The sequence below is a fragment of the Scyliorhinus torazame genome, chromosome 11 (assembly GCF_047496885.1).
Source record: "Scyliorhinus torazame isolate Kashiwa2021f chromosome 11, sScyTor2.1, whole genome shotgun sequence".
Classification (NCBI taxonomy): Eukaryota; Metazoa; Chordata; class Chondrichthyes; order Carcharhiniformes; family Scyliorhinidae; genus Scyliorhinus; species Scyliorhinus torazame.
The window spans coordinates 4,563,372-4,851,729 of NC_092717.1; the positions used below are offsets into that span (position 1 = coordinate 4,563,372).

General features: G+C 47.6%; 2 protein-coding genes across 3 annotated transcripts in view; one reads left to right on the forward strand and one right to left on the reverse strand.

The window, feature by feature from the left end:
- The first annotated feature begins 3,642 nt into the window (after positions 1-3,642).
- LOC140385067 (septin-7) lies at positions 3,643-159,075 on the forward strand. Of its 2 annotated transcripts, XM_072466868.1 has the most exons (13): positions 3,643-3,740; positions 71,082-71,188; positions 113,161-113,261; positions 118,406-118,540; positions 122,426-122,543; positions 123,152-123,244; positions 128,911-129,007; positions 138,550-138,601; positions 149,707-149,832; positions 151,679-151,699; positions 153,485-153,620; positions 156,829-156,974; positions 158,003-159,075. In XM_072466868.1, exons 1-13 carry the CDS (start codon positions 3,731-3,733, stop codon positions 158,040-158,042), a joined length of 1,182 nt encoding a protein of 393 aa, XP_072322969.1. In that variant the 5' UTR covers positions 3,643-3,730; the 3' UTR covers positions 158,043-159,075. The 2 variants fall into 2 exon arrangements, with proteins under 2 accessions (XP_072322969.1, XP_072322970.1); XM_072466869.1 differs by lacking the exon at positions 151,679-151,699.
- Positions 159,076-175,270: 16,195 nt separating this feature from the next.
- Positions 175,271-288,358, reverse strand: part of pkhd1l1.1 (PKHD1 like 1, tandem duplicate 1) — a 291,976-nt gene continuing 178,888 nt past the window's right edge. The window contains 31 exon segments of the mRNA XM_072468659.1: positions 175,271-175,719; positions 177,066-177,197; positions 177,885-178,094; positions 183,276-183,429; positions 192,240-192,386; positions 196,370-196,521; positions 198,657-199,025; positions 200,280-200,415; positions 208,249-208,406; positions 210,837-211,004; positions 211,652-211,884; positions 215,416-215,581; positions 218,012-218,125; positions 220,546-220,654; positions 221,837-221,959; positions 227,207-227,355; positions 244,200-244,290; positions 246,815-246,912; positions 247,213-247,339; positions 250,625-250,728; positions 265,480-265,653; positions 270,114-270,243; positions 270,890-271,008; positions 272,429-272,558; positions 273,369-273,529; positions 276,633-276,721; positions 276,977-277,133; positions 278,162-278,324; positions 280,253-280,453; positions 283,205-283,302; positions 283,305-283,394. Of these exon segments, the coding sequence (XP_072324760.1) occupies positions 177,088-177,197; positions 177,885-178,094; positions 183,276-183,429; positions 192,240-192,386; positions 196,370-196,521; positions 198,657-199,025; positions 200,280-200,415; positions 208,249-208,406; positions 210,837-211,004; positions 211,652-211,884; positions 215,416-215,581; positions 218,012-218,125; positions 220,546-220,654; positions 221,837-221,959; positions 227,207-227,355; positions 244,200-244,290; positions 246,815-246,912; positions 247,213-247,339; positions 250,625-250,728; positions 265,480-265,653; positions 270,114-270,243; positions 270,890-271,008; positions 272,429-272,558; positions 273,369-273,529; positions 276,633-276,721; positions 276,977-277,133; positions 278,162-278,324; positions 280,253-280,453; positions 283,205-283,302; positions 283,305-283,394 (4,430 nt within the window). The 3' untranslated portion in view covers positions 175,271-175,719; positions 177,066-177,087.

The following is a 288,358-nucleotide window of genomic DNA, read 5'->3' on the forward strand; positions in this document are numbered from 1 at the left end:
GGAGGGGCAATATTGGATTTAGTACTTGGTAATGACAGGGCAAGTGATAGATTTGTTAGTGGGGGAGCATTTTGGAGATAGTGACCACAATTCTGTGACTTTCACTTTAGTAATGGAGAGGGATAGGTACGTGCAACAGGGCAAGGTTTACAATTGGGGGAAGGGTAAATACGATGTTGTCAGACAAGAATTGAAGTGCATAAGTTGGGAACATAGGCTGGCAGGGAAGGACACAAGTGAAATGTGGAACTTGTTCAAGGAACAGGTGCTACGTGTCCTTGATATGTATGTCCCTGTCAGGCAGGGAAGAGATGGTCGAGTGAGGGTACCATGGTTGACAAGAGAGGTTGAATGTCTTGTTAAGAGGAAAAAGGTGACTTATGTAAGGCTGAGGAAACAAGGTTCAGACAGGGCATTGGAGGGATACAAGATAGCCAGGAGGGAACTGAAGAAAGGGATTAGGAGAGCTAAGAGAGGGCATGAACAATCTTTGGCGGGTAGGATCAAGGAAAACCCCAAGGCCTTTTACACATATGTGAGAAATATGAGAATGACTAGAGCGAGGGTAGGTCCAATCAAGGACAGTAGCGGGAGATTGTGTATTGAGTCTGAAGAGATAGGAGAGGTCTTGAATGAGTACTTTTCTTCTGTATTTACAAATGAGAGGGGCGATATTGTTGGAGAGGACAGTGTGAAACAGATTGGTAAGCTCGAGGAAATACTTGTTAGGAAGGAAGATGTGTTGGGCATTTTGAAAAACTTGAGGATAGACAAGTCCCCCGGGCCTGACGGGATATATCCAAGGATTCTATGGGAAGCAAGAGATGAAATTGCAGAGCCGTTGGCAATTATCTTTTCATCCTCACTGTCAACAGGGGTGGTACCAGGGGATTGGAGAGTGGCGAATGTCGTGCCCCTGTTCAAAAAAGGAACTAGGGATAACCCTGGGAATTACAGGCCAGTTAGTCTTACTTCGGTGGTAGGCAAAGTAATGGAAAGGGTACTGAAGGATAGGATTTCTGAGCATCTGGAAAGACACTGCTTGATTAGGGATAGTCAGCACGGATTTGTGAGGGGTAGGTCTTGCCTTACAAATCTTATTGAATTCTTTGAGGAGGTGACCAAGCATGTGGATGAAGGTAAAGCAGTGGATGTAGTGTACATGGATTTTAGTAAGGCATTTGATAAAGTTCCCCATGGTAGGCTTATGCAGAAAGTAAGGAGGCATGGGATAGTGGGAAATTTGGCCAGTTGGATAACAAACTGGCTAACCGATAGAAGTCAGAGAGTGGTGGTGGATGGCAAATATTCAGCCTGGATCCCAGTTACCAGTGGCGTACCGCAGGGATCAGTTCTGGGTCCTCTGCTGTTTGTGATTTTCATTAATGACTTGGATGAGGGAGTTGAAGGGTGGGTCAGTAAATTTGCAGATGATACAAAGATTGGTGGAGTTGTGGATAGTAAGGAGGGCTGTTGTCGGCTGCAAAGAGACATAGATAGGATGCAGAGCTGGGCTGAGAAGTGGCAGATGGAGTTTAACCCTGAAAAGTGTGAGGTTGTCCATTTTGGAAGGACAAATATGAATGCGGAATACAGGGTTAACGGTAGAGTTCTTGGCAATGTGGAGGAGCAGAGAGATCTTGGGGTCTATGTTCATACATCTTTGAAAGTTGCCACTCAAGTGGATAGAGCTGTGAAGAAGGCCTATGGTGTGCTCGCGTTCATTAACAGAGGGATTGAATTTAAGAGCCGTGAGGTGATGATGCAGCTGTACAAAACTTTGGTAAGGCCACATTTGGAGTACTGTGTACAGTTCTGGTCGCCTCATTTTAGGAAGGATGTGGAAGCTCTGGAAAAGGTGCAAAGAAGATTTACCAGGATGTTGCCTGGAATGGAGAGTAGGTCTTACGAGGAAAGGTTGAGGGTGCTAGGCCTTTTCTCATTAGAACGGAGAAGGATGAGGGGCGACTTGATAGAGGTTTATAAGATGATCAGGGGAATAGATAGAGTAGACAGTCAGAGACTTTTTCCCCGGGTGGAACACACCATTACAAGGGGACATAAATTTAAGGTGAAAGGTGGAAGATATAGGAGGGATATCAGAGGTAGGTTCTTTACCCAGAAAGTAGTGGGGGCATGGAATGCACTGCCTGTGGGAAGTAGTTGAGTCGGAAACATTAGGGACCTTCAAGCAGCTATTGGATAGGTACATGGATTACGGTAAAATGATATAGTGTAGATTTATTTGTTCTTAAGGGCAGCACGGTAGCATTGTGCATAGCACAATTGCTTCACAGCTCCATGGTCCCAGGTTCGATTCCGGATTGGGTCATTGTCTGTGCGGAGTCTGCACGTCCTCCCCGTGTCTGCGTGGGTTTCCTCCGGGTGCTCCGGTTTCCTCCCACAGTCCAAAGATGTGCGGGTTAGGTGAATTGGCCAATGATAAATTGCCCTTAATGTCCAAATTGCCCTTGGTGTTGGGTGGAGGTGTTGAGTTTGGGTAGGGTGCTCTTTCCAAGAGCCGGTGCAGACTCAAAGGGCCGAATGGCCTCCTTCTGCACTGTAAATTCAATGATAATCTATGATTAATCTAGGACAAAGGTTCGGCACAACATCGTGGGCCGAAGGGCCTGTTCTGTGCTGTATTTTCTATGTTCTATGTATAATTGGGGTGAAGGAGTAGTGTATTTTAGTCGATCTTTTGGTTTTCATCAAAGTTTTATTCTTTTGTTAAAAGTTAATCAGCTGATTCCTGTGACTCTTCAGCATATTGTACTGTTGATAATCTTTCCCCTGGCATTGTGGCTCGAGGAGCACCCCAGAGTGGAGCTGACAGCACACTAGTTGGGTAATTATATTAAGTGGCACGGTGGTGTAGTGGTTAGCATTGCTGCCTCACGGCACCAAGGACCCGGGTTCTCGATCTCGGCCCTGGGTCACTGTCCGTGTGGAGTTTGCACATTCTACGTGGGTCTCACCCCCATAACTCAAAGATGTGCAGGGTAGGTGGATTGGCCACACTGAATTACCCCTTAATTGGGAAGAATAGAATTGGGTATTAAAAATTTATATTAAAAAATAAAACTATATTAAGCATATAATACATGTTGGTACTGAAAATGAAACACCAGGTAAGATCGCGAAGAAAGTTGATTAAAAAAAGCACTGAGCAAACACTTTGACATGTCCTGCTGTGCTCATGAACAATTGTGCTGAAACCATTGTACAATGCATTATTTTGATTAGCTTGAACACCACATTGACATTGTGATTATATTTGAATTCTAACTTTGTATCCCCATTTTCTTTTCATGCTCTGCTGGATGATGCTGGTTCTTACACTCCCATCTTGTTTTGAATTCCCCTCGCTATGCCATGTGGATATTTCATTACCATCTGAAATGCTGAACCTGTGGCTTTCCAACTTTCACAACGCAGCGGTAAGTATCTGAAGCTGCGCGTTAGTTTTTAATACCTCTGTACATTATTGAAGTGGCTGGTTTCCTTGGGCTTGTAATAAGATTACAGTTCAGAACTTTTCTACATACGAATTGTGGATTTAAGTTGATTCACTTCTGCTCTCGAGTGTGTTCTTTCCTGCTGTCAGTACTATAAATTTATTGGCTTTCTGTTACAGCAACAAAAGAATCTTGAAGGATATGTGGGTTTTGCAAACCTTCCAAATCAAGTGTACAGAAAGTCTGTGAAAAGGGGATTTGAATTTACATTGATGGTTGTCGGTAAGTGATTCAAAATTTATTCAATTCAGAGATTCTTATTATGTCATTTACTTTGTCCTTTGTAAAAGCAAACTGATGAGAAATGGTCTTGAGAACTCTTTGATATCTTAGAGGACACAGACAATCGGATGTGATCTTTAACTGTAAAGACCAAAATATCCCCAGCTCATTTTCTCAGCATGTGGCAAATTGACCGAGTTTACTGGAGGTGCTCTCGTTGATTCAGAACCCTTGGTTTAAGGAAGATAAAAATCATTCATGAATATGTGGTTATCAGGTGAGAGCACTAACATGATTGTCTGTTGAACCCTCTATGGTCAGGTAATCTGACAACCCTGTGTCTGCAAGAGCTGTACCCCAGCAGTAGTCAGTGGCAACAGACGGAAAGATGGAGAAAACTGAACTAGAGGGGAAGAATGGCTTCTCAGGATACATTCTGTTGCAAAAAGGGGATTTGAGTCCTGTGAAAAAGTATTCGGACAATTGTGCAGGAGTGAAGTTGGTCTTAATGTTTGTAAAGTGAACATTTTATTACAGAATTATTGTCAAATCTGCTGAAGTTAGATATTTCCTGGTTATGGGTTGTAGTAGACATCCTCTGACTCTGCTATAACAGAAGAGCTGATGAAAACTGACAGAATGGGTTGTCACTCCTTCAAAGCAATATTCAAGGCAACTTCAGATTTCAGTCAATATTTCATGTCAAGCTACTGGCAACATATCATGTGATTTAAAAAAAAAAAATCAAACTATGTCAGGGTAAATAAATTCAGGTATTGTATTGTTATTGTCAATGTGTACTGAAGATTGTCCTGCGTACAGTCCAGACAGATCATTCCATACATGAAATAAAACATAGGGCATAGATAAATGCAAAATGTAAATACATAGACAGGTGAAGCATACAGGAGTGCTTGACTCAGTAGAGAAGATGTGTGAAGGGATCAGATCAGTTCATAAGAGGGTCATTCAGGAGTCTGGTAACAGCGGGGAAGAAGCTTTTTTTGAATATGTTAGTGTGTTCTCAGACTTTTGTATCTCCTGCCCGATGGAAGAAGTTGGAAGAGTGAGTAAGCCGGGTGGGAGGGGTCTTTGATTATGCTGCCCACTTTCCCAAGGCAGCAGGAGGTGCAGGCAGTGTCAATTATATTATCATGATATTTATTGATCTAAAATTTGCAGTAGTAATGACAATGAAGTTGGCCATGTCTCATGAAACTGGCAGCAACATCTAGAGACTCAAGTCGCTGTTAATAATTCCATGCTTCTCCATAGGGTTCACTATTGATGAAAACTTGCCCTTTTGCTTTTTGGTCCCATTGTAACCCTGGCTAAAAGGGTATACCTTGTTGATTTGGGTTTTTAAAGGAATGCTAAGGTAGTATGAGGTTAGAAACAGGAAAGGAGAGGTCACCCTGTTGGGAGTTTTCTATAGGCCGCCGAAAAGTTCCAGAGATGTAGAGGAAAGGATTGCAAAGATGATTCTGGATAGGAGCGAAAGCAACTGGGTAGTTGTTTTCGGGGATTTTAACTTTCCAAATATTGACTGGAAACGCTATAGTTCGAGTACTTTAGATGGGTCCGTTTTTGTCCAATGTGTGCAGGATGGTTTCCTGACACAGTATGTAGATAGGCCAACACGAGGCGAGGCCACATTGGATTTGTTACTGGGTAACGAACCAGGACAGGTGTTAGATTTGGAGGTAGGTGAGCACTTTGGTGATAGTGACCACAATTCGATTAAGTTTACTTTAGCAATGGAAAAGGATAGGTATATACCTCCGGGCAAGAGTTATAGCTGGGGGAAAGGCAATTATGATGCGATGAGGCAAGACTTAGGATGCATAGGATGGGGAAGGAAACTGCAGGGAATGGGCACAATTGAAATGTGGAGCTTGTTCAAGGAATAGCTACTGCGTGTCCTTGATAAGTATGTACCTGTCAGGCAGGGAGGAAGTGGTCGAGTGAGGGAACCGTGGTTTACTAAAGTAGTTGAATCACTTGTCAAGAGTAAGAAGGAGGCTTATGTAAAGATGAGACGTGAAGGTTCAGTTCGGGCGCTCGAGAGTTACAAGTTAGCTACGAAGGACCTAAAGAGAGAGCTAAGAGGAGCCAGGAGGGGACATGAGAAGTCTTTGGCAGGTAGGATCAAGGATAACCCTAAAGCTTCCTATAGGTATGTCAGGAATAAAAGAATGACTAGGGTAAGAGTAGGGCCAGTCAAGGACAGTAGTGGGAAGTTGTGCGTGGAGTCCGAGGAGATAGGAGAGATGCAAAATGAATATTTTTCGTCAGTATTCACACAGGAAAAAGACAATGTTGTCGAGGAGAATACTGAGATACAGGCTACTAGACTAGAAGGGCTTGAGGTTCATAAGGAGGAGGTGTTAGCAATTCTGGAAAGTGTGAAAATAGATAAGTCCCAGGGGCCGGATGGGATTTATCCTAGGATTCTCTGGGAAGCTAGGGAGGAGATTGCTGAGCCTTTGGCTTTGATCTTTATGGCGTCATTGTCTACAGGAATAGTGCCAGAAGACTGGAGGATGGCAAATGTTGTCTCCTTGTTCAAGACGGGGAGTAGAGACAGCCCCGGTAACTATAGACCAGTGAGCCTTACTTCTGTTGTGGGCAAAGTCTTTTAAAGGTTTATAAGAGATAGGATTTATAATCATCTAGAAAGGGATAATTTGATTAGGGATAGTCAACACAGTTTTGTGAAGGGTAGGTCGTGCCTCATAAACCTTATTGAGTTCTTTGAAAAGATGACCAAACAGGTGGACGAGGGTAAAGCAGTTGATGTGGTGTATATGGATTTCAATAAAGCGTTTGATAAGGTTCCCTATGGTAGGCTATTGCAGAAAATACGAAGGCATGGGATTCAGGGTGATTTAGCAGTTTGGATCAGAAATTGGCTAGATGGAAGAAGACAAAGGGTGGTGGTTGATGGGAAATGTTCAGCCTGGAGTTCAGTTACTAGTGGTGTACCACAAGGATCTGTTTTGGGGCCACTGCTGTTTGTCATTTTTATAAATGACCTGGAGATGGGCGTAGAAGGATGGGTGAGTAAATTTGCAGATGACACTAAAGTCGGTGGAGTTGTGGACAGTGCGGAAGGATGTTGCAGGTTACAGAGGAATATGGATAAGCTGCAGAGCTGGGCTGAGAGGTGGCAAATGGAGTTTAATGCAGAAATGTGTGAGGTGATTCATTTTGGAAGGAATAACAGGAATACAGAGTACTGGGCTAATGGTAAGATTCTTGGCAGTGTGGATGAGCAGAGAGATCTCGGTGTCCATGTACATAGATCCCTGAAAGTTGCCACCCAGGTTGAGAGGGTTGTTAAGAAGGCGTACGGTGTGTTAGCTTTTATTGGTAGAGGGATTGAGTTTCGGAGCCATGAGGTCATGTTGCAGCTGTACAAAACTCTGGTGCGGCCGCATTTGGAGTATTGTGTGCAGTTCTGGTCGCCGCATTATAGGAATGATGTGGAAGCATTGTAAAGGGTGCAGAGGAGATTTACCAGGATGTTGCCTGGTATGGAGGGAAGATCGTATGAGGAAAGGCTGAGGGACTTGAGGCTGTTGTCGTTAGAGAGAAGGTTAAGAGATGACTTAATTGAGGCATACAAGATGATCAGAGGATTAGATAGGGTGGACAGTGAGAGTCTTTTTCCTCGGATGGTGATGGCTAGCACGAGGGGACGTAGCTTTAAATTGAGGGGAGATAGATATAAGACAGATGTCAGAGGTAGGTTCTTTACTCAGAGTAGTAAGGGTGTGGAATGCCCTGCCTGCAACAGTAGTGGACTTGCCAACATTAGGCATTTAAATGGTCATTGGATAAACATATGGATGATAAGGGAATAGTGTAGATGGGCTTTAGATTGGTTTCACAGGTCGGCGCAACATGGATGGCCGAAGGGCCTGTACTGCGCTGTAATGTTCTATGTTCTAAGTTCACAGTTACTGCTGACCGGCCCCAGTGGCCCTTTGGAGTAATTTGATATTTGTTGCGTGTCAGATTCTCCATTGTGATAAAATTCAAATAATTTGAAATATCAAAAATATTTATGCTACCTTAGGCCCCTTATGTATACATTGATTATTTATATCCCTCCCAAGTTAAATTAAAAGGAAAAATACTATCCGAGTATGCTCAAGTGTGATTGGCTGTTTATCTTCCTTGGCAACATCAATATTGCCGGTGTCTGAGATTCCCTTAAATGTGCCACATTTAAACTGATGTCAGGAAAGGAGAAATGCATACCACACGAGATCAGTGGATCGCTGAACGGCTTTCTTCGAGCAGCAGTGGTATTGTCAGTTTCATTGACTGCAAAGTCCAAGCCACTGTATTGAACATTTCTGAAACATTTACTGTGTTGAGGTTATCGCCAAACCAGCACATGGGATGCACAGAATGCCATCATGTTACAGAATATTGGTTGGATTTGTCACATCTTTTTCTTGAGATGCTGCAGAATTCTAAAATCCCCCAAGGATATTTGGGGCTTTTTGCACGACCTCACTTTGCTGCAATTATTTTTATTTTTTAATTCATTTTTTTCACAATTTAAAGTACCTAATTAATTTTTTTCCAATTAAGGGGCGATTTAGCGTGGCCAATCCACCTAACCTGCACATCTTTGGCTTGTGGGGGTGAAACACATGCAAACATGTGGAGAATGTGCAAACTCCACACGGGCAGTGACCCAGAGCCGGAATCGAACCTGGGACCTCGGTGCTGTGAGGCAGCAGTGCTAACCCACTGCGCCACCGTGCTGCCCTCTTTGCTGCAATTATATTCCTCTCAACAGATGCTGATTTTTTTTTTCTTTGATTCCATTCACCCAAGTCTTAATCCTCGTGAGGAAGCTGAGGAATACAAACAAAACTGTGTTCCTACACCTCGGACTGCAGCAGTTCAAGAAGGCAGTTAACCACCATAAGACATAGGAGCGGAAGTAAGGCCATTCGGCCCATTGAGTCCACTCCACCATTCAATCATGGCTGATTTCAACTCCATTTCCCCGCTCTCTCCATAGCCCTTAATTCCTCGAGAAATCAAGAATTTATCAACTTCTGTCTTAAAGACACTCAACGTCCCGGCCTCCACTGCCCTCTGTGGCAATGAATTCCACAGACCCACCACTCTCTGGCTGAAGAAATTTCTCCTCATCTCTGTTCTAAAGTGACTCCCTTTTATTCTAAGGCTGTGCCCCCGGGTCCTAGTCTCCCCTGCTAATGGAAACAACTTCCCTACGTTTGCCCTATTTAAGCCATTCATTATCTTGTAAGTTTCTATTAGATCTCCCCTCAACCTCCTAAACTCCAATGAATATAATCCCAGGATCCTCAGACATTCATCGTATGTTAGGCCTACCATTCCTGGGATCACCCATGTGAATCTCCGCTGGACCCGCTCCAGTGCCTTCCTGAGGTGTGGGGCCCAAAATTGCTCTCAGTATTCTAAATGGGGCCTAACTAGTGCTTTATAAAGCTTCAGAAGTACATCCCTGCTTTTATATTCCAAGCCTCCTGAGATAAATTACAACATTGCATTTGCTTTCTTAATTACGGACTCAACCTGCAAGTTTACCTTTAGAGAATCCTGGACCTTGAGGGCAACTAGGGATGGGCAATAAATGCTGGCTGTGTCAGCAATGCCCACGTCCTGTAAATTAATAATAAAATAAAAAGTCTACTAACATATACTGGTTGGGCCAATGGCCTCTTTCTGAGCTGTTCTGTGTAGCACTATTACAAACTTTGTAAAACCATTTGGGTGTATTTCATTTTGCACATCTCGGTATCATTGGAACAGAAAGACGATAAATCAAAGAAAACATCTCCAGTTCAAATGAATTGTGAGGATGCAGGCTGGGATTTGATAACTGAGGCAGATCATTACAATAATGGTCGAACATTTATCCTTGGGCAGACTGAACTCATTAGTTTTTTTGGAAATGGAGCTATTTTGTTTGACATGTTTATCTTAACCTTTTGAGACTGGACAATGGCTTTACCCTGTGGGAATGTAACTCTGGTATACCTGCATGTTACACTCGAATATTTGCTGAATTATTTTTGTCGTGGTTGTCTGGTTGTACTGTCCACTGGATGGATTTGTCATGTTTCTTAAGTATTCAAGAAATACAAGTATTATATCATAATTAAAGACTGTTGAGGGCAATATTCTGAATGTCATGTATGTGTGTGTGCATATACATATAAAACTGGGTATCATAATATAAAACAGTCACTGATTAATCAAATAAATAATTCAGGAGAAACTTCACCCTGAGTGGTTGGAGCGTGGAACCTGCTACCATGAGGTTTAGCTGAGGCGAATAGCATAGTAAATTCATTCAAGGTAAAGCTTTTTTATTCATTCATTGTAGGTGTTGTTGACGGGGGCAATATTTATGCCATTCCCTTTGAGAATGTGGTGGTGAAACATTGCGGTCAGTAAGGCAGTGCTGTGAAATAATAATTTTTATCAGTGTCACAAGTAGGCTTACATGAAGTTACTGTAAAAATCCCCTAGTCGCCACACTCTGGCCCCTTTTCGGGTACACTGAGAAAAATTCAGAATGTCCAATTCACCTAACAAGCACATCTTTCGGGACTTGTGGGAGGAAACCCACACAGACACTGGGAGAACGTGCAGACTCCGCACAGACAGTGACGCAAGCCGGGAATCGAACCTGGGACCTGGCGCCGTGAAGCAACGGTGCTAACCACTGTGCTACCATGCCGCAGGAGTTGCAGCATTTTCTTTCACTATCAGTAAAGGAAAGGTGACATGTTTCAAAGCCGGGAATGGTGTGCACCTTGGAGTTTATGGGTGCTGGTGTTCCAATCCACTTGCTACCCCTTTCCCTCCGAAGTGGGAGAGGTCAACGATTTGTGAGGTGCTGTTGCAGACATGACAAATGACTAATGTATCTTGTAAATGGTACACACTGCAGCAAAAATGGGTGGTCGGGGTGTGAATCAAGTGGGCTGTTTTGTCTTGGATAGTGTTGAGCTTCATGTGTTGTTGGAGCTACGCTAACCCATGCAATTGTTAAGTATTCCACCACATTCCTGACCTGTGCCCTGTAGATGGTGGGTAAGTTTTGGTAGGGCAGGGGTGACTTGCTGCAGAATATCCTGCCATTGCACTGCTTAGGCAGTCTGTGCTTATATGGCTGGCCCTGTTCAGTTTCTGTTCAATGGTGACCTCCCCTGAGATGTTGATAGTGGGGTATTCAGTGATTGCAATGCCGTTGAATGTGGAGAGTAGTTTCTGTTGGAGATCGTCATTGCCAGGCTCTTGGCAGCATAAATGTTACTTACCATTGAGCAACCCATGAATGTTGTCTTGGTCAAGCTTGCAGCTTTACTGTGAGTTGCAAATGGAACTGAATACCGTGTCAATATGTCACCTTTCGTTGGTTCAGAAGTGGAACAGGTTGATTCAACAAGCACAAGTGATGGAAAAACATGCTGATTGTTTTTGACTTTGTTGGCAGATTTGTGTTGGTTTTGGAAAATCCAGAATTTTCATACCTGTATTTTGCGCAAGTTTATGCTGAATTTATTTAACAATTGTATTTTGTAGCGACTGGTCAACATGTGGTGGGCGCATCCTTTTGGCCAATGCCTTTCCTGTTGCTTGTAGTTGATTGAACCCAGGTGTGTTAGAATTGAGCTATTTCGATGCTGGTTGGATTTGGCATTGCACTGTGTAGTTCCAATATAATTTTCCAAGCAATTTACTAAATTGGTTTGTTTTGGGGCAGCATATCGAAATACTTTAGCATCAGTACTGCCTCTATAAATTCTCAAACCAGTAGCTTGCAGCATAAATGCGTGATTAGTATGATTTAGCAAGGAAGCAAAGTCGTGGCAGATTCAAGTGCAAATGCCTCATTGTCAGGCTAGGAGTCAACATGTGTACTGAGCAATGGCCGTGTCTGTGGAGAAGATTTCTGAGAAGCAGTTTTAGTTGGTATCGTTCCACCCGACTTAACTTTGATTTTTTGCAGTTCCTGAAGGAAGGCTGAGAAATGTGCAGAATGAACATTCCCTGAAATATCTTGTTTTGTACAAGATCCAAATCTATTTCTGGAATCTCCACACTTTGGACAAATTGCAAATGTTTGAGTTTAGTTTGGGACCTAGACAGGCCTTTGGCTGCCTGCTGCATTTCCAGCCATGTCGATGACCTGATCTGGCTGCACACATTTACTTACTGGCAACTGATTGAAGTCAAATAATTGAGGGAAACTAGATTGATGTGAATCCTCATGGGTATTTAGGTTGTGGTAGAAGTTGTGGTAGTGGTCAATAAGTTGGCTTTTAAAATTAAAAAAAAAAAATCATCAGTCCAGGTTTCATTGAGCTCAAGTGTTTCAAATCATGAAAGAATGGGATCTGATGGGTAGAAGCAAATTGCTTTCAATAATTGAGGGGTTAAGAGTTAGGGGCCAAGATTTAGAATATAGGGGAGGAATATCCTGTTGGGAGACTGTGGAGTTTACTTCCAGGGTTAGTGGCTGAGCCAGAAGTGGACGCTATTATTAGTTTGGACAGGATTGGAGGGGTATGGGAATTGATAAATGTGATTATAATGAGTGGGGGGTCATGGGGAATGCACAGTGGGGCCTTGCGATCCTCGGCCAGACCTTAACAGTTGCTAGGACACTGGACATAAACCCCAATGTTTAATTTAATTTGTAAGACTAAGGAAGGGATACTTGCTCCAGGAGTGATTCCACGCACAAATAGAGATGGTATATTGAAACAAAGTCTATTACTAACTTTAACCTCATAAAGAAATGGCTTACAATTACCAGTTAAACTATGTTATACAATGAATCAATCTTAACTGCGATCTTTATCTCCACTCAAGCAAAACCCATCTCGGGTCCAAATCCACTTTTGAATAAACTTAGCCGACCCAGAAATACTTGCTGTAAAGAGATGTCTTGGATACCCCACTTTGAGAAAGCGATATCGTTCAAGATCCAGCTTGCAGATTCTTGCCTGTTTCAGAGTATTTAAACTGCCAGTCTGAGAAATTGCTCCCATCCTGTCCCCAGCCAAAACTTAAACTGAAGTGAAAATCCCAAACCTGAATTCTTCAGCCCTGGCACCTCCCATTAACTGCATCTTACTGAGCTGAGCACACAGTCTCTAATTATCTGCTCCCCAGGGAACCCTCTTAATATAAACAAAATTCAATTAGTCCAACTTCAGCAAGCAATATCCATGGCTGGAATTAATTATGACATTTTATGATGCTTTAATTGTACCTATGTTTCCAAAACACCTAGCTGCCTTTCAAACCAGGATATTTAAAAACATGACTGCAGCAGTCACACACACTAACCCAGGTTTTTAACCCTTACTGCACAAACTACATAGTAATACAATATATCTGCAATTCCACAGACCGGGGATATAGAGGCCGTTGGAGTCTGAGGTCTATTGCTACCCCAAATGATCTATTTGCAGTAGATTTCCCATTCAACGTAGTATCATTCTGGTGCCTCGGGCTCAGCTACCTGCTGCATAACTGACGTTTCTTTCACTTCAGCCTGGATGTTAGATATCATCCTAGTGGTTGGGCCACTGAACAGGCAACCCAGAGACATAGGATGTTGTGAAACTGAATTAACAAATCTGCTAATTTGTGGACCGGGAGCAAAACATTCTGCCATCTCGGCTCTCCATGTGTGATTCCAATCCCGTTCTCTGAGTGACTCTTAATGCCCTGAGGTTGACTAGGAAAAAACACAGCATGCCGCCTCATTGCAGCCACCCACACTCCAGGAACACATTTTAGAAAAGATGCAAATGCCAAGAAGAGATAAAATATTCCATCTGCTTGTGGTGACAATCTTTTTCTTTTCAAATAAATTGGCAACAAAAGGGCATGATTTCCAGTCTTTTATGCGAGAACAACAGTTTGTCTTTTTTTTAACTCCGCTTTGTTTTAAGCAGAAATCAAATTTTCCCAACACAAAATGGTGCAAACGTATTTTCCTTGGCAGAGATCTCTTTTACTGGGTGGAGAAACTTCCTGCTTTTATAGGTTGTACTATGTCACAATTCTGATGTTGAGTAACTTGAAGTGAAGGAAAACAAAATTGGAATATTTGCTGGTTGAACAATAGCTGTTAACTGGTTCCAAGCGAGTGGTTTATGGATTAATGTACAGATACAGTTTGGAAGGAACAGGTTTGACACACTGCCCTTTTATCCAATTGTTTTGGTTATGCTTCTTAACAGCTGCATGTCTTTTTAAAATAAATTTATAGAGTATCCAATTATTTTTTTCCAATGAAGGGGCAATTTAGCATGGCAATGCACCTAACCTGCACATCTTTGGGTTGTGGGGGTGAAACCCACGCAGACATGGGGAGAATGTGCAAACTCCACACGGACAGTGACCGAGGGCCGGGATTTGAACCCGGGTCCTCAGCGCCGTAGGCAGCAATGCTAACCATCGTGCCGCAGCTGCATGTCTGTATAGCACTGTGTCCAAGAGGGAAACTTTTCTATTGTGAACAAATAACGTAAAATCCATTTTGGCTCTGAATTTGTCAGTCAAGTTCTGCCCAGAATTTGTCAGATTCTCCAGGTTAATTGTTTCACTACAAACTGCCATTCTGGCCACTCAACTTTACAACATTCCTTAATCTGGAATAATGGGCAACTGAGTTACTGACTTCAATATTTCTTCGTTGTTGTACTGTTGGGGGAAATGGATTAGGGGGTATGTATTTTTCTCTGATTTGTTCAAGGATTTTTAAACTGGAATCAGGCTCTCGCTCACCAAGGTTAAAATAAAATCAAAATGCTGCGGATGCTGGAAGTCCGAAAAACAGAAAACGTTGGAAATACTCAGCAGGTCTGGCAGCACATGTAGAGGGAAAGTTTTTTCTTAAAGTACCTAATTCATTTCTTTTTGCAATTAAGGGGCCATATAGCGTGGCCAATCCACCTACCCTGCACATTTTTGGGTTATGGGGGTGAGACCCACGCAGACATGGGGAGAATGTACAAACTCCACACGGACAGTGACCCAGAGCCGGGATCGAATCCGGGACCTCAGCGCCATAGGCAGCAGTGCTAACCACTGTGCCACCGTGCCGCCCCTGGAGAGAAACAAATATAATGTTTTGAATCCGGTTGACTTCTTCAGATCTTTCTGCCTCTTCAGTTCTGAAGCAGAGTTATATGGACTCAACGTTAACACTGTTTCACTCTCCACAGGTGCTGCCAGACCTGAGTTTTTGCAGCATTTTCTTTTTCCTTTCCCCAACCTTTACCAGATGAGAACTGTAGGTTGGCTAGTGGATTGTGTATATCTGGCTGTCTCTCTTTACAGCCTGTGTTTGGACTGTATTTGTTCCTGGCACAGTTGACATGCAGTCATTGGAATTTGAGCAGCAAACAAATTAATGTTTACTTTTAGTTTTAACGCCAAATTGAATATTATTTTCACTGAAACATGTGAGCTGTATAAATTGTGAGAAACACAATCGGATAGAAAGTAAAAGAAAAAGACTTTTATTTCAATCGAATCCTTTGGGTCCCCAGCACATCTCTCACAACTTCAGCTAATTAAGCAATTATGAAGTGTGGACACTGTTGCAATGTACCTGATTGTCATGGTAATCACTGCCATTCACCTACACTGTTATGTATACCTCATCCTGCTTACCTATGACACTCTGAGGTGTATCCTCCTTTGTCCAAAGATTTTTCTGTTTATAATTGACGAGTTGCCCTTTATGTTGACTTTAAAATGGGGATCTTTGGCTCTGATAAAATGTTGAAGCTTTCTGCAAAGAAGGGTTGTTAAGAATTGCATAAAATGACTTTCACTTGTGAAAATTGAATACTGTAACCTTGTTGAACAGAGGGGTGATGTGCAATGCTGTTGAATACCACCACCCAGCTTCAGTTTCTTTGTTCCTGGTATCTGCCAAGCTGCTGAAATGAGGTTCAGTGCTTGTTTCCCCACTCATTGGTGGTGGAGGCAAGTTGGATGGTAGTTTTGAGGTGCTCAGGTGCCCTTCCTAACCCATTCTGCTTTTTTGTCTCTGGGCGAATGCAAGGTGCGTGCAAAGGGATAAACGAACATGATAAAACCAGCAAATCTCGAAGAACCATTGTCTTGTCTCTGAGACGGGCATTGAGGAGATGTGTGACACAATTGCTACAATTATATAGGCTTTGATGTGACCACACAAGTATTGGCATGTCGTTTTAATCTACGGTCTAATATCTTTAAAAAAAAAGGACACATTTAGATTGCATGTGATACAGTGAAGGTTTCTGGGATGAGAATGTTGGTGTATGGTGGACTGAGTAAACTGAGCCAATACTCTGGAGTTTGGAAGAATGAGAGGGAACGTCATCGAAACGTGCAAGATTCTGAAGGAGCTTCACAGGGTAGACACCAATGTTATTTCCCTCTTGTGGGTCATCTGAACACAAAGCCCAGTCTCCATAAGGTGCTGATTATTGTGGACTGAGATAAGGAAATGATGCTTCATTGAGGCGTATGAATCTTTGGAATTTTCTATTCGTATCTAATAGACTTTGTTGATGGGTGTTAAATACCCAGTAGTTTTAAGATAATAAGGTGAACAGGTGTTGATTAGTTAAGTATACCTGTGCGAGCATAAAAAGTCAACCAGCACTCTGTGTCCGGTGTATAAAAAGGCAGCCGGCACTGGGTGTCCGGGGAGTGGAGAAATAAACTGTGGGGTAAACAGTAAATATTGTGTGCAGTTTTAGTCCCAGAAAAGGAAAGATATAAATGCATTGGAAGCAGTACCAGATTGATGCCTGGAATTAAAGCGTTGTCTTATAAGGAAGGTTAGACAGACTGGGCTTGTTTCTGCTGGAGTTTAGGAGAGTGAGGGGTGACTTGATTGAAGTTTATAAGATCCTGAATGGCCTCAACCAGGTTAATGTGGAAAGGATGTTTCCACTTGTGGGCGAGTCCAGAATGAGGCGGCACTATTTTAATATTAGGGGTCATCCTTTTAGGACCGAGGTGAAGAGAAATGTTTCTGAAGATCTTATCGAATGGCAGAGCAGGGTTGAGGGGCCGAATGGCGGAGCAGGGTTGAGGGGCCGAATGGCGGAGCAGGGTTGAGGGGCCGAATGGCGGAGCAGGGTTGAGGGGCCGAATGGCGGAGCAGGGTTGAGGGGCCGAATGGCGGAGCAGGGTTGAGGGGCCGAATGGCGGAGCAGGGTTGAGGGGCCGAATGGCGGAGCAGGGTTGAGGGGCCGAATGGCGGAGCAGGGTTGAGGGGCCGAATGGCGGAGCAGGGTTGAGGGGCCGAATGGCGGAGCAGGGTTCAGGGGGCGAATGGCGGAGCAGGGTTGAGGGGGCGAATGGCGGAGCAGGGTTGAGGGGACGAATGGCGGAGCAGGGTTGAGGGGACGAATGGCGGAGCAGGGTTGAGGGGACGAATGGCGGAGCAGGGTTGAGGGGACGAATGGCGGAGCAGGGTTGAGGGGATGAATGGCCTACTTCTCCTGTTTCATATGTTTGAATGTATGGGGTATTTTTTTTTTGAGAGAAAACTGTAATTGGAGACTTTCAAGAAAGATAAATGAAACCACGTATAAGGTGGCAAGATATGATTTTCCATCACGTTTGTGTTACAGAACTTTGGTATCAATGAAAAAATTAATTTGTTATGTGGACACTGATTGCGTTTTTACTGAAAGGAAAGCAAGCGATGGCTTGGACACTTTCGCTTCCTGTCAGGAGGAAGATACTCCGCAACATGTTCTCTGAACGAGATGCTCAAAAACTGTGAAGGTGGTTTGGACATTGTTAAAATTCATGGATAAAATGTGAGATGGTTTAGTGAATGCCGACGAGGCTTGGTCTGATTTTGATAAATTTTGTGAAATGGATGATTCTTCCAAAGAGGAAAAGATCTTGGAGTTCAACCAACAATATACACGCTTGTAGCAATTTCACTTGGAAATTCCTAGATCAGTAATTACCTTTAAAATATTGGACTGTCAGGATGTCAACCATAGGCCCTTGGTTTTAACGGGAGTTATATTCAAGGGGAGAGAAATGCTTTTGGATCAAATGTACAAAGCCTTTTTAAAAATAAAATAAATAAATAAATAAATTCTGGGAAAGAATTCATTTCCGTCTGCTTTTCTGGTGCAAGTGGGCTTGTTGGCAATGGTATCAAAGAGGCTACAGTGCTAGCAGCATTTCAGGACCGTTCAAATATAGAGTCCCAAATGTCGGTACAAAAGAAGAGTTACAAGCCAAGTATGAAGATAGAGACCCTATTGAGAGCTATAACAGTTGGTGGGGTTGGAAAGTGTTGGAGGCTGGTCAGGAAGTGACTTGGAATCATTGAGTCTGGAGGTAATGAGCATAAATAGGAGTTTAGCCCATTGAGACAAATAGAATTGAGCGATTATACAGAGATTGAAACAGGTGACCGATGGCATGGATAAGTGGTTAGAAACTCATTTCAGGGCAACACGGTGGCGCAATGGTTAGCACTGCTGCCTCACAGTGCTGAGGACCCGGGTTCCATCCAGGCCCCGGGTCACTGTCCATGTGAAATTTGCACATTCGCCCTGTGTTTGCGTGGGTCTCACCCCCACAACCCAAAGATGTGCAAGTTAGGTTGATTGGCCACGCTAAATTGACCCTTAACCATGGCTAACAAGGGAAATCAGGGATAGTGTTCAAGCTAAAGCGGAGGCATATCAATTGGCCAGAGAAAGTAGCAAGCCTGAGGTCTGGGAGAAATTTAAAAGTCAACAGAGGACAAAGGGTTTAATTCGGAAGGGGAAAATAAAATATAAGAGTAAGCTTGCAGAAAACCTAAAAACTGACTGCAAAAGCTTCTATGGATATGTGAAGAGAAAAAGACTGATGAAGACAAATGTAGGTCCCTGACAGTTAGAATCAGGTGAATTCAAAATGGGCAACAAAGAGATAGCAGACAAATACTTTGGATTTGTCTTCACTAAGAAGGATACAAAAAAACTTCCGGAAATACTCGGCGACAGAGGGTCTAGCATGAAGGAGGAACCGAAGGAAATACATTTAAAAAAAAAAAAATGTATCACCCAACCATGCTGCTACCCCAGGTGGCGATGCCGACCGCCACACCAGTAAAATTCGCAGCCGTGCAATCAGAGAGGCGAAGGCCAAAACACCGGCCTTTCTCCTCTCCATGAGCTCCATCTTCCCTGAGACCCCAAATATCGCCACCTAAGGGTCTGGGTCCACCTCCTCCACTATCCAGGCTAAGATCACAAACACTCCCGCCCAGAATCTTTTTGCAACCCCAGACTGGTGAACCCTTCCTCCAAATACAGATCCCTCACTTTGACGAGCCTCACTTCCCTCCACCTCCTGTACAACACTATCCATCCCCCCCCGGCTCAAACTCATGATTCTCACCCAGCGGAGTTAGCACTGACATCCCTTCCACCCTAAAATGTCTCCTCAACTGATTCCATTCCTTCACTGTGGACTGCTCCACCGGGCTCCTTACTACTCTGAGCCATTGGCCACGCTGCCGTCACCATAGCCCTCAAACTAGACCCCTTACAAGATTCCTCCTCCATCCTAACCCACTCTACCCCTTCTCCTTCCCACCACCGCCGCACCTTGTCCACATTCGCCACCCAATAATGAAGCAAGTTTGGCAACGCCAACCCCCTGCTGCCTCTGCCTCTGTAGCAGGGTCCTCCCCGCACTCGGCACCTTCCCCGCCTATACAAAGTCAGAAATGATCGTGCCCACTTTCTGAAAAAAGGCCATCGGTATAAAGATCGGGACAGCCTGAAAGATAAACAAGAACATCGACAGAATAATCATTTTCACCACTTGGACCTTCCCTGCCAGCGTTAAGCGCAGTGCATCCCACCTCTGAAGATCCTCCCTAGCCTCTTCCACCATCTTCGTTAAGTTCCACTTATGGAGCCCCATCCATTCTCTCGCAACCTGAATCCCCAAATACCTAAACTTATCCTTTGCTACCGTAAATGGCATCCCCCCACCCCCCCCCCCCCCTCTAAATTAGCCCGCTGTGCCAGCTCATTCACCAGGAATACCTCGCTTTTCCCTACATTCTGCTTGTACCCTGAGATTCCTCCACACCGCCCAAGCAGGCCCATAATCCTTTCCGTACTCTCCAACGGATCCAAAACATACAGCAAAGGTCATCGGCAGAGAGCGAAACCCGATGCCCCTTCTGTCCCTTCATAATCCCCGCCTCTCTGCCGACCCCTGAGAGCCATCGCCAATGGCTCCATGGCCAGCGCAAACAGCAGCAGTGACAGCGGACACCCCTGCCTCATACCCCTGTGTAAGTCAAAGCTTTGTGAGCTCATATCATTTGTCCTCACCCTCGCTTTGGTGCCACATACAGCAACCGTACCCATGCCACAAATCTTGGCCCAAACCCAAACCTTCCCAAAACCTCGAACAAGTACCGCCACTCCATCCGATCAAATGCCTTCTCTGCGTCCATGGACACCACCACCTCCGGTACCAGAGCATCTGACGGATTCATCACCACATTCAACAGCCGTCTTGTATTACTCGCGAGCTGCCTGCCTTCACAAAGCCTGTTTGATCTTCTGCCACCACCCCGGGGACACACTCCTCCATCCTCCCTGCCAACAACGTAGCCAATACTTTCATATCCGTGTTCAATAGTGATATGGGCCTATACGACCCACATTCCACCGGGTCCTTCCCCTTTTTGGGAATTAGTGTGATTACTGCCTGCCTCATCGTCTCTGGAAACTCCCCCTTCTCCAGTGCTTCATTAAACGCCCCCAGCAGATGTGGTCCCAGGTCCGTCGCAAATTCCTTCTAGAATTCTGCTGGGTAACTATCCGGCCCAGGGGCCTTCCACGACTTCATGCCCCTGATACTATCCAGCACCTCCCTCAGCCCCAGGGGTTCCTCCAACGCCAGCCTCTTTGCTTCCTCTACCTGGGAAATTACAGCTTGTCCAGAAACCGCCCCATGTCCCCCCCCCCTCTCCTCCCGGGTCTGCCTCATAAAGTCCCTGGTAGTACTCTCTGAATGCCACATTTATCTTCCCTGGCTCGACACTACATCCCCAGCCCCAGTCTGTATCTTCAATATTTCCCTGGCTGCATCTGGTGCGCCAGCATGCGGCTCGCCTTCTCCCCATACTCGTATTGCACCCGTCTTGCCCTATGCAGTTGCCCTACCGCCCTCCCTGTTGTCAGCCTGTCAAATTGCCCCTGCAACTTTATCCTCCTCGCCAATCCTTCCGCGGTGGGCACCCTCGAATATTCCCTGTCCACCTCCACTATCTTGCTCACGAGACGGTCATGTTCCTCCCTCCTTTTCCTATCCGCACTGGCCTCAAACAAAATAATCCCCTGCCGCCCGCACCTTATCACAGAAACCTCCATCCGCCAACAACCCCGAGTCAAACCTCCACCCCGGCCTCTGCTCTCGTCCCGATCTGAACTGAATCTCCAGCCAGTGGGGAGCATGGTGCACGTACCCTACCCATCAACCTGGGGCTCGATCTATCCACCCTCGGCTCTAGGACACAGTTAAAATCTACTCCCGTGAACAACTGGTGTGTGGCCAAATCCGGGATCGCTGCAGCAACCCCCTTATAAAACCCACATCATCCCAATTTGGGGCGTCCACATTTAACAACACCACCGGTAAACCCTTCCAATACCCCTCTCACAATCACATATCTCCCACCCGTATCCCTCACCTCCTTCGCACTCTCAAAACCCATTTATCTGCTCATTAAAATAGTCACTCCCCTCTATTTTGAATCAAATCCTGAGTGAAAAACCTGCCCGACCCTCCCGTTCCTTAACCTAACCTGGTCCTTCACACGGAGGTGCGTCTCCTGCAGAAAGACAACCCCCGCTTTCAAGCTCCTGAGGTGGAAGGAAATCCATAATAGTCTGGAAATTGTATTGGGATTAAAACCCAATAGGTCCCCTAAATTTCTATGTAATTGGGAAAAAAAGAATTGGATACTCTAAATGTTAAAAAAAAAACCTCACTTCTGAATCAAATATGACATCGAAAGTCTGGTTCAGACTCTTGTTAGGTGCCAGGAACAAGAGTTCAGTGGGGACTGAAGACTGTGCCTTCACTCGTAATATTTAATTGGAAATTTCTGCTCAGTCAGTGCTTGGCTTTCAGTAATACATTGTGGATACATTAAATGTAATTAAATCCCTTGTGTTTCCATGAGCACAATCTGTGTGAAATTGTGCATCATGTCCAGTTCAACTGAGAATCTGGCAAAGGCCATTTGGACGATCATAACTTCCTTATCTGTTGCTGCTGAAAGTTCACATCCAAATTCTGTGCCAATAGTGGTGGGATTCAAAAACAATTGGAGATTGGTGCCTACATCGAGTGCATAATAGCACTAGCAGTGCTACTGCTGATGAATTGTCGGAGGAGCTTTGTAACTATTTGTTCTGTAGATGTGTTTCCAGATTTTGATATATCTGAAAACATTGAGGTTTTTAATGAGATAAAAAAAGTACTGGGTAAATAGGTTAGTCACTGGTTGTAGTCAAGGGAGGAATTTTATTTCTGAGGTATCAAATCAAGAGGCATATTGGTTGTGTAGTTAATTTCCACCCAGAATCATAGACTCCCAACAGTGCAGAAGGAGGCCATTCGGGCCATTGAGCCTGCATCGACCCTCGGCTCTCTACCCAGGCCCACAACCCTGCCCTATCCCTGTAAATCCACCTAACCTTTGGACACTAAGGGGGACAAGTTAGCATGGTCAATCCACCTAACCTGCACGTCTTTGGACTGTGGGAGGAAACCGGAGAACCCGGAGGAAACCCACGCACACACTGGGAGGATGTGCAAACTCCACACAGTCACCCAAGACCAGAATCAAACCTGAATCCCTGGCGCTGAGACAGCAGTGCTAACCACTGCCGCCCCAACTTGTTGGAAAATGGGACAAGCTTGCGCTTGTATAGAATCATTCACCTCCGCAGTCGCCAAGTGCACTACATTAAATACACATCAGTACCAACAACATCGGTTTAAAAAAAAGGGATGAGGTCGTAAAAGCAGAATATCGGGAGTTAGGAAGAAAGTTGAGAAGTCTGGTCTCAAAGGTAGTGATCTCAGGGTTACTACCAGTGCCACATGCTAATCAGAGTAGAAATAGTAGGATATATCGGATAAATAATGTGGCTGAAGAGATAGTGTGAGGGGTAAGGTTTCAGTTTCCCCGGGCATTGAAACTGGTTCTGGGGGAGGTGGGACCTGTACAAACTGGACGGGTTACACCTGGGCAAGACTGGGACTGATGTTTTTGGGAGGGGTACTTGCTTGAGCGGTTGGGGAAGTTTTAAACTAATATGGCAGGGGGGTTTGGATCTCGGTAAGGATTCAGAGCAGGGGGAATCAAGAACAAGAGAAAAAAACAGCAAGGAAAATAAGAAAAGGGATGGTCAGAGAAATCCAGGGCCTGTATCAGATAATGACACTGTGAAAGCTAAACTGACCAGTCAAGGAACATTAAAAAGACTACCCATAAGGTTTTGTACCTGATGCTCGCAGCATTCGAAATAAAATGGATGAATTGGTTGAGCAGGTAGATGTAAAGGGGTATGATATAGTTGGGGTTAGGGGAATATAGCTCCTAGGTGACCAAAATGGGAACAAAACATTGAGGGTTATTTAGTTTTTAGGAAGGACCGACAGTAAGGAAAAGGTGGTGGAAGTGCATTGTTGATTAAAGAAAATATTGGCACAATATTGCGGAAAGATATTAGCACAGATTATGTGGAATTTGTATGAGAGACTAAGTCCCCACGCCGGCGTGAAAACGGTGGTATTTTACGCTAGGAAAACTGGTGCAAAATGGCCGATTCCCTGCTCCGGTGGGGGGGCGGGGGGGGGGGGTGGGGGGGTGGGGGGAGCAGCCAGGCAGCATGGAGCTCCCAGCTCCAGCTGCCGATACGGCCCGGAGCATTGCCGGGTCCGTGGCTGCGAATGTGCACGGCAGCGACTGCGCCGTGCTTCTTGGCAGATGCCACTCGTGGACCCGGCCTGCAAAAATAGTCACCCCCCACCTTCCCTTCGGCTGGCTCGCACGCCTCGAATAATGACCCCCCATTGGGGAACGGAGAATCCAGCCCATGGTTTATAAGGGAAATTAGAGATAATTTTGGATTTCAAAGAAGAGGCATACAAATTAGCAAGAAAAAGCAAAAGACCTGGGGATTGGGAACAGTTTAATATTCAGCAGTGGCGGACCAAGGGAAATAGGAAATGGGAAAATACAATATAAAAGTAAGTTAGCAGGGAACATGAACTGACTGTAAAAGTTTCTATAGGTATGTAAAGAGAGAGAAATTGATTAAAACCCTTACACTCAGAAACAGGGGAATTCATAACAGGGAACAAAGAAATGGCCAAGGAACTAAATTTGTACTTCTGCTTCTGTCTTCACAAAGGAAGACATGAATAATGTGATGGAAGTTCTGAGAGACACTGGTTTCAGTATTAGTAGAGGAATGGTTTTGGGGAATTAATGGGGTTGGAGCAGGATAAATTTCCACAGCCTGATGATCTTCATCCTAGAGCACTTAGGAAGTGGTCCTAGAAATAGTAGATTCATTGGCAGTCATTTTCCAAAATTCTTTTGACTCTGGAATGGTTCTTGCAGATTGGGGGGTAGCTAATATAACCCCATTATTCAAAAAGGGCGGCAGAGAGAAAACCGGGAACGATAGATCAGTGAGCTTAATGTAGCAGGGAAGTTGTTCGAATGCACAATCCAGAATTTCATAGCACAGCATTTGGAAAGCAGTGGTGCAATCAGACAGAGTCAGTATGGATTTATGAAAGGGAAATGATGCTTGACAAATCTAGAATTTTTTGAAGATGTAGCCAGTAGAGTTGACCAAGGAGAACCTGTGGATGTGGTTTATTTAGACTTTCAGAAGGCTTTCAACAAGGTCTCACATAGCAGATTAATATGTAAAGTTAAAGCGCATGAGATTGCAGATAGTATCTTGAGATGGATAAAAAGCTGGTTAGCAGACAGGAAACAAAAGTTGAAATAAATGGGTCTTTTTCTGATTGGCAGGCAGTGACTCGTGGGGTACGGCAAGGATCTGTGCTCAGACCCCCAACTGTTCACATTATATATTAATGATTTGTAAGAGGGAACTTAATGTTTTATCTCAATTTGCAGATGATACAAAGTTGGGTGGGGAGGTGAGTTGTGAGGAGGATGCAGAGATATTTCAATGTGATCTGGACAGGCTGAGTGGGCATATGGATGGCAAATGCAGTATAAGTGGATAAATGTGAAGTTATCTAGTTTGGTCGCAAAAATAGGAAGGCAGATTATTAGTTGAATGTGTGTAAATTGAGAGGTGAATACTCTGACCTTAGTATCTTCATGTGTCAGTTCTGAAAGTAAGCACGCAGGTGTACTGCAGGCAGTAAAGAAGACAAATGGTATGTTTGGCCTTCATAGCGAGAGGATTTGAGTATCGGAATGTTTTACTGCTATTGTACAGGGCCTTGGTGAGGCCACACCTGGAGTGTTGTGGGCAGTTTCGGTGTCCTTATCGGAGGAAGGATGTTCTTGCTATGGAGGGAGAGCAGCGAAGGTTTACCAGGCTGATTCCTGGGATGGCGGGACTATCATGAGGAGAGACAAAGTCTGTTTGGATTATATTTATTGGAATTTAGAAGAGTGAGAGGGGACCTCATAGAAACTTACAAAATTCTAACAGGATTAGACAGGATATGGGCGGCACGGTGGCGCAGTGGTTATCACTGCTGCCTACGGTGCTGAGGACCCGGGTTCTCACCTGTGTGGAGTTTGCAAATTCTCCCCATGTCTGTGTGGGTTTCACCCCACAACCCAAAGATGTGCAGGGTTAGGTGGATTTGCCTTGCTAAATTGCCCCTTGATTGGAAGAAAATAATTGGGTACTCTAAATTTATTTTAAAAAGCATTAGACAGGGTAGATTCAGAAAGAATGTTCCGGATGGTGGGGGAGTCCAGAACATGGGGGCATAGTTTAAGGATAAGGGGTAAAACGTTTAGGACTGAGGCGAGGAAAAATGTCTTCACCAGAGAGTAAGAATGTGTGGAATTCACTTCCACAGAAAGTAGTTTAGGCGCAAACATTGATTTCAAGAAGGAATTAGATATAGCTCTGGGGCTGAAGGGATATGGGGGGAGGGCGGGGTCAGGATATTGAACCTGATGATCAGCCATGATCATAATGAATGGCAGAGCAGGGCCCTCCTCTTTTCTATCTATGTTTCTATGTAAATTAAAATTACTTTCTCATCCTTTGTGTAGATAGCAGTCACTGTGCAAATAGCAGGATCCCTTAAACAGCAATGCGAGAAGGGAACAGGTATTATACAGCAAGCACAATAACTGAATCATCATCCTTTGTCGTAGTTACTTAAGCTAGTCGATTAAACAGTTAATTCTGTGACACTGATAAGACTGTTTAATAGGCTTCTAAAAATACGTGACGTTTTCGAGAAAACGGAGTTGCCTCATTGTGTGTAGCCTAACGTTTAGAAATGAAAACCACCTGGAGATGCATGGAGTGTAACAAAAATAGCTGTTGAACCTTTTTCACTGCGCTGCCCGTGTGGTTCCCTTTCCCGCCCAGGCAAAATGGAAAAAAAAAAATGCTTTTAGCGTTGTTAGGCTGCACTGGGCTTAGTAGTTGGAGGTTTCAGTCAATCAGCTTTGTGGTTTCCCTAGCTGTGTGAAATTTCCTTTAAAGGAAATATGCCAAGTTATTCATCATCCAATTAAGACAGTCTTAGCTCAGTGAAAGCGTGTTGATAGTGGACAATTTGAATTGAATTTAATCCAACTTTGATCCTTTTGCAATTTGTTCCTTTAAAAAAAAACAATTCTACTGACATTGCTGCTGGCAGATTTTCATTTAAAGCAAGGGTCGAGGTTGACTGAATACAAAATATTGTGTTTGTGTGCTGGTATGGCCTTCATATGGAGGCAGTGGACATTATCATTCCAAGTGAAGGGCACAAGTCTGTGCTGTGCACGAGTAGCAACTCCCGCGGGCTGGTTTAGCACACTGGGCTAAATCGCTGACTTTTAAAGCAGACCCAGGCAGGCCAGCAGCACGGTTCAATTCCCGTACCATCCTCCCCGAACAGGCGCCGGAATGTGGCGACTAGGGGCTTTTCACAGTAACTTCATTTGAAGCCTACTTGTGACAATAAGCGATTTTCATTTCATTTCATTTTCAATATTCAGAAATGGGGGGGATCTGAAATGAAATGTACTGAACTGTGTAGGACCAGCTATCCGAAACTGGAGAGTGAATTGAAATTACACCAGTGGTGACTAATCTTCATCAAACGCTGTTAGACAAAGCAGCTCGACTGGCGACCTGGGTTCACATCTAGAAGTGGAAAAACTAGTTTATTGTGCACTTGTTTGAAACTTTGGCATTTTGTTTTTCAAACTGCTGAGTGGTTATAGCTTGCAGTAGCTAAGCATGTTTCTTTCATCAGATATTTGTGAGTTCTGAATATTTTAGGTCATGAAATTGCACTGTATATCGGGATGGCGCAGTAGCACAGTGGTTAGCACTGTTGCTTCGCAGCTCCAGGGACCCGGTTCTATTCCTGGCTTGGGTCACTTACTGTGCAGACTGCACGTTCTCCCCCGTGTCTGCGTGGGTTTCCTCCGGGTGCTCCGGTTTCCTCTCACAGTCCAAAGACGTGCAGGTTAGGTGGATTTGCCGTGATAAATTGCCTTTCATGTCCAAAAAGGTTACGTGGAGTTACTGGGATAGGGTGGAGGTGTGGGCCTAAGCAGGGTGCTCTTTCCAAGGGCTGGTACAGACTCTATGGGCCGAATGGCCTCCTCTGCACTGTAAATTCTATGATCACATTGCCGTACAACCTTCGGCTCCGGCTAGGTTAAATTTCTGCTGTCTGGTGACTGACGGAGGAAATAGATTTCCATGGTTTAATTTATCAAAACCTCTCCATTTTGAGCACTTATCATCTCCTCTAGATGCTTCATTATTCTCCTGAACAGCGCTTTACTTTTTCTTATCTGTCCTCCCACTTAAAGTATTACACATTTCTGGCGTTACGTGGAAAGAGAATTTGTATTTGATGTTGTTGGTATTTGGTAATAGCATTTGTCAAACCTGCTGATCCAGGGTCATTCCTTGTTGTAACTGGTTCCTGTGGTTGAAGATTTGAAGCAATATTTTGTGCTCTAATCAGTCACTTTCCACATCGAACTCCAGTGTCTAAAGGATGTTTGACATTGGCTGTTAAGCAGTGAAACAGCTGAGAAAAAATGAAAATCACTTATTGTCACAAGTAGGCTTCAAATGAAGTTACTGTGAAAAGCCCCTAGTCGCCACATTCCGGCGCCTGTTCGGGGAGGCTGGTACGGGAATTGAACCGTGCTGCTGGCCTGCCTTGGTCTGCTTTAAAAGAAGTACAGAGGAGAGCCATTGGGCTGATATGTTGGTGAACCGTGGACGTTTACAGCACAAAGGCCGCTCAGGCTGATGGTTCCTTGCTGCGGTAATTCAGTTCCTTAACCCCAACCATCCTTTCCCCACACCCTTTTATTTTTTTTTCTCTGCCTCCGATATTAAACAGTGGAATACTGCAGGATAGGGTGGGCGTGGCATGGAGGCAGGGCAGCATTCACCGTAAAATTGAGCAGTAAAGCTTGTTCACAACTAACATTGAAGCACAAAACCCAATGAAAATTCCATGGGTTTTCTGTTGCATAAGATGTGCTGATGGGGATTTACCAAAATAATTGGTACTGTATTGCATCATGTTTTCTGAATACTGTAATTTGCTTCCTGTGGAAATAGCCGAGCCATTGATGGGCCAACATGAAGTTGAGGCATGGGGGATTGGGCTGAGCTGTGCAGTTCACTTTTGTTTGTTTGATTGGGATTGCTATGTCACATTCGAAGGGTTAAAAGTGTGATTGCACTTCCCACAATGAGGCTTTGCTGTCCTTCTTTCTGGGTGAAGGGGTTACATGGGAGAAAAACAATCGAGTGATGGTTTGGGGCTTCAACAAAGAAAGGAACTGATCACACAACAATACTTGGCTTTCATTCATTGCGACTCCTGCAAAGTGATGGGTATTTAGTAATGAGTCATGCTAACTGCAGGCCATATAGCCAGTTAGAGAGAAATAAATCTGATTTCTCTTTGGCCTTCAGAACGCAAGTAGTTTGTTTTCACTGATTAAGGTGGATATGTTAGCTTTGTGTGGATGACGATACCTGATTGGAATGTCACATTTGTCCTTGTTCTAGAGCTCCCAAAACCATTTGGGTGTTTCAAGTTTGCTGCATTTTACATCGCAGTCCGATGTTTGAATTTCATGGTTTTTTAATGAAACCTTTGTCCACCTGGCAGGAAGAGAGAAGTAAGCTGACATTGTATTAAAACACTTGTCTGTACCACATAGCCAGCAACATTGCAAAGACGGCAATGTAGTATTAACAGAATGGAAAAATAAACAAATGAAATGCAAATTCAGGTGATCACATTTGCATTGTTTGAGCAGTTCCTGAATGCTGAAGGTTGTTAACTAATGGGCTACCAACTTCCAGGAGAATTGGAATGGCTTTTAAGGCAACAGTGATAGCTTAAGACTGCAATGCTAAGGGAAACAATATTAACTAAAGGCAAGGTGAAGTCCCCATAGTCCCAGGTGACCATAGGCTGCTTTCCCCTTTGAAGGGGAGAGCTGATTGGTGGTGATTTAACCTGAGGAGCACCACACCTCAGGTGAGGGGCAAGTTTGAGAAGACGGGCCTTCATGAATAATCAAATATTGGCCAGAACTTTGTTGACTTGAGTTTTGTTTTATTTGAGTATTTGAAGAATACTGATAAATATTTGGCTATTTTCTGAAACAGCACTGGTGTAAGTTTTAAAATTGGTCTCCACACAAATCATTTGAATCAGCACTGACTGCACAATCTGATTCATTACTTCATATTTGCCCATTAAGGACCTGTGACTTTGCAAATGCTCTATTGATGGCTTTTGGTCATTTTTAAATGTTTTTTCCTTGTTTGACATACCTTTATTGTGCTGCCAACCAAACCAGAACCTTTTCACTGCATGTCAAGGTTCTTTCTACCTCTGATGTTGTGAAGGATGGGTCTAGCCACAATGCTGCTGAATGTTCCGTTCTGTTGGACCGTATTCTATGTCTCTTGGGGAAAGATTTGTGCAGAAAAACACGTCCATTAGATAATGGTTTTTATATTTACATCTCAAAATAATTTGGCACAATATGGGGGGAGTAACCATGCTAGATGGGAATCTAGCGGGGCGGGGGGGACAACTGGGTTGCTGCTGCGGAGATTGAAGGGGAGCTGGTAAGAGAAAAGGTGGTTGAGGCGGGAATGCGCCGCCTGAGGGACGGGTGGGTGCGCGGAACCGGGACGTGGGACTGGCCAAGAGAGGGTGATGGCGAGTCGATAGGGGAGGGGGCGGGCAGCCCCCCAGTCCAGCTGATCATGTGGAACGTGAGAGGCCTAAATGGGCCGATTAAGAGGACCCGAGTGTTCGCCCACTTAAAGGGGCTGAAGGCAGATGTGGCCATGCTTCAAGAGACGCATCTGAAGGTGGCGGACCAGGTTAGGTTAAGGAAAGGATGGGTGGGACAGGTGTTCCACTTGGGGCTGGACACAAAGAATAGAGGGGTGGCCATATTGGTGGGGAAATGGGTGTCGTTCGAGGCTAGGAACATTGTAGCGGACAGCGGGGGCAGTTATGTGATGGTGAGTGGCAGACTGCAGGGAATGGAGGTTGTGCTGGTCAACGTATATGCCTCGAACTGGGATGATGCGGGATTTATGAAGCGGATGCTGGGACGCATCCCGGACCTGGAGGTAGGAAACCTGGTAATGGGGCGGGGGGGGGGGGAATTCAACACCGTGCTAGACCCAGGATTAGATAGATCTAGATCCAGGACCGGAAGAAGGCCAGCAGCGGCCAAGGTGCTTAGGGGGTTTATGGACCAAATGGGGGGAGTAGATCCGTGGAGATTTGCTAGGCCGCTGGCCAAAGAGTTCTCCTTTTTCTCCCATGTCCATAAGGTATACACCCGGATAGATTTCTTCGTTTTGGGAAGGTCACTGATTTCGAGGGTGGAAGGAACGGAGTACTCTGCCATAGCTGTTTCAGACCATGCCCCACATTGGGTGGATCTGGAACTAGGAGAGGAGAGGGAGCAGCGTCCACTCTGGCGACTGGATGTGGGATTATTGGCGGATGAGGGAGTCTGCGGAAGAGTGCGGGGATGTATCGAAAGGTACCTGGAGGCCAACGATGATGGGGAGGTCCGAGTGGGGGTAGTATGGGAAGCGCTGAAGGCGGTGGTCAGGGGGGAGTTGATCTCCATCAGGGCTCACAAGGGGAAAACCGAGGCCAAAGAAAGGGAAAGATTACTGGGGGAGATTTTGAGTGTGGATAAAAAATATGCGGAGGCCCTGGACGAAGGACTATACAGGGAGAGGCGACGACTCCAGACTGAGTTCGACCCGCTGACCACCGGGAGGGCAGAGGCACAGTGGAGGAAGGCACAAGGGGTGAGATATGAATATGGGGAAAAGGCGAGTCGCCTGTTGGCCCACCAGCTTCGAAAGAGGACAGCGGCGAGGGAAATAGGGGGAGTTAGCGATGAAACGGGAACCACGGTGCGGAGAGCAGGGAACGTAAACGAGGTGTTCAAGACCTTTTACGAGAGGTTATATAGGTCCCAACCCCCGGAGGGAAAAGAGGGGATGCAGCAGTTTCTGGACCAACTAAGGTTCCCGAGGGTGGAGGAGCAGGAGGTGGCAGGCCTGGGGGCGGCAATTGGGGTGGACGAGGTGACCAAAGGGCTGGGGAACATGCAGGCAGGGAAGGCCCCGGGACCTGACGGGTTCCCGGTGGAATTTTATAGGAAATATGTGGACTTGTTGGCCCCGCTGCTGGTAAGAACCTTTAACGAGGCCAGAGAAGGGGGGACCCTACCCCCGACAATGTCGGAGGCGACGATATCACTAATCCTGAAGCGATATAAAGACCTGCTGCAATGCGGGTCTTATAGGCCTATCTCACTTCTAAATGTGGAAGCCAAGTTGCTGGTAAAAGTGCTGACAATGAGGATAGAGGATTGTGTCCCGGGGGTGGTGCACGAAGGTCAGACAGGGTTCCTAAAGGGGAGACAATTGAATGTCAACGTGCGACGGCTATTGGGGGTGATAATGATGCCCCCAGCAGAGGGGGAGGCAGAGATAGTAGCGGCAATGGATGCAGCGAAGGCATTTGATAGGGTAGAGTGGGAGTATCTATGGGAGGTGCTGAGGAGTTCCGGGTTCGGGGAGGGGTTTGTCAGCTGGGTTAAACTCCTCTATGGGGTCCCAATGGCAAGTGTAGTCACAAATTGGCAAAGATCGGAGTATTTTCGACTACATAGGGGAACAAGACTGGGATGCCCGCTGTCCCCATTACTGTTCGCGCTGGCAATTGAACCACTGGCCATAGCGCTGAGAGACTCCAGGAAATGAAGAGGGGTGGTTAGAGGGGGAGAGGAACACCGAGTGTCACTCTACGCGGATGACCTACTGCTGTATGTGGCGGATCCAGTGGGGGGGATGACAGAGGTCATTGAGGGAGTTTGGAGATTTCTTGGGATATAGGCTTAACATGGGAAAGAGTGAGCTTTTCGTGATACACCCTGGGGACCAGAGTAGAGGGATAGATGGCCTGCCGCTAAGGAGAGTGGAAAGAAACTTCCGATAGCTGGGGATTCAGATAGCCAGGAGCTGGGGAACCTTACACAGACTCAATCTGACTCAGCTGGTGGAACAAATGGAAGAGGATTTCAAAAGGTGGGATATGCAGCCGCTGTCACTGGCGGGCAGAGTGCAGGCGATGAAGATGATGGTCCTCCCGAGGTTCCTATTTGTGTTTCAATGTCTCCCTATATTGATCACTAAGGCCTTTTTCAAAAAAATAGATAGGAGCATCATGAGCTTCGTGTGGGCAGGGAAGGCCCCGAGGGTAAGGAGGGGGTTCCTGCAACGTAGCAGAGACAGAGGGGGACTGGCGTTGCCGAATTTGGGTAACTACTACTGGGCCGCCAACGTGGCGATGATCCCTAAGTGGATGATAGAGGGAGAGGGGGCGGCGTGGAAAAGGCTGGAGATGGCGTCCTGCAAAGGAACGAGCTTAAAAGCGCTGGTGACGGCGCCACCACCGCTCTCCCCGAAAAGGTTTACCACTAACCCAGTGGTGGCGGCAAAATTAAGTATCTGGGGGCAATGGAGGCGACAGAGGGGTGTGTTGGGAGCCTCGGTGTGGTCCCCGATCAGGAACAACCATAGGTTTGCCCCAGGGAGGTTGGACGGAGGGTTCCAGAGCTGGCACCGGGCAGGAATTAGGAGAGTGGGAGACTTATTTATAGATGGGACGTTTGTGAGCTTGGGAGCGCTAGAGGAAAAGTATGAGCTGCCCCCGGGGAATATCTTTAGGTATATGCAGGTGAGAGCGTTCACGAGACAACAGGTGAGGGAATTTCCGCTGCTCCCGACACAAAGGATCCAGGACAGGATGCTTTCGGGGGTGTGGGTCGGGGAGGGCAAAGTGTCCGAAATATACCGGGAGATGAGAGAAGACGGGGAGGAGCTGGTAGAAGAACTGAAGGGGAAATGGGAAGAAGAGCTCGGGGAGGAGATTGTGGAGGGTTTGTGGGCAGATGCCCTAAGTAGGGTAACTTCCTCTTCCTCGTGTGCCAGGCTTAGCCTGGCCCAATTTAAGGTGCTACATAGAGCACACATAACGGGAGCGAGGTTGAGCAGGTTCTTCGGAGTGGAGGACAGGTGTGGGGGAAGCTCGGCGAACCACACACATGTTTTGGTCGTGTCCGGCATTGGAGGGGAGTGGCGGGAGTGATCTCGAAGGTGGTGAAGGTCCGGGTCAAGCCAAGCTGGGGGTTAGCTATATTTGGGGTAGCGGATGAGCCGAGAGTGCAGGAGGCGAAAGAGGCCGATATTGTGGCCTTTGCGTCCCTAGTCGCCCGGCGTAGGATTTTACTCATGTGGAAGGAAGCGAAACCCCCCTGTGTGGAGGCCTGGATAAACGATATGACGGGGTTCATAAAACTGGAGCGGATGAAGTTTGCGCTGAGAGGATCGGCTCAAGGGTTCACCAGGCGGTGGCAACCGTTTCTCGACTAGCGGAACGTTAGGGAGAAAATAGATAGCCAGCAGCAGCAGCCCAGAGGGGGTGGGGTGGGGGAGGGAGGGAGGGAGGGAAGGGGGGGTAAATTGTTTGTGTTCTGGATGGGGTGGGGTGGGGGAAGCACTATTTTGTGTTATTTTGTTAGTTCACTATTTTATTTTAACAATGTTATCTATCAGTTATCATGTTATCATTTTTGTTGATTTGTAAGGGGGAAAAATTGTGTTCGAAAACTTTAATAAAAATATATATTTTTAAATTTGGCAGAATGTCTCATTGCCAGAGCTTTCAAACCATGGCATAGCTTCACTGGTGGTGGGGAGGGTTCTCCCCATCAGATCCCTCCTGCATGCCCAGAGTCTCGCAGCCTCTGCAGGCTGCGCGCCAGGCGACTGTGGTAGGAAAGAGGCCGCTGCCCATTTCCTTCTGGAATGTTCCTTTGTGAGCCACCTCTGGAAAGAAATGCAGTGCTGTTTGTCTAGGTTTTCCCGAACAGTTCCATAATGCAGAACTGTGCTTCATCAGCTGTTCCCTGGGACAAGTATTAGCCAAGAAATAAAACTGCTGCTGAACGATGATCAACTGGGTGAAAGACACTCTGGGCTGCTTGTGTTCGAGGTATGAGGGCTTTGTCATATGAAGAGAGATTGAACAGTTTAGGCCTATACTCTAGAGTTTATAGGACTGAGGGGAGATTAAACTGCGATATACAAGATGATAAAAGCTCTGGATAAAGTAGACGTGGAGCGGATGCTTCCTCTTGTGGGACATTCTAGAACGAGGGGTCATGGTCTCAGGATAAGAGGCAGCAAATTTAAAACCGAGTTGAGGAGAAACTACTTCTCCCAAAGGGTTGTGAATTTGTGACCCACTGTGGTGGATGCTGGGACAGTGAGTAAATTTAAGGGGGAGTCAAGATAGATTTTTAATCGGTTATGGGTTGAAGGGCTACGGAGAATGGGCAGGACGGTGGGGTTGAGGCCAGGATGAGATCAGCCATGATCGTATTGAACGGACTCGAGGCTAAATTGCCGACTCCTGCTCCTGTGTTCTGAGAAATAACGACTCTGGCTGATTTCACCATCCACCTCTGGTCTGTAGCACTGTAGGTAACCGCACCCCAAGCACGAACATGGTGTTCATGATCAATAAGGGGATTTCTTGATTAATATGAAGATCAGGGTTTATGGGGAGAAGGCAGGAGAATGTGAACGAGGAACAGATAGATAGAATTTACAGTGGAGAAGGAGGCCATTCGGCCCATCGAGTCTGATTCGGCTCTTGGAAAGAGCACCCGACCCAAGGTCCACACCTCTACCCTATCCCCATAACCCAGTAACCCCACCCAACACTAAGGGCAATTTAGCATGGCCAATCCACCTAACCTGCACATCTTTAGACTGTGGGAGGAAACCGGAGCACCCGGAGGAAACCCACGCACACACGGGGAGGATGTGCAGACTCCGTACAGACAGTGACCCAAGTCGGGAATCGAACCTGGGACCCTGGCGCTGTGAAGCAATTGTGCTAACCACCATGCTACCGTGCTGCCCCATCAGCCATGATCGAATGGTAACTTATGAACCAAATGTGCAGGCTGGCACATTCCAAGGTCCAGGACTAACATGTTGAGGGATGCACTCAAACATAGCACTGGCACCAATGGAAAAGGCCAATGTTGATGGCCCTCCCGACATTGTACACCAGGAGACTGGAACCCATCGTATAATCTTATGGACCCATATGCCCCAGAGAATATTTGACTTGAACTGTAAATGTTTGTTGTAAAGATAACCTGTAATGACAAGTGTAGTGAGGCATCTCATGCACTGATTTGGAAGAAACCAATTAACATTGCACTTTAAATAATGTACTTTTGTAAATGTTATGAATATATTTTCTTGGTTATATCCCACAGAATCACCTCAAATCTGTTTGAGGTTATATGCAGCCATCACCTGTGGCAAGTGAAGAATCTAGCTGATTTGGATTACTGCAGATTGACCAGTGTATTCAGGCTGATGCATAAACTGTCGACTCAAGTGAATAATGTAAACAAATTGGTATCATGCAGAGCAACAACGAGCCCGTGTTACATTGATGAGGATATTGGGAGGAGAAGGCTTTATTATTTCACATCCACACAATTGTACTGAGTTGGCAGTGTCCATTCGATTTCATGTTTGAACACCAAATTACAATAAATATGGAAATATTAATATGGCCATTAATTGTGTAAATTTCAATGCCTAATTAGATAAACATGTCCCAATTTGTTTCAGTGAAAGCTTGTTTCCCACCCACCCCCAATTTGAACCATCGAACTAAATGCACAAGATAGAAGGGAGACCATTCAAGTTTCGACCTTTCGAGCAAGCTATCGTGCACCACATGAATTCCGATAGGCACGGCAAGCTCAGTAAAATTGTGAGACTATGAAATCATGAAATCTTCATCATGAAGCATCATAATGTGGAAGCAGCAGAGTGCAACTAGTTTGAATCATGGAATAGTTACAGCGCAGAGGGAGGGAATGGTTACAGGGCAGAGGGCGGGAATGGTTACAGCGCAGAGGGAGGGAATGGTTACAGCGCAGAGGGAGGGAATGGTTACAGCGCAGAGGGAGGGAATGGTTACAGCGCAGAGGGAGGGAATGGTTACAGCGCAGAGGGAGGGAATGGTTACAGAGCAGAGGGAGGGAATGGTTACAGCGCAGAGGGAGGGAATGGTTACAGCGCAGAGGGAGGGAATGGTTACAGCGCAGAGGGAGGGAATGGTTACAGCGCAGAGGGAGGGAATGGTTACAGCGCAGAGGGAGGGAATGGTTACAGCGCAGAGGGAGGGAATGGTTACAGCGCAGAGGGAGGGAATGGTTACAGCGCAGAGGGAGGGAATGGTTACGGCGCAGAGGGAGGGAATGGTTACGGCGCAGAGGGAGGGAATGGTTACGGCGCAGAGGGAGGGAATGGTTACGGCGCAGAGGGAGGGAATGGTTACGGCGCAGAGGGAGGGAATGGTTACGGCGCAGAGGGAGGGAATGGTTACGGCGCAGAGGGAGGGAATGGTTACGGCGCAGAGGGAGGGAATGGTTACGGCGCAGAGGGAGGGAATGGTTACGGCGCAGAGGGAGGGAATGGTTACGGCGCAGAGGGAGGGAATGGTTACGGCGCAGAGGGAGGGAATGGTTACGGCGCAGAGGGAGGGAATGGTTACGGCGCAGAGGGAGGGAATGGTTACGGCGCAGAGGGAGGGAATGGTTACGGCGCAGAGGGAGGGAATGGTTACGGCGCAGAGGGAGGGAATGGTTACGGCGCAGAGGGAGGGAATGGTTACGGCGCAGAGGGAGGGAATGGTTACGGCGCAGAGGGAGGGAATGGTTACGGCGCAGAGGGAGGGAATGGTTACGGCGCAGAGGGAGGGAATGGTTACGGCGCAGAGGGAGGGAATGGTTACGGCGCAGAGGGAGGGAATGGTTACGGCGCAGAGGGAGGGAATGGTTACGGCGCAGAGGGAGGGAATGGTTACGGCGCAGAGGGAGGGAATGGTTACGGCGCAGAGGGAGGGAATGGTTACGGCGCAGAGGGAGGGAATGGTTACGGCGCAGAGGGAGGGAATGGTTACGGCGCAGAGGGAGGGAATGGTTACGGCGCAGAGGGAGGGAATGGTTACGGCGCAGAGGGAGGGAATGGTTACGGCGCAGAGGGAGGGAATGGTTACGGCGCAGAGGGAGGGAATGGTTACGGCGCAGAGGGAGGGAATGGTTACGGCGCAGAGGGAGGGAATGGTTACGGCGCAGAGGGAGGGAATGGTTACGGCGCAGAGGGAGGGAATGGTTACGGCGCAGAGGGAGGGAATGGTTACGGCGCAGAGGGAGGGAATGGTTACGGCGCAGAGGGAGGGAATGGTTACGGCGCAGAGGGAGGGAATGGTTACGGCGCAGAGGGAGGGAATGGTTACGGCGCAGAGGGAGGGAATGGTTACGGCGCAGAGGGAGGGAATGGTTACGGCGCAGAGGGAGGGAATGGTTACGGCGCAGAGGGAGGGAATGGTTACGGCGCAGAGGGAGGGAATGGTTACGGCGCAGAGGGAGGGAATGGTTACGGCGCAGAGGGAGGGAATGGTTACGGCGCAGAGGGAGGGAATGGTTACGGCGCAGAGGGAGGGAATGGTTACGGCGCAGAGGGAGGGAATGGTTACGGCGCAGAGGGAGGGAATGGTTACGGCGCAGAGGGAGGGAATGGTTACGGCGCAGAGGGAGGGAATGGTTACGGCGCAGAGGGAGGGAATGGTTACGGCGCAGAGGGAGGGAATGGTTACGGCGCAGAGGGAGGGAATGGTTACGGCGCAGAGGGAGGGAATGGTTACGGCGCAGAGGGAGGGAATGGTTACGGCGCAGAGGGAGGGAATGGTTACGGCGCAGAGGGAGGGAATGGTTACGGCGCAGAGGGAGGGAATGGTTACGGCGCAGAGGGAGGGAATGGTTACAGCGCAGAGGGAGGGAATGGTTACAGCGCAGAGGGAGGGAATGGTTACAGCGCAGAGGGAGGGAATGGTTACAGCGCAGAGGGAGGGAATGGTTACAGCGCAGAGGGAGGGAATGGTTACAGCGCAGAGGGAGGGAATGGTTACAGCGCAGAGGGAGGGAATGGTTACAGCGCAGAGGGAGGGAATGGTTACAGCGCAGAGGGAGGGAATGGTTACAGCGCAGAGGGAGGGAATGGTTACAGCGCAGAGGGAGGGAATGGTTACAGCGCAGAGGGAGGGAATGGTTACAGCGCAGAGGGAGGGAATGGTTACAGCGCAGAGGGAGGGAATGGTTACAGCGCAGAGGGAGGGAATGGTTACAGCGCAGAGGGAGGGAATGGTTACAGCGCAGAGGGAGGGAATGGTTACAGCGCAGAGGGAGGGAATGGTTACAGCGCAGAGGGAGGGAATGGTTACAGCGCAGAGGGAGGGAATGGTTACAGCGCAGAGGGAGGGAATGGTTACAGCGCAGAGGGAGGGAATGGTTACAGCGCAGAGGGAGGGAATGGTTACAGCGCAGAGGGAGGGAATGGTTACAGCGCAGAGGGAGGGAATGGTTACAGCGCAGAGGGAGGGAATGGTTACAGCGCAGAGGGAGGGAATGGTTACAGCGCAGAGGGAGGGAATGGTTACAGCGCAGAGGGAGGGAATGGTTACAGCGCAGAGGGAGGGAATGGTTACAGCGCAGAGGGAGGGAATGGTTACAGCGCAGAGGGAGGGAATGGTTACAGCGCAGAGGGAGGGAATGGTTACAGCGCAGAGGGAGGGAATGGTTACAGCGCAGAGGGAGGGAATGGTTACAGCGCAGAGGGAGGGAATGGTTACAGCGCAGAGGGAGGGAATGGTTACAGCGCAGAGGGAGGGAATGGTTACAGCGCAGAGGGAGGGAATGGTTACAGCGCAGAGGGAGGGAATGGTTACAGCGCAGAGGGAGGGAATGGTTACAGCGCAGAGGGAGGGAATGGTTACAGCGCAGAGGGAGGGAATGGTTACAGCGCAGAGGGAGGGAATGGTTACAGCGCAGAGGGAGGGAATGGTTACAGCGCAGAGGGAGGGAATGGTTACAGCGCAGAGGGAGGGAATGGTTACAGCGCAGAGGGAGGGAATGGTTACAGCGCAGAGGGAGGGAATGGTTACAGCGCAGAGGGAGGGAATGGTTACAGCGCAGAGGGAGGGAATGGTTACAGCGCAGAGGGAGGGAATGGTTACAGCGCAGAGGGAGGGAATGGTTACAGCGCAGAGGGAGGGAATGGTTACAGCGCAGAGGGAGGGAATGGTTACAGCGCAGAGGGAGGGAATGGTTACAGCGCAGAGGGAGGGAATGGTTACAGCGCAGAGGGAGGGAATGGTTACAGCGCAGATGGAGGGAATGGTTACAGGGCAGAGGGCGGGAATGGTTACAGGGCAGAGGGCGGGAATGGTTACAGGGCAGAGGGCGGGAATGGTTACAGGGCAGAGGGCGGGAATGGTTACAGGGCAGAGGGCGGGAATGGTTACAGGGCAGAGGGAGGGAATGGTTACAGCGCAGAGGGAGGGAATGGTTACAGCGCAGAGGGCGGGAATGGTTACAGGGCAGAGGGCGGGAATGGTTACAGGGCAGAGGGAGGGAATGGTTACAGCGCAGAGGGAGGGAATGGTTACAGGGCAGAGGGAGGGAATGGTTACAGGGCAGAGGGAGGGAATGGTTACAGGGCAGAGGGCGGGAATGGTTACAGGGCAGAGGGCGGGAATGGTTACAGGGCAGAGGGCGGGAATGGTTACAGGGCAGAGGGCGGGAATGGTTACAGGGCAGAGGGCGGGAATGGTTACAGGGCAGAGGGCGGGAATGGTTACAGGGCAGAGGGCGGGAATGGTTACAGGGCAGAGGGCGGGAATGGTTACAGGGCAGAGGGCGGGAATGCTTACAGGGCAGAGGGCGGGAATGCTTACAGGGCAGAGGGCGGGAATGGTTACAGGGCAGAGGGCGGGAATGGTTACAGGGCAGAGGGCGGGAATGGTTACAGGGCAGAGGGCGGGAATGGTTACAGGGCAGAGGGCGGGAATGGTTACAGGGCAGAGGGCGGGAATGGTTACAGGGCAGAGGGCGGGAATGGTTACAGGGCAGAGGGCGGGAATGCTTACAGGGCAGAGGGCGGGAATGCTTACAGCGCAGCCATTCTGTCTGGTGTGTGCATGCTCTCCAAGAGCAGATAATTTAATCAGTCCCACTCCCCCACCCTTTCCCTGAGGCCACCAATTTCTTTGTACGTTCCTGCAATCCCCTTGCTTATTCTGGTTGGGAACAACATTCCTGAAGCAACTGGAGATCAGGCTATGAATCTGTTCAGCTCAAAGGTTGCTTAATTTCTGAGATATTGACCAGTTAATTCTTTGTTCAGTGTTACTGGTTTTGCATTTTTCAAAATGACTTTGGGAGGAGAAGGTCAGTTTCCATTTGTAAACTTGTATTCTGGGCATCATGGTAAATTCTTCTGACGTAGTGTCTTAGTAACATTCCCCTTTGTTGTGTTGGAAGATTTGAAGATTCATGATTTTCCAGTTGGGCCTAATATAAAAATCAAGAACGAGAAAAGTTCACTTGGCTGGCTGCTCCATCCTTTGGTCCTGTTAATGCATTATAAATTCATATGGAAAAAGCTCATAGTGGAGTGTCCAGCCAGCCTAAACGTATGATGACCTCTTGAGATGCCAAGTGGAGAGCTAAGGCTCCACTGCTCCCATAGATCTTAGTTGATAAGTTGTTGTGATGTATTCCTTGGTCTGGGTCTCATAGCCACAGGTGCCCCGTGGGTTGTCCCTCACACCTTTCACTTCTGGAGTAGCTTGCTGCCTGTGTGGATTTGCCACTAGCTCTCCACTGTCTGTGAGGAAGGTTGAAGCCAGGAACCTCTGTCTGCCCATTTGGCTAGTGGGTTGTTTTCAGAATGGCTGGTGTGACTTTAGATTCTATATTGGGGGCATTTTCAAGTTTTGTGCATGAGAAGATCAGCGTTGCTCATTACTTTCTCCATCTCATGGAAGCATGATCGCATTGTGGCAAATGGCAGGCAGCATAATGTGGGATGGTGCAGGGTGTCACTCAGTTGAAGTGTTCTGAAACGTCTCTGATCCTGGCCTGATGGTAGCATTTAACTATAGATCCACAATCTTGTGTTCTGCAGCTGCAGTGTCATGAGGCAGGACAGCAATCTGCAGCAGTTTAGACTAGACATAGAACATACAGTGCAGAAAGAGGCCATTCGGCCCATCGAGTCTGCACCGACCCACTTAAACCGTCACTTCCAACCTATCCCTGTAACCCTGCAATTTATCATGGCCAATCCACCTAACCTGCACGTCTTTGGACTGTGGGAGGAAGCCGGAGCACCTGGAGGAAACTCACGCAGACACTGGAAGAACGTGCAGACCACACAGACAGTGACTCAGCAGGGAATCGAATCTGGGACCTTGGCGCTGTGAAGCCACAGTGCTATCCACTTGTGCTACCATGCTGCCCAAAACTAAGGCCACTGTTGGCTGCAGTGCTCTGGCCATACTTCCCCAAGATGTTCCAGTGAGTTCCTGGGCCAGGTTCAGTGTGAACGAAATTTTCAGTAAGCCATTTTCTATAGAAGGATATGTTGAATTCTTATCACAGTAGCACAGTGGTTAGAACTGTTGCTTCACAGCGCCAGGGTCCCTGGTTAGATTCCCGGCTTGGGTCACTGGCTGTGCGGAGTCTGCACGTTCTACCCATGTCTGCGTGGGTTTCCTCTGGTTGCTCCGGTTTTCTCTCAAGTCCCGAAAGATGAGCTAGTTAGGTAATTTGGACGTCTGAATTCTCCCTCCGTGTACCCGAACAAGCACCGGAGTGTGGCGGCGAGGGGATTTTAACAGTAACTTGATTGCAGTGTTAATGTAAGCCTACTTGTGACAATAATAAAGATTATTATTATTCAGATGGAATGCCAACATAATTAATGTTGTTTAGACGGAGATGGAGGAGCTAGGTCTGGAAGGAGCATTCAGTTGGCACAGATCACTGGTTAACGCCTTTGTGCTTCCTCGAGCGTTTGTCTGTGTCAGCAGTGCTAAGTCAAACTTTGGACGTTTGGTGTGGGCATGCCCACCATATTGATGTTAAAAAGGCTGGTCCGATGACCAAATGATGTTGCACACCATTGGTGAGCATCTGTATTCAGCTGGTCTCATCCTCCGAATAAATATGGAACTTAAGGCTGCTTGTTAACGTGTTCGAAAGCCTCCAGATTTGTGGCATTGAAGAATTGTTGAAAACTTCAGTCGCAGGCATTTGAACCAGACAGTGTTGTATGCTGATGACAAGTCTGCAAAGGCAGCTGTGTCTAGAACTTACCTGCTGTACAAGAACAAGGTCAAAGCAATTGATGACAACCTGCAGCTGGTCTCTGCATGTTAGATCATCAACTTGCCAGGCAATGTCAGCAAGAAGGCAATGGAGCACACGAAGGTGGCCTTCTGGTCCACCAACTTTGAGGCAAGGTTCCAGAACTGTTGAAGGCCACAGCTGCCTTCATTGGCTCACCAGCATGGGATGCTGTCTGGCTGAAAGACTAGCCACTGAAACATTTTACAATTCAGTGCGTAAAACTGAGACTTCTGAACATGCTAACAAGCGACCGTAAGTGCTGAATTTATCTTAATGAGCAAGTCTGCTGAACACTAGCTCAGCAATGGTCTGCTGTGTGAAGTGGTGCTTGAACCAGCATGAAAGCATTGGGTACGTCAGCCAGAGATCCCCTTCAGGACCAACCAAGATAATTGAACCAGCACTCGGCATTTATCAACTCCGAGCATTCAGTAATACTTTATTGCACTTGATTCAATAATTGTCACACTATTTTTACAAAGTTTGATGTTGCTTGGCTGAAGTGGAGGCATTTTGTATAACCAGTCTCTGATGGAGTTAGTACCAGCTTGCTTTTGAGGATGAAGTTGGATTTAAACCCACCAATATACCTGCATGCATAATCTTGGCTACCATTTCAGAACTCTTTTTACCATCTTGTGTATAACCATTCATTATGCGAGGCCTTTATCTGCCCCTTAAGGTGGAATGAAAGGTCCCATGGTGGTGTTTGAGGAAAAAATAGAAAGTTTTCTTCGTCTCCTGGAAAACCCTTAACCTTCAATCTCCCTTACCAAAAGATTACTTCATTGCCATTTTAATCTACTTGTGTGCTAATTGGCTGTCAGGTTTGACTCTGATTACACAAAGTAATTCTTGTTTTTAATTTAAAATTGAGTGCCCAATTATTATTTTTCCAATTAAGGGGCAATTTAGTGCTTACCCTGCACATCTTTTTGGGTTGTGGGGGTGAGACCCACGCTGACACGTGGAGAATGTGCAAACTCCACACGGACAGTGACCTGGGGCCGGGATCGAATCCGGACCCTCCGTGTGTGAGGCAGCAGTGCTAACCACCGCCACCATGCTGCCCCTAGATTACACAAAGTAATGAAATGGCTGTGAAGTACTTCTGGATGGTTTGAGAACGAGAAAGGCATATTGATTCAAAGTTCTCGAATGGCAGGGTTACAGCTTTAAAATATTGGGCATCTTGTGCATAGATAAACTGTCCACATTAAATCACATTTTGCTGCATGACATGACTGAGTTTAAAAAAAATAATCAAATATTGTAATAACTGTTGCGCCATGTCAAGAAGCAGCAGGCTGAGAATGTGATCCCAACTGTATATAGCTAGGGTTTGAATGGAAATTATTCTTCCTCCTTAATCTTCATTCTTGAAGATCATGGTCACGTGCACCCAATTGTCCTGGAGCTTTTACCTCCTCCTGTCTTCCAAAGTATTGCTGTTAATTGTTTTTGTACGCTGACATTGATATGAATAGTGATTTGTAAAAACCTAGACGTGCAGATCAATATTTGCTTTGTTGAATTGCAGGGTCACAGCACCAGTTTGTTGTTCTAGGAAAAAAAATTGCAATTGTATTTGATACAAATGATCGTTTTTTGTTATTCTGGCCATCTATTAAGATGACTGATCTGATCCATATGAGTTAGTGTAAATCCCTCTGTGCAATGTGATCTTCTCTCCTGCCTAAGCCACTCATGATGATAAGAATGTTGTTTCTCCAATTAGCCTGTGTTTTAGAATGTTCGGCGGCTGTAACGGCCTGATAGTCACAGTCCCGGACGAGTGGGATTAGGGCCCCACACGAGTGGGATTAGGGCCCGCCAGAAGTCTTCGATGCACTCACCAGGGAGTTGAGAGCGAGTGGCGAGTACGTGCCTGGCGAAGAGTGTGTTCGCTTTCTGCGCGTAGTTCTCTTTGAGGAGTGCCATGGCTTCCGCGTAAATCGGGGCGTCCTGGATCAGTGGGAACACGCTTAAGCTCAACCTGGAATACAGGACCTGTATCTTCTGAGCCTCCATTGGTGGGGTGGTCGCTGAGTTAATGTAGGCCTCGAAGCAAGCTAGCCAGTGATTTAAGTCTTTTCTGGCGTCAGTCGATTGTGGATCCAGCTGCAAGCGATCTGGTTTGATACGGATGTCCATCCTGTAGAAAATCTGACTGCAATAAATTGATGCACGATAAATTGCACAAAGATTAAGGTTGGGTACAACTGTGGCTTTATTGCAGTCAGATGCGTGGCCTCCTGCTGCAGCTGGCGAAATGGCAGCTGAATGAAGGACACGCATATTTATACTCCTCCTACTGAGCGGAGCCAGCCGGCAGGGGCTACCGGCGAACCTGTAGTACAGGTCCTACCTTACATCCCCTAATACAGGTGTAGGGTGGTTCACCACAAGGAGTTCGTTGTAGGGGTTTGCTCAGAGATGGCAGCCGTTCATCGACTTCTTCGAGAATAATTAAGCTGTAAGAAGGGGGGGGGGGGAGGGGAGGCATGGGAGAGATGAGTAAGGATAGGAGAACCAACGGAGGAGTGGTTGGGGAAGGTGGCATGGTTTGTGTAAGCCATGTTGGCTGGGGTGGGTCTGTGCCCGAGGGTTTGTTGGTTATGTTATTGGGTTTTTATTTTTGTTGAAATTTGATGTTTAAAATTGTTAAAATTATAAATGCCTCTAAAATATTTTCTAAAAAAAATAAAAAATGTTTGAAACAAGTAAAATGAACACTTGGAAAGATAACTAATGAACTATAATACAAATGGTAACGATAAAGTGAATTCCCCTGGAGCTACTTCTAATGCAACTGTCATGTGGCACCAAAGGCGAGTGTGAGGACGAATAATATGAGTTCACAGAGCTTTGCCTTACACAGGGGTAAGTTACTGTTTGCGCTGGCCATCGAGCCGTTGGCAATGGCTCTCAAGAGGTCGGCGGAGTGACAGGGGATTATGAGGGGCCAGAGGCAGCATCGGGTGTCGCTCTATGCCGATGACCTATTACTGTATGTTTCTGATCAACTGGAGAGTATAGGAAGGATTATGGGCCTGCTGGGAAGGTTTAGTGGGTTCTCGGGGTATAAACAGAATGTAGGGAGTGCTGCATCACACTGGGATGCAGTTCCATCATCCTCTGGGGGCCTTCTGACCTCTTCCAAATGCCATTTTTATTCCCAGGTGGGGTGAAACTTTGAATACCTGCAGGTTATTTGATTGCAGGGATCGTTGCAACAAGACCAGATCCATTCAGGAATACTCCTCATAGGAGCGACTGGATGGTTACAATCGACCATCATTTTCTTGCTGCGCTTGTTGGCCATTACTGAATTAACAAACCTCGGTTGAACAGTTTGTCTGCTTTTCATGTATTGCCGTTGTTACCTAAGCCATCAGTAAAAATGAGGGCAGTGCTTAATTCCACACCTAGAGAGCAACCCATAATGAACATTTGTAAGAAATCTTCAGTCTGTCATTATATATACAAAGAACAACAAAGAACAAAGAAATGTACAGCACAGGAACAGGCCCTTCGGCCCTCCAAGCCCGTGCCGACCATACTGCCCGACTAAACTACAATCTTCTACACTTCCTGGGTCCGTATCCTTCTATTCCCATCCTATTCATATATTTGTCAAGATGCCCCTTAAATGTCCCTATCGTCCCTGCTTCCACTACCTCCTCCGGTAGTGAGTTCCAGGCACCCACTACCCTCTGCGTAAAAAACTTGCCTCGTACATCTACTCTAAACCTTGCCCCTCTCACCTTAAACCTATGCCCCCTAGTAATTGACCCCTCTACCCTGGGGAAAAGCCTCTGACTATCCACTCTGTCTATGCCCCTCATAATTTTGTATACCTCTATCAGGTCGCCCCTCAACCTCCTTCGTTCCAGTGAGAACAAACCAAGTTTATTCAATCGCTCCTCATAGCTTATGCCCTCCATACCAGGCAACATTCTGGTAAATCTCTTCTGCACCCTCTCTAAAGCCTCCACATCCTTCTGGTAGTGTGGCGACCAGAATTGAACACTATACTCCAAGTGTGGCCTAACTAAGGTTCTATACAGCTGCAACATGACTTGCCAATTCTTATACTCCATGCCCCGGCCAATGAAGGCAAGCATGCCGTATGCCTTCTTGACTACCTTCTCCACCTGTGTTGCCCCTTTCAATGACCTGTGGACCTGTACTCCTAGATCTCTTTGACTTTCAATACTCTTGAGGGTTCTACCATTCACTGTATATTCCCTACCTGCATTAGCCCTTCCAAAATGCATTACCTCACATTTGTCCGGATTAAACTCCATCTGCCATCTCTCCGCCCAAGTCTCCAGACAATCTAAATCCTGCTGTATCCTCAGACAGTCCTCATCGCTATCCGCAATTCCACCAACCTTTGTGTCGTCTGCAAACTTACTAATCAGACCAGTTACATTTTCCTCCAAATCATTTATATATACTACAAACAGCAAAGGTCCCAACACTGATCCCTGTGGAACACCACTGGTCACAGCCCTCCAATTAGAAAAGCATCCCTCCATTGCTACCCTCTGCCTTCTATGGCCTAGCCAGTTCTGTATCCACCTTGCCAGTTCACCCCTGATCCCATGTGACTTCACCTTTTGTACTAGTCTACCATGAGGGACCTTGTCAAAGGCCTTACTGAAGTCCATATAGACAACATCTACTGCCCTACCTGCATCAATCATCTTAGTGACCTCCTCGAAAAACTCTATCAAGTTAGTGAGACACGACCTCCCCTTCACAAAACCGTGCTGCCTCTCACTAATACGTCCATTTGCTTCCAAATGGGAGTAGATCCTGTCTCGAAGAATTCTCTCCAGTAATTTCCCTACCACTGAAGTAAGGCTCACCGGCCTGTAGTTCCCGGGATTATCCTTGCTACCCTTCTTAAACAGAGGAACAACATTGGCTATTCTCCAGTCCTCCGGGACATCCCCTGAAGACAGCGAGGATCCAAAGATTTCTGTCAAGGCCTCAGCAATTTCCTCTCCAGCCTCCTTCAGTATTCTGGGGTAGATCCCATCAGGCCCTGGGGACTTATCTACCTTAATATTTTTTAAGACACCCAACACCTCGTCTTTTTGGATCACAATGTGACCCAGGCTATCTACACCCCCTTCTCCAGACTCAACATCTACCAATTCCTTCTCTTTGGTGAATACTGATGCAAAGTATTCATTTAGTACCTCGCCCATTTCCTCTGGCTCCACACATAGATTCCCTTGCCTATCCTTCAGTGGGCCAACCCTTTCCCTGGCTACTCTCTTGCTTTTTATGTACGTGTAAAAAGCCTTGGGATTTTCCTTAACCCTATACTGAAACTAATGATAGTATGTGTGGAAATTCCTTGAATTTTCAAAGTGTTCATTTTAAATTATGTAAATTAAATCCAAATGCATTTTTGTTAATGGATTTATTGGGGTGGATGGCTTTGACTGCCTGAACTGTTGCACTTTGCACTCAGTGTGGGGTGATTTTCATCCCATTTTTCTGGCAGAAGAAACTCACTTTGGTGCTGAAACTAGATCTTTATAAAATAATGCCAGGTTCTGAGCGTGCTAATCTTTCAAACAAAGCGGTCATGTTGTTTAGAGCTGAGATGAGAGAGGAGGGCAGCGTTTGTAGCAATAATAATCACTTCTTGTCACAAGTAGGCTTCAATGAAGTTACTGTGAAAAGCCCCTAGTCGCCACATTCCGGCGCCTGTTCGGGGTGGGCGGTATGGGAATTGGACCCAAGGGTGCAGGATTGGTTCAAATGAGAGAACTTATGGACTCTCTCCTCCAGGATTGGATGTTGCACATGCAAGTTGGAAATACAGGCAGTGGAGGGAGTCGATAGGAGAGCGGGAGAGTTGAGGGTAGTCGGTGTACAAGTGGAAGCTGACTTCAATTTTATGGTAAGAAATCTTACAACACCAGGTTAAAGTCCAACAGGTTTGTTTCGATGTCACTAGCTTTTGGAGCACTGCTCCTTCCTCGGGTGAAGATTTCTTCACAGTAAGATTTCTTACTGTGCTCACCCCAGTCCAACGCCGGCATCTCCACATCATGGCTTCAATTTTATGGACAATGTTGATGAGACTACATGTAGTTGATGGAAGAGGGAGCAGGTCCAGAGGCAGCAGGAAGCACAGTCACCACTGAAGGTACTTTGGCTAAATACAAGATCATTCTTTCCTGGCTTTTTCAATGGTTACCAACAATTGTTCCATGGGGTCATATGATGTGGAGAGCGGCTGCGTTTTCACGAGCTCTGGCTCTGCTTGTCTTTTTATTTTTTTAAATATAAATTTAGAGTACCCAATTTATTTTTTTCAATGAAGGGGCAGTTTAGCATGGCCAACCCACCTGCCCTGCACATCTGGGTTGTGGGGGTGAAAGCACGCAGACACTGGGAGAATGTTCAAACTCCACAAGGACGGTGACCCAGGGCCGAGATCGAACTTGGGACCTTAGCGCTGTGAGGCAGCAGTGCTAACCGTGCTGCCCTTGCTGCTTGTCTTTTTAATCATTTGTTTCACCTTGGTGCACATTTCACACTATTTACTGCACAGGCTGAATGGTTTGCGTTATGTCCCTAGAAGTTCCTGATTGGGTTTTTCGCGAGAAAGAGTCAAGATAAAGTACTAAAATCCTCATTTGTTTGGAGTGCTCGGGTGGGGCCCAGCTTGTGGTGCAAGTGCTGCTGAGCGGGCTTTTGCCTTGGTCCTGCTGTGTGCATCGGATGGTGGCCACCATCGAAGATGTTGCCATGATTGAGAATTTTGGCTCTGTGGTGCAGGTTGTTCGAACTCGCTTGAAAGGACTGTGGGGTACCTATGCAGAGTAGTGGAGGAGCATGAAGGCTTTTGCACTCAAAGAGCACTGTCCCTGGTTTGTTGCCCCCAACCCCAAGTCCAGGGCCTAGGCTGTGGATCACCTGGATGTCGGAGAGGTGGCATGGTAGAAGTGATGGTGTCTTGTGCTTCAATCATTGGATCTCCTTGCGAGATCCTGAAGAGTACACTTGTTGATTTTACCTTATCCTTTGCAGCCTTGTGCAACATGGAAGATGTCTTTATCCTGAAATTTACCCTGGGGTTCTTAAATAATCTTGAACGTTACTCCCAGTTGATCTTTTTGACGTTTTGTTCTTTTCCTGTAGGGGAGTACGAATTGTGTGTGATGGCCTGTGCAATTGATTATCCTAATCCTGTTCGAGCAAAGCCATTTTGGCTCGATCATGGGAAGTGTGATTTGTGGATTTTTCTTTGGGATTTGTATATTTTCTTTGTCTTTTGATTTAAGAATCGGTGTCTTTATCGTTCTTTGGTCTGGGCAGAGTTTGTATCCTGTGGAGTACTGGGTTCCTTTATTTCCTCAAGGTTGAGTTATTCCTTTCCTCCATTTAGGCCCCTCTCCGTGTCCCTCTCCTAGGTTCTTGTGTATTTGGGTGTTGAGGAGGAGGTTGCTCTGGATATTCTTTCTGCAATGGTGGTCGCTTTCAGCTCAGTTGGGTGTCTTCTCTTTGGGGGTTTTCTTTTCTCCTTTTCTTGTATCCCCCACACCATCCAGCCTTGCTTGATTGGCACCCCATCCACAAACAATCACCACCACCACCAATGAGCAGTGGCAGCTGTGTGTATCACCTACAATGTGCACTGCAGAATCTCACCAAGGCTCCTTGGGCAGCATCTTCGAAGCCCATGATCCCGACCATCTAGAAGGACAAGGGCAGCAGAGACTCGGGAACACCACATGGAGTCCAGTCCAAGTCATTTGCCATCCTTCCTTTATTGTTGCTGGGTCAAAATCCTGGAACTCCCTCCCTAATAGCACTGTGGGTGTACCTGCACTGCATGGACTGCAGCGGTTCAAGAAGGAAGCTCACCACCTTAAGGCCAGCCAGGGATGTGCAATAAAACCAATGACACCCACATTCGTACATGTTTTTGAAAAATACAGCATTTTCTGCCAGCACTTAATGTACTTAATATAGACTTTAGACAGTGCAAATATGGGACCACACCTTGTGCAATGTATTGATTTATTTCCTCCAATTAAGCATCGGAAGCATTGAAACCATTTTAGTTCCTGCAAATCTTTGGCTCACCGTCCTTTACGGCCTCACTTGAAATTCCCAGCCTTGCGTTGAAATCCCTGCACAGCCAAGCTCATAGTTACCTCTGACAACCGCTCCCTGAATTCTCAGTTCCTTTGATTCCGGCCTCTCCCAAATTCCCCCAACTCTTTCATCCTCCTCCAATTCTGCAGCCAAGTTCCTCGCACGCATTCTCCCCTTCACCTCTCGCATTTAAAATCCAATTCGGTAATCAAACTTTTGATCGCACCTCTTAACATCTTTGGCCTGATTTCCATTTTGTTTTGATTGTACCACTAAAGTGCCTTTGGATGTTTGTCTGCATTACAGGCACTGTGTAGTTGCAAATTGCTGCAGTGAGTACTCAGGTGTTCTATATATTTAACACATTTAACAATTTTGCCCATCTTGAGACTGGAACAGAAGAACACAGTTTACAAATGAGGTTTCCCTTTTCAAACAGATGAGTGTTTTTCTGAGGGTGGTTGAGTCTGTGGAATTCTCTTTCACAGAGAGCAGTAAAGGCTGGGTCATTGAATTGATTCAAGGCTGTGTTAGACAATAGAGTCAAGGGTTATGGGAGGCAGACAGGAAAGTGGAGTTAAGACCACAACCAGATCAGCCATGATCTTATCAAATGGTGGAGCGGGATCGAGGGGTTGAATTTCCTACTTCTACTCCAAAGCTCTACTTTGCCGGATTCTTCACCTTTTGACTTTGTTTATTTGGTTATACGTCCTTGGGTTAATATAAATGATCATTTCAAATTATATTTAAAGTACAATCTCTCCCTATTGAAGCCATGCAGGCACAATAAGGTGAATATTTACTAACTCTATCTTGGAAGGACAAAATTGCATTGAAATTCAAGAATCATAGAATTTACAGTGCAGGAGGCCATGAATCTCAATGCAATTTTGTCCTTCAAGATCGAGTTAGTGAATATTCACCTTATTATGCCAGCATGGCTTCAATAGGGAGAGATTGTGCTTTAAATATCAATTCGAAATGATCATTTATATTACCTCAGGAGGTAATTTATCCAGAACGGAATACTGCTCTTTGCGTCTGGCTTTAAAGGTTCAGCTGAAAACTGGTAGTGGTGGGACAAAGCAAACAAAGCAGTTGGTAAAAGTGTGTCCATCAAGGGTAACCACAACAATTGGCACTGGCAGAGCTCAGACCAGGCAACAAAATGAGAATTTTCCATGTTTGTCGAACTTGGCAGCACACAGCGCATTGCATTTACTTGAGCCTTTCAGTCGTGTGCCTTTTACAAATTGACTTTTGTCTGCTAATATGTTTGTATGTTTTTTTTTGTTGAATCAGCGGAGTATACATTTCCTTAGGTTGGTGAACACGATGCAAAAGAGACCCAGGAAAAGTGCCAAAAAATTATATTTGCAATTTTAATAAAGCTGTTACTTAAGACTTCTCGAAGTGATGGATGTTCATATTGAAGTACTCATGGACCAGTGTGCAGTTCATTGTAAAACCAGTCTGCATGTAGCAGGTGATTGCGTGATTTACATCCTTGAAATACAGATACAGTACTTCGCCTTTCAACAATTGTTTTGCATGGAACCTTGACGTAAGTTGTTGCAATCACTTGTATTCTGAAATTTGTGCTTGTTTAACGGAGAATATCGCAGGGTTTGGAATTTGTGACTGAAACTTTGGGAGATCTGGTCAGTTGGGATATGAAAATGGAGATTACTATCATTATTTTGGATTGAGAGGAGGGAGCATGTTCCTTGGCTTCTTGTGTCATGAGGTGCACATTAATCTTTATTTTTTCCCCATTTCTTTTATGGAGAAATGCCCAGTTTCCATTCATCCACTTGGCTAATGGACAAGATCATTAAACTGGCACAAACTTTACTGGGAGATTTGGTTGCTGGTTGAATGTTTGTCCTGCAGGATTAAACACTGTGAAAACAATTTTTGGTTGATTACAGGAAATTCTTGTGCACTCCTACAATTTGTGACTCTGCTGTACTTGGGCATTCAGCACTTTTTCTGTAAGCCTGCTATTAAATCACCAAAAGAGTGTAAGCTCTCAGTGCTGTCTAAAATATAGAGATTTTTTTTCTATTAACAAATTGGGTAGGTATGTTCGGTAAATTTGTGCAAATTCTTCTTTGTATGTGGACATCGCTGGCAAGGCCCCTAATTATTGCCTATCCCTCAATGCCCTGGAATTAAGACTTCTTAAGCCATTTGAGAGCAGCTAGAGTCAGCAACATTGCTGTGGGACTGGAGTCGCATGTAGGTCAGACCAGGTAAGGACAGCAGATTTCCTTCCCTGAAGGGCATAGGTGAGCCAGACACATGGTTTTTTGCAGCAATTGGTAGGATTGTTAATGAGATTATTTTATTCCAGCTTTTTCAATTCCAATTAAATTTAAACTCCTCCAGCTCCTGTGATGGAATTGGAACTCTTGTCTCTGGAGCATTAGTCTGGTCCTTTGGATTACTCATCCAGTAACCCAACCATTATTCTAGCATGCACTTCAAGAAATTCAAGCCTGTGGTTCAGATGTGACTTTGAACTTTTTTCGCTTGCCGTTGATGCTTCATTCTTCCTTCTCTTCCAGGTTCTAGCATAAATGGCCAAGGCCTATAGTTAGACCAATTGTCTAGATTGATAAGAGCTACATGGAAATGTGGTAAATGAGGATCAGAGTGTGTGATGAGCATGGTATTTACAACCCCTCCATCAGGCAAGGTGACAAGTTCTCAAATAGAGCTGATAGGGACTCTGTCCTAAGTCAGCAAGGATAAAGTGAGGGGTTGCAAGTGCCTGTATACAGGTTTGCAAGCCTAGAGGGATTGGAAAAAGTTGAAAGTTAAGAGACCTTCTCCGATACAAAAAGATAATAGATTCAACACAGATTGGAGACTGTTGAGATTGTCTTTAGACACAGGCTTTTTTTGTCCTACCCAGTTCTGCAAGTAACTTCAGGCAATGGGTTTCTCATTTTTGGACTTGGGAAATTGGAAGCTCTCAGATTTATTGGGTCGGTGATATGTAGCTTTCGTGATTGATGTTCCAGGAGACAAGCCAGGGATGTTGATGTTTGGAAGACATCAAAGATAATGCAAATATTAGATTTGCAAGAGCAATGAAAAATCTTTTTCAACAATTGGAAAAACAAGGTTTTCATTTTCCTTTCAAAGGGCTTGGAGGTGAAGATATACTGATTCAGTCATTGCAAGAGAAGGTGAGATTGTGTGCAATCCAAAGAACATGGAATGTAAAATAAAATGAGTACAAGCTTATGCACGTTGACAAATTGGCAGAAGTTACCAGTTTCAGGGTGGGGCGAGAGTCTTTGAGGACCTCCTGAGTTAAATATTAGATTGAGGCATTAATTTTATGGAGTAATTTGAGATGGCATTCTTGCATTAGAAGAAAACAATGTCTTTAAATTTAGATTTGCAGCGAGACTGGCAATTGCAAGACTTGTGTGGCTGGCAATGGGTAGGACTGTAGCCACCAGAATTTAAATTAATATAAATTGCGTATTGAAATCAACATTTGCAACTTAAAATAGGCAGATAATCTTTATCAGTGTCACAAGTAGGCTTACATTAACACTGCAATGAAGTTACTGTGAAAAGCCCCTCGCCGCCACATTCCGGCGCCTGTTCGGGTACACCGAGGGAGACTTCAGAATGTCCAGTTCACCTAACAACACGTCTTTCAGGACTTGTGGGAGGAAACCGGAGCACCCGGAGGAAACCCACGCAGACGTAGGGAGAACATGCAGACTCCACACAGACAGTGACCCAGCGGGGAATCGAACCTGGGACCCTGGAGTTGTGAACAGTGTGCTACCGTGCCGCCCATATTATATTACACCTTTATATGCCACTGATGATTAAGCTGAAGACACTTCTGAATTTGCCTTTTTGCCATTAATTTCATTGAATCACAGTTCTGCACATCTACCATAGCATTGTGGTTAGCACTGCTGCCTCATAGCTCCAGGGACCCGGGTTCGATTCAGGCCTTGGGTGACTGTGTGGAGTTTGCTCGTTCTCCCCGTGTCTGCCTGGATTTCCTCCGGGTGCCCTGGTTTTCTCCCAAAGTCCAAAGATGTGCAGGGTAGGTGGATTGACCATGATCAATTGATACCCAAATGGTTAAGTGGGGTTGTGAGGATAGGGCGTGGGCCTAGCTAGGGTGCTCTTTCTGAGGATCGTTGTAGACTTGATGGGCCAAATGGCCGCCTCCTGCACTGTAGGGATTCTATTTTATGATTTCATTGAAGATTCAGCCATGTGTAGAGTTACCTGAAGTGTTTATGGCTGCAGAAAAATAGAATTGATGTTGATCATTTAATCTGGCCATTGCTATAAATTTCAGGAGACTTTCAAATGTGAGTAGAATTATTACAAGTATACAGTCCTTCAATACGTTGAGAAATGGGATTCATCATTGTAAGAAATTTCTGAATAACATGTTTTCCTGATCAATTTCATTCAGCAAGTATATCCAGGAGACAAAAGCACAGTTTATATTTGTGGGCAGCATTACATTGTGGGGCTTAGCATGCTGACTGTACTTTTAGAATAGTCTCTATCCTTTGCATCCAGCATCATTTTTGTTCCCAGACTCTTTGAAATGAGTTTGAGTACAGTTCATTTCCTGGTGAACAGTGATCTGCAACATTTCCTAATTCAACAGTAGTTTTCCATCCCGCTTAAACAGGATAAACTGATATTTTAATTGTGGCATTTCCATTTATGGGGGGAGGTTGTGATGAACGTGAAATGTTGTAATTTCCTCGAGGGGTTTCACTGTACACTGAAAATCATTATAACCACACATTGGATGTTCAGAAGAGTGTTGGGTTTTCAAAATAAAACAATCCTTGCATTCAAATTCTCTGCACTTCTACCAAAACTGCATTATTTTCAGTCACGTCACATGTACTAGTTTTAGTAATAGTTAAGATAGAATCCTAAACTGCGAGTATATGAACAGCAGGTTGAGCCGAACTCTGGCACTAAATCTTCTCCTGTCACATTTAAAGAGCAGTCAAGGATCATCAGTATTCAACCTCTCTACCACAGTACAATCAATCAAATGCCAGTATATATAGTGATGGAATTGCAATTATATTTCTGCGAATCCCAGTTCATTTGAATAAATGAAATCTGCAAATCTATAAAATCTGGTATAAATGTTAGTGTGATGCATTTACAGGGAAGTCCTCCGGCATTAGAAAAGTGAGTGTTACTTTGTTCAGGTTAAAGAATGTTCTGAGCAGCAGAGCTGTATGTAATTTATGTTTCTGAGTTCTTGAAGATACTGCTGAAGGGACCTGTGGATATTTCTAATATGTTACAATTCATATCTACGTGTGCTTGCTCCCAGGTAAAATTATTTCATCCAGATCAGTTTTTAAAATACTTTGCTGCTGATGCAATGTTGTAATTGTCTAATTCACCTGACAGTTGTTGCTAACTTACTGTTGTCTCTTAACTTTGGCTGTTTAATTACGTTTGCTCAAGAATCGCCAGGTATCTTTCGATACCGCCACAAGGTTCAAAACCGAATACTGATCAAAGACTCGATACACCAGTTAGTAAGTTCAAAAGCGATGCTCATTTATTTACACACAGTCAAACCAACTCTTGCATAAAACTCTACAACCTAAACTATCACTATTACTAAAAGCCTATACTTAGCTTCGGGTGCCCACTCAGTCAGAGGAACAATGGCCGTTACTCGGTTCTGAGGCTGCTGGGTCGAGCTGTTTACAGGATAGCAACTGGGAGCGTCTATCTCGTAGCGTGCGTTGACTTGGAACTTAATTGGTCTGGTGTAGTTTTGGCAGGTCTCCTCGCTGAGAACCAAGGCCAAGAGAGCAATTCTCTCTTGGGAAGTCCCTTTTATACCCAAAAGGGCTTCGCATGCTTTTGGGCAGGCCTTGAACTTGGCCCCAATTAATTGGGCCGTTTCCCAATTGTCCCTATCGATTTTCCTCCAATAGAGGGGTGGGTTCCCTGGTTGCTGGCCGTGTCCTAGGTGGCTGTTGGTCTGCTTTGTTTCCTTCGCATTGTTTACCTAAATGTTGCCTTTTGTTCCCGGGGATGGCTCATTAGTATGTAAATGGTTCTACAGTGGTGGTCCTGTCTGAGAGCTACAGCTCTAATCAACAGACAGACCTTGCACCTGCTTGCTTTTTCGGTCTTGTCCAATTTTCCCTGCATTCTTTGCAAGAATCCATTTTGTAATCGGGACGTGGCCATCCCAGATGGCTACACAATCTCACATTTCAGAATCGCTTCCAGCATTTTCTCTTTTTTAATTTCAGATTTTTAAAACATTCAGTATGGGATGCAGGCGTTGCTGACTGGGCCAGCATTTATTGCCCATCCCTAATTGCCCTTGATCTGTTAAGAGTCAACCACAATGCTGTAAGTCTGGAGTGACTGACCAAGTAAGGGTGGCACATGTACTTCCCTGGAGGGCATAGTGAACCAGATGGACTTTCAATGAAAACTGTTTCATGGTCGGATTTTTCATTGAAGTCAAACTTCACTACCTGCTGTGGTGGGATTCAAATGGATGCCCCCAGAGCATGGGGTCAACCCTGGGTCTCTGGATTGCGGGTCCAGCCACAAGAGCACTATGCCACCATCTCCTCTGATTTCCAGCATCCACATTATTTTGCTTTTGTGCCAGAGGTTCTGAGAAACAAGCCATAGTTCACCCGTTTGTCACCCGCAGCGTCAAAACTTCATTTCAATCATTTCATGCCTTTCCTCACTCGTCGCTGTACAAATTAGTGAGCATTTGCAGAATGGTAGTACCTCACTGCACAAATTCTTGTTCACTCTTTTTCCTTTTGGAGACGAGACCCAGAAAAATTTCATTGTCATAGCTTGCAAACGGTGCTAAAACGTGGGATTTTACAAGCTGCCAGTCAGATGAAACGAAATGCAGGGAATTCAACCATTGCATCAGCAATTCACTGCAGCAATACATTTTAGAAATTGATCCAGATAAAATAATTGTGCCTGGGAGTAAGCAATAGAACTCCGACATAGCAATGTATAAAATATTTGGCATGTAATCAGGCTTGTTCATCACAATATGCAGTACCTGCAGGAATTCATAGATATAAATTACATATTATAACTCTACTACAGAAATGTTTTAAATCTGAATCAGACTACATACTCGGGCCTGTGCTTTGAACTTTTAAAAAGCAGTAGTACTTTCCTGTATGTGCATTGCACCAATATATAGAGAGGTTAAATAATGTAGATTTGCAAGTGTTAACTCCGGATTAGCTGAAATATAATTACAATTCTGTCACCATGCAAATATAGAATGATATAACATTTCTTGTACTGTGCTAGACCCTGGTTAGAGGCCTGCACATGACTTTGTTTAATAGGGTGCTATTATTGTCCACAAACGTGATGAATTGGCTAAAGTTTGGTGATATCAAACCACAATGACTGAGATCATCATGGCCACTGTAGCCGCTTTGCACCGCCGCAGCTGGTGAGACGCAGACTCTTCCTTTGCCTGTTCTTCTGTTGACCCTTTGTGCCAAACATTTGTCTGGCATTTCACCCTGACCTTGTCACCATCGGTGGCCCTGCAAGGAACTCCCAACAGCATTGTTCAAGGGAACATTGGAGTACCCAAGCCTCTACATCACATCAAGGTGTTGACCCATGAGTAGTGTGCAGGAAAGGTTCTTGTAATGTCCACTACACATCAAAAGACATTTTGGCTTTGTCAAGATTATCCTTTTATATCATTGAACATGTTGAACAAGACTCCTATACAGCCGTGCTTCTGATGCATAGTGGTTTTAGCTTGAAGGTATTTTATTGAATTATTTTGGGCTTCCTTAACAGCACTGCTCTCATTGCTTTGACTATCGGGACTATCTTCATGTTCTAGAGAGGGATCTATTGGATGAGATTTAATCACCAAAGTATAACTCCATAGAGTTTCTAAAACAGATGATAGAATTTTCAGAGATCAATTGCTACTATTGATTTAAAAGGTGTGCTTGAGAAAGGAATTCCCTCTACAAAATAAGGTGACATATTTATTAGAGATTTGAGGATGTAACTAGTAGGGTAGATCAAGGTGAGTCAGTAGATGTAGTATACCTCGATTTTCAAGAGATGTTCGATAAGGTGCCACACAAAAGGCTAATAGGCAAATTAGGGACTCATGGAGTTGGGGGTAATCATAGAATCATAGAATTTACAGTACAGAAGAAGGCCATTCGGCCCATCGAGTCTGCACCGGCCCTTACAAAGAGCACCCCACTCAAGCCCACGTATCTACCCTATCCCTGTAACCCAGTAACCCCCACTTAACATTTTTGAACACTAAGGGTAATTTAGCATGGCCAATCTACCTAAGTTGCACATCTTTGGACTGTGGGAGGAAACCGGAGTACCCGGAGGAAACCCACGCAGACACTGGGAGAACGTGCAGACTCCGCACAGACAGCGACCCAGCCGGGAATCGAACCTGGGACCCTGGAGCTGTGAAGCAACTGTGCTAACCACGGTAGCATAGTAGCATATATCAGCATAGACAGAGGTTCGGTTAACAAATAGAAAACCATGGTATAAATAGTGCTTTTGCAAGTTGGCAGGCAAAGTGCTGAAAGGATCATTGCCAGGCCCTGGCTATTTAGAGTCTATAATTAATGACTGAAATACATTCTTTCCAAGTTTTCTGATGATAAGGAGCGAGGTGGAAAGATGAGCTGTAGGGAGGATACAGAGGCTGTAAAGAGCTATAAGTTAGGTTGTGAGTGGACAACAAGATGGAGTGTGAAGTTATTCGCTTGGGTTGTAAAAGAAAAATACATTTTTAAAAAGTTGAGAAACTTTTCAAGGTTCATGTTTGGAGACGGGTGTGCTTGTACAAGGAATGCAGGAAGTCAGCATGCAGGTGCAGCAAGCAATTAGAAAGGCAAATGTATGTTGGCTTTTATCGCAAGAAGATTGGAGTACAGGATTAAAGAAATCTTGTACAGGGTTTTGGTGAATCTGCCTCTGGATTACTGTACAGTTTTGGTCTGCACATTTGAGAGGAAAGACTTGCATTGGTGGTGATACAGCGAAGGTTCACTAAATTTGTCCCTTGAATCAAGGTGTTGATCTGCGATGTTTTCTCTGGAGCAGAGAAGACTGAGGGGTGACCTGATTGAGGTGTACAAGATTGAGGGGTGTGGATAGGGAGCAGCTGTTCCCCTTAGTTGAAGGGTGATTTACGACGGGACACAAGTCAAAGCGAGGGGTGGGAGTTTTTTAAATAATCTTTATTGTCACAAGTAGGCTTGCATTAACACTGTAATGAAGTTACTGTGAAAAGCCCCAAGTCACCACATTCCGGCGCCTGTTCGGGTACACCGAGGGAGAATTCAGAATATCCAATTCCCCTAACAGCACGTCTTTCGGTGAGAGGAAACCGGAGCACCCGGAGGAAACACATGCAGACACGGGGAGAATGAGCAGACTCCACCCAGACAAGTAGCCCACGCCGGGAATCGAACCTGGCCCCCTGGAGATGTGAAGCAACATTGCTACCCACTGTGCTACTGTGTTGCCCAGGCTTAGAGGGGATTTGAGGGAAAACCTTTTTACCTGGAGAGTGGTGACGGTCTGGAACACACTTCCTGGGAGAGTGGTAGAGGTGGGTTGCTTCACATCCTTTAGAAGGTACCTGGATGAGTACATAGCATTCAAGGCTATGGACCAAGTGCTGACAAATGGGATTAGGTGAGCAGGTCAGGGCCTTTCATACGTCGGTGCAGACTCGATGGGCCGAAGGGCCTCTTCTGCACTGTAGTATTCTGTGCGAAAGGCTGAGTAAATTGGACTTCTCTGCAGCTGAGAAAAATGAGAGGTGATCCCATGGAAACCTACAAGATTCTGGAAGAGTTTGGTCGGGTGGACACTGAGATTGTTTCCACTGGTCAGGGAATCTAAAATACTCGGTTGGGATAACCCTGCCTCAGGATAAGGGGCCGATCACTTTAGGACTGTGATCAGGAGAAATTGCTGCACTCAAGGGGAATGTGAATCTTTGGAATTCTCTACCCTGGAGAGTTGTGGATGTGGCATCGCTGAATTTATTTAATGCTGCAATAGACAGATTTTTGGAATTTCCTGGAATTAAGGGATATGGGGAGGGAGTAGCCAAGAAATTAGAGTTGAAACCCAAAAGCAGCCATGGCCGTATCTGAGCCGTGTGGACTCCTCTTATGTTTTTCAGTGTATTTCTCCTCAAAATCGCGAATTTCTTTTTGCGCTATACTTCCATATAACACAGCAATTCAAGTACCTGAGTGTTTGAGGAAGTAATTTTCATGTGCAAAATCTGATTGAGTTTGCAAAAAGCAGTATAAATATGATATACAACAACAAAAAGTAGGATTGCTTCTCCTCCCCCAATTTGTTTTTTCACAGTCCAGCTGAAATGCAGGCTAGAATTCTTGCTACCATACTGTGGATGGTGCTTCTACTTTGGAATGATCTGTGACTAATGCTACCAGCCAGGGGTTCTTGCAGTGGATTACAGCAGCTTCAGTCTCCAGAAATCAATTAGATAGTACTCTCCCAGTTCGGACTTGAGCTGTGGGTCACCTGCAGGAATTTATAGCTATGTAGGGGACCGTAACATACTTTATGGGTCCCAGAGATGAGCAGAAAAATTCATCATCGATTTTACAAGCACACAGGAGATTCTGTGGGGTGACATTGAACCATGGTTGATGTGCAGTTAGTTGACGCAGTAAAGTTCATGATCAGTTCTCTTTTCGGGTTTCTCACCTGCACTGGGTCAGGGATCTCAAACAAAAGAAAGAACACCTTTATATTTACATGGTCCTTGAATATGATCCAGACATCCCAAAGCACTTAACGCAGCTGGAACATATTTTTTCTGAAGTATAATCACTGCTATTACGTAATCTTACTTACAGTAATGCAGCAGTCAATTTTGACACAGCAAGGTGTCACAAAATCATAAGATAAATGACTAATTAAACTGTTTTGGTGTGTTGTTTGAGGGATAAATGTTGGCCAGGAGTGTGAGTAGAACACCCCTGCACTTGAAATAATGCCATGGGACCTTTTAGATCTGCATGAGCAATTTAACTGTTCTGAAAGACATCACTCTTGCACTGTCGAATTGAAGTGCTAGTGATGGTGTGCTTTCAGCTGGACGTTTGATTTGGGGGGGGGGGGGGGGGGGGGCAGTGCTGTGGGTGGGGAGCTGTTCAGACAGCGGATTGGTACATGGTTGTAAAGGATTTAAAAATAAATACATTTAGAGTACCCAATTCATTTTTTCCAATTAAGGGGCAATTTAGCGTGGCCAATCCACCTAGCCTGCACATCTTTGGGTTGTGGGGGCGAAACCCACGCAAACACGGGGAGAATGTGCAAACTCCACACAGACAGTGACCCAGAGCCGGAATCGAACCCGGGACCTCAGCGCCATGAGGCAGCAGTGCTGACCTTTGTGCCACCGTGCTGCCCGGTTGTAAAAGATTGAGGAGATTTGGGAGTACTGTGCTTGTGCGCCCACTTACCCTCTTTTGAGGCTGCCTACTTGATCCACACCCTGGTTAGACATGTATCTGAGTACAGATAGAGTTTTCAGGTTCCTATATGCAATGTGTGCCCACTTTGTGGCGTTTGTCCAAAACATTTAAAGCTCACCAACACACTGGAAAAATGGGATACTATTCTAAGAATACATATCAAATTATTAATGTAACCTAACTTTATATTTTGTTATATGCATTGGTGCAGCCAACAATTTGATCTGTGGGTGGATGATAGAGGGAGAGGGGGCGGCGTGGAAAAGGCTGGAGATGGCGTCCTGCAAAGGAAACGAGCTTAAAAGCGCTGCTGACGGCGCCACTACCGCTCTCCCCGAAAAGGTTTACCACAAACCCAGTGGTGGGGGCAACATTAAGTATCTGGGGGCAATGGAGGCGACAGAGGGGTGTGTTGGGAGCCTCGGTGTGGTCCCCGATCAGGAACAATAGGTTTGCCCCAGGGAGATTGGACGGAGGGTTCCAGAGCTGGCACCGGGCTGGAATTAGGAGAGTGGGAGACTTATTTATAGATGGGACGTTTGCGAGCTTGGGAGCGCTAGAGGAAAAGTATGAGCTGCTTCCGGGGAATATCTTTAGGTATATGCAGGTGAGGGCGTTCACGAGGCAACAGGTGAGGGAATTTCCGCTGCTCCCGACACGGGATCCAGGATAGAGTGCTCTCGGGGTTGTGGGTCGGGGAGGGCAAAGTGTCCGAAATACACCGGGAGATGAGAGAAGAGGGGGAGGAGCTGGTAGAAGAACTGAAAAGAAAATGGGAAGAAGAGCTCGGGGAGGAGATTGAGGAGGGTTTGTGGGCAGATGCCCTAAGTAGGGTAAATTCCTCTTCCTCGTGTGCCAGGCTTAGCCTGGCCCAATTTAAGGTGCTACATAGAGCACACATAACGGGAGCGAGGTTGAGCAGTTTCTCGGAGTGGAGGACAGGTGCGGGGGAAGCCCGGCGAATCACACACATGTTTTGGTCGTGTCCGGAACTGGAGGGGTTTTGGAGGGGAGTGGCGGGAGTGATCTCGAAGGTGGTGAAGGTCCGGGTCAAGTCAAGCTGGGGGGTAGCTATATTTGGGGTAGCGGATGAGCAGGAAGTGCAGGAGGCGAAAGAGGCCGATATTGTGGCCTTTGCGTCCCTAGTAGCCCGGCGTAGGATTTTACTCGTGTGGAAGGAAGCGAAACCCCCTAGCGTGGAGGCCTGGATAAACGACATGGCAGGGTTCATAAAAGTGGAGCGGATGAAGTTTGCGCTGAGAGGATCGGCTCAGGGGTTCTCCAGGCGGTGGCAACCGTTCCTCGACTATCTAGTGGAACGTTAGGGGGAAAATAGATAGCCAGCAGCAGCCCGGGGGGGGGGGGGCGGAAATTGTTTTTTGTTCTCGATGGGGTGAAGGGACGGGGGGGGAGCACTATTTCGTGTTATTTTGTTAGTTCACTCTGTTATTTAAACAGTTATCTATCAGTTATCATGTTACCGTTTTTGTTGATTTGTAAGGGGGAAAAATTGTGTTTGAAAACTTTAATAAAATATATATTTTTTAAAACAATTTGGTCTGTGCTAAATAATATCAACATTGCTGGAATGAGAGCAGTTTCTTCATTTTAAATTGGAAATTCACTATCGGCTTGTTGTGTACTTGTGAGCAAAACTTTGGTATATTCTGTCAACACTGGGATTGATTTGATTTAAGCATTTTGAAATAATGAATCACTCTTTGGTGGTTCAGTTTTATATGCTGACTATACAAAAATATGATTTCTGTTTGGACTGACAGTGGATGAAAATGTAATCTGCTTTTGTAATCTGTTCCAGTATTATCTCCAAACCTTTTACTGGGCAGACCCTGATGTTTTTTCACTGAAAAGAATTTAAAGAATTTTTGGAATGCATCAGGCAATCCTGTAACAGCGGTACTTTGAACATTCCTGCCTTTTGTATGCCTCTTTTAAACACAATTTGTTTTAAAGACACCTCTTACAATTTGATGTTGTTGGGCCTTTGTGTGTAAAATTCATATTGCTGCTTTTATTCTTGGAGTAAATCCACGACGCAAACAGTCCATTTGCAAGCAGCAATATTAAATCTCCGTTTTCTATTCTGTTTGTCTGTATTACCCTCATGGTGATCAGGAAATTCAGTTCTTGGCCGTTTTGGTTGATTTTATTGAAAACACAACGTGCAAGTGTGAAAATAGGCAACTCCCAAATGGATTCATTTCCTCTGCTGTCCACCGTACGAGGAAAACTATTGAAGCTTTTGAAGTTTCGTATATCACAGTACCTTGTTTCGGGCAGTAGTTCATCAGCCCTGGACGTGTTTATCTTGTTTCTGTAGGTATTTCTGCATTTATGATATAAGCATCAGAGCTTGATCGTTAATATTTTCAGGAAGCAAAATTCAGCGGCTGCTGGAAATACTCAGTTGATCAGACAGCATCTGTGGAGAGAGAAGCAATTGACATTTCATTTCTTTTCATCAGAACTGGTCACTTTCTGTTTTTGTTCACCTTGACTCATAAACCATCAAAATGATGAAGGGTGAACAATGCCATTTAAAAAATCAGGAAGGGGTGTTGATGGCATGGCTGACATTTAGTGCCCAATACTCATGAAAGCTGTTTTAAAAAGTGGAGGGCAGACCTTTTGAATATTACAACTGTTAATTGACGGCGTGTGACATAGAGGTGCCCCAGCAAAACTGGAATCAATGGGAATTGGGGAAAACTCTCCGCTGGTTGGAGTCATTCCCGGCACAAAGGAAGATGGTTGTGGTTGGAGGTCAATCATCTCAGCTCCAGGACATCACTGGAGGAGTTCCTCAGCGTAATGTCCTAGGCCCAACCACCTTCAGCTGCTTCATCAATGACCTCCCTTGCATCTTAAGGTCAGAAGTGGGAAGGTTTCTTAGGCAGCATCTTCCAAACCCACGAGCACTACCATCTAGAAAGACAAGAGCAGCAGAGAACCCCACCATCTGGAGGTTTCCCTCCAAGTCACTCACCACCCCGACTTGGAAACATATCGGCTGTTACTTCACTGTTGCCGGGTCAAAATCCTGAAACTTCCTCTGTAACAGCACGGTGGGTGTATGTACACCTCGGAGACTGCAGCAGTTCAGGGAGGCAACTCACCACTACCTTCTCAAGGGCAACTAGGGATGGGCAAAAAATGCAGGCCTAACCAGGATTCCCAAATCTGTAAATTTAATTTTTTAAAATGTTGCATATCAGACTTTTTCAACACCCCTTTCGTGCAACTGACTTGATTTCTGTAAGTGGGCATCAACATTGACTTAAAATGGCACGAACTGACCATGGAAACTGTTGGCAATATGTAGTGTCCCTACTGGACCACTTTTCAAGACATCTCTTAAATGCTGCATTACTATCCAGAATGAACACATGCAAAATGTAACATGCGTCACAGGCTTAAATACGGGCTCAAGGGGCTCTGCTGCTTTTTCATAACTGAGCATTAGAGAATTCTTGGATTGGAAAATAGTTTCACCCTTAAAAATACAAGCAATTTATTGTCATCCATGTCTGACCAGTGTGCCAACACAACAATAATGTCTTGCGCAGTAAGACAAATTTCAATCCACATGTTTGCGAACAATTGACTGGTTCCAGAAGTTACTTCATACTGTTAAATATGTTGTCTACTAACAGAGCACCAGTTGTGAACCACATTGCTGCCTGTGGCCTTATTATTGAATTAGCATTTGTATTAAAAGTTGGCCTTTAACTTGCATAATTCTTCGAATACTTTTAGACCTATGACTAAAGAACTTAAATTTGCATAATACCAATACACCTCAAGATCAAAAACACTTTCTAGCCAATTAAGTTCTTTAGAATCACTACAATGCAGAAGGAGGCCATTTGGCCTATCGAGTCTGCATCGAGTGTTTGAGAAGTGTTTTTGAAGTGTGAAGTTGTGGTCACTGAAGAAAAATGTGCGGCCAATTTTCCCACAGCAAATTCCACAAGCAGCGATAAGATAGTCTAGATGAAGTTGGTCGAGATATAAATATTGCCTCAGGACACACAGAGGTTTCCCTGCTCTATTAATTGTGCCATGGATTTCTTCTATACCCACCAAAGAGGGTAGATGGGACATCAGTTTGAAGTCTCGACTAGTCCTAAACTATTGCCATTCCATTCAAAAAGTTTTGTATCCATATGCAAACTACTGCAATATACATCAGTTCATTAGCCAGATTGGACCAGGATTTACCATGTTTGTTTCCACCTTGCTTAACCAATGACCATAATGTTCCATTTCTCTTTGACCTTGGAACAAACATTCCTTGAACCCCAACTTGTGCAAAGCTTAGGTGTGCATAGCTTGCTTTTGATCCATGAATCCCACCTTTTTTTCCCTTAGAACCTTCTGTCACCGTGCTCCTGCACACAGGAACACCTACCTAACCGCAAGTAAATGGGAAGGTACCTTGCAGCGGTCGATCTACTTTCATTTCAAAAATAGGTTCCAAAAAGAGCTCAAAGCAGATCTGTCCATTTGAGCATAGAGGTTTATGTTCCAATTGTTCAAAGTCAGTAATTAGAATTGCTGCATTCACCAGTTGAATGTAGTCGTGAGTAAGCTGGCAAGGCATGGGGTATGTGAATTCACACCAGCTTGAGTAGAATAGAGCTGAAGTTTCCGATCAGGCTTGAGGTCACTGGATGTAATGTTTATTTAATAAAATCGTGGATTGTCTGGTATAATTGTGCCATGCATGACTTTGGGCATTATTGAAGCAATTACATTATCAATTTGCTTCTGCGGTTTAGCATTGCAACACGATGATTGAATGTCAAGATTTTTCATTTTCTCCCTTGCCTTCAAGGGAATGAAGGACATAATTTAGTTGAACTATTGCAATATTGAAAAGTAAGGAAACTGAGGATCCAGGCTCTGCTGCTGATCCTCCACATCCATCCCCCAATTAAAATTTTGCACTGATACAAATTATTTCAAATTCTACTTAAGAGTCCAAGTCCTTGAAGTTCTACATTCAACTCTAAAATTCAACTTCAATCTCCTAAAATCCCTGTGAAACATAAATTTAGCAATGCCCCAGATCTGATGAATTGTTGTGATCAGTTTGAAATGTTTGTGTGAAAAATTCAGAGGGTCCTCGCCTGACAGTGTGATTGGCACTGATTGTACATTCTGCGCAAGTTAATTTTGTGTTGCAAACCAGTTTGTAATGACTGGCTCTTCAATGATGTATTTTTGAAATCCACGTCACCTGTTTTTGCTGTTGGGTGAGGGTAATTTGACAATGTGACTTTATTTTTGGTGCCGAGGGATCCACCCGAGTACAGATTTATCCCACACTGTGACTGACATCTCTGTCAGTGCAGCACTGCACTGAACTCTTGCCTAGGTCTCTGGAGTGGGGCTTGAACCCACAGCTTCTGCCTCCGAGGTAGCAGTTCTACCACTGAACCAAGACTGCCACTTACTTGCAGACTTATGGTATAAGAGACTGTAGATGTAATTTGAAACACTAGTTTGTTTCTTGATCTTAAATGCCATAGTTTTTAGCCTTAGAAAGCCTAGATATAATTTACATAGCTAACACCATTTCAGACGTTAGGGCAGGTCCTTCCATCCAATTGTATAAATTTGTAGTGTTTCTTTGCACTGAAGAGTTTTTAAAACATTTGCTGTATGGTACTAAACTTCAGAATTATCTAGCCCAGCTGGTATTTGCTGGGATTTATATTCCTTGCATTCCATCTACTTCAGCTGACCCTTTCACCAAACCCATCTATCTATATTTTTGCTTTCCCCTTCTTCAACTTTGAACGGACTATGTATGCATCATTTATTCGTGACATCATTCAGCTTCATAAACCTTTGCCTGATTAACCTTGAGACACTCAATGAAAGAGTGACCTGACATGGGGAGATGGGAGCAGACTGGGAATACTGTGGGAACATGCGTTCAAATCCCACCACTGCAGCTGGTGGAATTTAAATTCAATCAATCCGATTGACTAATTTAAAATCTAGAGTTTGAAGTGCGTCTCAGTAATGGCGCAATAAAGCTTTCATCAATTGTCATTATCCATCTCTGCCTTCTTCTGAGGTTCCTTGCTCACAAATGCCAATCTTCATCAATTCAATTCACTGACATGATATCAAGAGGGCAGCATGGTGGTACAGTGGTTAGCACTTCTGCCTACAGCGCCGAGGACCCGGGTTCAATCCTGGCCCTGGGTCACTGTTTGTGTGGAGTTTGCGCATTCTCCCCGTGCCTGCTTGGGTTTCACCCCCACAACCCAAAGCTGTGCAGGGTAGGTGAACCGGACACGCTGAATTGCCCCTTAATAGGGAAAAAGAAATAATTGGGTACTCTAAATTTATTCTAAAAATATGATAAGAAACGGCTGAAGGCATTAGGTACTGCAAAAGGCTACAGACCCTGACAACATCCCGGCAATAGTACCAAAGACTTGTGCTCCAGGACTAGCCATGCCCCTAACCAAGTTGTTCCAGTGCAGCTGCAGCACTGGTATCTACCCACCCAGCCAATTAACACCCATCAGTCTGCCCTCTAACATCAACAAATTGATGGAAGATGTCAGCAACAATGCTATCAGGTGGCACTTGAGAGCAATAACCTGCTCACTCCCGTTACATCCTTGGTCCAAACATGGACAAAAGAGCTGACTTAGAAGTGAGAGTGACTGCCGCATCAAGGCAGCATTTGATCGAATGTGGCATCAAAAAACCATGGCAAAATTTAGGTCAATGGGTATTGGGGGTGGGAGGCTAGGATCTCCCCATTGGTTGGAGTCATGTTTAGCACAAAGGAAGGTGATTGTTGGAAGGTGGTTGTTGGAGGTCAATCACCCCAGTCCCAGGAATTCACCAGGGTAGTGTTTTAGGCCCAACCATCTTCAGCTCTTTCATCAATGACCTTCCATTGTAGTCGTAAGTGTGCTGATGATTGCACAACATTCAGATGACAACTTGTACTGAAACAATCCATGCCAATATGCAGCAAGACCAGGACTACATTCTTGCTTAGACTGTTAAGTAACATTTGTGCCACACAAGTGTCAGACAATAACCATCTCTGGTTCTTACCGATTCTTATCATGACTCGTTGACATTAGTAGCACTACCAGCACTGAATCTCCCATTATCAACATCTTGAGGGTGATATTGACCAGAAGCTGAGCTGAAACGACGATTTAAATACTGTAGCTGCAAGTGTGGTCAGAAGCTAGGAATTGAGGCAAGTAATTCATCATCTGACTCCTCAAAGCATGCCCACCAGCTGCAAGCATTGAATCAGGAGTGTGATGTAATACCCTTCAGTCACCTGGATGGGTGTGGCGGCACACCATTTGAGGTACTTGCTGCCATCCATGACACAGAGCCACTTGGTCGACACCCTATCCACCATCTTAAACAGCCACTCCCTCCAACAAAGCATAGTGCAGCTGTGTGTGCCATCTACAAGATGCACTGCAGCACCTCAGCTTGCATCTCCCATGGTTGCCAAGTCCTGAAGTGACATGAACTCTGAGAGAGGGATGTCACCACTGGGCCACAAGATCATCTTATGTGTAAAATCAAGAGAATTACTGCACTCCCAACTCTCTATGCATTGCACCACTAAAGTTCCCAAATAAATTCCAGGCAAGCATTGTTATGCTCTTAACACTCGTGGTTGAGTTTATCGGTCTGGTGTGAAGTGGCCAAGGTACCAGGAACTTATTGTAGCAATAATGAATTACCCTCCATGGCTTTAATTGTCTCCTATATGAACAACAAATTGCACTGATAAAGGCATCCCAGAGGACTTTATAATTGAGTAAATTCAGGAGGACATTGCATAGAAATATTTGTTTAAGTGCAGTTGAATGTCGAATTCAGAAATGTAGTAGGAAAGACCAGTTTTGTTCAACTTCTATTGGGAAGAGGAGAGACCAAAGGATTTTGGGGAGGAAAGTCATTCCACTTTCAGGCATTTGTCCAATGGACAAATAGAGGATCTGGCAGGGAATGGCTGATAATCAATGTCATGAGATCCAAGAAGGCTTTAAAGCACAAAGTAGATCAAATGATTGATTTGCTTTTGATCCATCGGAGGATTTATGTGGTTAAACTGAAGGGGAATTTTAATCCGTTTGAAAAGGAAAAGATTCGGGTTTGCTGCTTTGTGTTAATTGTTTTAGGGTAATCATTTAAATTGTGATTATGCATTTGAAATGTAACCCTGGTTTAAAAAATAACCACTAGTTCTAATTGAACTCCTTGAAAGATTTAAGGAGTAAGAGGATCAAGAGCCTTCGGCAATGCAACTCATCTGTGTGAACATGCGTTATCTGACACTAAACCTTTTTCAAACTGTTTCTGTTGCAGGTGAATCAGGATTAGGAAAATCGACGCTCATCAACTCGTTGTTTCTGACAGACTTGTATTCTGCAGACTACCCAGGCCCTTCACATAGGATCAAAAAAACAGTCATGGTATGTCCTCAATCTGCAAACCACGTGTTTGCCTGTTCATCTTCACAATTTAAAAAAAAAAAAATGTTTTAAGTAGCCTTGGGTTGAATGGTACTTTCAGTTTAACTTGGTGACCGACAAACACCTCATTTTCTCACAGACACACAGTGAAGGATGGCACAGCCGTCACTGTTTCAGTTTGCTGGCTGGTTGCATTTTTTGTAAACTTCAGGCTACCAGCAATTGAAGAAGCAATACAATATAATCTGTAGAGACAAGACCATTATAGAATTTTGTGGTGTTGAAAATCAGTCTGAATCATAAATTTGAAAATGCTATCCTGTTACTCCATTAAGGAATTATTGATGAAGTGCCGTTACGTCAGAATGCATGGCGATTCAAATGTCAGACTTCTATTTTATATTGACTTGGATTGTGAAACTTGCAAAATTGTTCAGCTGCTTTGACAAAAATTCATTTCTGAATTTGATTTGAGGCGGGTCTAAATGTGTCTAAACCCCGCCAGGCCTTTGTGTGTTAAAGACAGAATGAATGCCAAGCCTGGCGAGTGTTGAAGCAAAGCAGAAAACACTGGAAATCCTCATCAGGCAGCATCTGTGGAGAGCAAAACAGTTAACATTTCAGGTCGATGACCTTTTCAGTGGGACTGGAGATTTAAGTTTGTCAGGAAGTACAGAACCAGAGAAAAAGGCATGGAAGAGGTAGAGAATAAGGAGACGGTAAAAAGTGGAGGAGAGGAGGATTAAACTACAATGATGTCTGTGCTATTTGTAAACCCACTGCCAGAGCAACTTTTATTTCACATTTCCAGCATTCGTGTTGAAGCTTCTTTGCCGGAGTGGAAACTTTATCCCATTTTCTTGTTTTCCAATGCATTTCCAATGTTGTCAAAATACATATCACCGCAGCAATTAAGCAAGATTTCCATTATCCATCTTCCCTATTTGTTTGCTCGAGTTTACATGGGGCAAAGCCAGACGTTGCCTCACTATACAGATTGCTAACACCAGTCTTCTGTCTGGCATAAATCGGTCTCGGCCCAGGAAAGATTAATTTTATTTGTATTGTAATTGTTTATTCAAATGCCTGTGGTATTACTGGGTGGGGGCAGTGAGGTTTTACTTTAGCTTAATAATAGAATCTTTACTATAAATTATAGGCTCAATGGATGTGGCTATTTTAAAAAAAATTCCAACCTATACCCTCTTTAACTGGAAGCATTTACATTTGGCAACTTTTTCTTGGCAAGGTGGTAAGTTTTTTAAACATGTTGAATGTTTAGCAGCCATAGAAAGTATCTCCAATTTAGGAATCCATGCATCCTAATTTCATAGTGCCTCAAGATTTTGCAGTACAAGTTTTGCTGTTTTTGTAGTCCTGACTGTTATCTTTGAAAAAAGAGAGGACTTGAGGCTGCAATGGGAGGTGTCTACAAACCTCCTGATAGCAGCCCAATTAATTAATTCATTCAAAGATTTAAGAGGATTGTCGCAGACGTTTTAATGGCCATTCTGAATTTTTATATCAGCTAGGGAGGGGTGGAGTAGCTCAAGTCAGGTAGTGATTTTGTGGTGTGCATTCAGGATAGTTTTCTGAAGCAATATACCAGAACCAACCAAGGGTGACCATACTAGATTTAGTCATGAGCCAGACTCTGTAACACTGGGGGAACGCATTTATCTAACAATAGTCATTTGATCAAGCTCAAATATTGAGTTTGAAAAGACAAAACATAACATAAATGACTCGTCATAAGTAACTAACCCAGTGAAGTTGTCTTTGCTTGATGAGTGTCAGACTCTGATCTTTGCCTTTGGGAGGACTGCTGCATTCAAGGTTGTGTTCTTCCATGATTTACCCAGGATGTGTCACAAACAGCCAAGATGAAAATTGGCGAGCTGCTTTTCTCACCTGTAAATCATCTGTGTTTCACAGCTATACCACAACGTACTGAGAACATAGGCCTCAAGCCAGCATCTTGTCCCAAGAATCATCTTGTTTCTTGCACATCTTGTGAACCAGCTAAAGATGGGAGCTGCTTTCCCTGTGCGTGTATCGAGTTTTGCATCAAGAAACAGATTGTCTATCACCATGCACCCAAAGTAGCACAATTTGCTAACCACTTCTCGTCGGGTGTTATTTAGTGTGATCAAAAATGTAACACTTTGTCCCATAACCATGGCTTTCTTGATGCTTGTAGTCAGGGAGAAAAGGGTGCAGGCATGGGAAAGACAATCCCATGAGGTGCATCACTCACTCCCCAGTATTGCTGAGAAACCCTTCACTAAGGTTATGCTTAAAAGACCTCCATCTACTTGTAGACCAAATGTATCCTGAAGCACAGATTTACAATGGATAAGATCTTCGCCATATGTCAGCTACGAGAGAAGTACAGTGAGCAGGGTGCACCTCTTTACACAATTGGCCTCGTTCTGTGCTGTGAAACACTATGACTCTAACAGGGCAGGACTCTGCAAGATTTTGGGGAAAATTGGCTGTTCACCAAACCTCGGTGCCAGCCATTCTTCATGACCGCATACATTGTTTTGTACGGTTAAATGGCTCAACTTCGGACAAGGTGAGTGAAGAATGGAGTGAAGTAGGGCTGTATCCTAACCTCTGCTCTATTTGATATCCTCATGCCACTGGCCGTTAACTCCCCCGCAGATCAGGAATGCGTTTACCTGCACACTCGGTCAGAGGGCAGGCTCTACAACCTTTCGAGACAAAGTGAAGACAAGATCAAAGAATTCTTCTATTCTGTTGATGTTCTCTCACGTGGAAACTCAGCTACAAAGATTCAGTTACTAACACAAATACAGAAAATGTTTGAAAATCTCAGCCGGTCTTACAGCATCTGTGGAGAGAGAGAGAAGAGAGCTAACATTTTGAATCTGGGTGACTGTCATAACTGACGAAGAGTCATCCGTACTCGAAACGTTAGCTCTCTTCTCTCTCCACAGATACTGTTAGACCTGAGATTTTCCAGCATTTTCTGTATTTGCTTCAGATTCTTGCATCTGCAGTGATTTGGGGGGGGGGGAAGTAAAACAGTCCCCGATGACACAAGTTGTAAAACTAAAGGAAAACCATATAAAGTGCAAAGCGATCCAAATTATCCAGAGGTATAAAAACAGCCAATGAAGAAATAAGGAAATGATTTGCATTTCTGTATCCCTTTGATAATCACCGGATGTCTTTCAAGCACCTTGAAGCCAATCAAGTACTTAGATAATGTCGTCACCGATGCCGTGGGGAAGTCACTTTCTGCACAGCAAGCACCCACAAATAGCAACATGATAACTAGATCGTCTCTTCTAGTGATGTTGATTGAGGTGTAACTATTGGTCAGGACACTCCCCTGCATTTTGAAATAATGCCATGGGATCTTTTACGCCCATCTAAGATGGCAGATGGAGCCTCTGTTTAATATTTCACCTAGAAGACGGCACCTCTGAAGCTGCACTGGAGTGTTGGCCTTTATTTATGTGCGCAAGTTCTGGAGTTTGATTTGAATGAAGAGCTTTGTGACTCGGGTGAGAGAGCTACCAACCGAGCCGTGGCAAACAGTCCCTGGATCACTTCTTTCTGGAAGCTGCCATGTAGTTTTAGGATTTAATCAAATAAGAAATGCTCAACTGTTGGTTCCTGATAAAGTGGAATGTTGTGATGGATAAGATTCCACGAAGAAAGGGTTCCACTATACTGCTTTAAGAATAAACAAAACTTCTCTCTCTGGAGACAATTGCTGATTTCTGTGGACGCCAGGCTCAGCAGTGCCAGTCTGCAGTACTTAGCACTGAGCTGCCTTCAGTCATGTTAACAATTGCCAGCACAGCTCCAATTGTCTGCAAACATTCTTCATTCATCAATTGAATATTACTGCTGACAAAAACAAGGCAAGTTCAGAGTCGACCCTTGTACTGAGTGCATAGTTGATTTGTTTTTTCTGCTACAGATACGTTCAAGGTACCAATCTACATATGATATGTTGTAAACAAGGCTCTTAATTGTTTGGATAATGTCTGATTCCTTCTAGACTTGATAATTTAAGCGGTTTTCTCAATCTGTCAATGTCCCTTTGAAACATTTTGCTCCCAACTGTTATTGTTGTGCCCACCTGACTGAGTGCCATCAATGAACATAGTTCTCTATTCCTTCATCTGAGTGAGTGATGAAGATGGTGACCAGTTGAGGCTCCACTAGAGATCTGTGGGCACACCACTTGTTGCAACCTGCCAATTGAAGTAAAATCCCATTATCCCTACTTTGTCATCGACCGCACCATCCAATTCCCACCCATGTGGAAAGTTTTCTTTTATTCCCGTTTATCTAGCAAACGCTGAGAAAAATGAAAGGAAAGTCAAAGGAATGACAAGTGTGTGTGCCTGAAGTAAAGCGACATGGGTGGTAGAGAGAGTAAGCCAGAGTTAACTGGAAAAATGACTTTTAAATCAAACCTGTTTGCCAGTCTTGCCCCTGCATCAGAATGAGGATGAGCTAGATTGCTGATTACTATGAAAGAAGAGTAGGACATCCTGAGACACCGTATGCATGATGTAGTAACAATGTGAACTTTGCTACCTGTGTGCAATTTGTGAACCCAAATCGGAGTGCAATATTCTACCCTGAGCTTCAAAATGCAAGAACTGAAGAGTGTAAAGTGTAGGCCTTTGCTCCCCAGGGAGAACTGGAAAATTCAGCAACGAGGTTATTTCTGATTGTGCCTGTCTCAGTAGTTTTCCGCAGATTGTTTGTTTCGGGTAGTTGTTGAAGTGCGTACCCAAAATATACTAAACCGCATCATGTCCCAGGTTGACCACTTGAGGCAGAGTTGGTAGAATCATAGAATGGCCCGCTTCTGTACTGGAACCATTTGGCCCATCATGCCCATACTGGCTCTCAGTAAGGGTAATTCACTTAGTACCACTGCCCCTGCCTTTTCCGCATAGCTCTGCAAATCTTTCCTTCAGATAATGATCTAATTCTCTTAATCTACAGTTGAATTTGGCTCCACTGTCTTTTCCAGCAGTTTATTTCAGATCTTAAATACCATCCGATGTGTAAAAATCCTCATTATGTTTCAATTACCTCAAATCAGTGTTCTCTGTTCTCGATCCTTCCATCAGCGGAAACAGTTTCTCCCTATCTACACTGCCAAGACTCTCCTCCTCTGACCCCCCTCTATCAAATTTCCCCTCAACCTTATTTTCTGCAAGAAAAACAGCCCCAGCTTCTTCACGTTATCTATGGAGCTGAAGTTCATCCCCAGAACCACTCTCCACGAATCTTTCCTGCACCCGCTGTAATGCCATCACATTTTTCCTGAAGTGTGATGCCCAGAACTAGACACAACTCCAGTTGAGATAAAAACCAGTGTTTTACGCAGCATCATCATTAGGACTTTGAGATAAGACCGAGCCATTCAGCTTTGGCAGAAGAGTCAGACAGGAATGTCCATTTTCACCACTACCATTGGATATAATAAAAGAAAAGTTTGTGACAAGCCAGCTGTGCTCCCCCAGAACATAACCGGTATTGATAGTCGCAACAAACATCTGGAACATTAAATATGGTGATGGTACTGACTTAATGGTGAAAGTCCGCAATGGCTGAAGAGATGAGAAAGTAAAGTCTGAAGTTATAGCTGGGATGACAATTCATGATGAGAACACTGACAGATTCAGTTTACAACCATTCTGAACATAGATCAACTTTAATTTCTAGCATCAAAAGTGGCTGCAAATTTATTAATTTCACAGTACTGAAATCTAGACAAAGCTAGCAGTTGGCTGCAGTACAACTTGTTAGCTGAATGAGATATGGAGGGTACCCAACATCCGCCTGCACTTGACAAAGCCACTTACAAAAATCCTTGATTATGGAGCTGTACGTGTGTGAAAGCTGACCTTCAATACGGCTGCTGGGAAGAGGATTACAGCTTTTAGAATCTGACTTTGGTGGACAGTCCTTCGAATTGACTGGACAGTGAAGAACCAATTAATGGTTCCATAGGAGCATTGGCATCTGATGGGCTTTTTCGATGAAGTGGAGAAATGGAAACTGAGAGAGTATGATGATTGGAAAAGGCAGGGTGAGAATCTGCTGCAGGCAACAATAGAAGGTGAAACATTGGGGAAGAACAGGCCAGGTCAGAGAGAGACTGGATAGGTGGGCAGGACAGAAACTGGACTATGGGAAGAATGACAGTGGCATTGAATTGCAGTGAGCAGCGAGAGATGCCTGCAGCCCCTCGTGGACGATGGCTAATTATGGATGGTTCACAAGGAACATGAGAATTTTGCAAGTAGAAGGCAGATAACATAATCAAAGAGAAAATGCTGGAAAATGTCAGCAGGTCTGGCAGCATCTATAGGGAGAGAAAAAAGCTAACGTTTCGAGTCCAGGTGACCCTTTATCAAATAACATAATCATTGGCCCTTGATTGAAGACACCATTTTGGGCAACACTGCATCATGAGCTTTATATTGTTAGTGAGTGTGATTACCAGGGTCGAAAATTAGTAGCAACGGTGCAGTTATTTGTATCTATTAATAGCCACAATTTGGTTACAGACCAGTCAGACATGTGCAGTGGTGCTAGAACCAATCCCCGTGGGAGTCCATTTATTCAGCTGGTGTGGTCAGGCATGTCTGCTCCAAAATGCCAGCCCAGATCAGCAATTCAACTCAGCAGATGGCCCAACACGGCAGTGTTCTGTTTCCATTAGAAGACTATATTGCTAATTTGCACTGCAGTATATTGTGGTAAAGCTATTTTTGTGTGCAAAGTGTTTTCCCCCAATTTATACTTTATTTATCTTCTGAATCCATTTGGCAATTATTCATTTTTTCCCCCATTTGTTTCCCTTTGTATTTGTATTTTGTGCATATTCTGTTTTTCCGTGTGGCAATGGTTAGTTGGTTAGTTTCTTTCAATCCATCTTGTGCAATCTGCCACTCAGTTACCTATTTTTGTCATGGGCCTTACAGGTGCTGAATTCCAGATTGTATCATTGAATCTCAATGACATGCTTTCAAACATATTGAAATTACATTGGATTAAAATGTTCCTTTAATTTACTGTATACCAAAACAATTCCTTCAGTGACGAGTAGAAAATGTATTTGCCACTGATGGATGCAAGAGTAAGACATATTAGTTCTTTCCCTGGCCACCACAAATTCTGGCTCAGTCAGGCCAGAGAAATGGAATGATTTGTCAATTTAGAAATGTGATGCGTGAGGTTTTTTTTTTGTGAATCCATTTTTAATACACCCAATATACTTTAGGATTCAAACTCAATCTTTTGAAAATCTCAATTTACGCACAGTGGTTAGCACCGTTGCTTCACAGCTCCAGGGTCCCAGGTTTGATTCCCGGCTTGGGTCACTGACTGTGCGGAGTCTGCATGTTCTCCCCGTGTCTGTGCGGGTTTCCTCCGGGCGCTTCGGTTTCCTGCCACAAGTCCCCAAAGATGTTTGTTAGGTGAATTGGACACTCTGAATTCTCCCTCAGTGTACCTGAACAGACACCGTAGTGTGGCAATTAGGGGATTTTCATAGTAACTTCATTGCACTGGGGCTAAACAGCTGACTTGCAATGCAGAACAAGGCCAGCAGTGCGGGTTCAATTCCCGTACCGGCCTCTCCGAACAGGCGCCAGAATGTGGTGACTGGAGGCTTTTCACAGTAACTTAATTGAAGCCTATTTGTGACAATAAGCGATTATTATTTTTATTAATGTATGCCTGCTTGTGACACGACTAAAGATTATTATTACTACTACTACTTAGGGCAGCGCAGTGGGTAGCACTGCTGCCTCATAGTGTTGAAGACCCGGGTTCAATCCCGGCCCTGGGTCACTGTCCGTGTGGAATTTGCACATTCTCCCCATGCCTGTGTGGGTCTCACCCTCACAACCCAAAGATGTGCCTGGTAGGTGGATTGCCCACGTTAAATTGCCCTTTAATTGGAAAAAAAATGAGTTGGGCACTTCAAAGAAAATCGCAACTTATTTAAGACAAATACATGATGAATATATTCTGCTTTGAAGCGAAGCTTGAGTTGCAATTGTGCCATTTATGTTTCATTTCAAAAAATGTAGAAGGTACTGGGACAGAATAAATGGTGTACCTTGTGATCACTTCTATAAAGCTGCTCCAAAGCTAGCCAGCTTACAGAGATTCAATAGGAAACTTCCAGTTGGAATTTTTTGTCGAGAGGAAGTGATATTTGTGGTGAAGACACGTGGAGAATGTTAAGCAAACATAACTTTGGCAAACAACTTCATTCCTTGCTGATTTTTCCATTGCTGAATGCATAGAATTCTATTTAAAGAAATATGCATTTGTCAAACCAGCAAATCCAGTTCTACTCCTGGAAGTAGGAACTCAGGAATTTTAAGCTGGAAGTACCATTGTTTAAATTTAGCAGCAGTTTGTGCAGTGCTGGCTCTCGACACTGGTTTTGTATCAGCATTTGGCTATTTTGTTTTCCCTGAATATTGCAGGAATGTGGGGATAACATGATCTCTTGGTGTCAGAATGAATATTCAGTTTAATTCAAGTTGAAATGTTTTCATCCAGTGTGTCAGGTGTCTGAAACATGCTGTCTACTGTCAGGAAGGATGGTAACGGCACCGCATTTGAAACTATTTAGATAGGTGCTTCGAAGTGTCGTAACCAAAACAACAGTGGACCAAGAACTGGGAAGTGGGATTTAGCTGGTTAGCTTTTTGGGGGGCATGGACATGATGGGCCCAAACGTTCCCTTTCTGTGCCATGAATTTCTACGATTTTATAGTATTACAGTTGCATGAGAGATAGCTTTTTGGGGGGCATGGACATGATGGGCCCAAACGTTCCCTTTCTGTGCCATGAATTTCTACGATTCTATAGTATTACAGTTGCATGAGAGAAGAAAGTATTTTATACGTTCGATGGTGTCACTGGGAAGGCTTTTGAGGAAGTGGTGATGAGCCGCTGCAGTCAGTGTGCTGTTGGTAATATAGGAATGTTACAGAGGGAATTCCAGGATTTTTTTCTCAAGACTGAAGGAACAACAGCATATTCCAAGTCAGGAAGGCGATTGGAACCTGGTTGAACAGGTTTCGATGGGCCTGGGAGATGTGAATGTTGGGGGGAAAGAATTGATACTGGGAGAGGTGTTTGCAAAAGCAAGTGGATAGGAGAATTCTGGGAGGGAGGGGTTCGAAGGTGATTAAAGGATGAGGCGGGTCAAGCTAGGGGGCAGGGCCCAGAGTTCTGTTGATGGCGGATAGGAGGGGTGGGGTCAGAAGAGTGACATGGAACGTGAGGGGGTTAGGGGGACTGGTGAAGACATCAAGAGTTTTCACACATTTGAAGAGTTTAGAAGCTGATGTGATGTTGCAGGAGACCCATTTGAGGGTGAAGGATCAGGTGAGGCTGAGGAAGGGTTATGTGAGTAAGGTGTTGCACTCGGGGTTTGACAGGGCTTGGGCGGGGGGGGTAGCAATACTGGTGGATAGGAGGATGAGGTTTCAGATGGAGTAGGTGGTGGCTGATCAGGGGGGCAGGAACGTGATAGTGATGGGTGCACTAGAGGAGGGGAGTTGGTGGTACTGGCGAGTGTATATGACCCCCAACTGGGATGATGTGAAGAGGGTGCTGGGTGCCATCCTGAATTTGGATACCCGTGAGGTGGGGTGGGGGGGGGGGGGGGGCCTGGCATGTTATGGGGTGGTGGTGGTGGGGGGGCCTGGCATGTTATGGGGGGGCCTGGAATGTTATACTGGAGCCGAAAGGTTTGATTTTCTTTTGTGGTGGAAAGGCGCTGTTGGCTGGAGTTAAGAGGTCGGAGTACTCAGCAATTGTGATTTCGGATTGCACTCCGCATTGGATAGGTGTGGTTTTGTAGAAGGGAGCAGCCCAGAGACCAAGGTGGAGAATGGGCGTGGGGTTGTTAGTGACCGAAGCTTCTGTGACAAGATTGGGAAGATGATCGAGGAGTATGTGGGGTTTGTATCCTGAAAACGCCCCAAATCGCTTGAGCAACCCCATTATATCCCCCACCATGGGAACCAGGTTGGAAATAAACAATAAACGGTCATCGGCATATAGGGTCACCCTATGCCCCCCCCCATTTTCGGATCAACACTGTTTACATCCCCACCAAAAATTAACTGCTGGTAAACCAGGCTCAGGATAGCCGCCAACATCCTCTTCATAAACTGGACATCATCAACATCACCAACCTCTCCTCCAAAGCGCCTGTTACTATCACATAGCTGCCCCCCTGATCTGTCACCACCTTCTCCATTTGAAACCTAACTCTAGGGGCAGCACGGTGGCGCAGTGGGTTAGCACTGCTGCCTCACGGCGCCGAGGTCCCAGGTTCGATCCCGGCTCTGGGTCGCTGTCCGTGTGGAGTTTGCACATTCTCCCCGTGTTTGCGTGGGTTTCACCCTCAACCCAAAAGATGTGCAAGGTAGGTGGATTGAACACGCTAAATTGCCCCTTAATTGGAAAAAGTTTAATTGGGTACACTAAATTTATAAAAAATAAAAAGGAACCTAACTGTTAGCCACAAATCCCCCAGCCCTGCTATCAAAGCCAGAGTGAAACACCTGGCTGACCCAACCCTTCCGCAGCGGTCCCTGGTCTTTCACCCTTGCATGGAGAAGCACCACATTGGCTCTCACGTTCTTCAATGGTGAAAAGACTCTGACCCACTTCAGCGGTCCACCCGGGGGGGGTCTCACATCACCTCTCCCCTCATGTCTGCCATGGCCACACCGTGGAGCACACTTGCCCCCCGCCCTGCTCCACGAATGGGACCAAACCCTGCCCCGAGTCATCGTCAACCAAATATCCCATCCCAGAAACACCCCCTCCCAAACCAGTTCCCCTTGATTCAGCTGCTAGCTGCTCTCCGCATGTTCCCCATCTCTCTCTCTCTCTCTCTCTCTCTCTCTCTCTCTCCTCTCTCTCTCTCTCTCTCTCTCTCTCTCTCTCTCTCTCTCTCTCTCTCTCTCTTCCCCCCCCCCCAAAACCTCGCATCCTTTAATTAACAACTCAAGTTTGCTGGCGAGGTGGCCCCCACCAGAGCCCCCTCCCCCCCATATACCTAACACAAAAAGACTGCTCATGCGAAGTGTGCTCTACTAGCCCTGGAGCTGACGATCACAGACCCAAATCCAATGTACCTCATAGCTAGTGATTTGCACTACTTTTATGAAATGCGATTCCTTGAAACTGGGGATTGTACACTGATCTATTACGTAGCTATTGGGCACTTCAGCATTTTCAATATTTGGTGCTTCATTGCATGTGTCTGACAAGTTGAGTATGTGCCTTCCCAGTGTTGCAAATTTTGAAGAAAGCCAGAGCTGGAGAACTGATCACTAGGATTGAGACTCCGCTTATGCATTAGACGGAACAAAATGACAGATGCTTGTAGTAATTAGCTATTAAATTAGTGTGTAGGATCAGTTGATCTGCAGACATCTATCCATATAATAGATTTTGCAACTGTAAAATCCTTGTCAGGATCTGAAGTACTTGAGGATGCAAATCATGCTGGATGTGTATCAGAAGTTCACCATCGCCCAAACGTCTGGCCTCCACTGCCTAGGAGGACGCGAGCACCATCATCTGCAAGTTCCCCTTCAAGTCACGCATCTTCCGACTTGGACATTTGACCATTGCTGGGTCAAAATACTGATATTCCCTGCCTAAACGCACTCTTGGAGTAACTTTGCCACACTGACTGTGGCAGTTCAAGAGGGACAACTCATCGCCACCCTCCCAAGGGCAACTAGCGATGGGCAAAAACTGCAAGCCTTTCCAGCAATGTCCATTAATGTTTCCAGAAACTATTAATGGGGCACTCTTGCTACAATACTTGAATTACTAATCCCCACATAAATGTTCATTAAGTGATAATAGGAGCAAGAGCTATCCATTGAGCCTGCTCCATCATAGTTTGATCTGATCATAACCCTAATTCAACTGTCCTCCCTGCCTGCCCCCATAAGCCTCGGCACCCATGTCGATCAAAAAATGGGCCCAACACAGCCATGAATATATTCTAAAACCCAGCCTCCACTTCTTTTTGTGAAAGAGAATTCAGAAGATTACCGATCCTCAGAAAAAAAATCCTTCTCATCTTTGCCTTAAATAGGAGGCCTGTTATTTTTAAACTGTGCCCTCAGTTCCAGATTTTGCACAAGTGGAAACAGCGTATACCCTGCCCCCAGTCCCTCATAGAAACAAAGGAATTGGGAGAAGGAATAGTCCATTTGGCCTTTCAGAATGCTCTGCCATTCAATAAGACCGTGTCTGATTGCGGTTGCAACTCCACTTCCCCGTCTGTTACCCCCCCCCCCCCCGCCTCATTGCCCTTGACTCTCATCTGTCAAAATCTATTTAACTCTGCTTTAAATTACTTCTTTTAGAAGTCTCATAACACCAGGTTAAAGTCCAACAGGTTTATTTGAAATCACAAACTTTCGGAGCGCTGCTCCTTCATCAGGTGAAGTGGAGGCAGGTTCACAAACACAGCATATGTAGGAGAGACACAATGTGCGTCTCCTGCGTGTTTGTGAACCTAATCACTTGCTGAATCTGTATAATAATCTTTAGTGATTCATGTACCGTGGCATCCAGATCCCTCGATAACACAAAGTTCTGCCCTCCCCCTCTCCATTTAAACAGTAGGCTGCTTTTCTATTCCATCTACCGAATTGGGCAAATTCTCCTCTACTTTCCCTGCCAACCTTCTGCCCACGCGCTTAATCTATCTGTTTTCATTTGCACATCCTTTGCCTCCTCTTGACTTACTTTCCTACCCAAAATAAAAGCAAAATACCGCGGATGCTGGAAATCGGACATAAAAATAGAAAATGTTGGGAAAACTCGGGTCTGGCAACATGAGGAGAGAGTAACAGAGTTAACATTTCAAGATCGTATGACTCTTCAGAGCTCGTGTTCTGCATGCTGTGTGCATTCAGATAAAGAAGCTTTAATTCTGCCTTTTTACCATTTTTCCATACTCTGACCCATTGGGATGTGGGCGTCACTGGCAAGGCCAGCATTTGTTGCCCATCCCTAATTCTGCTTGAGAAAGTGGTGGCGAGCTGCTGCCTTGCTGGTACATATTTGTAAGCTCTGCCCCTTCAGGTGTCGCACCCTGATTTTCAATACCCATATTGCTACCCTGCAGCATTGTCTTGTCTTTCCTCTTCAATCTTCCAAATCTCCCCTCATGTGATTTGCCCCCTTGGTACTTTGTTTAAAGCCCCCTCTAGAACCTTGTGTGCAAGTAACATTCGTGCCAAACAATTGCCAGGCAATGATCATCTTCAAAAAGAGAGAATCTAACCATCTCCCCATGACATTCCAATGGCATTACCGTCACTGAACCTCCCACAATCAACATCCTGGGGATTACCGTTGTCCAGAAACTGAACTGGACTCGCTACAAAAATACTGTGGCGACAAGAACGGGTCAGAGGCTGGAAATCCTGTGGTGTGTATCTCACCACCTGATGAACCCCAAGGCCTGTCCATCGTCTCCAAGGCACAAGTCAGGAGTGTAATCGAATAATCTCCACTTGTCTGGATGAGTGCAGCTCCAACAGCACGCAAAGCTTGGACACAGCCTCCTGACAAACGCCACACCCACCACCTTTACAATGCACTCCCTCCATAGAATCCCCACAGTGCAGAAGAAGGCCATTTGGCCCCTCGGCAGGAGCCCCCCCCCCCCCCCCCCCCCCGGCAAACTCGGAATCCCTGTAACCCCACCTAACCTGCACATCTTTGGACGGTGGGAGGAAACTGGAGCACTCGGAGGAAACCCACGCAGACGCGTGGAAAAAGTGCATACTCCACACAGACAGTCACCCAAGGCTGGAATTGGACCCTGGAGCTGTAAGGCAGCAGTGCTAACCACTGTGCTGTCCTCCACCAACACAGTAGCAGCAGTGTGTACCATCTACAAGATGCGTTGCAGTGACTCACCAAGGCTCCTTTGACAGGGCCTTCCAAACTTGTGACTTCAGTCACCTAGAAGACAAGGACAGCAGATACCTGGAAACATCACCACTTGCAAGTTCCCCTCCAATCTGCACACCATCCTGACTTGGAACTATGTCACTATACCACCACCTTCTCGAGGGCAATTGGGGATGGACAATGAGCTCCTAGCCAGTGATACCCACCTGCAGAAAGAATAAAGGAAAATGAACCTTGGTTCAGGTGAAACCCATCCCAATTGTGCAGCTTCCTGTTTTCCCAGTGCTAATGTCAGGGCCCATGTATCGAACCCCATTTCTCCCACACCATGTATTTCACTTGCTGATTCTATTAATTTTCAGCCATTTTCCTCATGGTCCAAGTAGCAATCCTTTGTAGTTTTGCTTTTGATTTTAACTCCTAGCAGCTCATACTCCTTCAGCAGACCCTCTATCTTGGTCCTCTTGTTATTGGTGCCCACATGGGCCACAGTCTTTTTTTCAAATTTAGAGTACCCAATTAATTTTTCCAATTAAGGGGCAATTTAGCGCGGCCAATCCACCTACCCTGCACATCTTTGGGTTGTGGGGGCGAAACCCACGCAGGTACGGGGAGAATGTGCAATCTCCACACGGCCAGTGACCCAGAGCTGGGATCAAAACTGGGACCTCGGTGCTGTGAGGCAGCAGTGCTAACCACTGCGCCACCGTGCCGCCCTTGGGCCACAAAAACGTGATGCTTCCCTGACCATTCCAAGTTCCTCTCCAGCCTCGATGTTTTCAATTCTGACACTTGTCATGGTATTTTTATCATCCCCCCCCCCCCCCCCCCCCCCCCAACCACCCCGCACCGCCTAATTATTCATGGTTAATGTGGGTGCCCACAGAAGAGTGCATCTTGAAACTGGTGGTAACTGGATATGGCTTCTGACAGAGCATGGTTAATGAATCAAATGGAGGGGTCCTGTCTTCCATCCTCTTTTTGAATTTTTATTACAGAAGTAGTGTGATTTTCAACTTGTAGAAATTTTGCTTTTTTGTGTCTGGGTGCGTGGATTTTTTTTTTCAATTTCACACCCTATTACTTTCACTGTTTTCTCACCTGAAAGATTAATGTCTGAATCTTCAACCTGTACTAGCAACTTTTAATGAGCTTCATAAGTGGTTGGACGTTTCTTCATAGCGAACATGTTTGAAGCTGACGGTACATTAACCAAATAATATTTTTCAGTTTCGGGAGCAGAACAACTTTACAATGCAACATCAAAGTAAGGATCTTGCAGCATATGCTTATTCTCAATCTAATTTGCTCCCAAAGAGCATTTAAATGTTTAACCTTTTCTAAATCTTATCTATCAACCCATTTGGGCTTGTCATTCCGGTAGAAACATTTCATTCCCAAATTCCTAAATCACTGCAAACTTGGAAAGAGTTTGCAATCTTAACTCTCTTTAAAGTGGAAGGGGAACTATCCTCCCCACTGCCTCCAGAGAGAGCCCATTGTGTCTCCATCGATCCAAAATTGACCTTCACGCTATTATTTTATTGACAGTAAATATTTTTGAGGTAATTAAGACTCTTCCCATATGTGCAAATAAAGTTGACAATCAGTCTCTGCATTTCCTGCTGTGTGAAGTTAGGCAGGAAAGTTTCCATAAGTTGGAGTACTGTTCAAAATGCTTGCAGGGCCGTACTTGTAAGAATGTTGTTGAGGTGCCATTTTATAACGATCAATACAGGAGTTTCAGCATACACTTCATAAATGACTTCACGCCAATCACCGGCTATTTGTACTGAATTCTGGGTACCTCATTCAGACAAGCAGGTCTGTGTTCACAAACTTATAATTACTGCTTAAATATATTGTATAAAGCGACCTCATCAATTGCTCGTGTTTTAAATTTTCTGGTGTGTGGGTTGACAATTGGTACCTTTGTGATTGACTAAAATTGAAAGTATGTTAATTTAAACCGTTTTACCCATTGTTTTTAATGTTTTATCCACACCGGTATGTCTCTCCTCTGCTGTAGTGTTTGCCTCCTGGAAATGCTGATCCTTGCTGCGGAACTGTTCTTTAAGCATGTTGCTTGCTGGTCCTTCTCCCAAGGACTACTTGTGAGTCTAGGTGGTGAATGTCAGCTCTTCCAGCAGGGAGACAAATCTGAATGTGATCATGCCCACACCTGGGCTATTGGCAGTACAGAGTGTTTTCCCTCTCCCTGACTCAATACCCAACTCTCAGCCAACACACTGGGAGTTCACCCTGGATATTGTAGTCTGCATGGTTGTTGCATACTGTGTGAACCACTGAAGGAGCACCAGTCCAGCCTCTCACCATCCTGATTTTCGCACATCTCTTTCATCATCACCTGGTTATATCCTGCAATTTTCTACCAAACAACATGGTGGAGCACAGACACCACCTTGGTTACAGCAGCTTGAGCCGATTGACGACCACCTGCTGAGCTTAGACTGAGGCAGTAAATGCAGTCCTAACAGAAATACCTTGTGTTTTCCGAAGTGTTTAGCCCTTTAAAACGTCAGTAAAGGGGCAGAACGGTGCCGCAGTGCTTAGCACTGCTGCCTCACGGCGCCGAGGTCCCGGGTTCGATCCCGGCTCTGGGTCACTGTCCATGTGGAGTTTTCATATTCTCCCCGCGTTTGCGTGGGTTTCGCCCCCACAACCCAAAGATGTGCCGGGTAGGTGGATTGGCCACAAAATTGCCCCTTAATTTAAAAAAAATGTGAATTGGGTACTCTAAATTGTAAAAAATCAATAAAACGTCAGTAAGGCTGGAATAGATTTGCAATCTGTGGGGTGCGATTCCATGTTATCAATAGAATTGGCTCAAAGGCAGGGCGGCGCACTGCTGCCTCACGGAGCCGAGGACCCGGGTTCGATCCCGGCCCCGGGTCACTATCCGTGTGGCGTTTGCACATTCTCCCCGTGTCTGCGTGGGTCTCACCCCCCCACCCCACAACCCAAAGATATGCCTGGGAGGTGAATTAGCCACGCTAAATTGCCCCTTAATTGGGAAAAAAAGGAATTTGGTGCTCTAAATTTATTAAAAAGAAGAATTAGCTCCGAGGTTATTGCGAATTCCATATCCTGGAACTGTTTGCAGTCAGCTAATAACAAAATTAACATTGTACTTTAGCTGCAAGTTAACAAGGAGCATTCACCCCATTTAACCTTTATTTGAAGCTGGTTTTTACAGCTTTATTTGGGATGTTGTGTACTGATTTACAGTACCACAGTGATTGGATTTTCTTTCACCCCGAACAACAAAATGTAAATGTTTGATTTTAATATAGGACTGTTTAGCAAACAGTAAATATGTGCTTAGCCCTGCGTGTTGTACCGCAAAGCCTTTTAATGGTTCGGTCAGCATGCGTAACGCATCAAACTATTGGAATCAATCCTGTGAAATAACCATTGCAGTGAGTTACAAAGCGTAGTTGAATTAGAGCATTGAGTTACTGGGCCACACAGAATGGTGTTATCTGTTTTCAGTGGGAGCATTAAATAATCACTCTCTCTTTGTAACGATTTGTAATGTATTTTTACGATTTGTCAAATTTGCCAGTGGAAGTTGTCTTATGTTATTGGTCTGTCCATGAGACTGAATTTGTCCCGTGTTTAAAATGCTTTGCTGAGACTTCCGGGTGCGGCGATGACCAGCTGAGTCGCACGTTTCGGCAGCTCCCTGTGAAACGGACTTTTGGGCTCTTGATAGGAGCCCCAACGGCAATTTTGATGGCTAAAAACACTGTGCGGTAAACCAGGAGGGAATCCCCCCTGGATACGGATGGAAAAAGGAGGAGAGAGTGGCCAGATTGCAGTGGATCCTTTAGAACAGCGGCAAGGAAGGCAAGCAAAAACCAAGATGGCGTCGGAAGGTGGCAGTTTAACATGGGGCCCTGAACAACAAGAGTTCTTGAAATGCTGTGTGGAAGAGATAAAAAAAGAAATGAAGAAAGAGCTGTTGGCCCCGATACTACAGGCGATCGAAGGGCTAAAGGAGGAACAAAAGACCCAGGAGCGGGAGCTTCGGGTCGTGAAGGCAAAGGCAGCCGAGAATGAGGACGATATACAGGGCCTGGTGGTGAAGACGGAGACGCAGGAGGCACATCAGAAACGATGTGTGGAAAGGTTGGAGGCACTGGAAAACAACGCAAGGAGGAACAACCTGAGGATTCTTGGTCTTCCTGAAGGTGTGGAGGGAGCGGACGTCGGGGCATATGTGAGCACGATGCTGCACTCGTTAATGGGAGTGGAGGCCCCGGCGGGTCCGTTGGAGGTGGAGGGAGCATACCGAGTGATGGCGCGAGGACCGAGAGCAGGAGAAATTCCCAGAGCCATAGTGGTGAGATTCCTCCGTTTTAAGGATAGAGAAATGGTCCTTAGATGGGCGAAGAAAACTCGGAGCAGTAAATGGGAGAACGTGGTGATCCGCGTTTATCAAGACTGGAGTGCGGAGGTGGCGAGAAGGAGGGCGAGCTTTAATCGGGCCAAGGCGGTGCTTCATAAAAAGAAGATAACATTTGGAATGCTGCAACCGGCAAGACTGTGGGTCACATATCGAGGGAGGCACCACTACTTTGAGACGGCGGATGAAGCGTGGACTTTTATTGTGGAAGAAAAACTGGAATGAGCGGGTTATTAAAAAGAACGTTCGAACAAAGTGGTGGGGCGAATGTGGGGGGCAAAGAGGGGTTTTATGTACTAATCCTGCGATGTGGTAACTTTTCTCTCTCCCACAGGTGGTGATGGGGGGAGGAGGGGAGGTGGAGGAGATGGGGCGTTGGCCATTGGGGGCGGGGCCAAGGGAGGCTTGGTTCCCGCGCTATGATAATCATGGCGGGAATGGAGAAGCAGGAAGGAGGGGGCGTCGCACGGTGCGAGCCGAGGTCACGGGGGGAAGCCGAGGTCAGCCAGAGTTTGCTGACTTCTGGGAGCAACATGGGGGGAGTAATTACGCTAGCGGGGGATCTAGCGGGGGTGGGTGGGAGGGGGGAATTACTGGGTTGCTGCTGCTGGGGAGAGGGGGGAACTGGTATGGGAGAGGATGGGCGGGGGGGCACCGCCTGGGGGAGATACAGCTGCGTGGGAACTGGGTGAGGAGCTGGAAAAAGGTGATGGGTAATCGACAAGGGGGGGGGGGGGGTAGGAAGCCCCCCAACTCGGCTGATCACGTGGAACGTGAGAGGGCTGAACGGGCCGATAAAGAGGGCATGGGTACTCGCACACCTTAAGAAACTTAAGGCAGATGTGGTTATGTTACAGGAAACGCACCTGAAACTGATGGACCAGGTTAGGCTACGCAAAGGATGGGTGGGGCAGGTGTTCCATTCGGGGCTAGATGCGAAAAACAGGGGGGTGGCTATATTAGTGGGGAAGCGGGTAATGTTCGAGGCAAAGACTATAGTGGCGGATAACGGGGGCAGATACGTGATGGTGAGTGGCAAACTGCAGGGGGAGACGGTGGTTTTGGTAAACGTATATGCCCCGAACTGGGATGATGCCAATTTTATGAGGCGGATGCTAGGACGCATTCCGGACCTAGAGATGGGAAAGCTGATAATGGGGGGAGATTTTAATACTGTGTTGGAACCAGGGCTGGATAGGTCGAAGTCCAGGACTGGAAAGAGGCCGGCAGCAGCCAAGGTGCTTAAAGATTTTATGGAGCAGATGGGAGGTGTAGACCCGTGGAGATTTAGCAGACCTAGGAGTAAGGAGTTCTCGTTTTTCTCCTATGTCCATAAAATCTACTCGCGAATAGACTTTTTTGTGCTGGGTAGGGCATTGATCCCGAAGGTGAGGGGAACGGAGTATACGGCTATAGCCATTTCGGATCACGCTCCACACTGGGTGGACTTGGAGATAGGGGAGGAAACAGGAGGGCGCCCACCCTGGAGAATGGACATGGGACTAATGGCAGATGAGGGGGTGTGTCTAAGGGTGAGGGGGTGCATTGAAATGTACTTGGAACTCAATGATAATGGGGAGGTCCAGGTGGGAGTGGTCTGGGAGGCGTTGAAGGCGGTGGTTAGAGGGGAGCTGATATCAATAAGGGCACATAAAGGGAAGCAGGAGAGTAAGGAACGGGAGCGGTTGCTGCAAGAACTTTTGAGGGTGGACAGACAATATGCGGAAGCACCAGAGGAGGGACTGTACAGGGAAAGGCAAAGGCTACAGGTAGAATTTGACTTGCTGACTACAGGCACTGCAGAGGCACAATGGAGGAAGGCACAGGGTGTACAGTACGAATATGGGGAGAAGGCGAGCAGGTTGCTGGCACACCAATTGAGGAAAAGGGGAGCAGCGAGGGAAATAGGGGGAGTGAGGGATGAGGAAGGAGAGATGGAGTGGGGAGCGGAGAGAGTGAATGGAGTGTTCAAGACATTTTCTAAAAAATTATATGAAGCTCAACCCCCGGATGGGAGGGAGAGAATGATGGGCTTCTTGGATCGGCTGGAATTTCCCAAGGTGGAAGAGCAGGAAAGGGTGGGACTGGGAGCACAGATCGAGGTAGAAGAAGTGGTGAAAGGAATTAGGAGCATGCAGGCGGGAAAGGCCCCGGGACCGGATGGATTCCCAGTCGAATTCTATAGAAAATATGTGGACTTGCTCGCCCCGGTACTGACGAGGACCTTTAATGAGGCAAAGGAAAGGGGACAACTGCCCCCGACTATGTCTGAAGCAACGATATCGCTTCTCTTAAAGAAGGAAAAGGACCCGCTACAATGCGGGTCCTATAGACCCATTTCCCTCCTAAATGTAGATGCCAAGGTCCTGGCCAAGGTAATGACAATGAGAATAGAGGAATGTGTCCCGGGGATGGTCCACTAGGACCAAACTGGGTTTGTGAAGGGGAGACAGCTGAACACGAATATACGGAGGTTGTTAGGGGTAATGATGATGGCCCCACCAGAGGGAGAAACGGAGATAGTAGTGGCGATGGATGCCGAGAAAGCATTTGACAGAGTGGAGTGGGATTATTTGTGGGAGGTGTTGAGGAGATTTGGTTTTGGAGAGGGGTATGTTAGATGGGTGCAGCTGTTGTATAGGGCCCCAGTGGCGAGCGTGGTCACGAATGGACGGGGATCTGCATATTTTCGGCTCCATAGAGGGACAAGGCAGGGATGCCCTCTGTCCCCATTATTGTTTGCACTGGCGATTGAGCCCCTGGCGATAGCGTTGAGGGGTTCCAAGAAGTGGAGGGGAGTACTTAGGGGAGGAGAAGAGCACCGGGTATCTTTGTATGCGGACGATTTGCTACTATACGTGGCGGACCCGGCGGAGGGGATGCCAGAAATAATGCGGATACTTGGGGAGTTTGGGGATTTTTCAGGGTATAAATTGAACATGGGGAAAAGTGAGTTGTTTGTGGTGCATCCAGGGGAGCAGAGTAGAGAAATAGAGGACCTACCGCTGAGCAAGGTAACAAGGGACTTTTGTTACCTGGGGATCCAGATAGCTAAGAATTGGGGCACATTGCACAGGTTAAATTTAACGCGGTTGGTGGAACAGATGGAGGAGGATTTCAAGAGATGGGATATGGTATCCCTGTCAATGGCAGGGGGGGTGCAGGCGGTTAAGATGGTGGTCCTCCCGAGATTCCTCTTTGTGTTTCAGTGCCTCCCGGTGGTGATCACGAAGGCTTTTTTTAAAAGGATTGAAAAGAGCATCATGGGTTTTGTGTGGGCCGGGAAGACCCCGAGAGTGAGGAAGGGATTCTTACAGCGTAGCAGGGATAGGGGGGGGCTGGCACTACCGAGCCTAAGTGAGTATTATTGGGCCGCTAATATTTCAATGGTGAGTAAGTGGATGGGAGAGGAGGAGGGAGCGGCGTGGAAGAGATTAGAGAGGGCGTCCTGTAGGGGGACTAGCCTACAAACTATGGTGACAGCCCCATTGCCGTTCTCACCGAGGAACTACACCACAAGCCCGGTGGTGGTGGCTACACTGAAGATTTGGGGACAGTGGAGACGGCATAGGGGAAAGACTGGAGCCTTGGGGGGGTCCCCGGTAATAAACAACCATAGATTTGCCCCGGGGGGAATGGATGGGGGATATGGAATGTGGCAAAGAGCAGGAATAACGCAACTGAAAGATCTGTTTGTGGATGGGAAGTTCGCGAGTCTGGGAGCGCTGACCGAGAAATATGGGTTGCCCCAAGGGAATGCATTCCGGTATATGCAACTGAGGGCTTTTGCAAGGCAACAGGTGAGGGAATTCCCGCAGCTCCTGACACAAGAGGTGCAGGACAGAGTGATCTCAAAGACATGGGTGGGGGATGGTAAGGTGTCAGATATATATAGGGAAATGAGGGACGAAGGGGAGACGATGGTAGATGAACTAAAAGGGAAATGGGAAGAAGAGCTGGGGGAGGAGATCGAGGAGGGGCTGTGGGCAGATGCCCTAAGCAGGGTAAACTCGTCGTCCTCGTGTGCCAGGCTAAGCCTGATTCAGTTTAAGGTATTACACAGGGCACATATGACTGGAGCACGGCTCAGTAAATTTTTTGGGGTGGAGGATAGGTGTGCGAGGTGCTCGAGAAGCCCAGCGAATCATACCCATATGTTTTGGTCATGCCCGGCACTACAGAGGTTTTGGATGGGGGTGACAAAGGTGCTTTCAAAAGTAGTAGGAGTCCGGGTCGAACCAAGCTGGGGGTTGGCTATATTTGGGGTTGCACAAGAGCCGGGAGTGCAGGAGGTGAGAGAGGCCGTTGTTTTGGCCTTTGCGTCCCTAGTAGCCCGGCGCAGGATATTGCTAATGTGGAAAGAAGCCAAGCCCCCGGGGGTGGAGACCTGGATAAATGACATGGCGGGGTTTATAAAGCTAGAGCGGATTAAGTTCGTCCTAAGGGGGTCGGCTCAAGGGTTCACCAGGCGGTGGCAACCGTTCGTCGAATACCTCGCAGAAAGATAGACGGAATGGGAAAAAGAAGGCAGCAGCAGCAGCCCAGGATTGGCGGGGGGGGGGGGGGGGGGGGGGGGGGGGGGGGGGGGAGGAGGAACCAGCAGGACTCTCAGGGTTGTTAATATATACTGTATAGTATGTATAGGTCGTTGCGACAGATAATTATATATTGGACTGTTAAATTATATTTTTGGAGAGTGTTCCTTGTGACAAGGCAGTTGCCAATTAGGGCTAATTTTCATTTTTGTTATTTATTATTTATTCATTTTTTGTTTATAAAATAGGTCATTGTTATTTGTGTTGTTATAATATTGTGTAAAGGATGCACAATGTACTGTGTTGGTTGACCAAAAATTTTCAATAAAATATTTAATAAAAAAAAAATGCTTTGCTGATTTCAAGTTTCCCATAGCCTTTTAGTAACGAGGTACATTACTCTCGTGACCTAGTTACATATCTGTGACATGACGAATCCTCAGCTCTCTTGGATGAATTTACCAAAAGTTTGATGAGCCATTTCCTGGTCTGTGGGCTGTCTTTATAAACTGGCTTGCTCAGATTTATTCTTGTGTAAATATCAGTACTTGGGTTTATCACTCAGCTTTTCACCCAATTTCATAGACACTGTTTCTATCAAACCTCTAATTCCTTTCATCATTAGGCAAATTTGGCACTTGAGCCGTGTTGCGACACCTTGTAAAGAATACGTGTATGTGATTTTTGAATAACTGTTTAGCGGGATGCCAGCTTGTAGCAAATGCACAGTTGCACATAATCACATCTGGAAACACTAAGCGTATACGAAGATAGCACTTTGTTTGCACTTCTCTGGTCTGCTGGTTCAGTGACATGAATGCTAACTATTTTTCCATTTAAGAACTGACTCTTGAATTTTATTTCCCACAGTCCGTCCCATTAACAATTCTGACCTGGATTGGGCTATTTTTTTCAGTCATTATTATTGACAACCCAAAAGTATCACAATGTTAACTCTCATACTCTTTGCAATACAAGTCTTCTGATGGCTTGAGAAGATGGTAATGTCAGTCTATGAACAGTGATAACGAATGGTGTGAGGAACAATGTAAGCTTGGAATGCCAAGAATTGGACTCTTGTTTTTTTAGGATTCTCAAGGGAATGATGTGAAAACCAGATGATGGGATATGGTCAGGGATTGTTATGTGAATGTCAGTTGTTTATAGGAACATTCCCTGGAATGTTTCCAGCTTCTGCTTTTTGTACTTTCCCATGTATGGTCATCCTGCCATATGTAGAATATTATAAATCCTTGATAAAAGCAAGAATATTTAATTCCATGCTCATATGGGGATTGGTTGAAAATAAGTCTTGCAAAAATTAAACATCATTCAAAATGTGCATTTAATGGCTGACATTTTATTGGAAAAGAGTCGGTAAAACTAGGGAACTGTACAGAAGTCCTTAATTCTGCATGTTCCCGACTTTGTCATTTGGATTTATTGGCATTGAGTGAACAATGCACCAAGGGGTAAATGCTTGCTATCCGAAAAATTGCTATTGATTTCTGGGGTGGCTGACAAACTGGTGTGTGGGGCGGGAGGGGGGGGGGGGGGGGGTGGTCAGATGGTGCGTTCCATTAACCAATTGAATGATGAGCAGTTTATTGTGGTGTGGGGGGTTAGAACATAGAACATACAGTGCATAAGGAGGCCATTCGGCCCACTGAGTCTGCACCGATCCACTTAAGCCCTCACTTCCACGCTATCCCCGTAACCCAACAACCCCTCCTAACCTTTTTTGGTCACTAAGGGCATTTATCATGGCCAATCCACCTAACCTGCACGCCTTTGGACTTTAGGATATGATTGGTTGTGTAGCAGTGTTTAAAATTACTGAAGGAGTTTTGTGTAGTCTCTTGTGTGATGCACAACTTGATTCGGATGCGATGTCCAAAGACTGTCAGGTGTGCAGCTGAGCGCAGGCATTGATTACCGTTTCATAGATTTGTCTAGGTTTTACAAGCTGGGATGCCGTGCTACATACCTTTCCATTTTACCACATACATTCAACCATTAACTAGTCGAATTGCAGCTCGCTTTGCGAAGCAGATTAATATTTCAATCAGTCAACAGGTTTAGATATTTCCTTCTTGGCAACATAATTTTGCCGAAATGAGATCAATTGTGAAATATTGGTACCTGGGCTTGTAAAATCAACAACTTGATTTTATCTAAATTAGGAGTCGGGAAGTCCGACATCATGCATCATATGCAGGTTAACACTCGCTGCTCCCAGTGGCGGCCATGGAGTAAACGGTCGCATATTCAGCAGCTCTCGCCGTTCGTGTTTTTTTAAATGGTGTTTAAGCCGGAGTTTTCAGAAAATCTCATGAATTGATCAAAGGGAGAGGAAAAGGAGGTGACCCTCAATTTATGGAATCCTGTCCAAATAAGAGTCGAAAAAGGAGAAACCAAAAGATGAGTGAAAGCAAGAATCAGAGGTCATCGAGCTCAGTGGTAACAAGACAAAGTGTGTCCACGCCAGCTCACTGGTCGATGGAGCAATGGGGCGAGTACCTGGATGAGAAGTTCGCCCGGCATCGCAAGGACTGCACAGAAGGTGTAACCCAGATGATAGCCTTGATTAAGGAGGTGGTTGACCGGGTGGAGGAGAAAATAACGACCCAGAGGCAGGAGATTCTAAAGATGCAGGAGCTGGCGACTGAACGAGAGGAGGAGTCCACTGCAATGGCTTTGGAAATTAGCATTCTACAAGACAGCCAGAAACGATTGCTAGATAAAGTGGAAGACTTGGAGAACCGGTCTCGCAGGCAAAATATCCAAATCGTCGGGCTGCCAGAGGGGAAGTAGGGATCAGATGTGGGGAAGATGTTGCAGGAGATGGTCAGGGCCGATGTGTTTGACAAGCCGCTGGAGGTGGGCCGGGCGCACAGTGTGCTCGTGCGTAAGCCCCAGGGGCGTGAGCCCCCGAGGGCCATGGTGGTGAGGTAACATCGACTCCTCGACAAGGAGCGTATCATGAAGTGGGCCAGGCAGACGAAACGGTGGGAAGAATCAGAGATCATGGTGTACCAAGACTGGGGACTAGAACTCGCAAAGAGAATTGGATTGGATTGGATTTGTTTATTGTCACGTGTACCGAGGTACAGTGAAAAGTATTTTTCTGCGAGCAGCTCAACAGATCATTAAATACATGGGAAGAAAAGGGAATAAAAGAAAATACATAATAGGGCAACACAAGGTATACAATGTAACTACATAAGCACTGGCATCGGATGAAGCATACAGGGTGTAGTGTTAATGAGGTCAGTCCATAAGAGGGTCATTTAGGAATCTGGTGACCGTGTGGAAGAAGCTGGGGCAGAAGGAGAGCAAGTTTCAACAAAGTTAAGGTGGCCTTGTTTGAGAAAGACATTAAATTCGGACTGTTATTCCCGGCGCGTCTTTGGGTGACCTATGAGAACCGGGAGCTGTACTTTAGTTCTCCGGGAGCGGTGGTTACTTTCATGAAAGACAATAAATCTGGCTTCAGGACACTTAAATTCTAACTGTGGTGGGCTGAGTTTGAGATGGAGTGGCGGGGAGGAGAGAAACATGGTTCTGTGTTCTGCTTTATCTTGTTTAAAATTTCAGTCTTTTCATTCTGTGAGTTAAGTTGCGATGTTTGGGAAGAAAAGGGTTTGGGTGTTTTATTCTTTTAATAAAAATGTTTTTCTCTTTTCTTTTCTCTCGTCTTGTGTAATTTGATTTTGATTTATTCTCTGTAACAAAGATGGTTGATTCTTGCAGGCATAATTTTGATTAAGCTGCTTGAAGCTTCTGTTGTGTTTGATTCTCTTTGAAGGGGATGTGACCTGATAAGAATCAGTTAAAGGGGGAGGGGTAGAACCTGGCAATCTGGTGTAACGACTTTTAAACTCAAACTGTGGTGGTCTGAGTTTGGGGGAAGGGACAGTCTTATTTAAAATTTTGGTCTTTTAATTCTGAGTTAAGTTGCGATGTTCAGGAAGACAAGGGCTTTGGTGTTTTAATTTCTTTTTTCTCTTTCCTCTCTTTTTGTGTAATTTGATTTTGGTTAATTGTTTTATGTACTGGATAGAGGGAAGAACTTTTAAGATGCGATGGGGGTGTTAGTTTCTCCAAGAAGGATGGTTGATTCTTGCACAGGCATTTAAACCAAGTGATTTCAACTCACTTTTTTAGGTGCATTACCACAGCTACATGGATCTGATAAGTCAGATGGGGGAGATAAATGCCACTAAGGTCACACACATTATATGAGACCGAATGCTTACATATTTTTTATTATTGCAATTAAACTGTGAGCAGCAAGTGTTTTTTTAAGAAAATATTTTATTGAAGCATTTGTAATTTTCACAATTTAACATATCAGCATTTCTAAAATATATCAAAATACCCCCTAAAATAACATCAAACAATAGATCACGTACCCCACTTCTCCCACCCTATCCCCAATTACCCGTATGCTAAATTCCCTGTCCTTATTTAACATTACCATGCCTCCTATTTTCCTCCCCCACCCTTTCCCCCCTTACTGCTGACGTTCAGTTTTTGTTAAAGAAATCGATGAACGGCCGCCAACTCCGGGTGAATCCCTGTATTGATCCTCTCAGAGCGATCTTGTTTTTTTTAATGACTAAGAAAGTATCATATCGCTGACCCACACTCCTGATTTCGGGGGCTCCGAGTCCCTCCATCTCAGCAAGATCTGTCTCCGGGCCACCAGGGAGGAGAAGGCCAGAATATCGGCCTCCCTCCCCCTTTGCCCCTGGACCTTCCGACACCCCAAATATTGCTAATTCTGGACTCTGAGTTACCCTACCTTCCAGGACTTCCAACATAACATCTGCAAATCCCTCCCAGAATTCCCTCTGTTCCGGACATGCCCAAAACACATGAACATGGTTGGCCGGGCTACCCCCACACCGCACACATGTGTCCTCTACCTCCTGGAAGAACCTACTCATCCGAGCCCTGTGGACTACCTTGAACTGAATCAAGCTAAGTCTAACACAGCCTTGAAAAGGGTAAATGCATCCTCGCCTTTCTCCCACAGTTCAGTTTCCAGCTCGCGTCCTAGCACCTCTTCATCTCTCTGATAGGGGCCCCTTCCCACTCTTAACAATTCCCTGTATATGTCCGAAACCATCCCACCTCCAACCTGTTTTTGACAGCACTTTATCCTGTAGTCCACTCGGGGAAGCGAGGAAAGCTTGGGACCTGTATCTATACAAAGTCCCGCACTTGAAGGTACCGAAACCCATTCCTACCCGGCCAATCAAACTCCTCTTCTAATGCCTCAAAGGTCGGGAAGCCCTCCTGGATAAATAGATCCCCAAATTTCTCAATCCCTATCCGCTGCCATATCTTAAAGCCCCCATCCAGCCCCCCCGGGACAAACCGGTGATTGTCACAGATCGGTGACCACACTGACTCCCCCTCCAGTCTCATGTGCTGCCTCCATTGCCCCCACACGCTCAGGGTTGCCACCACCACAGGACTTGTGGAGTACCGAGCCGGCGAGAACAGCAGGGACACCGTCAGTAAAGCCTCCAGACTCGTACCTTTGCAGGATGCTGCCTCATCCGCTCCCAGACCGACCCCTTTCCCAGTACCAATTCTTCACCATCGATATGTTGGCAGCCCAGTAATAGTTAATAAAACTCGGTAGAGCCAATCCCCCTTCCCCGCGGACCCGTTCCAGGAGTGTCCTCTTTACTCTCTGGGTTTTACCCGCCCATATAAACCTCGATACCGCCACACTCATACTTCTGAAAAAAGCCTTTGGGACAAAAATCGGGAGATGCTGAATAAAGAAAAGCAGTCTCAGAAGGACCGTCATCTTCACCGCCTGAACCCTCCCCGCCAGCGTCAGAGGGAGCATGTCCCATCTACAAAACTCCCTTCTCATTTGATCCACTGCTTTGCCCAAATTTAACTTGTGAAGCTGCCCCCAATCCTTGGCCACTTAAATCCCCAGATACCTAAAACTCTTCCCAACCACTTTAAAAGGTAGCTCCTTCAGCCTTCTTTCCTGCCCCCGTGCCTGAATCACGAACATCTTGCTTTTTCCCATATTTAACTTTTAGCCTGAAAATCGCCCAATTCTCCTATTACCTGCATGATTTTGGTCATCCCCCCACCAGGTAGGTCCATGATATAAAGCAACAAATCATATGCACAGAGAGAGACCCTGTGCTCCACCCCCCCTCTCTCACTATACCCCTCCAGGTATTCGCTGCTCTCAGAGCCATTGCTAAGGTTCCTATGGCCATGGCAAACAGTAATGGGGAGAGCGGGCATCCCTGCCTTGTTCCCCGACAAAGACTAAAGTATTGTGACCGAACTCGGTTAGTTCTTACATTTGCCACCAGGGCCTGGTACAGTTGCTGGACCCACTCCACAAATCCCTGCCCAAACCCAAGCCTGCCTAAAATATCCCACAGATATTTCCACTCCACTTGGTCAAAAGCCTTCTCCGCGTCCACGGCAACTACCACCTCAGCCTCGCGCCCCTCCACTGGCATCATAATTACATTAAGAAGCTGTCTAATGTTGGATATCAGGTGCCTGCCCTTTACAAATCCCGTCTGATCCTCCCCAATTATCTCCGGGACACAATCCTCTATTCGAGTGCCCAGGATCTTTGCCAATAATTTGGCATCTACATTGAAGAGGGAAATTGGCCTGTACGATCCACAGCTCTCCGGATCCTTGTCCCGCTTCAGGATGAGAGAAATTGCTGGCTGTGATGACGTTGGGGGAGTACTCCCAGCTCCTTGGACTCGTTGAAAGCCTGAACCAGGAGCGGCCCCAGTAACCCAGAGAACTTCTGATAAAATTCCACTGGGAACCCATCAGGTCCCGGGGCTTTACCCGATTGCATCGCCCCCAGTCCCTCTATCACCTCCCCAAGCTCAATTGGGCCCCCCAGGGCCTCCACCAGCACCTCATTTACTTTCGGGAACTCTAGCCTCCCCAGGAATTGATTCATGCCCTCCTCCCTAACCGGGGGTTCCGACTCGTATAGCTGGCTATAAAATTCCAGGAACACTTCATTCATCGCCCCCGGGTCCGTCACCATCTTCCCCCTCAAATCCTTTATTTTCCCAATTTCTCTCACTGCCTCCTGTTTCCTCAGCTGATGTGCCAGCATCCTGCTAGCTTTCTCCCCATGTTCATATATTGCCCCTTTTACCCACCTCAGCTGACCCTCTGCCTTTCTTGTGGAAAGGAGCCCAAACTCCAGTTGAAGTCTCTGATGCTCCTTCAGGAGCTCCTCATTTGGAGACTCCGAGTATCTCCTGTCCACCTGTAAGATTTCTCCTACCGCTCCGACCGCTCAGTTTTATCCCTGTGGACTCGAATCGAAATACATTCCCCGCACATTCAGTGCCTCCCAGACCACCCCAGCTGCAGTCTCTCCCGTGTCATTGACCTTTATGTACCCCCGAATGGCCTCTCTCACTCACTCACAGATCTCCTCATCCGCTAACAGCCCTGTATCTAGTCTCCACTGTGGGCGCTGGGACATTCCCGTGTCTGCCCGTAGGTCTATCCAGTGTTTGATATAAGTTGTTGCATATTTGTGAATGTTGATTGGTAGCTGGTAGATCTCCATGGTCCATTGCCATTGGATATTCCTGTGGTAGAATACTGCAGCGAATACCTTGGTATTTCATCTTGCTGATTACAAACTTCACCCCCAATATAATCAAAATCTAAATGCATGCGTTCTGTCTCCATGTCTGAGTTAACATGCATCATTTCTGAGGGTTTTTTTGAGGATTTAGCTAATATGATTGGTTGGCATTGAAAGGACAGAAGTACAATTTGACTTGCAGGATGTGAATCAGATGAAGCTTCACCATTTTGTTGGCCTGAACAGAATGGATTGAAATAGTGGCCAAACCATATCAGATGTTTCATTTCACAGGAATGGGTCTGTTTGTGTGGGAATGAAATGACCAGGATTACAATATTTGGCAAAACAGGAAATTAATCTTGTACTTTTTATTAATTTATGACAGCATTTGTCTCCGGTTGTTCACCAATTGTAGCTGGTCTCCTTAAATTGTACACCCCCATTTAGTTAACAGCAATATAATTTATCATATACCACATTAATAACTGCCGTTTGAATCTGGCCAGTGGTTCTGAAATAGATATGATTTGCCTTTTTAAAAAAACCTGCTTTGACATGTTAAAAAAAATTGGGCTTTTAAATTTGTAGCCAGTGCTTTTCTCGGCCCATGACTAATTCTGGAAGCGCCATTTTAAAGGTCTGTTCTTTATTCCCTGTGAAGGTACTTGCTGAATAAATCCTTCTATTAGTAGTCCTCTCTCAATGGCATTGCATTGGAAGGCCCAGAGAATGACCCATGCTCATGGTGTGTGACTTTGAAGATCATTGTAGTCCCACTCGTGGCTTCTTGGTGGGAAAAACAAGAGAAGGGAAAGACTGTCAAAGTAACCGTAAAACGTTGCTGCATATAGTGAATATCATTCCTGGTGGCCTGTGGAGGGAAAAGAGTTCTGATTATTCTAATGGCCATTTAACTGCGGTGGTGAAGATCTTAGCAGAGGTGAGCCGAGATCACCTCTCTCTATCTCCTGCCCCCCCCCCCCCCCCCCCCCCCCTCCCCCAGTTCCATATGATTTTTTGACTTGACTATTACCGACCATTGTAATCAAATGAGGAAAGGCAGATGGGTATTTTGTGTATCCATGGGGCCAATGTGATGCACGTGATCGCATTTGGATGAAGTGGGAGCAATACACCGACTTGTGGGATATGTTGGATGATGTAAGGAAACTTAAGAACAAAGAAAAGTACAGCACAGGAACAGGCCCTTCGGCCCTGCAAGCATGCGCCGACCATGCTGACCATAAGGTGAGAATAACTAGCAAAACATCTTGAGTTTAGTCCAGTTTAATTCCAAATTGTGTTTACTTGGGCCATTATTTGAATCAGCTGTCGTTTAAATTGAACAATGTAAGTAAAACAGCATGTGGAGTGATGTATTTGGAAAAATGGTATTTGATTTAAATAGTTAACTTTGGATTCATACAATCCAATACAGTCTAAATTCAATGTGACGAGGGTGTGATCACTACTGAGGAATTCCTGTAAATATTAATGTTGCCAGGGAGATGTTTATCTTTGCATTCAGTTAACACAACCCAGAGCAGGATGGGTGGTGTTCCTGAGAGTAATGCAAGAATTTTACTGAATGAAGCAGATTTTGCTTGAGCAATTTTGAGCAGGATCTTGCAGTCAACTGACTTAAAATGAAAGCAGCAACAAACCAAACAATATTCAAGTTTATGAATGAAATGGCTGCTTGCCTTGAGACTTGGTGCAGATCACTGACATTGCCTAAATCACAGAAACCATTGTGTACTTTGTATATATCTGAACTTTGACTGGACATGTCCAGGTACCTTATCCCCAAGGGAAGAAGTGCTGACTATGATCCCTCACTGCTATTTCCTGAACTCAATATCATCGATACAAGTCTTTGATCAATTCCATTCAATAAATAATTTGTGCACTAGACAGGAAAAGCTATGGGCTCTTGAAAATGTCCCGGCTGTAATGTAGAAGACTTGTGCTCCAGATATAGCTCATCTAGTATAGCTCAAACACTGGGATCTGCATAAAAGAGCAGGCGTTTGCCTACAAAAGGCAGGACAATTCCAATCTGCAGTAAATACTGGTACGGGGATATGGTAGTTAGCCACGCTCCACCATAGACCAGAGGCATATCTCACCATTAGAGAGACATAATCGATTGTGTATAACTTGAGGGGCATCAGTCCCAAAGCATGGGGTGAGGTAAGGTGGCAGGCCTTCATGGTGGTATGGGCATTGACCCCACACCGTTGGAGTTACCCTGCATCACACACTAGCCATGAGTGAATTAACGCTCCAAAACAATGAAGGAGTCATGAACCAGTGTTCCAAAGTGGCTGATTAATCCCAGAAACCTACTCCTCAGATTGGATTTTGGGGGAGATGGTGGCATAGTGACCATGTCATTGGATTAATAATCCAGAGGCCCAGGTAAATGTCCTGGAGATGTGGGTTCAAATCCGAACATAGCAGCTGTAGGAATTTGAATTCAATAAATATACTGAATGGAAAGCAAACCTCAGTAATGGTGACCAATATTGATTATTGGTTTAAAAAAAAAAAAACATCTGGTTTCACTAGTGTCCTTTTCGGGAAGTAAATCTGCCGCCCTTACCTGGTCTGGTCTACAAGACCCATAGCAATATGGTTGACTCTTCATTGCTCTCTGAAATGGCCCAGCAAACCACTTGGGCCATAGACAGTTGCGAATGAGCAACAAATTCTGTCTTTGTTAGTGACCCCCACATCCCATTAAAGAATAAACAAAACATTACCAAAAAATTGCAAGAGCTACTGGTTCCACATCTTGGTCTAAACATGGGCATGAGTTGAATTACTTTTTTTTTCTAAATTTAGAGTGCCCAATTCATTTTTTCCAATTAAGGGGCAATTTAGCGTGGCCAATCCACCTACCTTACACATCTTTGGGTTGTGGGGGTGAAACCCACACATACATGGGGAGAATGTGCGGACTCCGTGAGGCAGCAGGCTAACCACTGCGCCACCGTGCTGCCCTGTGAGTTGAATTCCTGACGAGGAGAGAATGACTGCCCTCAATCAAGCTTGAGGCAGCAAATTTGACTACGTGGCATCAAGGAGTCCTCGCACAATTGAAACCATTAGAATCAGGCAGATTCTCTGATTGGTTGGAAACATGTTTAGCAGAAAGGAAGATGATTGTGGTTGTTTAATGGGGTAGGTACACAAAAACACAAGAGATAGGAGTGAACCATATGGCCCGCCATTCAATGGCCGATCTGGGGCTTCAACTCTACTTTCTTGCCCATGCCCCATATTCCTTAATTCCTTGCGACACCAATACCTTTATAAGAACTAGGAGCAGGAGTCGGCCATCTGCCCCTTCGAGCCTGCTCCGCCATTCAATGAGATCATCGCTGACCTTTTGTGGACTCAGCTCCACTTTCCCACCCAAACACCATAACCCTCTATTCTTCAAAAAGCTACCTATCTTTATCTTGAAAATATTTAATGAACGAGCCTCAACTGCTTCACTGGGCAAGGAATTCCATAGATTCACAACTCTTTGGGTGAAGAAGGTTCCTCCTAAACTCAGTCCTAAATCTATTTTGAGGCTTTGGCCCCTAGTTCTGCTTTCACCCGCCAGTGGAAACAACCTCCCTGCATATATCCTATCTATTACCTTCATAATTTTATATGGTTCCATAAGATTCTTCTCTTCTCTCTCTCTCTCCCCCCCCCCCCCCCCCCCCCCCCCCCTCCCGGGTTGTGGGGATGAAATTCCAACAAGTACAGTCTTAGTCTACTCAACTTCTCTCGTAATCCAATCCCCTCAACTCTGGGATTAACCTAGTGAATCTCCTCTGCACACCCTCCAACGCCAGTACATCCTTTCTCAGGTAAGGAGACCTAAACTGCACACAATGCTCCAGGTGTGGCCTCACTAACAGTTGCAGCATAACCTCCCTAGTCTTAAACTCCATCCTCTGGCAAGAAGGACAAAACTCCATTCGCCGCCTTAATCACCTGTTGCACCTGTAAACCAGCTTTTTGCGACTCATGCACTAGCGCACCCAGGTCTCTGCACAGCAGCATGTTTTAATATTTTATATTTAAAGAATCCCTTTTGCTGTTATTCCTGCCAAAATTGATAACCTTGCATTTCTCAACATTGTATTCCATCTGCCACACCCTAGCCCATTCACTTAACCTATCCAAATCCCTCTGCAGACTTCCAGGATCCTCTGCACTTTTTGCTTTACCACTCATCTTCGTGTCGTCTGCAAACTTGGACACATATTCTTGGTCCCCAACTCCAAATCATCTATGTAAATTGTGAACAATTGTGGGCCCAACACTGATCCCTGAGGGACACCACTAGCTACTGATTGCCAACCAGAGAAACACCCATTGATCCTCATCTTTGTGTCTTCCACTGTGAAGACTGACCCAAAAAACCTGTTCAGTTCCTCAGCCATTTCCTCATCTCCCATTATCAAATCTCCCTTCTCATCCACTAAAGGACCAATATTTACCTTAGTCACTCATTTTTGTTTTATATATTTGTAGAAACTTTTACTATCTGTTTTTATATTCTGAGCAAGTTTACTCTCATAATCTATCTTACTCTTCTTTATAGCTTTTTTAGTAGCTTTCTGTTGCCCCCTAAAGATTTCCCAATCCTCTAGTCTCCCACTGTTCTTTGCCATTTTGTATGCTTTTTCCTTCAATTTGATACTCTCCCTTATTTGCTTAGTTATCGACGGTCGAGTTTCCCTCTTTCTAATGTCCTTTTTGTTGCTATAAACTTTTGCTGAGCACTGTGAAAAATCGCTTGGAAGGTTCTCCACTGTTCCTCAAATTTTTCACCATAACGTCTTTGCTCCCAGTCTACCTGAACCAGCTCTTCTCTCATCCCTTTGTAATCTCCTTTGTTTAAGCACAAAATGCTAGTGTTTGATTTTACCTTCTCACCCTCCATCTGTATTTTAAATTCCATCATATTGTGATCGCTCCTTCCGAGAGGATCCCTAACTATGAGATCATTAATCAATCCTGTCTCATTACACAGGACCAGATGTAGGGTCGCTTGTTCCCTCGTAGGTTCTATTCCACACTATTCTAGGAAACTATCGTGGATACGTTCATTATCATGGCCTTAAATGCGTTCAATGATAAATCAGCCACAACCCTTTGAAATAATTTCTCCTTGTCTCGGTATAAATGATCAACCCCTTTCCTGAGATTGTGCCCTTGCGTTTTAGATTCCCTGACCGGTGGAAACAATCTCTTACCCATTCAAGCCCCTTCAGAATCTTGTACATTTTCGATGGGCCGAATTGCCGCCTTCTGCACTGTAGGGATTCTATGATTTCAATGAGTTCACCCATCATTCTTATAAACTCCAGAGAAAATAGACCCAATTTGCTCAGTCTTTCTCTAAAGGATAGACCCATGTCCCAGGGACCAATTTAGTGAAGTTTTGGTGTACAACCTCCAATACAAGTATATTCTTAAATCTGAAGTCCAAATGTGGTGTCTCAAAAGCCCTGTACAACTGTAGCAAGACATCTTTATTATTGTACTCCAAACCCTTTGCAATAAAGGCCAACATGCCATTTACCTTCCTAATTTCTGCATGCTAACGGCTTTCATTTCTTATACAAACACACCCAAGTCTCTTTGAACATTAGTGCTTATAAGTTGCTCACCCCTCAAAATGTATTCAGCATTTTAAATATTTTGACCAAAGTGAATAACTTCATACATCCTTACATTATACTCCACCTGCCATCTTGTTGCCCACTCACTTAACCTGTCTGTATCGCTTTGCAGCCTCCTTACAGCCTACCGTCCCACTTTGCTTGGTATCATCAGCAAATTTAGATAGATAACTCCTGTCTCATCAAAGTCACTAATATAGATTGTGAATAGCTGAAGCCCCATCACTGATCCTTGTGGTACTCTTAATATTCATTGTTCCAAAAAAAGCCCTAATCATGGCCACTCTGTGCTACCTGCCTGCTAACCTATCCTGTATCCATGCTAATATATCACTCCCAACTTGTGCTCTTTTCTTTCCAATTAACCTTTTGTGTGGCACCTTATTGAATGCCTTTTGGATACTACCTCAGCTACTGATTTCCCCCTTTTAATAATAATAATCACTTATTGTCACAAGTAGGCTTCAATGAAGTTACTGTGAAAAGCCCCTATCTACTTTTAATCTTTTATCTACTTTACTGGTTACATCGTCAAAAAACACCAGTAAATTTATTAAACGGGATTTCTCCTTAATAAAACCATCTTGACTTGTTCCAATCACATTTTGCTTCTCTTTTTTTAAGAATAAATTTAGAGTACCCAATTTATTTTTTCCAATTAAGGGACAATTTAGCATGGCCTATTCACCTATCCTTCACATCTTTGGGTTGTGGGGCGAAACCCACTGTTGTGGGCCAGGGTTTAGAGAACCCCAAAGTGTATCATGGAGTTCACCTGACCCACAACTTTTAATAGATTGTGGTATGGGGAGCACACGGCCCACTCTACAGGTGTGGTACAGCAGAAATGGACAAGTATTTTTTAAAGCAAAACAATGTTTATTCTATGAACTCATGTTCACCTTTTTAAAACAAACAGTGAACATCTTAGCAACCATTAATTCAAATACAACCCCCAAAGAGTACAACACTAAGTAATGCTTACGCTGTCCTTTTCACACCCAGAAGACTTACAAAATACACAACCTTTAACAGAAGCACATCAGGTTAAAGTCACTACTGAAAACAGTTATAATTCTGAATTCACCAAATGATAAAGAAATAGTCTTTTCATGGCAGAGAGAACAGCAGCTTTGTCTGACTTCAGCTCCAACACTGAAAACTAAACCGAAAAAACACAGACACACACTAGCTTTTCTCAGTGAAACTAAAAAGCAGAGCCAGAGCTCAGCTCCACCCACACTCTGACATCACTGCAGTAACATGAGCATTAAAACATTTCTTAAAGTGACATTCTCATGACACCTCCCCCCAAGAAAAAGAAATAAACCATCAACTTCAAGATGGTTTCATTTTTCACATTTTCACTATCCTTTAAGAAATGCACACAGGTTTTTTTAAAAAAACACACACAAACAGGTATAATAATGGTAGGTAGATAATACAACCAAATACCCGCTCAATATGGAAGGTTTAGAACTGAAAAAGCAAATAAGAGAAGCAAAGTTGACAGTCTGAGAATCGACTGGCAACAAACCAATAAGGAAATCCCCAAGTCTTCCCGAGGCAAATATATGGTAAAAAGAGTGTGGTCAATTTGGGACTAAAATGTGGATTTACACATGACGATAGAGGACCTAGCTGAGATATTAAATGCGTACTTTGCATCTGTCTTTACCAAGGAGGGAAATGCTACGTGGGTTATGATGATAAAGGAGGCAGTTCAGACACTTGAATGGTTTAAATTAATAAGGAAGAGGTATTGGATAGACTGTCTGTACTTAAATGTCGATAAGGCAACAGGACCAGATGAGATGAATTCAAGAGTACTGAGGGAAGCGAGAGTGCAAATTGCAGAGGCACTGGCCATAATTTTCCAATTTTCTTTGGATTTTGGTGGTGCCAGATGAGGATATAATTGTGAATGTAACACTCTTGTTCAAAAAAGGCTGCAAAGTTGGACCCAGGAACTACTGGTCGGTCAGTTTAACCTTGGTAATAAAAACGGTGCTGGAAATATTCAACCGCACTAGCACCATCTGTGATGAAAGAAACAGAGGGTATAATTTTAAGGATAGAGAGAGCTCGGCGCTTGCCACCCTGAGGTGCCTCCTTCGCTTTTTCTCTTTCTCTCCCCCACTCCGAGCTTCCCACCCAAGATGGAGGAAGGTTTTTTCTGTTTTCTATCTTGCCTGCAACCTCCAGCCTAACAATATTGTTAGGGGTGGGAAAAGGCCCTTAAGTGCGCCCCCGCTTCAGAACCTGTCTTGGGAGATGATAAAATTCTGCACACATATATGTTTTGCATTTGATATTCTTCTGTTTTGAAGAAGTTATATTCGACTCCTTCATTCAGTTTCTTTCTCCACAGATGTCTGACCCGAGTATTTCTAGCACTTTGTTTTCATTTCAGATTTCCAGCATCTGCGGTATTTTACTTTTATTTTGGAGCATAATCTTGGTGAGGGGGGGGGGGGGGGGGGGGAAGCTTCTAGAAATGATAATTTTGGGCAAAATCAGTAAGGACTAAGATAATTTTGGCTAATTAAGGAAAGTGAACAAGGATTTGTTAAGACTCTTGAGACAAGTCGTGTTTACGATAGCCCAGTGGTTAGCATTGTTGTTTCACAGCTCCAGGGTCCCGGGTTCGATTTCTGGCTTGGGTCACTGTCTGAAGAGAAGCAAAGTTGACAGTCTGAGAATCTACCTCAGAACTGATTATGGGAAGACCGTTTAAAGCACTCTGTAAATAGCTGTTTATAGTTAAAATAAATCGTTATTTCCTAAGTTAACTGGTGGAGTCAGTTTTTGAAATTATTGCACTCTGCCTCAAAAATGTCACCTTGCCTGTATCACTTTATTGGGAAGAGGGTTCCAAATATTCACAACCCTCAGAGAACAGAAAATCCTCTCATCTCCGCCTTAAACGGGAGACTAACATCTGGAGATCCTAATATCAGTAAGATATTTGAAGTGGCAAGTAATGTTTGCACTAAATGTTAGTCAGTGACCATCTTCAACCAGGAACAGTCTATAACCACCTCCCCAGGAAGTTCAATGACAATACCATCACAAAATCACCCATAGTCAACATCCGTTGACCAAAAACTGAACAAGAGCAGTCACACACATACTTGTTAGCAAAATGGGTCAAGAGGCTGGATATTTTGTGATAACTCTTCTCTTGGCTCATCTGTGTCATTCCATCACCTTTGACGCACAGCCAGGAGTGTAATTGAATATTCCCACTTGTGATGAGTAGAGTTTAACTACACGCTAAGCCAGTGATTTTCAAACCTTTTTTTCCGGGGTCCCGTTTTTACCAACCTGCCGACCTTCGCAACCCACGCCGGCCAATCTTGATCCACCATTTTCTCATACCTTTAACGCGAGAGGTGAGCCTGCTTGGTCCTCATGATCTCACTCCAATCAGATTCACAGGAGGAGAGGGCTATGCACATATCAGGTGCAGGATTCTGCTGCTTCCTTTGTGCCGTCTTCATCTTTGTGAGGATGGAAAATCCAACCTCGCACATGTAGGTTGTTGTGAAGGACAAAAGCAACAAAATTACTCCGCTCCAGATACTTCTAGGAGACGCTACTTCAGAATGCTGACAGTTTCATTGACTTGTGCCGTGCTTTTAATGTGCTGTCAGAGCTGAGGCGCAGTTCAGTCAGCTTCATTTGGAGTCAGGCTTGCCAGTCCATTGACAGTTTCCTTACTAATGCTGTTTCCTTTGATGTGTCTTAGTATTACATAGAACATAGAACGATGCAGCGCAGTACAGGCCCTTCGGCCCACGATGTTGCACCGAAACAAAAGCCATCTAACCTACACTATAGAACATAGAAAGGGGAACATGTGGTAATTTTGGCTTTACACTCGCAATTGCCAAACTTTGATTGACTTTTGGAAAGCTGCGATTTCTTCAGTGCCGAAAGCAATCATCATCCTTCCCTTGCAATTTGAGGTTCAGTTCATTCAGAATTGAAAAGATGTCTGCAAGGTAAGGCATAGTTAGTATCCAAGTTTCATCAGCAAACTAATCAGCCAGAGAGGACAATTTCTCGAGGAGGAGAGCGTGGCTATCGTTCCTCAGTTTGTAAACTCTGAGTAGCTCCTCTGTTGATTGACCATTACAGTAATTCTTCAAGCAGATGAAGTCCACCCTCATTGGGAGTGACTGGTCACTGTTCGATTCAATGCTTTAATATAGTCTAAAAGGTCAGCAAAAACTTACAGCCACCCTTCAGTACACAGCGGGTGAGAGGTGATGATTTCCCATGGCTTTCATTATATCCCTTACCAAACATTCAGTTCTGTCCATGATTAAACCATGAGGAATATATACTCTCTCCAGATCATTTGAGTAAATTGTTTAGGGATGCAAAACAGATCTCGGTCATAGCCCTGTTCATCATCGGTGATCACCACGCAGTCAGCAGCCGCCATGCCGCAATTGCGCTTTGACCCCGGGTTCAGGTCCCAACACTCCCGGGCCATGTGCACTGATGAGCGGGCACGCATGCGCAATGCGGCCGCATTTTTAAATTTTTTTAAAGCCGCTCGCAGCCATTGTTAAATGCTGTTGCGCGTGAATTCCCGCGATCGGGAACGCTGAGATGGGTGGCTCTGCGACCCTCCCGACACCCACACGTGACCCAGCCGTGGGACACGACCCCCACTTTGAAAATGCCTGCTCTAAGCTCTCTACCAACCAGGATAAAAGTAGCAGTTAAATGTTGGTTTTCTTAGTTATACTTTTTGTCACGTTTGCAGTTGTTTTAACCATTTTCTACCCGAAAAGTTCTCGATAGTTATTTTAAAATGTGCCGCTGAATTTTCCCCCTTTAAAGCTAAAACTCAGAAATCAGCAGTTTTGGCATGCGCCTGAAATCATCCCTGAGACATTCCAGTAACTTTACACTGCACCTATTATCTATTTGAACTGTGGTATTCTTAGCAAGCTGGGCAGGAAGATTCTACACACGAGGGGACAATGAGGGGAGTCGGCTTTACTTCACATCGGCTGCTTGAGACTTAGAAAAAGGACACCTCTACCAAAAAGTCATACTGAGTCTTTAGAAGCCTAGCCTATTCTGTCTGGGTCTTTAGAAGCCTAGCCTATTCTGTCTGGGTCTTTAGAAGCCTAGCCTATTCTGTCTGGGTCTTTAGAAGCCTAGCCTATTCAGTCGGTAACAAATCTGAGAAACAAGATTGTTCCTCCTTGGGACACAGAAGAATGACGATGTGCTTAATGTTAGCAATGTTATTTAGTCTTATTATATGAGCTGATTGAATGAAGCAACTTTGACCATATCTCCTGCTTTGTATGTTTTACCTTCCTGTGGAACAAAGCGGCTGACCAGAATTGGCTTTTTGTGTCTTGTGTGAGCTTGGTCTAGTTTGGAGGAACTAAGAAAAACATGACTAGAAATGCGTTACCAGTCCACATCACGAGAGGAGTCTTTTTTTTAACATTTTTACATCCTGTGGTTGTGTGAACATTTGGTTAGACTCGGGCACAATGAACTGATTTCCATATAAGTAATAACACTCTTGACTATTTCCTGGCACAGTACATCTGCAAACCTGAATGTTTAAACCAAGGTCTTCACTACATTGAGATCTTTATTGTGCCTTTTACTATATAAACATGTATAATTTTGCTATTTTCTTTTTGCAGGTTGAACAGTCAAAGGTATTTGTTAAAGAAGGTGGTGTTCAGTTGCTACTCACGATAGTCGACACACCAGGGTTTGGAGATGCTGTGGATAATAGTAACTGGTAAGGTTCTGTAAACGTGAATAGTAAAGAATGAACTTCTGTTCATAGAGCGTTCCTTTCGCTTCTTTTCGAGACGCTTTCACAGCTCGTGAATTACTTTGAAAGCTAGATATTGTTAGCTAAGTCAGCATTTTATGTCTTTCAACATGTCACAAATCGCAGTGAGAAAAATGATCAGTTCATTTGGTTTTGATGTTGTTTAATGGTTAAATATAAGCCAGCATATGAGAAGAATTGAATACTCATTGAACAGTGCATCCACATGGCAGATTGATGACAACACACTTTAAGATATTAGCTAAAATTTAGTGATCTAGTATTCTCAGTAGTGTATTGAAGTGCTAGCCATGGAGTGGGTCTTAACCCATAATCCTTTGGATCAGGAACAAGTGTTAACCGTGAATCAGGGTGCTCGCAACTCATTATCTATTAGACCAATGGATCAAATCTATACCAATGTTTAAAACCAAAGCAATGTTTGCCCTCAAGTGTTTGTAAAATCTCTCTTTTTAAAAAAAATATATATTTTATTAAAGTTTTCAAACACAATTTTTCCCCCTTACAAATCAACAAAAATGGTAACATGATAACTGATAGATAACATTGTTTAAATGAAATCGTGAACTAACAAAATAACACTAAATAGTGCTCCCCCCCCCCCTTCACCCCATCTAGAACAAAAACAATTCTCTCTCTCTCCCCGCCCCCGGGCTGCTGCTGCTGGCTATCTATTTTCCCCCTAATGTTCCGCTAGATAGTAGAGGAACGGTTGCCACCGCCTGGTGAACCCCTGAGCCGATCCTCTCAGCGCAAACTTCATCCGCCCCAGTTTTATGAACCCCGCCATATCGTTTATCCAGGCCTCCACGCCAGGGGGTTTCGCTTCCTTCCACTAAGATCCTTCGCCGGGCTACTAGGGAAGCAAAGGCCACAATATCGGCCTCTTTCGCCTCCTGCACTCACGGCTCATCCGCTACCCCAAATATAGCTAACCCCCAGCTTGGCTTGACCCGGACCTTCACCACCTTCGAGATCACTCCTGCCACTCCCCTCCAGTGCCGGACACGACCAAAACATATGTGTGTGGTTCACCGGGCTTCCCCCGCACCTCCCGCACCTGTCCTCCACTCCGAAGAACCTGCTCAACCTCGCTCCCGTTATATGTGCTCTATGTAGCACCTTAAATTGGATCAGGCTAAGCCTGGCACACGAGGAAGAGGAATTTACCCTAGGGCATCAGCCCACAAACCCTCCTCAATCTCCTCCCCAAGCTCCTCTTCCCATTTTCCTTTCAGCTCTTCTACCAGCTCCTCCCCCTCTTCTCTCATCTCCCGGTATATTTCGGACACTTTGCCCTCCCCGACCCACACCCCCGAAAGCACTCTATCCTGGATCCCCTGTGTCGGGAGCAGCGGAAATTCCCTCACCTGTCTCGTAAACGCCTTCACCTGCATATACCTAAAGATGTTCCCCGGAGGCAGCTCGTACTTTTCCTCTAGTGCTCCCAAGCTCGCAAACGTCCCATCTATAAATAAGTCTCCCACTCTCCTAATTCCAGCCCGGTGCCAGCTCTGGAACCCTCCGTCCAATCTCCCTGGGGCAAACCTATGGTTGTTCCTGATCGGGGACCACACCGAGGCTCCCAACACACCCCTCTGTCGCCTCCATTGCCCCCAGATACTTAATGTTGCCGCCACCACTGGGTTCGTGGTGAACCTTTTCGGGGAGAGCGGTAGTGGCGCCGTCAACAGCGCTTTTAAGCTCGTTCCTTTACAGGACGCCATCTCCAGCCTTTTCCACGCCGCCCCCTCTCCCTCTATCATCCACTTACGGATCATCGCCACATTGGCGGCCCAGTAATAGTCGCCCAAATTCGGCAACGCCAGTCCCCCTCTGTCCCTGCTATGTTGCAGGAACCCCCTCCTTACCCTAGGGGCCTTCCCTGCCCACACCAAGCTCATGATGCTCCTATCTATTTTTTTGAAAAAGGCCTTGGTGATCAATATAGGGAGACATTGGAACACAAATAAGTACCTCGGGAGGACCATCATCTTAATCGCCTGCACTCTGCCCGCCAGCGACAGCGGCTGCATATCCCACCTTTTGAAATCCTCTTCCATTTGCTCCATCAGCCGAGTCAGATTGAGTCTGTGTAAGGTTCCCCAGCTCCTGGCTATCTGAATCCCAGGTATCGGACGTTTCTTTCCACTCTCCTTAGCGGTAGGCCATCTATCCCTCTACTCTGGTCCCCAGGGTGTATTACGAAACGCTCACTCTTTCCCATGTTAAGCCTATATCCCGAGAAATCTCCAAACTCCCTCGATATCTGCATAACCTCTGTCATCCCCCCCACTGGATCCGCCACATACAGCAGTAGGTCATCTGCGTAGAGTGACACTCGGTGTTCGTCTCCCCCTCTAACCACCCCTCTCCATTTCCTGGAGTCTCTCAGCGCTATGGCCAGTGGTTCAATTGCCAGCGCGAACAGTAATGCGGACAGTGGGCACCCCTGTCTTGTTCCCCTATGTAGTCGAAAATACTCCGATCTTTGCCGATTTGTGACTACACTTGCCATTGGGGCCCCATAGAGGAATTTAACCCAGCTGACAAACCCCTCCCCGAACCCAAACCTCCTCAGCACCTCCCATAAATACTCCCACTCTACCCTATCAAATGCCTTCTCTGCATCCATTGCCGCCACTATCTCTGCCTCCCCCTCTGCTGGGGGCATCATTATCACCCCCAATAGCCGTCGCACGTTGACATTCAATTGTCTCCCCTTTACGAACCCTGCCTGATCTTCGTGCACCACCCCCGGGACACAATCCTCTATCCTCATTGTCAGCACTTTTGCCAACAACTTGGCGTCCACATTCAGGAGCGAGATAGGCCTATAAGGACCCGCATTGCAGCGGATCTTTATCTCGCTTCACGATTAGTGATATCGTCGCCTCCGACATTGTCGGGGGTAGGGTCCCCCCCTTTGGCCTCGTTAAAGGTTCGTACCAGAGGCGGGGCCAACAAGTCCACGTATTTCCTGTAAAATTCCACCGGGAACCCGTCGGGTCCCGGGGCCTTCCCTGCCTGCATGTTCCCCAGCCCTTTGGTCACCTCGTCCACCCCAATTGCCGCCCCCAGGCCTGCCACCTCCTGCTCCTCCACCCTCGGGAACCTTAGTTGGTCCAGAAACTGCTGCATCCCCTTTTTCCCTCCGGGGGTTGGGACCTATATAACCTCTCGTAAAAGGTCTTGAACACCTCATTTACCTTCCCTACTCTCCGCACCGTGGTTCCCGTTTCATCCCTAACTCCCCCTATTTCCCTCGCCGCTGTCCTCTTACGAAGCTGGTGGGCCAGCAGGCGACTCGCCTTTTCCCCATATTCATATCTCATCCCCTGTGCCTCTGCCTTCCCTGTGGTCAGCAGGTCAAACTCCGTCTGGAGTCTTCGCCTCTCCCTGTATAGTCCTTCGTCCGGGGCCTCCGCATATTTTTTATCCACTCTCAAAATCTCCCCCAGCAATCTTTCCCTTTCTTTGGCCTCGGTTTTCCCCTTGTGAGCCCTGATGGAGATCAACTCTCCCCTGACCACCGCCTTCAGCGCTTCCCATACTACCCCCACTCGGACCTCCCCATCATCATTGGCCTCCAGGTACCTTTCGATACATCCCCGCACCCTTTCGCAGACTCCCTTATCCGCCAATAATCCCACATCCAGTCGCCAGAGTGGACGCTGCTCCCTCTCCTCTCCTAGTTCCAGATCCATCCAATGTGGGGCATGGTCTGAAACGGCTATGGCCGAGTACTCCGTTCCTTCCGCCCTCTAAATCAGTGACCTTCCCAAAACGAAGAAATCTATCCGGGAGTACACCTTATGGACGTGGGAGAAAAAGGAGAACTCTTTGGCCAGCAGCCTAGCAAATCTCCACTGATCTACTCCCCCCACAATACTCCAGGTGCAGCCTCACCAACGTCCTGTACAACTGCAACATAATTTCCCAACTTCTATACTCAGTGCCCTGACTGATGAAGGCCAGCATACCAAAAGCCTTCTTCACTGCCCTATCTACCTGTGCCTCCATCTTTAGAGAACCGTGCACCTGAACTCCCAAGGTCCCTCTGTTCCACGATACTCCCTAAGGTCCAACCATTCACCGTGAGAGTCCTCCCTTGACTTGACTACCGAAATACAACACCTCACACTTGTTTGTATTGAACGCCATTTGCCACTTCTCAGCCCACTTCCCCAGCTGATCAAGATCCTGCTGCAATTTTTGATAACTTTCCTCACTGTCTACAATACCACCTATTTTAGAGTCACCTGTATAGTTTTGTAAACTTTGTTCGTTTTTTTAATAACATAATATTGTACTTTCTGTAATGTCCGCTTTTCCATGTTGTGTACTTACTTACTTTGTTGCATAAAAACTTTCATAAAAATATTTTATAAAATAAGATCGTGGCCAGTTCTCCTGTCCTGTGCACCTTTGGACAGTGGGAGCACCCGGAGGAAACTCACACAGGCACGGGGAGAATGTGAAAACTCCACACAGACAGTCACGCAAGGCCAGAATCGAACCTGAGTCCCTGGCGCTTAGGCAGCAGTGCTAACCACTGGGCCACCATGCTATTTCTATGGAAATAATTGCATTTTTAAACAATTCAATTAAAGTTCAGAAAATGCTGCAATATTTTTTCCCCTCTTCAAAATTGCTGCATTTAACAAGTGCTTTCATTTAGGGATTTTCTTTCAAAAGGAAAATAGCCTACTCAAGCTTAAGAGAGAAAGCTGCATTTCAGCGTTTCATGCTTAACATTGGCTTGTTTGCCGGTTTTCGAGTTGGCTCAATGTGAATGCCAATGGTTGCTTTGTGGCATCCGCTTCCAAAAAAGTTGTATATTACTTGTAACGCTTTTTGTGGGAATATTTTTCCATGCCTCTTAACAGCTAACAAGACAAAACAAATATTCACGGTTGTATCTTAATTTTTTAAGAATAATATTAAGGCGCAGGAAAAATGATGCAGCTGAAATTCATTGTTTTAATGTTCACCAAAAATACATGTATTTGAATTGAAACTGCTGTTGTGGTTTAGCGTTTAAGACCTTGATTAACTGATTGTTGCACTCCTGTTTAACTTCCCAGCTGGCAACCTGTCATTGATCACATCGACAGCAAATTTGAAGATTACCTTAATGCCGAGTCCCGTGTTAACCGCCGCCAGATGCCGGACAGCAGAGTCCATTGTTGCTTATACTTTATTGCTCCTTCAGGACATGGGTTGGTGAAAGATTTAAAAAAAAAATGTTTTTGTTGAAGCTTTTACATCTTATACACTGTACGTTTGGTCAGGATATACGAGTCAGTTACAATAGACAAGCCACTTTCCTCTGTACTGATCCGCTCCTCCATTTGTTGGTTCAGGGCCCTTTCCTGGGTCACTTACTGTACAATGGGCAGTTGTCTGCTATTAACATGTGTGCAGTATCTTCCCCTACCCTTCTCTCTCTCTCTCTCTCTCTCTCTCTCTCTCTCTCTCTCTCTCTCTCTCTCTCTCTCTCTCTCTCTTCTCTCCCCCCCCTTATCGATTGGCCTCACCCCTTCCTCTCTTTCCACCCATACCCCAATCCTGTCTTTGGGGGTACCGTATCTTGTGGCCTTATTCTGGGGCCTCTATCAGTTCCTCTAGGGCCGTGTCCAATCTCCATATGGTGCGTTGGGCACGGCCCATCTCCGACCTCACATCCCTGTAATGTGGAGCATGGTCGGAGATTACAATTGCGGAGTATTCGCTCTGAATATCTCTGGAAGCACCGATTTTCCCACTACAAAGAAGTCTATGCAGGTGTAGACCCTGTGTACTGGCAAGAAAAACGAGAATTCCTTCTCTTCAGGGCGCATGAACTGCCTTGGGTCCACCACACCCATCTGTTCCGTTCCATATACGTTCCCAGTTCTCTAGCAATGCTTGTCGTTTTCCCCATTCTGGGGTTCGAAGTGTCTGTCAGTGGGTCCTGTACACAGTTAAAGTCTCTCTCGCTCTCTCTCTCCCTCCCTCCCTTCAATGATCTCGTCCACCTCTGTGGGGGCAGTAAAATTATGTACTTTGCCCTGATATGTTACCCAGAGCCTGGCTGGGATTAGCATCCCGAATCTGACCTTGTTTTTTTTATAGGGCCGACTTTGCATGGTTAGATTCCACCCTGCGCTTTGCCACGTCCGCCCCAATGTCCTGGTAGACCCTGATTTTATGTCCCTCCCAGTTGCATACCTTCATTTGTCTAGCCCAGTGATGGTCCCTTTCCCTGCCCTGGTACTTGTGCAGATTGGCTATTATAGCCCTTGGCTGCTCCCCGGCCTTGGGCTTGGGTCGGAGCGACCTGTGAGCCCTGTCGTTCTCCGGCGGCTTGGGCAAACTGCCCCACCCCACTAGGTTGCCCAGCATTTGCGCCACTTAGTCGGTTGGGTCCCTGCCTTCGATTAGCTCTGGAGGGCCCACTATTCTGATGTTCTGCTGCCTCGACAGAGTCTCCTGGTCCACGACCTTCCCTTGCAGGCTCCCCTGGGTCGCCACCAACCTCTTGATCTCGGCCTCCAGGGTGACGATTAGGTCACTCTGGTCCATCGATGCCTTTTCCAGCTCCCATATCGTGCTTCCCTGGGCTTCCGGCCTCGTTCCCAAGCCGTTGAAAGCCGTCTGTTTGGTGGATAACGCCACCGCTACCTTGGCTGCCGCCGTTATCTCGGCCTTGATGTCATCTCGCATTGCTTTCCGTTCCATGGTGAAGAACATCTTCCATCCATCGCCTGGCGGGGAGTGGGGCTGCGGTGGGGGTGGGGGGGGATCAAAAGTGCCTATTTTGTTGCATTATGGAGGGAGGAGAGCCACCTGATGTGGTACTGCTCAGCAGTCACCAGTCACATCCCCGTTACCAGAAGTCTGGTAAAAGAGTTTACACAGTCACAAATATTGGCTAAATGTTAGCTAGTGTCGAATCCATTCTAAGTTTAACTGTTCTTGCAATGAAGTCCAGAGTTTACTGATTATGTTTACCACTGACAAATCACTGTAATAAACCCTTCCAAATTTTAAATAACCTAGAAATTAAAACCTAGGAACAGGCCTTATGACCCAACTATGTGTCTGCTTATTCTTCTCATCAGCAGAATATACCTGACTTGTTGAATACCGTTATTGCTTTTCTTTCTGCCACCTCTTGAACTTGTTCTTCAATGTTGACATGGCCTCGACGTCAATCACAAACTCTGGCAGTGGTTCCCCACCTACTTGTAAAGTACTTTTTCTGCTCTCAATCCCAAATATTTTAGCTATTTTTTCCCTATCCTAGCTGCCCCACTCACTGAAAATGATCTGTTTCTATCTATTTTGTCTTGTCCCATCAAACAATTCTCCCAAAATACACCTTCGTCGCCTCTGTTCCAAAGAAAAAGTTTCAAGTCTGTCTTTGTACGCGTGTTTTCTCATACCAGGCAGCATCCTTGAGAATCTGTACTGTACCCGCTCACTGCCTCCGCATCCTCCTTTGTGTTGAGGATAAACAGCACACAGGAGGCCAACTGTGGTCTTGCTCAGGTTTTATGTAGGTTCAACATTGCGTCGTAACTTATTCTCCATACCTGCTCTACCCAAAGTCCCATTAGCTTTTTGTTTAAGACTTCGTCCACTTGAGGTACTACTTTTAATGTCTTGTGAGCCTAAGCCCCTTTGGTCTGCTTTCCTCCACCACCTAACCATCCTGTTCGTTGTATTAATTTAGTTTTTTTGTGTGAAAACATGTGTGTCAGGATGCAAAGATAATTCACATATCAATTTGTTTGATTTACTGATCAATCCTCTAGTTCCCTGATACATATGCATTCTCAGTCTTAATGGAACATCTGTTTACTTTTGGAAGTTGTGATTTGAAATGCTGTCTTAATTTAAAGTTGTGCTTTCTACACAAGTTTTAAGAACGCAATATTTGAGCTTAAAGAAAAACATTCTTTGGGTTAATTTTCTTAAATTCAGGAAGTTCAATGCTGCTCACATCGGAAAGTGGCTGACTGCTTTAATATATACAAGTCTACTGTAGGATAGGTCCCTTAATCTGCACTCCCAGGCGGCTCACAGAATTGTAACTGCTTCTTGTGACATTGGTGGTTTCTTTAAATTTATCAATGCGCTAAACTTTTATTTGTAATCTTATTGTTGGAACATAAACCATCTAGGAAATGGTTGGAGTGTGGACGTTTCTGTTACACCTTTGGGCCCGCCAAATCGAAGCCAGCTACATAGCAGTGGATCAGAATGTCCATACCAGGATAACATAACATTTTCCTGGTACAAATTAATACAGCTTCGCATTGCCAGTATAGCTGCTTCCTATCTCTTATTTATCTCTGCTATGGTGGGTGTACAACTGTGGGTTTGCAGTATATTTATGTTGGGTCTTCCATGCTATTTAATGCTTTTTGTGAATGAGTGGATTAACGGTTATATGAATTCAACTGCCGTAAAAATCTGGCAGCTGTAAGAAAAACATTTTGTTTTCCATCGTCTCTGAAAGCTGGACAGCTCTGACGTTGAATTAACTACGAGTGTACACGGCACCTGATACCCTTTGTGGTATATGCAGCCACATATTTCCAACAGGGGATGCAATTTCATCAAGAGTGGGAGCTACCTGTTACCAAGGAGACTTGACAACTCTTGAAAAAGTTCCTGATGTCGAACTACACCATATTCAACAATAACTACAGCCAATTCAATGGAATAAATTTTGGTCAGCTTTCTTACTTGCTCTAGATGAGACCGGCTAAATAGATATTTTTTGAAAAAGGAATTATGCCGAAAAGAGTTTGTATCCATCTTTACATTTCACTGAACTTTATTTTAACATCAGCTGAGAGGAGGCTGCAGACTCCCAAATGCTAACTACTGGGGCGGTGGGGGGGGAGATGCTGACCTTCATGACATGTTTTTAGGAGTGCTCATTGTGAAGGGAACATGCTACACCGAGAAGGCTAATTGGCAGATTTCTCAATGTTTGACAATTGTATGGCATGAATGGTAAACCTATCTGATGTCTTGTTTTGAGTTTGTTGAACACATACTTCCACTGATGGATTATAATCAATGCTAACTTGCATGTTATATTTCTACAGACTAAAGCCTTTGGATATTGAATTTATGAAACGCCTACACGAAAAGGTCAATATCATACCACTCATAGCCAAAGCAGACACCCTCACTCCTGAAGAATGCCAGCAATTTAAGAGACAGGTGAGAAGACCGTGGTTAATGGACAGTGGCAAAACCAATTCATCAATGCGTGTACAGTTTCAGCCAAAACAAAACTGATGTACTTTTATTCATCTTCATGCATCCTATTATAGTCGAGCAAATAACTTTCACAAGCGTCTGCAAGTGCTATCCGGCTTTTATAATGAACGAGATTCTAGAGAATCTTGTAGATATTTAAATCCCAATATCTTCAATTCTGCAAAGATAGAACTCCAGTTTCACTTGGGGCAGTTTGAAATTCCTAGTGAATCATAGAGGAACATTACAAAGCTGAACGGTTGTTGTAAAGCAGAAAGTGCAGGAAGTTAACAAGATGCCAATAACTTAGTTGGCTGTTTTAAATAGCCAGTACACTTGCTTTTTCTGATGAAACTGTGCAGCACAAAAAAGGAGGGGAAGTGGGGAGCCCTTGGTCCCTGTGCCAGCTCCTGGCTAGAGCTATCCAATTCATCCCACTGTCCTGTTGCAAGTTACGATTCAATCTGATTCCATTATCCTTTTGGGCAGCATATTCTAGATCACAGCAACTTCTATATTGAAATAATGTTGAATTTTCTTTTTGAAAAATTCTCCAACTAATTTTACAGGTGATGAGGGAAGTCCAGGAACATAAAATAAAGATCTATGAATTTCCAGAAACCGATGATGAAGAAGAAAACAAGTTGGTGAAAAAGGTTAAGGTAGTGTATCAATGGAGATATTAATTCCAGCACACTCCCCATATTAATAAAGTGAATAGAGCCTTCCCGAAAGAGAGAAACTTTAATGACAACTTTTCGAACTTTAATAATCAGTGGAAGCATCATTTCACATTGATGGGAACATTTGAGGAAGTGTAAAACTGTATAACTTTACAATGAGTTTTGAAAAATGGATCCACATTTTGAAGAAAAGCCTGCCACCAATAACTGACTATGTTTCAGTAGTGACAGACCAGTGCTGCAAATGACATCTTGCTGCAGGGTTTTCATTCTGTAAACACAATTGCACTCATTGTAGAGCAACTTAAATTATGGAATTACATGTTCTCTTTGGCAAATATACAACTAATTTTTGCCATCTGTAAATTGGCCTGAATACTTTTATCGATGGGTTAAAAATCCATATTGTGGTTTCAGCTTGCGTGTTATTTGAATAGAACCTGGGAAGCATGCAAATTTTTTTTTTAAAAAGCTGCAGAAGATTCAAGTCACAGGGGACTTTTCCAGCCACCTGGTTATATCAGACAGTGGATACGAGGAAAGCCAAAGGAACAATAGTCACAATGCAGTGTGTGATAGCAAAACGGGTAGAGGAGAAAAGACTGATAAATGGGCCTGAGTTGTAAATCAGTGGAAGAAATAAATAATTCATGTAAATTTTGAAATGGAACCAAATGTTGTTTACCAGCAGGAGCTTAAATTTGGCAGCAGTTGCACCCTGCCCAAATGCCTTTAGCAAGGAGAAATAACTACAGCATCAGATGTAAGCAGCAGAATGGACTCAGTACAGCTTGCTAGAAGTTGACAGGAGATTCTCTGCTCACTTTCTAGTGGAGATGATGGTGTGTTACCTTTAAGTATACCCTGACGTGTGCATTGTGCTGTCATTGTGTAACGATGGGGAGGGAGTATGATACATCTTGGTGCTGCAGACAGGCCATGTGCCCAGAACAGAGAGAAAATCAAAGTGGTGAGGGGGGAATTCCTTGCCTGAGACCGGACTAGATGGGGAAATGGAGGAAGCAGGCGAATGCAATATTGGGAGATGCCATTGCTTTGGTCAACAACTATTTGGCCACCAAACATCTGGAAATATGTGTTTTCCTGTGTTCAAAAATTAATTTTTAAAGATTGCTTTTTAAAATAATATCGCATCGCAGTCAGAAAACTATTTCTAAAATCTATGATTTACAAATTGATCAAATATCAATCCTTAACTATTTTAAAGGTGCCTTTTTTTAAGCACATGAGCATCCATGTTACATCTTCAAAGCCTCACTCTGCCATAGTGCTAAAATATTGCTAGTGATTTAAATAACCATACATCTGTTGAGGTATCAAAGATGGTTAAGTGTGAATTAATGAAATAGTAATATACCAGTGAGAAGCCTGAAATTGGCTAATATTTAAGCAAATGAATGTTCCCTCACACTCACAATTAATATCCATTAATCAGCAAGTACACCGAACCAAGCTAATTCCTCAGATCATTTCCTGCTCTTTATCGGCTTTGCTTACTTGCCTCTATTTTATTATCTGAGTCCAGTCCTCCAAGTTGTTGGTCAGATCTGGTTAGGGACCAACAGCATTAGGTTTAAAGTAGACAAAGTTTGAGATGCAAAACACTTACCAAGAGAATAAAGCCACATGATTCTTCAGGTTTTGAAAAAACAAAAATAAACGTTATTATACAATGTCAGAAAGACAAACAACTTACATTATTTATTGTATGCTGTAACGTTCAGGGTATATGTCAATTAGCAGACCAACTGTAGTCAAACAAAGCACTGAACAATGAAAAGCAAATGTAAGCCAGACAAATCCCATAGCTTTCTCAGCAGCCCACCCAGATGTCAGTAAACACTGAATCATCTCGTTGAAACTCTGTTTCCCTCCTAAGGGACTCCGAAGTTTTCACGTTCTCAAAGATCAAGCCCCTCAATTCCTTCAAAGCCACTCCAACTCAGGCTGCCTCAAAGACTGCACGCCTCCCAGGGTTTCAATCCAGTTTCCGAAGATTCTGTTCCCCTGGATTTCCCATTGTGCACTCCAGCCTCAAACTGTGTAATTTCAGCACTTTAATAATAATGATCTTTAGTGTCACAAGTAGGCTTACGTTAACACTGCAATGAAGTTACTGTGAAATTCCCCTAGTCGCCACACTCCGGCACCTGTTCGGGTACACCGAGGGAGAATTCAGAATGTCCAATTCACCTAACGTCTTTCGGGACTTGTGGGAGGAAACCGGAGCACCCAGAGGAAACCCACGCAGACACTGGGAGAACGTGCAGACTCCACACAGACAGTGACCCAAGCCGGGTATCGAACCTGGGACCCCGGCGCTCTGAAGCAACAAAGCGAACCCACTGTGCTACCCTGCTGCTCCTGGCTAGCTAGCTTCACTGGACTCGCACTGGCCTTGGATTTCGCCAATGTCCTCAATTACACCAAGCTTTAAATGGCTCCCAAGGCATGTGACCTAACTCTTCCAGCACAGCCTCCTTCTGCACTGTATATTCTATGATAGCCAGTGACCTTTTTCCAATTCTCAGCTCCACAGGACTTAGCCCTAACTGCACAAAGCTATCAAATGGCTTCTGGGACTTCTGAGCCTCAGCTACACACAGATCGCTCAGCGGCACTTTTGCTGCCTGGAGCAGCACCGTTTCAGTATAGCATTTTCCCCCGCTGCAGAACACTCACTAACACAGCAAGTGTCCAGATAAATTAAAACCCTAGAACTTTGTTATCTCCACCCATCATCTCTTCGGCATTGAATGCTGCTAAATTAATTAGAGTTCTAACTTCCAAAACAAAATTACTCTTGTAGGCTATATTTTTACAATCAGTGCAGACACCTTGTCTCCAATTCTCCAGCTAAGTAAGCCCACCTGCTGTTTAATGATCTTGCCTTTCTAGCTCTTAACCCCTTAAGACAACATGGCCTTCAAACTGCTTTCGTTGTATTTATCCCACTTTCCAGAATTAAACTTTAATTTTCTCAGAACCAAAAAATAACTTTAAAATATTACTATGAACCACAAACTAGGTATTTATAAGAATTTGTACACCTGGAAATTACATGTTAACATTAAAAAGAAACAGCTTTGTAGGAGAAAATCACAACTTAGCGATAAAACTGATGAGCTTATGTTTAAGTGTCTGCAGGGATTTTCAGGCAGATGGGTCTCTAGATTCTGAATATCAAATCATAGATACTTTATTTGAGCCTTCTCGTGAAAGGTATTTCCAAAATGCTCTTGTTTTTTGCATCCACTCCAATGACCTCTGCATAAGGTAATTGGAAATGAAATGAAATGAATAGCTTATTGTCACAAGTAGGCTTTAAATGAAGTTACTGTGAAAAGCCCCTAGTCGCCACATTCCGGTGCCTGTTCGGGGAGGCTGGTACGGGAATTTCCATTGACCTGCAATTATTACCTGAAAATCTTTCCTTACCCAATATTATTCCAATTTGTTTTGAAAGATACCATTGAATTTGCTTCCTCTGTTCTTCCATGGCAGCATTCCAGATCATAACTCTGAGAGAGAAAAAAATCACTGGTTCTTTTGCCAATCCTCCAATTTGTCTCCTGGTTACTGATCCCCCTCAGTCGAAAGCGTTTGTCCTTATTCGCTTTATAAAAAACATCTCTATGAAATCTCCCTTCTCTGTTCGAAGGTGAAGATACCCAGATTCTCCAGTTTCTCCACATAATTGAAGTCCTCCATCCCTGACATCATTCTGGTTAATTTCCCCGCGGGTGTTTTCTATATACACGCATACACACACAAACAAATTTGGAACCGTGAAGGCCATTCAGCCCCTCGAGCCTGCTCTGCCATTCAATAAGATTATGGCTGATCTGATTGTGGCCTCAACTCCACGTTCGGCCTCCCCCTGAACCTTTCACCACCTTGTTAGTCAAGAATTTATCTGCCAATGCTGCTCTCCAGGGAAGGGAGTCCCAAAGTCTCCAGAGTGAAAAAAATCTTCTCACCTGCCTTCAATAGGAGATGCATATTTACAAACAGTCCGCTAGGCATCCATCAAAGAACAAACAAAGAACAAAGAAATGTACAGCACAAGAACAGGCCCTTCGGCCCTCCAAGCCCGTGCCGACCATGCTGCCCGACTAAACTACAATCTTCTACACTTCCTGGGTCCGTATCCTTCTATTCCCATCCTATTCATATATTTGTCAAGATGCCCCTTAAATGTCCCTATCGTCCCTGCTTCCACTACCTCCTCCGGTAGCGAGTTCCAGGTACCCACTACCCTCTGCGTAAAAAACTTGCCTCGTACATCTACTCTAAACCTTGCCCCTCTCACCTTAAACCTATGCCCCCTAGTAATTGACCCCTCTACCCTGGGGAAAAGCCTCTGACTATCCACTCTGTCTATGCCCCATATAATTTTGTATACCTCTATCAGGTCTCCCCCTCAACCTCCTTCGTTCCAGTGAGAACAAACCGAGTTTATTCAACCGCTCCTCATAGCTAATGCCCTCCATACCAGGCAACATTCTGGTAAATCTCTTCTGCACCCTCTGTAAAGCCTCCACATCCTTCTGGTAGTGTGGCGACCAGAATTGAACACTATACTCCAAGTGTGGCCTAACTAAGGTTCTATACAGCTGCAACATGACTTGCCAATTCTTGTACTCAATGCCCCGGCCAATGAAGGCAAGCATGCCGTATGCCTTCTTGACTACCTTCTCCACCTGTGTTGCCCCTTTCAATGACCTGTGGACCTGTACTCCTACATCTCTTTGAGTTTCAATACTCTTGAGGGTTCTACCATTCACTGTATATTCCCTACCTGCATTAGACCTTCCAAAATGCATTACCTCACTTTTGTCCGGATTAAACTCCATCTGCCATCTCTCCGCCCAAGTCTCCAGACAATCTAAATCCTGCTGTATCCTCCGACAGTCCTCATCGCTATCCGCAATTCCACCAACCTGTGTGTCGTCTGCAAACTTACTAATCAGACCAGTTACATTTTCCTCCATCCTGTCCAGTCCCCTCAGGACCTCATGTTTCGGTAAGATTACATCTTGGCCTTCTGATGGATGCACGCCCAACTTGTTTAGCCTTTACTCAAAGATAAGCAGCCCCATCCCAGGGATCCGTTGAGTGAGTCTTCTCTACTGCTAATATATTACTACTTTTATATTCCATTCCCATGGCAATAAATGATAACCTTCCATCTGCCTTCCTAATCACCTGTTCATGTTTACTAACCGTTTCAAATGTATTACCAGGACACCCAGATCCCTCTACCACAAAGTTCTGCAATCTCTCTCTATTTAAATAATTTGCTGCTTTTCTATTCTTCCTGCCAAAGCGGACAAATTCATATTTTCCCACATTAACGTTTCTCACATCCCTAAATTGCGTTACCCAGAATTGGAGGTCGTGTTCCAGATGGGACCCAACTGGTGTTTTATAAATTCTGTACTTTTCACTGTCCTATGTGCAAGTATCAGCAATGCTGACTTAATCCCAATTAAATTGTGTGGCGGTTTAAGTGTAATTAGACATCAAGTCTTCACAAGGTTATTTTTGTTCCACCATCTGAAGTATTAATTTTTTTCTTGGTTATCCTTGCACTGATCTTTGTGAATGTGAATCTCTTCTAGGATCGTTTGCCTCTTGCTGTTGTCGGTAGCAATACTACCATTGAGGTGAATGGAAAACGCGTTCGAGGAAGACAGTATCCTTGGGGAGTTGCAGAGGGTACGTCTCTTTGCTACTTGCTTTTAATCTGTTGAAGCTCCTGTCCATAATTTATTTGCAATAGTATTTTTACAAGTATATTGCCCCTTGAACTGAGTGGCTTTCTGAGCCGATTTCATACGGCAGTTAAGAGTCAACCACATTGTTGTGCACCTGGAGCCGCATGTAGGCCAGACCGGGTGAGGACGGCAGATTTCCTTCCCTAAAAAAACACTTGTGAACCAGGTGAGTTTTTACAGCAATTCATAGTTTCATGGTCACCAATACTGAGACTAGATTTCAATTTCAGATTTTATGAATTGAATTTAAATTTCACCAGCTGCTGTGATGAGGTTTGAACCAGTTCCCTGGGCACTAACCAGGGCCTCTAGATTCCTAGCTCAGTAACATTACCACTGCACAAATTCTGCACTGTAAATTCTCGGAGTACGACACTCGGCCTAGATTATGTACTTAAATTTCTGGAGTGGAAGCAAGCTAACAATGAGCAGAAAATCAATTCTCAGAAAGCCGTTTGATTTGTTTAGTCCATGAGGTAATACCCAATGATGCGTGTTCACTGATTCTGACCTAAGGATGACAATCCAAAATGCATTTGGAAAACTTGCTTAATTCTTGGATATAAATGTTAATTATATGAAATAGGCCAGTTGATGAGAATCAGTAATTTGTTTCTTTTTAAATTGTCTTTTTGACTGTTCCACATTACACAAATCAACATATGGTTCACGTTCAGCGGGAAACTGAGGTTATTTTTAGCATTTTGTGTAGAAAAATGTAGATTTTGACATGGAATTTCAATTTCTTGGCAGGACTCTTAGTTTCAGTCATAGTGTAATTAATGACTTGCATGGGCTGTATATTTTGCCATTAATGCAAATTCATGCGTGTTAGAATTGGATTAGATTTTAGCATTTAAGTGATGAACAAAACATCATATCTGTACCTCAAGGTGCTTGTTTATTATTGCATATGATTTTTCACATTTGGCTCTGTTTCCTTCTGTAGCACTGTGTAGGTTCTATCAGTTCTGCACGGCTTGTATTTGTTTTGCTATTTGTGTTGCTCCAAGTGATTTGGAACATGGGACGAGGCCTTTCAGCCGCTCCAGTTTCTAGTCTTTCTTGTCACAAGTAGGCTTACATTAACACTGCAATGAAGTTACTGTGAAAAGCCCCTAGTCGCCACACTCCGGCACCTGTTCAGGTACACAGAGGGAGAATTCAGAATGTCCAATTCACCTAACAGCACGTCTTTCAGGACTTGTGGGAGGAAACCCACGCTGACAATTGGAGAACGTGCAGACTCCGCACAATGACCCAAGTCAGGAATCAAACCTGGGGCCCTGGAGCTGTGAAGCAACAGTGCTAACCACTGTGCTCCCGTGCTGCCCACTTCTCTGCCATTTGATAAGAAAATGGCTAGTCTGTTTGTGGCCTCAACTCCACTTTCCTGTCTTCTTCCCTTACAACCTTAGATTCCTGATTGACTAGGGAGTCAGTCTAACAGCCTGAAAAATATTCAGTGACCAGTCTCCATCTCTCTGGAAAAGAGAATTCCACAGACTCAGGCCCCTCTGAGAACAAAGAACATTACAGCACAGGAACAGGCCCTTCGGCCCACCTGCGCCATCCAGATTTCTTATTTAGACCTACTACCTCACCACCTCCACTGGCAATGCGTTCCAGGCACACTCCACCCTCTCCGTGAAAAACTTTCCCCGCATACCTCCCCTAAACTTTCCCCCTCTCACCTTGAACCTGTGCCCCCTTGTAATTGAGTCTGCCACCTCGGGGGGGCGGGGGGGAGCTCCTGACTATTCACCCTGTCGATACCTCTTGTAATTTTGTAGACCTCAGGACACCCCTCAGTCTCCGGATTTTCCAACGAAAACAATCCAAGTTTATTCAACCTCTTAGGTCAAGAGAAAACAAATTCTCCTGTTCTCCATCTTAAATGTTTTTAAACTGTATCCCCTCGGTCTAGTCTTTCCCATAAAGAGAAACATCATCTCTGCATCCACCATCCGGGCAGAAGTTACCTTTCTCATGGACAGAGGAAAGTCCTCCTTGTTTATTTTGATTAAGTTTTCCAAGCTGCCAGTTCTGGCCTGATCGTCAGAGGATCAGACGAGATGGTTATTTACGTTGCCTGGAATGTCCCTTTGTGCTCGAGACCATGGCATCAGTTGTTATATTGGGAACCCCCTAGGTGATCGTTGTACTTCAATCTGAAATTTAACCGGTCCAATATTCTCCAGTGAAAACAAAATAAAGTGAGACTTTATAGCATATGAGACTTATAGTACTAGCCAGAGTGTAGTTGGAATGTGGAACTCGTTACCACAAGAAGTGGTTGAGGCAAAAAAAAATGTAAGTGTACTGAGGAGGGGGAGGGGGAGTTAAAAAATGGGAGAAAGGAATAGAAGGATATTTTAGGGTGAGACAAATAGACAGGAGAAGGCTCGTGTGGAGCATGGACCGATTGCCTGTTATTGTGCTGTACATGCTCTCCGTTCTGGGTATAAATCTCACCATATCCCGGCCTCTAACCTCTGGCAAGCGTTGCTGAGATTTTTAATGGCACCTCCCTCTTCCATCGGGCTATTTTTTTTCTTTCGCTTTGTGTGAGGAATGCATTCATCTCTCTTTGCCAGATTGTTGTGGCTTGCTTTGATGATTCAACACTATTCTTGTGTAATGGCATTAAAATCAAATTAACATTTCAAGCAGTTCATCTTACTGTTAATTACAGGCTCTGCCTCTTTTAAGCAATCCTACGTGGACCTGCTGCAGAAGTGCTGCATCTGTATTCCATCTGATAACTATTGTGTGTTACCGAAGCACACCACTGAAGCAGGGGATTCACAATATATGTGCAGAGACTAAAGTAAAACCATTTGCAAGTCATTTGGGAATGGTGATGTCGTTGTTTAAAATGTTTGGAGTGCAAGCGATGACCTCAACCAGTATAACTGCAGCAGGAAATGCCAAATAGCATCTCTGTGCACTAGAGTTCTTTTAACAGTTCCAAAACAAATGTGGTGGGCATTGGTTTGCATTATATATAACTAAATGATCCATCTCTTCCCTGGAATTTGTTGTACAGATTTTGGGGATATAAAGTGCACAGATTTAAGGTGCTTTAATGGCAGAGTGTAATATGTTTTTTTTGGGTGTGGATGTAATAACTGCACAAATATATGAATGTAGGTATACATATATAGGTGGCACGGTAGCACAGTGGTTACCACTGTTGCTTTACAGCACCAGGGACCTGGGTTTGATTCCCGGATCACTGCCTGTGCGGAATCTGCATATTCTCCCTGTATCTGCGTGGGTTTCCTCGGGCACTCCGATTTCCTCACACGGGGTTACGGGGATAATGGGCTTAAGGAGGATGCTCTTTCCAAGGGCCGGTACAGATTTGATGGGCCAAATGGCCTCCTGCACTATCGGGATTCTATGAAAAGTCCCGAAAGACGCGCTGTCAGGTGAATTGGACATTCTGAATTCTCCCCCTGTGTACCCGAACAGGCGCCGGAATGTGGCGACTAGGGGATTTTCACAGTAACTTCATTGCAGTGTTAATGTAAGCCTATTTGTGACAATAAAGATTATTATTAATGAAATATTCACTATTTTTAACTAATGACTGTATGATTATACTGGAGGTGAAGCCAAAACAAATTCTGGATAATAAAGCTCTATGCTGTGCTATTCTATTCTACACTGGGGGGCAAGTTAGTTTGTGACGTGGCATTGAAACTGGATGGCCACTATGTTGGTTTGCTACTTGTATAACTCGATTAGAAATTTAATTATCAGCCTGACTTGAATTTTCCTTGAATTTAAAATGAATCCTGTGCTTGTGTAATTTGTGAATCTGGTATAATGTTTTGGGGAGTACAAATTATATTTTTAATCACCCAGTTTTAATATGGGTTTACAGCAGCTTTGCAAATGGATCTACACATGCCTGACTGAAAAAATTAATTCTCGGGCAAGTGTTTGTGTTTGTTTATTTTGCTGGAATAAAAGGCAGGTAAAGAATGTGCATCTTTGAATTTAAACTAAGCTGCCTTCATCCAAAGGAGTTGAATGTGGTGAACACACAGCAGTGTTTCCAGGCAGCAGCTCCAGAGGAAATGCTTTCCAGTGTTTGAAGTGTGTTACTGTCAGGAAATTGAGGGGCCTGGTTTTGATGCAGTACCGACTGCGCCAGTGCAAAAATGAGGTTGGAAGATTGTATCTTGTCCCCGTAGCTTGCTGTTAAGATCAGGAAATGGCTTGTAGATTGTATTTTCTGTTAATGGTGGCAAGACTCTGAAAGGGCAGTTGTGACCATGGCCATGACTATTGATCGAGGGGGGCATGATTTAAGGAAGCAGTGACTGATAATTTTGTGGATCCTGTGTCTACCATGAAAATGTAATTGTGTTGGGAAAGATGAAACAATAAACTGAAGTTGACTTGCAAATGAAAAATCTTTTGATCTGCTCACAGCCACGTGATGTCTAATGGTGTTCTACAAATCAAATTTAAGGTCAGCTGATTCTGGTTGAAGTCATCTCGAGGGAGATTTGTGTCGGTTTGATGAAAGTCTCTCCTCTTGCTGGGTACAGACACAGAACAAAACCTCATCTTGGCACCATGTTGGTGGATAACTGCACAACATTTTATGCCAATGTCTGAAGGAAGTTTATACTCCTTTTCTGACACAAGAATAAAGATTGCTAGAATTGACCTCCATGCCCTTGCAACCAGGAGGGTTGATTGGTGTCCATTGAGTTTCTCGGATGTGTAATGTTAACATTGGATAAATCCAGAATCGGCTTTCCATAATCGAGTTATTTACCACTACTCACCGTGCAGGTTCACCGAAAAAGAATTGACAAGGGCACTCGACTGTATCTGTTGACCCACACTCCAACAAGAGTTGGTATCTTTCGGAAGGGAACAATGGCAATTCTCGCATGCTGCTAAAATTATTTTATGGGATGGGAGTGTAGCTGGCAAGGCTTGCATTTGTCGTTGAACTGAGTGGCTTGCTGGTAGTTAAAAGTCGCCCTCATTGCTATGGGTCTAGAGTCACATGTGGGCCAGGCAGGTAATGACGGCAGATTTCTGCCCTAAAGGGCATTAATGAAACCAGATAGGTTTTAACAACAATCAATGTTAATGTCATGGTCATCATTACTAAGACTAGATTTTAATTCCAGATTTTAATGAAGTAGAATTTAAATCCACCAGCTGTTGTGATTGAATTTGAAGGCGTGTATCCAGAGTATTGGTCTGGTCCTATGGACTGCCAGTGATGTTACCACAACGCACCATCTCTATTTGGGAAATTTGATGTGATTCGGAGTTCTGTGGGATGATTTCCTGCACAGCCCAGATTTTTACCTCCGAAAGAATAAACTCGGTTTGTTCTCACTGGAACGAAGGAGGTTGAGGGGCAACCTGATAGAGGTCTACAAAATTATGAGGGGCATAGACAGAGTGGATAGTCGGAGGCTTTTCCCCGGGGTAGAGGGGTCAATTACTAGGGGGCATAGGTTTAAGGTGCGAGGGGCAAGGTTTAGAGGAGATGTACGAGGCAAGTTTTTTACACAGAGAGTAGTGGGTGCCTGGAACTCGCTGCCGGAGGAGGTGGTGGAAGCAGGGACGATAGTGACATTTAAGGGGCATCTTGACAAATATATGAATAGGATGGGAATAGAGGGATACGGACCCAGGAAGTGTAGAAGATTGTAGTTTAGTCGGGCAGCATGGTCGGCACGGGCTTGGAGGGCCGAAGGGCCTGTTCCTGTGCTGTACATTTCTTTGTTCTTTGTTCAAAGGTGCCTTGCCACCTTGATTTCCCGGAGAAATCTGAATCTTATTGAACTGCTGACCTTGATCTGGAATTGAAGCACGTGAAGTCGTGCTTCGCCATTCTGATGCTGATCATGTGTGACTGCCACATTTTGTGCTTTGGGCCAACTCTTGCAGACCGCCACGGTGAGGAATGTTAGCGATGGAGGACATGCACCATGTCGGGCAATCCACATCCACAATGAGCGCTGCCAGACTCCTAAAGCTCCACCTCTTCCTTCTCAGTGTGTCTCCACAGGAGTACGATCATTTCCATTTCTCACAAATTGTGTGGCCTCAGAGTAATGTAGGACAAAGATTAGCAACAGTTTTGTGCTGTGGTCTGTACCCAGCAGGAACAGGAGCAAGCTCATTTCATGTAGAACAGTTAACACTTTGCAGAAAAGAGACTTTCATTACTGCAGTGTGGTCTGGATTGTAACCCAAATGCCAGAGACGAAAGTTAATCAAATGATGAATTACTCTATCCGTTTCCCAAATTTTATTTCCCCTATCATTAATTGGATCCTTTTGAAGTGTAAAGGATAATTCATTGTGACGAGCCTAATTTTCTGTGTGCTGCACGGGGCATTTCATACTCAAACTGGATTTAATAAACAAAACCCCCTGTCTTGAGCTGGTCACTACTTGTTGTGAAGAGTGAGAGCTTGCCATACGCTTCTCACTGAATCAATCATTTATTGTAGTGGGTGATACTTCTCCACATGGCACAGTTGGGAAAAGGAACAGTAGAATATTTGGCATGGAGAGATTTACTGACCTGTAGAAACTGAATATTTCACATGTATAAAAAAACAATTGTTAGGTGATAGTGCAATTGAGCGATTAGGACAGTTAATTACTTTGTGCATATAATTCATAATGGAATTTAGTATGAATAAATGTGGAGAAGAGGAAGGGCAGGAGATGAAGTTGTCCAACTTTTAAATCCCTCTATCTGAATGTTTGGCAGGAAGCAAGCCGCTAAAAATTGATTATAATTTCAATAATGCTGGCATCTTTTCAAACGCTGTACATTACCATCGCAATTTTCTGTTTTGAAGAGATCACTAGCCCATTCCCGTTAAAGTTATTGACATTCTCCAGTCAGTTTTGCCCTTTTCTGGGATTTTATTTTAAACGGACTTGCAACAATGATTTTCACTTTTTTATATAGTTTGTAACACTTTTTGTAACCAGAAGAGGAGCACGTCTTCAAGGTCAATCCCTATTGACAACAATCTGTAATGGGGGTTTAACTGTAATGTGATCAAATTCTTGTTGAGGTAATGACAAGACAAAGCCGTGATTTGCTGTTGTGACTACCTAGTAATCTTGTCTTGTGTAGATGACTTTTATTTTGTCCCAAAAGCACAAGTGTTGTTGGCAAAACATATAAAATGGGGACAATTTTAAACCCCAAAAGCTGTCCGGTTTGGCTCGGGTGCGGGTTGAAACATTTAAATCCTGACTCCAGACTGCCTTTCAGCAGAGGTGGGAGCTGGGGTTTGGGGACAACCAACTGCTCCAGGAAAACGGGGTGGCTATTTAAACATTCTCCTTTTAAAAATAAATTTAGAGTACCCAATTCTTTCTTTTATTCCAATAAAGGGGCAATTTAGCGTGGCCAATCCACCAACCCTGCACATCTTTGGGTTAAGGTGTGAGACCCACGCAGACAGTGGGAGAATGTGCAAACTCCACACTGACAGTGATCCGGGGCTAGGATCGAACCCGAGTCCTCGGCGGCGTGAGGCAGCAGTGCTAACCACTGCATCACCGTGCCACACTAAAACCTGGTGGTAGCTGCAGGAAGTCGAGGATTGCTGGTTACAGGGAGTATGTGGCTTTCCTGTTGCTTGCTGGACCCAGTTTCCTGATTCACCAATCTCCCCACAATCGGATATCCAATCCACCTTATCCGTACCATATCCCTGGAACTTCCAATCTCTCCTTCTGGGTTTCTTGACCCCCAAAGCAACGATTGCCCAGCTCACTCCCTGCTTTGAGTTACTATCCTGCCCAACGTCTCAAGAATTCTGTTGTGCTGTTTTTGTAAATTTAACATTTCTGCTCTTCTGCACAAACGGTTCACTTTACTGCTTTGGGCTGCTATTGTCATCTTCAAGTGAGGATGAGCCAGATTTGGTGGGGTTCCTGCACAAAAAAGTGATGGCTGACATTCCCATTAACCTGTTTCACTTTAATTACTGTGTGGAACTGTATCCTGGTAGGAATTTCTGCCTTGAGGAAGGGAGAAGGTTGCGCAGGGGTCCGGAGAAATACAAAGGTCTATTTCAAGGAGGTGATGAAATTGGTCGTTCTGCTTTTATGGGTCATCTCATGATGGGAAGCTTTTTTAAATGTTGTGTTTTCATTGTAGGAGTTATTGTATTTCTTTCAGTTGCTGACCTTGTGATTTTTAGCTTCCTCCTGTTTCTGTGAAAAATGTTTCCTGGACCCTGTTTAGTTACTTGCATTGATATTGCCAGTCATTGCTCATGTCTCTAGCAAGCTAAGTACACAACATGGGGTACGATGGTTACTTTTACATAGTTTCATCAGGTAAATACATCAGTATTTTGTTTTGTTATTTTGTTCATCAAATTTAATTTGAAGTTGCGTACACTCAGAATCTGTCCTGATTTGTTGAAAATATACTCTAAGCTTTTGGCTATTTTGTTTTTCTATTTGTTCTTTAATGATTTTTAATATGATACAATGCTGAACTGCAGACTGCAAGTTTAAGACAACATTGTGGCCTTGAAGCGTTTTGTTTTAGATTTTGATGCAACTTAAATTTGAGCAGTCATATCAGTGTTTGCTTAATATTGAAGCAGCTGCCTTTCTGATGATGGCACAGTGGTTAGCACTACTGCCTCATAGCGGCAGGGACCCAGATTCAATTCCAGCCTCGGGTGACTGTGTGGAGTCTGCACGTTCTCCCCGTGTCTGCGCGGGTTTCCTCCGGGTGCTCCGGTTTCCTCCCACAATCAAAAGATGTGCAGGTTAGGTGGATTGGCCATGCTAGAATTGCTTGTTGTCTAAAGATATGTACTTGGGTGGGTCGACAGGGGTAGGGGCGCGGGCCTAGGTAGGGTGCTCTTTCGGAGGGTCGTGAAACCCAATGGGCCGAATGGCCATCTCCTGCACTGTATGAACCTGCTAAGTAAAGTCGCCGTGTCCCAGGTGACCACAGGCTGCTTTCAGGTTAATCAGGTTACCACTCCTCAGGCGAGGAGCAAGGTTGAGAAGGAAGGGCCTTCCATGAATAATCTCAGTCGGTACGGGAACTGAACCCACACTGCTGGTCTCGCTCACGAACCAGCTAATCTAGCTAACTGAGCTAAACTGAGCAAAATTCTTGTAGGGATTCTATGGACTTGCTACCACTGAGGTAAATACCAATGAAAATCCCCTCCAACAGCAAGCAAATCTTTGTGCAATACAGTGCATTTAGGCCTGGGGTCCATTCAAGTTACCACTGAATGTTCTTTAAAAATGTTTTCTTTTGTATTTCTGCTCGCTGAAAAAAGGTGTATGAAGAAAATACATGACTTTAGTACTGTGTTTACAAACAATTGCTGTACTACTGTTGCATGTGACACCTTTTATTCTGCACTATACAGTGCATCTGACTCAACGACCAATATAAATCTCACTTCTCCAATATTTTATTTTTTGCAGTTGAAAATAGTGAGCACTGTGACTTCACAATCTTACGAAATATGCTGATCAGGTAAGGTGGACACATTTGACTGCTATATAGATGCTTTAGCCTCATGTAACTGATGTTCTTAAGATAGTTATTATTTGTTCACACAAAAACAGGTAGAATAAAGTTCTTAAGTAATCGTGTATGAAAACTGATCCTCTTAAACTGATCTTTTCAAATGCAGTTTAATGTTAGAAATGCCGTAGGTTCTGACAGATTTGCACTGCAATACTTCCAAAAGCATGGTCCCTCCTTATACCAAGTGTCCCAACATTAGTCTGCGTGGACATCTGTTTTTCCCTTGCACTGCTACAGTGATTGGCATTGTGCATTGTCTTTAGGTGCCATGAGTTCCCTTACACATGTGCAAAGCAGCTCACTCACTAGCACTGTTGCAACTTTGGCTTCAACATCTGTCATTGTAATAAACAATACTGCTTTACAAAGCATTTTTTAACAAATGATTTTGAACCTTCTGCGAAGCAGGCATATTTAAATTAGGAGCAAATTAATTCTCTACGAATATAAAATGATTTTCTACTTGTTCTTCACTGGTGTTTGTAGGTATTTGAAAGTGAAACAATGCTTTATAAATTATACAGCTGTAGGTTTTTGTTGGAACATTACAATGCAAAAACTGGAAAAGATGATTTGGCCATCCCAAGAGTTCAAAAACTGATTATGCAGTTCACAGCCTGTATCCCTCAACTGATTTTCTAGCCAAGTGCCTATTGGATTTGATTGGATTTGTTTATTGCCACGAGGTAACAGTGAAAAGTATTTTTCTGCGAGCAGCTCAAACAGATCATTTAGTACATGAAAAGAAAATACGTAATAGGGCAACACACGGTACACAATGTAAATACATAGACACCGACATCGGGTGAAGCACACAGGAGTGCAGTACTACTCAGTGGCGAAGATGTGTGAAGGGATCAGATCAGTTCATAAGAGGGCCGTTCAGGAGTCTGGTAACAGCGGGGAAGAAGTTGTTTTTAATCTGTTCGTGCGTGCTCTCCGACTTTTGTATCTCCTGCCCGATGGAAGGTTGGAAAGGTGAGTAAGCTGGGTGGGAGGGGTCTTTGGTTGTGCTGCCCGCTTTCCCCAGGCAGCGGGAGCTGTGGATAAAGTCAATGGATGGGAGGCGGGTTAGGTGATGGACCGGGCGGTGTTCACGACTCTCTGAAGTTTCTTGCGGTCTTGGGCTGAGCAGTTGCCATACCAGGCTGTGATGCAGCTCGATAGGATGCTTTCTACGGTGCATCTGTAAAAGTTGGTATGAGTCAATGTGAACTTGCCGAATTTCCTTAGTTTCCTGAGAAAGTATAGGTGTTGTTGTGCTTTCTTGGTCGTAGCGTCGACGTGGGTGGAGAAGGACAGATTTTTGGTGACGTGCACACCTAAGAGTTTGAAGCTGTCAGCCATCTCCATCTCAGTCCCGTTGATGCTGACGGGTGTGTACGATACTTTGCTTCTTGAAGTCAGTGACCAACTCTTTCGTTTTGCTGGCATTGAGGGAAAGATTGTTGTCGTTACACCACTCCACTCTGTTCTCTATCTCTCTCCTGTATTCTGACTCGTTGTTCGAGATCCGACACACTGTGGTTGTGTCATCAGCAAACTTGTAGATGGAGTTGGCGCCACATTTTGCCACGCAGTCGTGTGTGTGTGTAAGGGGCTATGTACGCAGCGTTGCGGGGCCCCGATATTGAGGACTATCGTGGAGGAGGTGGGTGTTGTTTATTCTTACTGATTGTGGTCTATGGGTCAGAAAGTCGAGAAACCAGTTGCAGAGTGAGGAGCCAAGTCCTAGGTTTTGGAGCTTTGATATGAGCTTGGCTAGGATTATGGTGTTGAAGGTGGACCTGTAGTCCGTAAATAGGAGCCTGGCGTAGGAGTTCTTGTGGTTGAGGTGCTCCAGGGATGAGTGTTGGGTCAGGGAGATGGCGTCTGCTGTGGACTGGTTGCGACGGAATGCGAATTGCAGTGGATCAAGACATTCTGGGAGTATGGAGTTGATGTGTCTCATGACCAACCTCTCGAAGCACTTCATCACAATCAATGTCAGGGCCACCGGACGATAATCTTTGAGGCACATTGCTTGGTTCTTCTTTGGCACTGGTATGATGGTGGTCTTCTTGAAGCAGGTGGGGACCTCGGAACGGAGTAGGGACAGGTTGTAGACATCCACAAACACATCTGCCAGCTGGTACGTGCAGGATCTGAGTGCATGACCAGGGACCCCGCCCAGCCCCATCGCCTTCCGAGGGTTCACTTTCAAGAAGGCTGATCTGACTTCGGAAGCTGTGGCAATGTGTATGGGTGTGTCTGGAGCTGCTGGGATAGCCAACAGCGGTTTGATGGTTTCCTGCTCGAACCGAGCATAGAATGCATTGAGTTCATCTGGGAGGGTGCTCTGCTACCGGAGATTCTGCTCGGCTTCACTTTGTAGCCCGTTACGTTGTTTAGGCCTTGCCACAACCGACGGGAGTCTGTAACGCTCGTCTATATCCAGCTCACTCGTAAAATTACTTGGCAGTCCATTCAAACATTCCTCGCTCTTTGTGAACATTTGATCTCTCCATTCTGCTCCTGAGATCCATCCCATGCTGCCTCATTATCATTCTTGGCACTATGGTTTCTTAGGGTTGAGCTTGTCAAGCTTCAGGATCTTGTATATTTGTAAGATTTATTTATTATCTCCTTTTCTTTGTAAGCAAACTCTATTTCCTTAGTCTCTGGTCGCTTGGGTGTCTGAAGGCAGGTATTGAATGTCCTCTGCACCAGGATACCTTTTTTGTAATCTGACAGCCAAAAATGCACATGATATCCCCGTAACCAATAAGCTCCAAGTTACCCTCTTATCACATCCTGAAATTTATGCTGTGTTCCATGCGATTGATTAATGAATACCCTCGGCATCTTATCTACACTGCCACACAATGCAAATATGTTCAATCATTACACAATATTTACAAATCCTTTATCTTGTAGACTGACGCTTAAATGGTTCTAATGTTTATTGTTCCCCAGTCCCATCATGGTGTGCCACAGACCCATTAAAGATTACAGCACTAAAAACAGAAAATGCTGGAAATACTCTGCTGGTCAGGCCGCATTTGTGTAGAATGAAACAGAATTGACATTTCAGATCTGTGATCTTTCATCAGAACTGGAAAAAGTTAGAGCGTTAACAGGTTTTATGCAAGTACCGAGGGAGAGAAAGTGGGGAGAGGAGGATAGAGGAAAAGGGAGGGTCTGTGATGCGATGGAAGACTGGAGAGATTATATGACAATGGGGTGATGGTGTAAGGCAAAAGGAGATGGTAATGGGGCAAGGAAAGAAACAAAAATGGTTCGCTGAGGTGGAAATTAAAAATCAGCGTCATTGCCAACCTGCTGTCTTGAGAAAATGAGGGAAATAGTTTTGACCTAAAATTGTTGAATTCAAATGCTGAGGTCGGAAGGCTGTAAAGTGCTGAATTGAAAGATGAGATGCAGCCGTCTATGCTAATGTTGAGCTTTGCTGGTACATTGCAGAAGGTCAGAGTTAAGATGGCAGGCAGTTGGAAGCACGGGGTCAGGCGTGTAAATTAAATGAGAGTTTTCCACAGCAAGTGACCAACCAATCTGCATTTGGTCTTCCCAATGTAGAGGAGACTGCATTGCACATACAGTTTGCAAAATTGAAGCAGGTACAAGTAAATCACGGTTTCATCTGGAAGGAGTGTTTGGGCCCTGGCGAAGAGGAAAGGGTTCATTCTTCCTGCCTGACGCCGCATCATAAACTTGCTCTTTTGTTCTTTCCTCCCACTTACCATCCCCCGTGTCATGAATTTGTCCAGCAACAACAGTAAAACAAATTTAACAAAACATAATAGGATGTGACCTGCCCAACAACAGGTAGGAATCTGCCTAGAGACAGCAGTAGCCAGTATTCAAAAGGCTGGTGAGATGCATTTCTCTCGTTAACAAGGCTGTATGGCATTTGGATTGGATTTGTTTATTGTCATGTGTACCGAGGTACAGTGAAAAGTATTGTTTTGTTTCCAGTTCAGACAGATCACTCCATACATGAAAAAACTACAGAAGGCAAAAATAAATACATGATGTAAATTCATAAACACAGACATCGGGTGAAACATGCAGTGTGTAGAGAAGCATACTCAGCAGAGAAGATGTGTGAAGGGATCAGTTCAGTCCATAAGAGGGTCATTTAGGAGTCTGGTAACAGCGGGGAAGAAGCTGTTTTTGAATCTGTTCGTGCGTGTTCTCACACTTTTGTATCTCCTGCCCAACGGAAGAAGTTGGAAGAGGGAATAACCCGGGTGGGAGGGATCTTTGATTATGCTGCCCGCTTTCCCCAGGCAGCGGGAGGTGTAGATGGAGTCCATGGATGGGAGGCGGGTTCGCATGATGGACTGTGTTCACGACTCTGTAGTTTCTTACGATCTTGGGCTGAGCAGTTGCCATACCAGGCTGTGATGCAGCCCGATAGGATGCTTTCTATGGTGCATTTGTAAAAGTTGGATTTTAGATCAGAATGATCTAGATGATGAAAGAAACAGTTTACCTCGATTGAGAAGATCAATGAGGTGTACTTGGGTCATGTCTGGAGTCCAGTAATTTGATTTGCAGACAGCCAAATACACAAGTGCAACAAAGGTATAATTGGCTGGACCCTCGAGCAATATTGGCCAGTTAACATTTGGCAGACAGAAGCAGTTCCCAGCTACCAAGCCTGAAGGTCAAGTTTTATATCTAAGCCTCTAAGTCTTTGGACCAAGGCAGTGCACAAACCCTTCGCAAAGGTAGTTTAAATATCTTTGCCGGGCCACGACAAGATGTTTCCCCGACTGGATTATCATCCCGTATTGTGTGGCAAAAAGCTGGTTTCAACTTGTAGATTTATTTAATTTGGATGTTGTTTGGGGGAAAGGGGGAAGACTGGAGTTCAGGGATTGTAGATATATTTTGGAACAAGGGGTACATTCTACATAACCTGCGTGTTTGTTTAGTAATTGATGAACCTAATTGTCACAGAGTTGAGTAGTCTTGTTCATGGTCATTTGTCTTTTCTTTCCTTCAAAAAATAGTCTTGAATAATTTACACACGACGACTTGGGCTTCACCAAACCAAAACAAAACTATACACCCCCAGGAACTAGTGTTCCACGTTGGGGTACACTCGCAGATAATAGCAGCATGCTCCGTGACACCAGTCTGTATTTGTTTGAAACCTGTTACAACTTTACCTTTTTCCACTTCTAATGAAGGGTCACGAGCTGAAAGGTTAACTCTGTTTCTCTCTCTACCGATGTTGAGGATTTTCTGTTTTTATTTCATATTTCCAGCATCTGTAGTTTTTGTATTAATGTTTACAACACAATCGGGGACCATTGTGTCCATGCCATCTCTTTGCTGGACCAGTCCAAACCTAATTGCACAACCCTGATTTCTCTCCACAGCCCCTTTATATTTCTGTCTCTATAATCTGGTCCGGTCTTTCGTTTGAACCAGCAGTGGTCTCTGACTCCACTTCCTGCTGTGATGCATTCTACGCTCCAGCAACTTTCTACATCAAGATGTTTCTGCTAACCCCATTCCTCTTGGGCAATTTTAAATTGATGAACCTTTGTCATGGCTCAATTTGTAGGAAATGGCATTTTCTTATTCAATATTAAAAAAGCAGTTAAAAATTTGGTTTACACCTGTCAATGGTTTTCATTTCTTCCCCCTCCAAACCAGTCTGTGTCTGATCAGCCAGCTCATGATTGGTTGAAATCTTTCCCCCTCCCATCTTGATGTCACTCAAATATTGTCAACTTTGAACAATACCTGAATTGTAAGCTACCTTAACCGCCCTAAACGCCTGCATCTGTTTACCTCTTTTCTCTCTTAAAAGCACCTCTTTGACCAAGATTTTGGTTCAGCGAGGGGTGAATCTGAGAAGGTGGGGCTTTCATGAATAATCTCTGCCAGTACGGGAATTAAACCCGCGCTGCTGGCCTCGCTCTGCATCACAAACCAGCTGTCCAGCCAAGTGAGCTGAACCAGCCCTCGAGATGGCAGCTTGGTGCTGGAACCCTGCCATTGAGCACCAAGTTAATTATCATTGCCGTTAAAGCTTCATTTGTGTTGAATCAAGATGACAAACGATAATGTCCAGATTTAACAATCTGCATAGATTTCTATAAATTGCTGAAGATTTTCAACTGGAGCACCGACTACCTGAGGGCTTCAAACATCAGCTCCTGTACTATTCTAGATCAGCCTTACTAACCCAGCATCATTGGTGAAAGTGACTGAACTAATTTAACAAGTGGAATCAAAAACGGTCATTAGGTGTCTGCCGCATAAAATAAAGCTGTGTGCTATTGCACAGGTTGGTGCCAGCCATTGGAGTAGCTCAGTAACGGGATTATGGTATAGTATCCAAAATGCCAGCAGCTCTGTTCTGTAAAGCACATGGGATCGGTGGTAATGTATCAAGAACTGGTTGACAGACAGGAAACAGAGTGGGAATAAATGGGTCCTTTTCCAAGTGGCGGCAGTGACTTGTGGGATACCACAGGCATCAGAGCTTATGGCCTCAGCTGTTCATGATATATGTATAAATGACCTGGATGAGGGAACCAAATGTAACGTTTCCAAGTTTGCTGATGATGTGGAGATGCCAGCGCTGGACTGGGGAGGGCACAGTAAGATGTCTTGCAACAATAGGTTAAAGTCCAAGAGTTTATTTGAAATCACAAGCTTTTGGAGCGCTGCTCCTTCATTAGGTGAGGTGCAGGCAGGTTCACAAACGCGGCATACTTAGGAGAGACACAATTGCAAGATAATTACAGATTGGAATGTGAAGCAAGCGATTCGGAAGGCAAATGGTATGTTGGCCTTCATTGCAAGAGGATTTGAGTTCCGAAGTAGAGATTAGGGCCTTGGTGAGACCTCGTCTGGACGTTTGCATATTATTTGGTCTCTTTACCCAAGAAAGGATGCATTTGCCACAGAGGGAGTGAAGCGGAGGTTGTTGGCGGGACTGTCCTATGAGGAGAGATTGGAACTGTATTCACTCGAGTTTCGAAGGGGCAAGAGGAGATCTGATTGAAATGTCTAAAATTCTAACGGGGCTGGACAGACCTAGATGCAGAAAGGATGTTTTCTCCTGTTGGGGAATTGAGAACCAGGGATAGAGTCTCGGAATACAGGGTAGACCAGTTAGGACTGAGACGAGGAAACATTTCTTCACTCGGGGTAATGGACCTGTGGAATTCTATACCACAGAAGGCTGTGGAGGCCAAGTAACTGAATGTCGATAGATAAGATTTTAATAGCATCAAGGAGTATGGGGGGAAAGTGGGAATTATGTATTGAGATCGAGAATCAGCCACGATCATATTGAATGGCGGAGCAGGCTCGAAAGACTGAATGGGCTACTCCTTGTTTCTATGTTTCTGCGATGCCTACCGTTCATTGCTTTACCCTGAGGGAATGTGAAGTACCACCACTGCCCCTCCGTTACATATGTTCACATCAGAATAATATTTTGTCGTCTTAGGTCACGCTTAAGTTTGGTGCCTTTGTGCCTCCTGGCAATGAGCTGCTTTGAGGGCCGCTCTTTCAGAGGCTGGGGTTGTGATCAGAACAGTAGAACTTCCTTCCACCCTGACTGGAAGCTGTTACTCTTTGTTTCACACCATATGCATTGATTCCTGATGCTCACGGAGGAAACTCTTCTTGAGGAATAAATACTGCTTCACCCAGATTCCCAGAACAAGAAGACAAGGCAATACCTCAGCCGCTTGGTTGCTATGTCCAGTGCTGCAAAGCTCCATATCAAGCAAACCTGTCCCAAATCAAAACCACAAGGTCTTGAGAAAACAGCCCAAATATTGTGTTCAACTGCACGGTTTTAACAACTGTGCACTGATAATACATGGTAGAATTAAAATACAACCTTTCTTTTGCACAACTGGACAAATCCGTGCAGGCAGTTTTGTCAAAAACCATACCCATTGTCATTTCTTATTTCATGAATAGTTTCCATTCAAAGTCCATCCAAGTTCATGTGGTGAATTCAGCGGATACTGAATCATGATGGAAAGCCTGAGAGCTCCCTCGAGTGGGGGTGATTGCAGTAGCCTTGTGTCAAAAAAAAACAAATTGAATTGTAGATTGCAATGTGACATCAACACAAAACATATTAGCCAAGTAGTTTAAAGGAATATCACTTCAGTTTCTTCTGTCAGTGGCCTCGCCATAAACCTTTCTTCATGATTATGTTTGAGTTATCGGTTTGAGTTGTTAGGTTTATTTGGGCTGTCATCCTTGACAAAGCTGGGTGTTTGTTCGCAGCTATGTAGCTTTAAGCGTGATCACTCTGATCAGCTGCTTCTGTTCACATTCGTCTCACCAATAATTAATTTTTTGTTTCAGAACATCAAAAGCTGTCAAGTATGTCACGTATGTCAATACATAAGATACTTGAGTAACAAAGCTTGAATTTAAAATGAGCTCCATTTTGGTCAATATTTGAAGAGTAGTTTGTAGAACGAAGGGATTTTGATGTGTTTCGTCTTCATCGCCCTCTCAAAAAAACCCACCTTGTATTTCACACCTGTAAAAAATGGTGACAATTAATAAAAGGATCTGCTTCTGTTAAAAAATCTGCTGATGTTAATGAAAGTTATCCGCTTTAGGAACATTGTGCTAATTGAAGCTATAGTGGTGCTATTCCCATGTATTGTGTGCCATATGTAAGGAAGGGTCATTTTGAAGACCTATTCTTCCACAAGTCTTGAGTAAGATCATTAAAACATAGTAATTGGAGAGCAAATTGACGTGTTTGCTAAATTTTATTCTACCGTAATCACCCTCCCTCTTCCCTGCCCCCCAACAAATAAACTGTGATACATGGAAATTGCTCAATAATGTTCATTTGTAAAATCTATAGCATTAAGTTCCTACATCACTGCCAAATAAAATACTCACCAGTCACATCACATTACTGCTGCAATCAGTTTTTAAATATATATATATATCCCCCATGTTCAAATGTGATATATGTCTGATGTGAAAAATCACATACGTTGTTAACTAATTGTATTTTACCCTGGGGGTTTGGGGCACAAATGTTGCCAGTTCATTTTTAATGAACCACAGTTAAATCTGCTGTACCCGGTAAACCAGATTGTTTTCTGCAGTTTACTATGGTTTTTCAAATGTTAAGTGAAAGTTTGCATGTTTTTTCTGTATGGATGTGGGGAGAGCTAGAAAGGATTGGGACAACAAATCTACTGTCACAATTTAGTCAAGCAATTTTAAATCAATATGTAATCCTCCTTTTTTAATACATATTGATTAGTTTCTAACCAGCTGCAGTGTATTGATCCCAGTGTGGAGGAGCATGCACCAGCGTCAAAGCTGTTATGAACAATCAGATTTGGAAAATCACTAAGTGAACAGATTAATTTGCTTTTGAGAAGTTACTGTGTAATGTAGTCTCCCAACGCTTAACCTATTTTCCAGATTCTTGAAGGGCAGATGCTCGGTGCATTAATTCCTTACGCCTTTAGCTGGCTACGGCTGTCAGATTTGGGAATACAACTTTTTTTCTTCCGTAAATTGAATTTAGCCGTAAGCTTTTTAATTGATGCGTTAACAAATTAGACAGGAAAATATGATTGGATAATGTCCATGACCGTCTACACGTAACTTATTGTTTTAAATATAAACATATCTGAATATTAATGTAGACTTATTTAACATCTTTCCTCAAACCCTGAGGAATGATTTAAGGAATCCAACCCAAGCTGCGGTTGTCAGGTGAATGTCGTACAGGGAATAGCTTTAAGGATAAGTTGGAACGCTGATGCAGTTTACTTTGGCAACGTAACAGAAATAGGGATATAGAACAAACTCTCCTCTGTTATAAAACTGGCCTGTGTGGAAAGGATCAGACCACTGTATACTATGGTCTTGTATTCTTTATTTCATAGGTTTGAAGACGCCAGTAGTTAAAGTGCTATTTGTATTCTCCTTCAGTGTTACAAGAAAGACTAGAGTGAACAGTTCACAGGCTGAGTGCTGTGACTCAGTATAAAATCTGCTTGCTGGGAAGTGTAGCATAAAGATTTGATTGTAGGGAAGCTGTCAGCCACTTAGAGCTAACGAGTGTTCAGCCCATCTCCACATACAAAAGATTTTACTGTTTGAGGTTGGTGCGAAAAGCCTGAGTTTCTTTGCCAGCCCCTCTGAAGGTTAGTTAGACGGTTATCATCCTACACCTGATGGCAACCCATCTCCGATGAAAGCTGTTAAATGTGTTGGTTATTATAATGATGGAAACAAGCTGTTGGGAGCCAATTGTGCCATTTAGATTTGCTGAATGCACATTTTGTATGAACCAGTTTTTATTCAAACACACTTGGGGCCTGAGGGTTTGTTCGTTCTAAGATGGAGTCATGCCCTTTTAATATGTAGAACATTATAGTTATATGTAGCACAGACTGTTTGGGATGGGGTGGGGAAGCTCCTGGATGTCTGATGTCTAGGCAGCTTCGCCACAGTTTTTAGTGATTTTTCTCAGCACAATAGCTTTGAATTTGGCTCAATGAATTAGTTGTCCTGAGATTTGCTGCAAAAAATTAAATGTGAGTAAACGCCAAATGAGGCAGACTAAACTGAAGTACACTCCTAATGGAAGTTCTTGTTGTACCCGACAATACTTTATATTGAAGGTCGTAAAATTAAATCCTTGGATCGCTTTTTGGCTTTTATACCGATGGAACTTAGTTTGTGATGGTAATAGTAAGGCCGTGGATTATGTCCCAGGTTCGATTCCCGGCTTGGGTCACTGTCTGTGCGGAGTCTGCACATTCTCCCCGTGTCTGCGTGGGTTTCCTCCCGGTGCTCCGGTTTCCTCCCACAAGCCCCGAAAGTCATGCTTTTAGGTGAATTGGATGTTCTGACTTCTCCCTCCGTGTACCCGAACAGGGGCCGGAGTGTGGCGACTAGGGGATTTTCACAGTAACTTCATTGCCATGTTAATGTAAGCCTACTTGTGACACTAATAAAGATTATTAGTATGTGCCAGATTGTGTAACCTGTTGGTTTCTTGCTCCACACAGAACTCACATGCAAGATCTGAAGGATGTCACCAACAATGTTCATTATGAGAACTACAGGAGCAGAAAATTGGCTGCAGTTACATACAATGGTGTTGATAACAATAAAAATAAAGGACAGTTGACCAAGTAAGAAACCTGTTTTGTCCTCTTACCGTTTGGGCAAATTCTTAACCATTTCATTTCTTTACACAAAGTAAATGGTGGCCAATCAAAACTGCTGAGGGGATTTGCTGAAAATGTTCTACTTTCCTCAAAATTCTTTCTCTTTCTTCATGGTGTCCTCCGTTAACAAACATCTGGAAACCTTATGTAGTCTGCTGTGTCTAAAATGTCTTGCTTTTGTTCCACGTGCACAAAACAGTTTGTGATTTATGGTTTTCCTAAAGTTTGGCTATTCAGCATTGAAAGAGTGCAATATTCTGGAGTGAAATTATCTGTGGTAATAATTGTAGATGCTTTAAAATGTTTTATAAATGGGAAAACCGGTATAAAATGTATTGAATATATGTTGATCTTGTCTATCTCATAAGGCAAAACTCTTAGTTGTTTACTTGTGCCTGTGTTTCTCATCTACGTTTAGAGATGCAAAGCTTTGGGCCTCGAGCTCATAGATGTTTATTTCTGCAGAGAACCTTGACACATCAATATTGCTATCCCATGCTGCAGAGATTTTAACCATTTCTTCCTGTGCCTTACCCATGTCATTACCTCCTGTCTATCCATTTGGTCATGGCCAGCTCCAAGATCATGGCCAATGCCAATAAGTGACCTGCGGTATTCCCCAGTTCATCAGCTTGCACTGATGCTTCACTTGGTGTCGGATTACTGAGCTTGCACACTTACACTCATTACAGTGACGAGACTGAAACTGGTAGCTCATGATATGTCAATGACTGTGGTAATGAGCCAACTGTTTAGCTGTTATTGTTCGACTTTGATTTTTAATCTTTTAATTTCACATTTTTTAGTCAGCCAACTGATAGATGTGACTGTAAGATGATGTACATTTTGTGGCAGTGTTCTTGGGCCCAGATTTTTAACCATGTTATTTTGTATGAGTGATATAAAGGAAATACACATTTTAAAACACATGGAGTTTGAAGACAGTATTTCGGAAGGTATCGGATCTTTTCAAAAACTGTACAATTGTAACAATATAGAATAATTCAAATGTTTACATTGCATTTAATTGCTATCAAAATTTGAAGGCTGCTTTTTTGTAGCTTTAAAGTTCATATTGAGTGCGCTGGCCAGAAGAAATGCTGTCTTTGTAAAGCTGAAATAAGTTTTTAAAATATCAAAACTTCTAATAATTTGGAGTGAAAAGTGATTGTGAGTCAAATTGCTCCACACCAACTTTGTCAGAATATCTGTGATGTGCAAGGGAATATGTCGCAATTAAATGTCAACTCAGGTAAATATGGTGAGCAGCACTAGAATTGGAAATAGAGTTGTGCTACTTAATGGACGTAGGCCAGAGAAATGGAGCAGACAGTAGAATACTTTTGTCCATCTCGTTTCTTATCCAACTGATCAGTTTCATCAATAATTAGTGCAGCCAATACCTTAACCATTCAGATGTTATTCTGGCTTCACTGTCTCTCCACATAGCAAAACATTACTTTATGCCAATTTATTTTTCATGGGTAACAGTCTCCCATAGCTGAAACCCACGAACAGTTTACATTCGGAATTCTTTAGCCAATTCAATTAGTCCTCCACACGTTTTGAATTATAAGGCTGTGGGACCGGATGGTTCAACTTGCAGTCAGATACCTTGCACATCATGGGAAAATCTGAATCTTTGTAGAAACAAACTGTATTCTTGGATGTTACGCATTTGCGTCATTGAATGAAATTGCATAATGTCCGATTTTAAATGTTTTATTTCACCTTTATAACCCCTCCATGTAATTTAATGTAAAACTGTGTTTTCCTCATCCTAAGTGTCTGTGTATCTGTTTTTTTTTAGATTTGACACAGTTGAAGGCATGTAAGTGGTTGTTTAAATTATTTGAAAGAACTTTCCAACATTTTTAGCATCAACTTGAATTTCAGTTCCGTTGGACACGAGTATTAAATTTCTGACGTCGGGTGGGTTTTCTCGTGTTATCGCCACAAGTGGTCATAATTGTTTAAAAAAACATTGCTTGTTCCAAAAATATTCCCTGTTATCAATAAGATACTTGATTAGTGATAAAAGAAGTGAATGATCAAAATGGCTGGACCTGATGTCTTGGACCAGAGCGCCAATTTAAATATTTTCTTTCAAGTTAAGGCATTATCGGATTATATGGACATGTTAACAAAAGTTATGCAGATTGACTTTTTAAAATTCAGCAGTGTTATTTTTGGAGCAATCTTTACCAACTTTCTCTGCTTGTTAAACATTAATTTTCTGGTAATCGTAAGGGGAGCTGGCAGGAAGGATGAAAAGGCTTCCACAGATCGGTGCTTGTATGCAAGTCTTTGAACTGCTTCTTGCTTTTTTCCTCTCTCCCACAGTTCTACAAGTCCTTTTAGGAGTGGAGGCCGTAGCAGTACCATGCTCTGGACCTTCTGCTTCCAATCCCCTTTTGTTCAATGGAAGCCGTAAGGTGCAGCTTCAATGATTGCAGTTGATGTTAATGGCCTAGTTAATGATTGCATTCTTCTGATGGATATCTAGGAAAAGTGGAGCCACGTGATTTTAGTCAAAGGAAAGACGGTGGTGTCGTTCCCCAGCACTGTTCTACAATACAGCCAAATAACCTCTTGCTGGCCGACATTCCCTTTGATATGCTGTTCTTTGTACTAAATGGTTTCCATCAGGATGACTGGAACTTTTTCTTCAGGATTCAACTGGCTGGTTTTGCATTCCCTTTTTCCTCTTTTTGTTTTCCTTAGGCATCGATCACTTGGCTTTGGGAATGATGTGATTTTGTTAATAATTAGTTTTGAAGAGACTTGTCTTGAGAGTAAACTTCCAGACAATGTTTCTAAAAAACAATGGAGTGTTTATTAGATTGTGATCAAAACAGAATATAGATCTCGTGAAATCTGGATATGTTTTCATCGGGTGTCTACCCCACTGGAGCTCACTGCTTTACAAGACATTCCTTCACTCATCTCATTGAATCAAAAAATGTTAGTCGCATACTTTACATGTCACATTCTGTAGAAAGTTGAGCTAAGTTGTTCATGTACCAGATTTCCTGCATGAAGTGAGCATCTATTGGATTTTGGCTCCATACTGTTTTGCCTCAGTTTTCTGATATTTTTCATTCCATGCCCATCGATGGGTAGTTTAACCAGTAAAATCAACGATGGGGACTTCTGACTCGGACCTTACAGTTTCTCCAGGAAGTCATAGGTTTGTAACTGCAGGTATTGATCATAAAAAAACTTGTAAGGAAGCCTGGAGGGAGAATAAGCTACTTGAAAAGCTAAATTAAACAAGTCCGTGCATTCACGCACATGTTTGTAATGTATTCACAAGAGGCAAATCCCATCTTCCCATGAGCTTTTCATGCTGACTGGGAGTGAGGACAGTGATTTCTCCAGAGACTTGAAGAAGACTTTCCTATTCCATTGCCGTAGGTTTTGGGCTGAAGATTGAGATGGTGTGGTAATCATTTGGTGGAGTTGACATGCTTATTATGGCTTGGCACATTTGAAACAATTTCCTGATTTGGTTCTTCTACAACTCAAAATCACATTGATCCTATATTTTACATCTGCTGTTCATGTATTGTGTACATTGTGAAACTAACTCATTAATCCTCTTTACTGCCCATAGAAGCCCTCTGGCTCAGATGGAGGAAGAACGGAGAGAGCATGTTGCAAAGATGAAGAAGATGGAGATGGAAATGGAACAAGTCTTTGAAATGAAAGTCAAGGAGAAGATTCAGAAGCTGAAAGATTCGGAGGCAGAGGTATTTACCACTCATGAATGTAAACTCCTTTACAATTTGCAAGAAAGATTGTATTTCTGATGTCTGCATCCACAGATTTCAAAATACGTGTTGCTTATATTAATTTGCCTACGTGCGATCATTTCTCAAAGTACAGTAATTGTCGAGCTCTGAAGTTTTCTGGGGTGGTTAATTAAGAGTCTGTCACTCCAGATCTATCTCTCTGCTGGGGTGTTCCACTCAAGCTACTGGAGTTGTCGGCACATATTTTCAAAATATATAATTCTCAGGGTTTGCATGCTGCTGATGGGGCAGCCATTTATTTTCCACCCTGTGGGTGTGGGTCTGGAGTCACGTCCAGACCAGTTAAGGATGGCAGATTGTCTTCCCTCAAGGACATCAGCGAACCAGTTGGCTTTTTACAACAATCTGTGATGGTTTCATGGCCATCATTTCTGAGGTTAGCTTCACATTCCAGATTTATTAATTGAATTTAAATTTCATCAACCGTGGTGAAATTTGGACTCCTGTCCCCTGGGCATTAGCCTGGGCCTCTAGTTGACTAGTCCAGTGACATGACCACTACACCAATATGTCCCCCCAAAATACGTCAGCATTAATTACAACATTCTGACAGCTCATGGTCACACTCAGCTTTATAGAAAGATATTTTGATGAATTTGCCAGTGGAAGGATTTGAGCTCATGTTCTCAAAATTATTAGTCCAATAAGATCACCACTGTATTCTGTAACTGTATATTCTTGCCTAATGCGGAGTTCACATTCCCTCCCTGTGGGAAACCATTTCACCCACGTTTGTGTAACCTGTTTTTATAATTGAACTCTTTAAGCCGCGGTGTCATTCAGCTGAGTCTGTGCTCGATCTGTCTGCGTACCTCTTCAGAGGGTGGACCTGCTTTGAAACTTTATTTGCTGAACGTGCAAGCTTGTCCCCAGAGACTGAGTGGTTCCTTGATTGCTCCTCTTTTGGTTGTGGGCAGGGAGGGGCGTGGAAATTTGAGAAATCAAGATTGTGACATAAAGCTGATGATTCGTGTGGACATTGGCTCAAATTCCCCAGTACTGTTTTCAAATAAAATATTACATACATTACCATTGGAATGCCAAATGGAATAAAACCTTTGGCTGTTCAAAATTGGTACAATTTTGCCTTCTGTAATTCAGGTATATATTAATAGCTAAACAGCTTGTAAACTGTGAGCGTGAGTTGCACATTTCACTGGGATAATTTAAATTTTTGAAGAAATAAAACAGTAAATGGACTATGCTTAGGTGGTTGATAACTAACTTTGGAAAATGTATACATGGAGTTCCCTCAGCGTTACTTGATTTGAATTGACTTTTTAAAATAAAAACAATTAATTACCACTCGATCCTCAATATTGAATTGAAATTTTGAGATACTGTATTGATTCCTTCCCTAGAATTTTATTTGCTAGCATTATTTGCTCGGCCATTTAAGAGGGCATTTAAGAGCCAACCACATTGTTGTGCGTCTGAAGTCACATGTAGGACAGACCGGGTAAGGTCGGCAGATTTCCTTCCCTAAAGTACATTAGTGAACCAGATGGACCTTTACCGCAATTGGTGACAGCTTTTCATGGTCACCATTCCTGAGACCAGCTTTACATTCCTGATTTATTAATTGAATTGAAATTCCACCAGCTGCGGTGGTGGGATTTGAACCCTTGTCCCCAGAGGTGTAACCTGGGCCTCTGGATTACTAGTCCAGTGACCATTATACACTACCGTCGCTTTTATTCTCCTCCCCACCCCCCGAAGCAGGATGTACCTTTGTGTTCATTGTAGCACCACAGTACCCCATAACTAAATGAAAAGATAATTTAGAATGTAGAAAAAAATTAGCTTCCATCAAAACAATACATGAACATGGGAACAGGATGCGACCATTTAGTTCCTTGAGCCTGTTCCACCATTTGGTGGAGTCCAGGCTAATCAGCACCTTCGTTCCCTTTAATCAACTTTGCCCCATATTCCTTGCAAAAAATCATCAATCTCAGTATTGAAAATGTTTGTTGATCACTCCCTCCCCCTGACCCCCATCATGCGCATGTGGTATTTGGGGTGTGGAGAATTGTAAATTACAATGCCCTTTATGTGGAGAAAGTGCTCCCTGTTTTCACTTCGACATGGTCCAGCTGTCATTTTAATGTTATGCTTTCTTGTTTTAGACTTCCCACCAAAGGAAATAGTTTCTCTCTCTATTCATTGAATCCCTTTATCGTTTTAAAGACATTGATTAAAATATCCTTCAACCTTCTAAGCTCAGGAATGCGAGCTACGTTTCGATAATATTCATAATTTAGCTCCTTCTGGTGAATCTATACTCCACTTCTCCCTCCCAAGGTTGATGTACGCTTCTTGATAAACCGAGCATAGTGCTCCAGGTGAAAGGAGACCTCATCATGCACACACAATCCTGACTTGGAACTATATCGCTGTTCCTTCAATGTCACTGCGTCAAAATCCTGTAACTCCCTTTAAACAGCACTCTGGATGTACCTACACCAGATGGACTGCAGAAATTCATAAAGGCAGCTCACCACCACCACCTTCTCCAAAGGCAATTTCGGATTGACTGGCCTTGTCAATGATGCTCATGTCCCATGAATGATTTACGTAACTGTTGGGATTTCGTCCCCACAACCCAACGATGTGCAGGGTAGGTGGGCCCGCCACGCTAAATTGCCCCTTCATTGGAAAAAATGAATTGGACACTCTAAATTTATATTTTTTAAAAAAGGTTAGGTGAGGTTACGGAGTAACTGGGATTGGGCTTGGGTAAGGTGCTCTTTTGGAGGGTCGGTGGAGACCCGATGGACCGAATGGCCTCCTTCTGCACTGTATAGATTCTATGAATTGAGAGAGACAGCAGCTTTTATGCTGTGGCATTTATTTTAAATGTTTGCAGCCATATCAGTGCAGCTTAGGGATTCTCCGTTTTTAAAAAAAAAAAAAAGCTTTGTTAATCATCTTCAAAAGAAAATGCTTTGAGTGGGTGGTGAAGTGACAGCTTATCCTCACTGCCTCCTTCATCTTGTCTCCTGCAGTGAAATATCGAAGATTCATTGCTGGAGTGTGAATTGAAGAGTTCTGTATTTTTGTATAACATGGGTGTAAGAGGCAGTATGGGTTTGAGGGGGTATGATTTAAGCCTGCTTTAATGTAATTACTTTGTATCTTGTAGCTCCAGCGACGCCATGAACAAATGAAGAAGAATTTGGAAGCACAGCACAAAGAACTTGAGGAAAAACGTCGCCAGTTTGAAGATGAGAAACAGAACTGGGAGGCTCAACAGCGTATTCTGGAACAGCAAAAACTAGATTCTACCAGGTACACCACTTCACACACTCACGCTCACACTATCACTTTTAGGTTTAAATAATTGACACTGGCTTTAGTTGTTGCACAACACGACCCCTTGATTATGCCGTAGTCACTGCAATTGGCTTTTTGTTAATGGGAGTTTCCAACTTGTTCATCCAATCACAGAGCCTTGAAAGAGATGCAAATGTCCAGTGGATTCATCGGGGTTTATATGACCGGCGGTAAAATTTACTGCTCAACAATGGGGCAAAAAGTTTTCCTGCATTGTGCTGGCAGCAGCTGGTAACGTCCGGCAGTACCATGGGTCATGTTGAGCCTTCAGCTTAGGCTTCTGCCTTTGACCATGAATGAAAGAGAAAAGATGATTTGCATTTATATCACCCTTTTAATGATCTAGGAATATCCAGCAGTCAATGAAGTGTGGTCAGTATGGTAATGTGGGAAAGTAGACACCGACAATTTGCACTCGAACAAACAGTATTGTGAGAAACCTGGCAATCTGTTTCTGTGATGTTGGTTAAAGGATAAATGTTGGCCCGGATACTGGGGAGAACTTCTACATTCTTCAGAATAGTGCCACGGGATATTTTGCATCTATCCTGTGGGAACAAATGAGGCCTTGCTTTACTGTCTTAATCATTGGACCGCACCTCCAACAGTGCAGCACTCCCTCAGCACTCTCCTGGACAGTCAGTCTGGGTTTTTGTGCTCCGGTCTCTACAGTGGGACATCAACCCACAGCCTACTGACGCCAAAGGGGCACCGATGCCCATTGCACCTGGCTACAAGTGGAGGCTGATGCCCACAATGCCCCTGGTTACTTCCACAAATTGCTGCTTAAGAAAGAGCCTGACCCCAAGACATTTGTCCACCATTGTGCCTGTAACCTACTCCAGCTGAGACCAGCTAACTGATCAGGGATCAAGTGTGGATATTAATGCATGTGGCTTTTAAAATATATATATATATATATATATTTAGTTCAATTTTCCAGACAGTTGATGGTGATACAGAAATGTTCTTTTATTTCAAAGGACCTTGGAAAAAAACAAGAAGAAAGGGAAAATCTTTTAAAACATCTGAAGACCACCAAATTATGCCAATTTGCCAGCCCTGGACATTTTTTTTCTTTATTTTGAAAGGATTCAACTTTGCACCTATTATCTCTATAATGTTAATGTATTAGCATGTGAAATGGCCAACCTAATATTATGTTTGTACATTAATTTCTATTTTTAGTCTCTGGAATAGGAAGCTAGAAAAGTCTCGAGTTATCTGGGGTAATATATGTAGAGACACAACATCTGAATTTTTTAAAAAACCTGATGCCTCCCTTTTTATGCAGATAAATGTGTTACTGTCATGCAATCATGTTCTGGTGGTTGATTGTTTACAGAATATTAACTGTTCTTCCATAAATGTGGGAACTTTGAACGATGTTTATAAGAAACAGTGCTATAATTTGTTGCAGCTTCAATCTACTTCAGAAATCACACAAAACCTCATACAATGCAGCTATAACATAGTCTTGTCTTAACACATTTCGGTTCTGGGGGCAACACCAGTTTCTTTTCCACCTTTCAGTGTTTTCCTGTTCCCACAGCTAGGGCTAGGGCTTGTGTGGAATCTCAACCACTTCCATTATGTGTCGTCTTAGATTTTTGCTGTTTCCATTGAATAATTAACGTTCTCTAGCAAAACATTTACCTTTTTTTGTAACTGCTTCATTTATTGTAACAATTAATTTAGATATTTCATCATATATTGCCCAGCAAAATGCTGAAAAATTTGAAAAAAAGCATAGCTTTTGTATGTTAGGAAATAATGGGGTTCAACAACATGCTTTCTCTTGCATTTTATTGTAACTGACTAAAGTACTGCATTTACACGTAAGCGCTGGAGCCATAAATGCACCTTTCTCCAGCTAAGTGCAGTCAAGCTTGTATCTCCTTACTGAATGGAATTCCTGGTCTCCGAGGGTTGTGGGGAGGGTGGGTGGGAGGGAGGGGGAAAGAGTCACATTTAGCTGTATACATGTTACCCATCTCTGTATTTTTATTTGTATTGTACAGAGTCACATAATAAAACAATGTTGTGATGACGTAAATACTTTCTGCAGCAATGTGATTTTTCTTGGCGGTGACTGGCTTGCGGCCATGTTAACAGGAGTCTAATTTGAGTTTGCAATTGACCTGAAGATTATATTTCGGTACAGGGATGGAGATCAGTTCCAGTATGTCACTTAGGGCATTAGTGAGACTATAACTTGTGTAGTCCAACCTGCGATGTCATGCGTGTCACTGAAGTTTTCAGTGTGTGGTTGTTTTCAGTGTGTGCAGTGTGTAAGAAATGAAAAATAAAGATGGGCATTTGTACGTCTTTTATGACCCCAGCCCTTGACAGACACTCGGGTACTTTGAAGTGGAGCCATTTTGTAATGGAGAAAATGTGGCAGCCAATTTGCGTATAGCAAACTCCCATAGGGATCAATGTGATAGAAAACATAGAAAATACAGCACAGAACAGGCCCTTCGGCCCACAATGTTGTGTCGAACCTTTGTCCTAGATTAATCATAGATTATCATTGAATTTACAGTGCAGAAGGAGGCCATTCGGCCCTTTGAGTCTGCACCGGCTCTTGGAAAGAGCACCCTACCCAAACTCAACACCTCCACCCAACACCAAGGGCAATTTTGGACACTAAGGGCAATTCATCATGGCCAATCCATCTAACCTGCACATCTTTGGACTGATAATGATCAAATAACCGGTTTCGGGATAAATATTGGCCAAGGCACTGGGGGGAGCTCCCCTGCTCTTTGCAGTAGTACTGTAGGTCTGTGACATGTGCATGAATGGGACCTTGAATTAAGGTCTCATTAAAAGGCGGCACCTATGAAAGTCTGTAGCATCATTCAGCACCTCACTGGGGGTGTCAGCCTAGATTCTGAGTTTGTGTTCATAATGGGACTCAAGCTTGCAACTTCCTGCCTCTGGTGTTGCTCAATGGGGGGGGGGGGGGAAAGACTTCATGTTACTTAGAATTGTATCGTACTCCACTGCTGCCTCACGGTACCGAGGGCCCGGGTTCGATCCTGGCCCCGGGTCACATTCCGTGTGAGGTTTGCACATTCTCCCCGTGTCTGCGTGGGTCTCACCCCCACAACCCAAAGATGTGCAGGGTAGGTGGAGTGGCCATGCTAAATTGCCCCTTAATTGGAAAAAATGAATTGGGTATTTTAAATTATAAAAAAAAAAAGAACGGTATCCTACTCCCTGTGAACTACTGACCCACTCAACCACCACCCTGCTTCCCATGCTGGCTGATATTTTAAATAGTTCCCCTTTTTTAGGTACTGCCCCTTCTGTTTAAAAGTTGCGGTCATCAAGCACTTCCTCAAAACATCTACCTGTGACCCTCCCCTCCCCCCCCCCCCCCCCCCCCCCCCCCCCCCCCCCGGATCTTGCGAGCTGTCACCCTTTTCTGTTGAGTTCTTCAATCTGTTGTCTGCTAAATCCTTGTCATAATCCCTTTTCGCGGCACCATCTGCTGAGTTCTGGTAGGTAGTTTGTATGCCCCAAAGCTGCTGAGAAAAGGTAAGTAGGTGAGGTTGAAGGGATGGGCTGACGTGACGTGAGGTAAGTGGGCGAGGGAGTTGGGTGGTAGGGGGATGGGGGTAGAGTTGAATGGCACAGAGCAAGTCAGGATGGGGAGTTGATTATGTGGGGGGTTAGTCGGGGGGGGGGGGGGGGAGTCATCGATTTTTGGTTGTCTGAGTGACTAATGGGGGGGGGGGGGGTTCAGCGGTATAGTTTCGATTTTTGTGTTTTACATTCCCTCGGTAACCGTGCAGCTAAGTCAATCGGAAATATGCAAAGTCTCCACTCCTAATCCGATTTGGATGGGCAGGGTGCTGGGAAGTTGGGGAATTGCCCATTGGACGTTCAAACTTCCCAGACAATTCCCACAGTCCTAACATTGGGACTTCCAAGGGGTCTCGAGGCCGGTCTTCTGGGTTATGTCTGATCTCCTTCACCCTCCCGAAACGGCAGCTCAACCCAAACTCTGCCTCTTTGTCTTACCGATCTTTGGTTCCTAGTTCCTCAATGTTTCCATTTAAGATGATCATTCTTGTCTTCATAGCCTCTTCTTCTTTCTCCGTCTTGTCTTTGTAATATCCTCCAGGCTGCTATTTCTCCGAAACTTTTGTTCTGATTTCAGCTTCACCCTTGACCAGTAATTCTCTCTCTAAACTCCGATATTCTCGTTTTGAGATGCTCCTTCCTTCCAACCCACCCTCTTTGGCCAGCCTCTCCTAATATGGTCCTCATTTGATTTGATTTTTATCCAATTACACATCAGGTGCCTGGGATGTTTTTCTGTGCTAATGCACTCTGTTTAGAAACCCCCCAGAATTGAAGTGTGTTAGAGAAAGGGATTAAATGAATACCTCTTTGAGAGGCATGACTTGAGGATGATGGGCTGAAAGGCCTCCTTTGTGCTGTAAAATCCTATTGCTGCCCGTGTAGTTCCCTCCACAGTGATGTTTTCTCTCAGAACTTTGTCCGTTCTAATATTAAACGCAAAGTTTAATGTTCAGTATGATTCCAGTGTGACCCTTTCTGAGGGCTGCTGATGTTTTGAAGAAATCCGAAACACCCAACAATTAATTGACGGAACTCAAGATCTCACGTTTTCTTTTTTTTTTTAAATTAAACTTTGTTCATTTTTAATATATATATATATATAATATATATAAAATATATATTACAAAATCTTTCCGGTTCATTCACTTTCTTGGGACCAACTCAAAGGGTATATCACTGTTCCCTGGGGTTCATTCCGATGTCTCTTCAGTGGTCCAGCTATTTCCCAAGGTTCGAGATATCAAAGCCCCCTCCCCACTAGCTTTTGGCTCGGGTGACCCTCCAGCTTCTTTATCGACCTGTGCTCCTGAATCCTACAGCTCGAGTACAGGCCTCCCTTTGACTCCTGCTCAGCAGTTTAAAAACTTCGGAAAACACCCTTTGTTTCCAATAGATGTTACTATGGTTTCAAATTGCAACCAAGCTGCACAAGGTTAACTGCATTTCATTGAGAATTACTGTAGACTTTAAATCGGCCAGTCAATTTTCACCTGACCAATTTTGTCTTACGCTGAATCCCGACTCCCAAACGGCAGTCTGACATGCCCGTCAAAGGCCGACGGTTCTAATACTTACTCTATTAGACCCCATTGCGGTCTGCTTCTCGATCCTTGGAAGTCAAGAGACGCAAGTTTCGTAAGATGGGAACCTGTGCCGAACTCTTGGCTGCTGTTCAAAAACATTAGCTTGGAGGTCTCGTGATGTGAGCGTGGGAGCGGCTACGTTTCTGTGAGCTCCTGGCTCTGCTCATCTTTAAATCTGCCTCTTCATCCTCGTGCGCACTTCATATTTGTCTTTTCATGGTGTAGGGTGCCTTGCTCTATGTCCCAAGAAGTCTTGGTTCTACATGAAATGCATAAACCTGCTTGTGGCGGCTGGGGTGGGGTCCTGTTCTCAGTGGTGTATTTGCTATTGAGAGGTCTCCCGCCTTGGCGGTGCCCTGTGCATTGATGGGTGACGGCTGCCAATGTAGCTGCTGCTCTGGGTGAAAATCTCGACTCTGCGGTACAGATTGTCAGGGCTGGATTCCACGAGTTGCGAGGTACTTTTGTGGAGACGATTGGAGGCGCACGAGAAGATTGTTGCAATAGATGGAGCCACTGTTCCCGGTGATGCCCCGCTTCTGCAGTATCGAGACCCCTGCCGCATGGCTTGGTGTCCACCCTGACTGATTTCGGAGAGAGAGAGAAGGATAGAAGTGATAGACTGCTGAGCCTGGTCCTCATTGCGAGGTTGTGGAAGACTTCCCAAGTGTGAATTGGAGAATTGGCTGCCATATTTCGGGAATCTTGATTTGGAGGCTGGGGTTGGTTTGGCCTGCCAATCCCTGGTCCTGTTTTATCCTGTTCCTGTTGCTAGTTGTGGCGGGGGGGGGGGGGGGTTTGGAGGTGGCTGAATCGGTCGAGTTATCCCCCACCGGCTAGGACCTAGACAGCAGACTGCCTCAGTGCAGGTGAGATAGCATGTGGCATGGTGGAAGTAATGGTGCCTCGTGCTTCGAAGTATGTTCGTTGATCCTGTTTTATCTTGGCCTGTGCTTTCTTTTGTGCGTCTGTGAAGAAGTTTTTATCCGGGGGACTGCCCTAATCCTGGACATTGCTCCCCGTTGACCATGTTGCGGTTTGCTTGGTGTTTTTTCTTTTCCCCCCCATAGAGAAATGTGTAATAGGGGTGTGATTGCATGTACTGTTGATTATCCTGATTTAGCAAGTTCATGTCATGTTGAGACGGTCTTGAATGCGAGATTTGTGCAGTTTCAATCCAAAATGTAGTTCGGCCGTATAATGTCTGCCAACCTTTGTGGTGAGGGAGGAGGTTCCTTGTTATATCTCCCACTGACCTCCGTTTGGATGTAAGAGCTGAAGAAGGGAGAGGGTGAAAGGTTTGGGGTTGAGAGGGTTAAGTTGTCCCCTCTGATTGAGGACTGCCCCGCCCCAGTTGGAGCTTAATGAGTTTCATTTTTTGATTTCTGTTGGTTTTGGGGTTTGAGAATCTGCTTTTATCCTTCCTGACCCTGGGGAGGCTTCTTGTTATCCTGGGGAGGACTGGAATCTGTTTACTCTTCCTTTGGGTCGAGTTTCCGTTTTCTCCGAGTATGGCTTCTCTTTGGCTGTAATTTTGTCACCATTGGGGTGTCTGCTCTGTCTTTGGAACAGGCCATAGTGAGATGGTTTCCTGGTGTATCTTTGTACAATGGCGGTTTCCGTGATTCAATTGGGTTCCCCTCCTGGGTGAGTATGGCGTTGATCCTGGCTCTGGCCTGGTCCGTTGGGGGAGGAAATTTAAAAAGTAGTTTTTCCGGGGGGTTTGGGGGCGAGGGGGGTGGTGAGGGATCGGCCCTCCTCAGGGTGCCCATTTTGTGGGTGTCTTGACAGTTCTCCTTGTGGACTGTGGTCTCCTTCTCCAAAGATGTGCTGGAAAGGTGGATTGGCTATGCTAATTGCCCCTCGGTTGGGTTATGGGGTTAGCACAGGGGATTGGACCTGAGCTGGGTGCTCTTTCCGATAGTTAATGAGGACTCGATGGGTCAAATGTTCTCGAGCGCTGGAGGGATTCTATGGTTCCATGGACTGGGTAAGTATAGCCTCAGCAGGGGGCAGGTGTTGGGGTTGTGTGGATGATGCTCGGGTCATATTCTGGGTTTTGGATGGGTATGATGTATCTGTTGACTGGGTCCTGCTTTGGTGACTTTTTGTTTTGTGATATTTGTGCGTAAAAAAATAATCCAATAAAAATGTTTTATTTAAAAAAAAAAATAACTGCATGTTGGTATGGCCTAACTAAATTCACAAAGGTAATTCAAGCAATGTTTCATTTTCATTTCACTAAGTCGCCATGGCAACATGACATGCGAAGCCTGTTCCCATATAGAAATGCAAATTAACTACTTTTCATTCCAAAGCTTTCCTTAATTCTGAGAAAATCCACGACTAACATATATTTTACTGGAATAACTGCAGACATCATGTAGTAAGACCACCTGCCATTTTATGACTGTTACCTTTTTACTTCGACTTTACCCAATAAACATCCTTTTGACTGTAATTACCGTAGGTCTGTGTGGTTTAGCAGTTTCTAGATTGTTTACCGAGGTGTTTCCATTCTTTTTTTCTCTCTCTCTCTCTCTCTCTCTCTCTCTCTTTCTCCCCCCCCCCCCCCCCCCCCCCCCCCCCCCCCCCCCCCCCCCCCACGTCACTATTTTAAACTGAAAAGCCATCCCTCCAAAACACCTGAAACCATGACGTTGGGCATAATAAACTGCGGGTAAGAAATTTGGGTCTGTTCATACTCCTGTACAACTTTTCACAAGTATTTCCTTCCTCTTGCCAGGACGTTGTGAGATATATTGACCGGATTTCTGTTACCCATCACTACGCCCTGTCAGAACATTTTTATTTGCTTCCATTGTTTTCTGATGGTGTGACACAGCAGGAAACAGAGAGGAGAGTTTGTCGGTAATATAATTTAGCGATGACTAATTGTTCTTTGGAATATTATCTGTATTTGCTTTGTGTTGTTGACATTTGTGTCTGGCCTCGATTGTTGTGTTTAATTTGGCGCTGATGTTCCAGGACCTGTTTTCTGCTCCAGTCTTTCACTGTTACACTCGACACCACAAGAGGCATTCCTTTGTTAAACTTCAAAACTGAAAAGCTAAACCGGATGAACTTCTTTCAAGAGGGATGAATCGGAGGCTGTGAGCAGCGAGACAAGATTACATCTAGTTCCCTGCCTTAATTCAACATTTCCTGTGCATCTACTGATACAGCAGAAAACTCCCCCACCGACATACACAAAGAGCAAACCCAGACCAACACAGCAAGCCCACTTTGGCTAAAGCTGCCAATGGCATCAAAGTTCCATGTTAATTTTGGAATCTATGCAAGATATTTCACAATAGTTGATCATAAGGAGAATGCTGGTCCTTCCATTGGAACCTGCAATCATAACTATTAGTTTGAACTCCTAAATTAGCATCATTATCAATGGATTATCATTAATTGGTGTCCTTTATTCGTGCTACATGCTTGCTATAGTTTTGAGGGAAAAGTGTTCATCTCATGACAAATCTAATTGTGTTATGTTAGAATTTAATAGGCAGCACGGTAGCACAAGTGGTTAGCACTGTGGCTTTACAGCGCCAGGGTCCTAGGTTCGATTCCCCGCTGGGTCACTGTCTGTGCGGAGACTGCATGTTCTTCCTGTGTCTGCCGTGAATTTGCTACGGTTTCCTCCCACAGTCCAAAGATGTGCAGGTTAGGTGGATTGGCCATGATAAATTGCCCTTCGTGACCAAAAAGGTTGGATGGGGTTTTTTGCAATCATAACTATTAGTTTGAACTCCTAAATTAGCATCATTATCAATGGATTATCATTAATGGTGTCCTTTATTCGTGCTACATGCTTGCTATAGTTTTGAGGGAAAAGTGTTCATCTCATGACAAATCTCATTGTGTTATGTTAGAATTTAATAGGCAGCACGGTAGCACAAGTGGTTAGCACTGTGGCTTTACAGCGCCAGGGTCCTAGGTTCGATTCCCCGCTGGGTCACTGTCTGTGCGGAGACTGCACGTTCTTCCTGTGTCTGCGTGAATTTGCTCCGGTTTCCTCCCACAGTCCAAAGATGTGCAGGTTAGGTGGATTGGCCATGATAAATTGCCCTTCGTGACCAAAAAGGTTGGATTGGGTTACGGGGAAGTGAGGGGTTACGGGGAAGTGAGGGCTTAACGTCATTGATGCCTGCCTCATTGACGTAATTGATGCCTGCCTCATTAACGCCATTGATGCCTGCCTCATTGATGCGTCAGGGGCTGTTTAGCACAGGGCTAAATCGCTGGCTTTGAAAGCAGACCAAGGCAGGCCAGCAGCACTGTTCAATTCCCGTTAAAGCCTCCCCGAACAGGCTTTGAAAAAGAAACGAGTTAGCAGAACAATGGCAGGAAAAAGCCAAAAGGAGATAATGGCTGCTTTTAAATATGTGCTAATGATGACAGCATAGAGACAGAAAGAATGCAAGTACAAACTGGTGTACTGGTTTGTACTGGGGGCTGGTTTAACACTGGGCTAAATCGCTGGCTTTGAAAGCAGACCAAGGCAGGCCAGCAGCACGGTTCAATTCCCGTACCAGCCTCCCCGAACAGGCGCCGGAATGTGGCGACAAGGGGCTTTTCACAGTAACTTCACTGAAGCCTACTTGGGACAATGAGCGATTTTTATTCATGCTTGCGTCATTAACGTCATTGATGTCTGCATCATTGATGCCTGAGTCATTAACGTCACTGATGCCTGCGGCGTTAGTGTCCATGATGTCTGCGGCGTTGACACCTCTGTCATTGGATCAATTCTTATTCTGTTGGAGGGAAAATCTCAGTGAAACTGAAGCAAAAACAGATAAGCTAACTGATATTAGTGAAATGAGGTGAAGCAGATTTACAACAGGAAACGGGGAGGCTGAAGGAATTGGCTAACATGATAGGGCCACAAGGGAGCCACCAGCCAAAAACCGGATATGTGCTTTGGAAGATGAAAACCAAAAGTTTCAAGAAAAGTGGTCTGATGGGATTTTCATGTGCTTTGATGAAACTTTTCTGAAGATGTATCGTTTAATTTGTCAAACGCAGCAAATTAGAGCGTCACTACACATCAGCTATTATATGTGTCGCTCTGTAACATTACATCACGGAGTAGTGAGCAATGATAATTTAATAGTCGATGTGGCTCTCACATTGCCACCCTTGCTGAGCTGATCCTTGCTTGAAAAATAGGTACGATTGTGGCGCTATTCACTCTATTGTCTACTATGTACGGACTGTGTACGTTCCCTCGGCCGCAGAAAAATACTTTTCACTGCACTACGGGACATGTGACAATAAATCAAATCAAATCTATTGGCCGAGAGATGGAGTACAATCTGGTACGTCCAAAGGAAATCGGAAAAACATAGAGCACTAATGGAGGCCATTCAGCCCGTTGTGTCTGTGCTAGCTCTTTGAAAGAGTCGTAGCCCCCGCCCCCTGCCCGCCTGTTCTTTGTAACCCTGCAAGTTCCTCGACCTTCAAATAGTTACCCAATTTCCATTCAAAAATTGTTTATGGATTTGGTGTCCTTTTCAGGCAGTCATAGTCATAGAAGTTACAGTGCAGAAGGAGGCCATTCGGCCCATTGAGTCTGCACCAGCTCTTGGAAAGCGCATCCTACCAAAGCCTACACCTCCAGCCTATCCCCATAACCCAGTAACCCCACCAAACACTGAGGGAATGCTGCACTGTCAGAGGGTCAGTACTGAGGGAGTGCTGCACTGTCAGAGGGTTGGTACTGAGGGAGTGCTGCACTGTCAGAGGGTCAGTACTGAGGAAGTGCCGCACTGTCAGAGGGTCAGTACTGAGGAAGTGCCGCACTGTCAGAGGGTCAGTACTGAGGGAGCGCTGCACTGTCAGAGGGTCAGTACTGAGGAAGTACCGCACTGTCAGAGGGTCAGTACTGAGGAAGTGCCGCACTGTCAGAGGGTCAGTACTGAGGAAGTGCCGCACTGTCAGAGGGTCAGTACTGAGGGAGTGCTGCACTGTCAGAGGGTCAGTATTGAGGGAGTGCTGCACTGTCAGAGGGTCAGTACTGAGGGAGTGCTGCACTGTCAGAGGGTCAGTACTGAGGGAGTGCTGCACTGTCAGAGGGTCAGTACTGAGGGAGTGCTGCACTGTCAGAGGGTCAGTACTGAGGGAGTGCTGCACTGTCAGAGGGTCAGTACTGAGGGAGTGCCGCACTGTCAGAGGGTCAGTACTGAGGGAGTGCCGCACTGTCAGAGGGTCAGTACTGAGGGAGTGCCGCACTGTCAGAGGGTCAGTACTGAGGGAGTGCCGAACTGTCAGAGGGTCAGTACTGAGGGAGTGCTGCACTGTCAGAGGGTCAGTACTGAGGGAGCGCCGCACTGTCAGACGGTCAGTACTGAGGGAGTGCTGCACTGTCAGAGGGTCAGTAGTGAGGGAGTGCCGCACTGTCAGAGGGTCAGTACTGAGGGAGTGCCGCACTGTCAGAGAGTCAGTGCTGAGGGAGTGCCGCACTGTCAGAGGGTCAGTACTGAGGGAGTGCTGCACTGTCAGAGGGTCAGTACTGAGGGAGTGCCGCACTGTCAGAGGGTCAGTACTGAGGGAGTGCCGCACTGTCAGAGGGTCAGTGCTGCACTGTCAAGTAACTGAATTTAACTCAACAGTCAATCCAAGTAACCTATGGGCATTATGTAATCATCTGATCAGCTGGCCCTGCTAAGTTTGAGAATTTGTAAATGTGGATATCAAGCTCTCTGCACATCTTCATTTTCTGCTATTCACAATGAACCACCTCCAAATAGATACTCGTGGCTGGCTCCGTGTCACTGCAGTTCTGTCCGTGTGGAAAGGTGACACTGTCTGAGGTTGGTGTTTATGTCCAGAACTCAAGGTCAAGTGCTGATCTCTCCTAATCTTGTTGAGCACACACCAAGCCTCCAAACAATAATGTAAGATGGGAAAGGAAGTGGCCAAGGAGACAGACATGTTGAATGTCCTGTGGTACACTTCGATCTGTGGGACTTTCTGCACACGCATGTGCACACGCATCTATATCGTAATTGTTGTTTACACCAAAGTGCAGAACTTGAATGAGCCCAGATTGCACAAACTTTTTATGAATTTGAGGCTAATTAAGTTTGTACTTTGCTTGGCACAAAGATGGAATAGGTTGCTGCTAGTTCAGTTGCTTAATCGGGCACTGATTGCACCGTATCTTACTGCACCTAATCTCTGACGTACACATGTCATAGTTTGGTTTCATGTCTCAGCGTTTCCTCTCGCTCTGCATTGCCGAGTGTTTCTGCTGCAGTTACATTTATCTACTTCCTGTCCCATAAATTCAGTTTGTTATCTGGGACCACAAAAATTCAGTTACTTGACAGTAGAGCACTCGTCACACGTAGGCTTCAAATGAAGTTACTGTGATAAGTCCCTAGTCACCACATTCCGCCGCCTGTTCGGGGAGGCTGGTACGGGAATTGAACCGTGCTGCTGGCCTCCCTTGGTCTGCTTTCAAAACCAGCTATTTACCCCAGTGTGCTAAACCAGCTAAACCTCTGACAGTGCGGCACTCCCTCAGTACTGACCCTCTGACAGTGCAGCACTTCCTCAGTACTGACTCTCTGACAGTGCAGCTCTCCCTCAGTACTGACACTCTGACAGTGCATCACTCCCTCAGTACTGACCCTCTGACAGTGCGGCACTCCCTCAGTACTGACCCTCTGACAGTGCGGCACTCCCTCAGTACTGACCCTCTGACAGTGCAGCGCTCCCTCAGTACTGACCCTCTGACAGTGCGGCACTCCCTCAGTACTGACCCTCTGACAGTGCAGCACTCCCTCAGTACTGACCCTCTGACAGTGCAGCACTCCCTCAGTACTGACCCTTTGACAGTGCGGCACTCCCTCAGTACTGACCCTCTGACAGTGCAGCACTCCCTCAGTACTGACCCTCTGACAGTGCGGCACTCCCTCAGTACTGACCCACTGACAGTGCAGCACTCCCTCAGTACTGACCCTCTGACAGTGCAGCACTCCCTCATAGAACATAGAACATTACAGCGCAGTACAGGCCCTTCGGCCCTCGATGTTGCGCCAACCTGTGAAAACACTCTAAAGCCCATCTACACTATTCCCTTATCGTCCATATGTCTATCCAATGACCATTTGAATGTCCTTAGTGTTGGCGAGTCCACTACTGTTGCAGGCAGGGCATTCCACACCCTTACTACTCTGAGTAAAGAACCTACCTCTGACATCTGTCTTATATCTATCTCCCCTCAATTTAAAGCTATGTCCCCTCGTGCTAGACATCACCATCCGAGGAAAAAGGCTTTCACTTTCCACCCTATCTAATCCTCTGATCATCTTGTGTGCCTCAATTAAGTCACCTCTTAACCTTCTTCTCTCTAACGAAAACAGCCTCAAGTCCCTCAGCCTTTCCTCATAAGATCTTCCCTCCAAACCAGGCAACATTCTGGGAAATCTCCTCTGCACCCTTTCCGATGCTTCCACATCCTTCCTATAATGCGGCGACCAGAATTGCATGCATTACTCCAATGCGTCCGCACCAGAGTGTTGTATAGCTGCAACATGACCTCATGGCTCCGGAACTCAATCCCTCTACCAATAAAAGCTAACACACCGTACGCCTTCTTAACAACCCTCAACCTGGGTGGCAACTTTCAGGGATCTATGTACATGGACACCGAGATCTCTCTGCTCATCCACACTGCCAAGAATCTTGCCATTAGCCCAGTACTCTGTCTTCCTGTTATTCCTTCCAAAATGAATCACCTCACACTTTTCTGCATTAAACTCCATTTGCCACCTCTCAGCCCAGCGCTGCAGCTTATCTAGGTCCCTCTGTAACTTGTGACATCCTTCTGCACTGTCCACAGCTCCACCGACTTTAGTGTCATCTGCAAATTTACTCACCCATCCTTCTACGCCCTCCTCCAGGTCATTTATAAAAATGACAAACAGCAGTGGCCTCAAAACAGATCCTTGTGGTACACCACTAGAAACTGGACTCCAGTCTGAACATTTACCATCAACCACCACCCTTTGTCTTCTTCCAGCTAGCCAATTTCTGATCCAAACTGCTAAATCACCCTGAACCCCATGCCTCCGTATTTTCTGTAGTAGCCTACCGTGGGGAACCTTATCAGTCGCTTTACTGAAATCCATATACACCACATCAACTGCTTTACCCTCATCCACCTGTGTGGTCACCTTCTCAAATAACTCAATAAGGTCTGTGAGGCACAACCTACCCTTCACAAAACCGTGTTGACTATCTCTAATCAAATTATTCCTTTCCAGGTGATTATACATCCTATCTCTTATAAACCTTTCCAAGACTTTGCCCACAACAGAAGTAAGGCTCACTGGTCTATAGTTACCGGGGTTGTCCCTACTCCCCTTCTTGAACAAGGGGACAACATTTGCTATACTCCAGTCTTCTGGCACTATTCCTGTAGACAAAGATGACTTAAAGGTCAAAGCCAAAGGCTCAGCAATCTCCTCCCTAGCTTCCCAGAGAATCCTAGGATAAATCCCATCCGGCCCAGGGGACTTATCTATTTTCACACTTTCCAGAATTGCTAACACCTCCTCCTGATGAACCTCAAGCCCTTCTAGTCTAGTAGCCTGAATCTCAGTATTCTCCTCGACAACATTGTCTTTTTCCTGTGTGAATACTGATGAAAAATATTCATTTAGCACCTCTCCTATCTCCTCGGACTCCAAGCACAACTTCCCACTACTGTCCTTGACTGGCCCTACTCTTACCCTAGACATTCATTTATTCCTGACACATCTATAGAAAGCTTTAGGGCCGTCTATCATACCTGCAAAAGACTTCTCATGTCGCCGCCTGGCTCTTCTTAGCTCGCTCTTTAGGTCCTTCCTCGCTAACTTGTAACTCTTGAGCGCCCTAACTGAACCTTCATGTCTCATCTTTACATAAGCCTCCTTCTTCCTCTTGAAAAGTGTTTTGACTGCTTTAGGAAACCACGGTTCCCTCGCTCGACCACTTCCTCCCTGCCTGACAGGTACATACTTATCAAGGACACGCAGTTGCTGTTCCTTCAACAAGCTCCATATTTCCATTATGCCCATCCCCTGCAGTTTTCCTCTCCATCCGATGCATCCTAAGTCTTGCCTCAATGCATCATAATTGCCTTTCCCCTAGATATAACTCTTGCCCTGCGATATATACCTATCCCTTTCCATCACTGAAGTAAACGTAATCGAATTGTGGTCACTATCACCAAAGTGCTCACCTACCTCCAAATCTAACACCAGTCCTGGTTCATTACCCAGTACCAAATCCAATACGGCCTCGCCTCTCGTTGGCCTATCTACATACTGTGTCAGGAAACTCTCCTGCACACATTGGACAAAAACGGACCCATCTAAAGTATTCGAACTATAGTGCTCCAGTCAATATTTCGGAAGTTAAAGTCCCCCATAACAACTACCCTGTTGCTTTCGCTCCTATCCAGAATCATCTTTGCAATCCTTTCCTCTACATCTCTGGAACTTTTCGGAGGCCTATAGAAAACCCCTAACAGGGTGACCTCTCCTTTCCTGTTTCTAACCTCAGCCCATACTACCTCAGTAGACGAGTCCTCATCAAACGTCCTTTCTGCCACCGTAATACTGTCCTTGACTAACAATGCCACCCCTCCCCCTCTTTTACCACCTTCCCTGAGCTTACTGAAATATCTAAACCCCGGCACCTGCAACAACCATTCCTGTCCCTGCTCTATCCATGTCCCCGAAATGGCCACAACATCGAAGTCCCACGCAGCAACCCATGCCACAAGTTCACCCACCTTATTCCGGATGCTCCTGGCATTGAAGAAGACATACTTTAAACCACCTTCCTGCCTGCTGGTACCCTCCCGAAGAACATTAACAAATTTCCCCCCCAGGATATTGGGTGCAGACCATCCCGTTTGTAGAGGTCCCACCAACCCCAGAATGAGCCCCAATTATCCAGAAGTCTGAAACCCTCCCTCCTGCACCATCCCTGTAGTCACGTGTTCAACTCGTCTCTCTCCCTATTCCTCGTTTCGCTATCCCGTGGTACGGGTAACAACCCAGAGATAATAACTCTGTTTGTCCTAGATTTAAGTTTCTACCCTAGCTCCCTGAATTCCTGCCTTACATCCCGAACCCTTTTCCTACCTATATCGTTGGTACCTATGTGGACCATGACTTGGGACTGCTCCCACTCCTCCTTACGGATCCCGAAAACACGATCCGAGGCATCACGCACCCTGGCACCTGGGAGGCAACTAACCAACTGCGAGTCTCTCTCGTTCCCACAGAATCTCCTATCTATCCCCCTCAGTACTGACCCTCTGACAGTGCAGCACCCCCTCAGTACTGACCCTCTGACAGTGCGGCACTCCCTCAGTACTGACCCTCTGCCAGTGCGGCACTCCCTCAGTACTGACCCTCTGACAGTACAGCACTCTCTCAGTACTGAACCTCTGACAGTGCGGCACTCCCTCAGTACTGACCCTCTGACAGTGCGGCACTCCCTCAGTACTGACTCTCTGACAGTGCGGCACTCCCTCAGTACTGACCCTCTGACAGTGCGGCACTCCCTCAGTACTGACCCTCTGACAGTGCGGCACTCCCTCAGTACTGACCCTCTGACAGTGCGGCACTCCCTCAGTACTGACCCTCTGACAATGCGGCACTCCCTCAGTACTGACCCTCTGCCAGTGCGGCACTCCCTCAGTACTGACCCTCTGACAGTGCGGCACTCCCTCAGTACTGACCCTCTGACAGTGCGGCACTCCCTCAGTACTGACCCTCTGACAGTGCGGCACTACCTCAGTACTGACCCTCTGACAGTGCGGCATTCCCGCAGTACTGACCCTCTGACAGTGCGGCACTCCCGCAGTACTGACCCTCTGACATTGCAGCACTCCTTCAGTACTGACCCTCTCACAGTGCACCACTCCCTCAGTACTGACCCTCTGACATTGCAGCACTCCCTCAGTATTGACCCTCTGACAGTGCGGCACTCCCTCAGTACTGACCCTCTGACAGTGCGGCACTCCCTCAGTACTGACCCTCTGACAGTGCAGCACTCCCTCAGTACTGACCCTCTGACAGTGCGGCAATCCCTCAGTACTGACCCTCTGACAGTGCGGCACTCCCTCAGTACTGACCCTCTGACAGTGCGGCACTCCCTCAGTACTGACCCTCTGACAGTGCGGCACTCCCTCAGTACTGACCCTCTGAAAGTGCGGCACTCCCTCAGTACTGACCCTCTGACAGTGCAGCACGCCCTCAGTACTGACCCTCTGACAGTGCGACACTCCCTCAGTACTGACCCTCTGACAGTGCGGCACTCCCTCAGTACTGACCCTCTGACAGTGCGGCACTCCCTCAGTACTGACCCTCTGACAGTGCGGCACTCCCTCAGTACTGACCCTCTGACAGTGCGGCACTCCCTCAGTACTGACCCTCTGACAGTGCGGCACTCCCTCAGTACTGACCCTCTGACAGTGCGGCACTCCCTCAGTACTGACCCTCTGACAGTGCGGCACTCCCTCAGTACTGACCCTCTGACAGTGCGGCACTCCCTCAGTACTGATCCTCTGACAGTGCGGCACTCCCTCAGTGCTGCACTAATTGTGTTCGCTTGGATTATGTTTCTGTGTCCCAGATATCAGGCTGTCCACTGAACCAGATCTAAATCCTTTGATGTTCACTTCCACTTGTCTGTCCCCACGCTTGTATTTAGAACTTGCAGCGCGATTGGGAGCGACATGATTGAAGTGAGTTTACCACCTGGTACAGCTTGCCCTCGTGGAGCAGCCCGAGGGAACACTGAGATGTGAATGCATTAACCCTCAGTCCACTGGAGCAATAAGGGTGGAGGAAGTGGAGCACTGATCCCACATCCACAGGGACACCTTTATTTAATGGCAGCTCTGATTACACAAAAGCAGCAACCGATTATTTGAGTGTTTGTTGCCTCATTTCACCGTCCTCAAAAACGAAACAATTCAGCACAACCCTTGCGGAATGGGGGCTAAATTGCAAACGTTTTAATGGATCATATGAACGAATACAGATCAACTCTTTTGTATCATGTTTTATTTAACACGTGAAAAATGTAACATGAAAAGACTTTTAATTAAAATCACATATCAGCAAAGTTTTATATCAAAGCAAAGTCACTCCAGTACTGTTGATTTTAATTTGATGTATTTTACAAGTCAGAACAGTTCTCGGTATTAGATGTTGAGATGGACACGGAGCAGGTTGTCCTAGATTAGTGTCTAAATTTATTATTGTTGCTTCATTTATATTAAATCTGCAGTAACATCCCTCACATTAATCACAAGTGAAAACTGCATTGGAAAATCTTCATCAATGAATAGACATGAGAGCAAAGAAATGAAACTCATGTTTTCAAGATTTAGTTTGAAGTGAATCATTAAAACACAGAAATACCAGGTCCTGAAAATAGAAGATCTTCAGAGTTCATTTGTTGCTTCAACTTTGGCCAAGTTGGGTTACCCTGTTCTGCAAAACAATTGGTTCAATTTTAAATATTGAAGTGAATATTTAAATTAATGTTGAAATATTTATTGTAGGTATAAAAGATATAAACTTGCTATGTGGTAGTAGCCAGCCACAAAACCGCTCCAGATAAATTAGCATTTTTATTGCAACAAGTATTTCTTTAAATTCAGGATTTCTACTAATTCTTCCAACAAGGACTCGAACAGCATTCAAATTTCTCAGACTGGAGCAAGCTCTATGAAGCTGTCCGTTATGTAAAAGCAGATCGAGGAATATAAATGCAGAAGTTGTCAAGAAACTGACCTTGTGACTTGTTTATCGTCACAATCTGAAAGTCTAATTGAGAAGTGTTTTCTTTGAAAAGGCAGGTTTCCATCCGGCGATCCTGATGTTATTCGAGCAGAAACACTACATTTCTGAGACATCTACCTGTTATAATTTCAGCATCTATCGTCGGAGCAGACAGCTTCCTAACAAACTATCTCGTTCCATGACAAAGTCTTTGTTTGGGATTCAAGTTTCACAGCAACACCATCCATAGCCGCTCGTTGAGTCTTCAGTTGTGCAGTGGGATAGCCGGTGGAGTTTGGCTGGGCAGGGGCAATGGGAGGGGAGGGGGTGAAACCGACCAAGTTCCTGAGGACAAGCCCAGAGCTCCAACATGAGAACAGGTGTTGACCATTCAGCCCCTCGAGTCTGCTCTGACATTCAATATGATTCTGGCCTTAATTCCACTGTCTTTCCTGCCTCCCATAACCCTCAACACTCTTGTCGATCAAAACTCTGTCTAACTCAGCCTTGAATATATTCGATGGCCCAGCTCCACTGCTCCCTGGAGCAGAGAATTCCCAAGGTTAACCGCACCGAGAGGAACAAATCCTCCCCGCCTGAGTCTTAAAAGGGAGACCCATTATTTTGGAACTGTGTTCTTTCGTTCTTGATTCCCACACGGGGAAACACCCTCTCAGTATCAAACCTGGGAGGGAGTTGCAGAATGGTATTGTCACGGGGCGAATAAATCAGAGACCCAGACACATGCTCTGGGGACCTGGGTTCAAATCCCATCAGGGCAGATGGTGAAATTTGAATTCAATAAAAATCTGCAATTAAAAGTCTAATGATGACCATGAAACCGTTGTCGGTTGTTATAAAAATCTATCTAGGTCCTTTAGGGAAGGAAATCTGCCGTCCTTACCCGGTCTGGCCTACATGTGACTCCAGACCCACAGCAATGTGGTTGACTCTTAACCACAGATATTGGACAGCAGGAAAAGAGGTTGGAAAGAAAACTGCAAAAGGCTGCATTCTTTACTTAGCCAGGAGTAGCACAATGGAGTTCTTTTTACCAAGTTTCCCGCATTGAGCTGGTCAGTTTTGTACAGGTGGGATTGTGTACACTGCTCTGTTAGCAGCTAATTCGTCCACTTGCATCTTGTCTTGTGCTGACCGGGGAGAAATCTGAATCTTCTTGGTGTTTGCTGCAGATAAAGATGACAGCACAGTGTGAAAAGTCATGAACCCGATCAGTAACCCCCCCCCCCCGGAGCTGTGTCAGAACACGGGATGAATTGTCACTGGGATGCGGTGTGGCTCCATACCATGGTACATTGGTTCACTGATTATGTAGAAGCTTGGCAGTGGCTTTTTCAGGCATCCTAAACTAAACTTCCAGAGTCACAGAATTGTCACAGTGCAGGGGGAGACCATTCCAAATAGGGGCTGGTTTAGCACACTGGGCTAAATCGCTGGCTTGTAAAGCAGAACAAGGCCAGCAGCGCGGGTTCAATTCCCGTACCAGCCTCCCCGAACAGGCGCCGGAATGTGGCGACTAGGGGCTTTTCACAGTAACTTCATTTGAAGCCTACTTGTGACAGTAAGCGGTTTTCATTTCATTCAGCACATTGTGTCTGTGCTAGCCCACCGAATGAGCCGCCAATCCCTGCCTTCTCACCACCACCTTCTCAAGGGCAATTAGAGATGGGCAACAAATACTGCCCTTACTGGTGACACCCACATCCCGATAATGATGAACATCTACATAATTAGGTCACTGCTCTGTCCGGATTACATCAGAGATATTTGAATGACAGCAAGCTGGTGTTAATGTTTCAAACTTCATGGAATGAGCTAGCAGCTCAACATTGACAATCGATCCCTGTCCCTACCTTTTAAAATCCAGGTTATACCAACGATGAAGGTGATGAGCAGGAGACCTCCCACAATGGAGCCCCCGATTATCCCTTGGGTGTTAACGTGGAATGAGTCTGGGCTGGGGTCTAAGGGTTTGCCTGATGTGCTGTCTGTCTGTTCAACAGAGAAGGTGCGAGAACGAGCTTGAATGGACTTCAGTTGGAACACTAGGTTGTAGCTGGTTCCTGTGACAGAATAGTTAACAAACACAGATCAGACAGAATGTTTTGGAGCCAATTAGTAATTGACAGAATTTTACTTCACAGACACAGGCCATTCGATTCAGTCGCTTCATGTTGCGGTTCGACATGACACTCATAGATAGCAGAATCCCTACAGTGCAGAAGGAGGCCATTCGGCCCATCGAGTCTGCACCAGCCCTTGAAAAGAGCACCCCACTTAAGCCCATGCCCCCACCCTAACCCCGTAACCCCAGCTAACCTTTTGGACAAGAAGGGGCAATTTATCATGGCCAATCCATCTAACCTGCACATCTTAGCACCCCTCCCTATCTACATAGCCATTCTCTTATTTTCCCCCACATGTATTTATCTAGCTCCCATTAAATATATCTTCAGTATTCACTTTATCCCGAGGTAGCAAGAACCACATTTTCATCACTAACAACAACAACTTAAACTTTACAAAACACCTTTAATAGCCGCACACCCCAAGGTGCCTTCGAGGAACATTGTGAAACAGGAAACAACATCAGAGCACTCAAGGGGATGTGAGGTCAGTTTTACAGGAAGAAAATGAGGTAGAGGGGTTTCGGGAGTGTCATAATATACACCAGTATATCATGGTGCAGACACACACTGATGGACACACAGTGGGACCAATCAACACACACAACACCGCAGCCAATCACCAGTTAGAGCACACTCACTATAAAGATAGGGGGCATCAGAGTTCCTGCTCATTCTAGTAGCAGCCAGCTCAGAGCACAGAGCTCACAGCCTGCAACACAGACATTCACCATGTGCTGAGTGCATTGACTGGTTAGGACAAGGCAAAGGTCTTTAGTTAAAGCTAGTATTGTATTAACCCACAGTTCAAGTATGTTTAAATAGTTAATGATTCAATAAAATAGTGTTGCACTATTTCAAGTGTTGGTGACCTGTATGTGATCCCGAACACCCAACACATTAGGGAGGGAATACCAGAGCTTAGGCCCAGCAATTGAAGGTATGGACACCAATTAGAATTGAGAACGTGCAAGAGACCAGAAACATAGAGGCAGATACCTCGGAACTCCAGAATTAGAGGAGGTTACAGAGATAGGGAAGGTTGTAGGGACTGGAGGAGGTTACAGAGAGGGGTGTAGGGGCTGGGGGAGGTTACAGGGATAGGGAGGGGTGTAGGGGCTGGGGGAGGTTACAGGGATAGGGAGGGGTGTAGGGGCTGGGGGAGGTTACAGGGATAGGGAGGGGTGTAGGGGCTGGAGGAGGTTACAGGGATAGGGAGGGGTGTAGGGGCTGGGGGAGGTTACGGAGATAGGGAGGGGTGTAGGGGCTGGGGGAGGTTACAGGGATAGGGAGGGGTGTCGGGGCTGGGGGAGGTTACAGGGATAGGGAGGGGTGTAGGGGCTGGAGGAGGTTACAGGGATAGGGAGGGGTGTAGGGGCTGGGGGAGGTTACGGAGATAGGGAGGGGTGTAGGGGCTGGGGGAGGTTACAGGGATAGGGACGGGTTACAGCGATAAGGAAGTGCCTGGATATTGGGGAATGGAGCTGTAATGATGAGTTTTATTCCACCTCTCAACGAAGACACTTTGATTTTAACCCTGTCCTTGAAGGGTAGATGGGTGGGGGATAGGGGTGAGGGCGTGCCTGTTTATTTCCCCTCTCACATACTGCAGGTTTTGGGTCATGGAGTCCCTGACAGGCCCTCACCAGCCCCTCACGACACCTCTTCCTCCTGATTGAGATTCCCATTGTCCATTCCAGCACAGTCCTCGCCCATCTTCCCCCAAGGAGCAATGATGAAAACTGCCACCCAAATCCTGCTGGAAGTTGGAAATCTGACCTGGAAATGTAGCCGTGAAGTCAGATCGTGTCCAGCCCACAGCGGGACCACTGTGGTCAGCTCGGGTCACCACACTACAGGAAGGATGTGATTGGACTGGAGAGGGTGCAGAGGAGATTCACCAGGATGCTGCCTGGGCTGGAGAGTTTGAGCTCTGAAGCGAGGCTGGGGTTGTTTTCCTTGGAGCAGAGAAGGCTGAGGGGGGCCTGATTAACGTGTATAGGATTGAAGGGCATGGACAGGGTGGGCAGGAAGCACCTGTTCCCCTTAGTTGAATAATGAGGGCGCATAATTCTAAGGTGACGGGCAGGAGGTTGAGGGGATTTGAGGAAAACCGTTTTCACTCGGAGGGTGGTGTGAGTCTCGAATGCACGGCCTGGGAGGGTGGTCGAAGCAGGAATCCTCACCACCTTTAAAAAGTACCTGGATGAGCATTTGCAATGTCAGAACATTCAAGGCTATGGGCCAAGTGCTGGGAAGTAGGATTAGTGTCGAGTTAATGCAGTTTTGTTGGTGCCGGCTGGATGGGCCGAATGGCCAGTTCTGTAGTCTACTTAGGGTTCGTCAAACTACGAGTCACGACGTGAATTGTGAAGTTCGGCTGGCGTGGGTCATGAAGGCCAGCGGGTCGATAAAAGTGGCTCCCGGGGAAAAAGGTTTGGGCAGCACGGTGGCACAGTGGTTAGCACTGTGGCTTCACAGCTCCAGGGTCCCAGGTTCGATTCCCGGCTGGGTCACTGTCTGTGCGGAGTCTGCACGTTCTCCCCGTGTCTGCGTGGGTTTCCTCCGGGTGCTCCGGTTTCCTCCCACAGTCCAAAGATGTGCAGGTTAGGTGGATTGGCCATGCTAAATTGCCCTTAGTGTCCAAAATTGCCCTTAGTGTTGGGTGGGGTTACTGGGTTATGGGGATAGGGTGGAGGTGTTGACCTTGGGTAGGGTGCTCTTTCCAAGAGCCGGTGCAGACCCGATGGGCCGAATGGCCTACTTCTGAACTGTAAATTCTATGAAAACTCTGGGTGGAAGTTTCCCAATAAATGACAAAGTTCAATCACAAAACCAACGTGTTTCTCCCCAGAGAAATAACTAGGTCTCCTATCTTCCCAAACCCTGCCGTTGTGAGGGGCGGGACCGGCTACATGGAGATTGGGGCGCTGTGTTTAAAGGGCGTCTTGATGTCAAATGAAGTTAAAGACCCCCCCCCCCCACCCCAACCAACCCCGCCCTCCCACTGCCAGGGGGCACTGCCCATGTCCCTGTCCACGGGGTGCGGGTTGCACTGGTCCCCGAGGCCCTGGCGTGGTCACCATGACTGGTCTACATTTTTGGAGACCAATCGCGCTTCCTGCTGATGCCGTGTCTGGTGGTGGGAACATGTGACGTTCCCGGAGGATTTGGTGTTCAGCTGATTTTGAATAGTTAATTAAAGTGTTTGGTAATCGTGTTCACATCAGCAAGGCATGAAGCGGATGATGTCACCGGCGAGGGACAGGGAGGACCTCATTCTGAGATTTCCTCATCGCCAATCCCGCTATGGCCCTCTTCCGAGAGTTTCCAACCATAACGGGATTTGCGCTGGGGCCGGAAATCCCCCCCAAATACTCTGCAAGATTCTTCACTCACTCTGCCCTGCCCCCTCCTTTCCCTTGAATTAATGACGGGTGGGTGTGAGGGAGTTAGAATCTGTTGGGGTGCCAGGCTGGGGGTGACAGTATCACGTTTCAATATAACACTCCCTATCCAATCTCACACTCAGATTTGATTCTGTTTTGTGATAGCGAGTTGCTCCCTCTCTCACTCACTTTCCTTTCATTTCAATTTTGCGGTTTCCTTAACACAAACCCAGAGGAACAATATGATTGGTCATAGAAATAACATCAGTATCAGCCAAGAGAATCAGTCAGACTGAGTCCAAAAAGGAGGAGGTGTTGGGCATCTTGAAAAACATTAAGGTAGCCTGGATTTGTGAAGGGGAGGTCGTGTCTCACTAACTTGATCGAGTTGTTCGAAAAAGTGACGAAGATGATTGATGCAGGTAGGGCAGTGGATGTTGTCTATATGGACTTCAGTAAGGCCTTTGACAAGGTCCCTCATGGTAGACTAGTACAAAAGGTGAAGTCACACGGGATCAGAGGTGAGCTGGCAAGATGGATACAGAACTGGCTCGGTCATAGAAGGCAGAGAGTAGCAATGGAAGGGTGCTTTTCTAATTGGAGGGCTGTGACCAGTGGTGTTCCGCAGGGATCAATTCTGGGACCTTTGCTGTTCGTAGTATATATAAATGATTTGGAGGAAAATGTAACTGGTCTGATTAGTAAGTTTGCAGCCGACAGAAAGGTGGAATTGCGGATAGCGATGAGGACTGTCAGAGGATACAGCAGGATTTAGATTGTTTGCAGACTTGGACGGAGAGATGGCAGATGGAGTTTAATCCAGACATATGTGAGGCAAGGCATTTTGGAAGGTCTAATGCAGGTAGGGAATATACAGTGAATGGTAGAACCCTCAAGAGTATTGACAGGCAGAGGGATCTAGGTGTACAGGTCCACAGGTCACTGAAAGAGGCAACACAGGTGGTGGAGAAGGCATGCTTGCCTTCATCGGCCGGGGCATTGAATATAAAAATTGGCAAGTCATGTTGCAGCTGTATAGAACCTTAGTTAGGCCACACTTGGAGTATAGTGTTCAATTCTGGTCGCCACACTACCAGAAGGATGTGGAGGCTTTAGAGAGGGTGCAGAAGAGATTTACCAGGATGTTGCCTGGTATGGAGGGCATTAGCTATGAGGAGTGGTTGAATAAACTCCGTTTGTTTTCACTGGAACGATGGAGGTTGAGGGGCGACCTGATAGAGGTCTACAAAATTATGAGGGGCATAGACAGAGTGGATAGTCAGAGACTTTTCCCCAGGGTAGAGGGGTCAATTACTAGGGGGCATAGGTTTAAGGTGAGAGGGGCAAGGTTTAGAGGAGATGTACGAGGCAAGTGTTTTACACAGAGGGTAGTGGGTGTCTGGAACTCGCTGCCGGAGGAGGTGGTGGAAGCAGGGACGATAGGGACATTTAAGGGGCATCTTGACAAATACATGAATAGGATGGGAATCGAGGGATACGGATCCCGGAAGTGTAGAAGATGTTAGTTTAGACGGGCAGCATGGTCGGCACGGGCTTGGAGGGCCGAAGGGCCTGTTCCTGTGCTGTACATTTCTTTGTTCTAACTCAGAAATGTTAAACATCAGAAATGTGAAATAAAGAACTCCCAGAGGTGACAGTTTGAGGAAATCGATATGTTATGATGGAGGAGTTGGAGAGAACTGTTCTGGTGAGGATTTGGAGCTCTTACCATTTGCAGTGAGGGAGAGGTCAGTGTAATTTGCCCAGCAGCCCGTGAACAAGACACTTGTTGTGCCATTGAGTCCTGGAACAGCCACATTCTGAGAATCCATTAGGATCACGTTCAGCTCCCACACGGTAACACCCACTGACACACAGTTACCCTAAAATACAAAACAGAACCAGCAGATTAAAACAGAGCACACTGCAACATCACAGTGTCACAGAGCTCAGTGTCCCAGAGCGCAGTGTGTAGCCACTTAAAATGGCTAACTCCCGATTTAAAATGGCGAACGGCAAAGGCTGATGGGAAAGTCAGCCAACAGGACAAAAACCAGCTGCAGGTTGACTTGTGTATTTACCTCTGGGAAGGCCAGACAAGATCGATACCAGCAACCATCAGCATAACAAAACACCAGCCACCTGCATATTAATGAGCAATCCCCGGGAACAATGAGCAACATTTAGACACACAAAGCCAACCCAGACTCTTTGGCGCCAGCAGAAGCCTACACAATGGGAGGTGAACGACCACCTCAGGACCGCCCATCGATCAGGGAACCGCTCCAGCATTGGAGAAAATCGAACCAAGCGATTGGGACAAAGTCCAATCGCTTGGGACCAGGTACAGGGTCCGCCCCGAAAGACGGGAAGCCCCTGGGGACTATAAGAATCAAGTTCAAATCGGCCCTCTGCTTCTCTGCTTGACCGGGTCACTCAGCAACGCGAACCAACCCTTGACAGTGACCGGTCCAGCCACCGCTGATATCTAGTAACTCTTACTTCAACGCTTGCTACGAGATAGGCGCTCCTAGCTACCAATCTGTACCAACTTCGAATCCCCAGGCTCAGAACCCGAACAAAAGGCCATTCATTTCCCTGACCTGGTGGGCCAGTTCCAAGTTAAGTATTGGCCTGTTAGTCATAGAAGTAGCTGAGACGTAGAATTTATACATGAGTAGTGATTACTGTGTATAATAAATGTGCTTTGATTTAAATCTTACTAAGCGGTGTATTGGATTATTGATCATTACTTGGACTTGAACCACGTGGCGGTACCATAAAGATACCTGGCGACCCAAGAGCAAAGGTGATAAAACAGAGCAATTAAACTAAGGCAAAGTTAGCAACAAGTGTCCCAAAACGCAGTGTCCCAAAACACTGTGTCCCAGAGCGCAGTGGCCCAGAGCGCAGTGGCCCAGAGCGCAGTGTCCCAAAATGCAGTGTGCCAAAACGCAGTTTCCCAGAGCGCAGTGTCCCAGAGCGCAGTGTCCGCAAATGCAGTGTCCCAGAGCGCAGTGTCCCAGAGCGCTGTGTCTGCAAATGCAGTATCCCAGAGCACAGTATCCCAGGACGCAGTGTCCCAGAGCGCAGTGTCCGCAAACGCAGTGTCCCAGAGCGCAGTGTCCGCAAACGCAGTGTCCCAGAGCGCAGTGCCCCAGACTGCAGTGTCACAGAGCATAGTGTCCAGGAGTGCAGTATCCCAGAGCGCAGTGTCCCAGAGCGCAGTGTCCCAAAACAAAGTGTCCCAGAGTGCAGTATCCGCAAACGCAGTGTCCCAGAGCACAGTTTCCCAGAGCGCAGAGTCCGCAAATGCAGTGTCCCAGAGCACAGTATCCCAGGGCGCAGTGTCCCAGAGCACAGTGTCCGCAAACACAGTGTCCCAGAGCGCAGTGTCACAGAACGCAGTGTCACAGAGCACAGTGTCCCAGAGCGCAGTGCCCCCAAATGCAGTGTCCTCAAACGCAGTGTCAGCAAATGCAGTGATCCAGAGCGCAGTGTCCCAGGGCGCAGTGTCCGCAAACACAGTGTCCGCAAACACAGTGTCCGCAAACACAGTGTCCGCAAACACAGTGTCCGCAAACACAGTGTCCCAGAGCGCAGTGTCCCAGAGCACAGTGTCACAGGGCACAGTGTCCCAGAGTGCAGTGTCCACAAACGCAGTGTCTGCAAACACAGTGTCCCAGAGCGCAGTGTCACGGAGTGCAGTGTCACAGAGCGCAGTGCCCCAGGGCGCAGTATCCCCAAACGCAGAGTCCCAGAGCACAGTATCCCAGAGCGCAGTGTCCCAGAGCACAGTGCCCCAAACGCAGTGTTCCCAAGTGCAGTGTCCCCAAACGCAGTGCCCCAGAGTGCAGTATCCCCAAACGCAGTGTCTGCAAACACAGTGTCCCAGAGCGCAGTGTCACGGAGTGCAGTGTCACAGAGCGCAGTGCCCCAGGGCGCAGTATCCCCAAACGAAGAGTCCCAGAGCACAGTATCCCAGAGCGCAGTGTCCCAGAGCACAGTGCCCCAAACGCAGTGTTCCCAAGTGCAGTGTCCCCAAACGCAGTGCCCCAGAGTGCAGTATCCCCAAACGCAGAGTCCCAGAGCACAGTATCCCAGAGCGCAGTGTCCCAGAGCACCGTGCCACAAACGCAGTGTCCCAGAGCGCAGAGTCCCAGAGCACAGTGTCCCAGAGTGCAGTGTCCCAGAGCAGTGTCCCCAAACGCAGTGTCCCAGAGCGCAGTCTCCCCAAACACAGTGTCCCCGAGCGCAGTGTACCCGAGCACAGTGTCCCCGAGCGCAGTTTCCCAGAGCGCAGTATCGCAGAGCGCAGTGTCGCAGAGCGCAGTGTCCCCAAATGCAGTGTCCCCAAGCACAGTGTCCCTGAGCGCAGTGTCACAGAGCGCAGTGTCCCCAAGCGCAGTGTCACAGAGCGCAGTATCGCAGAGCGCAGTGTCGCAGAGCGCAGTGTCCCCAAATGCAGTGTCCCCAAGCACAGTGTCCCTGAGCGCAGTGTCACAGAGCGCAGTGTCCCCAAATGCAGTGTCCCCTCGCACAGTGTCCCCAAATGCAGTGACCCACAGTGCAGTATCCCCAAATGCAGTGTCCCAGAGCGCAGTGTCCCAGAGCGCAGTGTCTCAGAGCACAGGGTCCCAGAGCGCAGAGTCCCAGAGCGCAGTGTCCCCGAGCGCAGGGTCCCCAAACGCAGTGTTCCCGAGCACAGTGTCCCAGAGCACAGTCCCAAAATGCAGTGTCCCAGCGCGCAGTGTCCCAGAGCACAGTGCCCCAAACGCAGTGCCCCAGAGTGTTGTGTCCCAGAACACAGTGTCACAGAGTGCAGTGACCCCAAATGCAGTGTCCCAGAGTGTAGTGGCCCTGAGCACAGTGTCCCCGAACGCAGTGACCCAGAGCACAGTGTCCCAGCGCGCAGTGTCCCAGAGCGCAGTGTCCCAGAGCGCAGTGTCCCAGAGCGCAGTGTCCCAGAGCGCAGTTTCTCAGAGCGCAGTGTCCCAGAGCTCAGTGTCCCAAAGCACAGTGTCCGAGAGCGCAGTGTCCCAGAGCGCAGTGTCCCCAAGCGCAGTCCAGAGTGCAGTGTCCCAGAGTGAAGTGTCCCAGAGCGCAGTGTCCCAGAGCGCAGTATCCCAGAGTGCAGTATCCCAGAGCGCAGTGTACCAGAGCGCAGTGTCCCAGAGTGCAGTGTCCCAGAGCGCAGTTTACCAGAGCGCAGTGCCCCAGCACGCAGTGTCCCAGAACGCAGTGTCCCAGAGCGCAGTTTACCAGATCGCAGTGCCCCAGCATGCAGTTTCCCAAAGCGCAGTGTCCCAGAGCGCAGTGTCCCAGAGTGCAGTGTCCCCAAGCGCAGTGTCCCAGAGTGCAGTGTCCCAGAGCGCAGTGCCCCAGAGTGCAGTGTCCCAGAGCGCAGTGTACCAGAGCGCAGTGTCCCAGAGAGCAGTGCCCTAGAGCACAGTGTCCCAGAGCGCAGTGTCCCAGAGCGCAGTGTCCCAAAGCACAGTGTCCGAGAGCGCAGTGTCCCAGAGCGCAGTGCCCCAAGCGCAGTGTCCCAGAGTGCAGTGTCCCAGAGTGCAGTGTCCCAGAGCGCAGTGTCCCAGAGCGCAGTATCCCAGAGTGCAGTATCCCAGAGCGCTGTGTACCAGAGCGCAGTGTACCAGAGCGCAGTGTCCCAGAGTACAGTGTCCCAGAGCGCAGTTTACCAGAGCGCAGTGCCCCAGCACGCAGTGTCCCAGAACGCAGTGTCCCAGAGCGCAGTTTACCAGATCGCAGTGCCCCAGCATGCAGTTTCCCAAACGCAGTGTCCCAGAGCGCAGTTTCTCAGAGCGCAGTGTCCCCAAGCGCAGTGTCCCAGAGTGCAGTGTCCCAGAGCGCAGTGTCCCAGAGCGCAGTGTCCCAGAGCGCAGTGTCCCAGAGCGCAGTGTCCCAGAGAGCAGTGCCCTAGAGCGCAGTGTCCCAGAGCGCAGTGTCCCAGAGCGCAGTGTCCCAGAGCGCAGTGTCCCAGAGCGCAGTTTCCCAGAGCGCAGTTTCCCAGAGCGCAGTGCCCCAAATGCAGTGTCCCAGAGTGCAGTGTCCCAGAGTGAAGTGTCCCAGAGCGCAGTGTCCCAGAGCGCAGTATCCCAGAGTGCAGTATCCCAGAGCGCAGTGTACCAGAGCGCAGTGTCCCAGAGTGCAGTGCCCCAGAGCGCAGTTTACCAGAGCGCAGTGCCCCAGCACGCAGTGTCCCAGAACGCAGTGTCCCAGAGCGCAGTTTACCAGATCGCAGTGCCCCAGCATGCAGTTTCCCAAAGCGCAGTGTCCCAGAGCGCAGTGTCCCAGAGTGCAGTGTCCCCAAGCGCAGTGTCCCAGAGTGCAGTGTCCCAGAGCGCAGTGTCCCAGAGTGCAGTGTCCCAGAGCGCAGTGTACCAGAGCGCAGTGTCCCAGAGAGCAGTGCCCTAGAGCGCAGTGTCCCAGAGCGCAGTGTCCCAGAGCGCAGTGTCCCAAAGCACAGTGTCCGAGAGCGTAGTGTCCCAGAGCGCAGTGTCCCCAAGCGCAGTGTCCCAGAGTGCAGTGTCCCAGAGTGCAGTGTCCCAGAGCGCAGTGTCCCAGAGCGCAGTATCCCAGAGTGCAGTATCCCAGAGCGCTGTGTACCAGAGCGCAGTGTACCAGAGCGCAGTGTCCCAGAGTACAGTGTCCCAGAGCGCAGTTTACCAGAGCGCAGTGCCCCAGCACGCAGTGTCCCAGAACGCAGTGTCCCAGAGCGCAGTTTACCAGATCGCAGTGCCCCAGCATGCAGTTTCCCAAACGCAGTGTCCCAGAGCGCAGTTTCTCAGAGCGCAGTGTCCCAGAGCACAGTGTCCCAAAGCACAGTGTCCCAGAGCACAGTGTCCCAGAGCGCAGTGTCCCAGAGCGCAGTGTCCCCAAGCGCAGTGTCCCAGAGTGCAGTGTCCCAGAGCGCAGTGTCCCAGAGCGCAGTGTACCAGAGCGCAGTGTCCCAGAGAGCAGTGCCCTAGAGCGCAGTGTCCCAGAGCGCAGTGTCCCAGAGCGCAGTGTCCCAGAGCGCAGTGTCCCAGAGCGCAGTTTCCCAGAGCGCAGTTTCCCAGAGCGCAGTGCCCCAAATGCAGTGTCCCAGAGTGCAGTGTCCCAGAGCGCAGTGTCCCAGAGCGCAGTGTCCCAGAGTGCAGTATCCCAGAGCGCTGTGTACCAGAGCGCAGTGTGCCAGAGTGCAGTGTCCCAGAGCGCAGTTTACCAGAGCGCAGTGCCCCAGCACGCAGTGTCCCAGAACGCAGTGTCCCAGAGCGCAGTTTACCAGATCGCAGTGCCCCAGCATGCAGTTTCCCAAAGCGCAGTGTCCCAGAGCGCAGTGTCCCAGAACGCAGTGTCCCAGAGCGCAGTGTCCCAGAGCGCAGTTTACCAGAGCGCAGTTTACCAGAGCGCAGTGCCCCAGCACGCAGTGTCCCAGAGCGCAGTGTCCCAGCACGCAGTGTCCCAGAGCGCAGTGTCCCAGAGCGCAGTGTCCCAGAGTGCAGTGTCCCAGAGCGCAGTGTCCCAGAATGCAGTGTCCCAGAGTGCAGTGTCCCAGATTGCAGTTTACCAGAGCGCAGTGCCCCAGAGTGCAGTATCCCCAAACGCAGAGTCCCAGAGCACAGTATCCCAGAGCGCAGTGTCCCAGTACGCAGTGTCCCAGAACGCAGTGTCCCAGAGCGCAATTTACCGGAGCTTTCTATAGATATGTCAGGAATAAACAAATGTCTAGGGTAAGAGTAGAGCCAGTCAAGGACAGTAGTGGGAAGTTGTGCTTGGAGTCTGAGGAGATAGGAAAGGTGCTAAATGAATATTTTTCATCAGTATTCACAGGAAAAAGACAATGTTGTCGAGGAGAATACTGAGATACAGGCGACTAGACTAGAAGGGCTTGAGATTCATAAGGAGGATGTGTTAGCAATTCTGGAAAGTGTGAAAATAGATAAGTCCTCTGGGCCGGATGGGATTTATCCTAGGATTCTCTGGGAAGCTAGGGAGGAGATTGCTGAGCCTTTGGCTTTGATCTTTATGTCATCATTGTCTACAGGAATAATGCCAGAAGACTGGAGGATAGCAAATGTTGTCCCCTTGTTCAAGAAGGGGAGTAGAGACAACCCAGGTAACTATAGACCAGTGAGCCTTACTTCTGTCGTGGGCAAAATCTTGGAAAGGTTTATAAGAGATAGGATGTATAATCATCTGGAAAGGAATAATTTGATTAGAGATAGTCGACAGGGTTTTGTGAAGGGTAGGTCGTGCCTCACAAACCTTATTGAGTTCTTTGAGAAGGTGGCCAAACAGGTGGATGAGGGTAAAACAGTTGATTTGGTGTATATGGATTTCAGTAAAGCATTTGATAAGGTTCCCCAAGGTAGGCTACTGCAGAAAATGCGGAGGCATGGGATTCAGGGTGATTTAGCAGTTTGGATCAGAAATTGGCTAGCTGGAAGAAGACAAAGGCTGGTGGTTGGTGGGAAATATTCAGACTGGAGTCCAGTTACTAGTGGTGTCCCACAAGGTTCTGTTTTGGGGCCACTGCTGTTTGTCATTTTTATAAATGACCTGGAGGAGGGCGTAGAAGGATGAGTGAGTAAATTTGCAGATGACACTAAAGTCAGTGGAGTTGTGGACAGTGCGGAAGGATGTTACAAGTTACAGAGAGACATAGATAAGCTGCAGCGCTGGGCTGAGAGGTGGCAAATGGAGTTTAATGCAGAAAAGTGTGAGGTGATTCATTTTGGAAGGAATAACAGGAATACAGAGTACTGGGCTAATGGTAAGATTCTTGGCAGTGTGGATGAGCAGAGAGATCTCGGTGTCCATGTACATAGATCCCTGAAAGTTGCCACCCAGGTTGAGAGGGTTGTTAAGAAGGCGTACAGTGTGTTAGCATTTATTGGTAGAGGGATTGAGTTTCGGAGCCATGAGGTCATGTTGCAGCTGTACAAAACTCTGGTGCGGACGCATTTGGAGTATTGCGTGCAATTCTGGTCGCTGTATTATACGAAGGATGTGGAAACATTGGAAAGGGTGCAGAGGAGATTTACCAGAATGTTGCCTGGTATGGAGGGAAGATCTTATGAGGAAAGGCTGAGGGACTTGAGGCTGTTTTCGTTAGAGAGAAGGCTAAGAGGTGACTTAATTGAGGCATACAAGATGATCAGAGGATTAGATAGGGTGGACAGTGAGAGCCTTTTTCCTCGGATGGTGATGTCTAGCACGAGGGGACATAGCTATAAATTGAGGGGAGATAGATATAAGACAGATGTCAGAGGTAGGTTCTTTACTCAGTAGTAAGGGTGTGGAATGCCCTGCCTGCAACAGTAGTGGACTCGCCAACACTAAGGGCATTTAAATGGTCATTGGATCGACATATGGACGATAAGGGAATAGTGTAGATGGGCTTTAGAGTGGTTTCACAGGTCGGCGCAACATCGAGGGCCGAAGGGCCTGTACTGCGCTGTAATGTTCTATGTTCTAGAATACTTTTTAAGATTTGTCTTCCTTTGTCCAGTCCCTCAGCTGCCCGCTGACTGTGTCTGAGAGGCAATCAGATCTTCCCAGACCACAACCCAGCCAGCATTTGGGAGCAGTGTGGGTGGCCTCCCCCCCTGCCCCCACCCCCCCCCCCACCCCAATCCCCCACTGCACCCCACCCCGCACCCCCAGCTCACCCCCAACCTCACCCCAATCCCCCGTCCCCACCCCCTCCCCAATCCCCCACCCCACCTCCCACCCTCACCCATTCCCACCCCCCACCCTCACCTCAATCCCCCTCCCCCACACGAATCCCCCATCCCCACCCCCACCCCCACCCCACACCAATCCCTCGCCCCCACCCCCACCCCCCCACCTCACCCTCCACCCAGATCCCACCCCCACCCTCACCCCACCCCCACCCCACCCCAATCCACCGCCCCCAATCCCCCACCGCACCCCACCCCGCACCCCCAGCTCACCCTCCAACCTCACCCCAATCCCCCGTCCCCACCCTCACCTCAATCCCCCGCCCCCACACGAATCCCCCATCCCCACCCCCACCCCCACCCCACACCAATCCCTTGCGCCCACCCCTACCCCCATCCCCAGCCCAGCACCAATCCCCCACCCCCACCCCCACACCAATCCCTTGCCCCCACCCCCACACCAAACCCCACCCCAATACCAGCCCCCACCCCCACCCCTACCCCCACCCCCACCCCTACCCCAATCCCCCACCCCAACCCAACCAACCTTCATAGGGAAATGCTGAAAATCAAAACTTACATCTCAGGAAGGAAGGGGGTGGGCATCTCCATCAGAAACCCCCTTCTGAAGTAGCCCCCCCCTCCCACATCCACACCCCTTCCGCGCCCCCCTCAGTCTATCCTTCCCGCCCTCGGCCCCGTGAACTGACCGTGACCCGGTCTCAGTTCCCACAGTTCCTGTTCTATCCACCGCAGTGCTGAAGGGACTGGGAGCTGATTGGCCGGCGGGCTGCTCTGTAAGGCAGGGAATCCCCCCCCCCACCCCGGTGCGGGGTGGAGGTCCCACCTGCAGCGACTTAGCGCTCATTAAGGGTGAAATGCCTACGGGGGCACTCGGCCCCGTTGGACGGCCTGTTCCCCACTGGCTCTTTAGATGACGAGAAGCGAGACCCCACCATCCACAAAATTCAGTCCTCTGGACAATTTCAGGCAATTGAAGCATAACTGACCTCATCACCCACGGCCATCACACTGGGCTGCTGCATCAACAACTGACCGGCCTGTCCAGCAATCGGCTCCTTCACCACGATCAGGGCAGTCAGAGTGGCCATGTAGTTACTGCTCACTGCTTTACTCAGCACCGGTTGTGAAGCCATCTACAGAAACAACAACAACTTATATTTATGTAGAGCCTTTAACGTAGTACAGGGGCCCAAGCTTCACAGAGGCCGTCAACAAAATTTGACACTGAACCACAAAAGGAGTTTTCTTTGTGGGTGTTAGAGGCGAGGCCAGTATTCACTGCAGGGTCAGCTGACCAAACGCTTGGCCAAAGAGACCAGTTTAAGGAGCATCTTAGAGGAGAGTGAGGGGAGAGGTGGAGAAGTTTAGGGGGGGGGGGAATTCCAGAGCTTAGGGCAGCTGAAGGCACGGCCGCCAATGCTGGAGTGATGGGTATTAGTGGATTCCCAAGGGGGTGGGATAGGAGTGAGCAGAGATCACGGAAGGTTGGGGGGTTGGAGGAGATCACAGAGATCGGAAGGGATGAGGTCATTTGAAAACAAGGAGGAAAGTTTTAAAATCAGAATGTTGCTGAACCGTTGTAGGTCACCGAGCGCAGGGGAGAGGGGTGAAGGGGACTGAATGAGTTCAGACACGAGCAGCAGCGTTTTGGATCACCTCACGGTTACGGAGGGTAGAAAGTGGAAGAGCAGCCAGGAATATTCTGGAATAGTCGTGTCCATGGCAATAAAGCATGAATGAGAATTTTCGTCGTGAGCTGAGAGACACAGGACGGAACGTTAGAGTTTACCAAGAAAACTAATCAATTGATCACAGTTGTAGCTATTGTCAGGATAGGGAGATATTAGGAACTTGGGTCCCGAAATGGGGTCCAGGATTTGAAGGCAATTTTGGGATTAAGCAGACTGAGGGAAAAGACTGCTATCTGCAGAGTCAGAGGGATACGTTCACTGGTGGAGTTACCATGTCCCATTCAGACTTAACCTCGTTAGTGGGAATACACAGGATGTCCTGGTATGATCCATCCAGCCAGGATGATCCATTCAAGAACCATTGTCATTTGGGACAACCTTGTTTGACCAGCCATCAGCCCATCACATAGAGGGGCATGGACAGTGGATAGTCAGAAGCTTTTTCCCAGGGGGGGAAAAGTCAATTACTACAGGACATAGGTTTAAGGTGCGAGGGAAGTGTTTTTATACAAAGGGTAGTGGGTGCCTGGAACTCGCTGTTGGAGGAGGTGGTTGAAGTAGGGACGATAGTGACGTTTAAGGGGCGTCTTGACGAATGCATGAATAGGATAGCACAATTGCTTCACAGCTCCAGGGTCCCAGATTCGATTCCTAGCTTGGGTCACTGACTGTGCGGAGTCTGCACGTTCTCCCCGTGTCTGCATGGGTTTCCTCCGGGTGCTCCGGTTTCCTCCCACAGTCCAAAGATGTGCAGGTTAGGTGGATTAGCCATGATAAATTGCCCTTAGTGTCCAAAATTGCCCTTAGTGCTGGGTGGGGTTACTGGGTTATGGGGATAGGGTGGAGGTGTTGACCTTGGGTAGGGTGCTCTTTCCAAGAGCTGGTGCAGACTCGATGGGCCGAATGGCCTCCTTCTGCACTGTAAATTCTATGATAAGGATGGGACACAGGCATACGGACCCTGGAAGTGTAGAAGGTTTTAGTTTAGGCAGCATGATCAGCGCAGGCTTGTTCTTTGCAGTTATATCTGTTACAAAGGCTCATTTTACCCGTGAGATTTGGAGAAGGCTTGTTTACCATTTGAGAAATTCAAGCAATTGTTTGAAAAACAGCCAGAACGTTTCAGAATGCCCGCGATATCTGAGAATCACATCCACCTAAACGTCTCCACAACTGCTTTGAGATCTCGGTGGACTAACCTGGTAGATCGAGTTTGTGATGTGAGTGGGCGGAGCCTTCTCTTTAGTCATATTGTTGCTATGAAACCGACTGCACACATTGGTCACCCGTGTCCTGATGAGTCAGTGATTCATTTCCAAAACAGAACCCACCCTTGAGCATTCATCCCCATCCAACAGGCCAAAGTTACCCCCATCCCAACAAATCCCCTGGAAAATACATTTTTTATCAAAATAAAAGAAACCTAACTTTCCTTTTTTTCTCTTTGAGTAAACATATAAAAAGCACCAATGACAGGAGAGACGGGGCTGTAATCAAACCTCCCACAGGCCTGGCTAAACCAAATCTTCCCAACATCGCTCCCCCAACATGAAGGGTGGACTTTCTCCTAATTGCTAATTTTGCTGAGCTCATAGACATGAATTTTGGGTCGGAACCACACCTACTTTATCACTAAAGTTTGCAAAGGATAGAACATCAAATTCTTACACTTAGGGATCAGACTTGGAAACTATCATGATTCGAGCCAAAGCTCTTTATTTCCAGATACTGGAAGACACAGGGGATCATTCTAATCCAGAGGGAGGCGGGGTTAATGGGCAGGTAGTCCCACCCCCTCGATTTAACACTGAGAAGGCTAGTCCCTCTGAATCAAGCAAGTGCTACCTTTCCCCACTCAGAACCCAGAGTTGCTGATACACATCCTCACATCTTCAGCCACCAGATCTGGCAATTGTCCTTCATTCTCTTCTTGACAAAAGCAAACACCAACTCCAATAACTGGGATGACTGCTCCTTTCCCGTCAGAATATCGAGTTAGTCTTTGAGGCTGATGATGAAGGCGATTGGAATAATATCGAGTTAGTCTTTGAGGCTGATGATGAAGGCGATTGGAATAATATCGAGTTAGTCTTTGAGGCTGATGATGAAGGCGATTGGAATAATAATTAAATGTGAATGCTGCTCTGTTAAATGTCTGGAAGGAATGAAGGTCATTGACCTGAAACATTAATTCTCGTTTTCCTTGTCCACAAATGCGGCCTGAATGTTTCATACAAACTAGGATTAGGCCACTCGGCCCCTCGAGTCTGCGCCGCCATTCAATAAGGTCACAGCTGATCTGATTGTAACCTCGACCCCACATTCCTGCCCACCCCCCGATAATCTTTCACCCCCTCGTTAATCAAGAATCAATCCAGCTCTGCCTTAGAAATATTCAAATATTCTGCTTCCACCGCCTTTGAGTAAAATAATTCTAGAGACTCACAACCTTCAGAAACAATTCTCCTCACCTCTGCCTTAATGACCCCTTATTTTTAAACAGTGACCCCGAGTTCCGGATTCTCCCACAAGAGGAAACATCCTCTCCACGTCCACCCTGTCAACAGCCCTCAGGATCGTCAAGGTTTCAATCAAGTTGCCTCTTACTCTTTGAAACTCATGCGGACTCAAGTGGATACAAGCCTAGCCTGTCCAACCTTTCCTCAGAAGACAACCCACCCATTCCTGGTATTAGTCTGGTAAACCTTCTCTGAACTGCTTCCAACACATTTACATCCTTCCTTAAGTAAGGTGACCAATACAGTACACAATACTCCAGATGTGGTCTCACCAATGGCCTGTGTAAATGAGTAAGAAGTCTGACAACACCAGGTTAAAGTCCAACAGATTGTTTACAATCACAAGCTTTCGGAGCACAGCTCCTTCCTCAGGTGAGTGACTCAGGCAGTGCTCCGAAAGCTAGTGATTCCAAACAAACCTGTTGGACTTTAACCAGGTGTTGTCAGACGTCTTATTGTGCCCACCCCAGTCCAACGCTGGCATCTCCACATCATGAATAAATGAAGCACAATCTCCCTACTTTTGTGATAAAGTCCGCTCACAATAAACAATAACTTTCTACTTTACTAATTACTCGCTGCACCCACATGCCTGTTTTTATGTCAGATATCTAGCATCTGCAGGATCTTATTTTTGTTTTGTAAGGAATGGATTGATGTAAATGGTTTTTTAATCACTGATGACGCAAGAGGAAAAGGGGATAGAAGGAGATGCCAATGGCTGAGAATTGGAGGAGGAGTTTGTGTTGTATAAACAGCAGCACTGGGTATCTGGGACAAACGGCCTGTTTTTGTGCTCTCTATTCTCTGCATTTATTGTTGTTCAATCACAGTCCCCCCTCCACCTGGTTTGTACTGGGGAGGGTATAGTGCTGAATGGGATGAAATACAGACATAAGACAGTACCTGGGCCCACTCGGCGTCACCTGGAGGTGGGACTGGGCTGGTGATATCCAGGGCGGAGACAGCGAAGCCCAGGGAAACACTGAGGTTCCCAGTCAGCATGGCCTCGCCAAGATTGCTGGCAAATTCTTTCAGATCGGAGAACTGCAGCTTGCCTGGACAATGTGAGAATAACAGAAATCCTTTATCAATGGACCAACATCTTCCTAAATCACTAACATTCAGCAAGGTTGGCTCAGAACTTTATAACTGGGTTCCAGTGAACCATTATTTACTCAGTCGCCTACCCCATCACCACGAGGCACAGGTGGAGAGAGGGGAGGGGAAAATATCATCTTCCAAACAGCTCCCCTAATTTCAGTGAAAGATCAGCTAAACCTGTGTTGAAATGGTTAAATAGACTTGTTCATACCAAGGGGAGTGCAGATCTGGAGCTCACTCCCTCAAAAGAGAGCGAATTCTGGGAGGTACAATTGAAAGTTGACTGAGATGGTAGATTATAGTTGGGTACAAGGAAGGAAGGTGGAAAAATGGATACAAATCAGATTGAATGGTGTAACGGCGGACAGGGGATCAATGGTCCCCGCTTTTTCAGATTTTCCAGGTTCCTTGTTGAGGCTATGGTGCAATATCGGGAATACACCTGGAGACTTTGCTGGAGGATGAGTTGATTCCATATCCTAATCGAGTGGTTGTCCTGGGGGGAATCCAGAACAAGGGGGAATAGCCTTATAATCGGAGCCAGGCTGTTCCGGGTGATATCAGGAAGCTTTTCCTCACACAGAGCGGGAATGAAAAACTGGAATTCTTCCAGTCCCACAAAAAGCTGTGGATACTGAAAATGTCTTGGGATTTTTCTAAACAGAGATTGCTAGATTTTAATTGGTTAAGAATATCAAAGGGATATGAAGACACGGTGAATAAATCACAGAATCTGTTCACATCTTTTAATGGTCTCATCTCTTGTCTGACTGTTTAAAAAATATCAGGGCTCTTTTCGTTGGAATAGAGAAATTTAAAAGACAGTCACAGCCACAAACATTCACTCCCTCCACCACCGACGCACAGTAGCAGCCGTGTGTACCATCTACAAGATGCACTACAGTAACTCACCAAGGTTCCTTAGGCAGCACCTTCCAAACCCACGACCACTCCCACCTAGAAGGACAAGAGCAGCAGATACCTGGGAACCCCACCACCTGGAGGTTCCCCTCCAACTCACTCACCACCCTGACTGGGAAATATATCGGCTGTTCCTTCACTGTCACTGGGGCAAAATCCTGGAACTCCCTCCCTAACAGCACAGTGGGTGTACCTACACCACATGCATTGCAGGGGGTTCAAAGGGCAATTAGGGATGGGCAATAAATGCTTCCCCAACCAGCGACTCCTACATCCTGTAAATGGATTTTAAAAAAATTGACAGAGCTCTTGTAAAATATGAAGGGTTGGAACAAGGTAGAAAGAAACCAATTGCTTCCAGTGATCAAGGGGATTTAGAATGAGGAGAAATAGATATGAAGATTAAATGATAAAGAAATGAGATTTGAAAGCCATAGGAACATTTATTACAGAGGGTTTGACTGAGTGGAACCTGTACTGGATTATGTGAAAGAACCAGGTAAAAATATATTTGAAAGGTGACCGAAGGAAAGGGGATAAAGGAGTATGGGAACACAGTGGGAACACAAGATTCGGGTTCCATGCTTTTATGAAGAATACGACCAGCTTCGACCGAATGGGCTTTTTCCTGTTCGAACAATGTACCTGCTGTAGCGGGAATTCATTAACATTTAAAGGCAATAGTTAAATATCTTGTAAAATATTTGATCGCAGCATACGAGCATTTATTGTCCATCGTTAATTGCCCTCAAAAAGGTGGTGGTGGGCCGCTTTCCTGAACCACTATCCATGTGGTGGGGCCGGACAGGGAAATTCCAATGATTCAGTCATCATTGTGTCATTTCAGATGATGATCCATCATCCCCTTATTGTGGGACTGGAGCACTGGCTTGTGAAGGGCAGGTTTCCTTCCCTGAAGAGCATTAGTGACCCAGTTGAGTTTTGATGACGATACTATAGTTTGCTGTGGTTACTTTCCCAGTGCTGGCCCAGATTTCTTCAATTCAATTTCATACCAAGCTCTGCTGGGCTTTGAACTCTCAACGTTTGGGATGCTCGTACTGGCGTTCAACCTGGACACTAACATATTAGCTGAAACCTCATTCTCTAGAATTACACATACTTCTATCCTGATGTTGAGCTGCAGATGTTCAAAGCCCCCGTTTACCTTCAGTAGAGGTGGAGTTGGTCGAGTTATTTCTGCTGGAGGACAATTGCTCCATTGGAGGTTCTCCAATTTCTACTTCGACAGTAATCCCTGTAGCACGCTTCCTGCGATGTCCTGTCTCCCGCACAATATTAGTTACACGGATTTTATTCGGAGGCACATTTAGGAACAGGGCGAGATTCTGCACTAAATTGGGACCGTAGAATTCATCCACTGTCATCGCGGGTAGATTAAAGGAGATGTGGAGGACGGGAGATGTGTGGATCTCAATTGGAGTCGATCCTCTCACGAGAACATTAAGCATCTGGTATGTTCTGTCAAAGTAATTTGCTCCAGTGACAGGGGAGTCCAACTTGGGAATGAATTCTCCTGTGAAGATAGAATAAAATGCATCAAGGAAAACAACCAGGTTTTATATGAATATGGGCCGGTCAATGAGGTTCCCATTGTGGGGCAGCCCCACGCCGCCGGGAAAACCCTGGGCGCCGGCGTAACGGAGAATCCCGCCGGCGGAGAATCTCGGCCATGGTTTCTTGGTCATATCACACTTGGAGCACTGTGAACAATTCTGGCCACCACGTTACCAAATGGGCAGGACATTGTAGAAGCTGCACAAAAGTTAAATAATTTCAGAACTGAGAGGTTATACCCGGCAGGAAAGACTGACGTTCCTTCCTCCAAGAAAGGGACGGCCCAAGTTATCTGACAGAGAATCTTTCAGATTATGGAAGGGTTTGATGAGACAGATGTAGAGAAAATAGGCGGGATTCTCCGATCCAGCGGGAGAGTGTTGACGGCGTTATAAATGCCCAAGCGTTTTACGCTGGCGTCAGCGGGCCGCTGGGAGCAGTGATGCTGCGCCGCACAGGGGGCTAGCACGGCACTGGAGTGCTTTACGCAGCTCCAGCCACCGATAAAGGTGCCAGCATGGGCGGCGCAAGTTCGGGCATGAGTGTGGGTTTCCTTCTCCGCGCCGACCCGACGCAACGTGGCGGAGACCTACAATGGTCTAACACAGAGGAACATAGGCCCCCCATGAGAACTAGCCCGTCCGCCGATCAGTAGGCCCCGATCGCGGGCCAGGCCACAATGGAGCCCCCCCCCCCGGGGTCGGATCCCCCGCCCCCCCCCCCACCAGGATGGGCCCCGCAGCCAGAACGGCGAGGTCCCGCCTGGTAGGACTACACGAGAACGACGCCGGCAGAACTTAGCCGAAATCGGCGGGCACTCGGCCCATCGCACGGGGAGAATTGACGGGGGGGGGGGGGGGGGGGGGGGGGGGGGGGGGTCGCTACTGCCACTGCAGCGACCGCACCGCCGGAGAATTGGCGGGTCGGCGTCGCAGGATTCGTGCCCCCCCGCCCCGGCAATTCTCTGATCCGGCGCGAATAAGCTGAATAAACAGAGAGAGGAATCGAGGTTATGGGGACGGGGTTAGACGAAGAAGGCGTGGGTGGAGGTTCCTGTAGGATATAAGCACTTGGGTACGGTCGATTGTTTCTGCCTGGTATGTGACAGTCCAGGACACACATTTCTTTTATTTCTCACTTGCTGAGGAGTCTGGCGGAGTTATTGTGAAATCCGGGCAATTATTTCAAAGAAACGATGTTGACGTTAGTTTACCTTCATAGGTTGGGCCTTTCAGTGTGAAGTCACTGTGATCAACATCCCATTCCACATTGGTAGGAGCGACAAAGTTATTGTTCACATACACCTCCAGGCGTTGCGATGTGGAATAATATATCGCCAAACGCACAGCCTTGTTCAAAGAAAAGGGCTGTTAGTTTCAGATTTTTTTATTTTCATATTCCTGGCAGTGTTCCAGCCAATAAACCCATCCACAGAAACACTAAGAACTAATTACATTTATATAGCACCGTCAGTTTCCAAAATGTCCCAAAGTGCTTCACAGGTGCAGTGACACCCAAAACTCAATACCAAGCGGCAGGATGACATGTGACCGGCAGGTGATCAAACTTCATTGCAGTGTTAATGTGAGCCTACTTGTGACAATAAAGATTTTAATATTATTATTACTCCCATGGGGTGAAATAGATCTTTGCTGGTTGGACCAAATGGACACTTACACAATCAGCGGCCATTTTACAAGCAGCAGATTTTCATCGCCATTGATAAAATAAAGTGGCAGTAAAACAAGCAGAGATTGGCTACCAGGCATTTCCCATTATTATTCATCAATGATTTCACCACTATCAGTACGAGGGAGTGCTGCACTGTCAGAGGGTCAGTACTGAGGGAGTGCCGCACTGTCAGAGGGTCAGTACTGAGGGAGTGCCGCACTGTCAGAGGGTCAGTACTGAAGGAGTGCCGCACTGTGAGAGTGTCAGTACTGAGGGAGTGCCGCACTGTCAGAGGGTCAGTACTGAGGGAGTGCCGCACTGTGAGAAGGTCAGTACTGAGAGTGCTGCACTGTCGGAGGGTCAGTACTGAGGGAGTGCCGCACTGTCAGAGGGTCAGTACTGAGGGAGTGCCGCACTGTCAGAGGGTCAGTACTGAAGGAGTGCCGCACTGTGAGAGTGTCAGTACTGAGGGAGTGCCGCACTGTCAGAGGGTCAGTACTGAGGGAGTGCCGCACTGTGAGAAGGTCAGTACTGAGAGTGCTGCACTGTCGGAGGGTCAGTACTGAGGGAGTGCCGCACTGTCAGAGAGTCAGTACTGAGGGAGTGCTGCACTGTCAGAGGGTCAGTACTGAGGGTGTGCCGCACTGTGAGAAGGTCAGTACTGAGAGTGCTGCACTGTCGGAGGGGCAGTACTGAGGGAGTGCCGCACTGTCGAGAGGGTCAGTACAGAGGGAGTGCCGCACTGTCAGAGGGTCAGTACTGAGGGAGTGCTGCACTGTCAGAGGGTCAGTACTGAGGGAGTGCCGAACTGTGAGAAGGTCAGTACTGAGAGTGCTGCACTGTCGGAGGGTCAGTACTGAGGGAGTGCTGCATTGTCGGAGGGTCAGTACTGAGGGAGTGCTGCACTGTCAGAGGGTCAGTACTGAGGGAGTACTGCACTGTCAGAGGGTCAGTACTGAGGGAGTGCTGCACTGTCAGAGGGTCAGTACTGAGGGAGCGCCGCACTGTCTGAGGGTCAGTACTGAGGGAGTGCTGCACTGTCAGAGGGTCAGTACTGAGGGAGCGCCGCACTGTCAGAGGGTCAGTACTGAGGGAGTGCCGCACTGTCAGAGGGTCAGTATTGAGGGAGCGCCGAACTGTCAGAGGGTCAGTACTGAGGGAGTGCCGCACTGTCAGAGTGTCCGTACTGAGGGAGTGCTGCACTGTCAGAGGGTCAGTACTGAGGGAGCGCTGCACTGTCAGAGGGTCAGTACTGAGGGAGTGCCGCACTGTCAGAGGGTCAGTACTGAGGGAGTGCTGCACTGTCAGAGGGTCAGTACTGAGGGAGTGCCGCACTGTCAGAGGATCAGTACTGAGGGAGTGCCGCACTGTCAGAGGGTCAGCACTGAGGGAGTGCCGCACTGTCAGAGGGTCAGTACTGAGGGAGTGCCGCACTGTCAGAGGGTCAGCACTGAGGGAGTGCCGCACTGTCAGAGGGTCAGTACTGAGGGAGTGCCGCACTGTCAGAGGGTCAGCACTGAGGGAGTGCCGCACTGTCAGAGGGTCAGTACTGAGGGAGTGCCGCATTGTCAGAGGATCAGTACTGAGGGAGTGCCGCACTGTCAGAGGGTCAGTACTGAGGGAGTGCCGCACTGTCAGAGGGTCAGCACTGAGGGAGTGCCGCACTGTCAGAGGGTCAGTACTGAGGGAGTGCCGCACTGTCAGAGGGTCAGCACTGAGGGAGTGCCGCACTGTCAGAGGGTCAGTACTGAGGGAGTGCCGCACTGTCAGAGGATCAGTACTGAGGGAGTGCCGCACTGTCAGAGGGTCAGTACTGAGGGAGTGCCGCACTGTCAGAGGGTCAGCACTGAGGGAGTGCTGCACTGTCAGAGGGTCAGTACTGAGGGAGTGCTGCACTATCAGAGGGTCAGTACTGAGGGAGTGCCGCACTGTCAGAGGGTCAGTACTGAGGGAGTGCTGCACTGTCAGAGGGTCAGTACTGAGGGAGTGCTGCACTGTCAGAGGTACCATCTTTCAGATGAGATGTTAAACTGAGGCCTACTTGGGTGTGTGGGTGTCACTATGTGGGGGAGGAGCAGGGCCATTCTCTTTGGTTCCTGAATGAACATCATCCCTCAATGATCATTGTAAAAACATGTTATCGCATTGCTGTTTGTGAGAACTTGCTTTACACAAACTGGCTGTGGTGTTTCGTACATTTCAACATCAGCAGCACTCCGAAAAAACCTTCATTGAATGTTGACCACTTTGAGGGCCCGGCGATCCTGACCAACGCCGTGTGGATGGACGGTGAATTCTGTGATGGGTTAACTCAGATTCACCTTCATCCTTTACAAACACTTTGCATCTTGATGTACAATAGTTATTCTCTCAGTTTTTAACCCCTCAATCACTGTTTGCAGAAATATAACAAGGTTAATTAAAAATTCAACACGAGCAAAAGTCTATTTCAGAATCCACCATTAAAGCCACAATTGTTTCCATGAATCTACCTGTATAATATTCCTGTACTATCACTGTGGTGCCTGCTCCCTTACTGATTAAGCTCTTTCTTTCTTTTTCTTTTTTTATCTAGGAGGGGATGGCAGGGAAGGTAGTGCAATGTTCCTCCTGCAGGATGTTTGAGGTGAGGGACGCCGTCAGTGTCCCTGCTGATTTCATCTGTGGGAAGTGCACCCATCTCCAGCTCCTCAGAAACCGCATTAGGGAACTGGAGCTGGAGCTGGATGAACTTCGGATCATTCGGGAGGCAGAGGTGGTCATCGATAGAAGCTTCAGGGATGTAGTTACTCCGAAGAATAAAGATAGATGGGTGACGGTGAGAGGGGCTGGGAGGAAGCAGTCAGTACAGGGATCCCCTGTGGCTGTTCCCCTTAGTAACAAGTATACCGCTTTGGATACTGTTGGGGGGGGGGTGGACTTACCAGGTGTAAGCCATGGGGTACAGGTCTCTGGCACAGAGTCTGTCCCTGTTGCTTAGAAGGGCAGGGGGGAGAGGAGTAGAGCATTAGTCATTGGAGACTCCATAGTTAGGGGGATAGATAGGAGATTCTGTGGGAACGAGAGAGACTCGCGGTTGGTGTGTTGCCTCCCAGGTGCCAGGGTGCGTGATGTCTCGGATCGTGTTTTGGGGATCCTTAAGGGGGAGGGGGAGCAGCCCCAAGTCGTGGTCCACAAAGGCACCAACGACATAGGTAGCAAAAGGGATAGGGATGTAAGGCAGGAATTCAGGGAGCTAGGGTGGAAACTTAGATCTAGGACAAACAGAGTTATTATCTCTGGGTTGTTACCCGTGCCACGTGCTAGCGAGATGAGGAATAGGGAGAGAGAGGAGTTGAACACGTGGCTACAGGGATGGTGCAGGAGGGAGGGTTTCAGATTTCTGGATAATTGGGGCTCATTCTGGGGTCGGTGGGACCTCTACAAACGGGATGGTCTACACCTGGACCAGAGGGGTACCAATATCCTGGGGGGGGGGAAATTTGCTAATGCTCTTCGGGAGGGTATAAACAAGTTCAGCAGGGGCTTGGGAACCTGAATTGTAGCTCCAGTATACAGGAGGTTGAGAGTAGTGAGGTCATGAGTAAGGTTTCAAAGTTGCAGGTGTGTACCGGCAGGCAGGAAGGTGGTTTAAAATGTGTCTTCTTCAATGCCAGGAGTATCCGGAATAAGGTGGGTGAACTTGCGGCATGGGTTGGTACCTGGGACTTGGATGTTGTGGCCATTTCGGAGACATGGATAGAGCAGGGACAGGAATGGTTGTTGAAGGTGCCGGGGTTTAGATATTTCAGTCAGCTCAGGGAAGGTGGTAAAAGAGGGGGAGGGGTGGCATTGTTAGTCAAGGACAGTATTACGGTGACAGGAAGGACGTTTGATGAGGGCTCGTCTACTGAGGTAGTATGGGCTGAGTTTAGAAACAGGAAAGGATAGGTCACCCTGTTAGGGGTTTTCTATAGGCCTCCGAAAAGTTCCAGAGATGTAGAGGAAAGGATTGCAAAGATGATTCTGGATAGGAGCGAAAGCAACAGGTTAGTTGTTATGGGGGACTTTAACTTTCCAAATATTGACTGGAAACGCTATAGTTTGAGTACTTTGGATGGGTCCGTTTTTGTCCAATGTGTGCAGGAGGGTTTCCTGACACAGTATGTAGATAGGCCAATGAGAAGCGAGGCCATATTGGATTTGGTACTGGGTAATGAACCAGGACAGGTGTTAGATTTGGAGGTAGGTGAGCACTTTGGTGATAGTAACCACAATTCGATTATGTTTACTTTAGTGATGGAAAGGGATAGGTATATACCGCAGGGCAAGAGTTATATCTGGGGGAAAGGCAATTATGATGCGATGAGGCAAGACTTAGGATGCATCGGATGGAGAGGAAAACTGCAGGGGATGGGCACAATGGAAATGTGGAGCTTGTTCAAGGAACAGTTACTGTGTGTCCTTGATAAGTATGTACCTGTCAGATAGGGAGGAAGTGGTCGAGCAAGGGAACCGTGGTTTACTAAAGCAGTCGAAACACTTGTCAAGAGGAAGAAGGAGTCTTATGTAAAGATGAGACATGAAGGTTCAGTTAGGGCGCTCGAGAGTTACACGTTAGCTAGGAAGGACCTAAAGAGAGAGCTAAGAAGAGCCAGGAGGGGACATGAGAAGTCTTTGGCAGGTAGGGTCAAGGATAGCCCTAAAGCTTCCTATAGATATGTCAGGAATAAACGAATGACTAGGGTAAGAGTAGGGCCAGTCAAGGGCAGTAGTGGGAACTTGTGCGTGGAGTCCGAGGAGATAGGAGAGGTGCTAAACGAATATTTTTTGTCAGTATTCACACAGGAAAAAGACAATGTTGTTGAGGAGAATACTGAAATTCAGGCTACTAGACTAGAACGGCTTGAGGTTCATAAGGAGGAGGTGTTAGCAATTCTGGAAAGTGTGAAAATAGATAAGTCCCCTGGGCCGGATGGGATTTATCCTAGGATTCTCTGGGAAGCTAGGGAGGAGATTGCTGAGCCTTTGGCTTTGATCTTCAAGTCATCTTTGTCAACAGGAATAGTGCCAGAAGACAGGAGGATAGCAAATGTTGTCTCCTTGTTCAAGAAGGGGAGTAGAGACAACCCTGGTAACTATAGACCAGTGAGCCTTACTTCTGTTGTGGGCAAAATCTTGGAAAGGTTTATAAGAGATAGGATGTATAATCATCTGGAAAGGAATAATTTGATTCGAGATTGTCAACACGGTTTTGTGAAGGGTAGGTCGTGCCTCACAAACCTTATTGACTTCTTTGAGAAGGTGACCAAACAGGTGGATGAGGGTAAAACAGTTGATGTGGTGTATATGGATTTCAGTAAAGCGTTTGATAAGGTTCCCCACGGTAGGCTACTGCAGAAAATACAGAAGCATGGGATTCAGGGTGATTTAGCAGTTTGGATCAGAAATTGGCTAGCTGGAAGAAGCCAAAGGGTGATGGTTGATGGGAAATGTTCAGACTGGAGTCCAGTTACTAGTGGTGTACCACAAGGTTCTGTTTTGGGGCCACTGCTGTTTGTCATTTTTATAAATGACCTGGAGGAGGGCGTAGAAGGATGGGTTTGTAAATTTGCAGATGACACTAAAGTCGGTGGAGTTGTGGACAGTGCGAAAGGATGTTACAAGTTACAGAGGGACATAGATAAGCTGCAGCGCTGGGCTGAGAGGTGGCAAATGGAGTTTAATGCAGAAAAGTGTGAGGTGATTCATTTTGGAAGGAATAACAGGAATGCAGAGTACTGGGCTAATGGTAAGATTCTTGGCAGTGTGGATGAGCAGAGAGATCTCGGTGTCCATGTACATAGATCCCTGAAAGTTGCCTCCCAGGTTGAGAGGGTTGTTAAGAAGGCGTACGGTGTGTTAGCTTTTATTGGTAGAGGGATTGAGTTTCGGAGCCATGAGGTCATTTTGCAGCTATACAACACTCTGGTGCGGCCGCATTTGGAGTATTACTTGCAATTCTGGTCGCCGCATTATAGGAAGGATGTGGAAGAATTGGAAAGGGTGCAGAGACGATTTATCAGAATGTTGCCTGGTATGGAGGGAAGATCTTATGAGGAAAGGCTGAGGGACTTGAGGCTGTTTTTGTTAGAGAGAAGATGGTTAAGAGGTGACTTAATTGAGGCATACAAGATGATCAGAGGATTGGATAGGGTGGACAGTGAGAGCCTTTTTCCTCGGATGATGATGTCTAGCACGAGGGGACATAGCTTTAAATTGAGGGGAGATAGATATAGGACAGATGTCAGAGGTAGGTTCTTTACTCAGAGAGTAGTAAGGGCATGGAATGCCCTGCCTGCAACAGTCGTGGACTCGCCAACACTAAGGGCATTCAAATGGTCATTGGATAGACATATGGACGATAAGGGAATAGTGTAGATGGGCTTTAGAGTGGTTTCACAGGTCGGCGCAACATCGAGGGCCGAAGGGCCTGTACTGCGCTGTAATGTTCTATGTTCTATGACTGATTGATAATCATCTCTTGTGCGGTTTCCCCATTTTCTGCTCATGTTTGTAATTGGCACTTTCATGGCATTTCCCATCTTAACTTAAGCCATCGGATGTTGCAGTTTCCACCACACGACTATCAGATTATCTGGATAACGTCCTGATGACCAAACCTAACCTTTAACCAGATCTACGGGGGGGGGGTGGGAGATTGGGACGGGTCAGATTCCAAATTTATTATTGGTCACTCTTAACACTTGATCCCCTTCAACTCAGGTCCAAATGGAATCAAGTATTCCAAACCGTCCCAGCCCAGAAAGCCTGTGATGCCAACGTGGTAACGGAACCCTGGATAATGGGGTGTCCATCAGTGGGTGAAGAGAGAATGGCAGCCTGGGCAGTCTCAGTGGACGGCACAGGGCACCAAACATAACCCACCAGGGAGGCAAAGGAGTGAGGGCCAGATATCTAAGTGAGATTGAGATTCCCTGTGGACGGGGGGTAAGACAGCGGCTTCACAATCTGAATCTCAGCTGGGTGTGTTCCCCGGCCTTGGCTCTGAAATTCAGATGCGGCCACTCCAGATCACCCTCCCCATCTAGGTGTTTACTCGTGCGTGCAATCACCGCCTTCTCACTCCATGCAGCTCCTTTTAACCCAACTTTCCAGGTGGGAATCCCACGGGAATTGCTCCATGTTGACTTTACCAGGAGTAAGCTTGGGCAAGATATATATGATGTTGCAACAGACCCTCTCATTTCCGAACAGACGGGCAAGGTTGAAGTTGCCCGCTCCATCCCACCCCCCCCCCACCCCCCTGTCCCACCCCCCCATTATTCCCCCCCCCCCCCCCCCCCACGCCAACTATTCCTCACATACACGATGACCTTTAACTCCCATCGGTTCAAACCAGGTGCTGTCTCACCCACCTGCGCCCAGTATGGTCTGTGAGAAACCGTTGCTACAAGTAAAAATGGTGAAACCAGGCAAACGGCTGAAGATAACGTATAAAACACGGAGCTGCGGTATCAGGAGCTCCTTACTTTGCTGTGGTCAGTATTAAGAAGCATTAGCCGCAGGCTCTGAGGGCTGGTGCTGGTGAAGTATATCTCGTACGACTTGTTTGTTGCCACAATTCCATAGAAGAGGGAGACTCTCTTCTGACACGTGTATCCAGAACACCAGCCATGGTCCTGTGGCCCTGGGAAAGTAACAGTAGGTTAAATATTTCACAGTGCCAAGCTACACAGTTTAAACCCAGCAAAGGACTTTCGTCAATCACACTCCTCAAACTCAGCATCAGTCATTGAGTAAGACCCATATTTTGGTATTATTTCAGTTCATGGTCCAAACCGTCCAGTCTCTGGGCCCTTGGAAACAGACGTGATTGAAACGTGTGTCAGGAACCTGACCAAATGCTGATGTGTGGATCCATGTTGGAGCTGTCCGGAAAACGTCACCTGGCCTTGAAAGAGCAATGTTGCATTTGTTAAATAACAAATGTAATTTGTTAAAGTAAAAACGGGGCGTCAGGGTAGCACAGTGGTTAGCACTGTGGCTTCACAGCGCCAGGGTTCCAGGTTCGATTCCCAGCTTGGGTCACTGACTGTGCGGAGTCTGCACGTTCTCCCCGTGTCTGCGTGGGTTTCCTCCGGGTGCTCCGGTTTCCTCCCACAAGTCCCGAAAGATGTGCTTGTTGGGTGAATTGGACATTCTGAATTCTCCCTCTGTGTATCCGAACAGGTGCTGGAATGTGGCGACTAGGGGCTTTTCACAGTAACTTCATTGCAGCGTTAATGTAAGCCTACTTGTGATAATAAAGATTATTATTATAAACTCCTTTATGATAAATTCCACATAGCTTTAAAATGATATTTTTAAATCTATTTATTTATGATGCTTTACCTTTTACTCAGGTGTTATGTCCCATGTATTTATTTTACTTATAGTTTTAAAAAAATATATAAATTTAGAGAATACTGTTATTTTTTCTCCAATTAAGGGGCAATTTCGCGTGGTCAATCCACCTACCCTGCACATCTTTGGGTTGTGGGGGTGAGACCCACACAGACACGGGGATAATGTGCAAACTCCACACGGACAGTGACCCAGGGCCGGGATTCGAACCCGGGTCCTCAGCGCTGCAGCCCCAGTGCTAACCACTGTGCCACATGCCGCCCCCTATTTTACTTATAGCTGATTGGTATTACAGACTTTGAGTCTTGCTGAAAAAAAGACAAGCTGTCAAAGCTTTTTGTCTTGCACTCAGCAGGACATTTGGAAGAATATTAAATTGTTAGGGGAAAAACCATTTAGATTGCATGAGAAAAGAGAGTACTAATTGGTTGGCAAGTGGACTCTGATGCCAGAGGTGCAGCCATGAAAATGCGCAGTTAACAGTTATGACAATGTAATTCTCATTTAGCTGTCAAGCTTTGGTTAAATTGAAACGAGGCAGTTTGACTCTGATTGGTCAAAGCATTTCCCTGGGTAATCAACCAGAGAATGACAGTTACCAATTTTGTTTAGGTGAAACAGGCACAATGTGAGTACATGTCCTTCCTGTTTGCGAAGAACAGGGCCCTATGTATTAATATATGTAGCTTCTAGGTCACACACATGCTCCACACTGTGAGCCCGACTGACTATCTTAAATTGGGTTTCAGTGTAATTCTTCACATGACCTGACAACCAGTTTAAGAGCATCAGTTGGGCTCACAGTATAGCTCATCCATGCATGCTAGAAGCTACAATTATTAACACACAGAGCCCTGTTCTTTGCAGACAGAAGGAACATGTACACACATTGCACCTTTTTCAATTAAACAAAATCGCGAAAGCCATTCGCTGGATCATTCCCTAGGGCAATGCCTTGACCAATCAGAGTCAAACTGCCTGGTTTGAATTTAAAGAAATCTTGGCAGTTAACTGTCAGTTATTAGTTAACTGGTGTATTTTCCATGGCAATGCCTCTTCAATCAGAGTTTACTTGCCAACCAGTTAACACTCTGTTCGAATGCAGTATAAATTGTTGTTCCCTTTAAAATTTGATACTCTTGCAAATGTCCTGATGGGTGTAAGACCAAAAACGTTGACATTATTTTGCAGCGATATTTTGCTTATCTGCAAAATGTCTGTCTGTGAAGATACTTCAATGTGATTGGCTTCTTATCTTGTTTAATGACATCACTCTTACCGGATGCCTGGAGATCCCTTTGGATTGACGCCAGGTTCAAACTGATATTGGGAAAGCAGAAATCCATGCTACAGAGAGTTGTAGGTGTGGGGCAGCGGTGGATACTAATGTTTTGCCACTGACTGGGAATTCTAACCCAATGTTTCAGGTCGACGATCTTTTGTCAGAATTGGAAGATGTTTTGAGATGTAATGGTTGTGAAGCAAGTACAGAGGCGGGGAAGGAGGGGAAAGAGAGAACAAACAGGGAGTCTGTAATAATGTTGGGGGACAGGAGCGATTAAACGTCAAACTGTCTGCGGCATGGGGGTGAGGTTTCGTTACAAATTCACATTCATAAATTCTCCGAAACTCTTTGCTGATCTTTCGTTTCGCCTTTGGCACAAATATTCTGTACTTTGTGAAATACTGGTGCAGATTTGGAAGAAATACACACCGTTAATAAGGTCGACATAACCCTCTGAGAGCAGAGCTACTGGTGATAACCTCCTGGTTTCTGTGTCAGGATCCAGACTTTCTATAACCAGCATTTCGTAATTTAGCCCAAAGCATTTGTAGCTTTGCCAGTCAGGCATGTGGATACAGGTGGAATCTCGGATAATCCCTTTGGGGAAACAATAAATGGTGATGTAGTACTCGTAAAAACAATCTGCCTGAAGGAACTGTGCGGTAGTGCCAGGGCAAGCCCATCTCATTTCAATCTCATTCATTCTTCAACTCCAGCACAGATAAGGCAGCTTGCCCCCTTTATGCAGGGATCATAGAATGAGACAGCACACAAAAGGCCATTGGCCCAGCATCCCCATGCCAGCTCTTTGAAAGATTTATCCAATTACCCTCCACTCTCGCCCTGATCTTCCCCCCATTTCCCAACCAATTTTAACCCTTGAAGTATTTATCCAATCCCTTTTGATTGTTGGAATTACCGCTCCTTCAGACAGTGCATTCCCGATCCCAACAACTCCGTGTCAAATAATTCTCCCCGTCTCCTTCTGGGCCTTCCGTTAATGACCCTAAATCTGTGACCCACCAGTTGCCAACTCTCCTCCCAGTGGAAATAGCGTTCCATTATTCGCCCTAAAACCCTTCATGATTTTGAACACGGCTATTAATTATCCTTCTACACTGCTCTGCGCAGAGTCGCAATTCCCGCTTTTCCCGGTATCTATTTGGTTTGGATTCTGGAAAATCCCTCATCCTGACTCCCTGGAGAGAGAATCAAAAATGCCGTAAAAAGCTTCAGTTTCAGACCTTTGTGTGGGGCAATTTGAGAGACTGGAATACGGCTTCCGTTTAAATATGTCAGCATGGTTTTGGGAATTCGATAATCGCCCATTCCATAGCGCTGGTCACCATCCCATTGATATTCAGACTGGGGGATGACAGCCCCCACTGCTCCCAGGAACGAGCCATCAACATCTTTCAGCAGCACCTTCTTCTTGGCATCGCAGACCATGTCCACGCAGTCAGCGGGATTCGCTTTCCTGTCAAAGAAAACGGCAAAACAACAAGGTAGGGAACTTGCTGAAGTGAGGTCAGTCTGTCAATTACAGACATGGAGAAGGCAGATTGGATCACAGGTACCAGAAATCCAAAATCAAATCCCAAACTGCTGGAAGCACTGACGGCCAAGCACTGTCTAGGGGAGAGCCGAGATGTGTTCGGAGTAAGGTCAATATTGAAGGAGCTGAACAAAGTGACAAAGCATTCAAAGCACCACCAAACACCAAAACGCACACCTGTACACAGACGTATATACACACACACCTGTACACACACCTGTACACACACCAACACGCACACCTGTACACACACATCCACATACACACCTACATGCACCTGTACAGACACCAGAACACACCGCTCCACACACCAACATACACACCTGTACACACACCAACATGCACACACTTGTACACACACCTCCACACGCCAACACACACCTGTACACACACCTCCACACACCAACACACACACCTGTACACACACCTATACGCACACCTCTACACACTGTAATTGATTATATGGAAAGATGTGTCATTTGAAACATGGAAGTCTGGCAATATCTGGTCTGAGAGAAACATGAGAGAATATAGGGAAAAATCCCACGAAGGGTTAACAGCAGCTGCAAAAAGCAGGATTATAAAATGCAGATTCCTTCTCCCAAACAGGCTTAGCAAACAGGATTTTTGTATGAAGCTAAAAGCAATGGCTTTCATTGAAATTAACCATCTTAGTAAGCATCTGGAAAAGCATGGATGAGGGTTTCAGTTGAGTTAGGTGATAAATGTAAACCTTTCAAGTTATAACCAAGTGGATTTTTAGCATTACGCTAAAAGCAATGATTCACACCTTCATTGAAGTAAAATCAGCAGATAGAAAAGAATGACTCGGGGGTCAAATATATAGGTGTGAAGCTCTGCTGAAATCAGGTAAATTAAAGAAAACTGGAGACAACCTGTCTACAAGAACACAAATTAGACCCAAATCAAAGTCAAAATTATGAGCTGGGGGCACAATTTGATAATAAAACTACAGAAATGACAGGAACCAAAATTCACACCCCTCTTGAAATCAAAGCATTTGAACATCACAAAGGAAACAATGTAATCAGAGATCTATGAGCTGAGGTCATGTCAAAATGAATACTTAGTCGTGTCAGAAAAATTTAGATTAAAGGTACCTTTTACAATCCAAGTGAAATAAAAGTTACTTTGCAATAAAGTCATAAAAACTTAATAACTGTTAGAAAAATATATAAACCCTGAGAAAGGGGCAGAGAGGGAGAGAAGCAGAGGGGCAAAGAAGCAGAGAAGGAATAAGAGAAGCAATCAGAGTCAGCTTACAGTCAGCTTGGTCATGGGAAAGGGACAAAGCAGCCGAGCTAAAACAGCTAACGAAGACCAGAATTTAAAGAGGAGGCAGAGTCAGCTCAGAGTCAGCTCAGAGACAGCCAGCAGAGTCAGCTCTCACAGCTCGGTACATGGGAAAGATAGGACATAGCAACCGAGCAGAACAGCGAATACATCTGAGGAAGACCAAAACAATTTAAAGAAGATTGATTGTCAAGTTGTGCCTGAAGGTCCCTTCAACCAACCAGATCCAGAAGGATCCAGAAGCAAGATCTTTTTACTTTTCTGTAAAGACAGTGATTGCATCTTTTAAAAGAAAAAAATACATAATAATAAAATAACTTAAAAGTTTTAACCTGAAACAGTGGTTATTCCAAAGTCTACTTTACTTACTTAGCAATGCGGGACCCAGGATTGATGCTGCTAAGTAGATGAAATCTTCTTTGAAGGTATGGGTTATACTGGGTGATAACTTGAAAATATAGTTTGACCTGAATAGCACCCACTGAACATAGAACATAGAAAATACAGCACAGAACATGCCCTTCATCGGAGCCTGCATCGGAGTCAGGAAGTGAGAATCCCTGTTCACCATTCAGAATGTCGGCCTTTTTTGGTACAGGGGGACTTCTAAGAATAGTGGTGAGTTTTCAACAACAACACACGCCTGTACACACACCTGCACGCACCAACACGCACACCTGTACACACACCTGCACGCACCAACACGCACACCTGTACACACACCTGCATGCACCAACACACACCTGTACACACACCTGCATGCACCAACACACACACCTGTACACACACCTGCACGCACCAACACGCACACCTGTACACACCTGCACGCACCAACACGCACACCTGTACACACACCTGCATGCACCAACACACACACCTGTACACACACCTGCACGCACCAACACACACACCTGTACACACACCTGCACACACCAACACGCACACCTGTACACACACCTGCATGCACCAACACACACACCTGTACACACACCTCCACACACCAACACATACACACCTGTACACACACCACCACATACACACTTCCACACACCTGTGCACACACCAACACATACACACCTTCACATACACACCTATACACACACCGGTACGTGCACCTCAACATACATACCTACATACACCTCTACACAATAACACATACACACCTCCACACACCAACACATACATACCGACACACGCCTGTACACACACCTCAACACAATAACACATACACATCTCCACACACCAACTCATACATACCTACACACATCTGTACACATACATACCTACACACACATGTACACATACCTCCACATACAAATACCCACACACCTACACACAGATAAAAGCACATTACTGCAGATGGTAAAATCTGAAACAAAAACAGAAAATGCTGGAAAATCTCAGCAGGTGTGATGGCAAATGTGAAGTGAGAAGAGAGCTAACGTTTCGAGTCTGGATGACTCTTCGTTAAAGGTAACCTCCACACACTCTGATGAATGTCGGAATTGAGATATATTGTACTATAGATATTTGGTACAGTAAGGGTTAAAAACCTGGGTTAGTGTGTTAGACTGCTGCAATCATGTTTTCTTTTAAATCCTAATTTGAAAGACAACTAAGATTTTGGGGGCCTGGGTTTGAAGTAAAAAGCTTGGGTTAATGGAATGTTGTTTGGATTAAGGGAGTTCCCTGTGGAGTTAATTAGATTTCAGCCCGGTAAGGTGAGGTCGGTACTGGGTGTAGCCAAGACATCAGGCATTTTTCAGAGAGGGGGAAACTGTTCCCTCTCGCAAAGCGATCATGAACGAGATTTAAAATATTGGTAAAAGAAGCAAAAGTGAGTGGTTAGGCTCTGAAATTCACTGCCTGCCTGGAGGCAGGTTCAACTGAAACAATTCAAGAGGGAATTGGGTGATTATTTGAAAGGGAACAATGTGCAGGGTTGGGGAAGGTGGGGGAATGGCAATAGTGAATGGTTCATTTGGAGAGCTGGTGCAGACATGTTGGGCTGAATGGCCTCCTTCTGCACTGCAACAATTCTGCGATTCTGTGGCTGCGACCGAGCTCAGTTACCGCGTGTTAGCGTTTTGTGAATGAGTTTTTAAATCTCAGCGCGATCTCAGCTTCACAATAACTCACTTTACATCAGGTCTGTGAATGAAGATTTTCCCTCGCTCCTCACTGTTAATGATGCTGATTCCCTTCACCAGAATTGGGTGCTGCAAATCCTCATTCCGAGGATTAGTGATAAACATGACATTCATCTCTTTGGAACAGATACCCCTGAATCCAACAAATGTCGTGTCTTCAATGAAAGAAAAGTTTCAAAGTCAGATCACACGGAATTGACAAAACAGCAAAAACTTTTATTTCAAACATGTCACAAACTCACAAATGACACAAAATAAAAGGCACCTGGAAATCTGAAATAAAACAAAAAATGCTGGGAAAACTCAACAGGTCTGGCAGCGTTTGTGGAGAGAAACAGGGTTAATGTTCTTCCGAGGAAGGGTCATATGGGACTCAAATATAAATATCAGGAAAAGCAAGGGTCCTAATACTGACCCCTGAGTATTACAAACCTTCCTCTAGATGCTGACAGACCTGCGTTTTCCCAGCACCTTCTGCTTTTATTCTAAAGTTGACACACGTCTTTCCAGGGACCTTCCTAATGGTGTTTTCTTCAAGCTAATGTAGAAATTTCACATGCTGCACTGGCACACTGGATCAGTGCATCACTGGCTCAGTGCACTGGCTGACCGCAATTCTGGCTCAGTGGGTGCACTGGCTCACTGCATCACTGGCTCAGTGGGTGCACTGGTGCACTGCATCACTGGCTCAGTGGGTGCACTGGCTCAGTGGGTGCACTGGCTCACTGCATCACTGGCTCAGTGAGTGCACTGGCTCACTGCATCACTGGCTCAGTGAGTGCACTGGCTCACTGCATCACTGGCTCAGTGGGTGCACCGGCTCACTGCATCACTGGCTCAGTGGGTGCACTGGTGCACTGCATCACTGGCTCAGTGGGTGCACTGGTGCACTGCATCACTGGTTCAGTTGGTGCACTGGATCAATGCATCACTGGCTCAGTGGGTGCACTGGCTGACTGCAATTCTGGCTCAGTGGGTGCACTGGCTCACTGCATCACTGGCTCAGTGAGTGCACTGGCTCACTGCATCACTGGCTCAGTGAGTGCACTGGCTCACTGCATCACTGGCTCAGTGGGTGCACCGGCTCACTGCATCACTGGCTCAGTGGGTGCACTGGTGCACTGCATCACTGGCTCAGTGGGTGCACTGGTGCACTGCATCACTGGTTCAGTTGGTGCACTGGATCAATGCATCACTGGCTCAGTGGGTGCACTGGCTGACTGCAATTCTGGCTCAGTGGGTGCACTGGCTGACTGCAATTCTGGCTCAGTGGGTGCACTGGCTCACTGCATCACTGGCTCAGTGGGTGCACTGGCTCACTGCATCACTGGCTCAGTGGGTGCACTGGCTCACTGCATCACTGGCTCAGTGGGCGCACCGGCTCACTGCATCGCTGGCTTAGTTGGTGCGCTTGCTCATTGGATCAATGCATCACTGAGTCAGTGGGTGCACTGGCTGACTGCAATTCTGGCTCAGTGGGGCACTGGCTCACTGCATCACTGGCTCAGTGAGTGCACTGGCTCACTGCATCACTGGCTCAGTTGGTGCACTGGCTCACTGCATCACTGGCTCAGTTGGTGCACTGGATCAATGCATCACTGGCTCAGTGGGTGCACTGGATCAATGCATCACTGGCTCAGTGGGTGCACTGGCTCACTGCATCACTGGCTCAGTGGGTGCACTGGATCAATGCATCACTGGCTCAGTGGGTGCACTGGATCAATGCATCACTGGCTCAGTGGGTGCACTGGCTCACTGGCTCCTTATGCTGCTGATAGTCTCAGCAAACCTCTGCATAAGACTGCACATTATTCCCATCATCTTTGTCAGCACCTGTGTGTAAAATTACTTCCCAGGCTTATAAGTGCCAGAAGCTCATTTTCTATTATTCTGTGTTGGACAGTGCTGGAATATCTCATTCGCTCACCCCTTCAATATGCAGAATCAGTTGACATTATTTATTTAAATGCATTGTTGCCAGGGCAGATCCCTATTATACATCCTAGTTGTCCAATCTTTGCTAGGCCAAATCAGAGGGAAGGTGGATGTGTGACTCGAGTCCGATATAGGACGAGCCTGGCAGATTTCATTTCACAAAGGGGTCTTTAATGAATCAGTTCAGTTTTTACAACAACCAACACCTTCATGGTCACTAACGTATGAACAGATATTCCTTTAAACTGAGACCCAATCCTCAAACTGCCCACAGTGACATTTGAACTCACCGTCTCTGGATAATTAGTTTAAAAGCAGAACCATGACAATAATCCCAAATCTGCAAGATGCACACATTCATCAGGTTCAAAATGTGTGCTATTGTAGCTGGTTCTATCAGCTTTATTGGCTGTGGGATCTTCCTTTGTCTTTTTGAGTGTCTTTTTGGGTGATGTCACATGAGAATTAAATCCCAAACCTCACCAAATCATAATGATCCTTCCACTAGTATAATCCCGTTCACTGAGGAACCATTCAACGACTGATTGAACTACAACACCTGACAACGGAAAAGAATATTCCTCCCCTTTGCTGATCATTTATATCCACAACTAAATTCACACAAATTCATGGTTCTTTCGTCACTTAACTCTCTATGGTCATTAGCCCACTGATTGCAGGATAGCTCATCAAGCTGTCGTGTGGGTGATAGGGAGCTGAGTTCGCTCCCGAGGCAAAGGTTGGCCAGCAGATTCCATTCCGACCTGATCAATCAAACAAAATCCAAATTAATCAACAGGTTACCCAGCTCCAGTGTTGACCAAGGAAGAGGACTTTGTCAAAGCTTTAGCAAAAAGGGGGAGAGTTCCAGCTGACTGCATGAGATATAATTGGATAAAGGGGAGGCATTAGAGGGGCTGGATACGTCACTCGGGCTGGAGGGATTGCACCCTCCATTGCGGAGGGAAGTAAGGTTATAAATGCGGAGACGCTCATCCCCATCTTCAAATCCTCTGTCGAGGTTTCCAAAGGTTAGGAACATTGCAAATGTACTCCCTTCTTCAAAAAAGGTGCATCGAAGGAGAAGCCATGCAGGGGGGGAAGGGAATAGAGCTAAACTGTAGCATAAATGGGAGTACGGGCCAGCTGGGCCGAATGGACCGCTTCCATTCCATTAGGAGGAATACAGCAATTCCAGGCCAGCCGGTTGAATGTTGGAAGGCAGCGACGTTTCCAGGACAAGTGTGAATTAATCAAGGAGAGCCTGCATTGGTCTGTTAAAGGCAAATCATTTTTGACCAACTTGATTGAGATTTTGGAAGAGGCAGAGAGGGTGGATGAGTGCATTACAGGGATCTGATAAAGTAGCACATAATAGGATTGTTATTGAAGTGCACAGGATGGGGACAACAGCAACTGGATAATCAGAAATTGAGGGTAGAAAATAGAATCTGTGGTGAATGATTTATTGGACTGTGTTTCGACACTCTGGACCAGCACGAGGCCATTTTCAGTCCAACTTGACCCAGAGTCGCAACAGAGGTGAAATTGGCGGCATGGTAGCACAGTGGTTAGCACTGTTGTTTCACAGCGCTAGGGTCCCAGGCTCGATTCCTGGCTTGGGTCACTGTCTGTGCAGAGTCTGCAGGTTCTGCACGTTGAGGGAGTTGAAGGGTGGGTCAGTAAATTTGCAGACGATACGAAGATTGGTGGAGTTGTGGATAGTAAGGAGGGCTGTTGTCGGCTGCAAAGAGACATAGATAGGATGCAGAGCTGGGCTGAGAAGTGGCAGATGGAGTTTAACCCTGAAAAGTGTGAGGTTGTCCATTTTGGAAGGACAAATATGAATGCGGAATACAGGGTTAACGGTAGAGTTCTTGGCAATGTGGAGGAGCAGAGAGATCTTGGGGTCTATGTTCATACATCTTTGAAAGTTGCCACTCAAGTGGATAGAGCTGTGAAGAAGGCCTATGGTGTGCTCGCGTTCATTAACAGAGGGATTGAATTTAAGAGCCGTGAGGTGATGATGCAGCTGTACAAAACTTTGGTAAGGCCACATTTGGAGTACTGTGTACAGTTCTGGTCGCCTCATTTTAGGAAGGATGTGGAAGCTTTGGAAAAGGTGCAAAGGAGATTTACCAGGATGTTGCCTGGAATGGAGAGTAGGTTTTACGAGGAAAGGTTGAGGGTGCTAGGCCTTTCCTCATTAGAACGGAGAAGGATGAGGGGCAACTTGATAGAGGTTTATAAGATGATCAGGGGAATAGATAGACAGTCAGAGACTTTTTCCCCGGGTGGAATAAACCATTACAAGGGGACATAAATTTAAGGTGAATGGTGGAAGATATAGGGGGGATGTCAGAGGTAGGCTCTTTACCCAGAGAGTAGTGGGGGCATGAAATGCACTACCTGTGGAAATAGTTGAGTCGGAAACATTAGGAACCTTCAAGCAGCTATTGGATAGGTTCATGGATTACGGTAAAATGATATAGTGTAGATTAATTTGTTCTTAAGGGCAGCACGGTAGCATTGTGGATAGCACAATTGCTTCACAGCTCCAGGGTCCCAGGTTCAATTCCGGCTTGGGTCACTGTCTGTGCGGAGTCTGCACGTTCTCCCCGTGTGTGCGTGGGTTTCCTCCGGGTGCTCCGGTTTCCTCCCACGGTCCAAAGATGTGCAGGTTAGGTGGATTGGCCATGATAAATTGCCCTTAGTGTCCAAAATTGCCCTTAGTGTTGGGTGGGGTTACTGGGTTATGGGGATAGGGTGGAGGTGTTGACCTTGGGTAGGGTGCTCTTTCCAAGAGCTGGTGCAGACTCGATGGGCTGAATGGCCTCCTTCTGCACTGTAAATTCTATGATAATCTATGATTAATCTAGGACAAAGGTTTGGCACAACATCGTGGGCCGAAGGGCCTGTTCTGTGCTGTATTTTTCTATGTTCTATGCTATCCCCGTGTCTGCGTGGGTTTCCTCCGGGTGCTCCGGTTTCCTCCCACAAGTCCCAAAAGACGTGCTGTTAGGTGAATTGGACATTCTGAATTCTCCCTCGGTGTACCCGAACAGGTGCCGGAATGTGGCGACTAGGGGATTTTCACAGTAACTTCCTTGCAGTGTTAATGTAAGCCTACTTGTGTCACTAGTAAAGATTATTGTATTTGCCCATTTGAAATAGTTGCCATTACCTGTCGCTTGTCTAGAATTCTGCTTGGCCTCACTGTGGCTTAGAATAGAATCATCAGGCTGTACATCGGAGCAGTTTATGTTGGGATTAATTCCGACCACCAAAGCATTCTGGGAAAAACAGGTGGGAACATAGAATTCATTGGACAATTAAACACCGAGGTTTATCTAATTAATCTTCCACCATCATGGTAATGACCTAATACAACGCGAATGGAGTTGTTGGCCAATCACGGTGATCAATCACAGAATCGTTACGATGCATAAGGAGGCCATTCGGCCCATCATGTTGGCACCAGCTCTCCGAATGTGCATCATGACTTACTGCCGATCTCTATTAATGAGTCTATAATAGACCCAGACATGAGGTGAGGAAATCCCGCCAGCGGTTGAGAGCTTTCGGAACCATGGCTCCCAAATCATTGTTTTTTGGGAACATGTTCCACTCACCACGGCCCAAATTACTCAGCTTCTCTATCGCCAAATGCTATTTCTTCAGGAAAACCTCTCTAATTTGCATTTGAATGAACAAACTATTCCCACTGTATCCCTGGGGACCCGGTTCCATTGATTAACCCCTGATTGTCCCAGCAGGTTAGTTTAGAATTTACCATCCCTTCCCCATCTTCAAATTTATTAATCTACATAATAGATTTTTTGCTGATAGAACTTAATGATTCTTCTTCAGTACTCTGCCCAAAACCTCGCTTGACCATTGCCACAACTGCCTCCAGGGTTAGGGCAAAGCGGCAGCTCCCAAATCCACCCCAACAAGAAGAGGGATCAAACCCCGTGTCGTTGGCATCAGTCTGGTTGACCCTGGCCTTCCAGGCAACAGAGCCAACTGATGCCACAAGAGTCCAAGTGCTGGGGTAAGATAGGCTTTTCCAGGCATGTTCTCATCTGGAGATACGGAGAGCGCGAGTAGAAGCACCAACTTTCTTTCCATCGTGTGACTGACCAGGAATCGCTCCCGCTCTTGCCACCTGCCATTGGTGGGTACTGGAAGGATTTACAGGTTGACAATCCTCCGGTTTGGCCACGTTAGGAACACACCCTCCTTGGCCATCGAATCCTAGACGGGACTCGAACCCAGAGCTTCTGGCACAGAGCAGGGACATTACCCACTGCGCCCAATAGACCTCCTCCAACTCGATGATACATAAGCGAAAGACACAAACCCCAATAACTGTGAACTACATTTACTGAAAATGACCACGCTTCATTTTTACAAGTCTTTCAAATTGACAGCATGAATCTGCAAAGACAATGCAGCAGAAGATAATGACCTACATTGATAAGAATGTGCTTGTTGGATAGCTGGTGATAGATCGCTGAGGATCCATAAACTATTGGGAAAATACCCAATCTATTCTCCACCAGAGTCACATTGGAGATCTGCACCGATCCCTTTGTCTGAAATAAAATCAGAATTAGAAATGAACATTCTGAATAATTAAGATTGCGGTCCCTTAAAGATGCACTGCAGCAACTCACTGACTCTCACCTTCAACACCAACTTAGAAACATTCACTTCCTCCACCACAAACGCCCAGTAGCAGCCGTGTGTACCATCTACAAGATTCCCTCCAGCAATTTACCACGGTTCCTTGGGCAGCAGCTTCCAAACTCACTACCTAGAAGGACAAGAGCAGCAGATACCTGGGAACCCCACCACCTGGAGGTTCCCCTCCAAGTCACTCACCACCCTGACTTGGAAATATATCGCCGCTCCTTCACTGTCACTGGGGCAAAATCCTGGGACTCCCTCCCTAACAGCACAGTGGGTGTACCTACACCACATGGACTGCAGCGGCTCAAAAGGGCAGTTCAACACCTTCTCCAGGGCAACTGGGGATGGGTAATAAATGCTGGTCTAGTCAGCGACCCCCAGATTCCGTGAAAGAATGTTTAAAAAGTTTCCAACACCAGAGGAAATACTTTAAAAAAATGTACCCTATCAAATTTCTTTAAGCATTTTAAACACCTCAGTTAGATCATCTCTTAACCTTATAAACTAAAAAGAGAATCAAACCAAGCTGTCCTCAGTCTTTCTCCTTATGCCTCAGGGTTACTGTGGTGAATTTGCACTCCAGGGAGTTGCTGAGGAACCATAGCCTCTAACTGGGTTTATAGAAATATAATCTGTTCTTGTTGACTTTATTCTGGGCTCCGTTACAATAAAGTCAACAGATAAATCCACATGGCTGCCCATGGAATGGCTTCTGGCTTCTTTTCCCCCTGAGAGTTTAACGCTCCTTTGTTGGAAGTTTTGTTTGACAATATTTCTGATCATTGCTGAAAAGAGAGACATGTCGCTGAAGTTTTTCATCTCGCACTCATCAGGACAAACACACAAATTCCATATTTCAAACAATCAACAATTGATACGACAGGACAAATGGGTGCTGATTGGTTGGAAAATTCCTACACCCTAAACCCTAACCCTAACCCCCACTCCACTCCCACTGAGCCCCCCACTCCACACCCACTGAGCCCCCCACTCCACACCCACTGAGCCCCCCCACACCGCTCCCACTGAGCCACTCCCACTCCATACCCACTGAGCCCCTCCCACTCCACTCCCACTGAGCCCCCCACTCCACACCCACTGAGCCCCCCACTCCACACCCACTGAGCCCCCCACTCCACACCCACTGAGCCCCCCCACTCCACACCCACTGAGCCCTCCACTCCACACCCACTGAGCCCCCCACTCCACTCCCACTGAGCCCCCCACTCCACACCCACTGAGCCCCCCCACTCCGCTCCCACTGAGCCACTCCCACTCCACACCCACTGAGCCCCCCCACTCCACACCCACTGAGCCCCCCACTCCACACCCATTGAGCCCCCCCACTCCACACCCGCTGAGCCCCCCACTCCACACCCACTGAGCCCCCCCACTCCACTCCCACTGAGCCACTCCCACTCCACACCCACTGAGCCCCCCACTCCACTCCCACTGAGCCCCCCACTCCACTCCCACTGAGCCCCCCACTTCACTCCCACTGAGCCCCCCACTCCACACCCACTGAGCCCCCCCACTCCGCTCCCACTGAGCCACTCCCACTCCACACCCACTGAGCCCCCCCCACTCCGCTCCCACTCAGCCCCCTCCACTCCACTCCCACTGAGCCCCCCCACTCCACACCCACTGAGCCCCACCCACTCCGCTCCCACTGAGCCCCCCCACTCCACTCCCAATGAGCTCCCCCACTCCACACCCACTGAGCCCCCCACTCCACACCCACTGAGCCCCCCCACTCCGCTCCCACTGAGCCCCCCCACTCCACTCCCACTGAGCTCCCCCACTCCACACCCACTGAGCCCCCCCACTCCACTCCCACTGAGTCCCCCCACTCCACACCCACTGAGCCCCTCCCACTCCACTTCCACTGAGCCCCCCCACTTCACACCCACTGAGCCCCCCCACTCCACACCCACTGAGCCCCCCCCACTCCACACCAACTGAGCCACCATTCCACTCCAACTGAGCCCCCCCACTCCACACCCACTGAGCCCCCCACTCCACACCCACTGAGCCCCCCCCACTCCACACAAACTGAGCCACCATTCCACTCCAACTGAGCCCCCCCACTCCACACCCACTGAGCCCTCCCCACTCTACACCCACTGAGCCCCCCACTCCACTCCCACTGAGCCCCTCCCGCTCCACTCCCACTGAGCCCCTCCCACTCCACTCCCACTGAGTCCCCCCCACTCCACACCCACTGAGTCCCCCCCACTCCACACCCACTGAGCCCTTCCCGCTCCACTCCCACTGAGCCCCTCCCGCTCCACTCCCACTGAGCCCCCCCACTCCACACCCACTGTGCCCCCCCACTCCACACCCACTGAGCCACGCCCACTCCGCTCCCACTGAGCCCCCCCCACTCCGCTCACACTGAGCCCCCCCCACTCCGCTCCCACTGAGCCCCCCACTCCGCTCCCACTGAGCCCCCCAACTCCGCTCCCACTGAGCCCCCCCACTCCACACCCACTGAGCCCCCCACTCCGCTCCTACTGAGCCCCCCCACTCCACACCCGCTGAGCCCCCCCACTCCGCTCCCACTGAGCCCCCCCACCCCACTCCCACTGAGCACCCTCCACTCCACAGCAACTGAGCCCCCCCACTCCACTCCCACTGAGCCCCCTCCACTACACTCCCACTGAGCCCTCCCACTCCACTCCCACTGAGCCCCCCCACCCCGCTCCCACTGAGCCCCCCCATTCCACACCCACTGAGCCCCCCCACTCCGCTCCCACTGAGCCCCCCCACTCCGCTCCCACTGAGCCACCCCCACTCCGCTCCCACTCAGGCCCCCCACTCTGCTCCCACTGAGCCCCCCCCACTCTGCTCCCACTGAGCCCCCCCCACTCCGCCCCCACTGAGCCCCCCCCACTCCACTCCCACTGAGCCCCCCCACCTCGCTCCCACTGAGCCCCCCCACTCCGCTCCCACTGAGCCCCCCCCACTCCGCTCCCACTGAGCCCCCTCCACTCCGCTCCCACTGAGCCCCCCCCACTCCGCTCCCACTGAGCCCCCCCACTCCACACCGACTGAGCCCCCCCACTCTGCTTCCACTGAGCCCCCCCACTCCACTCACACTGAGCGCCCCCACTCCACACCCACTAAGCCCCCCCACTCCACTCCCACTGAGCCACTCCCACTCCACACCCACTGAGCCCCCCACTCCACTCCCACTGAGCCCCCCACTCCACACCCACTGAGCCCCCCCACTCCACTCCCACTGAGCCCCCCACTCCACACCCACTGAGCCCCCCACTCCACTCCCACTAAGCCCCCCACTCCACACCCACTGAGCCCCCCGACTCCGCTCCCACTGAGCCACTCCCACTCCACACCCACTGAGCCTCCCCCACTCCGCTCCCACTCAGCCCCCTCCACTCCACTCCCACTGAGCCCCCCCACTCCACACCCACTGAGCCCCACCCACTCCGCTCCCACTGAGCCCCCCCACTCCACTCCCAATGAGCTCCCCCACTCCACACCCACTGAGCCCCCCACTCCACACCCACTGAGCCCCCCCACTCCGCTCCCACTCAGCCCCCTCCACTCCGCTCCCACTGAGCCCCCCCACTCCACTCCCACTGAGCTCCCCCACTCCACACCCACTGAGCCCCCCCACTCCACTCCCACTGAGTCCCCCCACTCCACACCCACTGAGCCCCTCCCACTCCACTTCCACTGAGCCCCCCCACTTCACACCCACTGAGCCCCCCCACTCCACACCCACTGAGCCCCCCCCACTCCACACCAACTGAGCCACCATTCCACTCCAACTGAGCCCCCCCACTCCACACCCACTGAGCCCTCCCCACTCTACACCCACTGAGCCCCCCACTCCACTCCCACTGAGCCCCTCCCGCTCCACTCCCACTGAGCCCCCCCACTCCACACCCACTGAGTCCCCCCCACTCCACACCCACTGAGCCCTTCCCGCTCCACTCCCACTGAGCCCCTCCCGCTCCACTCCCTCTGAGCCCCCCCACTCCACACCCACTGTGCCCCCCCACTCCACACCCACTGAGCCACGCCCACTCCGCTCCCACTGAGCCCCCCCCACTCCGCTCACACTGAGCCCCCCCACTCCGCTCCCACTGAGCCCCCCACTCCGCTCCCACTGAGCCCCCCAACTCCGCTCCCACTGAGCCCCCCCACTCCACACCCACTGAGCCCCCCACTCCGCTCCTACTGAGCCCCCCCACTCCACACCCGCTGAGCCCCCCCACTCCGCTCCCACTGAGCCCCCCCACCCCACTCCCACTGAGCACCCTCCACTCCACAGCAACTGAGCCCCCCCACTCCACTCCCACTGAGCCCCCTCCACTACACTCCCACTGAGCCCCCCCACTCCACTCCCACTGAGCCCCCCCACCCCACTCCCACTGAGCCCCCCCTGCTCCACTCCCACTGAACCCCCCCCCACCCTGCTCCCACTGAGCCCCCCCATTCCACACCCACTGAGCCCCCCCACTCCGCTCCCACTGAGCCCCCCCACTCCGCTCCCACTGAGCCACCCCCACTCCGCTCCCACTCAGGCCCCCCACTCTGCTCCCACTGAGCCCCCCCACTCTGCTCCCACTGAGCCCCCCCCACTCCGCCCCCACTGAGCCCCCCCACTCCGCTCCCACTGAGCCCCCCCCACTCCGCTCCCACTGAGCCCCCCCACTCTGCTCCCACTGAGCCCCCCCACTCCGCTCCCACTGAACCCCCCCACTCCACTCCCACTGAGCCCCCCCACTCCACACCGACTGAGCCCCCCCACTCTGCTTCCACTGAGCCCCCCCACTCCACTCACACTGAGCGCCCCCACTCCACACCCACTAAGCCCCCCCACTCCACACCCACTGAGCCTCCCCCACTCCACACCCACTGAGCCCCCCCCACTCCACACCCACTGAGCCCTCCCACTCCGCTCCCACTGAGCCCCCCCACTCCACACCCACTGAGCCCCCCCCCACTCCACTCCCACTGAGCCCCCCCACCTCGCTCCCACTGAGCCCCCCCACTCCGCTCCCACAGCTCCCATTGAGTGGTCACCACAATTTTGAGGTCTCAAAATTGACGCACACTGGGAAAATGTTTGGGATATACACACTGCCCAACAGGATTTCCAAATGACAGAGTCCTTTTACCTGGAAATATATCCCATATTCCCAACATTTCCAAATAGTGAATCCTTGGATAAGGGAGCAATTGGAAAGACCATCTTCGTTCATGTAAACGCCAAACGCTCCTCCATGGACCTCATTATTAGACCAACGCTCGATGGGGTTTGATTGTTCTGCAATGGAGACAATGAAGGTGATTACATTTTGATGAATCAATTCCTCCCTCATCCGAACTCTGCCGACTTCACGTCCACTCACACCAAGCCCAGTTGTCTCATCACCCCTGTGCTTGCTGACCCACACTCACTCGCAGTTAGGCAATCCTCAATATTAAAATTCTCATCCCTGCTTTCAAAACCTTCCATGGTCCCACCTCTCCCTATCTCTGTAACATCCTCCAGTCCCTAAATCCCCTCTCTATCTCTGTAACCTCCTCCAGCCTCTACAACCCTCCCTATCTCTGTAACATCCTCCAGTCCCTAAATCCCCTCTCTATCCCTGTAACCTCCTCCAGCCCCTACAACCTTCCCTATCTCTGTAACCTCCTCCGGCCCCTACAACCCTCCCTATCTCTGTAACCTCCTCCAGCCCTACAACCCTCCCTATCTCTGTAACATCCTCCAGTCCCTAAATCCCCTCTCTATCTCTGTAACCTCCTCCAGCCCCTACAACCTTCCCTATCTCTGTAACCTCCTCCGGCCCCTACAACCCTCCCTATCTCTGTAACCTCCTCCAGCCTCTATAACCCTCCCTATCTCTGTAACGTCCTCTAGCCCCTGCATCTCTCCCTATCTCTGTAACCTCCTCCAGCCCCTACACCCCCTCCCTATCTCAGTAACCTGCTCCAGCCCCTACAACTCTCCCTATCTCTGTAACCTGCTCCAGCCCCTACAACTCTCCCTATCTCTGTAACCTCCTCCAGCCCCTACATCCCTCCCTATCTCTGTAACCTGCTCCAGCCCCTACAACCCTCCCTATCTCTGTAACCTCCTCCAGCCCCTACATCCCTCCCTATCTCTGTAACCTGCTCCAGCCCCTACAACCCTCCCTATCTCTGTAACCTCCTCTAATCCCTGCATCCCTCCCTATCTCTGTAACCTCCTCTAATCCCTGCATCCCTCCCTATCTCTGTAACCTCCTCCAGCCCCTACACCCCTCCCTATCTCTGTAACCTGCTCCAGCCCCTACAACTCTCCCTATCTCTGTTACCTCCTCCAACCCCTACACCTCTCCCTATCTCTGTAACCTCCTCCAGCCCCTACATCCCTCCCTATCTCTGTAACCTCCTCCAGCCCCTACAACCCTCCCTATCTCTGTAACCTCCTCTAATCCCTGCATCCCTCCCTATCTCTGTAATCTCCTCTAGCCCCTGCATTCCTCCCTATCTCTGTAACCTCCTCCAGCCCCCTACACCCCTCTCTTTCTCCGTAACCTCCTCCAGTCCCGCAGATCCTTGTGAACTCTGAGTGTATCTAATTCTGGGCTTGAGTATGTGTCATTTGGATCACCTCACCAGTGGAGTGGGCCTTCAGCCCAAAGCTCCCACCCTATCCCCCTCCACGTATCTGCGTTGCTTCCCGCCTTGAACCAAGAGTTAATCATCTGTCCTAATATCTTCTTCTGTGGCTCAGTGTCAAATTGCTTTAGAACTCTCCTGTGAAACAACTTGGGATAATTTACGACATTGAAAGGTGCTATATAGATGCACAGTGTTGTCATTCTTTTGTTGGATTTTGTAATAGCTGAGTAATTAGTTATGCTGCCTCTCTGCTGCCCTCTCTGTTGGGGAGGTGTAATAAAGTTGGTTCAATAATGGCTGCCCACGGTTGAGAATGATTGTGCTGAGGCTGGGAGGGAATTCTTTTTCAGACTTCATCCTCCTTTGGCTTTGATCTTTAAGTCATCTTTGTCAACAGGAATAGTGGCAGAAGACTGGAGGATAGCAAATGTCCCCTTGTTCAAGAAGGGGAGTAGAGACAACCCCGGTAACTATAGACCAGTGAGCCTTACTTCTGTTGTGGGCAAAATCTTGGAAAGGTTTATAAGAGATAGGATGTATAATCATCTGGAAAGGAATAATTTGATTAGAGATAGTCAACATGGTTTTTTGAAGGGTAGGTCGTGCCTCACAAACCTTATTGAGTTCTTTGAGAAGGTGGCCAAACAGGTGGATGAGGGTAAAGTAGTTGATGTGGTGTATATGGATTTCAGTAAAGCGTTTGATAAGGTTCCCCATGGTAGGCTACTGCAGAAAATACGGAAGCATGGGATTCAGGGAGATTTAGCAGTTTGGATCAAAAATTGGCTAGCTGGAAGAAGACAAAGGGTGGTGGTTGATGTGAAGTGTTCAGACTGGAGTCCAGTTACTAGTGGTGTACCACAAGGATCTGTTTTGGGGCCACTGCTGTTTGTCATTTTTATAAAATGACCTGGAGGAGGGCGTAGAAGGATGGGTGAGTAAATTTGCAGATGACACGAAAGTCGGTGGAGTTGTGGACAATGCGGAAGGATGTTACAAGTTACAGAGGGACATAGATAAGCTGCAGCGCTGGGCTGAGAGGTGGCAAATGGAGTTTAATGCAGAAAAGTGTGAGGTGATTAATTTTGGAAGGAATAATAGGAAGACAGAGTACTGGGCTAATGGTAAGATTCTTGGCAGTGTGGATGAGCAGAGAGATCTCGGTGTCCATGTACATAGATCCCTGAACGTTGCCACCCAGGTTGAGAGGGTTGTTAAGAAGGCGTACGGTGTGTTAGCTTTTATTGGTAGAGGGATTGAGTTTCGGAGTCATGAGGTCATGTTGCAGCTGTACAAATCTCTGGTGCGGCCGCATTTGGAGTATTGCGTGCAATTCTGGTCACCGCATTATAGGGAGGATGTGGAAGCATTGGAAAGGGTGCAGAGGAGATTTACCAAAATGTTGCCTGGTATGGAGGGAAGATTGTATGAGGAAAGGCTGAGGGACTTGAGGCTGTTCTCGTTAGAGAGAAGAAGGTTAAGAGGTGGCTTAATTGAGGCATACAAGATGATCAGAGGATTGGATAGGGTGGACAGTGAGAGCCTTTTTCCTCGGATGGTGATGTCTAGCACAAGGGGACATAGCTTTAAATTGAGGGGAGATATATATAAGACAGACGTCAGAGGTAGGTTCTTTACTCAGAGAGTAGTAAGGGCATGGAATGCCCTGCCTGCAACAGTAGTGGACTCGCCAACATTAAGGGCATTCAAATGGTCATTTGATAGACATATGGACGATAAGGGAATAGTGTAAATGGGCTTTAGAGTGGTTTCACAGGTTCGCGCAACATCGAGGGCTGAAGGGCCTGTACTGCTCTATGTTCTATGTCCTGTTCCAATACCTCCCTGGCCTCACCCTTCTCGTTGCTCAAGTGCCTTCCAGCTCCACAATGAGAATCAATCATTTGGGACACAATTAATGAAGGAAAGCCAGCAGAGAGTTGTTCAGGGCTAGATCATCATAGAATTATCAGTGCAGAAGGAGGTCATTCGGCCCATCGAGTCTGCACCGGCTCTTGGAAAGAGCACCCTACCCAAGGTCAACACCTCCACCCTATCCCCATAACTCAGCAACCCCACCCAACACTAAGGGCAATTTTGGACACTAAGGGTAATTTATCATGTCCAATCCACCTAACCTGCACATCTTTGGACTGTGGGAGGAAACCCATGCACACACGGGGAGGATGTGCAGACTCCGCACAGACAGTGACACAAGCTGGAATCGAACCTGGGACCCTGGAGCTGTGAAGCAATTGTGCTATCCACAATGCTACCATGCTGCCGTGCTGCTAATCATGTTTAACTAACTTGCTGAGAGTTTTGTTGAGAGAGCAGGGAGGGTTGATGACGGTAATGCAGACTTCCTAAAGGTATTTGAAACACAAAGTGAGCAAAGTTATAGCTGCTGGAATATAGGGGACAGGAGTGACATGGCTACAAAACTGGCCGAGTGACAGGAAACAGAGTAATGGTCAATGGATGTTTTTTGGGCTGGAGGGTTTAAAGTGGACCCCAGGGGTCAGTGTTGGGACCTTTTCTTTGCCTGATATATATATTAATGCCCTGGACCTGGGTGAACAGGGAACAATTTCGACAAGTGCAGATGGCAAAAAACCTGGGATTGTAAACTGTGAGGAGGGCAGTGTAGAACTCCAAGAGGACACAGACAAGACGGTGGAGTGGGCAGAGAGGGGGCAGATGAAGTTCAAGGCGGAGAAATCTGAGGTGATGCATTTTGGTAGGAAGGACATGGAGGAACAATATACAACAAGGGGTAACATTCTAAAAGGGGGGCAGGAGCAGAGGAACCTGGGTGTCAAAGTGCACAAATCACCAATAAGGGGGCAGGACTGGAACAGAGAACAGTTAATAAAGCAGACAGTATCCTGGGCTTTATTAATAAAGCAGACAGTATCCTGGGCTTTATTAATAGGGGCACAGAGTACAAGAACGAGGAGGTTATGTTAAGCTTGAGTTAAACACTGGTTCAGCCACAGCTGGACATTGCGCCTGGACTTTAGGAAGGATGTGAATGCTTCAGAGAGGGAGAGAGCACAGAAAAGATTCACAAGAATGGTCCTTGCGATGAGTAACTTCAGTAACGAAGATAGATTGGACAAGCTGTGATTTCGCCTTGGAGAGAAGGTCGGGAGGAGATTCGATAGATTCGATAGAGTTATTCAAATACATAGATGCATAGCAGGTAGGAGCAGGAGGAGGCCTTTTGGCCCTTCGAGCCTGCTCCGCCATTCATCACCATCATGGCTGATCATCCAACTCAATAGCCTAATCCTGCTTTTGACGAATGTGATATAAAATAGTTACTTTAGAGATATTAGTTAATGTAATGTAGAGGTAGGCCAGTTTAATTCTGGTTAGTTCACAGACAAAGGATTTCAGACCGCATGGAAAAGCAGGAAGAGGTGTGTCCACCAAAGCAGAATGTGCTTCATGCTCCTAGGAATTGAGGAAAGCTTGCAAGCTGAATAAAATAACTAATGCTGTACCTGCAAATCCATCTCAACTTTTATTGAGGCCAGACTGACGGGTAAAGAAACTTGGGATTCGACATTTGGTGCCGAAACCCGGATTTCTCAAGACGGTTCTGACCAACTGTGAAATCAGAATTAGACTGATTATGAACAGGAGGATGGGGAAAGAGGGCCCAGAATGCAGAACTGGAAAATGACCACGCATTGATTTTTCCCCTCTTCTTATCGTCTGATTAGTCTGGTCACTCGCGGTTGGTACGGAAAGATTGTCTCGACGAAATCAAAGGTCAGTCTGGGGATTAGCAATTTAATTGATGGGATTTCATATTGTTAATTCGGCTTGGGTTAGGTTATGGAGTTGATGAGACATTTGAAATTGAAAATGGTTCAACTCCATGTGTGAGTTCTGATTCGGCTTGGGTTAGGTTATGGAGCTGATGAGACATTTGAAATTGAAAATGGTTCAACTCCATGTGTGAGTTCTGATTCGGCTTGGGTTAGGTTATGGAGTTGATGGGACATTTGAAATTGAAAATGGTTCAACTCTATGTGTGAGTGTTTTAAATATATAGTTGATTAAGCTAAAATTGTACCCTTGGACTGTGGTGGCGAAGGGCGCAGTTCTGAGGACTAATTGAGATTGTGGGGAATGCTGCATATTGGTTGAAGCAGAAGTCTCTCAAAGGGTTAACACCAGCAGCCAAAGTTAAAGACGACAGACTGTGCTTCTCACTCAGGCCTTGAGATAACAGCAGCAGCCTGTAGTGTAATCGGATACCTTTCCTTTGAGTCAGTGAACTCCAGCAAAGTTACGTTTTGAATTAATTAAAGGAAACCAGTGGGTTTCTCCACCTCTTTGATAAAAGTTATTATTTTCGAAAGCAATTGATTGAAATTGCCAGAATCTTAAGTTTTACTTACTTGAAATAATGTTTATCTCATTTTATCTGGAGATTAATAGAAACTTAAAGAAGATCACGGACACCATTTTAAAAAGTGTAAATCTGGAGATGATAGTTGACTGTGCCAACATTTTTGTGAATGTAAGAAAAACTTGTTAAAAGAAAAATTGTTAAGATAAAGAATTAATTAAGTTGTAAATGTTATACAAGTTTGTGTTAAGCAAATCGTAAATTTAGTTCTGAGTTGAAATCAGAGCTAAGCTTGCAAGTTGCAGTAATTCAATTTGAATTTTCAAACATTTTTAAGTTTAAAAAAAAACACTGTTAGAACCTTTTCAATCGCTTTGCCAAGAAAAAAAAAAAAAAAAAAAGCGCAAGTAGAGACAGGAAAGGCACGGGTGAAACAAAAGATGAGCTACGTAGTTCAATGGCTGGCCTTGAATTGACAGAAAATGATAAATTCAATAATTTAGAAAATGTTCACTAAAAGTTCCGACTGCACCTGTAGCATTGTCTGCACTAATTCCAGAACCACCAGAGTATAATAATTGATATCCAGTCACTGCTCCCAGATTCCAATTATGCCAGTAACTCAAGCCCTTTTGGGTGATAGTATGGGTCCTGATTTACCATCTTCACGATCAGTAGAGAAAGAGGAGCTCTGTTCCACAAGCCCAGTTAGCTCTAGGACCAGATCTCGGACAGCGAGAGAGGGGCTTGATCCTCACCAGAAATAATTAAGTATACCACCTAAGTCTCTCCAAACTAAGGAGAAACCACAAGGTTCGGGAACAAAGGAAGCTGCAACAGATGATTTTGAAGAGAAAGAACTCCCCCTAGTGACAGGGAGAGACGTTGAAGTCTTGGAACAACCAGGGGAAATAGCTAGAGTGCCCCCTGGTGAGATTCGGAGACAGTTGCCGATTAGGAAGATACCAAACCCACCCAAAGGGACCCTCAGCTCCTTTTTATGGCCCACCGTATGCATCAACAGCTGTACAACCACCGCCCCCTCTGAGGGGCCATTGGTCTACTGGGAGAAGAGGACGGGGCAGATATAGAGGGAGCAATGCATGTTTTCATTGCGGCCGTGCAGATCACTGGCAACAGGAATGCCCCTTTAAAAGACCGGCAGGGAAGGAGATTATCCGACCCAAAGGAGGGGGTACCCACCAAGGGGAGGACAGACGAGATACACTGACTTCTCCCAGGAAAACCCTTTCCCAACACAGGATTAACTAGCTAATTTAGTCATAAGGACTCTCCAATCGGACAGGGAACCTATTATCTCTCTGCAGATAGGAGATCAACATCACTCATTTGTAATCGACACTGGAGCAGCCATGTCTTCTGTGCAATCAGAACTTCGACTACCACTATCCGACCAAACGCAGCAATTGTCGGGGTACCAAGGACAGGTGTGTGAGTATCCTATTTCTGAACCTGTGACAGTCACTTATGAGAATAAGCCTGCAGATCATCAGTTTGTAGTGACTACTGGATTGGACTGTAACTTGTTGGCTCGAGATTTACTGTGTATCTTCCAGCTACAGCTAGAGTGCGGAGACGAGGGGGTAACGGTTAAATCATGGAGGATGAGACAACAGTGCTATATTTCTATCACCCCCCAGTGGTGGACGTTAGACATTGAACATTCACTGCATCACGTTACCCTGGCCTATGACAGAACCGGACAAAACAGGGAGTTGGAGGACAAATACCGGCCATTAATTGGGACCGAATGGCCAGTCAAGGTTACAGCCACAGTCATGGGAAAAGACGGTACAGCCGATTTTGTTACAATATCACCACATTTATGGCCACAGTCAGCTTCGGTAAGCCATCATATTACACGTCAGGTCCACGACCAGTACCATGCCAGGGATCTGGGGCGAATGGTAAGGAGGGCAGTGGATCATTCGGAACCAACAGAAGTACGCACTTCAAGTCATGCCGGATGGCACTACCATAAAATATTTTGAGGTCCCTGAAACAATTAACACTCGACTGCAGCATCACTGGGGACATGATGTGTTGGAATATGTCAATCCACAGGTCTGGGCGGAATACCCATCACAAGTGGGAAAGACAAATGTTACACCTATAAAGGTAATGATTAAGGATCATGTAAAGCTACCTTCCATTCGGCAATACCCCGTGAAATCCCAAGCTGCTCTGTCAATAGACAAACTAATTCAAGAGCTGTTGCAACAGGGTATTTTGGTCCCTTGCCAATCAGAATGTAACACCCCCATACTTGCTGTGCCTAAACCAGCCAAACCAGACCAGTACCGATTAGTACAGGATTTACGTTCAATCAATGCCATTGCATAGCCGTTACATGCTCTCACCCTCCAACAGGATATTACGGTGTATAGCTCCCACTCGGTCATCGCACTACTGAGGCAACTGCAGACTCAGCATCTTACTGCAGCTCGTCAGAATAGGTATGAGGTATACCTTTTGAACAATCCACGTCTGACATTTAACCACTGTATCACTATCAATCCAGCCTGTTTTCTTAGTGGTCCCCCTGTCCATGAAGACGCACCTGGCCACGACTGTTTAGCCTTGATTCAGGAAACTACCACAATAAGGGGCGATTTGAGTGACATTTCGTCAGAACAACCTGACATGATTATGTGTGGTCAAATATCCCACCGGGGTTTAGTTAATGACCTACTGCAGGCCCTTCTTATGCCCGCGCAGATTTCCGTCATTAAATGCGCTGCCCACACAAATGGTAAGACCCCAGTTGACGTTGGTAATGAACGAGCAGATTGTGCAGCGCGGACAGCCGCGCAAATTCAGCAAGTGATGGTGCCTAAAATGTTAAGTCAGACTAAACGATCTACTATAAATATGTCTGCTTCTGACAAGTCAATGCCAACCATCCAAGACGTCATAAGGTTACAGGAGGACGCTCCTGAGAGTGATAAACAAATGTGGAAACGGTTAGGTTGTACATATGATTCTGTTTCCTCTTTATGGACCACGCCAGCACATCAGACTTGTATGTCTGATGTGCTGGCTTTATGGGTCATTGAATGTGTACACTTTGCAACTCATTGTGGGGCTCGAGGGACTAGTGATTTGTTGCTGGACACTTGGTGGCACCCTAAAATGTGGGGGTTGGGCCAGAGTATCAGTAATCGGTGTTTGATTTGTCAGCAATATAACACCGGAAAAGGTATCCCTTGTGGGATGGGGCAAACCCCGTTACCCAGTGGTCCCTTTGAGACGCTCCAAATGGATTACATTGAGTTGGAAAGGTGTCAATGTTGTAAATATGTTTTGGTCATTGTGGAGGTGTTCAGCAGATGGGTTGAGGTGTATCCGACTATCGATAATAAAGCTGCTACTGTGGTTAAAGTCTTGATGCGGGAAATCATTCCCCGGTACGGTATACCAGCTCAGTTGAGTTCTGATAACGGGCCTCATTTTCTTGGACAGATTAACCTGCCTCCCTTCCCCAGTGCTATTTTACAGGTCTGGAGCATGATGGGGTGGCTACGCACCGTCTGTGTGATATTTGGCCTCACTTCGCTTGGAGTGTTATTGGCGATGGACATGGAAAAGGGGAATATTATCTATGTTTGTAACCCCAACCAATCTACAAGGATATTTCACTTATGCAAAGGTGATGTTCTTCGCTGCCCCCATATACGAGGACATGGTATCGACTCATGGAAGGTCGTCAAAGTTAAGGAGAATGCAGGACTCATGAAGCAATTGCACCGGTCCCGGCGATGGGAAGGGAATATTATATGGACATTGCCTTGTTTTTGGAATACATGTAAATTTGATTTTGGATGTGTTAAGATTGGTGCAATAAAGGTAACATCAGGTCATCAGGAGAGCGTAGGAAGAGGCTATGAGAAAGAGAAAGGGACTAGAGAGAGGACGGGGCGTGTGAGAAGGGAAGTACAGCTAGAACGTAGGTTACCGGGAGATACACTTAAGTTAGTTAAAGGCCAAACTGAGGAAAACCTGGGTAGTATGAATCTCTTCTACCAGATTTACCACCGTCTGTATGGCCAGGGACGGATTGTCTGCTACCCGAACCCCGCAGCGGTGTCTAGGTTATTTTCTGTTTCATCGCTTTGGGGGCACTCCCCAAACGGTGGTTCATTGTCAGCGTTCCGAGCCATTGCCCGAGCAAGTCACTCTTCCTTACGATCCGGGTTCAGCACCACCGGCTATTTGCCTTCCCCTTCCTCGGGATAATTCCCATTCACAGTATGATAGGCTGCAACGGTGGAGGGTGTATATACCTAGCCACTTCACTCCCAATAGGGATTCCCGGTCGTACGAGAATTGTTTCAGCAGTTAAGGATACGGCTGTTTGCTGGTAGAGGTGGACACGAATATAACATGTCTGTTCCCCACCTGTACGGACAGGAGGTGCCATATTACCCAGGCGTCTGGCCAATGCGTTTGTTACAACACCACTTGCGTTCCATTGAACGCCGGCCTCCAGCTCCTTTGTGGCTGGGCGAATGTCTCTCAGATCACTGTTGGGACTAGGGCTTTCCGCATTGCTAGGCGGCCCGAATGGGCGTTTCAAAGCTGGATAAACTGGGCTACTGGGGGATCCTTACGCAACCGATATACTGATTGTGATGCTAGCCTGCACACGGAGCAAGGATACTACTTTTTATTTAATGGCACAGTGACCAACGTTTTGTCACCCCCATTTCCCCACCAAATTGCTATAGGGATTCTAGTCCCTACCACAGTCCCCTGCCCTGCGGCGTGGAAGCTGCACAATCAGTTAGCACGCCGGGCAGTCTCTGCTGAATTTTGCGAGAACTGGAAAAAAACCTCAGGTTCTTGCACCCAACCGGGGCCCCTCAGCCGGGTGGGGGATTCTGAGCGTCTTGACACTGGGAGGTGTGGGGGGTTCCTTGGCGTTTAGCGATAGGAATTATTTTATTTGTGGCCTTACCATCTTGGGAAATGAAACCTTGGGAGCCCTCGGGGCAATAACCAAGGAATTGTCTCAGCTACGGTTGTTTGCAATGCAGAACCGGTATGCTCTTGACCATCTTCTGGCCCGTGAGGGTGGGGTATGCGCCATAGTGCAGGGCAAGTGTATCATGGGAGTTCAGGACTTGACCGCTAACATCACTAAATGTATGGATCATATACGGGATCACCTGGACGGAATGCAGGATCCTGGCTCTTGGGGTAACTGGGGATTTGGAAGTTGGAAGGACTGGTTGATAAATATGGCCATGTGTTTAGTGGTGGCTATCGGCTGCATCTTTGTGGGCCCAGCCATCCTTAAATGCGTGATGGGTAGAATGCGGGATGCACTGGATCAGATCAACGCCCCTAAAAAACTTAACTGTTAAAATCCACGAGGGTGCAGCAGATGAGGCGGGGCTAAGCCAGGAATTGGAAATGCAGCGATGGATCTTTTTAGATGAGGAACCGTAGCTATGGATTGGGTAGTTCGGTAAAAGGAGGGAATGACGAATGTGATATAAAATAGTTACTTTAGAGATATTGGTTAATGTAATGTAGAGGTAGGCCAGTTTAATTCTGGTTAGTTCACAGACAAAAGATTTCAGACCGCATGGAAAAGCAGGAAGAGGTGTGTCCACCAAAGCAGGAGAAAAGGATGCTGAGTAATAGGGGCCAGAGGAAGGGATTGGAAGTGAGCCAATCAGAATAGATCAAACAGGTCAGGAGGGATATAGGATGACCTATGGGCATCGAGTATGTGAAACTTGATGCCATTTGAATGTATCAGTACAGATTCCTTTGTCTTATATCCTCACTTGATTCCAGAAGTCCATGGAGCAGAATGTGCTTCATGCTCCTAGGAATTGAGGAAAGCTTGCAATCTGAATAAAATAACTAATGCTGTACCTGCAAATCCATCTCGACTTTTATTGAGGCCAGACTGACGGGTAAAGAAACTTGGGATTCAACACTTTCTCCCCATAGCCTTTGATCCCATTTACCCCAAATACTATATCTAGCCGATTCTTGAATATATTCAAAGTTTTAGCATCAACTACTTCCTGTGGTAATGAATTCCACAGGCTCACCGCTCTTCGTGTGAAGAAGTGCCTCCTTGGGCGAGATTGTCCCACCCCCCGCCGGGTTGGAGAATTGCCGGGGGCTGGCGTGAATCCCGCCCCCGCCAGTTGCCGAATTCTCCGGCACCGGATATTCGGCGGGGGCGGGAATCGCGCCGCGCCGGTTGGCGGCCCCCCCCGCAAATCTCAGGCCCGGATGGGCCGAAGTCCCGCTGCTAGGATGCCTGTCCCACCGGCGTGGATTAAACCACCTCTCTTACCGGCGGGACAAGGCGGCGCGGGCGGGCTCCGGGGTCCTGGGGGGGGCGCGGGGCGATCTGGCCCCGGGGGGTGCCCCCACGGTGGCCTGGCCCGCGATCGGGGCCCACCGATCCACGGGCGGGCCTGTGCCGTGGGGGCACTCTTTTCCTTCCGCCTTCGCCGCGGCCTCCACCATGGCAGAGGCAGAAGAGACTCCCTCCACTGCGCATGCGCGGGAATGCCGTCAGCGGCCGCTAACGCTCCCGCGCATGCGCCGCCCAGCAATGTCATTTCCGCGCCAGCTGGCGGGGCACTTCCGCCAGCTGGCGGGGCGGAAATCAGTCCGGCGCGGGCCTAGCCCCTCAACGTTAGGGCTCGGCCCCCCAAGATGCGGAGGATTCCGCACCTTTGGGGCGGCGCGATGCCCGACTGATTTGCGCTGTTTTTGGCGCCGGTCGGCGGACATCGCGCCGATACCGGAGAATTTCGCCCCTTATCTCTGTCCGAAATGGTTTACCCTGAATCCTCAGGCTGTGACCCCTAGTTCTGGACACACCCATCATTGGTAACATCTTCCCTGCATCTACCCCGTCTAGTCCTGTTAGGATTTTATAAATCTCAATGAGATCCCCCCTCATTCTTTTGAACTCCAGCGAGAACAATCCCAACCGAGTCAAGCTCTCCTCGTATGACAGTCCCGCCATCCCTGGAATCAGTCTGGTAAACCTTCGCTGCACTCCCTCGAGAGCAAGAACATCCTTCCTCAGAGAAGGAGACCAAAACTGCCCACAATATTCCAGGTGTGGCCTCACCAAGGCCCTGTACAATTGCAGCAACACATCCCTGCTTCTATACTCGAAACCTCTCGCTATGAAGGCGAACATACCATTGGCCTTCTTTACCGCCTGCTGCACCTGCAGCTTACCTTCAGCGACTGGTGCACAAGGACACCCAGGTCCCGCTGCACATTCCCCTCTCCCAATTTACAACCATTCAGGTAGTAATCTGCCTTCCTGTTTTTGCTTCCAAAGTGAATAACCCCACACTTATCCAAATTATACTGCATCTGCCATTGGTTTGCCCACTCGCCCAACCTGTCCAGGTCTTGCTGTAGGATTCCTGCATCCTCGTCACATTTCACCCTCCCACCTAATTTGGTATCATCTGTATACTTTGAGATGTTACATTTTGTTCCTTCATCCAAATCATTAATATATATTGTGAATAGCTGGGGTCCCAGCACCGATCCCTGTGGTACCCCACTAGTTACTGCCTGCCAATTTGAAAAGGACCCATTAATCCCTACTCTTTGTTTCCTCTCTGCCAACCAGTTTTTGATCCACCTCAATACATTTCCCCCAATCCCATGCGCTTTAATTTTGCACAATAATCTCTTATGCGGACTTTGTCAAACGCCGTCTGAAAGTCCAAATATACCACATCGACTGGCTCCCCCTTATCAACTGTACTGGTTACCTCTTCAAAGAATTCCAACAGATTTGATAAGCATGATTTCCCTTCATAAATCCACGCTGACTCTGACTGATCCTGCCACTGCTTTCTAAATGTTCTGCAATAAAGTCTTTGATAATGGATTCAAGCATTTTCCCCACTACCAATGTTAGGCTTACTGATCTATAATTCCCTGCTTTCTCTCTATCTCCCTTTTTGAATATCGGAGTGACGTGAGCTACCCTCCAATCTGCAGGGACAGTTCCAGAGTCTATAGAATCCCGGAAGATGACCACCAATGTATCCACTATTTCCAGAGCCCCCCCTTAAGCACTCTGGGATGCAGATTCTCAGGCCCTGAGGATTTATCCGCCTTCAATCCCATCAGTTTTCCCAGCACCATTTCTCTACTAATGTTGATCTCCCTCAGTTCTTCCCTCTCACTAAACCTTTCATTCTCCAACATTTCTGGGATCTGATTTGTGTCCTCATTTGTGAAGACAGAACCAAAGTATGTATTTAATTGCTCAGCCATTTCTTAGTCCCTTATTATGCATTCCCCTGTTTCTGTCTGCAGTGGGCCTACATTTCTCTTTACCAATCTCTTTCTCTTCACATATCTGTAGACACTCTTAGTGTCAGTCTTTATGTTCCCTGCAAGCTTCCTTTCGTACTGTACTTTCCCCTTCTTAATCAATTCCTTCGTCCTTCTTTGCTGAATTCTAAACTGCTCCCAATCCTCAGACCTATTATTTTTCTTGGCCAATCTGTATGCTTCTTCCTTGGATCGGATACTATTTCTAATTTCCTTTGTAAACCATGGATTGGCCCTCTTACCCCCTTTGCTTTTGTGCCAGACAGGAATGAACAGTTGCTGTAGTTCCTCCATGCGTTCCTTGAATGTTTGCCATTGTCTATCCACTGTCATCCCTTTAAGTAACTCTCCCCAATCTATCACGCCTCATATCCTCATAGTTCCCTTTATTAAGATTCAGCACCTTAGTCTCTGAATCAACTACTTCACTCTCCATCTTGATAAAAATTCCATCATGTTATGGTTGCTCATCCCCAAGGGGTCTCGTACAGCCAGGTTGGCAGTGATTCCCTTCTCATTACACAGTACCCAGTCTAAGATGGCCTGCTCTCTCGTTGGTTCCTCCACATATTGGTCAAGAAAACCATCCCGTCTACACTCCAGGAATTCCTCCTCTCCGGCATTGTGGCTAATTTGATTTGCCCAATCTCTGTGAAGATTAAAATGACCCACGATTACCGATATTCCCTATTACATGCATCACTAATTTCTTGTTTAATGCCATTCCCAACCTCACCACTGCAGTTTGGGGTCTATATGTGATACCCACTAATGTTTTTTGCCCCTTGGTATTTCTCAACTCTCCCCATACAGACTCCACATTGTCAGAGCTAATATCCTTTCTCACTATTGTGTTAATTTCCTCTTTAACCAGCAGGGCCACACCACCACCTTTTCCTTTATGCCTGTCCTTCCTAAATACTGAGAACCCTGGGACATTCTCATCCCTGGTCCCCCTGCAGCCATGTCTCCGTAATCCCAATTATATCAGACCCATTTATATCCATCTGCGTGATTAGTTTATCCACGTTATTGCGAATGCTCCGTGCAGTAAGGCACAGAGCCTTTAAGTTTGTCTTTGTCACAATGCTGGTCTTGCTCCCAACATTTTTCTCTCCTGCCCTGTTTGAATTTTCCCCTTGGTTTCTCCACCTGTCACTTTTCTTATTCACTTTTCTACCTTTTGCTTTTGTCCTTGCTCCCTCTTTCTCTGACTCCTAGCGTAGGTTCCCATCCCCCTGGCATTTTTGTTTAAACCCTCCCCAACTGCTCCAGCAAATAGCCCCCCTGGGAGAGGTCTGGACAGGGCAGATAGGGAGGATCTCATTATTGGAAGGATTGAGAACCGGAGGACTCAGACGGAAATTGATTGATCGAAGATACAAAGGCAACATGAGGAGAATCTATTTCACACAGCGAGCGGTTAGGATCTGGAATGTGCTGCCTGAGAGAATGGGATAGGCATTGAAGAGGGAGTTCAACAACTATCTGAAAGGGACAAATTGCAGGTTTACGGAAAAGGGCTGGGGATTGACAGTAGGTGAATTGCTTTGACAGAGAGGCAGCAAGGACACACTGCCAGATGGCCTTGTGTGCAGCAACTATTCTATGACTCCCAGAACTCTGTGTTTCTCCAATTATTGCCTCTTGTCCATCTCTTTCTCCCTCCGCTCCATCAGTGGCCTTGCTCTTGGGTGTCTAGGCCCCTCCACCCTGGATTTCCCTGGGTTGGAATGAAGAAGCCATTCAGCGCTTTGAGTCTGTTCCATCAATCTGTTAGATTCTGGCTGATGTCATTGGGTCAGAGTTTCACAGCACGGAAAGAGTCAGTGCTGGGCATGAAGCACCGAGCTACTCTAATCCCATTTTCCAGCACTGGGTCCGTAGCCTTGTAGGCGATGGCACTTCAATCGCTCATCTAAATACTTCTTAAATGGTGTGAGGGTTCCCGCCTCTGCCACCATTTCAGGCAGCGAGTTCCAGACTCCCACCCCCCTCTGGGTTGTGGTAGTCACCACTGTTGTTTTATATTGTATATATGGGTATTACGGTAAGGCCCCTGTACTACAGGTACGGGGGTAGATCCCTGCCTGCTGGCTCCACCCAGGAGGCGGAGTATAAATGTGTGTGCTCTCCGAACAGCAGCCATTTAGTAAGTTGCTGTAGGAGGCCACACATCTCTGCGTAATAAAGCCTTGATTACATTCTACTCGCGTCTCGTCGTAATTGATAGTGCATCATGGGTGAAAAAGCTTTTCCTCAAATCCCCATTTACCCTCTTTGCTCCATACACCTGATATCTTTAACTAACAAAAAGCCTTTATCTTCAACTTGCAATCGTCTCCGAGTATCCACACCTTTTGGAGAGAATTCTGGGACTTTGTCTCAAAAAGCAATAACACTTGTGAATGCTTTGGGTTTAATTTGAAGATCATATCCCTTTGTTTCGATTCTGCCCCCAGACGTGGGTGGTTCCTCGCTATCTACCCGATCAACTCTGTTTAACATTTTAAACATCTCAGTCATATTAACCTCCTAAACTCAGGGGAATACAAGTCAAGTTGATGAAACCTCTCCTTTAAACCCTGATCTCTTTCTGATGAATCTGCTTTGCACCCGCTCCGGGATTGAAACTCACAACGTCAGGGTTGCTAGTTCAGACCCATGTCTGTTACCCAAGTGTAGATGATTCACGTGGACCAAAGTTAATTTCACATACTCGACTTCAGAAGACGAGTGCGGATGTTGATAAGGTCGAGACTTACCCGGACATGGTTCCCCATCGATGTGATAGCCAATCTTCGCAAATCCTGCAACAATGTTCCCTTGTAGTTCAATATTAGAGCCATGATTTATCTTTAAACATCAAAAAAGATCCAATTACAATCTTTACAACATGTTGCCTTTTTCCAGAATAATTTTGAATGTAAATCCCCAAAAAAGGTGTGCAACAAGGACACAAGTCATTCATTGCAATCAGCGTCGATGTAACCACTCATTACCGACACATCCTGCGTGTCAACAGTGGGCCGGCCAGAAGGTTCTCCCATTCAGTCTCACTCCAGGGTTCAAGGACAAATCAAGGCTGAGGCTCTAATTATCATCCTTTGTATTAAACTCTGGGAGCAGACGGGGGTGCAGTGGTGATATCACTGGACTCGCAATCTAGAGGTCCGGGCTAATGTTCTGGGGACAAGGGTTCAAATCCCACCCCCGGCAACTGGTGGAATTTAAATTCAATTAATAAATCTGGAATATAAATCTAGTCTCAGTAACGGGCGGCCATGAATCGACCATCGATTTCTGTTCAAAACCCATCTTATGTCCTTTCGGGAAGGAAATCTGCCGTCTTGGTCTGGCCTGGTGTACGTCTGACTCCAGACTCACAGAGATGTGGTTGACTCTTAATGGCTGAGCTGGCCACTCAATTCAAGGGAAATTAGGCTTGCAATCCATGAAAGAATGAAGAAAAAAAAGTTTCCAAGATCACAAAAAACATTTTATGAAGTTGCAATCACAGTGCTGGTTGCGGGATCTTGCTGTGCACACATTGGTTGTTTATTTTCTTAAACTACAGCAGTGCCTTCAATGGCTTTAAGGTACTCCGTGTTGTCCGGTGATCATTAAAGGCGAAAAGTAAATGCAAGCCTTTCCTTCTTATTACTCCTTGAATTTCTTGAGATTCAATTGGATTAGTCCGAAACGCAATGGTAGCGAGCAGGGTAGGGGTCAAAGCGCAAAGCCAGGGTAAGAGTTCAGGGCAGATAGTGGAACTAGGGGTCAGAGTGTAGGGCAGGGTTCAGAGTGTGAAACTAGGGTCAGAGTGTCAGAGGGCAGGGATGCTAACCTCCATTGCCAAGGTTTTGTAATAGTAATTTTAATAATAATCTTTATTGTCACAAGCAGGCTGACATTATCACTACAATGAAGTTACTGTGAAAAGCCCCTAGTCGCCACATTCCGGCGCCTGTTCGGGTACACGGAGGGAGAATTCAGAATGTCCAAATTCCCTAACAGGACGTCTTTCGGGACTTGTGGGAGGAAACCGGAGCACCCGGAGGAAACCCACGCAGACACGGGGAGAACGTGCAGACGCCACACAGACATTGACCCAAGCCGGGAATCGAACCTGGGACCCTGGAGCTGTGAAGCAACTGTGCTAAAATGTTGAACTGAAGAAGTCCTCAATCTTGCCCAGAATGAACACATCACCGTAGCCCATTGGTATGAAGCGGATAAATAAAGTTATTATACTGCTGGGGCGGAATTCTCCCCCCCCCCCCAACGCCGGGTGGGAGAATCGCCGGAGCGTCACGCCGCCCCGACACCCGCACGCGATTCTCCCCCCCCCCCCCCAAAACCAGCGCGGCGGGAATCACGGCTGGCCGCTGGGAGAATCGGCGCTTGCCGTTTGTAACGGGCGAGCGGTGATTCTCCGGCCCGGATGGGCCGAGCGGCCTGCCCAATACGACAGGTTCCCACCTGGTCGCTGCCGGCGGGAACAGCGTGGGAACGCTGGGGGGGGGGGCGGCCTGTGGGGGGAAGGAGGGGGGTTCCTGCACCGGGGGGGGGGGCCTCAAATGGGGTCTGGCCCGTGATCGGTGCCCATCGATCGGCGGGCTGGCCTCTCTGAAGGAGGACCTCCTTTCCTCCGCTGCCCCGCAAGATCCGTCAGACATCTTCTTGCAGGACGGCCTTGGGGAGGACGGCAACCGCGCATGCGCGGGTCACGCCAGTCACGCGGCGCCGGCCGCGTCGTTTACGCGGCACCAGTAATTGACGCGACGCCGCTCCTAGCCCCCGGGGACGGGAGAATAGGGGGCTGGGTGCGGGCTCCGCGCCGGGGTAAAACACTCCGGTTTTCACTCCGGCGTCGGCACGTGGACTCCCGATGGGAGAATTGCGCCCCTGGTGTTTGAGAAATGGGCTTGCATTTCGATTATACACTCGAGACTAAATGATGAGTAATTATTTAATTTGATTTTAATGCGATTTCCTTCCACCGCCTATCCCGGAGCTGCCGGACTTTCCTCCCCATTGTCAACTGGATGGGATTCTTGGGAATTCTGTAATGTCAGGTGATCCTCACTATAGGATGAAAATGCAACTAAACTCCCCGGGATCAAGAGAACATTCATAAGCTCATAAGATATGAGAGCAGAATTAGGCCATTCGGCACATCGAGTCTGCTCCGCCATTCTATCATGGCTGATATATTCCTCGCCTTGTTTAAATGTACTCTCCCCCCGCCCCCACTCCCCCTGCCCCCCCCTCCCCCCCCAACGCCCCCCACCTCCCCCCGGCCCCGCCACCTCCCTGCCCCCTCCCCCCACCTTCCACCGGCCCCTCCACCTCCCTTTATCAAACATTTAGATTTAACCTCAATCGCTGCCGTCCATGTGAGAGAATCTGACGGCCACAAAGCCAGAACCACCAGGTTTCTCCGGGCTCGATTCCTGTCACCCCACAGTCTGATTCCTAGAGAAGGTGAGAACAGCTGATTAACGTCCAGCCTCAAACTGCAATTAAAGCCATTTTCTGAATGATTATACATAGAACAGTACAGCACAGAACAGGCCTTGTCCCTGATAAAAGTACAAATATCGCACATCAACATTCCGTGCCGACACTCTTCGCACCAAGTCTTGACTTTGTGTAAGAGTTTAAGGACAGCCCCTCTGTATTATAGAGAACTAACTCACAATCACCTGTTCTACAACTTCACACACAATTCAACATCTACGCTCGGTATTTATCAACAGAGATCAGGCGGATTACCTTCTCCGAGAGTGTGGTGTATGACGTTATCATCAACATTAAGGCCATTTGTTGCAAACACTCCAATCGCAGGAGCGAATCCATGATGAAACGCACATCCCCGAATGTAAGAATCATTTCCTACGATCTGGAAAGAGTAATTGACAGTGAATCAGCTCCGGATCCATTTCCCAACATCCCAAAACAGGTCGATACTGAGTCCAGACTTGGCAGGGGGATGAACTGTGATATCCCCTCACTCCCCCTGACTTAATCCCAATATTCCATCCACTTCTATGCCTCTGTCATTATTGAAAATGACCCCAAACATTTAATTTTGTCCCAACTAAAGAGTTAGAAACTAATAGTTTACAAACTATTGAGAGGAACAAGTTTGTGACTCAATGCTGAGGTGAAGGGGATGAATCCCAAAGCCTCAGGTACCTCGGGAATCTGCACATTAGAGTGAGGCTAGCTGGGCAGTGCGGTAGCGCAGTGGTTAGCACTGTTGCCTCACGGCGCCAAGGTCCCAGTTTCGATCCCGGCTCCAGTTCACTGTCAGTGTGGAGTTTGCACATTCTCCCCGTGTCTGCGTGGGTCTCACCCCCACAACCCAAAGATGTGCAGGGTAGGTGGATTGGCCAACGCTAAATTGCCCTTAATTGGAAAAAACGAATTGGGCACTCTAAATTAAAAAGAAAAAGAGTGAGACTAACCGTTTCGCTCGAATATGCTGCCCACAATGAACGGGATTCACATCGCAACGTCGTGCGAGATCGCGTAGGATCTCCGGAGGCGTTATGAGCCAGATAGATCCCGGGAGCAGGGTTTCCCAGCTTTTATTGGCCATGCTGCATCGCGGTGAGCTGCTTTTCGGGTGCAGCGTGGCCATTGGATCGCACCCAGAACCTCTCCTCCTTACTGGGATATATTGTTGCTGAGAGTCATGAATTACTGCTTTAAATGTCTGCCATTGCTTGATTATTGCCTTTCCTGTTAATCTATCTGCCCAGTCCACTTCAGCTAACACTATCCTCATTTCGTTGTAATTCCTTTTATTTAAGTTAAACTCAGTTGTTTCTGACCAAGTTTCTCATTCTCAAACTGAATATTAAATTCTAACATGTTATGATCACTACTTCCTCGGGGATCTTTTGCTCCGAGGTCATTTATTAAACCTGCCTCATTACCCATTAACAGATCCAAGACAGCCTGTTTCCTGGTTGGCTCCATGACATATTGCTCTAGGAAACTATCCCCTAATGCACTATGAAGTATTTGTCTTAGCTGCTCTTTCCAACTTGATTAACCCAATCAACATGAAGATTAAAGCCACCCATAATTATTGCTCTATTCTTTTTTACATGTTCCTATACTTGTTCCCACAGTGTGGCTGCTGCTTGGGGGTCTGTACACTACTGCTACCAATGTCTATTTTCCCTTGCTGTTTTTTACCTCCATCCAAATGGACTCCACATCGTACAAGTATAGATCGTCGCTCACAACTGTCCTCATTTTATCTCTTATTAACAGTGCTACCCCACCACCTTTTAATTCCCTCTTGTCTTTCTAAAAGGTCAAATATCCCTGAATATTAAATTCCCAGTTTTGATCTCCTTGTAACCATGTTTCTGTAATGACTATGAGATTATATCCATTTACCATTTGCACCGTCAGCTCATCTACTTTATTCTGACTGCTTAGTGCACTAAGATACAAAGCCTTTAGGCTTGTCTTTTTGCATTTTTAATCATCCTAACTTTTCTTTGGACTGTGGCCGTATTTGCGTCTCACCTTCGGTTACCCTGTGTACTGTTTTTGCAGTTCACTGATCTTTCTTTTATTACAGTCCTTGTTTCTCTTTCCCTTGTCCCCCTGCTTAGGCTCCCATCTCTCCGACATTCTATTTTAAAGCCTCCCCATCACTGTAGCAAATACCTGCACAAGGGCATCAGTCCCGGTCCTGCCCAGGTGTAACACCTGCAGTTTGGCCCACCTCCCCCAGAACTGGTTCCAATGCCCCAGGAATCTGAAACCCTCCCCCTCACACAATCTCTTCAGCCACGTAACCATCCGATACATCCTACTATTCTTATTCGGACTAACATCTGGCACAGGCAGTAATCCTGAGATCACTACCTTTGAGGTCCGACTTTCAACTTCCTTCCTAACTCCCTATATTCTGCTTTTAGGAGCTCATCCTATGTTGTTGGTACCGATGTGCCTTGACCCTAGTACCGGGTTGGGGGTGGGGGCAACATACCATCCTGGAGTCTCATTTGTGGTCACATAAATGCCTGTCTATTCCCTGAGGGAATACTTGGCTTTTGCTGCTTTCCCAAGAGGCCATACCCCTCAACAGTATCCAAAGCAGCATATCTGTTTTTCAGGGGAATGGTCATAAGAGACTCTTACACTGCCTGCCTAGTCCTCTTGAGCTGCCTGGTGATCATCCATTCCCTTCCTGTCCATAGAGTCTGCGTTTGCGGTGTGCCGGCCTCTCGATACGTGCTATCCATGATACTCTCCGCCTCGTGGATGCTCCACAGTGTTCCCAATTGCCGCTCCAGCTTCGCAATTCAGGTTTTCAGGAGTTGCAGCTGAAGACACTTCCTGAACACATGTTGGCCCCAGGAGCTGGAAATGTTCCCACATCGTGCAGGAGGAGCACACCACAAGGTGAGCTCTCTTGCCCTGACTTAACCCTTTAAATTAAATCTTTGGAAGATGCTTAATATCCAACAATATCAATTACTCTCGGACCCTTCTTTCCTGGTCTTCGTGACTACTGAATATCGCCCTTACAGATTATAAACCACAAAAACGCAAACAAACTACAAGTGAGAAAGTAGGAAATACCAATCCGACCTTACCCACTAATTACCAATCAGCTCTCTCCCTTGTAGCCTCTACTGCTGCAGCAGAGCAAGTCCACTCTGCACCGTTCCCACTGTGCTCCAGTTTCCTGATACCCACACTCACTCTGGCTGTGTCTCACTTGGATGTGTTCTCTCCCTCTGCTTAGGCGTAAACCTCTCTCTAAGCAGTTAAACCTCCCCATTACTAGCTGCCCGCCTCGTTGGGGTGAGTGACGTAGCTGGGCTCTGAACCCCATCGATCAACACGGCTCAGGTCACAAAACTCACATGCTGCCTGTCTGGCCTCGTAGTTTTCAGACCGGGTCCACCTCCATTCCTGACCTCAGCCCCAGAGCTGGATTCCGGGTCAGCATTCAATGGGATCCCCTTGTCCGGTGGGGTGACTTACCCCCTCACACCCCCCATTATAAAGTTGGAGGGAGCCAATAAAACTTGCCAGTGTTTAAACTACTTCAGTTTCCAGTATTGGCCCCCACCCTGAACAGGAACACAAACTCAGAATATTCATCTATGTGCAAACAAAACGGACCAATTCAAATAATATCTTTACACACCTCTCCAAGATTTAGAAAAGCCACAGAATATCGTGGGTCGTAGTAATCTCGGTAACCATTCTGTCCGCTGTGATAAAACTCAACATCCTCAATTCTGGCTTGACCTATGGAATAGACAACAGCGAAAAAAATTACATCTACAAGATGTGGAAAGAGAGGAAGAAATTTCAAGACCGGTTTGTGAATCCATTCTCATCGGTCAGGGTGATATCTCAGGTAGGTTGTGGGCACTGGATGCACTTTAATCAATCTGTAATTTCAAACAAAACTAAAACCTTGCACCTTTTGTACAAAACATGAGTGTAAAGAGCTGAGGAATTTCAGATCAACGTGTTAATATGGCTGTTGTGAGATCATGCATGCAATCCTAACACAGCAGTGTTTATGGGGTTAACACGGCAGTGTTTATGGGGTTAACACAGTAGTGTTTATGGGGTTAACACGGCAGTGTTTATGGGGTTAACAGAGCAGTGTGTGTGGGGTTAACACAGCAGTGTTTATGGGGTTAACACGGCAGTGTTTATGGGGTTAACACAGCAGTGTTTATGGGGTTAACACAGCAGTGTTTATGGGGTTAACACGGCAGTGTTTATGGGGTTAACACGGCAGTGTTTATGGGGTTAACACAGCAGTGTGTGTGGGGTTAACACAGCAGTGTGTGTGGGGTTAACACAGCAGTGTTTATGGGGTTAACACAGCAGTGTTTATGGGGTTAACACGGCAGTGTTTATGGGGTTAACACGGCAGTGTTTATGGGGTTAACACAGCAGTGTTTACAGGGTTAACACAGCAGGGTTTGTGGGGTTAACACAGCAGTGTGTGTGGGGTTAACACGGCAGTGTTTATGGGGTTAACACAGCAGTGTGTGTGGGGTTAACACAGCAGTGTGTGTGGGGTTAACACAGCAGTGTTTATGGGGTTAACACAGCAGTGTTTACGGGGTTAACACAGCAGTGTTTATGGGGTTAACACAGCAGTGTGTGTGGGGTTAACACAGCAGTGTTTACGGGGTTAACACAGCAGTGTTTATGGGGTTAACACAGCAGTGTGTGTGGGGTTAACACAGCAGCGTATATGGGGTTGACACAGCAGTGTGTGTGGGGTTAACATAGCAGTATTTATGGGGTTAACACAGCAGTGTTTATGGGGTTAACACAGCAGTGTTTATGGGGTTAACACAGCAGTGTGTGTGGGGTTAACATGGCAGTGTTTATGGGGTTAACACAGCAGTGTGTGTGGGGTTAACACAGCAGTGTTTATGGGGTTAACACGGCAGTGTTTATGGGGTTAACACGGCAGTGTTTATGGGGTTAACACGGCAGTGTGTGTGGGGTTAACACAGCAGTGTGTGTGGGGTTAACACAGCAGTGTGTGTGGGGTTAACACAGCAGTGTGTGTGGGGTTAACACAGCAGTGTTTATGGGGTTAACACAGCAGTGTTTATGGGGTTAACACAGCAGTGTGTGTGGGGTTAACACAGCAGTGTTTATGGGGTTAACACGGCTGTGTGTGGGGTTAACACAGCAGTGTTTATGGGGTTAACACAGCAGTGTTTATGGGGTTAACACGGCAGTGTGTGTGGGGTTAACACAGCAGCGTTTATGGGGTTAACACAGCAGTGTTTATGGGGTTAACACGGCAGTGTGTGTGGGGTTAACACAGCAGTGTTTATGGGGTTAACACAGCAGTGTTTATGGGGTTAACACGGCAGTGTGTGTGGGGTTAACACAGCAGTGTTTATGGGGTTAACACAGCAGTGTTTATGGGGTTAACACGGCAGTGTGTGTGGGGTTAACACAGCAGTGTTTATGGGGTTAACACGGCAGTGTGTGTGGGGTTAACACAGCAGTGTTTATGGGGTTAACACAGCAGTGTTTATGGGGTTAACACAGCAGTGTTTATGGGGTTAACACAGCAGTGTTTATGGGGTTAACACAGCAGTGTTTGTGGGGTTAACACAGCAGTGTGTGTGGGGTTAACACAGCAGTGTTTATGGGGTTAACACAGCAGTGTTTATGGGGTTAACACAGCAGTGTTTATGGGGTTAACACAGCAGTGTTTATGGGGTTAACACAGCAGTGTTTATGGGGTTAACACAGCAGTGTGTGTGGGGTTAACACAGCAGTGTTTATGGGGTTAACACAGCAGTGTTTATGGGGTTAACACAGCAGTGTGTGTGGGGTTAACACAGCAGTGTTTATGGGGTTAACACAGCAGAGTTTATGGGGTTAACACAGCAGTGTTTATGGGGTTAACACAGCAGTGTGTGTGGGGTTAACACAGCAGTGTTTATGGGGTTAACACAGCAGTGTGTGTGGGGTTAACACAGCAGTGTGTGTGGGGTTAACACAGCAGTGTTTATGGGGTTAACACAGCAGTGTTTATGGGGTTAACACAGCAGTATTTATGGGGTTAACACAGCAGTGTGTGTGGGGTTAACACAGCAGTGTTTATGGGGTTAACACTGCAGTGTTTATGGGGTTAACACAGCAGTGTGTGTGGGGTTAACACAGCAGTGTTTATGGGGTTAACACAGCAGTGTGTGTGGGGTTAACACAGCAGTGTTTATGGGGTTAACACAGCAGTGTTTATGGGGTTAACACAGCAGTGTTTATGGGGTTAACACAGCAGTGTGTGTGGGGTTAACACAGCAGTGTTTATGGGGTTAACACAGCAGTGTGTGTGGGGTTAACACAGCAGTGTTTATGGGGTTAACACAGCAGTGTGTGTGGGGTTAACACAGCAGTGTTTATGGGGTTAACACAGCAGTGTGTGTGGGGTTAACACAGCAGTGTGTGTGGGGTTAACACAGCAGTGTTTATGGGGTTAACACAGCAGTGTTTATGGGGTTAACACAGCAGTATTTATGGGGTTAACACAGCAGTGTGTGTGGGGTTAACACAGCAGTGTTTATGGGGTTAACAGTGCAGTGTTTATGGGGTTAACACAGCAGTGTGTGTGGGGTTAACACAGCAGTGTTTGTGGGGTTAACACAGCAGTGTGTGTGGGGTTAACACAGCAGTGTTTATGGGGTTAACACAGCAGTGTTTATGGGTTAACACAGCAGTGTTTATGGGGTTAACACAGCAGTGTGTGTGGGGTTAACACAGCAGTGTTTATGGGGTTAACACAGCAGTGTGTGTGGGGTTAACACAGCAGTGTTTATGGGGTTAACACAGCAGTGTTTATGGGGTTAACACAGCAGTGTTTATGGGGTTAACACAGCAGTGTGTGTGGGGTTAACACAGCAGTGTGTGTAGGGTTAACACAGCAGTGTTTATGGGGTTAACACAGCAGTGTTTATGGGGTTAACACAGCAGTGTGTGTGGGGTTAACACAGCAGTGTGTGTGGGGTTAACACAGCAGTGTTTATGGGGTTAACACAGCAGTGTTTATGGGGTTAACACAGCAGTGTTTATGGGGTTAACACAGCAGTGTGTGTGGGGTTAACACAGCAGTGTTTATGGGGTTAACACAGCAGTGTGTGTGGGGTTAACACAGCAGTGTGTGTAGGGTTAACACAGCAGTGTTTATGGGGTTAACACAGCAGTGTTTATGGGGTTAACACAGCAGCGTGTGTGGGGTTAACACAGCAGTGTTTATGGGGTTAACACAGCAGTGTTTATGGGGTTAACACAGCAGTGTGTGTGGGGTTAACACAGCAGTGTGTGTGGGGTTAACACAGCAGTGTTTATGGGGTTAACACAGCAGTGTGTGTGGGGTAACACAGCAGTGTTTATGGGGTTAACACAGCAGTGTTTATGGGGTTAACACAGCAGTGTGTGTGGGGTTAACACAGCAGTGTGTGTGGGGTTAACACAGCAGTGTTTATGGGGTTAACACAGCAGCGTTTATGGGGTTACACAGCAGTGGTGTGGGGGTTAACACAGCAGTGTTTATGGGGTTAACACAGCAGTGTTTATGGGGTTAACACAGCAGTGTGTGTGGGGTTAACACAGCAGTGTTTATGGGGTTAACACAGCAGTGTTTATGGGGTTAACACGGCAGTGTGTGTGGGGTTAACACAGCAGTGTTTATGGGGTTAACACAGCAGTGTGTGTGGGGTTAACACAGCAGTTTTTATGGGGTTAACACAGCAGTGTGTGTGGGGTTAACACAGCAGTGTTTATGGGGTTAACACAGCAGTGTTTATGGGGGTTAACACAGCAGTGTTTATGGGGTTAACACAGCAGTGTGTGTGGGGTTAACACAGCAGTGTGTGTAGGTTAACACAGCAGTGTTTATGGGGTTAACACAGCAGTGTTTATGGGGTTAACACAGCAGTGTGTGTGGGGTTAACACAGCAGTGTTTATGGGGTTAACACAGCAGTGTTTATGGGGTTAACACAGCAGTGTTTATGGGGTTAACACAGCAGTGTTTATGGGGTTAACACAGCAGTGTGTGTGGGGTTAACACAGCAGTGTTTATGGGGTTAACACAGCAGTGTGTGTGGGGTTTAACACAGCAGTGTGTGTAGGGTTAACACAGCAGTGTTTATGGGGTTAACACAGCAGTGTTTATGGGGATAACACAGCAGTGTGTGTGGGGTTAACACAGCAGTGTTTATGGGGTTAACACAGCAGTGTTTATGGGGTTAACACAGCAGTGTGTGTGGGGTTAACACAGCAGTGTGTGTGGGGTTAACACAGCAGTGTTTATGGGGTTAACACAGCAGTGTGTGTGGGGTTAACACAGCAGTGTTTATGGGGTTAACACAGCAGTGTTTATGGGGTTAACACAGCAGTGTGTGTGGGGTTAACACAGCAGTGTGTGTGGGGTTAACACAGCAGCGTTTATGGGGTTAACACAGCAGTGTTTATGGGGTTAACACAGCAGTGTTTATGGGGTTAACACAGCAGTGTTTATGGGGTTAACACAGCAGCGTTTATGGGGTTAACACAGCAGTGTGTGTGGGGTTAACACAGCAGTGTTTATGGGGTTAACACAGTAGTGTTTATGGGGTTAACACAGCAGTGTTTATGGGGTTAACACAGCAGTGTGTGTGGGGTTAACACAGCAGTGTTTATGGGGTTAACACAGCAGTGTTTATGGGGTTAACACAGCAGTGTTTATGGGGTTAACACAGCAGTGTTTATGGGGTTAACACAGCAGTGTGTGTGGGGTTAACACAGCAGTGTTTATGGGGTTAACACAGCAGTGTTTATGGGGTTAACACAGCAGTGTTTATGGGGTTAACACAGCAGTGTTTATGGGGTTAACACAGCAGTGTGTGTAGGGATAACACAGCAGTGTTTATGGGGTTAACACAGCAGTGTTTATGGGGTTAACACAGCAATGTGTGTACGGTTAACACAGCAGTGTGTGTGGGGTTAACACAGCAGTGTGTGTGGGGTTAACACGGCAGTGTTTATGGGGTTAACACAGCAGTGTGTGTGGGGTTAACACAGCAGTGTTTATGGGGTTAACACAGCAGTGTTTATGGGGTTAACACAGCAGTGTGTGTGGGGTTAACGCAGCAGTGTTTATGGGGTTAACACAGCAGTGTGTGTGGGGTTAACACAGCAGTTTGTGTGGGGTTAACACAGCAGTGTGTGTGGGGTTAACACAGCAGTGTTTATGGGGTTAACACAGCAGTGTGTGTGGGGTTAACACAGCAGTGTGTGTGGGGTTAACACAGCAGTGTGTGTGGGGTTAACACAGCAGTGTTTATGGGGTTAACACAGCAGTGTTTATGGGGTTAACACAGCAGTGTGTGTGGGGTTAACACAGCAGTTTTATGGGGTTAACACGGCAGTGTGTGTGGGGTTAACACAGCAGTGTGTGTGGGGTTAACACAGCAGTGTTTATGGGGTTAACACAGCAGTGTGTGTGGGGTTAACACAGCAGTGTTTATGGGGTTAACACAGCAGTGTTTATGGGGTTAACACAGCAGTGTGTGTGGGGTTAACACAGCAGTGTTTATGGGGTTAACACAGCAGTGTGTGTGGGGTTAACACAGCAGTGTTTATGGGGTTAACACAGCAGTGTGTGTGGGGTTAACACAGCAGTGTTTATGGGGTTAACACAGCAGTGTTTATGGGGTTAACACAGCAGTGTTTATGGGGTTAACACAGCAGTGTGTGTGGGGTTAACACAGCAGTGTTTATGGGGTTAACACAGCAGTGTTTATGGGGTTAACACAGCAGTGTGTGTGGGGTTAACACAGCAGTGTGTGTGGGGTTAACACAGCAGTGTTTATGGGGTTAACACAGCAGTGTTTATGGGGTTAACACAGCAGTGTTTATGGGGTTAACACAGCAGTGTTTACGGGGTTAACACAGCAGTGTGTGTGGGGTTAACACAGCAGTGTTTATGGGGTTAACACAGCAGTGTGTGTGGGTGTTAACAAGACAAAGAGTCTGAACACATACTAAATTGCTTCATTCCTCCCCTTGCACTGAGTGTGTTCCTGGACCACTCACGGATGAGGTGCCAAGGTGCCCAGGTGGAATTGCAAGCTGGCAGGACCACTGCCAAGGTGCCAAGCTGGTATTTTTCCCGTGAGGGGGATCGGGCAGGGTGGGTGTCCTGTGCGGGTGCAGGGGAGTATGGGCGGGGGACCCCCGGGGGACCCCCCCCCCCCCCCCCCTTTCGGTGAGCTGAGGCTTTGTGGTGTTCGGGGGTCACGTCGGGGAATCGATAGATTGGGATGTCACTCCTGCATTGAGGACTTCCGGCGGGCGGGTCTCCTTCGTGCAGGAAACGGGACTAAGTCCGGGCTCACCGGGGAGTTCCCCGCTGTGGCCCCGAATCTACCCAAATGAGAACAGAGTCACGTTCGATAGCGTGGGCTTTCCCGGTGCTCCAAGCCTGGGAAACACCCGGCTCGTGTTGGCAATGTTCCCATTCGGGTAGAACGCGCCCAGAGCGTTTTTTTAGCCAACATTGGTTAATACCTTCAGTTCAAAAACCTGTTCCTGATTTATTGTGGAAGCTCAATAATTTTAAAATGTAAGGTTTGGAAAATGCAACAATGATGAACTTTTGACTGATTTACAAGATTATTATTTTGTGTTTGTATAGAAGTTATCAAAGACTATATGAGTTGGTAATGCAAAAATATTGACACTTTGCATCTATGTCACGTACACCGAGCCGGTGATTTTCAGAACATTAATTTTATATGAACAGAAGTTAAAAGCAGGATCACAAAAATTGGATATTCCTCCTCTGTGTTTACGCCCCCAGACCACGGGCGAAATTCTCCGTTATCGGCGGAAAGTCCGCCGATCGGCGCAAAAAACGGCGCAAATCCCACTTGCGTCACACTGGAAAAATGGGTCGAAAGTCTCCGGCCCGAAATGGGCTAGCAGCGACGTAACGGGATCCGCGCTTGCGCAGTGGTTCACGCCGTGCAGCGTCATACGCGCCGCACGGCGTGACGGCTCATAAGGCCCCGCTGCTCCCCCCCACCCGACCGGAACACCCGACCGCAACACCCGACTGGATGGCTAGCCGCCACTCAGCCCCGAGGTTCGAGTCACGCGATGTGGAGGCGCTCCTGGACGCGGTGGAGCAGAGGAGGGACGCCCTGTATCCCGGGCACGGCCGCAGAGTTGCCCCACGCCACAGCCGGCGTCTGTGGAGGGAAGTGGCAGAGGCCGTCACCGCTGTGGTCCTGACACCACGGACAGGCACCCAGTGCCACAAGAAGGTGAACGACCTCGTCAGAGCAGGCAGGGTGAGCCTCCCCATATCCCCCCCTCCCCATATCCCCCCTCCCCCATATCCCCCATATCCCCCCTCCCCCATATCCCCCCTCCCCCATATCCCCCATATCCCCCCTCCCCCATATCCCCCTTCCCCCATATCCCCCCTCCCCCATATCCCCCATATCCCCCCTCCCCCATATCCCCCCTCCCCCGTATCCCCCCTTCCCCCATATCCCCCTCCCCATATCCCCCCTCCCCCATATCCCCCTCCCCCATATCCCCCCTTCCCCCATATCCCCCCTCCCCATATCCCCCCTTCCCCCATATCCCCCTCCCCCATATCCCCCCTCCCCCATATCCCCCCTCCCCCATATCCCCCCTTCCCCCATATCCCCCCTCCCCATATCCCCCCTTCCCCCATATCCCCCTCCCCCATATCCCCCTCCCCCATATCCCCCCTTCCCCCATATCCCCCCTCCCCCATATCCCCCCTCCCCCATATCCCCCATATCCCCAAGTGAATCCAGCCCTAACCTTAACCTCTGCAATGCACGCGCAACCGATGGCGTGCATTCATATACCTGCCTAACAGTGTTGCCTTTTACCCCTGCCACCACCCCCCGCCCCCCCACAGGAGAAGCGCGCACACAACGATAGGGAGCATGTGAGGACTGGAGGAGGGCCCGCTGATGAGAGGCCACTGACCGAACACGAGGAAAGGGCCCTGGAACTGGCTGGCGGACCTGACGACCGGGAGGTTGCTGATGCAGAGGTCGGGGGCGTAGTAGCAAGTGAGCCACCGACAGCCCGTCCCCATATCCCCCCTCCCCTATATCCCCCTCCCCCATATCACCTGATCACTGCCTGATGTCTAACCATGCATGCTTCATTGTGTATCGCAGGACCAAACGTCCAGGCACCCATCCCCGCAGATGCAGACCGCCCGCAGGATGCCCCTCGGAGGCCACGGGAGACGGAGAGACCCGAACCCTCCAGCATGCGACGCCCGCAGGATGCCCCTCGGAGACCACGGGAGACAGAGAGACACGAACCCTCCAGCATGTGACGCCCGCAGGATGCCCCTCGGAGGCCACGGGAGACGGAGAGACCCGCACCCTCCAGCATGCGACGCCCGCAGGATGCCCCTCGCACACCACGGGAGACGGAGAGACCTGGAGCAACAGGGAGACGACACCCCCGTCACGTGCGGGAGCGACCACCCAGCGACGAGGGGGGCAGCCACAGGCCCCCGTCACATCCGAGCCAGGACACCACTGCCCAGGACACCACTACCCAGGACACCACTACCCAGGACACCACTACCCGGGACACCACTACCCGGGACACCACTACCCGGGACACCACTACCCGGGACAGCACTACCCGGGACAGCACTGCCCAGGACACCCCTACCCGGGACAGCACTACCCAGGACACCCCTACCCGGGACAGCACTACCCAGGAAGACGAAATACCGGACAGTGACTCAGAGTGGATGGGTGGAGACGAACCCCCACCCCAAAGTGCCATGGACTCAGAGCGGGACGAAGAGCACGACACAACGCCACTGCTGTCACCAACACCCTCCACCATCGCAGAAACACTCACCTCGGTTGGGCACTTTAGTGATGAGGCGTCTGGTACACTCACTGGTGCGCACAACACAGCCGTCCCGGTACAGCAGGTGGAGGTAGGAGCAGCAGAGGGGCCGGGCGGTCAGAGGGCAGCCCAGCCCAAGCGAACATCTGCCGCCCAGATGGATCCCGGGTTCCTGCAGTTACCACACCCACACATAGATCCGATGCAACCACCGACCCGGAGACGAGCGAAGAGGGTGACGGGCGGCTTGCGGCGGCTGCGGTCGCAGGTGGAGGAGTCCACCCGCGTCCAGGAGCTGGGAGTGGTGCTGGTCATGCGTGCCACCCAAGCTGACACTGCACGGGTGGCGTCCGCGGTGGAGGCAATGGGTGCAACGGTGTCAGACATGGGGAACGGTTTGCGAGGCCTGGGGCTTTCCGTGCAGGCGGCGTCTGTGGCCCAGGAAATGGCTGCCCTCTCACAGGAGGCCATGAGCCAGTGCCAGCGCCAGATGGCAGAGGCGCTCAACGCCATAGCCCAGTCTCTGCAGGCCATGGCCCAGTCTCAGCAGGCCATGGCCCAGTCTCTGCAGGCCATCGCTGAGGGCATCGGCGCCAGTGGCCATGTGCGAGCTAGCGTCGCACTGTCACAGACAGGGTTTGCCAACCCCCTGGGCTCCATGGCTGCAAACCTGCAGACCCCTGTCGATACCAGCACGGGCCTCCAGGACTGGCAGCGCCAGATGTCGGGGGGACGTCGGATGGCCAGTCCGTTCGCATCCCCCACCCATGTAGAGGCCTGGGGGCCATCGGGCACCCCGAGGGAGGAGGAGGTGGTGTGGTCCATCCCGGCTCCCCCTGTAGGGGAGGTCCCGGTACACCGCGACACCTCGGACTCCCCCCCCTTCCGTCCCAGGTGCATTGGGTGGGCAACGGGCAGGACAGGCTGGCAGCTCGCCATCCCAGTCGCCCGGGCCGCAGCCTGGCCCATCTAGGCCAGGACGCCCCAGGAAACGGCCGCCAAAGGGATCCAGTGTCAGAGGGCAGGAATCACAGGAGTCCACCTCCAGTTCTGCTGTACCGTCTGGGGGACCACGTAGACGTAGTCAAAGGGCCCGTAAGGCCAAACAATTAGACACTGAGTAAGTTGGCACGGGTGCAGGGCACAGATGAGTTTTAGGGGCTAGGGCACTTGCATGAACTCCTTTGGTTATTAAAGTCAATGTTACACCTACAGAAGCTGCCTTTGTGCTCTGTCCAAAGCGTGCGGGGGTGTCATGTACGTTGAACGCAAGTGTGTGTGTGAGGGGTGGTCTTACCTCAGCCCCAGGTGAGTCTGCCCCCTTCCCCCTGGGCCGCCATCAACATCCCCCGGGCAGAGGACGGGACCGTGCGCTGCAGTGTCACAGCCGCATGCAGGGATGGTCCGGGTGGATGGTGGTACTGTGGCCATGGGTCAGACATAGTCCAACGATGTAGAGCCAGGAGCTCATCGCAGGGCGGATTGTCATCATCCTCCATGGCCTGCAATAGACACGCGTCCACCCGCAACTGTGTGAGCCCGGCCCGTTGTGCCGCCGGTGGATCGGCAATTGGGGGGGGGGGGGTGGTGTGCATGTGGGTGGGGTGGGTGGGGTTGTGGAGGGGGGTGAGGGTGCTGGGTGGGTGGATGGGTGGGGGGTGTGGGTGGTCGGCTGTTGCCATGGTGTGCGGTCTGTGGCCATACTACCCGATTCCCACGCCCATCTAGTCAGTGAAGCGGGCGGCTATCAGTCTGTCCCGTGCCCGCTGGGCCAGCCGGTAACGGTGGACAGCCACCCGCCTGTGTCTACCCCGTCTGCCCTGACCATTACCCCCATCCCCCTCATCTGGGGAGGACTGCGCCTCTTCCTGCTGCTCCTCCACTCCGCCCTCCTCTGCCTGCAGCACATCGCCCCTCTGCTGGGCTATGTTGTGCAGGACGCAGCACACCACAATGATGCGGCCGACCCTTTTTGACCGATACTGGAGGGCGCCCCCAGAGAGGTCCAGGCACCTGAAACGCATCTTCAGCACGCCAAAGCACCTCTCTATCACTCCCCTTGTCGCTACATGGGCATCATTGTAGCGGTTCTCCGCCTCATTGCGTGGCCTCCGTATAGGCGTCATCAGCCACGATCGCAATGGGTAGCCCCTGTCGCCCAGCAAACAGCCCCTCAGCCGGGGATGGCGTCCCTCGTACATGCCGGGGATGGATGACCGTGACAACACGTATGAGTCGTGTACACTGCCTGGGTAACGGGCGCAGACGTGCAGGATCATCATGCGGTGGTCGCAGACCACCTATATGTTCATCGAATAGGTCCCCTTCCTATTGGTGAACACGGCCCTGTTATCTGCAGGTGGCCGCACGGCGACGTGCATCCCATCGATCGCGCCCTGGACCACGGGGAACCCGGCCACGGCAGAGAAGCCCACGGCCAGGGCATCTTGGCTGGCCCGGTCCACAGGGAAGCGGATGTAGCGGTGCGCCATGGCATAAAGGGCATCTGTCACTGCCCGGATGCACCGATGCACCGATGTCTGCGATATGCTGGACAGGTCCCCACTCGGTGCCTGGAATGACCCCGTTGCATAAAAGTTCAGGGCCACCGTAACCTTGACGGACACGGGGAGAGGGTGTTCCCCGTCGGTGCCACGCGGTGACAGGTGTGCCAGCAGGTGGCAGATGTGTGCTACGGTTTCCCGCCTCATCCGGAGTCTCCTCCTACATTCCCGGTCCGTGAGGTCCTGGTATGACTGCCGGGGCCGGTACACTCGGGTGCCTCCTTTGCCGTGGGGCCGCGACGTCCTCCTCCCCCTCCTCGTCCTGTCGGTCAGGTGTCCCTCCAGCCTGGGCGGCTGCCGCCTGTCCCTCTGCGGCAGCCTGCGCCGCCTCTCTGGCACGCTCCTCCTCCTCCTCCTCCTCCTCATCCAGGGCAACATAGACATGAGCGGCTGCCACTACGGCGGCCAACATCGCTGGATGATCGGAAAACATGACGGCCTGGTGGGGGGGGAGGGGAACGACGACATGTCATCATTGCCCATATCCCCTCCTCCCCCCAGCCAGGTGGCATGGACCGCATGGGTCCAACTGTTGGAGGCTGGCACCTGGCCAGGTGGACTAACTCACTTGCCCTCGCATCCCCCTCCCCGGCACGGACCCCCCCCCAACCTCCACCCCGGCACGGACCCCCCCCCCAACCTCCACCCCGGCACGGACCCCCCCCCAACCTCCACCCCGGCACGGACCCCCCATCCCCCTCCCCGGCACGGACCCCCCCCAACCTCCACCCCGGCACGGACCCCCCATCCCCCTCCCCGGCACGGACCCCCCCCCCAACCTCCACCCCGGCACGGACCCCCCCCCCCAACCTCCACCCCGGCACGGACCCCCCCAACCTCCACCCCGGCACGGACCCCCCCCCAACCTCCACCCCGGCACGGACCCCCCCCATCACCGCCCCGGCACGGACCCCCCCCCAACCTCCACCCCGGCACGGACCCCCCCCAAACCTCCACCCCGGCACGAACCCCCCATCACCCTCCCCGGCACGGACCCCCCCCTCCAACCTCCACCCCGGCACGGAACCCCCCCAACCTCCACCCCGGCATGGAACCCCCCCAACCTCCACCCCAGCACGGACCCCCCCCCCCCAACCTCCACCCCGGCACGGACCCCCCATCCCCCTCCCCGGCACGGACCCCCCCCCAACCTCCACCCCGGCACGGACCCCCCACCCCCCTCCCCGGCACGGACCCCCCCTCCAACCTCCACCCCGGCACGGACCCCCCCCCCAAACTCCACCCCGGCACAGACCCTCCAACCTCCACCCCGGCACGGACCCCCCCAACCTCCACCCCGGCACGGACCCCCCCCCAACCTCCACCCCGGCACGGACCCCCCATCCCCCTCCCCGGCACGGACCCCCCCCAACCTCCACCCCGGCACGGACCCCCCCCCCAACCTCCACCCCGGCACGAACGCCCCCCCAACATCCAACCCGGCATGGACCCCCCATCCCCCTCCCCAGCACGGACCCCCCCCAACCTCCACCCCGGCACGGACCCCCCATCCCCCTCCCCGGCACGGACCCCCCCCCAACCTCCACCCCGGCACGGACCCCCCCCCCAACCTCCACCCCGGCACGGACCCCCCCAACCTCCACCCCGGCACGGACCCCCCCCCAACCTCCACCCCGGCACGGACCCCCCCCCCATCACCGCCCCGGCACGGACCCCCACCCCCAACCTCCACCCCGGCACGGACCCCCCCCCAAACCTCCACCCCGGCACGGACTCCCACCCCCAACCTCCACCCCGGCACGGATCCCCCATCACCCTCCCCGGCACGGCCCCCCCCTCCAACCTCCACCCCGGCACGGAACCCCCCCAACCTCCACCCCGGCATGGAACCCCCCAACCTCCACCCCAGCACGGACCCCCCCCCCCAACCTCCACCCCGGCACGGACCCCCCATCCCCCTCCCCGGCACGGACCCCCCCCCCAACCTCCACCCCGGCACGGACCCCCCACCCCCCTCCCCGGCACGGACCCCCCCTCCAACCTCCACCCCGGCACGGACCCCCCCCCCCAAACTCCACCCCGGCACGGACCCTCCAACCTCCACCCCGGCACGGACCCCCCCAACCTCCACCCCGGCACGGACCCCCCCCCAACCTCCACCCCGGCACGGACCCCCCATCCCCCTCCCCGGCACGGACCCCCCCCAACCTCCACCCCGGCACGGACCCCCCCCCCACCTCCACCCCGGCACGGATTGCCCCCAACATCCAACCCGGCACGGATCCCCCCCCATCCCCCTCCCCGGCACGGACCCCCTCCCGGCACTCCCCCGGAGCCCAGCCTATTCTAACCCCCCCCCCCACCCCGCCGCACACACACACACACAAGCCGAGACACACCTCTCCTCACGCATTCAGACTGCGGCCACGCCATCGCCTGCCCAGCGGCCAAGCCCCCAGGCCGTCACTCACCTCCTCGCTGGTCGGCGTGAACCTGGAGCACCGGGTCACGCCGATGAAAAGGAGGTTTGATTGACGTCGACGTGAACGGTCATCACGTCGACGGGACTTCGGCCCATCCGGAAGGGAGAATATCGGCAGGCCGAAAATCGGCTGCCTTGCGCAGACCCGTGCCATTCTCCGCGGCAGCGGCGCCATTAACGCCCCGCCGACTTTTCTCCCTTCGGAGGCTTCGGCAACTGGCGGGGGCGGGATTCACGGCGGCCAACGGGCATTCTCCGACCCTCTGGGGGGTCGGAGGATGACGCCCCCGATTCTGTGCGCCCCCAAATTATTTCCAACGCCCCCGGTCACAGGATCTGCCTCAGTAATCCCTAATTACAGGGTTTGAAACCCTGCCCATCCAGTGGCCTTGAACCCTGGGACCGCAGCTCAGGACATTGTCTGGCTCTGCACTCTGAACCCGGTGCTGACAGATCTCGGCCTTTTCCTGGGTAACACTTCCTCACATCACCTTCCTGCCTATAAAACTTTAACATTCACCAAGAACAATGTCACCGGTGAATACATGTTCCCGGTTCATTTTGGAGATTTCAGCAGCTACAACAGGAAGAGATACCTTTGAACTCCAGATCATGATAAAAGCAGGAACTGATCAGCACTCTTGCTCCGAACAGTTCCTCTGCTGTGTCAGGGTGATTGTGGCCGATGATCTTGATGTTCCTGCTGAGGAGGCCGATATCTGCTGCCAGCGTATAACTCTGGCCTCTTCCCTTCAATTCATGTGTTTCCCCTGGAACGGAAACAACAAATCTCCCAATCAGATTGATCAACCGCGATGGAGGCAGACACAGACACAGACACAGACACAGACACAGACACTGACACTGACACTGACACTGACACAGACACAGACACTGACACTGACAGACATCTCACTCCCCCCAAAATAATCACAACAACCTGGAAATGTGGCTACTTTCAATTTCTTTGTAGAGTAACACATTTGATGGTAAGAATTCTGTGAATTTCTCCATTATGGAGTTCCATCATAATTTTCACTAATTTACCTTTGCAAATGCATTAATGGTGCTTTTGAGAATACATTATCCTTTTAGTCCCTCCTCTCTCCATTTGAATTTCATTCCTGTGAAGTGGCTTGGGTCATTGAACCACATTAAGGGCACTACATAAATGCAGGTGGTTGTTGAAACTCTAGGCCTCAGATGCAGCGGATCACTGACCTGGGTCTTCAGCCAACCTGCTCATGAATTGCATGGAGGGCTCCTAATGCGGTTCCCCGAGCCAACATTGACAATTAGTCCAAGTTGAGGACCTCCTTACCCCGCGAGGATAAATTCAGACTTTGCCACTGCTCGATCAGCCTCCCCCAGCCACTTAGCCTGAACTTGTATCGAGGTTTGTTCAGACCTTGGAGTATTGGGTATACTTCTGGTCACAATATCACAAAAAAAAGACTTTGAGGCATCGGAGAGGGTGCAAAAGAGATTGACAAAGAAACGTCAAGAAAAGATGGACAGGCAGGGACTCGAGGAGAGCTGAGGGGGCAACCACATAGAAATCTTTATAAGTCTGAAAGGTTTTAATAGAGTGGATGCAGAGCAGAGCCTAACAGCTTCAATACAGAGCAGAGTAAAAACACCCTCAATACAGAGCAGAGCCCAACACCCTCAATACAGAGCAGAGCCCAACACCCTCAATATAGAGCAGAGCCCAACACCCTCAATACAGAGCAGAGCCCAACACCCTCAATACAGAGCAGAGCCAAACACCCTCAATACAGAGCAGAGCCCAACACCCTCAATACAGAGCAGAGCCAAACACCCTCAATACAGAGCAGAGCCCCACACCCTCAATACAGAGCAGAGCCCAACACCCTCAATATAGAGCAGAGCCCAACACCCTCAATACAGAGCAGAGCCCAACACCCTCAATACAGAGCAGAGCCAAACACCCTCAATACAGAGCAGAGCCCAACACCCTCAATACAGAGCAGAGCCCAACACCCTCAATACAGAGCAGAGCCCAACACCCTCAATACAGAGCAGAGCCCAACACCCTCAATACAGAGCAGAGCCCAACACCCTCAATACAGAGCAGAGTCCAACACCCTCAATACAGAGCAGAGCCCAACACCCTCAATACAGAGCAGAGCCCCACACCGTCAATACAGAGCAGAGCCAAACACCCTCAATACAGAGCAGAGCCCAACACCCTCAATACAGAGCAGAGCCAAACACCCTCAATACAGAGCAGAACCCAACAGCATCAATACAGAGCAGAGCCCAACACCCTCAATACAGAGCAGAGTAAAAATACCCTCAATACAGAGCAGAGCCCCACACCCTCAATACAGAGCAGAGCCCAACACCCTCAATACAGAGCAGAGCCCAACACCCTCAATACAGAGCAGAGCCCAACACCCCCAATACAGAGCAGAGCCCAACACCCTCAATACAGAGCAGAGCCCAACACCCTCAATACAGAGCAGAGCCAAACACCCTCAATACAGAGCAGAGCCCAACACCCTCAATACAGAGCAGAGTAAAAACACCCTCAATACAGAGCAGAGCCCAACACCCTCAATATAGAGCAGAGCCCAACACCCTCAATACAGAGCAGAGCCCAACACCCTCAATACAGAGCAGAGCCCAACACCCTCAATATAGAGCAGAGCCAAACACCCTCAATACAGAGCAGAGCCAAACACCCTCAATACAGAGCAGAGCCCAACACCCTCAATACAGAGCAGAGCCCAACACCCTCAATACAGAGCAGAGCCCAACACCGTCAATACAGAGCAGAGCCCAACACCCTCAATACAGAGCAGAGCCAAACACCCTCAATATAGAGCAGAGCCCAACACACTCAATACAGAGCAGAGCCAAACACCCTCAATACAGAGCAGAGCCAAACACCCTCAATACAGAGCAGAGCCAAACACCCTCAATACAGAGCAGAGCCCAACACCCTCAATACAGAGCAGAGCCCAACACCCTCAATACAGAGCAGAGCCCAACACCCTCAATACAGAGCAGAGCCAAAACACCCTCAATACAGAGCAGAGCCAAACACCCTCAATACAGAGCAGAGCCCAACACCGTCAATACAGAGCAGAGCCCAACAACCTCAATACAGAGCAGAGCCAAACACCCTCAATATAGAGCAGAGCCCCACACCCTCAATACAGAGCAGAGCCCAACACCCTCAATACAGAGCAGAGCCCAACACCCTCAATACAGAGCAGAGCCAAACACCCTCAATACAGAGCAGAGCCAAACACCCTCAATACAGAGCAGAGCCAAACACCCTCAATACAGAGCAGAGCCCAACACCCTCAATACAGAGCAGAGCCAAACACCCTCAATACAGAGCAGAGCCCAACACCGTCAATACAGAGCAGAGCCAAACACCCTCAATACAGAGCAGAGCCCAACACCCTCAATACAGAGCAGAGTAAAAACACCCTCAATACAGAGCAGAGCCCAACACCATCAATACAGAGCAGAGCCCAACACCCTCAATACAGAGCAGAGCCCCACACCCTCAATACAGAGCAGAGCCCAACACCCTCAATACAGAGCAGAGCCAAACATCATCAATACAGAGCAGAGCCCAACGCTCTCAATACAGAGCAGAGCCCAACACCCTCAATACAGAGCAGAGCCCAATACCCTCAATACAGAGCAGAGCCCCACACCCTCAATACAGAGCAGAGCCCCACACCCTCAATACAGAGCAGAGCCCAACACCCTCAATACAGAGCAGAGCCAAACACCCTCAATACAGAGCAGAGCCCAACAACCTCAATACAGAGCAGAGCCCAACACCCTCAATACAGAGCAGAGCCCCACACCCTCAATATAGAGCAGAGCCCAACACCGTCAATACAGAGCAGAGCCCAACAACCTCAATACAGAGCAGAGCCCAACACCCTCAATACAGAGCAGAGCCCAACACCCTCAACACAGAGCAGAGCCCAACACCCCCAATACAGAGCAGAGCCCAACACCCTCAACACAGAGCAGAGCCCAACACCCTCAATACAGAGCAGAGCCCAACACCGTCAATACAGAGCAGAGTCCAACACCCTCAATACAGAGCAGAGCCCAACACCGTCAATACAGAGCAGAGCCCAACACCCTCAATACAGAGCAGAGCCCAACACCCTCAATACAGAGCAGAGCCCAACACCCTCAATACAGAGCAGAGCCCAACACCCTCAATACAGAGCAGAGCCCAACACCCTCAATACAAAGCAGAGCCCAACACCCTCAATACAGAGCAGAGCCCAACACCCTCAATACAGAGCAGAGTCAAACACCCTCAATACAGAGCAGAGCCCAACACCCTCAACACAGAGCAGAGCCCAACACCCTCAATACAGAGCAGAGCCCAACACCCTCAATACAGAGCAGAGCCCAACACCCTCAATACAGAGCAGAGTAAAAACACCCTCAATACAGAGCAGAGCCCAACACCCTCAATACAGAGCAGAGCCCAACACCCTCAATACAGAGCAGAGCCCAACACCCTCAATACAGAGCAGAGCCCATTACCCTCAATACAGAGCAGAGCCCCACACCGTCAATACAGAGCAGAGCCCAACACCCTCAATACAGAGCAGAGCCAAACACCGTCAATACAGAGCAGAGCCCAACACCCTCAATACAGAGCAGAGCCCAACACCCTCAATACAGAGCAGAGCCCAACACCCTCAATACAGAGCAGAGCCCAACACCCTCAATACAGAGCAGAGCCAAACACCCTCAATACAGAGCAGAGCCCAACACCCTCAATACAGAGCAGAGCCCAACACCCTCAATACAGAGCAGAGCCCAACACCCTCAATACAGAGCAGAGCCCAACACCCTCAATACAGAGCAGTCACCAAGTAATCCAATTGGGAATTCAGTAAACCATCTTCACCCAGAGTGGTGAGAGTGTGGAACTCACTGAATGATCGTAGAGAAGCTAGACTTGTACATGAGGGAGAAAGGAGTAGAGGGTTAGAGTAAGATGAGGAAGGATGAGCAGAGGTTTGAGGAGAGGGGGAGGTAAATCTGAGGGAGTATTGAGACTGGCATGGACTGGTTGAGGAAAAGGTGTTTCTGTGCCACAGGTTATATATAATTTCTTTCTCCCGAGGTTAATCTGTAGCAGAGGGTGTCCAGATCTTGATTCTTATTCGGCCAAGAGACCTGCTAGAACATCCAATCAGCTGCTACTTACCGAGGTGTGTGTATAGAAGTGGTTCATTCAAGCCCAGTGTCCGCCTATCAAAGGAGATGGAGTGGATGGTCCTGGTCTCTGTTTCCATATGGTCGTAGCCGGTGCTTGACACCACGATCTCATCACCTTCCTGAATAAATGAATGCCAGTCACATTTGAACCATCAGATAAACAGGATGTCCTTTACATTTTCCCCTTTAGCCTGGTTTCAGTAAACCGCCAAGCTCCTGACCAACAGCCCCCAGTTTTCTAAAGTGGGTGCAGTCAGAAGCTGTGATTGGGTTAAACATTAGCCCCTGGGTGGGGCAGGAAGCACCCTCGGTGTTTGATGGGGGAGGGGGGTCAGGCAGAGGGAGGGAGTACATGTGCGGCAGCCACAGTTACCTCTCACAGGAGGGGCACAGACTGGCAGAGGATGTGAAGGTGGGTGCTATGAGGTTAGTTATGGGGTTAGTTACCCCCCCGCCCCAGAAGACGAAAGGGAGGGGGTTCCCAGTCCTGTCCCCAGGACAAAATAAAATCACTTTAGTGGGGGGGGGGGGGGTTACAGGGCCAACCTGAACTGGGCCCCACTTCCACTCCTTTAGACTCCGCACCTCCTGTAATTCGGCTCCTATTCTATAGTCTCCGCCTGGTCCTTCAGTGAAGTTCCACCTCCTGATCTCACCCGTCCACCTCACCCCAATCCTTATTGAAGTGGGAGGAGGGTTATACCCCCTGAAAAGCATCTTTCTCCAAATCTTCAGTGCTGCCAATGTACAGCCAGCTGCATGTACCTGCCAATCGACAGCTTCTGCCAGAGTTATGTTGAGGGAGTCGGCTGGTGCTGTTAAACCGAGCTTGGTTTTGTAGACCAGATGGGGAATACCGTGAAGATCCAGCTCTCCGAATACACCTGCAAATCGAGGACAATAAAACAGAGTTGCAGCTCTGTGTACTCAGAGGAAACTGGCCGACAGCTTCAGAAACAAACAACTCTGAATCCCGCATAGAAAACAAATACTGGAGTTACATTGGGAGCACAGTGGGACAAGGAGTGAGATCAGGAAACGTTTTGTCAGAGAAGAGGGTTAGAAAGTTGGAAATCCTCTCTCCAAAAATACTTAGGATGCTTGGTAAGGAGTAGGGGGCGTGAGGCAGGGGGCGTGAGGCAGGGGGCGTGAGGCAGGGGGCGTATGGGCAGCGGGTAATGGGCTGGGTGTGTGTGTGGGCAGGGGCGTGTGGGCAGGGAGCCTGTGGGTAGGGGCGTATGGGCAGGGGGTGTATGGGCTGGGTGTGTGTGTGGGCAGGGGGTGTGTGGGCAGGGGGTGTATGGGCTGGGTGTGTGTGTGGGCAGGGGGTGTGTGGGCAGGGGTGTATGGGCAGGGGGCATATGGGCAGGGGGTGTATGGGCCGGGGGTGTATGGGCAGGGGGCGTATGGGCAGGGGGTGTATGGGCAGGGGGTGTATGGGCAGGGGGCGTATGGGCAGGGGGCGTATGGGCAGGGGGCATTTGTGTAGGGGTGTGAGGCAGGGTGTGTGTGGGCAGCGGACGTATGGGCAGGGGGCATGTGGGGAGGGGGCATTTGGGCTGGGCCTGTGTGGGCAGGGATGTGTGTGGGCAGGGGGTGTGTGGGCAGGGGGTGTGTGGGCAGGGGGTTTGTGGGCAGGGGTGTGTGGGCAGGGTGTGTGTGGGCAGGGGTTGTGTGGGCAGGGTGTGTGTGGGCAGGGGGTGTGTGGGCAGGGGTGTGTGGGCAGGGGTGTGTGGGCAGGGGTGTGTGGGCAGGGGTGTGTGTGGGCAGGGGTGTGTGGGCAGGGGGTGTGTGGGCAGGGTGTGTGTAGGCAGGGGTGTGTGGGCAGGGGGTGTCTGGGTAGGGGGTGTGTGGGCAGGGGGTGTGTGGGCAGGGGGTGTGTGGGCAGGGTGTGTGTGGGCAGGGGGTGTGTGGGCAGGGTGTGTGTGGGCAGGGGGGGTGTGGGCAGGGGGGGTGTGGGCAGGTGGTGTGTGGGCAGGGTGTGTGTGGGCAGGGGGTGTGTGGGCAGGGTGTGTGTGGGCAGGGTGTGTGTGGGCAGAGGGTGTGTGGGCAGGGGTGTGTGGGAGGGGGGGGGGGTGTGGGCAGGAGGTGTGTGGGCAGGAGGTATGTCAAAGTGATCAGGAAGGTGGGAAGCTCGGCTGAGGGGCTGGGCCTAATCTACTGAAGCAGAGACACACACAATACATCTTCTCATTGAATACACTGGGGAAGATTATTTCCTGTGTTGTGCTGCCACATAGCCTGAACAAGTTTAAACATTTCTTTTAACAATACAGTAATAATTAATTTGCAAAGGGAACTCACCCAACACCTTTGACCCTTGATTGGGTCCGTTTTGTAAAGGCCAATCTGGAGTCAAATGGTCTCCCCTCAAAATAATCTGGAGCTCTCCTCGGAACGGTTTCTCTGGGGTGCCAGCAATCAACCTCCCTCCCTGTGCATAGAAACACACTCACAGTACCACAGGTGAAAAGCTGCCTGAACCACCCCTCACACAGCGGAGGCAAATGTGGTGATATGCATATACACATTAATGCATATAGTTATCCATATGACCTCCGAGCAGCAGGTGGCAATAGAGATACACCATGTGGCGCCACAGATACGGCAGTTGGTAGTAAGTTGTACTAGAGGACAGTCACATCAGAAGTAGTTCCAGGAGAGTTCAATTATTTGTTACCCTCTGCATCATTAGTTATCTTTCCAAGTGCTCACTCTGTTAATAAACTATCTTACTAGTCAAAGAACTAGATGTCCTGTGTGCATCATTACCACGGCCACAACACAGAACATAACAGTAAACACGTTGGCAGAGGAGGCAGGAGTGCTCAAGGGCGTGAGGCTAACTACACCCCCCCCCTCATTCCCTGTATCCCTAAACATCCCACCCAGTCTGAGCACATTCCCACGCATTTTAAAATCCCATCCAATCTGATTCCATTCTCACCATGCCCTTTAATATTCCTTTTTCAAGCAACCGGTTCAGTTTTATTGCTGCCAATGCTTCAACACCAGGATGTACATTGTAAACCATCCTCTGTGCAAAGAGTGCTTGTAAAACCTCCTTATTCATTTTAGTGGTGATGTTAAGTCCCTGTCCCACCATGACAGGCTGCTCATCACTTAACTCATCGAACCACAACACAATGTTGGAGATCTCCATTTAGTCAACCTCCAGCCCCCGACCCGGTTGAATCTAACCCTCGCCCTTTTGGTCGCACACCTGGTCGATTCGGCATATTACCTGAATTGAAATGTATGTTGCATTCAGGACGATATTCGTGTAGGGCGATGAATGATTTGAATGATTGGCCAACATTGAAATCTCATCCTTAATTTCTAAGGTACCAAAGATGGTCAGGTTGTGCAGTGGAGGAATCGCGATGTCCACTACCAGCCAGGTGCCTGCAGGAATAATTTGTTTAAACATGAACAATTATTGTTTAATACGCCACCCTTCTGCATTTTGACAAAAATCCTCAAATCTTTGACCTCTTTCTGGCCATCTTGACGCTGCCTCTCACTGTGATGAGTGTGTAATCTATAGAGAGAGGCCATGCCAGTAATCGGTATGACAAGGGCTCACTCTCTGTGGAATGGAGGGATTTCGGAATGGCCCTGTGGCACGCTGTTGGGAGGACATGGTGGTGGGTTGGGCTGAAAATTGAAAAGCTTCACGAGATAATTGGCCTTTGTTCATTTACTGTGTGTCTTCTGGAATCCTTTGCCATTTCAAATCATCAATCGTCAGCCAGACATCTCTGCATACCAATCTCATCGGCACAGTGGTTAGCACTGCTGCCTCACAGGTGACAGGGTTCCAGGTTCGATTCCGTCCTGGTGACTGTCTGTGTGGAGTCTGCACGTTCTCCCCGTGTGTGCGTGGGTTTCCTCCGGGTGCTCCGGTTTCCTCCCACAGTCCAAAGATGTGCAGGTTAGATGGGTTGGCCTTGATCAATTGCCCCTTAGCATCCAGAGATGTGAAGGTTATGTGGGGTTACGGGGATAGGGCGGGGGAGTGTCCTAGGTACGGTGCCCTTTCAGAGGGTCGTGCAGGCCGGATGGGCTGAATGGCCTCCTTCTGCACTGTAGGGAATCTAAACCTAAACCTTTATGCCGCTGGAGTTGTGAGTTCCAGCCACACTCCAGAGTTTTGACCATATAATCCAGGACAATACTCCCGGTGCAGCACTGAGGGAGAGCTGCACTGTCAGAAGTTCAGTACAGAAGGAGGGCCACACTGTCAGAGGGTCAGTACTGAGGGAGTGCTGCACTGTCAGAGGTCCAGTACTGAGGGAGTGCTGCACTGTCAGAGGGTCAGTACTGAGGGAGTGCCGCACTGTCAGAGGGTCAGTACTGAGGGAGTGCCGCACTGTCAGAGGGTCAGTACTGAGGGAGTGCTGCACTGTCAGAGGGTCAACACTGAGGGAGTGCCGCACTGTCAGAGGGTCAGTACTGAGGGAGTGCTGCACTGTCAGAGGGTCAGTACTGAGGGAGTGCTGCACTGTCAGAGGGTCAGTACTGAGGGAGTGCTGCACTATCAGAGAGTCAGTACTGAGGGAGTGCTGCACTGTCAGAGGGTCAGTACTGAGGGAGTGCCGCACTGTCAGAGGGTCAGTACTGAGGGAGTGCCGCACTGTCAGAGGGTCAGTACTGAGGGAGTGCTGCACTATCAGAGAGTCAGTACTGAGGGAGTGCTGCACTGTCAGAGGGTCAGTACTGAGGGAGCGCTGCACTGTCAGAGGGTCAGTACTGAGGGAGTGCCGCACTGTCAGAGGGTCAGTACTGAGGGAGTGCCGCACTGTCAGAGGGTCAGTACTGAGGGAGCGCTGCACTGTCAGAGGGTCAGTACTGAGGGAGTGCTGCACTGTCAGAGGGTCAGTACTGAGGGAGTGCCGCACTGTCAGAGGGTCAGTACTGAGGGAGTGCCGCACTGTCAGAGGGTCAGTACTGAGGGAGTGTCGCACTGTCAGAGGGTCAATGCTGAGGGAGTGCTGCACTGTCAGAGGGTCAGTACTGAGGGAGTGCTGCACTGTCAGAGGGTCAGTACTGAGGGAGTACAGCATTGTCAGAGGGTCAGTACTGAGGGAGTGCTGCACTGTCAGAGGGTCAGTACTGAGGGAGTGCAGCATTGTCAGAGGGTCAGGACTGAGGGAGTGCTGCACTGTCAGAATGTCAGTATTGAGGAGTGCTGCACTGTCAGAGGGTCAGTACTGAGGGAGTGCTGCACTGTCAGAGGGTCAACACTGAGGGAGCGCTGCATTGTCAGAGGGTCAGTACTGAGGGAGTGCTGCACTGTCAGAGGGTCAGTACTGAGGGAGTGCTGCACTGTCAGAGGGTCAGTACTGAGGGAGTGCTGCACTGTCAGAGGGTCAACACTGAGGGAGTGCTGCACTGTCAGAGTGTCTGTACTGAGGGAGTGCTGCACTGTCAGAGGGTCAGTACTGAGGGAGTGCCGCACTGTCAGAGGGTCAACACTGAGGGAGTGCTGCATTGTCAGAGTGTCTGTACTGAGGGAGTGCCGCACTGTCGAGGATCAGTACTGAGGGGAGTGCTGCATTGTCAGAGTGTCTGTTCTGAGGGAGTGCTGCACTGTCAGAGGGTCAGTACTGAGGAGTGCTGCACTGTCAGAGGGTCAGTACTGAGGGAGTGCTGCACTGTCAGAGGGTCAGTACTGAGGGAGTGCTGCACTGTCAGTGTGCTGTTAAACCGAGGGCATGTCTACCCTCTCAGGTGAACATGGCAGATTCAATTTGAAGAAGAGCAAGGGAGTTGTCCCTGAGTTCTGATCAATATTGATCCTCTAAACAATATAATTGAAACAGATGATCTGGTTATAATCACATCGACGTTGTGGGGTTTGCTGTTACAATTGCTTGCCTCATTTCCTACAGTATAACAGTAATTTCGCTTTAACAAGTACATCATAGGCTGTAAAGCACAGGCGATGTCCTGAGATCAGGATGGGTGCTATAGAAATTCAAGTCTTTTTTTTGGATCACCCAATCGGACATTGTGTAATGATACAGATGTAGCGAGGGTCTTAATGGTGTGCATTTCCATCTTGTGAGATTTGTAAATTGTTTCAAAACGTAATCAAAATTACAAATCTTTCCTTCGGCCGAACGTGCACTTTGCGCGATCAAATTCTCTCTAAATCGCCCCAACCTGCTTCGCAAACATGCGCAGGAGTTTGGCCAGACAGTTCCCGCTGGGATCTGCTTTAATCCAGGGAGAAATAACTACAATTTGTGTGTGTACAATTGTGAGGCAGCAAACACCGGGATTATGGAAATTGGGATTGAGAAACGAAAACAGAAAATGCTGGAAAAATTCAGCAGGATTGGAAGCATCCACGGAGAGGGGAAGAGTTAAACTTTTGAGTCCAATATGATTCTTCATCGGTGCTGCCTCCCTGACCTGCTGGGTTTTCCCAACATTTTCTGTTCTTACTACAGACCTCCAGTTTTTATTTTGGGATTTGGGAAGTTTGAGCTTCACACCTTACCTTTGGGAATCACTACACTGTCACCCTCAGCAGGAATGCTGTAGTTGTTTTCTGATCTCAGTTCCCAGAAGGAAGAGTTTGACCACACGCTGGGGGAGGAAAACAACCATTTTCAAAGCTGAATTGAGGGGTAGATGTCAAGCAAAATAAATGCAAAGATTCGGGAATTAGATTTCAAAACTGTTGCATGCTCATTAACGAGAGAATACAAATTAGCAAGACCCAGAGAGGAGATGAGGGTTTGTCAATCGATTGTAACAGTCAGTTGAGAGATTTCTGATTAAATATTAATCATCTCCCCTCCTTCCTCGCCAATCCAGTCCTTGCTCAATATAATGTCTTACTTATAATCTGGAGCTCCACTGGTCACTGTTGCTCTGGGAGGCGGTGCACAGTTTTGGTAAAAGCAGCGGAAGACGCGAAACTGAACATTGATGTTAATCATTGTTGGGTCGAGGTTGGAAATGATGTTCGGCTGTTGTGGAACTCCTCTTCCTGAAACTGGAATATCAACGAATGGTATCAGGAGCTGGTGACATTGTTACCAATTATAGGAAGGGAATAAAGGAGATCGACAAAGACAAAACACATGGCAGCTATTCTGACTTTCAGAATAGAACCTTTTAAACATTGTGAAGTCTCCTTTGATTATTTGAAATGAATCAAGAGCATTGCCAGTTGCTGAAACACTTGTTCTCCTGGTGTGTGGACTGAGGTAGCCCAAAGCCGACAGTTACAGGTCACAGACGCAATTCCAGAATATAGGACAAGGCATTGTTTTTCATACTTTTTTTCCCCGGGACCCACTTTTGTCAACCGGTCGACCTTTGCGACCTACGCCACAATCGCTGACCTTTAATGAGAAAGGGGAGCCTGCTTGGTCCTCACGATCTCGCTCCACTCCGGCTCACAGGAGGAGAGGGCAATGTGCACATCAGGTGCAGAGTTCAGCTGGTTCTTTTGTGCCGTCTTCACCTCTGCCAGAACGGAAAATCCAACCTTGCACATGTCGGTAGTCGTGAAGGGCAATAGCAACAAAATGCTTGTTTTACTCAGCACCTCTATACTCCTGGAGATGCTACTCCAGAATGCTGACAGTCCCATGAGCTTTTGATGTGTTTTTAAAGTGCTGACAAAGGTTAGGTGTAGAATCATAGTCTTTCTTTTCAGAGTCAGCTGTAAGTTAATAACTGACTCTGGGGTCACAACCTCAAAAGGAAGTTTTCACCCACCACCTCTCTTTCAAACTTAGTCTTTGTAAACTAATAGCCTGCCGTAAACAAATTGTACAAAAAGTCATTTCCCGAGATTATGCTCTTAATGGATTGAAATCTGCATTGGAAACCCCCAAGACCCCCTCCCCCAGCCCTCTCCAGGAATCTAGGCTCCCCCACCCCCACCGGGAATCCAGTGTCTCTGCCCCCCCGGGAGTTCAGCCTCTCCTCACGCCCCCCCCCCACCCCCCCCCCATCCCCGATAGTGCTTTCACTCCCCCTCCCGATGCAGAATGTGGTGAAATGGGGTCTTACCCAGGTAATACAGGGTCAGGTTGTCCTGGTCAAAGTACCAATCACCGTTCACGTTCCGGGCCCAGCTGAGAGGCTGGAGTGAGCCATTGCGAGCTGGAGTGAGAATCTGGAAATGGTTTGGACTTTGTGGGAAATGGTGCAACATGAGAACATAATCATTGTCCTAAAAATAAATCAAACAGAACCGTCAGCTACCACCTCAAACCCGAACATGCACATCCAGATAGAACTGCTGTCCCTTAACCCGTCCCTCACCCCCTGCTGACCCTTACCCCCTCCCCTGCTCTCTCTCACACCTCTCCACTCTCCCTCACCCCTTTCCCCCTCCCCTCTCCCCACTCTCCCTTGATTTCCCTCAAACCCTCCCACTCTCCGTCACCCCTTCCCCACTCCCCCTCCTGACTCCCCACTCCCCTCACCCCTCCCCCTCCTGACTCCTCACTCTCCCTCACCCTTTCCCCCGCTCTCCCTCCTCCCCTTCCCCCACTCCCCATCACCCCTCCCGCACTACCCTCACCCCTCCCCCGCTCCCCCTCCTGACTCCCCCACTTTCCCTCACCCCATCCCCCTCACCCTGTCCTCCCTTTCTTACTGTCTCTCACCCCTTCCCCCCTCCCCCACTCTCCCTCACCTCTCCTCCCCGCCCCCCCCCCGTACCTCATCCCCAATCTCACTTACCTCTTGTTCCACTCTCCCTTACACCTTCCCCACTCCCCCACTCTCTCTCACCCTCTTCCCCGTTCTCTCCCTCACCCCTTTGCCCTCCCACTCTGTCTCTCATCCCTTCTCCCCCGCTGCCCATTGCCCATCATCTCCCCATCACAATATCAGCCAGCTCTTCCATCATCTCCCCCTCCCCTCCATCATCTTCCCCCTCCCCATCATCGCCCCCTCCCCACTCTCCTCTCCTCTTCTCCCCTTTTCTCCACCTTACTTTTCTTCTCACCTTGCCTTTCTATTCCTCCCGTCACCTCTTTGCTCCTTTTCCCTTCCCTCACCACCTCCTCATCTCCTCTGACCTTTTCCTCCCCTGCCCTGGACAAGGGAATTTTAGACGTCCAGGGTGGGATCAGTTTGATATTTGTGTCGTGATGTATCTCTCCGCTCTCCGCCACTCCCAGCTTTAGTTATTATTCTGCTCTCCGCTCTTCACCTGCTCTTTCCAATGGGATCATTCGGGGAACCAGATTCGCTGAGCAACATGCACTGAAGTAACTTTAGTGCAAAGTATAATTGGATAGAACCAGTTTGGGATTGAGTAGCTTTTCCCGGCGAACAACAAGTGGGAAAGATTACAGGGCTGAAAATCCACAATTTGTGGTCCAGACAATTCGTCCCCCTGTAACAGTCCCGTCAACATTTCCAGGGTCAGGGAGAGAGCCCCTCGGTACCGGGGAACATCTTTGTCACCGACCGGAGCTCAGCGGCTGTTTACGCAGGGACCCCCAGCCTCTTGTTGCAGTCATTGTCCTTTAAGGACTGGGTTTGCTTTGAGAGAGCCCCAGTGGTGGGAGCTGCATTCGTCCGTTCTGGATGCTGCTATCTCTCAGCTCGCTGTGCATACGGTCCTCTATTGATAAACCAGGGGTCTACTGAGCCTGACATTAATCAAAGTGTCTGGAGGTGAACTGTGAACCGCCATCCTACTGACCCAGAGGTAAGAGTGGAGCAAAGGAGTCATGGCTGACGCCTAGTCATGGGACGCTCAAAAGGGTGATATCAGCGCAAGTTCCCACTCGGTCAAAGTGTTAGATTTTGAGGAGGATATGAAATGAGGTGAGAGGTGAGGGGTTTATAAGAGGGAATTCCAGAGCTTGAGATCCAGTCAGCTGAAGGCACGGCTGCCAATGGTGGAGGCAGAAAAACTGGGGGACGCACGAGAGGCCAAAATGAGAGGAATGCAGAGATCTTGGAGGATTGTGAGGCTGGAGGAGGTTTCAGAGATAGGGAGGGCGAGGCTTATAGAGGGATTTGAAAATGAGGACGAGAGTTTTGGCTAGTCCACGTAATGCATGAGATTGTTTCTGAGTAAGCAGTGTGGACAGGAGTGAACCGATTGGTGCATTCTTCTTTGAATAAGCTGACACATACCTTGAAGTGATAGAAGTTGGCTGTGTAAGAGATGTTGGTAATATGATCCAACCTCTCAAAATACCAACTTAAAGTTTCATTGCTGGGAATAAGAGCTTTCCAACCAGAGTAACGGTAGTGATGGCCATCTAGGTATGGGACGGTACTGACCCCTGTGTCGCCAAACCAGAGAATGGGAAGAGAGTCAGCAACATCACTCATTTTAATAAAACATATAATAGAGTTACACATTTAATCTTTGTGGAGGAGCACCCTTACTATGTCTATAGACGGTACATATAACATATATTTTACATATGTTTTGTTTATTTGTTCATGAGATGAGGGTGTTGCTGGCTGGGCCCAGCATTTATTGCCCATCCCGGAGGCATTTAAGTCACCACATTGCTGTGGGTCTGGAGTCACGTGTAGGCCAGACCTACCGGGTAAGGACGGCAGATTTCCTTCCCTAAAGGACATTAGTGAACCCGATGGGTTTTTACGAAGAAACAATTGTTTCATGGTCACCATTAGAGTTTTAATTCCAGATTTTTTATTGAATTCAAATTTCACTATCAGCCCTGATGGATTTGAACTCGGGACCCCTGTGCATGATTCTGGGTCTGGATTACTAGCCCAATGACAAGTCCACTATACCACCACCTCCCCGTAATATGTATATTCACTCTATTGAAAATCTGAAAGGTTTCTTTGTGTAATCACAATTTTTGGTGAGGACAGTAAGAAGTCTTACGACAATGATTCACCTGAGGAAGGAGCAGTGCTCCGAAAGCCAGTGATTTGCAACAGACCTGTTGGACTTTAACCTGGTGTTGTAAGACTTCTTACTGTCCTCACCCCAGTCCAACGCCGGCATCTCACATCACAATTTTTGGTAACATTTAAGAGGTGTTTCCCAAACAGAAAGTTTAATAATGGGAATTTTCAATGTCACTATTCAATCAATGGTATTTTTAACGGAATTTCTTGGGTGGGATTCTCCGGCTCCCCGCCGGGTTGGAGAATCTCTGGGGGGGGGCGGGTGAATCCCGCCCAGCCGCTCCGACGCAGGCTGCCGCATTCTCCGGCGCCGGTTTTCGAGCGGGGGCAGGGTTTATGCCACGCCGTTTGGGGGCCGTTGGTAGCAGCCCCCCGGCAATTCTCTGGACCCTGATGGGCCGAGCGGCCGTCGGATTTTGGCCAGTCCCGCTGGTGTGAAATGGACATGGTCCCACACGGCGGGACCTGGCTGGTAGGCCGTCTAGTGGGGTCCTTGGGGGGGCCCCGGGGGGATCCGGCCCCAGGTGGGTGGGGGGGGGGGCACGGTGGCCTGGCCCACGATCAAAGGCCCATCGATCTGCGGGCAGGCCTGTGCCATGGGGGCATCCTTCCTTCCGCACCGGCCTCTGTCGGGCTCCGCCATGGCCGGCGCGGAGAAGTCCCCCCTGCGCATGCGCGGAACCGCGCCGGCGGTTCTGCCGGCAACTCGCGCCGGCCCTCCGGTGCTGGCCTAACCCCCGGAAGTGCGGAGGATTCTGCAACTTCCGGTTGGCCCGCGCCGGAGTGGTTTGCGCCGTCCTTGGTGCCTGCACGGACCATCCGGCCAATTGCGGGAGAATCTCGCCCCGAGTGTCCAAGACAAGATTTTACACAAATAAAAACAGTTTGAAAAATCCACATTACTCAATATCACCAAATGTGCCCATTTTTTGTGTGTTTTTTTCATACCTTCTTTCAGGATTTTACTTCAAATCTTCAGCCTGTCCAAAACACAGGTTTCCGCTGGACGTATTTATCTCACAGAGGTTACAACCACATCTATACATCTCACACATGGACATTCGGCAGAAATTCCAATTATCTATGTATCTATGTAACGGAACTCATAAGATAATGTATCCTTTGGTTTCTTAGAGAACCTGAGTAAATACCACGCTGAACAGTATTAACTATGATACAGGATAGGGTGAGCTAACATTCTCATGTACAAATCCTCCATATCATTCCTCTCTATCTCTGTAATCTCCCTCAGCCCCAACAACCCTCCCCATCTCTGTAACCTCCTCCAGTCCCTAAACCCCCTCCCTATCTCTGCAACCGCCTCCAGCTCCTACATCCCTCCCTATCTCTGTAACCTCCTCCAGTCCATAAACCCCCTCCCTATCTCTGCAACCGCCTCCACCTCCTACATCCCTCCCTATCTCTGTAACCTCCTCCAGCCCCTACATCCCTCCCTATCTCTGTAACCTCCTCCAGCCCCTCAACCCTCCCTATCTCGTAACCTCCTTCAGCCCCTACAACCCTCTTTATTTATGGAACCTCCTCCAGCCCCCAAACCCTCAAATATTTCTGCGCACCTCCAATATGCTCTCTTATCCATTCCCCAATTTCCATCGGGCCATGCCTTCAGCTGTCTGGACCATAAACTCTGGAGTTCTTCCCAGACCTCTCCATCCCAGCCACGTCTCCCAGTTCCATTAAGACACTCCTTAAAACCGTCTTTGAATGAGCCCTAATATCTCCTTATGTGGCTCACTATCGACCGGTGTAACTGGGGGGGCGCACGGTAACACAGTGGTTAGCACAGTTGCTTCACAGCTCCAGGGTCCCAGGTTCGATTCCGGCTTGGGTCACTGTCTGTGCGGAGTCTGCACGTTCTCCCCGTGTCTGCGTGGGTTTCCTCCGGGTGCTCCGGTTTCCTCCCATAGTCCAAAGATGTGCAGATTAGGTGGATTGGCCATGCTAAATTGCCCTTAGTGACTAAAAAGGTTAGGAGGGGTTATTGGGTTATGGGGTTAGTGTACAGTTGAGTTGGGTGGGGTTACGGTGATAGGGTGGGGTGTGGGCTTTAGGTAGGATGCTCTTTCAAAGGGTCGGTGCAGACTCGATGGACCGAAAGATTCCCTCTGCATTGTAAATTCTATGATTCTATGACAGAAGGTTGAGTAATTTCTAGTTGCTGAAGGAACGCACCGTGAGAATTGACAGAATGACATTATTCCCTCTCAGAGTGTACGGCGATGGGTCCGTGAATTCCAAGCGATGGAGAGTGACCTTGGAATCACACACGACGCCGGATACCCATGGCTCCACTCTGCTGACGAGTGGCATCGAGCGGGATCCAAAATCAGGCTGTGCGGAACCACCTTGTTACCAGGGTTACCTGTGAAAGACAGTTTACATCACACATCAGTCAGACGCTCCGTCGTCTAATACAGCCACCATAATTCTCCATCCAGCCTCCTGCCGGGAGGTGAAGGTCAACACAACAGGGCGAGAGAGCGAGAGACAGGGCGAGAGAGCGAGAGACAGGGCGAGAGAGCGAGAGACAGGGCGAGAGAGCGAGAGACAGGGCGAGAGAGCGAGAGACAGCGCGAGAGAGCGAGAGGCAGGGCGAGAGAGCGAGAGACAGGGCGAGAGAGCGAGAGACAGGGCGAGAGAGCGAGAGACAGGGCGAGAGAGCGAGAGACAGCGCGAGAGAGCGAGAGGCAGGGCGAGAGAGCGAGAGACAGGGCGCGAGAGCGAGAGACAGGGCGAGAGAGCGAGAGACAGGGCGAGAGGGCGAGAGAGCGAGAGACAGGGTGAGAGAGCGAGAGACAGGGCGAGAGAGCGAGAGACAGGGCGAGTGAGCGAGAGACAGGGCGAGAGAGCGAGAGACACAGCGCGAGAGAGCGAGAGGCAGGGCGAGAGAGCGAGAGGCAGGGCGAGAGAGCGAGAGGCAGGGCGAGAGAGCGAGAGACAGGGCGAGAGAGCGAGAGACAGGGCGAGAGAGCGAGAGACAGGGCGAGAGAGCGAGAGGCAGGGCGAGAGAGCGAGAGACAGGGCGAGAGAGCGAGAGACAGGGCGAGAGAGTGAGAGACAGGGCGAGAGAGCGAGAGGCAGGGCGAGAGAGCGAGAGTCAGCGCGAGAGAGCGAGAGGCAGGGCGAGAGAGCGAGAGGCAGGCGAGGAGAGCGAGAGGCAGGGCGAGAGAGCGAGAGACAGGGCGAGAGAGCGAGAGACAGGCGAGAGAGGCGAGAGACAGGGCGAGAGAGCGAGAGGCAGGGCGAGAGAGCGAGAGACAGGGCGCGAGAGCGAGAGACAGGGCGAGAGAGCGAGAGGCAGGGCGAGAGAGCGAGAGACAGGGCGAGAGACAGGGCGAGAGAGCGAGAGACAGGGCGAGAGAGCGAGAGACAGGGCGAGAGAGCGAGAGACAGGGCGAGAGAGCGAGAGACAGGGCGAGAGAGCGAGTGACCGGACGAGAGAGCGAGAGACAGGGCGATAGAGCGAGAGACAGGGCGAGAGAGCGAGAGACAGGGCGAGTGAGCGAGAGACAGGGCGAGAGAGCGAGAGACAGGGCGAGAGAGCGAGAGACAGGGCGAGAGAGCGAGAGACAGGGCGAGAGAGCGAGTGACCGGACGAGAGAGCGAGAGAGCGAGAGACAGGGCGAGAGAGCGAGAGACAGGGCGAGTGAGCGAGAGACAGGGCGAGAGAGAGAGGCAGGGCGAGAGAGCGAGAGAAAGGGCGAGAGAGCGAGAGACAGGGCGAGTGAGCGAGAGACAGGGCGAGAGAGAGAGGCAGGGCGAGAGAGCGAGAGAAAGGGCGAGAGAGCGAGAGACAGGGCGAGAGAGCGAGAGGCAGGGCGAGAGAGAGGGCGAGAGAGCGAGAGACAGGCGAGAGAGCGAGAGCAGGGCGAGAGAGCGAGAGACAGGGCGAGAGAGAAGGGCGAGAGAGCGAGAGACAGGGCGAGAGAGCGAGAGACAGGGCGAGAGAGCGAGAGACAGGGCGAGAGAGCGAGTGACCGGACGAGAGAGCGAGAGACAGGGCGAGAGAGCGAGAGACAGGGCGAGAGAGAGAGGCAGGGCGAGAGAGCGAGAGACAGGGCGAGAGAGCGAGAGACAGGGCGAGAGAGAGAGGCAGGGCGAGAGAGCGAGAGAAAGGGCGAGAGAGCGAGAGACAGGGCGAGTGAGCGAGAGACAGGGCGAGAGAGAGAGGCAGGGCGAGAGAGCGAGAGAAAGGGCGAGAGAGCGAGAGACAGGGCGAGAGAGCGAGAGACAGGACGAGAGGGCGAGAGAGCGAGAGACAGGGTGAGAGAGCGAGAGACAGGGCGAGAGAGCGAGAGACAGGGCGCGAGAGCGTGAGACAGGGCGAGAGAGCGAGAGACAGGGCGAGAGAGCGAGAGACAGGGCGAGAGAGCGAGAGACAGGGCGAGAGAGCGAGAGACAGGGTGAGAGAGCGAGAGACAGGGGCGAGAGGGCGAGAGAGCGAGAGACAGGGTGAGAGAGCGAGAGACAGGGCGAGAGGGCGAGAGAGCGAGAGACAGGGTGAGAGGGCGAGAGAGCGAGAGACAGGGTGAGAGAGCGAGAGACAGGGCGAGAGAGCGAGAGACAGGGCGAGAGGGCGAGAGAGCGAGAGACAGGGTGAGAGAGCGAGAGAAAGGGCGAGAGAGCGAGAGACAGGGCGAGAGAGCGAGAGACAGGGCGAGAGGGCGAGAGAGCGAGAGACAGTGTGAGAGAGCGAGAGACAGGGCGAGAGAGCGAGAGACAGGGCGCGAGAGCGAGAGACAGGGCGAGAGAGCGAGAGACAGGGCGAGAGAGCGAGAGACAGGGCGAGAGAGCGAGAGACAGGGCGAGAGAGCGAGAGACAGGGCGAGAGAGCGAGAGACAGGGCGAGAGAGCGAGAGACAGGGCGCGAGAGCGAGAGACAGGGCGAGAGAGCGAGAGACAGGGTGAGAGAGCGAGAGACAGGGCGAGAGAGCGAGAGACAGCGCGAGAGAGCGAGAGACAGGGCGAGAGAGCGAGAGACAGCGCGAGAGAGCGAGAGGCAGGGCGAGAGAGCGAGAGGCAGGGCGAGAGAGCGAGAGGCAGGGCGAGAGAGCGAGAGACAGGGCGAGAGAGCGAGAGACAGGGCGAGAGATCGAGAGACAGGGCGAGAGAGCGAGAGACAGGGCGAGAGAGCGAGAGACAGGGCGAGAGAGCGAGAGACAGGGCGAGAGAGAGAGAGACAGGGCGAGAGAGCGAGAGACAGGGCGAGAGAGCGAGAGACAGGGCGAGAGAGCGAGAGACAGGGCGAGAGAGCGAGAGACAGGGCGAGAGAGCGAGGGACAGGGCGAGAGAGCGAGAGACAGGGCGAGAGAGCGAGGGACAGGGCGAGAGAGCGAGAGACAGGGCGAGAGAGAGAGAGACAGGGCGAGAGAGCGAGAGACAGGGCGAGAGAGCGAGAGACAGGGCGAGAGAGCGAGAGACAGGGCGAGAGAGCGAGAGACAGGGCGAGAGAGCGAGAGACAGGGTGAGAGAGCGAGAGACAGGGCGAGAGAGCGAGTGACAGGGCGAGAGAGAGAGGCAGGGCGAGAGAGCGAGTGACAGGGCGAGTGAGCGAGAGACAGGGCGAGACAGCGAGAGAGCGAGAGACAGGGCGAGAGAGCGAGATACAGCTGTGGGATGGACATGAATGATCCTGTGACCACAGCTCAGAGGACGCAGGAGAGTTAACCCCGCGTACCCTTGGCCAATATTTATCCCTCAACCAACAAAGAAAACTGATTTCCTCCCCATCATTGCAATGCGGTTTGCGAGATCCTGCTGGGTGTAAACACTGTCGAGTTTCACACATTATGACAGTGATGACCCACAGAAGCTGTTCAGTGGCTGCAAAGGACTTTGGGGACTGGCTCACCGCGATCAACTTGTTCGGATCTCTGACTGAAGCAAAAGGAAGAGTCAGGTGGATTGAACACATCTGGCCAGCTTGTCAAATTGAATTAATTACTGTTTGAAGTGTAGTTACTGCAGTGGATCAGCACACAGCAAGGTCCCAAAATCAACAACTGGGTCAACAATTAAATAATCATTTTTTTCTAATCATCAGTGGATGCTCGGGAATCAGTCAGTGGAATTCCTGCTGTCTGCAGCACAACCCTTCCAACTTCTACATCCTCACAACATGGCACAGTTTAATGTTTTATCAGATATAACAGACCTCTGACAGTGCGGCACTCCCTCAGTACTGACCCTCTAACAGTGCGGCATTCCCTCAGTACTGACCCTCTGACAGTGCAGCACTCCCTCAGTACTGACCCTCTGACAGTGCTGCACTCCCTCAGTACTGACCCTCTGACAGTGCAGCACTCCCTCAGTACTGACCCTCTGACAGTGCAGCACTCCCTCAGCACTGACTCTCTGACAGTGCAGCACTCCCTCAGTACTGACCCTCCGACAGTGCGGCACTCCCTCAGTACTGACCCTCTGACAGTGCGGCACTCCCTCAGTACTGACCCTCTGACAGTGCAGCACTCCCTCAGTACTGACCCTCTGACAGTGCGGCACTCCCTCAGTACTGACCCTCTGACAGTGCAGCACTCCCTCAGTACTGACCCTCTGACAGTGCAGCACTCCCTCAGTACTGACCCTCTGACAGTGCAGCACTCCCTCAGCACTGACTCTCTGACAGTGCAGCACTCCCTCAGTACTGACCCTCCGACAGTGCGGCACTCCCTCAGTACTGACCCTCTGACAGTGCGGCACTCCCTCAGTACTGACCCTCTGACAGTGCAGCACTCCCTCAGTACTGACCCTCTGACAGTGCGGCACTCCCTCAGTACTGACCCTCTGACAGTGCAGCACTCCCTCAGTACTGACCCTCTGACAGTGCAGCACTCCCTCAGCACTGACTCTCTGACAGTGCAGCACTCCCTCAGTACTGACCCTCCGACAGTGCTGCACTCCCTCAGTACTGACCCTCTGACAGTGCAGCACTCCCTCAGTACTGGCCCTCTGACAGTGCAGCGCTCCCTCAGTACTGACCCTCTGACAGTGCAGCACTCCCTCAGTACTGACCCTCTGACAGTGCCGCACTCCCTCAGTACTGACCCTTTGACAGTGCAGCACTCCCTCAGTACTGACCCTCTGACAGTGCAGCACTCCCTCAGTACTGACCCTCTGACAGTGCAGCACTCCCTCAGTACTGACCCTGTGACAGTGCAGCACTCCCTCAGTACTGACCCTGTGACAGTGCAGCACTCCCTCAGTACTGACCCTCTGACAGTGCAGCACTCCCTCAGTACTGACCCTCTGACAGTGCGGCACTCCCTCAGTACTGACCCTGTGACAGTGCAGCACTCCCTCGGTACTGACCCTGTGACAGTGCAGCAC

Excerpts from the sequence above, each read along its gene's own strand:
- LOC140385067 (XM_072466868.1), top strand. Across the intron at positions 153,621-156,828 it reads TGAAAGATTCGGAGGCAGAG|CTCCAGCGACGCCATGAACA; the intron begins GTATTTACCACT and ends TGTATCTTGTAG. Across the intron at positions 156,975-158,002 it reads CAAAAACTAGATTCTACCAG|GACCTTGGAAAAAAACAAGA; the intron begins GTACACCACTTC and ends TTTATTTCAAAG.